Here is a 288,358-nt window from a genome sequence, read left to right on the forward strand (position 1 = left end):
TTTATCTGTCTTTAGGAAGGTGAGGGAGTAGAGGAAAACATGCACAAAAATTAAGGGGAAAATGCAGCAATGGTACTCACTAGACACTGTGGGAAACAAACTATACAATTTCCAGTAATGGGAAGGGGAAAAAAACTGGGAGAGGGAACAAGGGAAGAGGTGACATTGTCCAAAAAGAAAAGCACTCTTTACCTGACTTATGTAACTTTAGCCCCTCCCCCCTATATCATGTTTATAATAACAATAAAAATAAATAAGTAAATATACTTTCCTACTACTTGAATTCACATCTTTGTCTGGCCCCAGTACTAGGGATCGGATCTGCCATGATTTGCTGAAGGAATAAGAAAGATTAAGGTGATTTGCAGACAGGGATAAAAGGGGTCAGTGAGAGAGGTTTAAGAACCGGATAAGAAGCTTTAAAATTTCATTGTCCTACAAGTGGAGATGTGACTCAAGTGACGGAGTGCTAGTGTTGAGCATAAAAACCAAACAAGTGCATGAGGCCCTGAATTCAAGCCCTAGTTCTGCAAAAACAACTTAAGTTAAAAATAAAGTTCCCCTTTCCCCAAATAAAATAACATCCCATTGTCCAATAGAAGCTTTGGTGGGCAGTGTTGCCATGTTCTCCCTCACAGTGCCATTTGGTAGCCACCTAGCAACCACTTGAAATGGCTAGTCTGCCTGAGGAGCTGAATTTTAAACTTTGTGGCTATCCTATTGGACACAGGAGCTATACTTAGCCAGGTTTAGAGCTGAACATCTGAAGCATATTCTGTGTCAAAGAGCTGGATGAGCCACAGGTTCTTTTCATACAGTGGTGGAAATACATACTTACTGAATAGCCACTACCAAAATTCCTCCTGGTAAGAGAACTACGCTTCCTGCAAAACTTCCCTATCAAGCAAGTGAGGGTTTGCAGTGAGGATCTGAGACATAAGCATCCTACTAATGCAGGGAGTTTGCATTTCAGCTCTATGAAAATTTTAGGCTGCATAATTTTTAGTTTAGGGCCTGCCCCATGCTATGTGGGATGATGAGTATTTTCCTTGCACTATATTCATAGAATTCCAGTATCACTGCTCAGGACAATCAAAAGTGCTCTGGACACTGACAAATGTCATAAGGTGAAGAAATTCCTCAACCATGCACTTCTGCTTTTATAATGCCCAAGCATATGGAGCCAAGCTGCCACAGGCCAAACCGTTGAAAACCATGATTCTAAATAAATGTTTCCTCCATTAAGTTGTCAGTCCTCTCAGATATTTTGGACCGATGACAAAACGTTAACTAATAGTCTCTGAAATTAAAATTCCCTGCCCAAACTCTTGTTTTGAAACAAAAATTATGTCAACTTACTTATGAAAGAAATTAAGTGAGATTTTAAAACCCTGTTCATCAGCATTTCAAATGAGATAAAAGTGTTCTGCTTGGATTTCACACAGATCCTCAGCTCCTGGGCTCAATCGTATAATAAAATGGAAAATTCCTCCTTTAGGACTGTAGTACTAAAGAGGCTCAGCCTCAGGCAGGGAACAAGATTGTGTTCTCCTCTTTGCTGCCCTTTGCTTCTCTTTCCACCCACCAACTCCAACCAGATTGAGTGGACAGAGCTGGTCTTGAGGTTCTAGAGTATTAGATAACTGAAATGGTCACATTCCAGTGGAGTCACTTTCTTTAAATTAAATTTTATTGTCAAGGTGAGGTACAGAAGGGTTACAGTTACATACAAAAGGTAGTGAGTACATTTCTTGTTGAACTTGTTACCCCTCCCTCATTTTTCTCCCACTTTCCCTCCCCTGAATCCCCTCCCCAGTTCATTTTACAGTTCATTTCACACATATTGTCTTGTATCAATGTTGCATTGGTTTGCCCTTGTCCTTTGTCCCACCATTTTGTTGTTCCCCTTCCCCTCCCTAATTCAGACACACATACACACATGTGTATGTATATGCACACATTCACACATATACACACACACACACATACACACACAGTCCTAGGGTACCAAAATCAAATACAACAGGGGATAAACCATGGGGAAAAAAACATAAAAGAAAAAAATCACATAGTACATTAAAAACAACAACAAAAAACCTTTTGTTTCCATATCTTGGAGCTCATTTAGCTTATCATCATCTTGTATGGTCATATGTACATAGCTTTTGAGCTATTGTGATCCTCTTCTAGGACTATAACAGGATGGAACCGGAGAAATACTAAAACTCCTTGGCACAGGTTGAAATCTTAGTAAAGACCCAGAAACCAACAGATAAAGAAATGTTGGACAAATAGGATTGAATGAAACTGCACAGCTTCTGCATGATAAAGGACATAGCTAGCAAGATCAATAGAAAGCCCATAGATTGGAAGATCTTCACTAGCCATACAAGAGACAAGGGCATTATATCTAAATATACTTAGAACTCAATAATATAAATACCCCCAACACAAATCCTCAAAGAAACACCACTCCATTAATAAGTGGGTTAAAGACTTAAAGAGAGATTTCTCTGAAGAGGAAATAAGAATGGCCAATAGACTCCTGAAGAAATTCTCAAAATCTCTGGCCATAAAAGAAATGCAACTGAAAACTACATTGAGATTCCATGTCACCCCAGTTAGAGTGGCCATTATCAAGAAAAAAAATAACAAAAGATGCTGGCAGGGATGTGGCCAAAAGAGAACACTACTGCATTGTTGGTGGGAGTGTAAACTTGTTCAACCACTATAGAAAGCAGTATGGAGGTTCCTCAAAAAACTAAACATAGAGCTCCCCTATGATCCAACAATCCCACTCCTGGGCATTTACCTAAATGACCACAAATAAGGTCACACTAAAGCTACCAGCATAACCATGTTCATTGCAGCATTATTTACCACAGCTAAAATATGGAACCAACCCAGATGCCCCTCAGTAGATGAATGGATCAAGAAAATGTGGTACATATACACAATGGAATTCTATGCTTCCATCAGAATGATTGTCATTGCTCCATTTAGAGGGAATTGGAAAGACTTGGAAACAATCATATTCAGTGAAGTAAGCCATATACAAAGATTCCATGGAGTCATGTTTTAATGGAACTTGGCACTCTGTTTTCAGGGATCAAAAATTAAGAGAACATTTCTGATCACTGTCTTGTCTTCTCTCTCTCTCTCTCTCTCTCTCTCTCTCTCTCTCTCTCTCTCTCATACTCTCTCATTTCTTAAGCTTCACATGGTCATACAAAGGAGTTACAATTTAGCAGGTCCATTTATCAGTACAGTGCATCTTGACCAGCATCCCTTCCATCATTCCATCCTCCTCCTGCCTCCCATCTACCCTTCCCTACACCAGTCACATCAAATTTTCCACTTCTTTTTTCACATATGAACATTGGGTATTATGATTATGTTTGTCTGCTACTATTTTTCCACTCATCTGCCACTCCAAGTATTATCTGCCACCTCTCCTCCCTACTTATTCAAGATATGTTTCAGCTTCCTGGCATTCATTTTTGTTAAGCTGTCTGTTAATTGGGGTTACTCTGTGGATTTCACTTCTGGATATTTCATACTTAATAAGCATCTTTTGCACAGTCTTCCTCTAGTCTGGTGTCCTATAATTCCAAACTATTTTATTAAACAATAATTCTGGATGAATTTTTAAGTCTAATACTTACCATATGTGTAGTTGTGGTATGGTAGTTAAATGGACTCTTAGTTTGTTTATTTTTTTTAATACAAAAATAGCAGAACAACAGATGAACCACAGCAACATTGATACTCAATTGACACTATGTTGGATATGAATATTACAACTTGGGGTGGAGAATGAGGGGTAAATGGGAGATAAGGAGGGATGGGGTAATAATGATTAAAAACAAATGTTTTTATTGCCTTACCTGTATAATTGTAACCCCCTAGCTCATCACCTTTTCAAAACAATGTATAAGTTGTCAGTAGATTATTTTCTCATGGTTTCATATGACACCTTGACATATAGATGGTGCCCAGGAATGAAGGTAAAAAAGGAATCGTAGTCAAGCTGAGAAGTTTATCAACATTAGCCAAAATCCTGCCCTTACTTCCTTCTTGAGCACTGATATATGAGTTATATGTAAGTATGACACAGCTGTGGAAAGTTTGATGGGCTTAGACCTACTTCTTCCAGTTTTAAGGTGATTTGATTGATCTGCAAATATAACTTCCTATATATTTTAGTTCTCAAAAAGAGATTTGCATCCAATTTCAGTGACTTTGTACAGCTCAAGTTGGCATGAGGTAACTTGGAATAATACACAATTGGCACAATTGGCTGATTATTTTCATCTTCATATCTGACCTGGCATTATAATCAATCTTCTGACCATCTACATTAATTCCTCAAAGAACCCAGATAATCTGATGGACTGTAATGCAGCCATGTCACAATTTACATCAGACCATCTGGTGACTCAACCCCATTCAAAGATAGGCCACAAGGACCATCTGCTTTAATGTTCTGTATATCCTGCTGAGAGAAGAAAAGGTTGAGGCTGACTACAAATAGGCAAGCCATTCTCCCCTGCCTTTGCATGAACCAAAGAAATTCTGGAATGTGCTGTAATTTAGCTGCTTACAACCTGCAGAGCCTGTTTTGCATTCTCAGTAAGCACATAGTAATGTTCAAAATGCAAATTAAGCTTTATGGGTGCCATAACCTTGGCCATTTATTGCAGCAGATCCAGCAATTGCTTGATACTGCTAATATAGCCATGAAAACTTTGTAGACAGCAACTAAGTCCTCCTCCTTGTCTTTCTCCTCCTTCTCTTCTTCCCTCTCTGCCACCTTCTTCCCCTCCCTTCCTTTCTTTCCTTCCCTCCCTCCTTGCCTCCCTCCTTCTCTTCTTTCCTTCCTTTCTTCCTTCCTTTTTTCCTTCCTTCCGTCCTTCCTTCCTTCCTTCCTTCCTTCTCTCCTATTTTGTTTTTGCTTCTCATTTCTCCTTTCCTCCTCCTCCTCCTCCTCCTCCTCCAGCTCCTCCTCCTTCTTCTTCTTTTTCTTCTTCTTCTACCTCCTCCTCCTCCTCCTCTTCTTCTTCCTCCTCCTCCTCTTCCTCCTCTTCTTCCTCCTCCTCCTCTTCTTCCTCCTCCTCTTCCCCTCCTCCTATTCTTCTTCCTTACTTTTTTTCCTTAACTTTTATGATCAAATTGTCACATTGGTAAAGTAATACTGCTGTTTCTCTGAACTATTTCTTTGGCTAACAGATTATTGAAGGCTCTTGTACATGTGAGTAATCAGGACTGGTTCTGCTAGAGATGGGCAATAAAACTGAAAATGAAATATATTGGTATGCTGGTATTCAGCTAGTACTTGAGAAGTCAGTAGACTTAATTTTCTGAAGGAAATAGGCTTGCACAACAATATAGAGTTAGAAAAATAGGTCAGTTTAAGACCATTGTTAATTAAAAGATATACCAGAAGATAAATGTAATCTTTCAAATAATTTGAAGCATAGAAGTATCTATAAATTATACTTACTGGGGAAAAATCAGCCAACATTGGGATTATCATCAATAAAAGACTAGAAAAATGATGGTGATAACTAACCTACATAATGTCAGTATGAAGGAGAAGATGGTGCCTATTTTCCAAGATGGATAAAGCTATCACCAAGCCATTCATTATCCCTGTAATCTTCAGCCCTGGACAAACCACCACCAATACAGTGCCATAGTAAAGCAACTTCATCTTTCTATGTGTATGATACAGGAGTAGATATAAAGACCTGATTCAGGGGTAAGGGAAGGAAATACTTGATTACATCCAGGGATATCTACTTCTCTATGAAAACAACACACAGAAATTAAAATTTTGGACGAAGTTAAAAGAGAAGTTGTGTGATGAATAAAAAGTGAACTTTAGCCAGGTGCTGGTGAGGCTGTGATCTAAGAATCATGGTTCAAAGCCAGCTCAGGCAGAAAAGTCCCTGCGAGACTCTTATCTCTAATTAACCACTCAAAAACTGGAAGTGGAGCTGTGCTACAAGTGGTAGAGCGATAGCCTTGAGAATAAGAGCTCAGGAACAGTGAACTTAAGCCCCAAAACCACCCAACAACAAAAATAAACTAAACTCCAACCACCTGGTTTGAGTTATACTGAATTATAGGAACTCTAATACTAAGCCCATTCTTCAAGGAACCCACACTACAGCTCTCAGGGTTTATAATCCAATGCCTTAGGTTCTTCCTACCTAATGTGGCATATTGGTGCCTCCACAGGTCTGTGATCTTGGGGAACTCCTGTCCCCGTAGCTCCACTAAGTATTGCTTTAAGTCTGGAGCTCTCTGCAGCCCCTCTCCCACTAGGCATAATCCTAAGGTAGACTTTCTGCAATGGCACTGCCCTGTGAAAGTTCTCTCCCTGGGCTGCTTCAGTCTCTGAAAGCTAGGTAAGGCCATGCCTCTACACCTTTTGAACTCTGCACATTGTAGCTGCTGTGTCACATGGCTGCAGGTGGATGGCCTGTGTCTTCTCAACTGGTTGTCCAAGCCAGACCTGGGTTTTCTAGAGTCACAGCTGTGTGGCCCAAAAGCATGGCAACAAAATTCAGGGCAAAGAAATACGGGGCAGCTCAGGGCATCAAACATGGAGGTCTTAGTCTGGATCTTGTGTGTTCCCCTAAGCCTTGGCACCTGAGCCTATGTTGAAGGGGATGTACCAATAATCTCTGAGATGCTTCAGAGTCATCTCTCTTCCACTGGCTTCAGGAATAGCACCTGGCTTCATTTGGTTCACACCAATCTTCTTATCAAATGTTATCCTGGTCCCATCCTTAGAGTTTTCTCAAAAGCATGCTTTTTTGAAAGTTTTTATTTAGGTACTTTTATATTACTCCTCATCCCCACTCCCTCTCACCCCAAAACATTCTCAAGTGTCATTGTTCCATTTTCACACAAGAATTTTAAAAAATATTCACCCTAGCCAGCACCAGTGGCTCACACCCATGTGGCTGAGATCTTAGAATCTCTGTTCAAAGCCAGCCTGGGCAATAAAGGCTGTGGGACTCTTCAATTAAACATAAAAAATGTGGGAAGTAGTGCTGTGGCTCCAGTGGTAGAGTGCTAGCCTTGAGAAAAAAAAAAGAGCTCAGGGACAGTGCCTAAACTCAGAATTCAAGCCACAGGACTGGCAAAAAAAAATTTTTAATTGTGAAAATACTGTACAGAGGGGTTTCAATTACATGGGCAAAATAATAAGTACATTTCTTATCAAGCATTGTAGCCTCCTCCTTTGTTTTCCCTTCCCATCCCATTCTCCCCCCGCCAACCCTCCTGCCCCCCAAAGTTGTAAAGTTCGTTTTCGACATAACGACTTGTATGTCTCATTGTTGCAATGGGTCCATCTGTATCCCTATTTAAATGACTTGTTTTTTCCCTTCCCCTCCACAAATTATACCAACATTAAATACAGTGTAAGCAGGGGTTATATCATGGGGGAGGGACATACAAAGCAACAAAGAAATAATCTTATAAATGTGTTAGGAACAATCGCATGAGAGAAAAAAAATATTTGAATACATATCTTAGGGTTCATTTCCCTAACTTCAATTTATCTGACGTTTTCTGCTTAACTCAGACATATACTAGTTATTGCAAATAAGGGAAACCATGGGACCTAAGTTTCTTTGGGCCTGGTTCACTTAATATAATTTGTTCCAAGTCTTTTCATTTCCTAACAAATGGGGCAATGTCATTCTTTCTGATGGAGGCATAGAATTCCATTGTGTATATATACCACATTTTCTTGATCCATTCATCTACTGAGGGACATCTGGGTTGGTTCCATATCTTAGCTATGGTAAATAAGGCAGCAATAAACATAGTCATGCTGGTAGCTTTAGTGTGGTCTTGTTTGTGAACATTTGGGTAAATGCCCAAAAGTGGGATTGCTGGGTCATAGGGGAGCTCTATGTGGGGTCTTTTGAGGAACATCCATACTACTTTCCAAAGTGGTTGAACAAGTTTACACTCCCACCAACAATGAAGTAAGGTTCCCTTCTGTCCGCATTCCCTCCAGCATCTGTTGTTATTAGAGTTCTAGCCATTCTAACTGGGGTGAGGTGGTATCTCAATGTTCTTTTGATTTGCATTTCCTTTATAGCTAGGGAGGTTGAGCATTTCTTTATGTGTCTATTGGCCATCCTTCTTTCCTCTTCAGAGAAGTTTCTCTTTAAGTCTTTAGTCCACCTGTTTATTGGGCAGTTGTTTCTTTGAAGATTTGTTGTTGGGGGATTTAATTTTTTGAGTTCCAGGTATATTTTAGATATGAGACCCTTGTCTGTTGTATGGCTAGTGAAGATCTTCTCCCAATCCGTGGGCTTTCTATTGAACTTGCTAGCTATGTCCTTTGCCATCCAGAAGCTCTGCAATTTCATGCAATCCCATTTGTCCAACCTTTGTTTGATTTGTTGTGTTTCTGTGTCTCTATTAAGAAAATTTTGGCCTGTGCCAAGGAGACCTAGGGTTTCTCCTATTCCATCTTGTAATGTTTTTAGAGTGTCTGCTTTGACTCTGAGGTCTTTCATCCATTTGGAGTTGATTCTGGTGCAGGGTGATATATAAGAATCTAGCTTTAGTTTTCTACAAGTAGTTAACCAATTTTGCCAGAATCACTTACTGAAGAGGCTGTCTTTCTTCCATTCTTTTTTTTTTAGCTCCCTTATTGAAGATTAGATGGCTATAGGTCTGTAGATTCAATTCTGGGTTTTCAATTCTATTCCATTGGTCCTGAGGTCTGTTCTTGGGCCAGTACCAAGCTGTTTGATTACTATGGCTTTATAGTAGAGTTTGAAATTTGGTATTGATATTCCTCCAGCACTGTTCTTTCTGTTGAGGATCGGTTTAGCTATTCGGGGGCTTTTATTGTTCCATATGAATTTTTGGATTGCCTCTTCTATTTCCTTGAAGAATGAGGTTAGAATATTGATAGGTATCGCATTGAATTTGTAGATAACCTTGGGAAGTATTGCCATTTTCACGATGTTGATCTTTCCAAACCAGGAGCATGGGAGTTTTTGCCACTTTCTAAGTTCTGTTTTGATTTCCTTTTTCAAGTTTTTAAAGTTTTCATCATAGAGGTCCTTCACTTCTTTGGTTAATTCTTAGGAATTTTATTTTTTGTGGGGCTCTTACGAATGGAGTTGCTTTCCTAATTTCAGCCACACTTTTCTCATTGTTGGCATACAGAAAAGCCATTGATTTTTGAGGGTTAATTTCATACCCTGCTACTTTGCCAAAGTTTTGAATCAGCTTGAGTAATTTGGGAGTGGAGTCTATGGGATTTTTTAAATACGAGATCATGTCATCTGCAAAGAGGGAGAGTTTTACTTCTTTCCCTATTTGGATCCCCTTTATGTTTGCATCTTATTGCTGTAGCTAGGCATTCTAATACTAGATTGAAGAGAAGTGGAGAGAGTGGACATCCTTGTCTCATTCCTGAGTTAAGAGGAAATGGCTTTAGTTTTTCACCATTAAGTATAATGCTGGCTGTAGGTTTGTCATATACAGCCTTTATTGTATTGAGGAATGTTCCATGGATTCCTAATTTTTCCAGAACCTTCATCATTAAGGGGTGTTGCATCTTGTCAACTGCTTTTTCTGCATCTATTGAGATAACCATGTGGTTCTTATCCTTGCTCCTGTTGATGTGATGAATTATATTAATTGATTTGCATATATTGAACCAGCTTTGCATCCCTGAAATCAATCCTGTTTGATCATGGTATATGATTTTTTTGGATAAATTGTTGAAGTCGATTGGCCAGAATTTTGTTGAGTTTTGCATCAATGTTCATCAAAGTAGTGGGTCTATAGTTCTCTTTCTTTGATGAGTCCCTGCCTGGTTTCGGATGATGGCTTCAGAGTTCAGTAGTGAACTTTCTCTTTCAATTTCACTGAAGAGTTGGAGGAGTATTGGTGTGAGTTCTGCTTTGAAGGCCTTGTGGAATGCTGCTGTAAAGCCACCTGGTCCTGGGCTTTTCTTAGATGGGAGGTCTCTTATTGCTGTTTCTATTTCAATACTTGATATGGGCCTGTTAAGATTGTTTAACTCATCTTGGTTTAGTTTCAGCATGTCAATATTCAATATTCAATAGGAAAAGGTCCATTTCTGCCAAGTTCTCAAACTTATTAGCATAAAGTTTTGAGAAGTATTCCCTTATAATGTTCTGAATCTTGGTTGTTTCTGTGGCGATATTTCTATTCTCATCTCAGTTTATTTATTTGGGTGTGTTCTCTTCTTTTTCTAATAAGATTTGGTCAGGGTCTGTCAATTTTGTTAATTTTTTCGAAGAACCAACTCTTTGTTTTGTTGATTCTTTCTATGGTTTTTTAACATTCTAATTCATTTAATTCTGATTTAATTTTAATTATTTCTTTCCATCTACTGGATTGGGGTTTATCTTGCTGCGCTTTTTCAAGGAGGCTCAGATGTCTCATTAAATTGTTGGTTTCAGATTATCTCCAATTTGTTGATGTAGGAACTCAGAGCTATAAACTTGCCCCTTGAGTACTGCCTTTGCTATGTCTCAGAGGAGCTGGTAATTTGTGTGTTCATTTTTGTTGGATATCATGAACATTTGAATTTCCTTTCTAATCTCTTCCATAACCCACTCATGATTCAGCAGTGTGTTGTTCAGTCTCCACGTGTTACAGGATTTCCTTTGGTGGCTTTTGGTGTTGAGTTCTAATTTTATTCCCTTGTGGTCTGAGAGAATGCAAGGTATAACTTCAATGTTTCTGAATTTGGACAAGTTTGATTTGTGGCCTAAAATGTGGTCTATTTTGGAAAATGTTCCATGTGCTGCTGAGAAAAAGGTGTCTTTTCATGCTGCTGGGTGAAATATTCGGTAGATGTCTGTTAAATCTAGTTGATCTATGCAGTTGTTTAGATCTGCGGTTTCTCTGTTGAGTTTTTGCCGAGTTGATCTATCTAGTGGAGAAAGCGGTGTGTTAAAGTCCCCAACAATTAATGTCTTTGGATCTATGTGGGATTTGAGGGAAAGTAGTGTTTCTTGGATAAATTTGGGTGCTCCGTTGTTTGGCGAATAGATATTTAGAATTGTAATATCCTCCTGAAGGAGAGATCCCTTAATTAGTATTTAGCGACCTTCTTTATCTCTTCTCACAAATTTTAATTTGAAGCCTATTTTATCTGATATTAGGATTGCAACTCCCGCCTGTTCATGGGGGCCATTTGCTTGGTAGATTTTGTTCCAGCCTTTCACATTAAAACTGTGTTTGTTTTTATGGACAAGATGTGACTCCTGAAGGCAGCAGATAGAAGGATCTTGCTTTTTAATCCAACTAGACAGTCTATGTTGCTTAACTGGAGAGTTAAGTCCATTAATGTTTAGAGATAGGACTGAGAGGTATTTGGGAGTTTGGCAAAAAAAAAATTTAATTAAATAAATAAAAGTATTCACCCTCCTTTACTTTCTCCTTCTTCCATCACCTGACAAGACCCATTTGGCATTCCTGTCCTTTATTTATTTTAGTGTATGTTAATTGCTTTAAAATACTTCACATATGCATATACAGTATTTTGACCAGATTTGGACTCCTTTAATCTCCTTCCCTACCCCCAACTATTCAATATTTTTAAATTTAATTTTGCCAAAGTGATGTACAGAAGGGTTACAGTTACATATGTAAGGTAGTGAGTACATTTCTTATTGAACACATTCAACTATTCAATATTGTTCATAGCTTTCACTGAGTTTTGTTTTGACATTTCCTTCACAGATACAATGTATTTTGGCTCACTCTCTAGCATTGTCTCCTCTCAATCAATGTTCTCAAACTGTCCCAATTTATAAACATGTTCTATCTTTTATCTATCAGTTATCTATTTACCTATCTATCTGCATGATCTTGTGTGTGTTTAAATATATGCTTATTTTCATTTTTTAAGTAGAATATCTTATTCTTTTAATTTATTGTAAAGGTAATGAACAGGAGAGCCACAGTTACTTAGGTATGGTAATGAGTACATTTCTTTTTAGACACTGTTACCCCCTCTCATTTTCTCCTGCTTACTACTTCCCACTCCCCTCCCCACCAGGTTGTAAAATTCATTTCCAACTTAGTGTCTAGTGAGTATCTTTGTTGCATTCGTTTATCCTTTGAACTGCTGTTTCTGTGATTCCCTTTTCCTTCCACAGATCACATAAGCTTACATATAAGACAAAAGGTATAGAAAACTAAAACCAAAAATAGAAATAACTGCATTTAGGACATAATAAGAACCTCTTGTCTTTAATTCTTGAAGTTCATTTTGCTGTGCTTCATTATATAGGGTCCTATGCACTTAGTGATGGAACTATTGTGGATCACTCCTGAGAATATCATAGGCATATTCTAGTTATTACAAATGAGGGAAAACATGAAACCTTTGTGCCTGGCTTGCTTTGCTTAATATAATTTTTTCCAGGTCTTTCCATTTCCTTACTAATGAGGCAATGCCATTTTTTCTGGAACCATAGAAGTCCATTGTGTGTATATAACACATCTTCTTGATCCATTCATCTTACATATCTAAGATATGGAACAAACCCATATGCTTATTTTTTTAAGGATAAGACTATGTCAAAACAGAGACCTCAGTGTTTGTTGCCCTGTGCTGCCCCAACATTTATGCTCCTTGAATTTTCTGTACAGCGCTTATTTTACTTATCATAATCTTCTCTGATTCTACTCCATCTCCCTACAAACAACATAATTCCATTCTTCTTTATGAATGAATAATATTCCATTGTGCATATGTACTACATTTTCTTGATCCATTCGTTAGTTGAAGGGCATCCTGGATGTTTCTACAGGTTAACTACTGTGAATAATGCTGCATCAAACATGAATGTGCAAGTGTTTCTATTAAATCCAGACTTACAGTTCATTGGATATGTACTTAAGAGGGGTGTCATTGGATCAAATGATAGCTTTCTTTTTATATTTTCTTAAGGATACTCCACACTGATTTCCAAAGTGGTTCCCACTAGTTTACATTGCCCTTGACAGTGTATAAAAGTTCTCATTCACCCCTACATGGGCTTGCCAGCATTTGGTTTTGCTTTTATTCTTGAGGATAGCCATTCTGATTGGAGTGGCATGAAATATCAATGTCATTTTTAAAACTTTTTTTAATCTTTAAGTAGTTGCATAAAGAAGTTGCCATTTATCAAAGCAGTTTATGAATACAGTGCTTCCTGACCAATTTCAGCCCTTTAAACATTCTCACCCCCCAAGCCCTCCCTTTCCCCTACTTAGTTTTAGGTTATGTATTTGACTGACAAAGCAGTTTATGTGTACAATGCATGGTGATCTGTGTCATGGCTTCAACAGCATCACCCTCCTTTATCCTTTCCCTTCCCTTAATCAATGTAATTTTTATTTTATTTCCTCTACAGTTAGGGATGTTGTGAATTTCTTCATCAAATATGCCTTTTTATTTTTTAAGCTCCAGGCTGAAAATTTTCCAACTCTTTAAGTTCTGCTCCTCTTTTAATTAAAAATTCCATCTTTAATTTGATTCTTTCTTCTTACATTGTATTGTAATTAGTTACAAGAAATTATGCAGCACCCTGATCATTTTACCTAGTCATGTCTCCTGCCAAATTTCCTACTTCATTGTCCTTAAATGCTGCCTTCTATCAAGTATTATGATCAGGACATCAGTCAGCCTGTTTGAGTTTTGCAAATGTTTGTTTGCTCTTTTCCTCTCTTGCAACTAAGATGCTCTTTTCTCCAGCTTCCAGACAAGATTCCTCACTGCTGTTTAAGCTTTCCAGGATAGCCATTGCTGCTCACATTTCTACCAGCATTTTGATTATGACCACTTACATCACTCTAAGACCCACACTTTCTACACCTCTCCTAAGCACTTACCGGGATCACCCTTTGCTTCCTTCACAGCCACGTCGGCTTTCTCTACGATGTAGAAAATCAAGAGAGCAAGCATTACTACTCAAGATTTCTTGTACCTGGGCTTGGAACTCGCATACTCTCATTTCTACCTTATTCTATTTGGCCAAAATAAGTTATACTGCTGAGGACAATGCAATTCTTTCAGTTTCTATCCATTTCCCAGCTAAAAAGATGCTTCCATATTTGAGGGTATTTGTCATAGCACTTTCTCATTCTTATACAAATTTCTGTTAGTTTTTTACTATAAAAATAATCAAGACCACATAATTTATAAGCATAGAAAATTTTCCCCACAGTTTTGGAGACTGGAAGGGTTAAGATCAAAGCCCCAGTAGATCTGATGACAACTGGCTGGTCTGTTACTCCTATATTGGTGATTTTTTTAAATTACATTCTCTAACGGGATTGAATGTTGTATCTTCATATGGTAGAATGGGTTAAAAGACAATAAAAAGTATATATGGGAATTCCCTCTAGGCTATCTATAAAGCATTAACCAAAGTGCTACCACAAGGCATGAATTTTGGAAGGGACATAAGCATTCACACTATGGCATGTACCTTTGTATTTCTACTTAGTAATGCAACTTATTTTGGCCAGTTAAAATGATGTAGAAATGATAGTGCCAAATCTAATTATAGATTTCAATAAAACAAGCACTTCTGCTAGTTCATTTTGTATTTCTTGCATTTCCCTCACCTAGTCTACTGTCCCAAAGAAGCCAACCCTAGATTAGAAACCACAGTCAATGCATAGACATAAGAGTAAACCTAATAAAGTTCTGAAAAATCCACACACGTGTGCAGTATAGTAATAAATGGTGGTTGCTTATAACCACTGGTTTGGGGTTGAATTGTCACATCATGACAGCTAACAAATGCTATAGGAAGTAAGACAAATTGTCAGAGTTCATAGATAGCTTCCAGGAAGCTTCAACAATTCCTAATTTCTGCCTCTTTGCTCATAGATCCAAATTCCTGAGAGGCAAATAATGGGGAGAGTAGGCTAGAACTTCAGAGAACATAATTTTCTTCGTGTTATGGAGGAAGCCTCCCTAACAGCAGCTGCCACAGCTGGGCCATCTGTCCAGACAGAGTCCTTGTTCACCTTGTATCTCCTTGTTCTGACAATTATTAAGCATTTCACTCTGTTCCACATGTCATGACAGAAGTTAGGAAAAGGAAATTTTGATAAAAAAGAAATTGACTTTCATCATGTCTGTTGATTATGTCTTTTAGAATGCATATTTTTCCCCAGCATAGACGTTTATGGTTGGTAGCAAAATGTGATAACTGGACATATCCTCAGATACTGTGGTTTCCTGGTACAATCTGGGGCTTGACTCTATCCACTCAGAAGACTCCTGCTTTGTGACACTTGACAACGAGGACTTGAGCCTGTCTGTGGCCACTATGGGATTGTTAACAAGCCTCGTTCGGGTTTCCTTAACGATCTTTAAATCAGGCTGATTACTTTCACCAGGTCCTATTTATCCTGATTTTTGTTTACTCTTTCCAAGAATTTAGTAACTAGAATGATGTCCTATTTTAAGAAAGGGGAAGCATTTAGAAGGGAAAATAGAAAGTATAGTCTCTATTCTTCTTCTACATTGCCTTATGAGAGTTGGAAATAATATCTGAAAACAGTTTTCCTGGAACTTAGGTAAAAGTATCACCACAGGTGGAATTACGTTCTTCTGTTTTTGTAGTAGCAGTAGTAGTTGTTGTTGTTTTTGTGTGATCTTGGGGCTCAAACTCTGGGTGCTGTCACTGAGCTTTGTGCTCAAAAGAGCTTTTAGCACTCTTACCACTTGCGCCATAGCTCCACTTCCAGCTTTTTTTGTTGGTTAATTGGAGGTAAAAATCTCATGGACTTTTCTGCCACACACCTCAAATCTCAGCCTCCTGAGTAGCTGGGATTACAGGTGTGAGCCACTGGTGCTGGCTAGTCTTCGGTTTGCAAAGGGAAACTCTTGGCTTCTTGGCCATTTTAGGCAACAACACTTTCTTTTTCTTTTCTTTTCTTTAATATAAGAATCACCTGGGACTGCTGCTTCACGCCTGTAATCCTAGCCACTCAGGAGGCTGAGACCTGAGGATAATAGTTTGAAGCCAGCGTGGGCAGGAAAGTCAGTGAGATTCTAATCTGTAATAAATCCGCCACCACCGCCACTGCTGACTCCCGCAGCTTGTTGCCCTCGCGTGCCTGGACGACCAAATCCCATCCACGGCTCCTTCCCGTGGGCTTCTGAGCCATGGAGAAGCCAGAGGCAGAAGCTGAGGAGCCCAGCCCACCCCTTCCTCCCGGGCCGCCCAGAGCAGGCCTGCCCCCGTCAGACCAACCCTGCACTAGGCTTCGCGCTGGCTGGCACACCAAGGCTGTGTCCCCTGCGAGATTGGCCCCGATGGGAGCGGCGGGCAGGCGGGTCTGCCCATAAACTCACGGAAGCCTGGGGAGCCCACGAGGGAAAGGTTGAGAAAACCGTATGCAGTCGCAGTGGGAACGTCTGCTGTAGCCTGGTGGTCCGATTCCTCCCTCCTGGGATCGGGTGTGAGGCTGGGGCGTGGCAGGCGCGCGTGTGACATCTGCGTGTGAGGCTGGGGCGTGGCAGGCACGCGTGTGACGTCTGCATGTGAGGATGGACGTGGTAGGCACGCATGTGACGTCTGCGTGTGAGGATGAACGTGGTAGGCATGCGTGTGACGTCTGCATGTGAGGATGGACGTGGTAGGCACGCGTGTGACGTCTGCATGTGAGGATGGACGTGGTAGGCAAGCGTGTGACGTCTGTGTGTGAGGCTGGGGCGTGGCAGGCGCGCGGGTGACGTCTGTGTGCGAGGCTGGGGCGTGGCAGGCGCGCGTGTGACGTCTGCGTGCGAGGCTGGGGCGTGGCAGGCACGCGGGTGACGTCTGCGGGTGACGTCTGCGTGTGAGGCTGGGGCGTGGCAGGCGCGCGGGTGACGTCTGCGTGCGAGGCTGGGGCGTGGCAGGCGCGCGTGTGACGTCTGCGTGCGAGGCTGGGGCGTGGCAGGCGCGCGGGTGACATCTGCGGGTGACGTCTGCGTGCGAGGCTGGGGTGTGGCAGGCACGTGTGTGACGTCTGCGTGTGACGTCTGCGTGCGAGGCTGGGGCGTGGCAGGCGCGCGGGTGAGCGCAGGGAGCGCCCGGGGACCCTGGGCACACCACCGCGTCTGCCGAGGCAGCTCCAGCCCAATCCATCCGCACCACTTCCCTCAGGGTCGGTGGGTGAAGGTGTGAGGAGGCGGGGCGGGCCGGCCCGGAAGTGCCTCAAGACCCGGAAGTGCCTTGAGACTCTGCCCGCTGGTTCGTTGTCTCGAGGAGGGTCGTCGGCAGTCAAGTCCCACAGGTCTCGGCCACTTGGGGGACCCCGCGTGGGGCGGGGCTAGGGCTCCCACCCACGGTGACACCCCGGGGTCCTTTGGCCGCCACAGGGGCCGCCTGCTGGACTGGGCCTGAGGACCGGGCGGGGGACGCGCGCCGGAAGCCGCAGGGCCATGCAGAGGGGATCGCAGCGGCTGTCACCGCACGAGAAACGCGCATGCGCGGGGGCCCGCCCAGCGCGGCTCCTCTGCGCAGCCGCGGCAGAGGTGGACGAGCCGCCGCCGCTGCGAGGTTCTACCGTCGCGGGCCCACTCCCCGCCGGCTGCCTGTCTGTCCGCGTCCCCGCGGAGTTCCTGCCTGCTCCTGCTCGGTGCCCAGAGGCAACACAAACGTTTCATTTTTTATCACACAAGAGTGACGTTCAAAAATAAAACCACGCCGCTGCCGGGCGCCGGCGGCTCACGCCTGCCATCCTCGCTGCTCAGGAGGCTGAGATCTGAGGATCACGGTTCGAAGCCAGCCCGGGCAGGAAATGCTTTGAGACTCTTACCTCCAATAAACCACCAGAAAACCGGAAGTGGCGCTCTGGCTCAAGTGATAGAGCACTCACCCTGAGCACAGAAGCTCAAGGACAGTGCCCAGGCCCTCAGTTCAAACCCCAGGACAGCACACAAGCAAAAATAAAAGGGAATAAATGAAGATCTCCATATCGACATTGCTTCATTTTGTTGTCAGTTATACAATTCAGGCCAAAATAGGATTTTACCCTTAAAACTGGAGACTCGAGAATCTGGTTACCTGATTCTATACCAGTTCAAAAGCTCTGAGTGCCAAGGGTGCTGACGGGTAGCGGTCCAAAGACCGGATATGCTGCCGTCCAGCTCAAGTAGGCAGACAGGATAAATCCTTCTTCTAGATTGTTGTTCTAGTCAAGCCCTTGTTGATGGCTGCCCACATTGAGAATGGCAAAATATCCTTCTACCCGTACTAAGTTTAGCAACTCAAATTCTCATCTGGAAACACCATTATAAACACACTCAATGTTCAACTTGGGCATTCCATTAACAGTCAATTTGACACAGAATTAACCATCACATCAGCAACACTAAATTATCCAGAAAAAGAATATGTATAGCATTAAAGCTCAAGGTACAAGAAGACAGGTTTCTGGACAGCCTTGGCCTACACAGCCCTTTCCCTTTGCTTGCAGCTCTTGGACAGAATGTACTGACATACAACATGCTCAGGTTAAGAGGAGTTGCCCAGAACAATCTGGGCTGTGTCCTCATTCCTAGAACAGGAACTTGAACTGAGCAAGCACCACAATGCTGTGGATATAAAACCCAAGATCAGAGTGCTGTAAAGCAGAGCATGCCCAAAAGGGGGAAGTTGTGTGCCAGACCATGAGTGGTCTGTCTGAGAAGACTTACACTCTGGCAGTTTGGTTCAAGCAACACTTTCTGCCATACTAGGAATGTTTGCACATGCTCCTGAAGTCAGTCTGAGTTTTAATCTGTGATAAACTGAGTTTTTGAGTAATTTACAAAACCTATCTATGAGTCAATTCCCTTACCTGAGAAACATAATAATGGTGCCTTGCTCACTGAGTACTTATGAGGACTAAATATTTCATAAGAAGCTTACCACAGAATCAAGTATATAATATGGCTTAATAAATCTTAAGTGTTATTATATAAAGACAAATGGAAGCAAATGAACATTGGATTTAGTTTTCAGTTTGGAGGAACTAACACCTTCCAGTTGTCTTCATATCAATAACAACTTTGCATTTACTTGAAACCTTACTTGATGAAATTGACTTGACTTGAGAAAGCTTAAATATATTCCATGGAAAATTTTTCCATATTTCCATCTGTGTATTGTTAGTCAAGTTAAATAAATTCATATGGACATATAAGGCCCTGCTTGTTTTAGTAACCTGCGCTCTAGAGAAGCATTTTTATCCGGGGTTAATGATGAATGATAGAACATATGCCTGACCCTCATCCCTTTTAATTTGCTTTAATAAAAGCATACAGTAGTGGGTAAACTATTGCTAAAGAAAACATCTTTCCATTATTTCTATTATTTCACTTCTTATAATTTGAACAAAATCATTTTTACTTTAGGAGAAAAATAATTTAATTACATTTTCTAGTATTAATCTTAAAAAAATAAAGCTCTATTCTTTTTCCCACAAATAAATCTTAATTTTTAGTTGTCCTTTTTTCTTTCTGGTTGTGTCCCAGTGGCTGTTTCTTCACTCTTTTGGCTCTACAAACTCATATTCACACACACACACACACAATCACATAATGTGCAGGATTTTTTTTGCCACCTCTGTGTAAATCAATTTCTGGCTTTTTTCTTAGGATGCCTTCCAATTCTACAGTTTTCTAGCCTATCCTAGTCCCTTTACATAGATGTTACTCTTTTAGTTTGTGGTTTCTAACTTTTGTTATAATAGAATACATATATAGATGTTACTTTTTATGAATTAAAGCACAAAATAACTCATTAATTTGTCAAGGTCATTTTATAAAATGTATAAAACAACAACAGAAAAGATCTCCCACCATTCATGCTCCACTCGAGATGTGATTCAATGGGAGGATGTTTGCTTAGTAAGTATGAGACCCACAGTTCAAACCACAGTACTAGCTAAACAAAGAAACAAAAAGGAAATCACTCATTTTAAAACTATTTTTATTAATGTACATTAATATCTCAAGGAGGTTCATTCACACCGAATCAAAATACATATTCAGTGCATTTTGAACAAGTTCACTCTATTAAATTTTCTTAATACCCTTCAGACAGTGCTTCAAGACTGTATTGTACTATCTTTATGTATATGTAACACATTTTGATGCTATTCATCTCCCTTACTGCCTTCTCTTTTCTCCATTAGTCCACCTCATGAGCCCTGTGGCAATCCTTATTTTACATTTATGTCCTAGTATCATTATCACATCATCATCACCATTTTAGGTCTAGATCCCACGTATAAGCAAAATTTGAGCAATTTGACCTTTTGACCTCCAGTCCACTCGTTGCTGTCAATTAGGGAATTTGTTTTACTTATGGCTGAATAATAAATGTGTTAACATTTATATAATACACATATATTTTCTTCAACCATTAACCAGTTGCATCTTAGCCATTACACTGGGCTATAATAAAATGGATTAGCAGGTATCTTTAAAGCATGTTGCTTTACATTCTTTTGGATATATGCTCAAGTGTGGTATGGTAGGACCACAAGTAGCTGCATTTTTACTTTCGTTAGGAACCTCCATACTGACTTCTATCATGATTGCCCTAGTCCACATTCCTATATATAGTATATGAGGGTTCCTTTATTCCTGCATCCTTACCAACATATATTGGAAACAACCCAATATATTTGATTCTCATTCTATTGGGGTAAGATGGAATCTCAGTGTACCTTTGTTTTGCATTTCCTTTATGGATAAGGATTTAAATATTTCTTTATGCATTTATTAGTCACTTGCATTTCTTCTTGGAACTATTTATTCATTTGCCCATTTGTTTTTTTTTTTAACATTTTTGATCTATTTCTAGTTGATTCCTTAAATTTTTTATTGTCAAGGTGATGTACAGAGGGGTTACGGTTACTAAGTAAGGTAATAAGTAAGTTTCTTGCCAAACTTGTTACCCCTTCCCCCATTTGGATCCTGTTTCAATTTTCTACATATAATCCGTTTTCCAGTACAATGCTGGTTTTGTTACTTGGTTAATTTGAAGTCAGATATTGTGATACCTCCAACTTGATTCTTTTTGCTCAGGATTACTTTTGCTATTGAAGGCCTTTTATGTTTCTATATGAATTTTAGGTTGGTTACTTCTGTCTTGTAGCTTTCAATATTATTTCTTTGTTCTGTATATTTAGGTTTCAATTAGAATATGTCTAAGGGTGTTTAATTTCTGATCTTGTCTGTTTGGGTTCTGAGAGCCTCCTGCCCCTGGGTGATGCTGTTTCTCAAGCTTGGGAACATTTCATGCTAATATTTTATTGAATATGTTTTCTATGCCTTTAGCTTGTATCTCTTTGTTCTAAACTAATGATTTGTAGATTTAGTCTTTTGATGGTCTCCCAGAGGTCTTGTATATTCTGTTTATATTTTCTTAGCATTTTGATTCTGTCATTGTCTGATTGATCTAATTCCTCTATTTAAGATTTATCCTATAACCTGTTTTCAACTTGTTTTGTTCAATTAGCTAGGTTTTTTTCAACTGAGGTTTTATTTGGGTTATTGACCTTTCCACATCCAGGTTTTATTTCTTTCAAGATTTCAATGCATTTGTTACATTCCTTCTTCATATCCAGCATTGTCTTCCTTATTTTATTTAGCCATTTATTTGAAGTATCTCTAATTCCATTTAGCTGATTGTTTTTGTCCTCTTTGTTGAATTGTGTATGCCTGCACTCTTTGATTCCATTGATCATTCTTATCATTGTAATTTTGAGTTTGTTGTTCAAAATTCCATCTGCTTCACTGTTGCCCAAGTCCATTATTGTGAAGTTATTGCCTTTTGGAGCACATATGTTGCCTTACTTTTCATATTATTTGTATTTCTGTGTTGAATGTACATATCTGAGATGAAATTGTTGGTTAGAAGTTTTAATCATCTGTGTTCTTAAAGTTGAAAGAACCCCATTCAGACAGTACAGTGTTGTGGCTGGATTGGGGTGTTATTTTTCAAAGCTGGACTAGGGATGTATCTCAGTGGTGAAGCATTCACCTGATCCCCAGAACTCTCAGATCAAAGTAAGCTACATGAGTGTCTTGAAGGGTTGCTTGTTTGCACCTTTGCTCCTTTCACAACAGAAGCTTCAAGAGTTACTCTTGATTTCCTGGACCTTTATAGCTTGTGGGCTTGCTACACACTTCCCTCAGTTTGTGTCCCCAGAGGAGTAAGTGTCCAGGACTTGGTTGACACCACCCCCAAAAAGTGGTGGTGATAACAAACAGAGCACTGAATTTCATGCTGGTTGGAGAGATCTGAGTGCAGACTAAGTATCTCAGTTTTAAACATTAGGCTCCATCTTGAGATGGCATCTTGCTATCAGCGTCCAAGATAAGGGGCATTAAGGATTGCCTTTCCTCTCATATTTGCCTCCCCCCTACAGCAGGCTCACATTGTAGGTAGTACGTCACAGGGCCATGAATTTCTCCTTATGGTGGCACTTTCGATTGCTCCTCTCCCTCTCAGGAAATTGGTTTTAATGGGCTGTAACCCTTTGCTGCTTTTCTCTGTTGCCTTAGTTTCGCTATAGTTTTCAGTTATCTGACAACTTCCTTCATGATTTTCATGCTCTTCTTTTGTTCCTATCTTCACAATATAGTCTCTCTGGTTTACCTGTCTCTTTACTGCCTGATTTTTTTTACATGATAACTTAAGATGCTAAATGTTAACTATAACTTCTGTATTCTTCTCAGAGGAATGGGTTTATGAAAGCAAGAATTTACTTATTTGAGCTGAAATGTAAAAATTTTTAATGAGCTACATGGGAAATGCAACCACAGTTTTATTTATTGATGATCACCATCATCTTTTAATCAGGGAAGAATTTATTCACTGGTCATTCAATTCACTTGTGACATGTTTCTTTTGGCAAGAGAGGGAATGGAGGAAAGTCCATATTGTGGAATGACAGAACAGTTAGGAAAAAAATTATTAGTTCTGAGCAGAAAACTAATTAGTGGTCAGCTTGGAACCGTATGTCTTAATACATATATATTGAGTAATCCTGGCTGCTCCATGCAATGTCAGTAGCCTTCAAACATATCTTCATTACTACAGGGATGTAGGATTTATTAGTGAGCACTAATAGCTTTAATGCAGTTACAAAGCTTCAAGGAGCAGAAATCACCAAAGGAAGATCACAATCAGTAAATTTTCCAGTGTTTTTATTCCAGCTACAAAGATTAGCCTATTTTGACTCATTAGCTATGTTTGACTTTATAAAATGATAAATGTGCATGAACAGATTTGTTTAACATGGACTAATGTCTACTGCCCTGTTCAAATTAAGGGATAAAAAAGAATGGGAAGGCAGGATCCAAGCTACCAAGAGAAAATCAAATGCAAAGCTGCAATTCTGAGAAACTCAATTACCTGAAGAGTAAAATCTGGTACAATGTGGAAACAGCCGTGGGCACTATGGCCTTACTGAATATGCCATGACATGTCTTTCCAGCTCATGGCCTTTCAACTTTAGTTCCCTCTACCTGGTCTGCTTTTGCCCAGACTTTTGCATAGCTTTCTGCTCAAATGAATCAGAGTGATTTTCCTGATACTTCATCTAAAAGTATATAAAGTTGCAGCCCTATTTTTTGTTTCTGTGTGTGTGTGTGTGTGTGTGTGTGTACCAGTATTGGGGCTTGAACTAAGGGCTTTGCTTGGCCTTTTGATTCAAGGCTGGTGCTCTAACACTTGAGCCACATCTCCACTTCTGACTTTTTGCTGGTTAATCAGAGTTAAACATTGCAGATTTGTATGGCTAGGCTGCATTTGAACTATGATACTCAGATCTAAGCCTCCTGAGTAGCTAGGAGTGTATTTGTGAGCCACCAGCATCTGGGTCTTGGTCATTTCCCCTTTCACGCCTCCCCCCCCCCCCAGCTTGATGTCTTTATGGAGCTGTCCTAACCTATTTCATTTATTACTATCTATCTTCTCCACTAGAATTTACTTTGTCCCTTTTTGTTTAGTACTTTTATTAGCCCCTAGAAGAATATATGGGAGGGCACTAGATAATTATTTTCTGAAAGAACTAAAAGTGATTATAAAACATTGACATGATTTCTTGGAACTAATATTATCTTAGTACTGTGAAAGGTCACTGTGAGGAAAAAATTCAAGCTTTTTTTCCCTTTGAGATGTTGATAATCCATTTGGCGTGACAAGCCTATCACACATTATATTATCCACTTAGTAATGTGTCAAAAGTTATTTCCAAATGTCAGTGTATAAAACAATAAACACCTGTTGCCTGACAGAATTTCAGGGGGTCTGAAATATAAGAACAGCATGACTGGGTGACTGGGTGGTTCTGGCTTCATTCTCTCATGAGGATGTAATTAGGATGTCCTCCTGTACTGTGGTCATCTGAAGACATTGGTGCTTGTTGGCTACTTCTGAAAAGCAAACCATGTTGGCTGCCAATAAGAGGCCTCATTTCCTCCCTGTAGAAAGCACAAATGTCTTCACTGAGCAGAGGAAAGAGTTACTGAAAGGAAAACATATAGAAGTTACAATGTCCTTTATAATTGTGTCTTGCAGGTCATGATTACACAAATCCATGGTATTCAGTGTGAAAGGGAATTGAACCCACCAGACTCTAAGTACTAGAAGGTGACAATCACCCTGGAGACTAGTATTCTACAAGTGAAATAAGTAATGAACCATTTATAACTAATATAAGTAAGTGTTCTTCATTGAGAGAATTTGGACTTACATAATTGGAACCGTTAAGTTAGATGGAAAGTTTCATTCTTTTGGGGAAAGGGTATTTGTTTCAAACAATGTAATAACAAATTCCTTTCATTCATTCAGCAAATACTTATTTAAGACCTTGCATGCTGTCATGTGTCCAAAGTTATAAAATCCACAAAACCCTAACTCTGCCCTGATCTCCGGGCATAATCTGTTGGTGCAAGGTAAAAATTATGGGGTAACAAATGATTTTGAATAAATTTAAGTATTTTGTGAAGGGGTGGAGTATTGAGGCTCAAAAAGCAATACCCCAAGCGAAGGCTTTGAAGACAGCTCCAGAAACCTGTTTTGCTCTGATCTCCTTACCTCCTGCCTTCTCGCAGGAGGCACACAAGACACAGAAACTAGAATTCCTCTTCCTGATGGTGCGACATAGAACACAGAAGCTATATTTCCCAAAGCTAATCATAAAAAATTACTGTGATGTGCCGGTCGCTGGTGGCTCACGCCTGTCATCCTAGCTACTCAGGAGGCTGAGATCTGAGGATCACAGTTCAAAGTCAGCCCAGGCAGGAAAGTCCGTGAGACTCTTAACTCCAATAAACCACTAGAAAGCCCGAAGTAGCGCTGTTGGCTCAAGCGGTAGAGTGCTTGCCTTGAGCTGAAGAGCGCAGGGACAGTGCCCAGGCCCAGAGTTTAAGCCCCACCACCGACTAAAAAAAAAAAAAAAATTACTGTGATCTCTGCTTTCTGTGTGAGGGCTAGCCATAGAGAAATACCCTGGCTCACCTTGCTCTATAGAAGGTCATAAGACTCCTTTTTTTCTTTTGTCGGTCATGGGGCTTGAACTCTGGGCTTAGCCGCTGTCCCTGCGCTCTTCAGCTCAAGGTGAATGCTCTACCGCTAGAGCCACAGTGCCACTGCCCATAAGACTCCTTTCAACAGCCCCCCCCCCCCAACACACACACACTCTAGAAAGGATTTTCTTCTACATCCAGAAAGATTGGATGCTGCTGAAGTTGCTGGAAAAATATTCTAAACAGAGGCATCTCTTGGTTTTCCCTCACAGTCTATTAGCATTAGATCAGAACTTTTCGTAGAGTTGCACCTTTGATTTTTCCTGACCTCCTATCTCTTTCTTCCCTAAATCTAAGTGAGGAAGTAGAATCTTTTTCACCAGAAGTTTTTGGGTCTTCATTCTGAAGCCTCTCATATTAATTAGACATGATTAAATAAATTGGTTGTGTTTTTCTTCTGTTAACTTGGTTTTGCTATCAGACTGTTGGTCATTACTCTTGTGATAAATGAAAAAAGGGGTTAATCATTCCTGTCTGAATTGGTGTGAAAGCCACCATCCAAATCCAGGCTTTATAAACAGAAACTTAGACAAAATAAGCACTTATATAGATTCAAAAATATTTTATATGCTCTTACTACAAAAAATCAATTTTATTCAGGGAAAGTAGATTTTTTAAAATATCACCCATGTTATCTAATATAAAATTTTCACTACTCATGATTATAATACAGGAAGAAAACCCACATCACCAACTTAATAATGGAACCAGCAGAAAGTGATCTCATCCTCTAAAGCATGTTCACTTCCCTATTGAAGCCCAATTGAAACAAACAGAAATTTGATTATAAAATTCTATCAGTCCACCAAAATATTTACTTGATCAATGAATGACTTCCATTAGTACTTTTCAGAAAATACATGAAGCACCTATGTTGTGATCTATGACATGTTTAATGTTGTACTTCACTCCCTCTCATTTGAATGTCTGATTTATTAACCTTATCTCTGTGAAACCATAAACCCTCTCCATCTCAAAGTCATTTATAGTCCATGTCTCTTAGGACAAAGATTAACCCAATGTAGTGTTATAAGTAGCAGCCTCTCAATCCAAAAATTCATATGGAACAATAAAAGACCCTAAATAGCAAAATCGCTCCTCAACGGAAAGAACACTGCTAGAGGAATATAAATACCAAATTTCAAACTCTACTATAAAGCCATAGTAATCAAAACAGCTGGGTACTGGCATAAGAACAGACCTCAGGACCAATGGAATAGAATTGAAAACCCAGAAATGAACCTATAGACCTATAGCCATCTAATCTTCGATAAGGGAGCTAAAAAAATAGAATGGAAGAAAGAAAGCCTCTTCAGTAAATGGTGCTGGCAAAATTGGTTAACTACTTGTAGAAAACTAAAGCTAGATCCTTATATATCACCCTGCACCAGAATCAACTCCAAATGGATCAAAGACCTCGAAGTCAAAGCAGACACTCTGAAAACATTACAGGATGGAATAGGAGAAACCCTAGGTCTCCTTGGCTCATGCCGAAATTTTCTGAATAGAGACCCGGAAACACAACAAATCAAAGAAAAGTTGGACAAATGGGATTGCATGAAGTTGCAGAGCTTCTGCATGGCAAAGGATATAGCTAGCAAGATCAATAGAAAGCCCACGGATTGGGAGAAGATCTTCACTAGCCATACAACAGACAAGGGTCTCATATCTAAAATATACTAGGAACTTAAAAATTTAAATCCCCCAACAACAAATCCTCAAAGAAACAACTGCCCAGTAAATAAGTGGGCTAAAGACTTAAAGAGAAACTTCTCTGAAGAAGAAAGAAGGATGGCCAATAGACACATGAAGAAATGCTCAGCCTCCCTAGCCATAAAACATATGCAAATCAAAACAACATTGAGATACCACCTCACCCCAGTTAGAATGGCAAAAATCAAGATCTCTAACAACAACAGATGCTGGAGGGGATGTGGACAGAAGGGAACCTTACTTCATTGTTGGTGGGAGTGTAAACTTGTTCAACCACTTTGGAAAGCAGTATGGAGGTTCCTCAAAAGACTTCACATAGAGCTCCCCTATGACCCAGCAATCCCACTTTTGGGCATTTACCCAAATGTTCACAAACAAGACCACACTAAAGCTACCAGCACAACTATGTTTATTGCAGCCTTATTTACCATAGCTAAGATATGGAACCAACCCAGATGCCCCTCAGTAGATGAATGGATCAAGAAAATGTGGTATATATACACAATGGAATTCTATGCCTCCATCAGAAAGAATGACATTGCCCCATTTGTTAGGAAATGGAAAGGCTTGGAAAAAATTATATTAGGTGAAGTAAGCCAAGCCCAAAGAAACATAGGTCCCATGGTCTCCCTTATTTGCAATATCTAGTATATGTATGAGTCAAACAGAAAAGGTCAGATAATGTGATATTAGGAAGATGAACCCTTAGATATGTATTTAAAGGTATTTTTCTTTCATGCATTTATTTCTAACACATTTATAAGATTATTTCTTTGTTGCTTTGTATGTCCCTCCCCCACAGTATAACCCCTGCTTTCACTATATTTGAAGTTGGTATAATTTGTGGAGGAGATGGAGAAAAAGAAGTCGTTTAAGGATACAGGTGGACACGTTGGAACAATGATAAGTACAAGTTGTCATGTCGAAAACGAACTTTACAACTTTGGTGCGGCGGGGGGTGGGGGTGGGGGGGGAGGCGCGCAGAGGGGGGAGGATTGGGTGGGGGGGTGGGGGGAGGCTGGGAAGGGATGTGGGATGTGAAGGATAAACAAAGGAGGAGGCTGCAATGCTTGATAAGAAATGTACTCATTATCTTGCCCATGTAATTGTAACCCCTCTGTAGAGTATGTTCACACACACAAAAAAAATAAGTAGCAGCCTCTTACACAATAACAAATAGGTGGAAAGAAAAAGGCTTACATTGTTTTAATAGTATGCCTTTTCAATTCCTCTTTTAAGAAGAACAAGAAAAAAAATCTATGAATAAATACAAAGGTTGAGTGACAAGATGGTTACGGCAAAATGGTTTATAATTATGGAAATATAAGAACAGATCAAATGTGTGTTGAGGGTATGTTATTACATGAATAGAAATGTAGCAAATACTAGGTAATCAGGAAAATCATATTGAAAATACTACTTGTGGCATGCAAATATGTTGACAACATGCAGTTAAGAGGAAACAGCCAATAGGAGCTTTATTTGGTTGACATTATTGCACTTGGTTTTTGTTTAAGTACATGTTATTTGGAAATATATTTGTAAGCATTCTTTTTTTGTTGGTTGTGGGGCTTGAACTCTGCACCTGGGCACTGTCCCCGAGCTCTTCAGCTCAAGGCTGACACTCTACCACTTGACCACAGAGCCACTTCCAGTTTTCTGAGTGCTATGCTGTGATTTGGGCAGGTCACCAAGTTGAAGGACATGGAGCTCTTACCTTCAATAACTCACAGCAAAAATGGGAAGTCTCTCTTGATACAGATACCACTCTCAACTAGCCACCACTACAGTCCCACAGCTGCCAGTTGCTGAAGCTGGTTAAAAATGCATTAGCTCTTCACTAATATGATTCTGACAGTATGTTAAAATTAAAAAGAAAAAAAAGCTACTTTAGCTGCCCCACAAACTTGTAGTAATGAGGTCTATAAGTTGACTTGAGCAAAAGAAAATGATATTAAGCTTTCACAGAGGATAAATGAAAGTATCCACCTGCAACCTTTCCGACAACCAGAGAACCTTTGCCATTTAACACTCTGCAGCTATGGTGCTTTATTCCCAGGTAGCGGAGACTTTAATAAGAGTGTGGAAATACCCAATCTTATAGTCACTGGCTGCCTGCTGGCAACCTTAAGGTACTCCCTGTGGAAGCTGACAATCTGAGCTACATCAGGGCATGGATTTGGTCAGACATAGGCACAGGTGGGCAGAGTAATATCTGCCTGCTGTACTGTGATGTTTGCTGATTGCAGAATGGTCTGACTCAAACCAGTCTCTTGGCTGTTAAATTCATGTTATTCTGGTGGTCATTATTATTCTGTAGTGTAAAAACTGTGTTTCCTCCTGCTGAATGCAGTTTTGCTTCTTTGGAGTGATATAAAAGGACTTCTTTGATTAAGGCCTACCTGCCCAGTCTGGACTTAACTCCCAATATCCCTCCCCTCTTACCCTCCAAACTGCTCTCTAGTTATTTATGTTAGTTACTGTTAGTTGCTGTTTCTACTTTTCTGATCTCTATGCTTTTGTCGTAACTTATGGCTTTGTTTTATGGGTTTCTCTCCTCAACTACACTGTGAAATATATAATGATAGAACAGAACAACATACAGGAATCATTGTACTGTTCCTCCACTGCCTTCTCTTTCCATCTACAAATTGCAAGAGGTTTGTTTTATAAAATTTAAGATGCATGCAACTTAATTGCATGTCAAAAATGAGAAAATGTCAACAACAAAATAGACTAATGCTAATCAAACATTTAATGAGCTTCCTGGCTTTGAACAGATATTTTGAGCGTGGGCTCAAGTTCCACCTTGCTGGCAGTGAGAATCCCCAGCACAGATTCCCTGAAAAAAGTATTCATGCATATAGTAGAATATATCTAAAATGAACATGGAACTTGGCTGTTACCTATTGAAGTTAAAACTAATTTCACCTTCCTCTTTAAACTGAATGTGGAAGGGGAAGGAAATAGGTGATAAATGTCCTTTGTGTTTGTGTGCCGATACTGGGCCTTGTGACTTCATTTGGCTTTTTTTTTTCTCTCAAGTCTGGCAGTGTGCCACTTTAGCCACACTCCCATTTCCAGCTTTTTGCTGGTTCATTGGAGATGAGTCTCACAGACTTTACTGCCCAGGCCAGCTTTGAACCTCAGCTTTCAGCCTCCTAAGTAGCTAGGATTAAGTCATGAGCCATCAGGGCCCAACTCAATGAAAACATTTTGAAAACTCAGTAATAAAATGTAAAAGACAGATCCTGTTATTAATATACCCATCAATGCAACATTATAATGCCACTGGGGATGACCTCCAAAGATTAAATTTAGAAAACATAGAAAAGAATTTGTTATTGATGAGGTAGATCAAATAATAGGTATAAGAAAAGTGATCATTTCAAACATATGGTTATATGTAGAAATCTGTTACTTGCAATCTACTAAAATGTGGGACTCTTAAAAAGAACAAACAGAAGATCAACTTGATTTGCAAATATATCCACATAAAATATCTTTACTCATAAGAACTTTTGCTTTTGATAATTCCATAACAATTTTACCTATGAAAATTAGGTTGTTCCATCACCAAGTTAGTAAACAGCACATTGAGACAATATAGGCAGTAATTAAATAGAAATGCACTTCAGTTTTGGCCCTTTTATTTATTTTCGTTATACTTAGGCAAATTAGTAGGCAAAATCTAGAGCCAGGTTTTGTTGTTTTGATCACTCTATACTTGATACAATAGTAAAATGCTAAAGAGGTATGGGAGAAAAGTGGGGTTGAAAATACACACACATGTTTCTTTACTAAATGGAGATATTCCATATTATGGGTATATCTAACTGCATGAAGTCTATAGTACTTACAGGAAGAAGTGATTAACTCAATAACTCTTAGTGATGTATTCACTGGTTTTTCTAGTGATCAATGTATAACTGGTGTACATGCTGTCTCCCTGATGAAGAAAAATAATGTTGTTTTTACTAAGACTTAGGAACAAAGGGTTAAGTTGAGGGGCATTTGGGGGGCCAGAATTAGGCTGAGTTGGAAAGGCTGCTGGACAGGTTTCAAGCTCACACACTGGGCCCAACCCAGGATGTAGATCCATTTTGATAGTGGCAGTACCCCAGGGACAAGAACTCCTACAGGCCCAATACAGAGAGAAACTTGCCACAAGAGTTGGAATCAAGAACTCAAATGCATCAGATGACTATTGTGATAATCGTGCTGTGCAGCACACTTACCTCTACAAAATTTGGGATGCAGAAGTCCTTTTCCTCCTCTCAATTCTAATACTTTAGCCACATGGCCTTTTCTGTGTATTTCATCCCAGTTCATACTCTGTGTCTAAAATAATACTTTTTTTTCAAACTCGTTTTTTTGTCCAAATTTACTTATAGATGTTTAGGGTATTCTCAGGGGACCAAGATACTGTACCTAGAAGATTATTCAGAGTTTTGTCTAAATGAAAGCTCTCCAGAGTCGCCTTGTAACATGGTGTGATATTATAGCCACCCACTTGACCGGGTCTTTATCCTAAGGTCCTATTTTCCTAAAAGTCACCTGGTCTTTTGCTTCTCTAGTTCTTATTAGCAACCCCACCCTTGCCTTTATATTTTAAGGATTTCTTTTTTCTGGTAGAGGCTAACAGTAAGAGACTATTTTATTTTCTAATTTCACAACTTCCATTGGTTCTAAATTTTGCTAGAAAACTGGGCTTTTCTCTTTTTATTTTTCTGGTACCAGGCTTTGATCTCAGGGATTTGAGTTTAATCAGGTCTCTTGACCAGCTAGCACCCTATTATGTGAGCCCTACTACTTGGCACCCTACTGTTGGCGCCTCTTGCCCAGCTTTTTGCTGGTTATTTTAGAGACAGACTTTCAGTGCTTTTGGCTCAGGTTGGCTTCAAATCACAATTTGCAAATCACACAGTACTAACTGGGATGAAATACACAGAAAAAATCATAGAGAAGGCCATATGGCTGAAGTATTAGAATCGAGAGGTGGAAAAGGACCTCTGTATCCCAAATTTTGAGAGGTAAGTTTGTTGCACAGCATGATGACCACAATCATTATTCCTCAATTTCATGAAACACTCATAAAATAATCTGACTAATAATTATTTCTATATAGCTGCTAGTCCTATTTACAGTACTTGTAATTGTGCTTGTCTATTAGTGAATGGATTATCTAAGACCAACAGGACAGTATGAGAATTGAGGCTGTAGCAAATACAGACTTGCAAGTGTGTGAATTCACTTTCCTTATAATACCTCTGTTGATGGTAGCCAACAAGGCTTATCTGTTCAAAGCATACAAGTTAAGGATTTTACCACTGAAGTTCCTGAAAAATTTAACTTCCAGCATGGGATTAATGGACCAATGTTCCTAGGAATATGGGTTTAACAGAGATAGCATTGACAATTAGCTTCTTAAGTTCTACAGATTTAACTCAGCCCTTCCGATGATCTTCTATTAACTCATTATTGTAGACTTAAAGCAGAAGGGCTGGACCCTACTCATTCCAAAAAGGATCAGTAAACTAATCATATACCTGGACAAGAATGTATCATTCCAAATCAAATGTTTAGGCAAATGTCCTAGCATATTGACTTACAGCACATTTAAACTTTGGTATGACTGGTATACTTTGTTGGGTTTTTAAAAAGTTTATTGTCAAGGTGATGTACTGAGGGGTTACGGTTACATATGTAAAGTAGTGAGTACATTTCTTGTCCAACTTGTTATCCTCTCCCTCATTTTTCTCCCACTTACCCTTCCCCCAATCCACACCCCCTCCCAAGTTGTGCAGTTCATTTCCAACATACTAGTAAGCTTGAATTTAACTTCTTTTGATGGGCAGATACAACTTCCTAATGTTATTCTCATGTAGATTTGGCAAAAAAATTTAGCTGTAAATACAAGGCATCTCTCAGTTTGAGTTTGTGCTGAAAGTTAGTTGATCACAGAATATTCAGTCCTAGTCCCCCAGAAGCAGGTGTGTCACCTTGGGTTCTGCAAAATAAGTTCATTAGTTTGTTAGTCTCAGGAGAGGTTTAGTTGTAACCAGCATTATTTTATGGAGGTTATGGCTGTCATATACTTTATATATGTTGATTCCTTCTTTTCCACTTTCAACTTGGAAAAAGCTTTAGCTCAGAGAAGTTAAGTAACTTGTTTTGGATCATCAGATAGTAGGTGGTTTACACTAAGATCTGAAGACAGGCATGGAGGACCCAGTGTCCCTCCTATATGTCCTGGTCAGTACATCAGAACATGGGATATCTACAGGAAGAGAGTGGGCTATCCAGGCAAGATTATGAGTCCCAGAGACAGAGTTGTAAGTCCATTGCTTCCTCATACTGTTTAGTAGCACAGTCTATTGTGAAACTGGAGAGCCTATATATTTTTCATGGACAGAGGATCAAGCCTCTTGTTGGAAACATACTGCAATTTCCTCTGCAGACAAAGCCAACCCAAATGTTTGTCCTCAGAATCATTCTGAGCTAGTCAGCTTTACAAAGACTTTAGTGGAAATCTATAAGACTTCTACAACCAAAATGTTGGCAGAGATTAGTTCAGTATGGAAATTTCAGTACCTGTCTTTGAAATCAGAAGATAATGAGCACTGGCTGTTCCACTAAGAGGTATTAGCTGCATGTCATAAAATTGATCTAATTGATCAATTTTATTATCTCAGTGTATTATCTCATGCATTATCTCAGTGAACAGCATTGTGAATACCAGAACTCTAGAGTCTTCCTTGATTCCTCCCTCCTTTCCCAGACATGTTCCTCAGTCTCACTCCTACAGCCTCCAAATCTTAATAAATCATTGATGTAATCAACTTCGCTTAAATCTACCCACTTCTCTCTGCTGAAGTAATACCGTAATTCCAGCTCTTACAGTATGCCAATAGAATTCCTGAAGCTGCCTCTTCACAGATCTCCTGGGGGATCCTATCAACATACACATCAATCCAGATCATTCAGGTAAGAGCAGTGCCCTCATTCTCTCCTGCTATTGTTCTTACTTTAAGCTTTGTCTTACTTTTTGTCTTTATGTGCCTGGAATGTCCTTGCTTATCTAGCCACAGAAGGAGGCACAGAGAATGCAAGAGCAGGAACCATGATAGGTATGCACATACACCTATTCTGCAATGTATAGGACAAGACCTGGAAGGGCACCTACTAACACTGCTCATAGGAGCACAGAACAATGATGTACTTTTTACTTTTAGTTTGTTGGAGTTTTTATAGCCAGATTAACTTCTCTTGATACATTATCAATTGTATTTCCTCACACTCAGCTCTATAGAGATACTGATTAATAGGCAAGTAAGTGTTCATAATCCTGATGTTCCAAAATTTCCCAGAGATTCTTTAAGCAGGAAGTCTGAAGAAAGGTGTCTGTGGTAGTTGTTTCCAGTACTATGAGGCAATTGACTTTTGAGAAATTTGCAACATAGCTATGATGAGTGATGCTGCCATAAATGTAGATGTGCTGGTAGCTTTAGTATGGCCCTTTTTGTGGTCATTTGGGTAAATGCCCAAAAGTGGGATTGCTGGGTCAGAGGGGAGCTCTATGTGGAGTCTTTTTAGGAACCTCCATACTGCTTTCCAAAGTGGTTGAACAAGTGTACACTCCCACCAACAGTGCAGTGTTCCCTTTTGGCCACATCCCCTCCAGCATCTGTTGTTATTAGATGTCTTGATTCTAGCCTTTCTAACTGTGGTGAGGTGGAATCTCAATGTTGTTTTGATTTGCATTTCTTTTATGTCTAGAGAAGTTGAGATTTCTTCATGCGTCTATTGGCCATTCTTATTTACTCTTCAGAGAAGTCTCTCTTTAAGCCTTTAGTGCACTTATCTATGCTTCCATCAGAAAGAATGACACTGCCCCATTTGTAAGGAAATGGAAATACTTGGAAAAAATCATGTCAAGTGAAGTTAGCCAGAGCCAAAGAAATATAGCTTCATGGTTTCCCTCATTGTAATAATTAGTATATACCTAGAAGAGGATTACAATAGCTCAATACTATGTACAAATGACCATATAAGATGATGGTAAGCGAAATGAACTCCAAGACATGGACACAAGAGGTTTTTCCTTGTTGTTGTTTTTAATGTACTATGTGATTTTTTTTGTTTCTTTTGTATGTTCTTCTCCCTATGGTATATCCCCTGTTGTCATTGTATTTGATTTTGGTACCCTAGTATTGTATATACATTTATCCAAATTATGGAAGGAGAACAACAGAATGGCGAGACAAAGAACATGGGGGGAACCAATGCAACAGGGATAGTCATAAGACAGTATGCTAGAAATGATCTGAACAACTCGGAGGGGGTTGGGGGAGAGGGCAAGCGGGAGAAAAGAATGAGGAAAGGGGTAACAAATTTTTGAAATATACTTATGTAACTGTAACCCCTGTGTACATCACCTTGACAAGAAAAAAGAAACTAGCAACTTTATTATACAACTCTATATTGTCTTTTATTGTGTATATAGTTCAATTCTACTACAAACAAATGTTCTCTAAATGTAGTAGATTTAATTATCTCTAAGAATTGTAATAGCATGTGTAGCCATTTTATTTCTTAGTCACATTTGAATAAAAGGCTTAAATATTTATTGTAAATCACATATTTAGGAGGTAAGGTTCACAAATCATTTTAAAATTAAGACAAAATAATCCAAGGTTTGTGAAATAAATTCTAACCTTAACTTAGATACTAATTGATTGGTTCCCCAAACCCTGAGCATTCTCAAAATATCAAGTAGAAAGTGATTACAAATATCAACCTGCTGTAAACCTATATTACTAAAGCTTTTGAAGTTTCTGACTTTGACAAAAGATAAAGATGCCAGTATTGTTGTATTAGCTTTTGAAAATATGTATGTTCTAAAACTCAGACATTAAGGCATCTATTTCCTTAAACTTGTTAGTTATCTTCTCAATACATTCTCCAGCTTTTAATTTTATTCCATCAATTACAACACAGTCATCTTCCTGGTGGATCTGACATGAACTGCTTTCCAGAGCTTCAAGACCGCATTCAGATAACTGCAAAACAACCAGAGAATTCATTAGAACGTTACTTCACTATTAGAATAAAACTAACTTTTCAAGCCACAGCAGTATACAAAGTTTTCTTTGCTGGTAATCAAATAATGAATCCCAAATATAATAGTATAATGTATCCTGTGTGTGGTGAAGTTATTATTGGTTGGGCACCATGGCTCATGCCTATAATCCCCACTACTTGGGAGGCAGAGATTGACAGGATTATAGTTCTATATCTTAGCAAGACTCTATCTCAACAAACAAGCTAGACAGGAAGGTACATGACTGCTACATAAGAGGCCGTAGCTAAACCCTAGTGAAGTTCCTGTGGTCCAAGGTTGGCTCCAGGTAAAACATTAAGGTCCTATCTGAACAATAACTAAGGCAAAATAGTACTATAGGCATGGCTTAAGTGGTAGTGCATCTGCCTAGCAAGTTCAAGGTCTTGAGTGCAAACCAAATGACTGCTCTCTCACAAAAAAGTTATTATTTAAGCTCTGTTTCTAATTCCTCAATATTGCCAATTTTTGGTTCCACATTTGTTTGGGACTATGTAAACATTTTCTATTTTAATTAAGATTTTTTATTAGTATACATTAGTTGTACAAGGAAAGGCTTCACAATGGAACCTATTTCCATTCATGAATACAAGGAACTCCATCACTCTAACCCACTGTGTATCACTTTCCCTTTGCCCCTCTCCTCTTCTTAAAACAATTTCAACAGGATTCATTTCTCTTTTCTCTTCCATGTATCTGAAGTAATTTGACCACATTCACCTCCATCTCTTTCACAATCTCATTGGCCTTTCCCTATCCCATTGATACCCTTCCTCCAACAGAACCTGTCATTCACTTTTTTTTGTAGATTTTAATTGTACCATGGAGTTTCTCCCTGGTATTTGCATATGCCTATATTATATTTTAATTAATATCTTTTATTTGTTTTACTTTCCTACTCCCACTAAGCTAATATTCAACAGATTTCAGTGAGATTCCTTTGGTCATTTTTGTATTTTGACATACTGTATTTTGATATTAACCAACCCCCACAGGTTTATTTTCAAAATTATAACTAGGAAGGTGTAATCACAGTTTCTGTAGTTAGCTTCTCCTAGCTTATTTACATTGAACAGTCACTATATGTTCTAGCTGAGTAGGGGAGAATAGTGGTAAAATGTGTGTATTCATCAAACGCATACGCATGAGATTTATAGTTTCGAGTTTATTAATGTTAGGACTGACTTCTCATGCAATTCAAAGAGAAAAAAGAACATACTTGTAGTTTATACATTTTAACATATAAATTGTACTTTTAAGTCCAAATTATTATGTAGCAAGTCATCATATTTGTATATAATTCCAATTTTTTAATTACTCAGGCATATTTAGAAAAATTTAGTTAATTTCCTCCAATTGCTTACCAAATCAGGATCTGCCACTTTTAATATTAGCTAAAGGAGAGCCTAATTAAGAAAGTGACTCTACCAAGGAATATGATCTCTAAAAGCACTTCAGTGGCAAATAGGAAAGAATTCTGGTAACATATGGTATATGATTTTTTCCTAACGTGGTATTATTTTCACCCACTGGTGGAAATGCTGAAGGTATTCATTTCACAGGTGAAATGAATGATAAAAAATATGATCAAGCCGGGCGCTGGTGGCTCACGCCTGTAATCCTACCTACTCAGGAGGCGTGGATCTGAGGATCGCCGTTCAAAGCCAGCCCAAGCAGGAAAGTCTATGAAACTCTTATCTCCAATAAACTGCCAGAAAACTGGAAGTGGTGCTATGGCTCAAGTGGTAGAGCACTAGCCTTGAGCTGAAGACCTAAGGGACAGTGCTCAGGCCCATAGTTCAAGCCCCACGACTGCAAAATATGTGTGTGTGTGTGTGTGTGTGTGTGTGTGTGTGTGTGTATGATCACATATACAGCTGTGAAAATAGCTTTAAATGATCAGATAAATCATTTTTTAAAAAAAATGTTTTTCTTTTTTTTTTGTGAAAATACCATACAGAGGGGTTACAATTACATGGCTGGAGGGGATGTGGACAGAATGGAACCTTACTGCATTGTTGGTAGGAGTGTAAATTTGTTCAACCATTTTGGAAAGTAGTATAGAGATTCCTCAAAAGACTCCACATAGAGCTCCCCTATGACCCAGCAATCCCACTTTTGGGCATTTACCCAAATGATCACAAACAAGACCATACTAAAACTACCAGCATGACTATGTTTACTGCAGCATTATTTACCATAGCTAAGATATGGAACCAACCCAGATGCCCCTCAGTAGATGAATGGATTAAGACAATGTGGTATATATACACAATGGAATTCAATGCCTCCATCAGAAAGAATGACATTGCCCCATTTGTTAGGAAATGGAAAGACTTGTAAAAAATTATATTACGTGAAGTAAGCCAGGCCCAGATAAATCCTTTTAACGTGTTTAGCTTATCAGAGGGTATTTCTCCTAAAAAGACATCGCATATCTCCAGTGTAGGTACAGTTGTGTTTGGAAGCCATATTAGTTCTTTGTACTAACCAAAAGAAACCAAAGAAGATATCCCAGAGGTGATTATTTGTATACTTTCAAACTGGAAACCAACTTTGATGGTTTTTTTGCTATTTCATTTAACAGTGAACAGGGCCCTTTTAATCTTGAGCCTGGCAAGAGTATGGAGAACAGTAAGGAGTCTGCCAGAAGGTGGCACTCCTACCATGCGGCAAGTTGAAATAATTACTTTTTACAATTCCTGAATGCCTTTTGAAAGCATAACATAAGAATTTAAAATAAAAGCAAGCCCCTGCCTAATGACATAATAAAAGTATGTACTTTATTATAAGAAATAAAAATCAGAAATAATTTTTTATTCTATGAAGTCACTAGTTTTTGATGGCAAAATCGAAACCAATTTGTTGACTGAAAAGGTTCCAGGACATCACTGTAAAGGTCAACCTGTCTGTAATTTTGGAAAGAAAAACTGTTAGGACTGAAGAAAACATGGACCAAACATAAGATGCCCAAATAAAGACGACAATTGCTAGAAAATAGTAATTTATATATCAGGTGTACTTAAGATGGATGACATCTGTTTATATTATAGATCTTATTACACAACAGATCTGCACAGAAAAACATCTTTTAAGAAAGGAACTTTAATTGGTATGTATAATGCATGTAAATTCATGTAAGTTGGATGGTCAATTTAATAATGTTTTTCAACTCAGCAAGAGTTGGCATTAGTTTTATTTTCTTCTAACAAACACATTTATCTCTCTGATGGAAAATTATGCATGTTTCCTTAATTTCTAACTCAATATATCAAGTGTTCAAAAATTCCATCTTTAGCTGGAAGTGGGTAAGGCTGCTGAGGAGGAGAGGGAGTATATACCTGTAATCCCACCACTTAGGATGCTGAGGCAGGAGGATCGCAAGTTTGAAGCTAGCCTGGGTTACCTAGCAAAACCCTTTCTCAATAAGACAACAATAACAAGAAGCCTCCTTTTTGTACTTGCTGAAGTTAGAAATGAAATCAGTATGTCAGCCAAATGTAGGAGCCACCTTTACCTTTCTAAATACACTTCTTTCATCTGAAAACAGACTTGGGATGGCAGCTGTTTAAGTGAAAATGTGGTAGATAAGATAATGAAGTGCTCATTCTCGCTAGAAACTATCATTGCCTACTCTCATATATAATGCTATCTGATTATATGCCTAGCATTTATTCTAGTTTACCTTATTTAGTCCTTAAAATGATTGTCCAAGGCAGATGATGAATAATTTCACTAAATTATACATATCTTTAATGGTAGGACCAGGACTTGGAGCACTTGGGCATTATATTTGAGTTAATTTTAATATGTTCTTTGGATGATATTCACAGTATATATCTGAATGAATGGATGAAGTCTTAAGCCTATTTTCTAACTATTTAAGGAATAACTGTAGTACCTTGTATATACACACACAGCTGTGTGTAACTTATTTTTCTCACATCTGTAAGATTGGATCTTTCCATTAATGATCTGAGTTTTGTTAAACAATTCCTCATTTTATTTCCAAAGACACAAATAAAGGAAGCACATATGGCCTTCCCGAGTTCAATACAATTGGACAAAGGAGGATAGTAACCAGATATAAATGGTGGACCTTATGTGAATAATGAAGTTTTATAGAGGTTATTCCAATGCGTAGACCAGACCTGGCACATTTTCCAGACAGCTGATATCCTTGCTCAGTGACCATCTTTATTGTTCTGGCCTTTGTACCTAACTGCAAAGGTAAGAGCAGGGAAGAGGTCTTTCTATAGTAGACTACCTCAGCTATCACAGCCCCTCCATCTTCTATCCCAAACCTAAAGTTTTAAAATTAAAAAAACAATTCTGCTTAAATTGATGTATTTCTGATTTTTATCACTGGTTTATTACTCACAATATGATAATCAAGGCTCAAATTTCAGATGTATAAAAGGTATTCTGTGAAATTAGAATTGTGCAACCAGGAGCAATTTAAAAAATTTGAAGTTGCTACTATTTAAACCTCATGATAAATACCAATACTACCTTGTCTCCTGTATTGATTTCTTCTTGTTCTCCCTTAGATCCATCAGGCATTGATGTGGGCTCAAGTGCTTGTTGTAACATTTTTTCCAGCTCTTTCAGTAAAATTTCTGTTTCAGTGACAACTAAAGGAAAATAATTTAACATAGTATATCCTTTAATTAATTACATTTAATTCATAACCTTAATAATCCAGAAAGAAGAAAACTTGCAAATGTTACAGTGTATGATCCTTGTTTATGCAGAATTACATTTTTATCTCCAGATGAATCTCCTGTAATTATTTGAAAAGTGTGATATTATGCACACACTATTAAATAACTTTGAAATATCAAAATCTTAGTAGAAAAGTTGCTGTATAGCTTTTAAAATTATGGTCCCAAGATACTAAACTAGATTTTTTGTAATTTTTTTGAAGCTAATGATCCAGATGATCCCTATAATAACTGTTCAGTTCTGCTATTGTAGTAAAAGCTATAGTCATGCACATAAATAAACAAGAATGGCTGTTCGAATAAAACTTAACTTACAAAACAAGCAACAGCTGGTGGCCTGTGGGCCAATTTGCCAACCCATACTATGGGCTACTAAAACTGTTTAAAAGGAAAACCAAAGCATGTAATCCTGGCTACTTGGAAGGCTAAGCTCAAGAAGATTGTACTTTGAGGCTAGCCCATGCAGAAAATTCTTGAGACCCCCTGCTTCTCTAACAATAGCTGGGCCCAATGATGTGTGCCTGTCCTTCTATCCAGATGGGAAGCTAAAGAAAGTTCCAGCCGGGCGCTGGTGGCTCACGCCTGTAACCCTAGCTACTCAGGAGGCTGAGATCTGAGGATCGCGGTTCAAAGCCAGCCCGGGCAGGAGAGACCGTGAGACTCCTATCTCCAATAAACTACCAGAAAACCGGAAGTGGCGCTGTAGCTCAAGTGGTAGAGCACTCGCCTTGAGCTGAAGAGCTTAGGAACAACGCCCAGGCCCAGAGTTCAAGCCCCATGACCGACCAAAAAAAAGAAGAAAGTTCCAGTTCCAGAACAGCCCAGGGAAGAAATTTCCATGAAATTCTAACACAAATGAAGAAATCTGGGTGTGAAGTGAAAAATAATTATAGTCCAGATGTGCACTTGGTCAGAAAGTGAGGCTGTAACACAAAAATAACCCATACAAAGAGGGAAGGAGAGGGAGTAGAATAGGAATGTGATGTATAATGTGAGTTTGTTCAAAGTGCACTGTGTGCATTTACGGAAATATCACAATGAAACCCTCTCATACTACAAATATATGTTAATTTAAAAAATCAAATAATTTAAAATAAACAACAAGGGGAGAAACTAGTTGATAGAGTACCTAATTTTGAAGCACAAGCTGCAAGCTCAAACCCGAGAGAGAGAAAGAGAGAGAGAGAGAGAGAGAGAGAGAGAGAGAGAGAGAGAGAGAGAGAGAGAGAGAGAGGGTCGAGTTGTTCATCCATTTCTAACCTAAATTGCAAAATATCTCAGTTCTCAGTTCTCCAATTTTGTTGTAGAAAAGAAATTACTGCATTTATAAAGTATATTTTGCATTACTTTGATGCAAATTTTTAGGCAAAAAAATAATAATCTCATTGAACTTGAGTTAAAAATAATTTCCCAAACAAATAAAAGCCTGTATAACTCTATAAAATCAAAACACCAATTAACAATATGAATTTGAATTCTTGACTCATATTTTTATTTTATATAGGGTCATGTTGATGCAAAGATCACAGAAAATAGGCCATATGTAACCTGCTGTGCTACACCAGAGACAGATGGAGAATCAGAAAAGCCCTTCCAACAAGAATATAATTTGGAGGGAACAGCCATGAGTCTATATCCCTTCATCTTCCACTTTGATTACTAAAAACTAACATACCACCTCCTACTATCTGCCATTTTGGCAGGTTATCAAAACCCAGGTAGAGCAGCTGAAAAATCATGGAGCATTCACATCAAGAAAAATTCTAGTCCTGTTAAAATGGTTATTAATGATAGTGTTAAATAAAATCATGGCAAGTCATAAGGCAGAAAGTTTCTTTCTTTGAGTATAACAGAAGGAATGAAGATGAATAAAGCACATGAGATACATATACAGAATGTCACAAAGAAAAGATTGTATAATTGATATGTACGAATAAAAATATCTTTAAAATTTACCTTTATTACTTGTTGTTATAGTAGTGGGAATATAATTTTTCATCTTACATTGTAATTTTGTCTACAAAAATTATTTTTGTCAGTATTATTTTCCCTAAACACTTTCTTTTTTTTTTTGGGTCCGGTCGTGGGGCCTGAACTCTGGGCCTGGGCACTGTCCCTCAGCTCTTCAGCTCAAGGCTAGCACTCTACCACATGAGCCACACCGCCACTTCCGGCTTTTTTCTTTTTTGCTTATGTGGTGCTGAGGAATCGAACCCAGGGCCTCAGGCATGCAAGGCAAGCGCTCTACCACTGAGCCATCTTCCCAGCCCTCCCTAAACACTTTCAATCAACAAATAACTACTTTATTAGGATCTATTATGAACCAGAAACTCAAGAGAATAAGTATGGACTAATAAACTTTCCTGGTCATAATCTCTTTCTAGTCATCTTAACCAAACTTCTTTCAAAGCAATCTGAGCTGGGTCTGGTGGCACACGCTTGTAATCCCAGAACTCAATAGGGTAAAGTATGAGGATGGCAGCTGGAGGCCAACCTGATCTACTCAGCTTAACTCAGAAAGAAAGAAAGGAAAGAGAAAAAGAGAGAAAGAAAGGGAGGGAGGGAGAGAGAGAAAGAGAGAGAGAAAGAAAGAAAGAAAGAAAGAAAGAAAGAAAGAAAGAAAGAAAGAAAGAAAGAAAGAAAGAAAGGAAGGAAGGAAGGAAGGAAGGAAGGAAGGAAGGAAGGAAGGAAGGAAGGAAGGAAGGAAGGAAGGAAGGACAAACAACAAAAAGTAATAATTTGGAAGATGCTTTCTGATAAGCCATTACACACTTTGGAGTAATTCCTCAAACTAAAAACCAAACAAAAAATACAGTGTTTTTACCCAAACAAAAACAGGTTGCTAAAGCCTAAGAACACAGAATATTTCCTTATAGAACGATGCCATTCAAAATCTGATAGACATAGAATTGCCTGAGGGACTTATGTAACAATATAGACAAAACTACATGTCCACTGAGTCAGAATTTTCTAGAAGAATGTAGCTTCCATTGAAGTGCTTTTAATGCAATTAACTTCCCATTTGGGGTAGATTTCTTATTAGTAACCTACTAATATATAAATAGTATGGTTGTACTCATAATGATTTTCCTGTCTTACTCAAAAGCAGATTTTTCTGCTTCATATTCTAACTCCATGGAAACTGACACTGTTGAAAAAATGGATTTTGAGTCATACTAGAAAGGAAAAGTAGTCAAGAAACATCTTTATATTTCTAATGTTAGGCTAAAATATAATCAATTTTTGGTAACAAATGGCATTGTAAGCTCTTATTTTTTAAGTGATTTAGAGAAATGCCTACAGTGCCTTCTGGTCAGAAGGGACAGGGTTCATAACAATTTGGTGTCAAGTTAATCTTCTATTCTGCTTCCAAAGCAATGAGAGGCTTGTTTCCTAAATAGGTATATCAAAGTTGTGAATTGAAGTTCCAAAATAATACTCTAGAAATAGCAGTTACTGTAAACTGTAAAATAGGTTATCAAAATTTCTCAATAATATCCTCCAAAGAAAGACAAAGTGAATCCCTTTGGCAATTATATGACCCATCATCTTCTATCAATACTGATTACTCTATAGGTTTCCTGACTTGTTTCCATTTTTTGTTGAGAATAAAGTGATACCATTACAGTTACCACTGATGTGTGTGTGTGAGAGAGACAGAGACACACAGAAACAAACAGACACAGACGTAGACACAGACAGACAGACACAGAGAGAGACACAGCGAGAGAGAAAGGGAGAGACAGAGAGACAGAGAATCTCTAATACTGAAGTCCATCATATCTGGCTTGTAAAGGCAATGAGTGTAAAATCAGTCACTGTTCTTTTTTCATTCCTGATAAGAAACAACACTCTGTTTCAGTAAATGTAATTTTTTTCATTCTTTGCTTCTGTATAAAAACATTAAAAAATACTTCGTCCCCTATTTAGTGGCTATGAGTTTAGATACCCCAAGTTGCCTTGGAAAAACTAACATTTCAGGGCAATTTCATTGCTGAAATTCTAGAAGAGGAGGAGAAAGTTGAAGAGGAAGAACAAGCATTTGCTTTTTTAAGTAACCAGACTTCTGTGTGCTTTCAATATAAACAAATAGATGAGAAAAGTACAAGTTGAGATGCAATCAAGACCACTCTTCTTAAATACGCAAACAGGAAGAAGAAAAAATAGTGCTTTGGGAAAATTAGATAGAGGGAAGAAGAGATGAAAGTTAACACAACTTTTTAGCTTGGAAGTAAAGAAAATGCCAAACCAAGAGTCTGTAGGCATCTTTTATTTCCTTGAGTAGTAAGATAAAACATTTTATCCTTCCTATTCCTAGACCCAGGCTCTTACATCTTCATGCTTCCACTAAGACTCATTCCAGAAACCAAATATTTCATATATTAACTATTTTCTTCCAAGCTTATATGGCTCCAGAGCAAAAGAGAAAAAAAAACTTTTTAGCATCTGGAACTATAAGGAAATAAGTAGGGCATAAATTCAAGAAGATGGAGAATATGGGATAAGTTTAATGTTTGATGCAAGACTGACTCTAACTTAAGCTATTATAACAATGGCTATTCCTTTGTGAATTATTCTTTGAAGAGTTACTTCCCTGCCCTTTCTCTGACATTCTAAATTCAAAATGGAAGCCAAATCTAATTGATGAAAAGGTAATAAACTTGTGGTATCTGAAGAGAAATCCTAATGTTTTATAAGATTAATATGTTACTGATAAATTATCTCTCTTTAAAATTTCAGAACAGAATATCTGTTGACAGTATCTGAATATGTAAAGCCCCTATTCATGCTTTAGTCTTGTATATCAAATAATATGAAGTATGTAAGTTCCTTTGAGGTTTAATTTGTAGAAAAGTTAGATGACTATCGAAAGAGCTATAGAAAATAGTCTCAGGAGGATGAGGTATATTGGTACTCTAGCCATGAAGAATTTAAAGAAGGATACTATATGTCCTTAATTAGAATACCCTACTCAGCACAGTCTGCTTTCTCTTATTCTTCATTTCTCCCTCTATAAAAGGCATTGTGCACTTGATTTCTCTAAAATGCCTTTTTGAGTATGGTACTCACCCACTATAATTTTCCTGGCTGGCCTTTTTAAATTTTATTTTTGTTAATAATAGTATCAGGGTTTGAACTTAGGGCCTCACACATTCACTGAGATTTTGCTCACAGCTGGAGCACAACCATTTGACCACGCCTCCAGTCAAGCATTTTGCTGCTTAATTGGAGATAGAGTCATATAGAAGTTTCTGTCCAGGCTGGCTTTGAATATCTATCCTATAGATCTCAGCCTTCTGAGTAGCTAGGATAACAGGTGTGAACCACAGATGCCTAGCCTGGGGCTGGTCTTTAAATAAACCTGATTTCCTTTCAACTGACTTTCCTTTTCAAGTACTGGCTTTTAAGCAAAAAGTATCTTGACCTGGGTCTGGTAGTGCTATGAAGAAATGAAAGACATAAGAGGCTTGGATTGAGGGTTCACAGAAATATGGGTAGATATTTTCAAAAATAAAATAAGACCAGTCTTGAAGAGTATGAAAAAAGCCCAACACTATTCTTAGGAAGTGATCTCTTGGAAAGAACCCCGTGGATTAGATAATCTAGCTGTTTAGTTGTCCACTGGAGATGAAGGGATAAGACAATAGGATAGGAAACCTATTATTTGAAAGTCATACTGAATGTAAGACTCACTTCCCTTTGTTTGGGCAACTAGTGAGAAGTCTTCATTCATTACTTCTACCTAATAGATGCCACATGACTGTAGAGGACTTTTTCAATAGTACTGTATCTTGTGTGCACTGGTGATGTTACCAAAATCTGAAATAGTCACTGCTCACTGCTCTAATAAAAACTCAGAGGACAGAAACTGGTGGGAAGAAAGAAATTTATTTAAAGCTGGTTCTGAGGAAAATAAAGACTTTTCTATCTCAAATTTCCCATCTTCTATGGCTCAAAGAGTGTGAAGTGCTTTTATGGAAAACAAGGGGTTACAGTGAGATAGTATGTAGAAAGTCTTTTCTCTGGATTAGGTCTTTCCTTAAAAATGTTGTAGAGATCAAGCTGATCCCTGCTTTATGTTATTCCATATTTTATAGAATGATAGCCTTCAGGATGTACCTTGCCTAAGTGACTCCATTTTATACAACAGCAGTTTGCACCATTTTGTGTGTAAAACTGAGGCAGAATGACTACATCTTATTTATGTAAATAAATGACCACCATCTTTCCAATACAAACTATGAGGCAGACTGATAATTTAATTATGCAAATAAAAGAGTACCACTTATAGACATATTATTTTAAATCAAGAATATATACATGGGTGTATCAAACCCACATGTGAAAAATGAGAACAATAAACTTATCAAGCACATCAGATCATTGAATGACGCAAATCCCCTTAGTTGAAACATATAAGAGAAAGGACACCTAAGACTGGGGTACAGGTCAACCCGTTATCAGACCAGCCAGGTAATGAACTGATTTTATACCAGAGGTTTCAGCTCAGTTTGATCCTCCTGTCATGCTTGTTGTGACATAATCATCAAACCACTGCCTATTCACATCTAGCACCTGGAACCAGCATTGTACCTTCAACTGGCTCTGTGTCTCAAAATCTCCATGACTGGACTATTAGAATCTCATCTAATTGCCTGAGGTAACTGTCTTTATCTGTATTAGATCTCTCAAAGAGAAGTTTTAGTTGACTTCTGGATGAGCCTGTTTACCTGCAGCAATGGTAGTGGAGGATTTAAAATAATCAAGCCATCTTAGAAGCAGTGTAGTTGCTTGCAACCTCTTGCTTGACTGGCATTGGTAGGCAGGCATAGGAAAGGATCTAACAACTGCAGCTCAAATAAGAAATTAACATGAAACTATCATTCTTAATAGTTCCTGTTTCCTTCTTACAAAGCTTTACTACCCTCAGGCCTATCCCAAATTCTGCTAGGAAGAAGTGAGTCCCCAACCTGTCTCAACCTGATATCCCAATTAATGAAATAAGTCATTCTGGACATTTTTGTACACTTTCACATTTACAATTTAAATATGGGTTTGCCTTAGTAAAATTCTGTAATTTCCATGAATGGGGATAAAGTGTCTGTGGAAGAGTCCTCATTTTAGGTGACATGGTAGACAGAGAAATACCAAGTCCCTGGTGCAATTAGGAGCCAAGTCAAGGACAGGATAGGCCAGATGGAACACAGATTTGAAAACCAACGGTTCAAGACAATCTCCTACTAGAGAAACTTAAGTCATATTATGAAAAGGAGACAGCCAACCAATAGGTTCCACAAAACAGGGAATAGCCAACCAAAAGTGGTCTAAAGCAACACTACTTCTGATCATGTCTGTGATCAGCTATACCTCTTTGACTGGTTAGCTATCAACTGTGTCTCTCTTGTACCTACAAATCTTTGCTTTCCCTATTCACTTGTCTTGGTAAATTCTTTCACCAGCTGGTGACCTCCATTCTAAATATTATGACAGACTATTCTTGATTATTAGTAGTGAAAGTAAAGCCAGAGACTTTTGTAATGGATGGTCTTGATGAAAAAGTATGTGCAGGTCAAGGCAGGCAGATTACAATAGATTTCAATGTTATGAAGTTAGCTCAATGAAACCTAGGAAAAGATCACTGTTTAAAAAAGAAAGAACTCAGAAAGGAAAAGGAAGGGAAGAGAAATGGAGGTAATACTAAATAAATCCCTAAGAGGCAGGGGAGAGAGATCCTTGTTTTAAAGGCCTCAGGTACAGATCCTGACTTGGAGGAAATCAGTTCAAGGGCAAACAGCCTTGCCTTTCTACAGGAACATATGATTATGTGAGGCAAAGGGAAGAAGTAAACAAGAATAAACTTCCTGCTCAGCTAGAAAACAGCAGCAGATTACATTTGAAAAGAGATAGATATAAAAGAGTTTCGTTATAATTTCATAGTTTAGGAGAGAGAGTTGTAAAAAGTATTCTGCCATTTGCCTGTGGCTCAGTCCTGCAATCCTAGCTACTCAGGAGCCTGAGATCTGAGGATCACTGTTTGAAGACAGCCCCAGGTAGGAAAGCCCATGAGATTCTTACCTCCAATTAACCATCAAAAAACCAGGAGTAGAGCTGTGGCTCAAGGGGTACAGCGTTAACCTTGAGTACAAAAAAGCTCAGGGATAGCATCCAGGCCCTGAGTTCAAGTCTCAGGACCTACACACACAGAGAAAAAGTAAATATTCCATCCTTCTACAGCCTGTTTCAGTTACTTTGAATGAGACTATAAATGAGTGGCTTATTAGCCAACTTAAATATAATGTCATTGTGACTAACTTCAAGGGAGAAGAATTATGGTACTAAAAACTCTGGGTTTAACTGGCTTTGAACATGACTGCCAAAGCTCTATCTTGCAAATAAGCATTTGCCCAAATTTCAATACTAATGAAAATATAGGAAGAATAAATCAATTTTAAGACATAAAACTTTCTTCCTGCATTTTCATATTTCCCTTATTATGTTATATTACCCACAAGAATCAATTCATTAATTTATTTATATACTATATTATATTATATAGTTATATTTTATATATTTTATTATTAGTTTATTATTATCTATATTATATGTTATTTTTTACATATTATATATTATGTAAAATATAATATATAAAATATGTGATAATTACATAATATATAATTATATATATTATATATATAAAATATGTGATAGATAATTACATAATATATAATTATATAATACATGTCATATATTATATGATTATATTGTGCATATTATATGTAATATATAATTGTATATTATATTCATAATGAGTTGATTAATTCATTAATTTCAGGCTATTACTTTATTTCCTTCTCTTCCTTTGAATTCCAAGTTTGGAATGGAGAAGCCTAGATTTGTGTGAAAAGAGTCGCTGGCATTTCCTCCCATAACTGTTAGTAAAACAGGAAAAAGGAAGTGCCTTGGGCCACAATAATCTACTTCTTAAAACCCCAGAGATCCAACATCCTGGACCTCTTAAGTTAATGGTCATAGATCTCCTTCTGGATCCTACTCTTCACATCAGGGCTGGGCCTTGGGGTTATAAAGACTGATACATTTCCTTCCACTGACAGTACTAAACTGGGAAGGGCAAAGATGATTAAATGCCAGGCACATGCCTTCCCATAAAAAGCAGCCAGGGTACAGTTATCAAACCACTTGAGGAGAGGCCACAAAAGAGAGCCTCAGTTCCTTGGCTTCCTGATCAGATAGTAAAACCACAAGTCCCAACAGCTTTAATGAACTAGTTCCTTAACAGCTAACCTCATCTCTATGGGTGATAACAGGTAATAATCTGTTAACCAGTCCACCATGACCTCAACTGCTACAATCTCACCTCTTAAGATATAATTCTGCTTTGTAGTTCTTTGACTGCACTTGTGGTAGTGTCCTAATCTTAGATGCTGTGTCCTAACCACAGATAATACATCCATTAGTTCTTTGCTTTTGAAAAATGAAACATATGACAAGGTTGGAGAAAATTTAATTCAAGGAAAGAGAAACATAAAGACAGTTTAAAAAGTCTTCAATGTAAGTAACATACCCATGTTTTCCTTTGATAAGGCATCATCAGAGCAAACTTTTTCAATGGAGCACTTTAAAATGGCTTCCCTAGAAAGAAAGTTTGATAGATTTAGTTTCTAAAGATTAATTATATGTAACATAAAGTACATATATAAAATGGTTGTTCACATGTGTTCATTATTCATTGGTAATAGACTAGGAATATAATCTAAGGTTATTTTTCTTGCCTGTCTTATATCATAAGTACTAAGCAGTGAAATAAGCAAAGAGATCTAATATTAATCTTGTAAGAGTCGATCTAAAAGTTGCTTTTGCTGGGTCCTGTGAATTTAAAAGTTCCCAACTTTGTATCTATGACCTTTGATCTGAGCTATTCTCTGTTGCATTCCCTTCGTAATAATCACCCTGTTTGTAAGAGAAAAGAGAAGATTCAGTGATAAACATGGAAGGCAAACTGTTCCTCAAACAAGCAATGTCTTCTTCATATCATTTTAAAGAAAACTGCCAAAAATTCAGGCAACCTTTTTAGTATAATAAGGTAATAATAACCTCTCTGGAATTCCTCCTGGGATAAAGATTGAGCCAGGCCAGACCTGTAGCTTGGGACTATTTTAACTACACATACTTTTCTTACTCTCTGTCCCCAATCTCTTTATTTAACCTGAAGTGAAGATGGCTGGAGATGTACTGAAGTGCTGTCTTTCCATTACTGTCATGTAATAAATTTCCACTCTCTACCCTTCATCCTGTCTCTTTATTTGGCATATGAAGGAGAGTGCCAGACCTAACCTGGGACTCCTGGACTTTAGGGTGTAAGGTTTAAGTTGTTTTAGCTTGAGCCCTGACTAGGTACGAAGTACTGATAATCGACTAAGCACTCTCTACAGGTTTTCTCAGGTAATTTTCATTCAAAACATGTATCAGCTATTTCTTACATTATGTAAAGAAATTAAGGAGTTTACAAAATCAGAAGAAATGGGAAATCTGGCAACCCAGGTAAATGGCTAAGCATGACAGAACCAGTTTAGTCAGACTGCAGTCATGCTTCTCCTACTGTGCCAGAAAATATTTGTGCAACTGGATTTTCTCTAACTAGAAGATCTTAAGAAAATAAGCTGGAAATCTCCATCTTTTAAATAGAGATAATTATGATAATTAGAGATTCTATATCTATTGATGAGGTTACTGGGATGTATAGCCAAGATAAATACTGAAAGTTTTTAAAGATTTATTTTCTGAAAAAATACAAAGAAGGTGTGTGTGTGGGGGGGGGGGTTACTTGGGCTTGAAGTCATAATTTTTTTTTTTTTGCCTGTCTTGGAGCTTCAACTCTGGGCCTAGGCACTATCCCTGAGCTCCTTTTTGCTCAAGGCTAGTCTCTACCACTTGAGCCACAACACCACTTCTGGCTCTTCTGTGATTAACTGGAGATAAGACTCTCAAAGACGGGCTGGGAAGGTGGCTCAGTGATAGAGCCCTTGCCTTGCATGCATGAGGCCCTGGGTTCGATTCCTCAGCACCACATAAGCAAAAAGAAAAAAGCCAGAAGTGACGCTGTGGCTCAAGTGGTAGAGCGCTAGCCTTGAGCTGAAGAGCTGAGGGACAGCACCCAGGCCCAGCGCCCCACGACCGGACCCCCCCCCCCCAAAAAAAAGAATCTCAAAGACTTTCTTGTCCAAGCTGGCTTTGATCCATGGTCCTCACATCTCAGCCTCCTCAGTAGCTAGGATTATGGGCATGAGCCAACGGCATCCAGCTTAATTCAGGATCTTGGGCTCTTGTTTAGCTATTTTTGTTCACAGCATGGTCTCTACCATTTGAGCCATGCCTCTATGTACAGCTTTTTCTTTGTCAGTTGTAGATAAGAATCTCACTGTTTTTTCTTGCAAGACTGGCTTCAAACTGATACCTTCATATCTCAGCCCTCTGAGTAGTTAGCATTATAGGTATGAGCCACTGACACCCAACTTTCATACTTCTAAGACTAACACTTTTATTCATTTTATTTTTTACTTGGTAGTAGTAGGGATTGAACTCAGGCCCAACTACTCTACTGCTAAGATATGCCTCTACTCATTTTTTGACTGGTTATGTTTGAGATAGATCTTCCTGGTGTGTGACTGGGCCACAATCTGTCTATTTTAGGCTAAACCTTGCAGCTAGGGCGACATACCTGCAACCACCACACCCAGCTTCTTTTCCTTAAGAAGGAATCTTTTAAACTTTTCTGCCTTATCTGGCCTAGAACTGCAATCATCCCAGTTTCAGCTCCTATGCATCTCATGTGAAAGGCACAAGCCACTGTGCCCAGCTACTGATTGAAAAATAGTCTCACGTGTATGCCAAGTCTGGCTTTAATCCATGAACCTATCTGAGCCTCCCAAATAGAATTACATGTGTGAGCTACTTGGCTCTCTTAGAAATTTTGAACACTTTTTCCTAATGAAACAACATTGGGAATATGAAGAAATACATAATAATTGAGTATATTCTGTACATTTCAATTATTATATATTTAATTTTATGAGGTCTACCTTTTATTTTTTCTAAATTTGGGCTTTTTCTTTTTAATATTACTTTTGGAAACATGTATCTATAAAAGAAGAACAAAAATCAAGTTAGTTCATATGGAATTAATTATATCTGCTAAGTATAACATGCTCTATATCACAAGTATAATAGGCCTTGTAAAATCATAGTCCTATAAAATTCAGACAATTTAGCTGAAGAACAACTGGTTCACACTTATAAGCTTTACCAAAAAATTCTCATAATCTAGTCACTGAAACTGTACCAATCTCCTCAGATTCCAGGAATGCTATATGGTCTGATATGGACACACATCTTCTATATTATGTAACATCTTTCCTTATTCACCTTCACAAACACATAAAAATACAGAATAAAATGACTTTAAGTTTTATACCCTTTCAGGAATTAAAAACATTATATCACAGAAGCATGTAACGATATATCCAATGAATGCAAAGAGAACTAGATGGTCAGTAACGTGGAAGAAAGATCAGGCAATACAACACCACCAGGGAAAGAAGTGTTGTTGTTGCTGTCTGGATTTTAGCAGTATCATTTTTTATTTAGACATTGGAGGGAATTCATAAAATTTCCTCTGAACCTTTAGGCCAGACTTCAAAGCAATTTTCTCTTCAAAATGCTTGTTAACTTCTTTATTTCTTTTCTTTCTTTTTTCTTTTTTTTGGGTCTGGTCATGGGGCCTGAACTCTGGGCCTGGGCGCTGTCCCTCAGCTCTTCAGCTCAAGGCTAGCGCTCTACCACTTGAGCCACAGCACCACTTTTGGCTTTTTTCTTTTTGTTTATGTGGTGCTGAGGAATCGAACCCAGGGCCTCATGCATGCAAGGCAAGCGCTCTACCACTGAGCCACCTTCCCAGCCCTAATTTCTTTATTTCTTGTATTTTCTTTTTAACCTATCTGTATAATTCTGTTTCTTGGTTCATTTGTCTAGTTCACTCTGTCTCCTTGATCTTGATTATACTGATATTAAACCAACCGGTAGAAACAACTTTTTAAGATATACAAATTATTGAGCAGCTAGAAATACTATACTTATTGAAAATGTAAAGGCTTGAATTTAATAAGATTCAAAGAATGATTAAATATCTAAAATGCTTTAATGATTTCTCAAGAGAGGTTTGAGACATTCAGGGATTCATAGTACAATAATTATAATTCTATAGACCAATTAGTTTATTTTCACATCATTACACTCAAGGTAACTAAATCTCTTTCTGTGTATTTGCACATTGTAAAAAAAAAGTATATCATTGTATAAATCATTCATCTTTATTTCCCAAAACAATGTAGAGCTATTTTTTCAAGTTGCCAGAACTGGAGCTTGAATTCATGACTTAGGCACTGTCCCTGAACTTTCATGCCCAAGGCTAACACGCTACCCCTTGAGCAACACTTTCAGCATTTTTTTTTCTTTTGTTGTTATTTGGAGTTAAGAGTGTCATGCGCTTTCCTGCATAGGCTAGCTTTGAATACAGTCCTCAGATCTCAGTCTCCTAAGTAGCTAGGATTATAGGCACATGCCACTGGCACCCCCCTTCTGTGTCATTTTTAAGAACCAGCTTAAATTATCTTTACTTTTGACTATGAAGTAAAATTGTAATGAGAAATATATGAGTAATGTAACAAAGTGAAAACTAATCATTGGTAGATTGATGTTGTGCACAATAAATTCATTTTCTACTTTGTTAAATACTCCACAGTAACCTAAGCAAATTAGTCAATATTTGCCAAAATGCTCTGTGTTCTGCTCCAAACCTTTAACAAAGTTTGACAAAAAGGAGCAAGATTCAGCATGGCAAAATTGAATGCCAACCCTTATCAATTCTGTTAAGTCACTTGACCACTCTAATATCTAGAAAGAATCTGACACAAATTAAATACTTTAAAAATGCAGCTGAAAAGGCCACTCTGCATTTCAGGGTCTTCTTCTGTAAAAATAATTCTTTTTTAATTTTATTTTTTTCTTCATATATTTTATTGTTATTATAAAGGTGATGTACAAAAGGGTTACAGTTATATGTCAGATAAAGAGTACATTTCTTTTTGAACAATGTCACAACTTATTTACATTTGTTTCCAATTTAGTTTGTAATTATTTAACACTGGGCCATGAGCTCATTTTTTTTCTTTATAGTATATAACTGAGAGAACTTAGCCTTTTAGTATGGTTGATCTTCAGGTATGCTAGTTTCCAAACCAGCATTTTTATAATAAATTATCACAAAACTGATAAGGTGATAGAAATGTAACACCTTATAGTTCTGTTGGCTATGTTCTATGAGGATAATTATTACATTGAGGGCCTACCTAATCCCATATTATATGATCACAATATTCTTGCTGCAGTTTCATCCACAAATACCTTTATTTCAAATGAAGTGACAGTCTTAGGCTCTGAGCAGACTTTTTTTTGGGGGGATGGGATGGAGACTACTAACTCACTATATGTATGTAGATACTGTAATTCTTACCTATCATATCCTTTCCAGTTCGTTTCCCATGATTGCATAGACAATTCTCTTGTCTAGCCCAGTGTCATCCACAAAACAAAACAAAACAAAAAACAAAAAAACACAGTATGACTCAGTGGTCTACACCTGAGAGCATGTTTGAAATGTAAATTCTTGTGCACACTAGGTTTGCTGAATCAGAAACTCCAGAATAAGACCTTGGTCTGTGTGTTTAAATAAACTTCTCAGGTAACTCTTAAGCAAACTAAAGTTTATGAAGCATTGTTCTGGTACTTTCACATCCAACAAATATAACAGGCTATAAATGCCATTTATTTTAGCCATCAGATTATTAATTCTTCTCCTGATAGAAGGATGAAATGTGGAAGCATATATGTATAGAAAGTACCTGAAAAGAAAAATATTCCTATAATAATAATTAAGACCATTGACTAGAAATGCCTTTAAGTTAAAAACACAGACATTATGTTCATATCAGATTTATATGCTCTGACTTGATGCTGTACTGTATATTTCTCAGCTTTGATGACAGAAGGATAAAACATCATAATGTATATTCAAGCTGTGAGCTGACACATAGGAGAGTCCTTTCCCTAAAAATAGAAGTTGGTCACCAGGTCATCTTGAACAAAAGGCATGAAAGATTTTAACACCTCCAATTGTGGCTGAAGATAGGAGTAACAGGAAACTTCAAGGAGCTCTAATATAGTAAAGAAGTGCTTCACTTTCAGGTACTTTACTTATAATGAAAAGGTAGATTAGTAAAGACCCAAGGCCCCTGGACAGTATGTTGGTCTAGCAAGCAGAAATCAGTTGCAAAACACACATTGTTTTGACTATTGCTTCTGTCCCTATCTAGCTTCTTCTAGTTACAATAACCTTTCCACTATCTTGGGGAGAGGATTTGTAAAAGGGATCAGATTAGAAATTAACAACCAATCAAGTGTTGGGAACTGACCAATACAAAGTCACCTTCCTAAATACCTAATCATAAAAAGGACAAGCAATCAGAGCACAGCCCTAGACTCAAGCCACAGAGTGCACAAGGCTGCACACACACACACACTCACGCACGCACGCACGCACGCACACACACAGCAGCTATGGTTTTCGAATGAGATACTTCTCTTCTTAGTAAATTTCTCTGCACTCATCTTCTCTCATCAGTGGACTTTATTGCTGAATTCCTGAAATAAGAATCTAAGAAGGCTATAGCTGCATAGCCTTCAGTGTAGCTGCAACATTGGCAGGCATTGTTTGCTGCTGAGTTGCAACACTAAGCAGGCAATGCCTGTTATACAGCTGCAAACCTATGTCTCTGTCAGCTACAGAACCAGGAAGGTCAGGATGCCATAAGGGTTTTGTAAGCTCTGCACAACACAAACAGCAGAATAAATGTGTCTCAATAGTATGAAAGTCTTCATGATCTTTGAATATCTATACCTAGGATAAAACTTAGAAATTCAGGTTCCTTTCCTTTTTCTTCTGGGCAATTTTTATTCTCATTATTTTAATTTTAATTTATTATTATTATCCGTAAGTAGTTGTACAGAAGAGTTGCAATTTAACAAAGTAGCTTATAAATACAATATATCGTCATCAATGTCATCTCTTTCAGCATTCTCATCCATTCCTCCCCTAAACACCATTTCCCTCACTCTTAAATTTTATCAGCTATAAATCAAACTACCATCTTCATTTTGCCCCTCTTCTCCCCTTTAGTCACCTACCCCTTTCCCAAGTATCTGCTTCCAGGTATTTTATTTTGCTGAGCTTGGATTTTGGCTTTCAAAAAACTGCATTATTTGTGATTTCCCTTAAATCCCAAATTCAAACTCTTTTACAGAGCTATCGTAATTAAAAATCCAGCTTGGTACTGGCACAAAAACAGCCTGAAGATCAATGGAACAGAATAGACGACACAGAAATAAACCCACAGACCTGCAACCATTTAATATTCAATAAGGGAGCCCAAAACTTAGGCTGGAAGAAAGATTATCTCTTCAATAAATTGTGTTGGCAAAACTAGATATCCACATACAGATAACTGAAACTAGATTCTTATATATCACCTTGCACTAGCATCAATCCAAAATGAATTAAAGACCCTAATGTAAGATCTGAAACCATGAAATTATTACAGGAAAGAGTAGGGCTCCTGGGTGGGCATAGGTAGAAACTTTCTGAATAAAGATCCAGAAGTACAGCAAATCAAAGAGAAAAAGACTTGATAAATGGGACTGCATCAAAAAAGTTTCTGCATGGCAAAGAACATAGGCAGCAAGCTAAAAATACAGCCTACAGAATGGGAGAAGGTTTTTGCCATCAGACAATGGCCTAATATCCAGAATATAGAGAGAACTTAAAACATTAAACTCTCAAAAAAACTTCCTTTTTTAACACAATATATTTCACTGTTAGCTATCCAGACAAATGAAGGGTGTTAAATAAAATGTATGGAAAGCCAGGTGCTGGTGGCTCATGTCTGTAATCTACTGAGGAGGCCGAGATGTGAGGATCATGGTTCAGAGCTAGCACAGACAGAAAAGTCCCTGTGAGATTTTTATCTCCAATTAACCACTCAAAAATCAGAAATGGCACAATGACTCAAAATTGTGCTCAAATGAGCACAAAGAGGCTCAGAGATGGTGCTTAGGCTGGGAGTTCAAGCCCCACAACTGACAAAATAAATAAATGAAGAAAGAGAAAGAAAGGAAGGAAGGAAGGAAGGAAAGAAGGAAGGGAGGGAGGAAGGAAGGAAGGAAGGAAGGAAGGAAGGAAGGAAGGAAGGAAGGAAGGAAGGAAGGAAGGAAGGAAGGAAGGAAGGAAGGAAGGGAGGGAGGCCACTGTTATGGAGGCTCCTTCAACAAACCAGGATAGAGTCGCTTTTTCTAGGTGCCAAATAACTACACTGAACTTAGAACAGGCTAGTTTTCTCAGAAGTAGAAGGCTTACCATGATCTAGCTAGAATGGGCCTATGATGCATCCATAAGTAAATACATTGGTGATATACAACTGTTTACTAATGGATTAACTGAAGTATAGTATAGACTCCATGGAGAGCTCAAATAGTATAATCTTGTAGAAGGATAAGGTCAAAGCCCAACAAAACCAACGCCAGGAAATGGGTACATCTAAGTAGGGGAATAAGAAGGGAAGAGGGGAGAAGGTGGGAATGTATTCAAGAATTCATCGTATATATCACAACACTAAGAAAAGTAAGGGAAAGGGGTGGAGAATGTTGAAGGGGTGACACTGATCAACATGCATGGTATTAATAAACTGCTTTGTTACACAGCACCTTCTTTGTACAACTACTTACAGATGATTTAAAAAGTAAATAGCAATAATAAAAGACTTACCACAACCAATCTAAAGGGGTCCAGTTAACCTGAGCCAGCATGCGAAAGAAACTATCTCTATTGTAACCCACACTAGGAAAACAGCTGTAAATAGTCTGATATTAAGCAATCTGCCTTTTATATTAAGCTATCTCTATATTGCTGGGGCTGCTTTCAAAAGTTGATATGATCATTCTGTTATATCCTACTGACTGATTTATGAATGGCTAATAAAACCAATTAGATCTTTAAATTCAATTTATTGAAATTTTATTCTTTGACAACTGAAAGAAAACTAATCTAACAGTACAGAAAATGCAAAACTTGTGATGGAAAATCTCAATGATTACATCTGAAAAACACTTTAGTTTACAAAAAAAATTTTGGTTTCCAAAAGGAAACTAAATGAATTTTAAACCCAACTGTGACTTTTCTGAAGGGTTCACTGCTTTCTAGTATTTTCTGAGCTTTCTCTCTGCCTAGGATTAGAAACCAACAGTAAGGATCTGATGGGATATTTATCTTTGGGGAAATACGCATATAAAGCTAAGTAAATTAAGTGACTTGAAGTACATAAATTCCATATTAATAATTGCGAGCTTAGTAATTAACAGGAACATCTAGATATTCAGTCATAAATTGTAAACAACTTCTACTAACCAAGCTAATGAAAATTTTCTGCTTGCTATGAAGAATTTGTTAATAACTCTAGAGAAAATTTTTTCATCATAAGGTATAATACTCTAAATTGTTTGTTCATAAATGTATAAATTAAGAGAGTAATCATAAATTTTTATCTTTTAAATGGCATTAACTAAATTATTGACACTAATAAGCATTAGGAAAAAGATATAGCCACATAATTTCTATATGTAAGACAGACAGACAGAATAAACTGAAAAAGAAGTCCTTTTCTAATTTGAAATTATACCTGGTAAATAAAGAAAAAAAAGAAAAGTGAAGAGAGTCAAAGAGACTAGAAAAATTATAGAATCTCCAAAATGAGTTATTGAACAAGTATGAATCAATGACTTTAAATTCATTAATATGTCTGTATTTAGTTGTAATGTATAGATATTTTCTTGTACTATGTGAATTGTAATTATCATTAGCTAAAAAACCTCACTCTTTTGCAGGGCAAAATTATCCAGAAATTTTAAATAGTTTTATTTTTCAAATATTTAAAAATGATCTTCAAATAGTTATACAAAGGGGTTTCAATTTATTATGTCTATTTGTGTGTACAATGAATGAGTTTTGATGAATCTTCCCTTCTCCAATCTATCCCATCCACACTCATTCTTAAAATTTCCTAGTCCATAAACAAATTCTAAAAGTAATTTTAAAAAACATAAAACAATGTGGAAAATATTTGTGATTATGAAAACTGTAAGTATATTATAATTATAATTATCAACAATTATAACTATAAAACTAAACACATAATAGAAAAATGGCTGTAAATAAATACATCAACTTAATAAAAAAATTTTAACCTTTAATTAAGATGGTAACTTCCCAATGATTCTAAAATTCTGTCTTCCAGGGGTAATACCTGATAATTGAGAGAAGAAAGATGAAAGTTTGAGACCAGACTGGGAAGACAGTGAGTGAGACCCTGACTCAATAAATAAGCCAGGTATGTTGACATGTGCCTGACCTCCAAATTATAAGAGATACTTTAGGTAGGATGATAACTGTCTGAGAAGAGTCCCAGGCCTAAAGACCCTACTTGAAAAATAGCTAAAGCAACAACGTGTGGGGATGTGACTGAAGTGCAAGGCAGAGAGTTCAAATTCCAGCACTCACACACACTTGTGTGAGTGTATGTGTGTGTATGTATTAGATAACAAAACTATGGTATCTATGATGCTGGTTACTTTGGATAGGATACACAGTCTCATGGACTTTCCTGTCTTAAATCTCTATCCTTCAGATCTCAGCCTCGTGAGTAGTTAGCTTTAAGGCCACTAGTACCAATCTGAAACAGTCTGGTTTTCAAAGGACTTATAACACACACACACACACACACACACACACACACACACACACACACACACACACACAAATACAAAATGATGCCCATCCAATTTCCCAGTCATCTCTAGATTCATGCCTAATCACCTTTGTTGAAACTCCCTAGGGTCTACCCTGTTCCAATTCCACCAGTCAGCACAGGAAATCCTACCATCATCTTTCCTTTACACCATAATTCATTTTATTGTGAACAAACTGGAAGAACTTGTTCTATGTATGTTTTTCAGTAGCGTCCCATAAAAGCATGGCCACTTGAGAACATCAAGGTTCATGCTATATAAATCATATTTTTGACAGTAAGTAAGCATTTCTTCACATATTCAGAATATATTCAATTTTTAAAAAGAGAAATAGTTCAGAAATTCTACTGAGTTTATAACTTTTCATGAAAAAGTCTGTGTTCAAAAAATTGGTTGAGGGGCTGAGAAGGTGGCTCAGTGGTAGAGCGCTTGCCTTGCATGCATGAGGCCCTGGGTTCGATTCCTTAGCACCACATAAGCAAAAACAAAAAAGCCGGAAGTGGCACTATAGCTCAAGTGGTAGAGTGCTAGCCTTGAGCTGAAGAGCTGAGGGACAGCGCCCAGGCCAAAGTTCAGGCCTCACGACCGGACCCCCTCCAAAAAAAAAATTGGTTGAAATGCCCGATGGTAATGACATATCTATATTCCCAGCACTTGGATAGCAGAAGTATAGCAAGTTCAGGCCAATCTGAACTACATGGTGAGAACTTGTAACCAAATAAGACAAAAATAAAAGAAAACAAAAATTTCAAATGAGTGATACAATACCCATACTAAGCTATAAACTCCAATTATTTAAAACTTCCATAAGATAATCTGTAAATACTATAGCAATTTAAAGTAGAAGAAAAAACACTTTAGTATATGAGTATGCATAAGAAACATTTTTGCATATGAGTATGTATATGAGATATAAAATAAACAATTATTTAAAGGAAAGTAATTGTTCACTTGTCCTCTTATTTCTACTGTTCTATTTCCCAATTCTGAAACACTGATACAAGTAATCATAAATGTTGGTTTTGTAGAGTCAGTCTAAGAAAACAAATATATGTTCAACTAACATTTGGAAGAAAAAATAGATTATTTGTCATATTGTTTTTAAATAATTTTATTTTCTTTGTAAAATAGCATCACACAAATAGAATTTGAAGTTCATTTATTAATTTTTTTAAAAAAACATGATCTTACCCTTTTCTTGGCCATCATAGCAACTTTGCTATCTGCTTTGGATTTACCTACAAAATAATCAAATAAAAGACATTTCAAAAGTGTCTGTAATCCCACTCAAATGAAGGCATAATTAAACAATTACTACAGTACTTTGTTTCCAGTGGTCCTTTAAGTGAAAATTCTAAAATATTTAGTATACTGAAGTTGAATAGAGCTAACCAATCCAAAGTAATAATAGCTGGAATTGATACCTGTGTTTGAAAACCTTCCTCTAACTTTCATTGCTTAGTTGCACTTCCTTAAGATAGCATCTATTATGCCTGATTGCTAGGCTCTTGTCAGCTTGCAATGTTCTTGAATATATTGTGTCAGGAATTAAATCCAGGATATTATGACATGCACATCTATTATATGCAGGATTTTGAATAAGAACTTGGAGGGAGGGGTAATGAACTGGGGCTTTGTGGTTGTTAGTCAGACACTCTCCTACTTGAGCCATGACACTAATACATTTGGCTCAATAATTAATTAATTAATTTTATTTGCACTGGTCCTGGGGCTAGACCTCTGGACCTGGACACTGCCGCTGAACCTTTGTGTTCAAGGCTATCACTCTACCAGTTTAACCACACCTCCTCTTCTGGCTTTTTGTGGTTAACTGAGGATAAGAATGTCACAGACTTTTGTAACCAGGTTGGCTTCCTATGATTGATCTTCAGATATCAGCCCCAGACTAGATAGGATTACAAGCATGAGCTTTTCCAGGAGTGATCACCCCTTTTATCTAGAAACCTCATCTAGAGGATGTACTTTTGTTTTGTATTAACAAAACTACTCCTGCTTAAGTCTCCTGGGTGATCATCCTTACATACTTACTCTGATATGACAAGAACTTTCTAGCTCCTGGACCCAATGACTTATTTTAGCAAGCCAAGTCAGGAGAGTTGAGTAAAACCCATTTCAAAAGCAAAACCAAGGACCCAACTAAAACTCCCCATGATAAGATTAACTATAAAAGCAAGTAAGCATGAAGAAAAAAAAAAACTGTAGATTACTAATATCAGAAAATAAAGAGGAGTCACTGTTACACATACCATAGGCTTTAAAAGGATGATAAAATATACTATGCACTATGCCCATAAATTTGATAATCTATATGAAATCATCAGTTTTGAAGTATATAATCTTCCAACACTCACAAGAAGAACTAGGCAATGTGAATAGGACTAAATCTACTAAAGAAATTGAGTCAATAATCTTCTAAACTAAACCTCCAGGCCCAGATTGGTTCCACCAAACATTTAACAATATAATTATACCAATTCTATAAAAACTCTTCCAAAAGATAGAAGCAGAAGAAATATTTACTACTTCACTTAGCAAGACCAGCACTTCCCTAGCACATAAACAGATATACATAACAAGAAAATAAAAGCTTAGATGAATAAATATAAACAGAGATGTAAAATTTGTTAATAAAAGGCAATGTTAGCAAATGAAATCCAATAATATAGAAAGAAAATTCTATACAATGAAAAAGTGAGACTTAACCAAGGATGTAAGATGTTTCAACAACTGAAAATAGATTAAAATAATTTTTCCCATAAGCAGACTAAAGAGAAAAACAAAACACCTGACCCTACTAAGAGAAGACTGGCAAAAATCCAACACTTACTCATAATTTAAAAAAAAAAAAAAACTCGGCAAACTAAAAGAGAAATAGGAACTTACTCAATTTTATCACGAATATTTCAAAACAATCTAAAGTTAACATATTTAACTGCCCTTCTAAACCACCCTTTCCAAAGATGCTGGAATTTATAACTATTGTTATAAAAAATAAAAATATAAAGTTTGGAAGGAATAAATAAAAGTTGTGTTTGTTCACAGAATACATGATTACTTATGTAGAAAATCCAAAAATATTAATGAAAAAGAAAACTCCTGAAACTAGTTAGAAGAAAATTGAGGGAAACAAGGTAAACATACAAAAGTCCATAACTATTCTCTTACCATAAATGCTCAAGTGAATTTGATGATAAAATACAGTATTACTTACTTTAATTCTGCCAAACATGATATACCTAGAAATGAATCTAACAGACCATGTTTAAACTCTAAAGGAAAACTATAAATCTCCAAAGAGACAGGTTAAAATATAAATAATAATAAATGTGGATAGATTTTATGTTCATGGCTAGGAAGATTCACTCATTTCAGGATGTTAATTCTCCCCAAATTGATCTATAGATATAACACAATCCCAATTAAAATTTCAGCAGGTTATTCTGAGGAAATCTTCAAACTGATTCTGAAGTTTAAATAAAGAGGAGAAAGACTTGTAACAACTCTGTGTTGAAAAAAAGTTGGAAAACTGACTGCCCCAATTTAGACTTACAATAAAGCTCAAGTAATCAAAACAATGTGGTATTGTGAAAGAATAGACAAATTGATTAATGACACAGGATAGAGAGCTCAGCAATAAACCAACATAAATATACTTAACAGATCTTTGATAATACAGCAAAGACAATGACAATGGTTCTTTAAAAATAGATACTTACATGCAAAAAATGAAAATATAGACCTTACAAAAATTAATTCAAAATAGATTATAACCTTAAACATAAAATATAAAACTACTTAAAATAAAATTTAAAAAAATTTAAAAAAAAAAAAATTTAAAAAAAAAAATTTAAAAAAAAAAAAAAAAATATAAAACTACTTAAATTCTAGAAGTAAGTGCTATAGTTTGAAAGTGAATTTCCTTTAAAGGTTTTTGTTCCCGGGTAGAGCTTTTGGGAGACTGGAGCCTTTGGCATGTGAGACTTTATGGGAGATCTTCAAGTAACTAGAGTCATAGCATCAGAGAGCTTTGTGGACCCTATCTCCTTCCTTTTCAGCTTTGCTTAGTTTTCAGAAAATAAAATGAGTATTTCTGTATGATCAAAAGCTTTTAAGTACCAGTAGAAGAGTTACTAAGTTGGAGCCATGGTTAGTTAATACCACAAAAACTAAATCAAGTGGACAAAGCTTTGTGATTTATTATAATCTGATTAAGTAAATCAGATTAAGTTATAATCTCATTATGTTTTATTATAAATCACTTAATAATGCTGTACATTTTAACAATGAAAGAGTTGTATTAAACAATAATGTGTAAATTCATGCAGAATCAAAAGAATATGGATAATATTAGAACAATTATTTCTAGATTGGAATAAAAATCTAATAGGTGAACAAAATCCTCAAAATGGCTGTGATGAAATGTGAATGCTTTTAATGTACTTAATTTATTTGTGAAATGTCTACATAATGGCCTCAAAAACTACCTTTGAAAATATGGTGAGAAACTGATTACTATATCAGACCCTACACTGGGTGTCAAGCAGATGCAAGAACGAATACAGCTATTTTATAAACAGTGAAGAGACTGATCATATTTTGACAAAGATATAATTAGTGGGAATCTGGTCATGTCTCACTACTTTGGAGCCCTCAAGACAAAAAGAAAGTACTTAGAGCACAGCTCTCAACAATAAAATGAATTACATCAAATTCTATGATTTTAGCAAGAAAATGAACTACTATAGTAGCAATCAGAAAATAACTATTCTCCAAGAACTCTGGAAAGGGATGGAAAGGACACGAGATACAATAGTTCCCACACAAAATAGAGAATACATAGTTCATAATCGTTAATAAAGCAAGACTACGGCTAGTGGAAAGCAGACCCAAGCCAGGAGCTAGTGACTCATGCTTACATACTAACTAATTAAGAGGCTGAGATCTGAGAACTGTGATTCAAAGCCAGCTGAGACAGAAAAGTCCATGAAACTCTTGACTCCAATTCACCAGCAAATAAGCCATAACTGGGTGAACAAATGGCTGGCACAGATGTGGGGGCAAACAGAGATCTAATATACTTTTGGGAATGGAGGTTGATGTAACTACTCTGGAAAACAGTTTGGAAATTTCTCAAAAAAAATTAACAACTACCCTATGATCCAGCAATGTCACTCTTGGGCCTTTATCCATGAGATTTCAAATCAGGGGACACTAAAGCCATTTGCACAACTATGATCACTGCTACACTATTCACCATAGACATAGTATGGAAAGAACCCGATTCCCCTCAGTGGATGAAATGATTGAGAAAATGTGGCCTATATACACAATGGAATTTTACTCATCCGTTAGAATTATATACATCATTTGCAAAAAAAAAAAATGGATCTGGAAGAAATTAAGTATATCAGCCCAGAGAGGCAAAGGAAATATATTTTCTCTCATCTGTGGAAGCTAAATGTAATTTATAAATGTACAAGTAAACACATACCACATTGTATATGATAATATTAAAACATAATTAAAAAAATAAAGACATTAGGACTGGAGGAAGATGGCAGAGGAGAAGCTGGAGGCTAAACAAGCTCTCACATAGAAAGCAGTTTAGTGTTCCAGTGAACAGTCCTAGGCTAGAAAATCACACCAAGTGTGCCATCACAGTACAGAGAGTCTGGCCAGAGAGGGAAAATCCAGGCAGCTTGGTCAAGGAGACAGATCTGAGCACTTGCTAGCAGCAGCAGCCCAGCCCCATACCAACAAAGAGAATCCGGGACAAAGGCACCAGACGCGGCGTGTGAGCTGATTCTACTCACCATGAGCAAGAACTGACAAGGAGCATAAAACTTTATCCTATTGATTGCGGACCAGGGAAGGCCCAGGAATCAGGAGTCTGGCATGAGTAAAACCCTGACATCCTCACTCCCTCTTACAGAGCCACAGTGGGATGGCAGCTCCTCCCCCACCACCAGAGATCTCCATCTGACAATGGCCTGGTCGAACAGCTAGCCTGGGAAGAAAACAATTGGAGCCATTCAGCAAGTCACAGGAACCTGACCTTACCTGACAGGCTCAGCTCCTCCCAAGGGAAAGTCATCCTGCCCAGGCAGAGATAGCTCGGCATCCTGAGGAGTGACTTTCTTCACTGGTTAAACAAAGCCAGAGACTGCCCCTCCCCATTGCAGGATAAACAAACTAAAGCTCAGTAAACATAAACCCTGAGAATGGTTCCAGGCTGGGTTCTGTGAGTGTCTCAGGAGCTAGCCCCTCAGGGAAAAGCTACTGATTGCTGATAGGCCTCAACTCTACCCAGAACCTAGCCTCATCACAGCAACTCCAAGCTAGAGGAAACAGCCATCTGCCTCAAAGCAGATCTTCCTCCCACTGAACTAGGTTGGGAGGAGGATCACAAAGTCCTGGGTAACACAGAGCATTTTTCTGCCTGCTCAAACAAACTGACTTAAGAAATCATTAAGCCATAGGAAAACCAAACACCACAAGCAGACCAGAGGCTCCACCAAGAGACTGGTTACAGACACAGGGGAGATGTAAGATCTCCCCCCCCCCCCCACACACACACAAAATCAAAGAACTCTTTTGTCTACCTATTTTTTTATTTAAAAAATTGTTTTCTATTATTTTTTTTCATAATTTTTATTTTAGGTATATGTGTGTATGCTTTTTATTTTTATTTTTAAAAATCTCTTTTGACCTTTTGGTACCTTTTTTTCTTTTCTCTTTTTCTTTATTTAATTGCTGTTCTGTTCAACCCCAGATATATACCTGTCTTCAGTTATTAGATCTTATCCCTCATTGTGTACATACTTAACCAGAAATTTATTACTTAATTCACAACCTCTTAGGCTTAACTTCTTTAATAGTAGTATTATTTCTTTATAACTATATAATTTTCAAGTATTCCAATTTTAAGAAATTTTTTCATTTTTCCTTTTTATTTCTCCCCTCCTCTCATCATATCCTTTCTTCTCTCAATATCATTTCTTTATACTTACATAATTTTTAAGTGTTTCATTTTCTTAAATTAAAACTTTTGTTTTTCCATTTTTTCTTGTTTATTTTTTAAAATCTCTCTCCTATTATTCTGTCCTATCCATTTCCCCGTGTGAGATTAGGACTTAGTTAAGTTCACTCTCCTTTTATCTCTCCACATCTCTCTAATCCTATTTTTCCCCACAATTCTCTGTAAACCTAAAAATTTCTGGTTTGCTGACTCCCTCTTTGATGTTGTTAGCCCATTAATCCATAGTTGTTTGATGTTGAATAGATTGTATCTGTTGAGCTACATTGTATCTGCAGCCATTTTGACTCTGGTTGATGCTTGTCTTAAAATAGTGTTCTAGCACAAAATTGGTGTTACTTTCACACCAAATGGGCAGAATAAGCCAGAGAAACACAAGAAAAATGGCAAGTCTGGGTATCTCAACTCCCACTCAGGATAATCAGGTGACAGAACAGTTAATGAATAATCCAGAGATTTCCCAAAAAGCTCTACAAACACTACTGGTAAACAGAGTGAATGAAAAGATTGAAAACCTGCAAAGGACTCACTGTGAGTGTGATAGAGAGCAAAATGAGGCAAACTAAAGATTAATACAGGAACTTCACGAGCTAATGATGCTAATCAAAAATTCATACAGGAATCTCGTGAGCTTGAGGAAGCTACTTAAAGATTAATACAGGAATTGCATGAGCAGCTGAGAACCATCAAAGAGAAATACAGGAATTGTGTGAGCAGGTTAAAACAGTCAAAGAGAAAGACAGGAATTTCATGAGCACGCTGAGAACAGTCAAAGAGTAAGACAGGAATTTCATGAGTGTGAGGAAGCTAATCAAGGAATAATACAGGAATTGTGTGAGCAGAATGAGAATAGACAAAGATCAATACAGGCACTCATGGAATCCATAAACAGACAGCTGAAGGAATCCAGGGAGACCACAACAGGAATGCTGAATGGAGCAAGTCAGAAGGAAATCAACTAAGTGATTTGAGAATAAACACTGAACACCAAATTAAGGAAGTAAAGAAATTCATACATGATCTAAGACAAAGCTCCAACAAAGAATTTGAAGCCATCAAACCCGACCAATTAGAAGGAAAGGAAATAAAAAACAAAGTAGAAATTCTTGACAGTAGGTTAGACCAGGCAGAAGATCAAATCTTGGGGATTGAAGACAGCTTAGATATTATAGAGAAAGAACATACAACTATCCAACACACAACTATCCAAGACAAATCCAAGAAATATGATAAAGCAATTCAACATTTGGAAGACAGCATCAGAAGGCCTAATTTGAGGATAATAGGTGTAGAGGAGCACCTAGAGACAGAAGTTAATGGTCTAGGAAATTTATTTAACAGGATCCTAGCAGAGAACTTCTCAAACATGGAAAAAGATAGGCCTATTCAGATAAAAGAAGCATTCAGAACCCCAAATAGATGAGACCAGAACAAGACATCCCACCGTCACATAATAATCCTCACAGGATTAATTCAGACCAAGGAAAGGATCCTTAAAGCTGTCTAGGAGAAAAGATCAATCACTTATAATAATTTGAATATCCCCGGATTTCTCAGCAGAGAGAACCAAAGCAAGAAGAGCCTGGAATGAAGTATACTACACCCTAAAGACAAATAACTATCAACCAACAATACTGTACCCAGCTACATTCTCCTTCATAACAGAAAGTCAAATAAAAACCTTCCATAGCAAAGAAAAACTGAAACGATATATCTCCACCAAACCAGCCTTACAAAAGATACTTAAAGATGTCCTTCACATAGAAAACCAACAAGACCGCAATAAAGGCCAAGAAACTGCACCCAAATTGAGAATCCAAGAACCACAGGAAGAACCCAGTCGTCGCAGCCCTCAAGAAGGTAAAGAACAGGGCAGGAACTACCAAACATTTCTCAGTCCTAACTCTCAACATTAATGGACTTAACTCTCCAATTAAGCGATATAGACTGTCTAGTTGGATTAAAAAGCAAGATCCTTTTATCTACTGCCTTCAAGAGTCACACCTTGCCCATAAAAACAAACATTTTCTGAAAGTGAAAGGCTGGAATAAAATCTACCAAGCAAACAGCCCCCATAAACAGGCAGGAGTTGCAATCCTAATATCAGATAAAATGGACTTCAAATTAGAATTAGTGAGAAGAGATAAAGAAGGTCACTACATACTAACTAAGGGATCTCTCCTTCAGGAGGATATTACAATTCTAAATGAATATTCACCAAAAAATTTATCCAAGAAACACTATTTTCCCTTAAACCTCACATAGATCCAAAGACATTAATTGTTGGGGATGTTAACACACCACTATTCCCACTAGATAGATCAACTCAGCAAAAACTCAACAGAGAAACCACAGATCTAAACAACTGCATAGATCAGACATGTACCAAATATTTCACCCAGCAACATCAGAATCCACATTTTTCTCAGCAGCACATGGAACATTTTCCAAAACAAACTACATTTTAGGTCACAAAAGAAACTTGTCCAAATTCAGAAACATTGAAATTATGCCCTGCATTCTCTCAGACCACAAGGCAATAAAAGTAGAACTCAACACCAAAAGCCACCAAAGAAAGTCCTATAACACATGGAGGCTGAACAACACACTATTAAATCACCAGTGGGTGATGGAAGAGATTAGAAAGGAAATTCAACTGTTCATGATATTCAACAAAAATGAACACACAACCAAAGGAGGAGGCTGCAATGCTTGGTAAGAAATGTACGCATTATCCTGCCCATGTAATTGTACCCCTCTGTACAGTATGTTCACAAATAAAATAAAATTAAATTAAAAAAAAAAGAAAAAAAATGAACACACAAAGTATCAGCTCCTCTGGGACACAGCAAAGGCAATATTCAGGCAAGTTTATAGCTCTGAGATCCTCCATCAACATTGTGGAGAGATCTGAAACCACAATTTAATGAGACATCTGAACCTTCTTGAAAAAGACCAGCAAGATAAACTGCAATACAGTAGATGGAAATAATTAAAATTAAATCAGAATTAAATGAATTAGAATTAAAAAATAGAATCAATAAAACGGAGTTGGTTCCTTGAAAAAATTAACAAAATTCCCTTAGCAAATCTTATCAGAAAAAAAGAGAACACACCCAAATAAACAATCTCAGAGATGAGAATGGAAACATCATCACAGAAACAAGATTCAGAACAGTATAAAGGAATATTTCTCAAACCTTTATGTTAATAAATTTGAGCACCCTGAACAAATGGACCATTTTCTAGCAAATATCGACATGCCAAAAGTAAACCAAGATGAGTTAAACCAACTTCACAGCCCCATATCAAGCACTGAAATAGAAACAACAAGAAGAGTCCTCCCATCTAAGAAAAACCCAGGACCAGATGGATTTACAGTGGAATTCTACAAGTCTTTCAAAGCAGAACTCACATCAATACTCATCCAACTCTTCAATGAAATTGAAAGTTCACTACTGAACTCTTTCTATGAAGCCATCATAACCCTTACCCCAAAACCAGCCAGGGACTCATCAAAGAAAGAAAACTATACACCCATTTCTTTGATGAACATTGAAGCATAACTTCTCAACAAAATTTTGGCCAATCGACTTCAACAATTCATGCAAAAAATCATACACCACAATCAAACAGGATTCATTTCAGGGATGCAAAGCTGGTTCAATATACACAAATCAATTAATATAATTCATCACATCAACAAGAACAAGGAGAAGAACCACATGATTATTTCGATAGATGCAGAAAAAGTATTTGACAAGATCCAACATTCTTTTATGATGAAGGCTCTGGAAAAATTAGGAATCCATGGAACATTCCTCAATATAATAAAGGCTGTATATTACAAATCTACAGTCAGCATTATAGTTAATGGTGAAAAACTAAAGCCATTTCCTCTAAACTCAGGAACAAGACAAGGATGTGCACTCTCTCCACTTCTTTCAATTTAGTACTAGAATGCCAAGTTGCAGCAACAAGACAAGATACAAAAATAAAGGGGATCCAAATAGGGAAAGTTGAAATAAAACTCTCCCTCTTTGCAGATGACATGATCTTGTATTTTAAGAATCCCATGGATTACACTCCCAAATTACTTGAACTGACTCAAAACTTTGGCAAAGTAGCAGGGTTTAAAATTAACCCTCAAAAATCAATGGCTTGTACATCTCATTGTTGCAATGGGTCAACCTGTATCCATATTTAAACAATTAAGATGCTATGTCAAAAAACGAACTTTACAATTTAGGAGGGGAAGGGGGGGAAATGTAGTTATGGAGATGGGAGGGAAGGGATGGTAGAGGGAAAACAAAGTAGGAGGCAAAACGCTTGATAAAAAATGTACTAATTACCTTGCTCATGTGATTGTAATCCCTTTGTACAGTATTTTCACAATAAAAAACCTATTTAAAAAAATCAATGGCTTTTCTGTATGCCAACAATGTGAAGAGCACAACTGAAATCAGGAAAGCAATTCCATTCATAATAGCCCCACAAAAAAAAAATACTTAGTAATTAACTTAACCAAGGAAGTGAAGCTCCTCTATGATGAAAAATTTTAAAAACCTGAAAAAGAAAATCAAAACAGAACTTAGAGAGTGGAAAAACCTCCCATGCTCCTGGATTGGAAGGATCAACATCATGAAAATGGCAATATTTCCCGGGGCTATCTATAAATTCAATGCGATACCTATCAATATTCCAACCTTATTCTTCAAGGAAATAGAAGTAACCCCAAAATTCATATGGAACAATAAAAGACCCTGAATAGCAAAAACAATCCTTAACAGAAACAACATTGGTGGAGAAATATCAATACCACATTTGAAACTCTACTACAAAGCCATAGTAACCAAAACAGCTTGGTACTGGCACAAGAACAGACCTCAGGACCAATGGAATAGAACTGAAAACCCAGAAACGAACCCACAGACATACAGCCACCTAATCTTCGATAAGGGAGCTAAAAAAATAGAAGGAAGAAAGACAGCCTCTTCAGTAAATGGTGCTGACAAAATTGGTTAATCACCTGTAGAAAACTAAAGCTAGATCCTTATATATCACCCTTTACCAGAATCAACTCCAAATGGATCAAAGACCTCAGAGTCAAAGCAGACACCCTGAAAACATTACAGGACGGAATAGGAGAAACCCTAGGTCTCCTAAGCACAGGCTGAACTTTTCTTAATAGAGACCCAGTAACACAAGAAATCAGAGAAAGGTTGGACAAATGAGATTTCATGAAGCTGCAGAGCTTCTGCATGACAAAGGACATAGCTAGCAAGATCAATAGAAAGTCCATGGATTGGGAGAAGGTCTTCACTAGCCATACAATGGACAAGGGTCTCATATCTAAACTATAACTGGAACTCAAAAAATTAAATCCCCCAACAACAAATCCTTAAAGAAACAACTGCCCAATAAATAAGTGGACTAAAGACTTAAAGAGAAACTTCTCTGAAGAGGAAAGGATGGCCAATAGACACATGAAGAAATGCTCAACATCTCTAGCCATAAAAGAAATGCAAATCAAAACAACACTGAGATATCACCTCACCCCAGTTAGAATGGCTATAATCAAGAAACCTAATAACAACAGATGCTGGAGGGGATGTGGTCAGAAGAGAACCCTACTGCATTGTTGGTAGGAGTGTAAACTTGTTCAACTACTTTGGAAAGTAGCATGGAGGGTCCTCAAAAGATCCACATAGAACTCCCCTATGACCCAGCAATCCCACTTTTGGGCATTTACCTGAATGATCACAAACAAGACCATATTAAAGCTACCAGCACAACTATGTTTATCGCAGCATTATTTACCATAGCTAAGATATGGAACCAACCCAGATGCTCCTCAGTAGATGAATGGATCAAGAAAATGTGGAATATATACACAATGGAATTCTATGCCTCCATCAGAAAGAATGATATCAACCCATTTGTTAGGAAATGTAAAGACTTGGAAAAAATTATATTAAGTGAAGTAAGCCAGGCCCAAAGAACCATAGGTCCCATGGTTTCCCTTATTTGCCATAACTAATATATGTCTGGGACATGTAGAAAAGGTCAGATAAGATGATGTTAAGCAAAATGAACCCCAAGATAAGGACACAAGGGTTTTTTCTTTCTTACTATTGTTTTTAATGTATTTATAAGGTAGCATGTGATGTTTTTGTTGCTTTATATGTCCCTCCCCCAGGGTATAACCCTTGTTTTCACTGTATTTGATGTGGTATAATTTGGGGAGGGGAAGGGAAAAAACAAATTGTTTAAATAGGGATACAGATTGACCATTGCAACAATCAGATATACAAGATACTATGTCGAAAAAGGAACTTTACAATTTAAGAGGAGGGGTGGGGGGAGTTTGCAGATGTAGCTGAGGAGGTAGGATGGAAAGGAGGGTAGGGAAAAAAACAAAGGAGGAGGAAACAATGCTGAATAAGAAATGTACTCATTACCTTGCTCATGTAACTGTAACCCCTCTGTACAGTATTTTCACAATAAAATACAGACATTATATTTTGAATACAAGGGACATCACATTGTGGTTAAAAAAAAAAGTTTCTTTTCCTGAGCTCAGAATGATCCAGAAAGATTTACTTGTCATTCAGCCTTCACACCCTTTTCAAGGCTGCTTATTTGCTTCAACACTGAAACTTAGGATAATATTTGAACTTTTTCCCAAATAAAATATTTTTATAAAGAAGATTACTGGGTATTGTAAGGTATTACTGAAGATATACATGGATATTTGCAAAAAAGAATGTTCAGTCTAAGAACTGAACACAGTAATCTATTTTAGAATTAAAGGTAATTTAGAATGAATAAAATATAAAATGATTATGAACATTAAGTAAAAAAAATGTAAAACATTTTAAGCTCATTAACAATTATCTTTTATGGGCTTATCATAACCCCTTTAGATTCAATATGTGCTATATCTATTACAGTCTTTTAGAGGAATTAATTTTAAAAAACTATAAAACATGAGGATTCCAGAGAACTGCCTTTGAAAATGATCTAAAATATTACTATATTTTTACCTAATATTCAAAAGAGTTTAAAGTTATATTTTGTCTTGCATTTGAAACTAAAATATTTAAGAAATATTGTGTTCTGAAAAAGTATAGCACTATCCAAGTGAAATGATCATACTCTCAATTCATTTTGAGTCTATTGAAATCCTTGCATGTTTTTGAATATACAAGATGGCCACATAGTCTAAGAGTAAGAAATGCAACAGGAAGCACTAGCTACAATCCCTGAATTGTATATTTTTAGTCATGAATAATAGTTTTACAGCAAGGTTCCAGTGGCTATAATCTAGCTAACTCAGGAGGCTGAGATCTGAAGATAGCCCTTTGAAGCCAAGCTAGTTCAGGAAAGTCTTTGAGACTCTTACTTCTAATTAACCACCAATGGGGGAAAAAAGTCAAAAGTGGAGTTGTGGCTAAAGTAAAAGAGCTCTGGCCTTAAGCATAAAAGCTCAGGAATGTGCTTCCGCCCTGAGTTCAAGCCCCAGGACTAGCATGCACTGACACGTGCACAGACACAAAAGTTTCAAGAACAAAATACAGGATATTAATATATGTAAAAATATTTTGCAATGGACACAGATACAATATTTCCCTTTGAAGAGAAAGAGACAAATTTTAGATGCATAAACATTTCAGAAAACATATATTGGAAGAAATCCTTATTTGGTGGTGGGAAGAATTGAAAAACTCACTGTGTTTTGATAGGTAGCATGTTTCTAGCCTTTGCTCATAAGAATATCCATAGAGTAGGTGGGCTTCTTCTAGTGCACTTTTATGCCACCTCTTTTTACTTATACATTTTCCTGGCTACATAAAATACAGAAAAAAATAGTTACTTTTAAATAAATCATTTTCTTTTAATCCAGATGATTTAACTATTGAGCTGGAACTAATTGAAAGGTGCATAAAGGTACATAAATTGAAAGGTGCGTAAATTGAAAGTTGCATAAAGACAAGAGGCAATAAATATTTCACCTTTGTATCTTCCAGAGTTTGCATATGTCTAACATCTCATTGTATATTATTCAAGCATTCAGGAAGTGATTGTTAAGGTTTGGTTAATTGGTAATTATAGTCTTAAGCATTGGTTAATTAGTAATACAATTACGTAATAATATAGTTTTGCATATTGAATCTAAAATTTTCATTCATTAAATTATTCCTTAGGGAAAATAAAAAGATTAAAATATAAGTAGTTTAATTATCACAAAAATCTGCTATTTTTGACTATATAGCCTTTAGATTTGTGTGTGTGTGTGTGTGTGTGTGTGTGTGTGTATGTATGTGTGTGAGTACTGAATCTTAAACTCAAAGCCTATGCACTGTACCTTAGCTTTTTCCCTCAACGCCAGTGCTCTACCACTTAAGAAACTTGATTGGTGGTAAATTGGAGATAAGAATCCCACAGATTTTTTGCTGGCTTTGAACCATGATCTTCAGATCTCAGCCTCCTGAGTAACTAAAGATTTTGCATGTTTAAAACACCTCTTCAACTCTAATCATCCTAATGTTAAGAAGTTATCATGGAAAATCACCTAAAAGCTTGTATAGACTAAGGCTTGGTATGTATGTAATTCAGGAAGAGTGCTTGCCTAGTATGTGTGATAATTTAGGTTTAATCCATAGTACTAAAGAAAAAGATGAACTGATAAAAGCTTGTGTAATAGTTTCTGTACTGTTCCTTAGAAATATACAAGGAAATACTTTTGTTTTTTGTTAATTCTTGTGAAAAACTAATATGCCATGGGAGGGGAGAGGAGATCTTTAGTGGTCTAATAGAATTGAAAAGTTCTGTATAAAATAACTTGTCTGACTCTTTAAGAAGTTATTGGTAGATCTGTGCCACCTAGTGGTAATATGAATGAACACTTTCTAAGGAAAGTCAATTTTACAAAGAATTTTTATTTTTATAATTTTATTTGTAAATGTTAAAAAATAGAGGGTTTGTAGTTAAACAAGTACAGTAAATAACACATTTCATTTTCGATGTCATTCCTTCCCTTCAATTTTATAAAGAATTTTGATTTTCAGAATTAGAGTTAACTCTGGATTGTATTTTACTTAAGGTTTTTAAATTCAAGAAGTAATATACTCAAATTCTAGCAATACATATGTACCACCTATAAAGTACAGAGGAATCAATTATTAATATCTCCTTTCTAGTGTTCAGAGATTATATACACTTTCACTGTTGACTGAGTCAATGTATCATAAACCTGACTCTCTGAAAACTGATTGTATAAGAGAAGACTAGACTTTGGACAAAGTAAGTAAAAGAACTTTTTTAATTTACTGAGATAGGTCAGGTTATCAAGAAAGTGAGACTTTTGACCTGGGGATATCACTCAAGAGAGTATTTGTTGATGGTGTGCAAGGGCCTAGGTTCCATCTCCAAAAAGAGTAAGAGATTTGGAGAAAGATTGAGAATTGAGGTGTAGGCAGGAGCCAGAGCTCAAACCTATAATCTTAGCTACCCAGGAGGCTGAGATCTGGAGGATCAAGTTTGAAATCAGTCCAGGTAAAAAAGTCTGACAGACTCCATCTCCAATTACCAGCAAAAATACCAGATTGGAGTGGAGGCATTCATCAAATGGTAGAGTAACAGCATGAGTAAGAAAGTCAAGTGAGAATTCAAGATCCAAGGTTCAGTTATAATCAAATTTTCATATTTTAAAACCATAAATATTCTCTCTTTAAGAAATAGCTATACTGGAAACATCACTAAAGTGGTAAAGCACTAGTCATAAGCAATCAAGCTGACTGAGCATGAAGCCCTGAGTTCAATTCCTGATATATATACATGTGTGTGTGTGTGTGTGTGTATATATATATATATATATATATATATACATATACATATATACACACATAATTCAATTCCTTTGTTGATATTAATCTTTTACTATTTTTTATTAATAGTCTTTTACTATTTTTTCAAGGCTAGGACTTGAACTCTGGGTGCTATCCCTGAGCTTTTTTGTTCAAAGGTAATGTTATACCACTTGAGCCACAATTTCACTTCTGGATTTCTGGTGGTTATAAGGAAATAATAATTTTAGAATTTTCATATTGGCTTATCTGGCATACTAAATACACAGGAAAGACTTTTCTTTCCAGGCTGGCTTTGAATTGCTATCCTCAAGTCTCCGCCTCCTACACAGTTAGGATTCAGGCTTAAGCCACCAGCACCCAGCTGAGTACTGAAATGGGGACATTTCATCTCAACATTGGTGTAAACTTATGAATGTAAGTAATATGAAAACAAGTTAATTTTTGATAAATGAAAAAAACAGGATATACTTGGGATCAGGATGAGGTTTGAAACTAAGTAGATGGCTAGACAAGAAAAGATAATGTCCTGCATGAATGAAAATTCCTAGCCATGTTAAAAATGATAGTTTGAAAATCACTGTCCTACGTGATCTTGTTTCCAGCAGGTGTTATTGGCCAAACCTTCATATATTTTCCTATTCTCCATAGTTTGAGGAGGAAGTTGAATATTCCTTCTCTGTAACTTCCGACTCTGATTTAGTTTTCTGACATTGCTGCATACTAATAGGTGGCAAAATTGAGGAAAATACCATATTTATTTACCAGGAAGTTCAATGGAGACATTTCTTCAATCTAGCAACAATTCATGTTTGTTTCTTTGTATCATTTTTTTTTCTATATATGAATCACTGCAGACATTAGATTAGCTGGGGTTGTAACAAGGTAAATCTTATTCATCAAACTGGACTGTGTTAGCACACCATTTTTAGCTACTTTTTTTCCCCCTAAATCAAACTCAATGTGATATACTTTTCAAACTGGGAATGTAAAGTTTATTTCAGTCATTTGGGGGTACCTTAAGTTTACATAAATTGTAAAGCCATACATAGTTTTTACATGATCATGCATACCAACAGCTTCTTTACCATACTAGGGCAAAATAATCTTTTAAGAGGCTTAATATCTTAATGGTATTTATTGTTCCCAAGTACCCCACTGTGCCATTCTTCTCCTAGGCACTGCCACTTGCCCATGGCAGATTTCTGTCATTCTACAGGAGGAGAAGAATGTATTCTCTGCCTTGCTGCTCTTGGTTCTCCTTCTAGCCTCTCTATTTGAAGTCCACTCTCCTTACCCTCCAGGAATTCAGATCAGGAAAACAAAAAAGACCTGTTTTTGACCATAACAACAGAAAATTGCCTTGCTCAGGAATACAAAATGCTCAGTTGCCTTTTGGAATAAAGTAGAAGGAAAATATAAACAAAATTTATAACCAACTAACCACTGCTATTTGGCTAGTGGTTAGTTATTAAGCCCTTGTCATGGAGCTTGAAAATTCAAATAGAAAGGTTACACCTTTGCTCAAGTCTGATTTTTCTCTATAGAACTCATAACTAATATGCAACATCTTTTCCTTATTTGTTTACTTGTCCTATTCTGCTAATTAAAGTCTCATGAGCCCACTGAATTTTGTCTTTGTTCAAAAATGGGCCTGGGTGATGTCCATTAGCTTTTTCTTCAAAGCTGGTGCTCCACCACTTGAGCCACAGTTCTGCTTCTTGCTTTTTGCTGGTTAATTGGAGATAAGAATCTCAGGGATTTGTATATCCACAGTCTTTGAATTGCAGTTCTCAGCACTTGGCCTACTGAGTTGCTATGATTACAAGCATGAGACATTGAGACCCACTATATAGTAGTTCCTGAGATTCCCTTTGAATCTATATTTTAACCAGACTGGCTATAAGCTGATTAAAGTACAGATTCCTAAAATACTCTCCAGTGAGTACTTTTGAAGCAGGATAGGCTAATGGAAAAAATGAAGCATGGTAAGCTTACAGCAAATACAGGAGAAAGTCATTTGCCTACTTCCCTTAAGATTAAGGAACCAAAGTCATTTATTATATAAAAATGAGGCAGGATAAATTGAGGAAAATGAGGCCTACTGAAGGCAATTCAGAAACATGGTATTTAGAATCCCAGAAGCACTATCTTTGCTTCAAAGAGAGACAACAGAATTTCTCCCTTCTTGAGGAATTCATTCTTACCATAAGAAGTAACATTTGTCTGGCAGGATGTATGCCTTCCTAAGAAAAATGCTCCCTCAAAATTTAAGCAACCTCCTACCCAAAATGCAGACAACAGGATGCCTTCTTTATCTCAAGGACAAGCATCTGTTCTATGGCAGGATGCATTCTTACCTGGAAAGAATGCCCCAAACATCCAGAAATTCAGAAAATGCAACGATAGGAGGGATTACAGCAAAGATAAAACACCTATTTTAGCTAAGTCAGACCCCATGCCTTTACCATAAAAATACCCCTAAGACCCGAGGAGCTGAGTGTCTCTCCTTCAGAACACTCACACTCTGTGTCCCCGGGCCTTTCTGTTTGCCTATTTGTCTGTATGCCTGCTTGCCTGCTTGCTTACTCAATAAAGCTCTGCTAAGTTTTCTTACCATCATGACTTGTCCAGAAGTTCTTATTCTGTGATCAAAGTCAAGGACCCTAAGTGAAGAGTTGATCTTTTGAAGGAAACCTTCACCTGCATCTGGTGACAGGTTCAGGAATGCCTGTTTTAAGGATATTTATACCAGAACTTGATGACCAGCAAGTTGTGCAGCCAATAGTAAAGACAACACAACACAAGTATACCCACCTTGTAGTAATAATAATCACTACTGATAATGTTACAAAAGAATGAAATTCTACATTTTAATGATCCAAATTCATGGCAAGTAATCAGTGTATTAAAGGTGGTTTAGAAGCCTTTAACAGTTTAGTTCACCTTTGAAAAACCATAGGTAAAGATTAAGTTAATTAATCAAATTAGCTGAATTAAAAATAGTTCAATACTTCATTACAAATTACACTAAAGAGCCATAGTAACTGGCACAGCAGGAACTGGTACAAAAACAGGCTAAATAAATAGAAGACTTGGGAATAAACATACATGGCTAACAGCCATATCTCATTCTCAGACAAAGTTATGGAAAATAAAATCGAAAAAAGAAGCCTTCTCAACAATAGTACTGGGACAACTGGTTATCTACATGTAGATGACTGAAAGTAGATACCTATCTCTCAATCTGTAGACAAATAATCCCAAATTAGATCAAAGACTTTAATGTATGACCAAAATCTTTGAAATAATTAGAGAGAAATAGAGAGTAAATAGTTCAACTTCTAATCTTGATAGACATTAGCTAATGACTTTCTGAATAATTATGTATCTAATAGTTAAGGAAAAAATAGAAAGAAGTGATAGCACTTTATCAAATGAAAATGATTTAGTGAAACAAAAGAAACAATTGATATGTACAAGACACTATGTAGAAAACGAACTTTTCAACTTGGGGGGGAGGGGGAGTTGGGGAGGTGGGAAGGGAAGGGATGGTGGGGAAAAACAAAGGAAGAGGTAACAATGCTTCATAGGAAATGTACTCATTACCTTATTCATGTAACTAACAATAAAAATATATTTAAAAAGAGATTATCAAGAAAATGAGATAGTAACTCTGTTCACAGTACAGAGTTAAGTGAATACATATTTTATTTATATAGGAACTTGATTATTATTTTTTAGCTTACTGATTTATCCAGTGCCTATTTTCACTCACTAATAAGCTCATTAGGTAGTAGTATTATATTTACACATCAGGAAGGTAAAGCACTGAATTTAAAACTTGCACAGATTTATACAGCTATTAAGATAGCCTTAAATTCATACATAGGCAACATAGCTCCAGAGATTTTGTGCTCAGTAACTACAAAATGATACCATTTCACTACAAGCAATTCTGTTGTACAATCTAGAAGATGGTGGTGAACAGCTCCTAGTCCATATCATAAAAATTAGATGGGGTTTAAAATGATTGGAACTTGTCATGAGGTACTTTTCATATAAAGTCAATTCTAAATTGCACATTAATTTTTTTCTAGCACTATTAACTAGCAGCTTAAAAAATAAATAATCATTGAAATTTACAAGCATAATTAAATTTAAGTATAATTAAAATGGCAAATAATAGGCTTCATTTGTTTTATAAACAATTTAAAAACATAAAAATTAGTTGTATATAAAGCATTTTTAAAAAATTTATTTCAAGTTGTAGAGATTTTATTTTCCAAAAATGAATTGTCATAGAAGGAAAACAGTTGTAAATACTGCTATGTAAAATGACAGTGAATTACTCATAATATATTGATGAATAAAAAGGAAGGAAATGAGCACCAAGGCAAGAGATAATTTTTAAGGTCAGTACTTATTTGAAATGCTGCTATCTCCTGCTGCTCAGTCTGGCTGACTGTTTTATGAAGGATGTTAAGCACAGTTAGGGGAAATGTACAGAAAATGTACATGAAAACAGGCATGTGCTCATTTGCTTTTAATCTTTAAAAAGTCAAGTTTTGTCCAAAGTATTTAAAGCAACCGTATTAGTGGCTATAAAGATATGAACCTAAAAGAAAATCTGCTTATTGGACTGCCATTTTCTAACCTATGCTTGCTTACTTTTAATAGACAATGTACTCATAGGTAAACATTCATTGTATTTATATAGAGATAGATGCTCAGATTCTATATTTAATGATAGAATCATATGAGCAAGTAGGAGACTTGGGTGGAAAAAGATGGTTTAATATGTGATACAGAAGCAGCACTTATTCTGTAGGTCAAACAGAAAGGTAAAGAGGTCATATTTCTGAAAATTATTTAAACATTAATCAGAATTGTTTGACACTTAGGAAATGAAGTTCTTGCTGAGGTCATATATTTGTCCAATATTTCCTAAAAATATTCAAAAATAAAAGAGAAGGAACAAAAAAAGAGTGAAAAACATATCCACATATAGATTTCTCAGTTACATGAGTTTTGCAGCTCACCATTCCTTGATGAAGAATACATCTAGTAGTTACTTTGTTGCATATACTACTAACTTAAGAATTCCAGCGTGGCACCGATGGCTCATGCCTCTAATCCTAGCTATTCAAGAGACTTGAGATGTAAGGATCACAGGTCAAAGCCAACCTGGGCAGGAAAGTCATGAAATTCTATTTCCAAATAAGTACCCAGAACGCTGGAAATTGAGTGGTGGTGCAAATGGTAGAGTGCTAGCCTTGAGCAAAAAAAAAAAAAAAAAAATCTCAGGGACAGCACCTAGGCCCTGAGTACCAGCCCCAGTACCAGCCCCCCCAAAAAGAGAAAAAAAAACTCATTGTAAGACATCTTTACTTCATTCATAAAGGTCAATTTAATTTGATTCTGAGGTCAATTTAATGAGTCTTGATTATTGGCTTATAAACAATGATAGGAATGATTTTTCAAAGAGAAAGTAAGCATACTTGTAAGAAATTGAGATAACTTCGTGTTGAAATTTCTTAGAAAAACATTGCCATTCCACAAATGAGAAATGTAGTTGATACTTACTACATTGTTCTTGTATTTGATACTGGAAAGTTAGCCACCTGTTCCATTCTTGAAATAATATAAGAAGATTTAGTCACCGATTGACAATGACAATTATATATGCCTATTATTCTTCCTTTTGTTATTAGAAAAAGTGACTTACACAACTTGTGCAAATTACATACTTCCTCTAGAAGAAATGATATTTACATTTTCGACTACATATTGCTCTCTAAGAGATATGAAAATTATTTTTAGTTTGAAATTCTTTTTACCCTAGAAAGATGGAAAGAGCAGGGAAGAAACAGTCTTCTGTGGTTGTCAGAAGACATGGTTAGAAACACATCCAAACATGAAAACATAGAAAGAACCTCAGGTTGAGGTCACTGACCAAACTAATTTGAAGTAGATGTGTGTGTGGGTATTCTCTATTTGTACAGTTTTACTAAATAGAATTTCCTTCTAGCTAATTGTACAAAAATGCTATGGATGTCAAGGAAAAAGTAAAACCATTTTAGTGTATCAAATTTCCACAGCTTTGATCTTACATGGACTGAATTTCACGCTTTAATTAAGTATACCCCAAGAAATAGATCTGAATATATATACTTTTCACCATAATATAGAAAAATACAGTTAAAAGTTTCCACATTTATGCATCTATTTTTTCCTAGGTTTTAAATGAAAGTAAGAAAAGTTTGAATATTAGAATGTAAAAAAATGATTTTTATTACATATAACAAATCTTAGGAAAAAGTCCAATTTACTTATTTTGGTCAGCCTCAAAATCCAATCTATTCATTAATTGTAATATGTAATTCAAAATAAAAGGAGTATAAAATGTTTGCTTTTTAAAAATCACCAAAAATATTAAATGTCTAAAAATCAATTACATAAAAATTTCAGTTGGAAAATTTAAAATTCCTACAGGTGATGTATTCACTAGCCCAGACTTCGATACAGTAATGAGGATGAGGACTACTTTCATGAGCAGTTGCACTTCCCATTAGCAGGGAAGATCCAGACTTATCTGTACCTGCCACAAGGTTTTGCTGGTGCCTTGGATTTTGGTCCTAACATACTTATAAAATTGTTACATTAAATTATTTCTGATAAATATTAAGTCCTTTCAATACTGAATTGTTTCTGACATGTATATATCTATCTATATCTATCTATCTATATATATTCCTTAGATACTTTACATTGAAAATTGTTTTTTCTTCCTTGAATTGCATAAAGTCATACCATACTAGTAGTATATCAAAAAGAAGACAAAAATTATAAAATAAAATTCCAAAGGTAATTTTATATCCATAAGTTCTTTAAAACAAAAATGTTTGAATTTAACAAGTGGTAATTATTATTTTGTGTATATAAGTTAAATTTAAGTGATTATATACCTTTTAGGAACTGAAATGAAATAGTCACTAGTAAAAACAAATGCAAAACTTATAAACGTTTGATGTAACCATACCAACCTTTGATACGATACTATAATGTTCAACAAATCTTGCATTTATCCATGATTTTGAATGGGGATCTCCCAGGAATTCAATGTGATATTGTTCAACGTTTCCATCCAAGTCATAGTTTACATAATTTTCTTGAAGAGGATCAGGGCAAAGTACCCCTGGCCAACTTTAAAATATACATTTTTAATTATTTTAATGCTTCAAAAAGGCAAATATCAATACATATGGCAAAATTACTTATTAATCTTTTTTCCTCTGAATTTTAATGACTATTTCACAAAATATTAAATTTGTTTAATTACATCTTTAACCAATATGGTATTCATTTGATACAAGAAATAAATTGTACCATTGTAATTATAAAAAATTTTGAAATAGAGACAAATTTAAGGCATAGATAAAATATGAAGACTGTGAAATGAAAAAGTTCCAGAACCAGTGATACTTAAGCACTGACAAGAGGAAAAATAAGACTATCATATAAAGGTTTATCAAAGATTTGAATACAGGATGCGAGGGAGACTATGGTCAACATACTTTATGTACAAACATGAAAATGCAGCAGGGAAGCTTGCTAGACTAGTTTGGAAAGTAGGATGGTAGAGAGGAAAGTATTGACCAAGGAAGTGACTATGATCAAGGTTTATGTTAAAATGAAACCTCCTTATATACCTCATGTATGCTAATAAAAAGGATTATCTAATTTTAGAAACACAAATGTTTAATTTCCAAGATGTTAATTAATTTTCATGGCTTCTACCAAACTAGAGAAAGCTGATATTCTCTGAGTATGGACTGACACAATACACTTACAGTGTAAACTACTGTAACACTTTGGCATAAAAGTATAAAAGAAAAAGTGAATATTAACCTCCACAGTTATATATTATCCTTTTTACCTTTTGTTCCATAGACAAGAATCAATTTGCTTAGAATATTCAGCTCTAGCTCTAAAATGTATCCTTTATTTTCTAAAAATTAGCTGTTTTTAAAAGGTTTTTCCTGTCTCTTTTGAGGTGATCATATAAATTTTGTCTTTGATTCTGTTTACATGTTATTTTACATATATAGACTTGGGCATATTGAGCCATCCTCACATCTCTATAAAGAAGGATCATGGTGTATGACCTTTTTAATGTTGTTGAATTGGTTGCAAGTATTTTATTAAGAATTGTTGGGATTCGGGCTGGGATGTAGCTCAGTGGCAAAGCGCTTGCCTAGCAAATGCAACGTCCTGGGTTCGATCCCCAGTACCAAAAAAGAAAAGACAAAAAAAAAAAAAAAGAATTGTTGGGATTGGATGCATGGCTCAGTTAGTAAAGCACTACACAATGCACAAAAGCATCAAGTACTGAGTTTGAGTCTCAGAACAACAGAAAAAGGAATTGTTGTGTCTACATTCATTTAAAAACTGGTTTATAATTTACTTTTAAGATTGCATCCTTGTCTGGGTTTTGGTATTATAGTAAGACTGGCTTCATAGAATAAATTTTATGAAGTTCCTTCTTTTTTTATTTAAAAACTGTTAAGACATTAGAAATAGAAGGAATGTACCTCAATACAAAACAAGATGTATATAACAAACCTATGGCTAACATCGTACTAACTGGAAAAAAAAACTACAGCATTTTATCTGAAGTTGGAATGAGATAAGGTAACCTAATCTTATTCAATTGAGTACAGGAATTCCAAGTCAGAACAATAAGCAAATGGAAAAAGATGTTCAAATAAAGGAAGAAATCAAATTATTCCAATTTAAAAATGGTACAATCTTATATTTAAAATACCTAAAGACTTCACCAAGACATATCTATATCTGGTCAACACTTTAGGCAGCATATAAAGATATAAAATAAATATAAAAATTTGTATATACCAACAATGAATAGATTGATAAAGAAATCAGACAAACAGCTCTACTTATAATCTCCAAAACAAAACAACCCAACCATGGGAAACACCTCTACAGTGAAACTTATAAAAACTTGAAGAAAATAATTGAAGATACTAAAAGATATTAAAAAAAAAAAAACTCCCAGCTGGGTACTGGTGTAATCCTAGCTACAGGTACACACCTGTAGTCCTAGCTACTCATGAGGCTGAGATCTGAGGATCATGGTTCAAAGCCAGCCCGGGCAAGGAAAGTCCGTGAGACTCCTATCTCCAATAAACCACTAGAAAACTGGAAGTGGCGCTGTGGCTCAAGCGATAGAGTGCTTGCCTTGAGCTGAAGAGCTGAGGGATAGCACCCAAGCCCAGAGTTCAAGCTCCACAACCGACCAAAAAAACAAAACAAAACAAAAAAAAACCCACTCCCATGTTCACAGATTAGCAGAATACTGTGAAAATGGCTATAGTATTAAAAGCAATCTATATTCAATATAATTCTCATCAAAATGCAAATGTCATTCTTCACATAAAAGAAAAATCAGTCCTAAAATTCATATTGAAGCATAAAAATTCTTGAATAAAAAAATTCCATCTTGAACAAAAAGGCTAACACTGATGGTATCACAATACTAGACATCAAATTAAATTACAGAGCTAACAAAAATAGAGTAACAAAAACAGCTAGGCCTTGGCTTAAAAACAGACAAGGTTACCAATAGAACAAGAGCTCCCTCCCACAAACAACACAAACAATAATGATTTGGCCTTTGACAAAGAAACCAAAAAGTATGTTAAAGAAAAGACAGCTTCTTTAACAAATGGTATTGAGAAAACCATACCAACATTCAAATCTTCAACAAATGGTACTAAGAAAACCATACAACATGTAAAAAAAAAAAAAAAACTAGACACTTTTAGCCTAAAGAAAAATCAACTCAAAATGGATTGAAGACCTTAAATGTAAGACCTAAAATCCTGACACTACATCAGAAGAACATAGGGAAAACACTGAAAGATATAGTATATACAATTATTTTCTGAATAGTATTTTACTTACCAAATAAAAGCAAGGATTGAAAAATATGATTTTATTAAATTTAAAAGCCTCAAAGGAAACAATTACCAGAATCAAGATATATCCCACAGAATAGAAGAAAATCTTTTGACATATTCAAAATTTCAAACAAAATGACACAGAGGCTCTCTCTTACCCAAGGCAAATGGAAATCAGCAAGGAAAAATAGATAGATTCTGGCAAAGATGTGGGACAAAGTGTGTGTGTGTGTGTGTGTGTGTGTGTGTGTGTGTGTGTGTGTGTGTGTGTGTGTGTGTGTGTGTGTGTGTGTGTGTGTGTGTGTGTGTGTGTGTGTGTGTGTGTGTGTGTGTGTGTGTGTGTGTCATGGAACTTGAACTCAGGGTTGGTTGCTGTCCCTGAGATTCTTTTTTCTCAAGGCTAACACTCTACCACTTGAGCCATAGCACTGCTTCTGGCTTTTTCTGAGTAGTTTATTGGGTATAATAGGTTCCCAGGCTGGTTTTGAACCACTATCCTTAGATCTCAGCCTCCTGAGTAGCTAGGAATATAGGTGTGAAACACCAGTGCCTAGTGCAAAGGAAACTTACACACTTCTGGTGGGAAAGTAAACTAATACTACCACAACCACTGTGGGAATCAGAAGTTTTATCAAAAAAACTAAAAGGAGACCTGTGTTATGATCCTTCTGTATTGATCTTGGGTATATATCCAAAGGAGCGTAAATCAACATTAACAATACCTGCACATCCATGTTTACCACAGCATTATATATGCACAAATGCCAAGCTAGGAAATTAACTAGAACCGATATAAAATAAATACATAAATAAAATGTTTTATCTACACCATGAAGTCATGTGGTGTAATGAATTATGTAATTTTCAGGAAAATGAATGGGGCTAGAAATTATCATGTTAAGCAAAATAAGCTAGATTTAAAAAGTTAAGTATTATTGCACATTTTCTTTTATGTAGAATCCTCACTGTTCAGGTGGCTGAGATCAGAGGATCATGTTCAAAGCTAGCCAGGGAAACAAAGTCCATGAGACTCTGCTCTCTAATAAACTACCCAAAAGACTGAAGTAGAGATGTGGCTCAAAAGGTAGAATACTAACCTTGAACACAAAAGCTCAAGGATAGCACTCAGGCCCTGAGTTCAAGCTGAAGACCAGCACCAATAAAAAAGGGAGGGGGGATGGTATGATAAGAAATGAATACGGGGAGGGGGCGGGGGGAGGATGGGATGGGAAGGGGAAACAAAGGAGGCTACAATGCTTGATAAGAAATGTACTCATTATCTTGCCCATGTAATTGTAACCCCTCTGTACAGCATTTTTACAATTAAAAAAAAAAGCAAAAAAAGAAAAAAGAGGAAAAAAAGAAATGAATATGATCAAAGTACATTATATGCAAGTATGAAAATTTCATCATGAATCCAATTAGTTTGCATGATTATAAAATACTATAAATAAGAACCTTTTTTTTAAAAAAAAGAGCAAAATGATGATAAAGCAGGAACAGTAAAATTGGGGCTGTAATACAAAAGGTACAATTTATTAAGAAAAAGTAATTTAGAATTTACTTAAATAAAAAACAAATGCCCACCCCCCCCCCAAAACATTGTCTGACTCTCCTTTCCTTCCCTTCCCTGGACCAAATCAATCTCAACAGAATTCAATGATCCATTGGACACATGTACACAAAGTATTTCCACTATATTCACCATCACTATTCACTTTTTTCCATTCCAATAGTACTTCCTTTCTAAATTCCCCTCAACAGTCCCACAGTTGCAAATTTTTTTATGTGTGTACCTGTATGCGTGTATATAATTCTCTATGTGTTTACAAGTATGCTTATTGTATAGATTCCACATACACATCTGGGAGAAAAAAATCCTGCTGAACCATCATTTGATTAACATGATTTCTAGTGACCACAGTGAATTTATTTATTATAGTGGAAGTTTTTTGAAAGGTTCTATTTATAGTCTTCTATATATGAAAAATGTACCAGAAAAAATCTATTTATATCAATTAATGTACCTCTATTGAATCAACCTGCATACCTAGAGTCAAACTATCTTGATATTATATATCATTTTGAGATTTCTTTTAGAATTTTTTCTACAATAGGTAGGATAACCTATTATTGGTGAATGTGGGGCACAAAAAGAAGGGGTAAAAATGCTCGATAAAAAATATACTCATTACCTTACTCATGTAACTGTATATGTAAGTCTGTACAACATCTTTACAATAAAATGAAATTTTAAAAAAGTCTCCACTACTATTGTGCTGGGATCTGTACTTTTAAGTGCAGTAGTATTTGTTTAATGAAGGTAGATGCAGCAATATTTGGCACCTAGATGTTAGCCATTGTATTTCCTCTTGATGGATTGTTCTCTTTTTTCTGTCCCTTCTGACTGATTTTATTTGAAGTTTACTTTTCAGATATGAAACTGCCTGCCTTTTGAGTTTGTTTGGTTGCTAATGTTTGTTTTTATCCGTAAGAATTTTTTTTTTTTTTTTTTGTCGGTCATAGGTGCTGAACTCTGGGCCTGGGAGCTGTCCCTCAGCAATTCAGCTCAAGGCTAGTGCCCTACCTCTTGAGCGACAGTGCCTCTTCTGGCTTTTTTCTGCTTATGTGGTGCTGAGGAGTCGAACCCAGGGCCTCATGCAAGTGAGGCAAGCACTCTACCATTGAGTTAATTTCCCAGCCAAGAAAAATTTTTATAGGTAACAAATGATCAGATTTTGCTTCTTAATCATTCTTCCATTCTTTTGACTTTTTTACTGGAGAACTGAGACCATAGGCATTCAAAATGTTTTTGATTTTTCTCATGAAGATTTTTTTCATAGAAATGTAAGTTCATAATGTACTGCAGATAAAAGCACAGGTCATTAATAAATTTTACAGTGGAAAAATATTGGGGAGTAATATTTTCTATATAAAATAAGTAGTAATTACCTATGTATAACTATCTCTATGAACTCTATATGCTTTATAGTTTTGACAATATATAAAAGCAATCAGTGGTAACTGACTGTCAAAAGAGGGAATCAGGAGGAATACCTTGAGTTCTCTTTCCTCCCTTCTTACACTAATTTAGCTGGGGTTTCCCACAACCCAGTAGAAAACCAAAAGGAATGAAACCTTGCTACTGATCAGCCTCTGAGGGCACAGAAAATGCTGGAGAAAGGTGGCATGTGAATCTCTAGGAGCAAATGAGAATGGCCAACACAAATTTGCAAAGTGCTTCCTGATCATCAATAATCTTTCACAGTAACCCATTTACCTCTCATACCTTGAAAGGAAAACTGAAGAAATAGGAAGTCCAAGATTTTCAGAGCTTCTCAATAACATTGCCAATTTTAAACATAACAGAGCCAAAACTTAAGCTACTTCAAATTCTATACATAGAATTTGTGCAGTGTACTTGAAGAAACTTGAATGTAAGAAAATGTAAATAAATAAATTTTGAGAGATGCTTTGGAAAAAATGTTTATCTTCCCTATATAGGATTCCTTTAGGTATCTTGTGTATCTTCTGGTTTTATGACAATAAATTGCTTCAGGTGTTTATTATGGAAATTTTCATTTGTCTTTCAGTTATGAATGGTAGCTTTGCTGAATAGAATAATCTACATTGGCACTATAATCTACATTGGCACTGATTTACTTTCAGTGTTTGAAATATATGATTCCATGTCTCTTTGTTTTTAAGTTTTCTATTAAGAAATCTGTTGGTAGAGTGATGTGTTTGCCATTATATGTAATTGGGTGCTAATCTCCTTGAGCTTTCATTCTTCCCTTTCTGTATACTCAACATTTTACTTATAATTTGTCTTGGGGTTTTAGTTTCCTAATCTGATCTTATGTGTATCTTTACATCTTGTGTACCTCAATATCTATTTTTTCCAAAACATTGGAAATTTTCTCCTATGTTTTAAAACTGAAAATGATTTATATCCCTGTAGTTTGTACCTCTTCTTGCTTTATGCCTATAATTTGGGAGTGTCATCTTTTAATTGTGTCTCAGAGGACCTGAGTAATCCTTTCTTTCTTAAAAAAATTTTTACTGCCATTCTTCATCTGACTGTTCTAATACATTCTTATTCTGAATCTCTTGTATTCTGATAATTAACATCTACAGAGACTTTCCACATTTTTTTAAAGATTATAAAACTGGCTTATTGCAAAAGAAACTCAAGAATAACCAGTTAAGTTCTTATCCTCATGCTACCCAATACAAGCAAGAGGTGTTAACCAATTTCACATCAGGAACCAGGACACACAAGAAAGTATACATCCAGGCTGTAATTGGGAGAGAGAAAGAACCTTCACACCTCCACATAGGTACAGAAAACAGGATAAGGGCACAGCCCGGTCAGATACTGGTGGTGTGAAACATGGGTATAACCAGGCAAGTGCAGTATGGGAGAGGAAGACTGCAGATTCTTGCATTGTATTGGAAAGATTGAAATTTTAGGAACAACTGTCTCTAGTGACAGCAAGATTCAATGTAAGTCTTTACTAAAAAGAAAGAAGTTCATCATGTTTTATCCTTGTCCTATGAACTCTCCAAAGCCCATTCCCTCCTCGACACCTTCCACTGTCAGCTAAAGCAACTCTGCTGATAGATAAGATGTACTTTTTTAAAAATTTGACTTGTTGAGCTTTGCATTCCCAGAATTGCAATTTGAGCAATTTTTAGAATATCTGTGTCTTTAAGGTTCTCTTTTGTATCTTGCATTGCTTCCTTATTCATTTGTTTATTTGTATTCTCTTTGAATTCTGTTAGCTATTTATATTCTTTGAATTCATTCATCACTTTATTTGTCATTCTAATATTCTTTTGAGTTCATTGGTCTTTCCCCCTCTTCACTATCCTTTGTATCCATAGCTAATGTTCACTCTTGTAGCTTTTATAAGATGAGAGTTTATATGCCCAGAGGCCACTTCAAGCAGCTAAAACTCCCTAATAATCCTAAAATCTCCTATAATCTGAGTCTTTTCTTATGAATCATTTTCTTAAGATAGCTCTCAGACAACAGGACGGCTCTCATTGGCCAAGTGTTTTGAGCCATTTTCTGCATGCCTTTACCTAAGCATGCTCTCAGCTTGACCAAGTTAGAATATGTCCAGATTTATGTTTGACTCTCAGTTGTTCTTTGTTTTAAATACAGCTCCCCAGGTAAAGCTCGTATTAGAATTTACCTGGCTGTAAGCTATTACAAGAAGTTATGACAACCTGATCACTCTGGTTTTACCTATAATCTGAGTACTCTACTAGTGGAAGCTAGGTGCTTTTCTGGATGTGATCTACAAGCAGTGAAAATGCTTTTACTCATACTGGAACAGGAAGTCCTGTCAAGATGGCACCTCCCTACTACTTTGTGACATATGTGAGTGAATATTTCTCTTGTCTAATGCTCACTTGTCATTCTTGGGAAGTCACTGACCAAAAAAATCCCTGCATTGAGGTTTGAGGTTTGTAAAGTGTATGGATTTATTCCAGAGCTGAGTCTGCCACTGTCATAGAGGATGCCAAGTCTACATTGTAGTAAAGGCTTCATACTCTTCTGCCTCTCACTGGAGAAGGTGGGACTAGAGCTGCAAATTGTTTCTTAATTTCCATTGTTTTCACTGCCTTTTTTTGCCACACTTTTCAGTTGTCCTATTTCTCTCCTGTGGTTCTCAGTACAGTTCCTCACTTAAAAAAATTATAACTTAATTTTCTAATATTTTTTCTTATTTTTTTCTCATTTACAAAGTCTAACTGAAAAATCTTCTATTTTGTCATCTCTTATTCACTATATCCCCTGGGCTTTCTTTTTGCCTTATATATTCTCAAATTGAGAATTAAAGAACATAAAAGCCTGGAAATATCAGTGGTTGAAAATAAGCCCCCAAACAGAAAAGAGTGATTAAAAATAATCTTTTATGCCAAGAGACCATTAGAAGAGCAGTTCAGTAAGATAAAAAAATTCACATGCTAACTTCTGTACTCCAGATACACATCAGGAAAAAAAAAAATCTATGGCTCCACCAGCAAAGACTATTGATGATACTGGATTTCAAGTCATTCAGCAGTACTGAAGCATTTTGTCTGCCTCCACCCCTGACTCCAATTTGGCAAAGAAGTCCAAACAGGAGGAGCCCCTTCCCCACCATGGTATCCGTGCAGATTACCTGAGAGTAGTAATTGGGTATCTTGAAGCTTCCATCCATGTTTGTAAGGAGTCTGAATTCTCACCTCTGTTTTTCTGTAAAAAGGCCCTCCTCTATGGGACTCAACAAAGGTTGAACAAAGCTGGACTTCCACTCCCATCTGGCCTTAATAAAGAGAGTTTTTAATCCCTCTGATGTAGTAGTAAAAGCAGAGTACTAAACTGATTTAAATAATATCCAAAATGAACACAAAGTATGGAAAATAAGTAGAAGATATGGATGAATATTTTATAACTAAAAATACAATAAAAAGCTTATGAGGTAATTTCAATGGTAGAATAAATATGGCAGAGGAAAGCATAAGTGAAGTTAAGGTACAACAACCTGAATGATCTATATGAATAGCAAAGAGAAATGGACTGAAAAAAAGTCTAACTTTCTCTTCCTTTCTCAAAGAATGCTAAGATTTTAATGTAAAAGTACATAGGAAGACAAGACCACAGAAAAATCTGATATAAATGTATTATGGTAAAAATGATTAATATTCCTTGCAAAAATATGAAAGTTCACCACAGACACAAAGTTTTAAAAGAAATAAAAACTGGCCCTTAGAGCTCAAGTTGAGATAAGAGAAATAGAAATGATAGTCAACATGATGAAAAAAGTAATATAAATTAGAGGTAGAAAAAATTAAAAATAAGGGATTAGAAATAAAGATTTGAAAGTGAAATTATAAACAAATAAATTCATCCTTAAAAAGATTCTGAGAATGCATAAAACTAGTAAGACTACACCTCAATAGTTTAACCCAAAATAACACAAACCTTACCTTGGCCAGTTCTGTAATTTTACCAAAACCAGGCTGCCCAGAGGGAGCTGTGAATAGACAATTTTATATCCATTTTTATGAAGTTCAGACTCTTCAGGAAAGTCTTCTTCAGAAATTGAGCACTTATTGTATCTTGAATCATTGTTCATGTAGCAGTACCATGGTTCATTTTGATTAACTTTGATTGCATCCTCATTTGACAACAATCTCCACTTCAAACAACTTTCATTCTCACATTGAACCCATACTTTGTTTATAAACATATTATTTGCCCCTGGGGACTCCATTACACAGTTACAATATATTCATGTATTTGTTGTCCAATTTTTAATAATTTTGTTTAATCTGAAAAACAGGAAAAGGTATATTAAGAATTAAGTAGTATAAAATTCAAACTAAAATCAGAGAAATACTGCCTCTTCTATATCTTGTAAAGGGTATATATGAGAACCACATTATCTTTTTACTTACCCAGAAACAAAGGAACAAAATAGAAATAACTTGAGTTTTAAAAATAGTCCCAAATTCAAATTAAGAAAAAAAATAATATGATAGAAATAGTGTTGAGCTAATTTTTATTACCCTATTACACAGAACATATCTCATAGCTATCCAATACTTTCTTAAGATAGGCTCTTACTATACAACCAAGTCCAGCCTCAATTTCTCCATTGTTTTACCTCATCTTCCTTAATGCTAAGATTACTATCACACCCAAAGTCACTAGGTATTATTTGATAGTCTTACATATAATGTGTTTTAACACAGAAAGTTTAAGCTGATAAAAGTTTAAGTGCAAGGGATAGTACAAGGCAGATCTGAAATGTAAGTGTATGTAGCTCAGTTCTAAACTGTGCAATATTATCCACTAGACTATACTGTTCCTGGAGTACATATAAGGAAGTTGTTGATCCTTTTCTCTTCCAAAATGTCAGGAAAATTTAGTAAAATATTTCACATAAAAATTTAAGCATAATCCAAAAAATAATCTTGTTTATGCAGTTTTTAAAATATATAATTTATTGTTATTAAGGTATTGTACAGAGGGGTTACCATTTCACAATTCAGTCAATGCATACATTTCTTCTTTGGACAATGTCATTCCTTCCTTCTGTTTCCCCTAGTTTTCCCCTCCCATTTCTGCCTACAAGACACATAGCAACATATGTGTTGCTATGTGAATACTCTAATTGCATTTTCACATTTTCTCCCTCCCTTACTGCAAAATCCTTTTTGTATCCTCTAAGAAGCAGAACCCACTTTTTGTCATGAAAATTAATTTATGTAAACAGAGTTATGGGTATCAGTTTCCCATATTTAAAATCAAGAATAATTTCTATGTATACTAAGAAATTAATGTGACTAAAAATACAAGTAAAATTAACAATATCTGTAATGTCCATGCTGGTATTGCTAAATTATTAATGGTGAAATTTTACATAACAAACAAAACAGATACATGTACTGTGACAGATATGACAAAGTTACTACAAAGAAAGATTTATTGTTTTACATGTCTACCTACAACATATTGTTTAAGTACATATTTACAGTAAGTCTTTATCATGGTAAATAATTAGCTTTTTCATATTCTATACATGTAAATATAATTTTCATTGGTGTATATTAACTGTACAGATGGGATGGACTCTAATATTTCCATAAATTCATACATTAAACTTTGATCAAATTACTCCTCTATAATTCTTTCTTGTATCCTCTTCCCATCTTTTCAAAAAATGTTATAACAAGAGCTATAATTCTATTTTCAATACATTTTATGAAATACTGCATTCATATTCATCCCTTTTGATATTCTCTTTTCATGTCCTCTCCCTTTTGAGATCTTCTTTCACCCACTCTCCACTGGTATCTACTCTTAGTGGTCCCTCCTATTTTCCAATCATGTCCTTTGTTTAATTAGATCTAGATTATTTTTCTCAGTCTAGCTTATTTCATTGACAATGATGATTCACAGTTTCATCCATTTCCCTGAAAATGACATAATTTCATTCCTTTTTTTTTTTTTGCCAGTTTTGGCGCTTAAACTTAAACTGTCCCTGAGCTTCTTTTGGTCAAGGCTAACATCCTACCATGTGAGCCACAGCACAACCTCTTGGCTTTTTCTGTGTATGTAGTACTGAGGAATCAAACCCAGAGCGTCACGCATTCTAGGCAAGCACTCTACCACTAAGCCACATTCCCATTCCAATTTCATTCCTTTTTTAAAAATTTAAAAAACTTTTTTAAAAAGTTAGTTGTGGGACTTAAACATGGGGCCTGGACGCTGTTCTTGAACTCTTTTGCTCAATGCTAGTGCTCTATCACTTTAAGCAATGGTACCATTTCCAGTTTTTTTGAGTGGTTAATTGGAGATAAGATTTTCAGGGGGACTTTTTGGCCCCAGCTGACTTTGAACCACAATCCTCAGATGTCAAACTCCTGGGTAGCAAGGATTACAGACGTGAGCCACTGGCACCTTCATTTTGCCTGAATAATATTTCATTGTGTATGTATAACACATTTTCTTCATCTATTCACTGGCTGATAGACAGATTAATTCCACAGTTTGTCTCTTGTGAATAATGCTGCTATTATAAAAGCATGGCTATGAAGGCATCCCTATTATATGCTGCCTTAATATTCCTTTGAATCTATGTCCAGGAGTAGTATGGCAAGACCACACTGTAGTTCTAGTTATAGAATTTTGAGGGAAACTCTAAGCTATTTCCATAGTGGCTACACTATTTTAAATCCTCACAATAATTTATGAGGGTTTCTCTTTTATTATTTTTTATTTTTAAAATACTGTTTTTATTGTAAAAATACTATACAGAGGGGTTATAGTTACATGAGCAAGGTCATGAGTATATTTCCTATCAAGCATTGTTACCTCCTCCTTTATTTTTACCCTACCCTCCCTTCCCTCCTACCTCCACAACTACACTCCTCTTCCCCCCTCCCCCCGCCACCCTCCCCCCCCCTTCATCTAAATTGTAAAGCTCGTTTTTCAATATAGTGTGTTGTACATCTCATTGTTACAATGGGTCAACCTGTATCCCTATTTAAGCATTTTGTTTTTTCACCTCCCAAGTGTATATACAAGATGCAGGGCACTGACATCAAATACAGGGGTTATGCCATGGGGGAGGAACATACGAAGAAACAAAAAAATCACATGGTACATTATAAATACATTAGGAATATTAGCAAGCAAGAAAAAATCACTGTGTCCCTATCTTGGGGTTCCTTTAATTATGAATCTTCACCAATGTTAGATGTTGTTTGTTTTGTTGATGATTGGTATTCTGACTGGGGCAAATGGAATTACAGGAGTTTGAATTTGCATTTCCTTCATGGTTAAAAATGTTAAACCTTTATCCATATATTTATTGGTCTTCTTTTGAGAGGTGCAATGTTAGATAATTTATTTGGTCTCTCTGATTTTTTTTAATGAAGTCAGTCTTTGCTGGAACTTCTCTTTTAGAACTGCTTTTCATATATCTCACAGATTTGGATAGGTGGCACTTTAATTTGTTCTCAGAAGGATTTAAATTTCCCCTAATTGCTTCTGTGATCTATTCATACTTTAAAGCAGTGTCTATCCTTTATGAGATTATATATTTTCTGTAGTTTACCTTATGATTGATTTCTAGTTTTATTCCATTTCGACCTGATGAGACAAGAAAAACATGATATTTAATTTTTGTATTTACAATTTCCTTATGACATAGAATGTGATTACTTTTGGAGGATATCCAGTGAGGTGTTAAAAAGAATGTGCATTTTTCACTTGTCAAAGGAAGTATAACTAAAGTATTCTTAAATATCTATCACATCTACTTGATCTATGGCAAAACAACTCTGAAATGTCTAATTTTTGTGCATAGGAGAGGTGGATGATATATCTGTTGATGAGAATAAAGAACTAAAATCCACATGGTTATATTTTTTTCTAGTAAGGAATGTGGAAGAATACTCCACGAAACTCCCAAACTTTATCAGAATCCAGACAGAGAAATCCAGCCCCTAGGAAGTTCTTGGTAGAACCTTTTCCAATTCATTCCACCTGCCCTGGTCCAGAAACATAATCAATTATGATAGCATCCAGATTGTACCTTGATAATCCAGGGACGAGAAGTAATACAGAACTATAGAATTACAGAAGTCTATATTCATAAGAGATCTCCCCACATACACTCATTCAGGGAGCTATTTAAGGCAATATCAAAACTGACTATCTTCAGAGAAGCAAAGATAGGAGAACATAAAACAAATAGACAATGAACAGCTAGCTATTTACGTCTATTTTCAGAAAGATAGATTGATTTTTCTTTGTTTTGATTTGTTCATTTTTGGCTAATGAGTTCTATGTGGTTTTATTTCTGCTAATTTATTTATTACTTTTCTTTTCTCTTTTGATTCTACTTCCAATACATTCTGCATTTCCCAGCAACAATATTCCAGTTCTTTCTCACACTATTATTTCTTATGCTTTTTACATCACTTCCAGGTGTTTCCTTTTTCACATTATCCATTACATTGCCTAATATTTTGAATTAATTCTAACCCTTAAGCTCAAAGTTTATCATGTAAAAATAAAAATCTATTCTTTAACAATCATATTGGGAAAGAAGCAGTGCTTGAGGTATCAACTTGTTTCTTAATTCATTTAAATACTTGAGTTTTGCTTAATTTTAGACCTCATTGCTACAGTTAGTCAGCAATCTCTCATGTAAGCAGAATTAAAAGAGAAATTCATTCTGAATGATGCAGGAATGATAACACAGAAATGTATCGAAGCAGGGAAATAACATGCATCTAACACCTCACAACAATCAATAAACAAATCCAGAGACAATGATGTGCCTGAAATATCAGATAAAGAATTCAAAAGCCTACTTCTTAAAAAGTAAAACATCAAAGACAATTTAAATAAGATCAAAGTCAATTCAAATAAACAGATAAAGTTTTCAACTCAAGTGGTACACAAAAAAGTCAGAAATCTGTCAGCTAGGAAATGGAAGTGTTGGGAAAAAACAAAATTACAGAAATAAAAAATCAATAAATCAAGTAAAAACCATAGAAGATAGTGCCAGAAGATAAAATTAAGCAGAAAAAGACTATCAAAGATAGAGAAAAAGACTTGTAAAATAAAGCACTTAGAAAATAACCAAAAGGAGGAGGAGGAAGAGGAGGAGGAGGAAGAGGAATACAATCATAGCTTACAGGGCTCAAATCACATGGTCTGAAACCGAAACATAACCAGACTTAAGAACTCATAGAATATAATAAAAAAGGAGAAATACAACCTAAAGGCAAAAAATCTATTCAATAAAAGGCATAATGTGTCTTTAATTTGGTAATGTATAGACAGATATGTATAGAAGGTAATCAAAAAAAAACTAAAAAACAGAGAACAATATCATGTCACATCATAACTAAAATGCCTGTAATAGAAAATAAAGGATACCGAAAGCTTCACAAGAAAAGTATCAAGTCATATACAAAGATAAATACCTAAGAATCACATTGACCTCTGAACAAAAGCCCTACATGTTAGGAAATCAAGAAACAATGTATTTCAAGCTATGGGATACAACTGCAAATCAAGGATAATGTATGAAGAAGAGTTGTGATTCCATTTTTTTAAGACAGGAAAATATTCTTGAATAAGAATAAGCTAAAAGAAATGATGTTGGGAAAACTGGATGTCTACATGCAGAAAACCAAAGGTGGATTCCTGTCTGTCACTCTGTTCCAACATCAATTCAAAATGGATCAAAGACTGTCAAGACATGAAACCATGAAACTACTGCAGGAAAGTGTAGGAGAAACTTTACAACTTTTTGTATAGGCAGGAACATTCTGAGTAAATTTCCAGGAACTTGGCAAAACAAAGAGAATTGAGAAAGGAGGTTGAATAAAACTAAGAAGTTTCTATAGGGCAAAAATTGTAGTTAACAAACTAAACATTCAACCTAGAGAATGAGAGATCTTTGCCTAATATCCAGAAAATAAGCTCAAGAAACCATACATTTAAGGAATCAACAGCTCAATTACAAAATGGGCAAATGAGCTAAATAAAGACTTCTCAGAAGAAGTAAAAGTGTCCAGTAGATAAATGAAGAAATGGCCAGTATCGGTCCATAAAGGAAATGTGAATCAAAATAATACTAAGATTACATCTTATCCCAGTTAAACAGCAACAGATTCGTGCACAAATGTGAGGAAAAGTAACCCTAATACACTTTTTTTTTGTCAGTTGTGGAGCCTGAACTGTGGGCCTGGGCGCTGTCCCTCAGCTCTTCAGCTCAAGGCTGGCGTTCTACCACTTGAGCCACAGCACCACTTCTGGCGTTTTCTGCTTATGTGGTGCGGAGGAATCAAACCCAGGGCCTCATGCATGCAAGGCAAGCACTCTAACACTGAGCCACCCTCCCAACTCACCCTAACACACTTTTGAACCAACCTTGAAAGAAAGAGATTTCTCATATAACAAAGTATAGAACTACCTGATGATTCAGCAATACCACTCAGGCATTTATCTAAAAGATTACAAATCAGGGCTGAGAAGGTGGCTCAGGTGCTCCTCAGAATGATCCCATAAACAATGCCTCGACATTCCCTTTATGTGTATGAAACTAAGACCGCTCACCCGCATTTTGCTTGTTGTTACCTTTGACAACATAAAACTGCTTTACATTTATCGATGAAGATTAACTCTTTTTGCTTACTGACTAAAGATTCACTCTCATTGTCTGCATACACATAAGACTGTTTAACTTTCTGTCTCCTGACTGAAGATTTACTTTCTTTGTCTGTATACTATATATAAGCATGTGGTGTTTTAATGAACTTTGTCTATATCCTCATGGTGTAGTCCACTCTCTGCCCAGTCACCATGTACTCAGGCCTCATTGTGTGAACAGCAACAGACCCTTACTTAGCAAATCTGACCCCCCCAAAAGAAAACATCCAAATAAATAAAATCAAAGATAAGAATGGGGACATCACAACAGAAACAAGCAAGTTCCAGAACATTATAAGGAATACTTTATAAATCTTTATGCTAACAAATTCAAAACTTTGCAAGAAATGGAAGAATTTCTAGCAAACATTGATATACCCAAACTAAAATAAGATTTAATCTAACTAAATAGAACCATAAGAAGTAATGAAATAGAAAAGTAGAAATAATGAAATGGAAAAGCAGTAAAAGACATCCCATCCAAGAAAAGCCTAGGACCAGATGGATTCACAGATGTATTCTACAAGGCCTTCAAAGGAGAAGTCACTCCAATATGTCTCAACACTTCAATGAAATTGAAAGCAAAAGATCACTACCAAACTCATTCTATGAAGCAAGCATAACCCTGATCCCAAAACCAGACAGGGTCTCATCAAAGAAAGAAAACTATAGTTCCATTTCTTTGATCAACATTGATGTAAAACTTCTCAATAAAATTCTAGCCAAATGACTTCAACAACTAATAAAAAATTCATATATCAAATGAGAATCATTCCAGAGATGCAAACCTAGTTTTATATATTCAAGTGAATTAATGCAATTCCATACATCAGTAGGAACAAGGACAAGAATCACATGACCATCTCACTAGATGCATTAAAAGTGTTTGACAAGATCCAACATCCCTTTATGATGAAAGCTCTGGAGAAACTAAGAATTTATGGAACTAAATATAATAAAAATTGTATATGAGAAATCTATAGCCAGAATTCTACTTAATGGTGAAAAGTTAAGACCATTTCCGTTAAAATCAGGAACAAGACAAGGATGTCTGCTCTCTCCACTCTTCAATATAATATTGGAATTCTCAGCCAGAGCAATAATGCAAGAGTCACACATAATGGAGACCCAAATAAGGAAAGAAAGAAAATTCTCTCTCTTTGCAGATGACATGAGGATCCTGTATTTAAAGAACCCCATAGACTCCTCACCCAATTTACTTGAGCTGACCCAAAACTTTGGCAAAGTAGCAGGGCATAAAATTAAACCACAAAAATCAGTATATTTTCTGTATGCCAACCATGAGAAGGGCAAGGCTAAAACCAGGAAAGGAACTATTTTTGTAATAGGCTCAAAAAATACCCTAGGAATTAATCAAAGATGTAAAGGACCTCTATAATGAAAACTTTAAAAACCTGATAAAGGAAATAAAAGCAGACTTTAAAAAGTGGAAAAACTCCATGCTCCTGGATTGGGAGGATTAATACTGTGGAAATGGCAATACTGCCAAAATCTGTCTACAAATTCAGTGCAATACCAATCAGAATCCCCCAAACATTCATTAATGAAATAGAAAAAGCAATCCAAAACCTCATATGGAATAATAGAAGAACCTAAAACAATCAGCAGGATGAACACTGCTGGAGGAATATCAACACTAAATATAAAAACAACTTGGTACTGTGAAGAGGCCTGAGGACCAATGAGATAGAATTGAAGAACCAGAAATTAACCCACAGACCTATGGCCACCTAATCTTTGATAATGGATCCAAAACAACAGGATGGAAGACAGACAGCCTCTTCAACAAATAAGTGTTGGCAAAATTGACTATACACGTTGAAAACTGAAGTTGGATCTTTATATATCACTCTGCCCTAGAATCACCTCCAAAAGGATCGAAGACCTCAATGTAAGATCAGAGATCCTGAAAATATTACAGAACTGTTAGGGGAAACAATAGGACTCCTTGGCACAGGATGAAACTTCCTAAGATCCAGAAACACAACAAATCAAAGAAAAATTGGACAAATGGGATTGCATTGAATCGCAGAATTTCTTTTTGGCAAAGGACATAGCTAGCAAGATAAATAGAAAGCCCATAGATTTGGAGAAGATCTTTACTAACCATACAACACACAGGGGCCTCATATCTAAAATAATATCTAGAGTTCAAAAATTTAATCTCCCCTCAAAAAAATCCAAATCCTAATAAAAACATTAACAAGTGGGCTAAAGACTTAAAAAGAGACCTCTCTGACATGGCCAAAAGGGAAAACTACAACACTGTTGGTAGGAATGTAAACTTGTCCAAACACTCTGGAGTATATGGAAGCAGTGTGGAAGTTCCTAAGAAGGCTAAACATAGAGCTCCCCTATGATCCAGCAATCCCATTCCTAGGCATTTACCTAAATAACCACAGACAAGGCCACACTAAAGGTACCAGCGCAACTATGTTGATCGCAGCATTATTTAGATAGCTAAGATATGGAACCAACACAGATGTCCCTCATTAGATGAACGGATCAAGAAAAGTGGTGTATATACACAATGAATTCTATGATTCCATCAGAAAGAACAACATTGCCCCATGTAAGGAGATGGATAGACTTGGGAAAAAAATCATGTTAAGTGAAGCAAGCCAGACCCCAAAAGACATAGGCTGCATCGTTTTCCTCAGTTGTATAACTAGAATGTGTCTAGGATATTTTAAGCAGATGATCACAATAGCTCAATAGCTCTCTGTACATGACTATCTAAAATGCTTATTGAAATCAACTCCAAGATATGGAAACATGAGGTGTGTGTGAGTATGTGTGTGTGTATGTGTGTGTGTGTCTGCTGTTGGCAATATTTTTATTTCTTTGTCTATTCCCTGTTGTTACTGTTTTTTTTATTTCTGTATCCTTTTTCTTAATAAGTTCATCTGATTTGTGGAAGGGAAAGGAAATCACAGAAATGGTGAGACAAAGGACAAACAGTACTCACCAGACACTATGTTGCAATTGGGGAAGAGAAAACTGGGGAAGGGGGCAGAACAGGTGAAAATGAGGGAGGGAATAACACCATTCAACAAGTAATATACTCATAACCTTACTTATGTATCTGTAACCCCCACATACATCACCTTTACAATAAAATGAAAATAAAAATGAATAAATAAAAATTTCTCATAGTTGACTGGACAACGGCCAGAACTAAGTATTTCAAAAATACTGATGATATATGAATTGATTTCAGGGTCATTCCTATATTGCCTTGGTCAATAGATATTTTTTTTTTAGTGTTTGGGTATTTGGCCACCCTGTACTATCTCCACAATATATCATATATATATATATATATATATATATATATATATATATATATATATTGGATCTTATTTTAAAGTGTTACAGAGAGTTTTAAAAATTAGAATACCATTCCTGAGGTAAAATATTAGTCTCCTTGTTTAAAACAACCAAAAAGAGTTTAAGATAAAAAAAAAAAGATTTTAAGATGTAGTATAACCAATATGAAGTCAATATAAAACATCAAGTTTTACTGTATGCCTTTTTTCGTAATTTATGCAGCCCAGATGTAAAAAAAATATCCCATTAAGGGATTCTGAAATATTATAATTTAATAACACAGTATGAATACAAATATTAGGAATGCATATAAATGGCTGTTAGTAGAAACTTTTATTGTTTTTGTGTGAAAAGTCATGTGTTTTACCAAACAGAAATGTAATTATTCTTTTACTAATTTTGTTGTTAGAAGAAGCACATTCATTTTTATCTGTACTACAGATGTTGTAATTTTGGAGAAAACCAGTATCTTTATTGCTGCTTTCAGAGTTGGAATATTACAGCATTTTGTTTATATTTTCAATGTTTTCCTTTAATTTTTTTTGAGTCATGGTCTCTATATGTAGCTTAGATTGGCCTTAGACTCACATCCTCTGTTTCAGCATTCTCTCCCCATATACACACACATGGTAGTGCTGAATTGCAAGCGTGTTCCACTCTTCCTAGCTTGATTTTAATTTTCATTACTTTCATTTCTAGATAATAATTTTACTTATAACCAAAGATTATAATACTGAAATTTTGAACATACAATATGACCTCAGTTAAACCTTTAAAAATTAAATTTGTACATAATGTCATTTATAAAGTAGTACAGGATTATACAACTGCTTATTTGTGCACTGCCTACCTCCAAAGAGAACTTAATATGGTTAATAAAATTTTAATTTAATATAATATAATTTCATAATACTTTAGGGACAGTTGAGAAGGATAAGAACTTAGAGTCTTTTTTTAAATTTTTTATTGTAAAGATACTATACAGAGGGTTACAGTTACATGAGCAAGGTAATGAGTACACTTCCTATTGAGCATTGTTACCCCCTCCATTGTTTTCCCCCTACCATCCCTTCCCTCCCTGCCTTCCCCAGGTTCTTTTTTTTTTTAATTGTGGTTAAGTGATTACATAATTTCCCAAATTTCACAGTATTGTGGAATAATGATGCTCATTTAAAGTCACAAAGAACTTAGAGTCTTAAGCAAAGTGTTTTTGTTCTGTCCTGTTTTGGTTTTCATTGATATGGGGTCTTGAACTTGTTGACTAGTGCTCTCACTAGTGTCCAGCTGATTGGCTTTCTGATGAAGGATCTCATCTTAGTTTATAAACCAATGTGTTCTTCTAACTTATCACATGTCATTTCCTTTACATGAATGAGAGTAAGGATTTTCGTGTCTCTTCTTATAAGGACATCAATCCCTTTGAGGACTCTTATACTTCAAAGGCTGTGGGATAACCCAGTGAATTTATTACATGCTCTGTCTATATAATCCTACACAACAAGATTTTTCTGTGAATTCTGAAAGGAAGAAATACAGTTTCTCTTTAAATGAATCACAATATAATCACAATAGGCTTCATATAAAAACAGTGAATCACTTATTATTGACAATATACAATTTTAGCATAAGCTTCAGCTCACATATAACGTAGTCAAAATATTCTTCCCTCATTATAAAACTTGTGATTGGTATTTTTTTCAACCGAAGCTTTTAGAAAAGTAGAAATGATTGCTTTGGGTGTAAATAAATCAATGAGGCTTTTAATAAAGATTGTATAATTTAAGAGCTCCATATTTAGAATTCCTTTATCATGCAACATCACATGTTCAAAAAGCCTGAATGAAAACATCCATCCCAAATCAATTCACTCAGGATTTATTATTATACATCTTTTCTAGTACAATTATTTTGAAATATAAAGTAGCAGGGAAAAGTAGGTTAAAACAAGCCAAATGCCAATTTTACACAGGTAAAATCTTCAAAAATGTCAACGGATTCAATACTTAAAACTATACATGTATACATGTTTTCAGTAAAATCATCAGTCATAATACAGCACAAAAAGTCAGTAATCATTAATACATATAACAAGTCTAAGAAATATATCCAATGAAAAGGAAATGTCTTTACCTCATTTATTAATTGAGTAGTTGTTTCTTTGAGGATTTGTTTTGGGGGGTTTTAATTATTTGACCTCTAAGTATATTTTAGATATGAGGTCCTTGGGGTTGGGAAAGTGGCTCAGTGATAAAGCATTTGCCTTGCATGCATGAGGCCCTGGGTTCGATTCCTTAGTACCACATAAGCAAAAAGAAAAAAGCCGGAAGTAGTGCTGTGGCTCAAGTGGTAGAGCGCTAGCCTTGAGCTGAAGAGCTGAGGGACAGCGCCCAGGCCCAGAGTTCAGGCTCCATGACTAGACCAGAAAGAAAAGAAAAGAAAGAAAGGAAGGAAGGAAGGAAGGAAGGAAGGAAGGAAGGAAGGAAGGAAGGAAGGAAGGAAGGAAGGAAGGAAGGAAGGAAGGAAGGAAGGAAAGAGAGAGGAAGAGAGAGAAAGATAGAGAAAGAAAGAAAGACAGGAAGGAAGGAAGGAAGGAGGCCCTTGTCTGATGCATGGCTAGTAAAGATCTCTCATTCTGTGGGCTTTCTAGTTCATCTTGCTAGCTATGTCCTTTGCCATGCAGAAACTCTTCAGTTTCATACAATTGCATTTATCCAGTCTATCTTTGATTTGTTGTGATTCTGGGTCTTAGGAAGTTTTGACCCATGCCTAGGAGCCCTGGTGTTTCCCCTATCCCTTTGTGTAATATTTTCATGGTAACTGGCCTTACATTGAGGTCTTTGATCCATTTGGAATTGATTCTGGTGTAGGATAATATATAAGGATCTAACTTCAGTTTTCTATACCTGTAAAACCAATGCTGCCAGTTCCATTTGTTGAAGTGGCTACCTTTTTTCCCATCCTATCATTTTGGCTCCCTTATCAAAAATTAGGTGGCTATAGGTCTCTGGGTTCATTTCTGAGTCTCTTACTCTATTTCATTGGTCCTCAGGCTAATTCATGTGCCAGTATCAAGCTGTTTTTATATGGCTTTGTAATGGAGTTTGAAGTTTACTATTGATATTCCTCCAGCACTGTTCTTCCTGCTAAGGATTCTTTTTGCTGTTTGGGGTATTCTATTATTCTATATGAATTTTTCGATTGCTTCCTCTTTATCATTGAAGAATGTTGTTGGAATTTTGATAGGTATTGCACTAATTTGTAGATAGCGTTTGGCAGTATTGCCATTTTAACAATGTCAATCCTAATCCTGGAACATGCAAGATTTTTCCATTTCCTTAAATCTGCTTTAATTTCTTGTTTCAGATTTTAAAGTTTCATCATAGAGGTTCTTCACATCTTTGGTTACTTTCTATGTATTTTAGTAAACAGAATGAATGGTAAAAGGCAAAAAATTTGCACTTGGGCACGATAAACAGGATTTAAACATCACATAGTGAGACCAAAGGAAGATATTCTTAGGAAAGGATTATAAAGGCTCAATAGATATGTGCATATGATCACATAAAATGATGTTTATCAAAATGAACTACAAGAAATGGGAAAAAAGAGGTTTTTTTATTTTATTTTTTGTGGGTATTTTTTGGTTTGGCTGTTTTTTTTTCCTTTTGCTGCTATTTTAAATTTCTGTACTTTTTTGTCTGGATATAAGTTTAGTTGTTTGGGGGATGATAAGGGGAAGCACAGAAATGGTGGGACAAAGGGTGATATTCACTATACGCTATGTTAGAAATTATACAACTTGTGGTGGAGGGGGGCTGGGAGAAAAAACTGGAAGAAAACAGGAGACATTGTTCAATTAGAAATGTACTCATTACCTAACCTATGTAACTATAAACCCTCTATACATCACCTTTACAATAAAAATAAATAAAATATTTTAAATGGCATAAAATGAAATCCCACTAAGCAGCTAATTTGTTCTAATAAATAAAATAGGATTAAAAATAAAATAAACCTCTTCCTTCAGAAGGCACTTAAGTCTTGATGTTTTTTCAAATATACTCCATGATTCATTAACCTTCGTTTTGTACTATCTTTTGAGACTTGTACTTTTCAGATTATACAATATTTGATAGTCTTTACTAGTTAGTAACTAGTTAATGCTTTGATACTCTACATAAGACATCAAAAACTATAAAGATTTGCCATTTTTCCAAGATATGTTTTGATTCTGCTTCAAAAGTCTCATATAAACACTTTTTCTAACTTAATGTTTGATGTAAGGAGATGACAAAAAAAACCCATAGTCAGTTAATTTACCTCTTTGTGCATTTAAGAACTAACCTCTTTCAAGGTTTTTGCACTGAAGCACTGTTTGTCCTGATTAATATTTCAATAGAGGTGTGAGTGATTAGAACTTTGAGAAACTTTAAAATTATTCACAAAATATTTCTAGTATAAAATCTATATGAATGAGTTATTTCAAATTATGAGAAAACAAATACCTGAAAATACTTCAAATACTCTAAAAATGAAAATTATATATGATTTTTCATACAATAAATCCTATTTCTCTACCCTGAAATTCACTTAATTTCACACATGAGAAAAAATAAACAGGGCTCGGTATGGTGGGATATTCCTTTATTCCTATCTACATGGGAGACAGAAGGAAGAAAACTATGGTTTGAGCTCAGTCCATAAAATGTTAGCACATGATCCTATCTGAAAAACAAACTAGAAAAGGGAACTAGTCATGGCTAAAATGGCATGGCTAGCAAATGTGAGGTCCTGAGTCCAATCCCTATTTAAACAATGACAACAAAGCAACAATCTAATTTCCTTTCAAGTACTCAATATCTTAAAAATTGTGTGTATATTTTTTCTACTTTAGCAAGCTAGATATTAACTTTAGAGTTTGTGAAATAAAAAGAAAAAATTACAACCACTGTAGAAATTGTATATTAGTAAGTATACATGTTAAAACAGGAAAGCCACTAGTATGAGTTTAATTACGACTCATCCTCTGACCTCACAAACACCAAATTCATATGTGGAAGCCCTAGTCCTCCCCTGACTCAGAATGTTTTTGTATTTGGAGAGAGGGTGTTAAAATGAGGTCATTAATGCAATATGATGGTTCCCCTTAGAAAGAATAAATTTGGACTCAAACATATACGAGAGAAGATGTGAACATACAGGGAAAAGATGGTCATCTACAAGCCAAGAGAGGCCTGAAAGAGATCCTTACCTTACAAATCTCAGAATGAAACAACTCAGCTAAAACCTTAATCTTAAGAGTTCTAGTATCTAGAAAATGAATTTCCATTGTTTCAGCCACTCAATCTATGGGTCTTGGTTATTAAAGTAAAATCACTGATAGTCAACTTTCTTGTTGAAAATTTAAATAGGATTTTTGTTCCCTTTCTACATAAACCCCAGCTTACCCCACTTGGACAGAATTGGGTAGAAGCTCTGGTTTATCGTCTTCCAACTTCTCAGAAGCTACTTTAGCACTGCTACATCAAGACTTGCATAGATGTTTGCCAGAGAAGACATTTAAAAAAAATCTCTTTACAGATAATCCTGCAATAAGAAAGTTTGATATTTTGCTAAATCATAAGCTATTTTTGCATCCCAGATAACATCTGACTAGTAATGGCAACAGGGAGATTGATCAAGGGGACTTCTTAGGTGATACTATAAGCATCAGAATAATGAGGATGAAAGGCCTCTTGCAATTTAAAATCTGATTACAAATTTTATACTGTCTCTAGAGTGTTAACTTTCTTTTCAATATAAGGTCTAGATTAGGTCTTACCCTTGCATTTACCATATTTGGATGAAACACTGTGAAACAAATGGGCACTATTAAGAATACTCTAAAATATTAAGTATGAAGTATTATTAATGCAATAGTAATGCTAATTATAAGCAAGAGCTAAATTATAAGATGGAGTTGTGGTTGTTAATAGTGCCTATCCAGAAAGAATATCTTTTGTCTTGGTGGGATTTGTATTTAGATGAGTTTGCTACCTATTGTTTACATACCAGTTTCTCTACTGGCATGGACCGTGCATGGCCCTAACACATAAAACATGTAGATCTATGCTGCCTACAATTACAGGCACAGTGACGGGTTGTTGATGAAGTCAAAACTACTTATCACTACCATTAATTTTATTAGCAGATCTATAAGGAATTAGGTGTATAATAGTTTTTAATAAGATGTGCTAGTAAGGAAGAATGAAAGGGAAATCATTCCATCATCATCCATACTTTCTCACATTATGGTGTTTGAACTTCTGTATTTTATTCTTTTTATGTTACTGTCAGTGGAATTTTCTTAACTTCTATTTACAAACAATTAAGTGCTAATTTACAGAAAAGTCATTGTAAATTGTGTATTTTACAACCTTACTGAACACATCTATTATCCTCCTTTTGATACACATCCTTTTGGTGGAAATCCTCCAGATTTCCTATATACAAAATCATGTCATTTACAAACAAATATAATTTTATTGTATCATATGTAGATATAAAAACATAAAATGGAATTTTATTGATCTACTAGGAAAAATAATGTTATTTGCAGGGAGAGCGGACCTAGAAAAAAATAGACCAGGTAAAGTAAGGCAGCCTAAGAGAGACAAAGGGCACATGTTTTCTCTCATATGTCAAAACTAGATATATTTAGAAACACATACAGAGCCCTATGAATATATATGTGATCAACCTGACTAAAGGATGATATACTGAAGAGTATGATTTCCTTGGTGGGATTCCTTTGAACAATTAATAGAAAATTCAACAAAAAGTATAGGAAGCTGAAATGCATCTTGAACTGAGGGAGTGGGCTTAAAAGAAAGGAGAAATGAATGAAGAAAGAAATGGTGGTTAAACACAGTAATTATTCATTGTACATTGTGGAAACTGAACTAGGAGCCATGCACTTGTGGCTCACATCTGTAATGCTAGCTACTCAGGAGGCTAAGATCTGAGGATCTCATTCTAAGCCATCCTGGGCAGGCAAGACCATGTCACTCTTATCCCCAATTAACCATTAAGAAGTCAGAAGTGCAGCTGTTTCTCAAGTGGTAGAACATTAGCCTTGAGACAAAAGCTCAGAGACAGAGGCCTAACCTTGAGTTCAAGCCCTAGGACTGGCACAAAAAAGTACTGAACTAGTAAACTTGATGAAATGGTTAGGGAGGTGTAAGTGCAGTGAAAAGAATGACCTGATCAAAATGCAGTGTACACATATATAGGCATGATAAATTGAAAATGCTTGCTACAACTCAATGATTAAATTTTAAAAATATAGGTCTGGAGGTGGGGCTAAAAAGTAGAACCATGTATACATATGGATATATGCATATATATGTACGTATATATGGAATAGTCCAACAAGTATTCTAAAAATATATTACATTATTGTGTGAAGAGATTTCAGAGGCTTATATCTGGGGTGGAAATAGTGCTCTGAAAAAGGGAATTGTTCCTGTATATGTTTTAGAGGTAAAACAGGCAGAGTTCTCTGATGGAGATGAGGAAATAAGGAAAGAGATGAATCAAGTCTGACTACTAAATCTTCAGCCTAAACATTCAGATCAAAGTTGATGATATTTATGTTCACAGAAAGATGGAGTGGTTGACTGTGGTGGATAAGGACAGAGAAACTAGAATTAGAATACTAGAACTGAACATGGAAGTCACTAGTAACCAGGCAAAAAACAATTCCAGCTTCATTAGGGGGTGGATTCCTGATTGGAGCAAGCTGAAAGGGTAAGGAAAGGAACAAAAGAATTTTAGAGAATTCTTTGAGTTCTTGTTTATGCTTGTTTCAGGGAATGGGTAGAAGTGGAAAAGAAAGAGAAAGCTAGAAAAAGGTATAGTCAGAACAAGAGGGGAGCACAGTATATAAAAAAAACCCAACTGACTTTATAAATTGAGCAAACTCCTTATATAATTTATTTTTCACAACACCTAAAGAGAAGACTGTCTTCTAAAGAACTTCCTCATATGTTCCTTGAGCTACAAAGTGATTAAAATACTCTGTTCTCCAAGTTTTGCTACAGAAAAAAAATACACTGGGATATGATAAATTATATATGTCTCTAGATATTCACATAGTGAAACCAAAGGAGGATATTCTTAGGAGATGATCACAAAGGCTCAGTAGCTATGTGTGTATGATCACATAAAATAATAGTTATCAAAATGAATTCTAAGAAATGGAAACAAGAGATTTTATTTTCTTTGTTGCCATTTTTGTCTTGGGTGTAAGTTTATCTGTTTCAGGGAGGGTAATGAGATCACAAAAATGGTGGGACAAGGGTTAACAAATGCAGCAGTTATACTCACTAGACATTATGTTGGAAAGGAACTATACAACTGTGGGTGGGGTCAGGAGAGGAAACTGAGAGAGAGTAAGGGAAGGAGTGACACTGCTCAAAACAATGTACTGGTTACCTAACTTATGTAACTATAACCCCTCTGTACATCATCTTTACAATAACTTTATAATAATAATATCTTTATAATAATAAATACTTTTCAATCTCCTATTTCCTTCCATTTTTATAACAGCTTGAGATATAATATACATATCACAAAATTAACCCATTTGGGCTATGCAATTATTTCATTTTATATCCTCAGTTACTTCATGATGTTCAAGTGTTATCTAGTGTTAATGACACTAAGCATAAACTATAAGTTTTGAAACCAAGAGAGATTATTGTACTTTTACATTTTTCTCAATGACCCATTTTAATGGAAAAGATATTTATTATATGATGAAACTATAAAAAACACAAATGAATTACTTACACTTGTTGATCTTCAGGGAAGAAACCATGTGACATTCTGAGACTTTATATCATTTTGTTTTTTTTTTTTTACTTTAGGCAATTTATCCTTGTTCTCTAGGGCCTCTGTAATGTTATCTTTCTGTATTTTTTACTTCCTCTGGTATTCCACAGTGATTATTATAAACATATAATTCTCAAGCTATCTTCCTCATTCACAAAAGATACATTTTCCTCTTTAAAGGAAAATTTGTATAAATTCTCATTCCAATATCTAAAACTTACCGAAAGTTGCTTTCTCATTTATTTTCTATAGTTTCAGGTCTTAATTGTAGGAATATTTCTTGAGGGTTTTCTGTGAAGTAGACATAACACAAATACAAGATCTCTCTCCATAGTAATGATAAATATCATTATAAACTAAATAGGGAAAATCATGTGGGACACATTTGAGACTTTCATGTACATGGTATCAAGGTACTTTAGAAAAGTTGTATCCAAGACAATTTGAAGCATCTGTGGGAGTTTTTGTCCCTTGAACTCTATATTTCTATATACATTTTGGCACACTTTATTATAATTTATTAAATAAAGTGCTCTACAAGAGAAATAAACTTAAAGACAAAGTTCTCCTCTGTCTTCATAACCACTATATCCCTAACATCTAGAAGAGTCCTTATTGCAACTAGTCATTGAATGGGTATTTGCAAGGCATGAATCATAGTAAAAAGAGCATGGCTAATGTAAGTTATTTTACAAAACTATATACATATATATATATATATATATATATGTGAAGTATCATCCCTAGTTCTAGGCTAAATACCATATGAGGTATTAAAATTAAGGCAAGTAAGTTAAGATATTCAAAATCATCTTGAATTTTATTTATGTGATATTATGATTTGAACTTAGGGCCCCACATTTCACAGGTGCTCTATCACATTGAGCTATGTTCCAAACACCACTTTTTGCTTTAGTTATTTTGCTAACAGTGTCTCAGTTTTTGCCCATGCTTGCCTGTTCTGTGATATTTCTATCTTCCACATAGCTGAGATGACAGGTGCAAACTCAGCTTGCTGAATGAGTTGAGGTATTGCCAACTTTTTGTCTGAGTTGGACTCAAACCAGTGTGTGTGTGTGTGTGTGTGTGTGTGTGTGTGTGTGTGTATTATTGTACTGAACTTAGGGCTATGCCCATTCTAGACAAACCCTGTACCCTTGAGCTCCAATCCAAGCCCATGTTGATGGTCATAATGCTTAAATCACAGGGTGGCTCTCATGATGAAACAGCATATATATGTATATATATGTAAATATATACACATACATATACACAAATATATAAATGCATATAATTTTTCAATATCTGGTTCACTAAAGATATAATAGATGTTTGTTTCCTTTTCAGACTGCTACAAATTTGTAGCAATATAAAAGTTAAAATATGCAAGAGCCAAGATAAAATGAGAGCACTTTATCTTTTTATCATGATTCTTGAGTGCCTAACTTAAATAATTATTTAGTTTACTTGTAATCTTTAAAGTGCATTTATCTTTACGATGCAAATTTAACATCCACTGCTCGTTCATTTTTCTAATTAACAAGTTTGTGGCTATATGTCAACCTTAGATTATAGTTAATGAATCAACAAAAATTTACTAAGAGCCTATTATCTGCATAAAACTGTAATTTATCTTTATCATTCAGAGTCTCATTTATGCAGATAGTGCCGGATAGCTTCTAGCAGAGTTCCAAGATGCTTAATGTTTTTATCTTGTTTATTAATAAGGAAAACTAATGAATTTTATCCAATTTAAGAAATCAAAGTAGAGTTGACAGAAAATTCTTATTGGCATACTTAAAGGTTGTTATCTTTTGCAGTAATTATATTCTGCTGCTGAAATATTTTCAACGAAAATGTAAAAAAAAGTAATAAACTAAGATAGTACACATTTCATAAGTTGTGCTAAATTCCAACTTCAAAGCTTAGTAATCTATGTTTTAGGTCTATATTGAGTGGCTGCTAGTATTTCAGTTTATTCAGTATATTTAGACTGTAAATCAACAATAATCAGAACAAATAGTTAAAAGTTTGCTCTTGAGACAGGTTATCAAATATATACATGTTATAAATCAAAAAGAATTGCAGTAAGGAATGAACAGGAAGAGTGAGTTCTAAGGTATTCATTGTTCCTTACATGTGCTAGCCTTGAATTGAAGAGCTGAGGAACAGCGCCCAGGCCCCAGAGTTCACACCCCACGACTGACAAAAAAAAAAGTTTTAAAACAAGAATGAGAAAGCTCAAGTTGATTTAAAGTGCATAATAAGAAGATAATAGCATATATCTTCAATGTATGTATATTTCTTATAAACATGAAAGGCCAAAAATTGTATTATCTCAGAATTCTCCCCTGAGAAAAATAAAACTAAGGCTAAACAAATCACAAATAAAGTAGAAAATATCATACAGTGATGCCAATTTGAAAAAAATACGATGATCTTGACTTTGAATTTTATTTTATTTTTATTAGAAGTATCTCTACATAATTAAAAAGTTAACAAGGAGTATGATTTCACCCTCAAATGTAAACCATTCTTATTATTAATGTAGACATTTAATCATAAGGAAGACAGGTCACAATTTAACAATTGTTAAAGCAAATTTTCTATATCTGTTCAAGATTATAGACACAAAGATGTGTATTTCCCCTCATTTTAAATTACAGTTAAGATAAAAAGGAATCTAGCACTGAGGGTTCATGCCTATAATTCTACCTATTTAGCAGGCTGAGATCTAGTAACCACAGCTCAAAGCCTGCCTGTGCAGGAAAGTCCTTGAGACTCTTATCTCCAATTAACCAACAGAAAAAAAGAAGTGCTGTAGCTCAAAGTAGTAGAGTGCTAAGTGCTAGCTTGAGCAAGTGCTCAGGGACAGCACCCAGGCTCTTAGTTCAAGCCCCATGGCTGACAACAACAAATATATAATATATAATATGCACATATTATATACATGCATGTAATGTATATTATACATATGCATATATTTATAACGTATATGACATATGTATATATTATGTGTATATTATGTAATATGTATATATTATGTTATATACTATATATAACATATTGTAACATATACACACATATAATGTATATAATATATACATATGAATATAGTGTATATGCACATAATATATATAAAGAGAATACATGTCCAATAATGAAATAAAGGATTAGGGAGTCATCAGTGGATAAAGGATTAAATGACAGAAACTGGTTATGAATGCCCTATTAAATGAAATGAAGCTCAGGAAGGTTCAGTGCAGAATACTTGATAGAGAAGTCCAGAGTGGGGCTTGAAAAGGCTTGGTGAGGTTTTGTGTTTAGGATTGTACCCTCCAAAGGCCCAAAACTGAAGTGATGAGTATAGGTTTTAGGAAGTCTTTTATGAAACTAATGTGTTAAGTTTTCTATCCTCTGTCTTCCCATCTCATGAAAAGACAGGCAGTTCATGGTTCTCTAACAAAGCACAAAATAGGAGCACCCTCTCAAAAGAAGTTGAAAACAAAGTGACCCAACTTGGAAGATCTATTAATCTGTCTCTATTATGGCACAGTGAAGCAAACAAGGCTCCTGGCTTTCAGGCCAATGACAAAAGTAATATCCAAGCAATAGTTTGACTTACTCTTCTATGGGCAAAGGATATATTTCAAAGTTTTATAAAAGTCAAAGTAGGCAAATGCTGTTATAAGTCATAGTAATTGTTACTTTAGTAAAGAAAAGGAAGCTAACTCAGGAGGGAACAAAAGACTCAACACTAAGCTATTGGTTATATTCTAATTCTTAAACTGGGTATAGATAAAATGTATATACTATAATTCATTGAGCTGTGCAGTTATCATTTATACACTATTCTCCATATATGCTGAATTTCCCCATCAATCCTTGGAAACACTGTTCTAATTCTAGCATATAAATTGATTACTTAAGATACTGTGCATAAATGAAATCATTCAGCATTTGTCTTTCAGCCTTTGATTTATGTAGACTAATGTTCTTCAGTTTCATCCGCTTGATCACATTTGTCAAGGTTTGTTCATTTTAAAACCTAAGTAATGTTCCACATTTTCTTTGTCCATTTACCTGCTAATAGAAATTTATGTAATTTCTACCATTTTTACCATTACAGTGCTGATGCACTAAACTTGGGGGTCTTTAAAGTGTTAATACCTCTTTCAGATACTGTTTCCAATTATTTTGGAAAATGCTTGAAATATGATCGTTGAGCCATATGTGGCAGTTCTATTTCTTTTTATTTATTTATTCAAGTTACTTAGGGCATGCTAGCCTCAGACTCATTATGTACTCCAGGCTCATTTTAAATTTATTTAAATTTATTATTGTATGCCAGTACTTGGCCATTCTTTCTTGGCTGTTTCGTTCAGACTGGCAGTCTATCACTTGAGGGTTTTTTTTTGTTTTGTTTTGTTTTTGCTGGGTAATTGGAATAAGAGTATCTCAAATGTGTCTCCCTGGCTAGTCTCAAATCAAGAGCCTCAGCTCTTAGCCTCCTTAGTTCTTCAAATTATGAGTACAAGTAGTACCCAGATGGTCTTAAACTCTTGTTGATTCTCTTCCACTTTAATACTAGGATTGCAGGTTGGAAAATTTCCAGCTCTATTTTCAGTTTTTTGAGGAAACTGCATACAGTTCTATAGCTATTTTACATTTCCATGAGCATAGAAGGATCTCAAGTTGTCTACATTTTTGCTAATTTATTACTTTATGTACTTTTGATAATGATCATCCTAACAAGGCATAAACTGATATTTCATTTTGTTACTAATGCACATTTGAAAATCTTTTCATATGTCTTGGCCATCTGTGTATCTTCTTTAGAGAAATATAAGCTCAAGCACTTTGTCTATGTTTTATCAGATTGATATTTTCCTATAAATCTGTATGAATTAGCCAAGCGCTGGTGGCTCACACCTGTAATCCTAGCTACTTAGGAGGCTGTGATCTGAGGATTGCAGTTCAACGCTACCCCAGGCAGGAAAGTTTGTGAGACTGTTACCTCCAATAAATCACCAGAAAACCAGAAGTGGTGCTGTGGCTCAAGTGGTACAGGGCTATCCTTGATCTGAAGAGCTGAGGGACAGCACCAAGGCCCAGAGTTCAGGCCCTACAACCAACCAAAAAAAAAAAAATCTATATGAATTTCTTATACTTTAGGATATTAACCTTGTATCAGCTGTATGGTTTGCAAATACTTTCTTCACTTCTAGAGACTGCCTTTACACTCTGTTGATTGTTTGTTTTCTCATATATTCTAACTTGAGTTAATTGCCACTTGTTTTCCTTTGTCTGTACTTTTGGTGTAGAAATTACTGCCAAACCCATTGTTGAAAGGCTTTTCTTCAATATTCTCTTTTGGTATTGGTGTCAGAACTAGTGTTTGAACTCAAGGCCTCACTTCACTTAACTTTTTCACTTAAGGCTGCACCTCTACTCTGGCTTTTAGCTGGTTAACTGAAGGTATGAGTCTCACAGCTTTGTCTGCTTGGGTTGGCTTAGAACTACAATCCTTAGATATCAGCTTCCTGAGTAGCAAGGATTATAGGTATGAGCCACCAGTGCCTAGCTCCCTTATGTTTTTTTTTTTTTAAAGAGTTTGTAGTTTCATATACTACATTTAAGCCTTTAATATATTTTGATTATTTTTGCATACAATAGACATAAGCCTTTGGCATTGTTGAATATTTGTAATATGGCTTAATATTTAATATCAGAAAGATACTTTCAGCTTCTTGATCAGAATGTTTTGGCTATTCAAGGATCTATGATTCCACATAAATTTTAGAAGTAATTTCTATCTCTGTGAAAAAATGCTATCAGTACTTGAACAGACATTAAGATGTATGTGTAGATGACTATGTTACAGATAAGTACTTAAACATAATATGGAAATACAGAAACTCAGGTTATCTATTGGAGCCTCCTTTGTTTCAGAATTTTTTTTTTTTATTGTGAAAATACCGTGCAGAGGAGTTACAATTACATGGGCAAGATAATGAGTACATTTCTTATCAAGCATTGTTGCCTCCTCCTGTTTTCCATTCCTGTTCCTTCCCATCTCCACGCCAGCCGCCCCCCCCGCCCCACAAAGTTGTAAAGTTTTTCGACATGTTTCAGAATTTTTTTGCAATCTTCTGTATACAAATCTTTTGCCTCCTGTTAATTTTTTAAGTATTTATTTCATTGAAGCTATGTCAAATGGAGTTACTTTTTGAGATTTGTTGTTAGTTTACAGAAAGTGATTTTTGAATACTGCAAACTTTAGCAAGACTTTTTGCATGAAATGTTGAGATATATAAGGTCTCATCATCTGTAGAGGTTATTGTATTTCTTTCCTTTTGACTTGGACAGCTTCTTTCTTGTACCTATTTTAGGTAGGGTTTTCCAAATGATGTTGAATATATTGAACATAGCGGTGAGATTGGGCCTCTTTCCCTTGTTCTTGATCGTAGAAGAAAATATTTCACTTTACTGTAGTTATGAGGTTAGCCTTAGACTCTTCACATATAACCTTTATTATGTTGAAATAACTTTTTTCTCTTCTAAGTTTGTTGCATGCTTTTGTAGGAAATCATAAATGGGTGTTTTAATATTACTTAATGTTTGGTTTTTGCATCTACTGAAATAATTGTTGTGTGGTATATTACATCAATTGCCTGTGTGGAAGCATTCTAATATTCCCAAAATAAAATCTACTTGGTAACGTTATTCAACTGTTTCTTTAACAATACTGAGAATCATACACAGGAACTTGCATACATTAGTTAATATTCAACCACTGAGCTACATCCTAGCTCATTTAATCCTTTTGAACATGATGTTGAATTATACTTTATAGTTTAAAAATCTATTTTGTTGAGTATTTTAATATCTATGTTTATAAAGACTACTTTTCTATAGTTGTGGGGGGGGGGTGTTACTGGATATAGAACAAGTTTTCTTATATTGCCTTTGTATGGTTTTAGTATCAAAGTAATGATTGCCTCATAAAACCAACCTAGAAATGTCCTTTCTTTTTTAATGTTTCTGAAGCATTTGGGAAGTATTTAAGTCTTACTAAATGTTTAGTTGAATTCTCTAAAGAAGCCATCTAGTTGTGGATTTTTCTTGTTGGAAAAAGTCATTATTCACTCTATTTACATATTACTGGTCTGATTTTGTTTCTTCATGAATTATCTTGGTAGGTTCAGTTTTTAGGATTATCCATTATTTTCACTATCATTTTTAGTCTCTTATTCCTGTGACATCAGTTCTACCTCTTTTGACATTTTTGGTTTTACTTATGCTTTCCTTTATTTATGTTTAAGTCTGAAGGAGGGAAAGTCTGGCCCATGGGCCATATAAGGTCTGTGGAATTATTTGGTTGACATGTATTCTTGTTCATTTCTTGGTTGCCCACACCCAGCTTCATGCTTTAACAAATTTTTATGGTCTGCCATTGTTATAAATACCTAAATGCCCTTTGCCAAAATAAGAACCTTTCCCTACCTCTGAAAGGTCTGTTAATTTTATTGATATTTTTTAACTTTTTTTTTCAGTTTTCTTTTTTCTCTATTTTACTGCAGAGAATCTTACATACCTTTACCTGCTTACTGCTCTTTTTTATCTAATTCGTGAGGCATAAAGGTTTTCTTTTCTGCATCTTAAAATTTTTCATATGCTGTATGGTTGTGAGAGACACAAAGGAAAAGACAATCTGTGTGCTTGTGTACATGCAGTTAGAAACAAATTCACATAAACTAGACAAAGACTCAACCACTTGAATTATACTTGGTCAATATTTGTCTTGGGATATCTCTTGCTTTTTTTTCTTCACCACCACATTGGTTTTTCCAAATGTGATATATAATTTCCAATTGTTTGTGAACTTCCCAGTTTTTCTTCTACTTTTTTTACTTTCATTCAATTTTGGTTAGAAAACAATTGGTGAAAGAATTGGTATAAAGATATTGGTATAAAGATTGGTATAAATTTCACTATCACTGAAAATGATTTATCTTGGAGAATGTTCCATGTGTTCTTCAGAAGAATGTGTATTTAACTAACATACATGTGGCTTAGGTCTTCAGATGCCTTTTATTAACAAAAGTTTTTAATATGATTATAATTTATCAATACTTCATTTTCCAGTTAATGTGTTTTGTGCTTAATAAATTTTATGTCAACAAAGTTATGAAAATATATTATTGTAGTATCTTTCCCATAAATCTTGTACATATCAGAATTAACTTTATATTCCAATTGAATTTGTATGGCTTGGTGGTCAATTAGTATCCAATTTCTGACATATTCATTCCATTTGATATATTTCCAGCTATGTTATAACAAGCTCCTATGGGAGTTCTATTTTTAGCTTTTGTTGAACTTTTATGTTGATTTGGATAGTGGCTGTACTCTTTTACACTCCTACCAACAAGTTTTCTTCCCTGACTCTCTTGATCGTCAACATTTGCTGTCTGCTTGATGATACCCATTTGGAGTGAATGAAATCCCAATTTTGTTTTGATTTGTATTGTTAGTAAAGGTTTTCACCCATTCTGTGGGCTGTATCTACTTTGAGACAATTATTTCCTTTGATATTAAGCTTTTTTATTTTGTATTACTATCCTTTTCTTTGTGGTACAGGGGATTGAACACTGCTAGGTAAACTGCTGTGCTACACCCAAATCTTAGCAGCCTTTTTATATATGCCAATCCATTGTTTGCTTCTTTTATTTCCCGAACTATTACAGTTCTATTCAGTTATTATCTCTGTAGTTGGAAATATTTTCCAACTAATTCCTGGGTCACAGGGACTAGTCTTTGTCTTCTCTGTGTAGGCATTCAATATTCCATGACCATTTATTGAAGAAACTATCTTTTTGGCAACAAATGTTTTTGCCATCATTGTCAAAGACCAGATGGCTAAATGTATGTGGGTCTTCCATTCCAATTTGTTGGCAGTCACTTACAAGCAAGACAACTTGCAATTTGTGTTCTCCTCCCAAGTTTTGTCTGGATTTGAATCCCATTCTCAACTCTCACTGCTGGTCCACATGGGTTCTCAGGGAGGTTATCTGCTTAGACAGTTTTAAAGGCTTTGGAAATAGAAAAATGCAGTCTTCTACTGTCCCTGGCTGAGGCATACGTCTTTAAGACCTCTCATGGGATGAATTCCAGTGAATAAGTTGGGAAATACTTGGGTCTTCCTTTCCAGGATGTGTTTGCTATACCAAACACAAATTTCTCATTTACAAATTGTATTTTTCTAGAACCAGTTTTATGTACCCAGTTTGTATATATGTGAAGTCTCTGAAATGGTTTCCTTTTTCTTTTGTCTGAAGCAATATAGAGTACCCCAAAAGGCATTTTATTCTCTACCATTTTGCTTAGCACTGTTTGTTAGGAGTCCTTTTCTTTTATAAACCTGAAGTTCCATTATTTCTGTGTTTCTTATCTTCTTGCCTTTCCATTGCCACTAGCCTCTCCCTAAAGCCACACACATACCTGAGATTTCTTTTCAATTCGAGGAGACATGGAAATGTGCTAAGTGTCTCTAATCCATTTGCTCTCTTACCACTTTCTCCTTTTATTTAGTCTTGAACAATCAATTATGCAGTTATAAAACAACATCTCAATGATTTTCTCAATGTACTTTTATGTAGTGATAGTTCATCCTCCCAATCTTTAAAATTCATTACCTAATATAGTATCAGAAAGTATTAAGTTTAAAAAGTGTATCAAAGTGTCTAGCCAGGAAAACCAAAGATACCACTTTTACAAATTGACAGTATTGGCTATTCCAGAAAGAGGACTGGTGGGAAATGGAAAAATATAATTTCTATTGCAATATTGACCATATTCAGATACCAATTCAGTTTATGAAGTTTTCAGAGAAAAACTGAAGAGATGTGATATTTGTTATGAGTAGTCTTTAGGGAATAATTGCATGTCAAGCGCAAAGGGAATGTATGGCTTTGCTATGATGCAATACTTGTTTAAATGGTGACATCTTATTCATACATATTCCAAAACAAATATATAATTCAGTGTTGCAAAATAAAATTATGTCTCAATGTATTATGGCATGCATTCTCCAAAGTTATGGACACTGTAGTAAATGTGTTGTCATTTGAGATAAATAACTGAGCATTAGATCTATAATTCTCAAATTAAGTTTTCCTGGTGTCCTCTAATTTTCTGTGAAATTTTACATTTTGGAAACTATTAACAATAAATGATGTCTATAGATTCAATGAATGAATTCATATCTTAAATGGCAAGAGTACAACTGTGAAGCCTCAGAGCATTGCTCATTTAATAAAAAGTATAGGAATTTTTCTTCTTGTTCTATTTTCTGTATACAACCTGCCAATCCCATCTACATTTTCTGTTTCTCCTTTTGGTTGTTCTTATATATTTATTTTCCCTTAAGTTTAGCCTGTATGCCCAGTAAAAGACTAGCTGCTAAAGACAGGAGTCTATATTTTTGAGTATAAATAATATAGTAATTTACTATCTATCATAATCCAGTCTTAGAATGTGCTAGAATCAACCCTTCTTTGACAATCTATCATTCTTCTTGTCCCTAAATCATTTTCATCTTTCTCCATATAAGCTTATTCCAATGTAATTTACTTTAGTGTTTGAAACATTTTAAATTGATCACTCCACAAAAGGTAAAAATTTAAATTTCTAACATATATATTTTCATGATTTCTCACATATACGTATTTTCTTAAAATTGTTACCATCAAATTTCAAAGAAACTTAATCAAATAGTAAACAATTACAAATCACAATTATTACGAACTATAAAAATCAAACCTTTATTAGAAGCACATTTCATAAAGAACTTGTTAAGCCATACATCCAGATCTTCCTCCCAATTACATCAGGTACCTAGAGATGAGTATTACTTATTATTGGGAAGACAAAGTTAACTCTTCTGTTTTGCATTCTTTTATTTTATGTTATTTGGGAGTGGAAAGCTTTCTGGTTATTTATAGTAATAGTTATTTTACAGTAATACCATTGTTGAACTTCTAAGCTAGACAAAATTTTTTTATGGGAGAGGGAAGGGATAATGGGAAAACAACAAAGGAGGGGTAACAATGCTGGACAAGAAATGGACTCAACACCTTACTCGTGTAACTGTAACCCCTCTGTACAGCATCTTTACAAAAAATAAAATTAAAAAAAATATTTTCAGTCATGCAACCTGTGAGTCACTCTAATACTAGCTACTCAGAAGGTTGATTGCTGTTCAAAGCCAGCCCAGACAGGAAAGTTTTGAGACTTTTTTCTACAATTAACTACTAACAAGACTGATATAAAGCTGTGGCTCAAGTGGTAGAGCACTGACCTTGAACAAAAAAGCTCAGGGTCAGTGCCCAGGCCTCAAGTTCATGCCCCCATAACTGGCACACAAAAATATTTTTAACGATTAGCTGACAACTCAATTTGATAGCTCTGAAATATTTCTCAAAACAAATGGAAATGACTGAGTTTGCAAAAGAATCAACTACTTGGTCATTAACTTAATCCCTGTCTAAACACCAGTACCAAGATTTAGGTCAGATTTTAAAGCACTGCTTTATTTGTACAGAGAGAGAAAGAGAAAATTACTTGAGGAAAGTAGAAAGATGTGTAGAATAATTCCAAGCCATATGAAATTTATAGGCAAAACCTATTAAGTTGACTACCTGATAATTAACACTTAAATTCTCTTTAACTATTACCCCTGGAGAAAACTCTCCTAAATTATTACTCCGGGATAGCTTTCTTATAAATTAATGTTTCCTGAAGTTTCGGGATATGTGTTGTCCATGGGAGAAAAGAAGAAAGATGTATGCCTAGGTATCAGAGTTTTTCATTTTTAGAAGCAATTCTGGTTTGGTGCCAGTCCTGGAGCTTTGAAGTCAGGGCTGTGCGGTATCCCTGGGTTTTTTGCTCAAAGCTCATGCTTTACTGGTTGAGCCACTGCTTCACTTGCTTTTTTTTTTACTGGTTAATTAAAAAGAAGAGACTCTGTGACTTTCCTGCTAGGGCTGGCTTTAAACTACAATCCTCAGACTTCAGCCTCCTGAAGTGTCTAGTATTACAGTTATGAGCAACTCGCACCTTGTAGAAGCAAATTTTTTACTATGCTTGTTAATTTTGCAAATAAAATCATTCTCTTATACCAAATATCTGAATCTAGACATATGATATGTGGGGAGAAAAGAAGAATATTTTTTGTCATGATCCATCATTGAAGCTGATAGGGTAATGTAAAAACACAGGCGTTGCCGTAACAAGCTTCACACCTTAAACTACATCTCAGCAGAGGCTACTACATGGCATAGTACTCAGAAAGCAAAATAAAACAACAGAAAATACGATCCACACTGTGGAGTGATTTTAATCAAATTGAATCAATATGTAATTTAAATCTGAATTTCATTTTTAAATTTAAATTTATTTTCTCCTCAAAAATCGTTTCTTCTTACAGTATACCTATATAAAATCTAAAACAAAAACAAGTATCTTCATTATTTTTACAAGCTGCCTAATTAAAAACAAGATTTGAAATAATGCTAAAAATACACAGTTGCCTAAAAATGGGAGAGGCAGTCTGAACCATAGGTAGAAATTGAGCCAGATCCTTATGTTTTTGTTCCGAAACTGCAGTCAATTCCAAATCTACTCCGGTGAAAATGATACCTACCTGTAGCCAATATTATATCCTGAATATCTGGATATTCATGAGACGGCAGATGTGGGTGGAAAATTTCAGAAGATGGTGGACTTCTTTCAATATATATCTCCTTATTATTAACCACAAACTAAGCAGGACATTTTTAAACAGTGCCTGGTGTCAAGAGAGCTCAAGCAACTCCCAAATGTTCATTCTGTAAAAAGTACATTTGTAAAAAGCAGTGAGTTATTTAAAATTTTTTCAGACTGAATTCACAGCCACAGAAAACATGATCGTGTAAAAACACACACAAAAAAAACCCTATTGCAAACCTGGCCAGAGAGACAATGTTCAAGATAATAGAAGTCATCATTCCTTATCTAGTTTAACAATGATTAGTAACTATTCACTTTTCCTACAAAATATCTTTTTTTGTACTAAGAGGACTTTTCCTTTGTAACAGTTTAAGTAAAACTTGAGCATGTGACTATGACTGAACTGTGTGATAAGTTTTCTAAGAGTGTATTTTATTCGCTAAGGTTAAGATGCATGCTAGTGGAAAAGTGTGCCAGTCCTAGTTAGAGGCAAATGAAGAACTAGTTGAGTCCACTTTGTTAGAACCTAGCCGTAGTACAATGCCCCCCAAATGAAAAACTAGCCTGTTTTTGACTAAACTTAAGTTTATACAGTCTGGTTCGACAGATGCCTTTGTGAATAGTAGTGACAAAACCCAGGTGTGTGTCTTTTCAAACAAAAGCAGCCCCTCTGTAGGAGACCTTGGAATACTGCTGTGCCAGGATGACAGGAAAGGTAAAGCCGACTCGTTCTGCCGCTTCCACAGCTGGCGCCTATTAACATGACGGATTCGCTTCACAGGGAAATGTCTATATGCTTTTAAGTGAAGCCGACATCAGACCTAATGTTATGTATAACAACTCTGGACTTCTCAAAGGATGAGCGCACCTGCTTCAGAAACCTCCTAGTCAAAAGGCTGAAACGACTGGCTAACACACGGAAAATCCAGGAAAACGCCCAGGGAAGGAGCGTCCGATACGACGCGTGCCCGACGGGAGCAACTCGCTGACGCACGGGCCCGACGCACGCGCGCGTCGCGGTCCTCCCCGAGCCGCCGCCAGGCCTGGAGGGCTCCACCTCGCACGACGGCCCGGCCGGCCACCGCCCCGCCGGGAGGCGCCAGGGCCTTCCTGGGGGCGACCCCGAGGTGGCAGAGCTCACCACACGTGACCCCTAAGGCCGTCACCTGACGCGGGAGTCACCTCACCCCCCGCCCCGGGAAGCCGCGGGCCCCGCCCGGCGGACCGCTAGCTAGGCCGCCCGACGACAGGCGCGCCAGCGGGCAGCGCGCCCGGAGAAGAGGCCACAGGGGTCCCGGTGGCTCCCCCGGACACGCATCCGGAGTGTAGCCCGCGGGTACCCCCGAAGAGCCGCGCGCGCAGGAGCTGCGGTAACGGCCGCGCTAGAGGGCGCGCCTGAAGGCGGACCTCAGCCCCGCGGCCGAGGAGAACGCTTACCCGGCTCCACGCCGCCGCCGCGAGTCCTCCTCCCGCCGCGGAGGCTGACGGGATCCATAGTATGAGCCGCCCTGCCGCGGAGGCTGTCGGGACACGTAGTCTGACCCGCCCTGTCGCGGAGGTTGACGGGACATGTAGTTACCCTCCGCCACCCAACCTCCCTCTCCTTCAGCCCGGCTTCGGAGCGCCCCCGCGATTCCCTCAGGCCTGACTTCCGGTTCCCTCGCGCAGCCCTGACCTCCGTCCCGCCGTGATTTTCCAGCCGGGAGGCGCTCCTCCACCCTTCCGGTCCCCGCCCGGCATCGACCCCTTGGGGCGGCGCGCGGTTGGTCCGGCTCCGGGCGGCCGGCGCCGGCGGGCCTGGATCTCGCGTGCGTCCGCTGGGCAGCGGGCCCGGTCCCGCGGCAGCCCCGCTCCTCCAGACCGGCTCTCCCGTCCTTGTGTTAACCTCTGCCCGCGGGCAGGGCCACGCCCCGGTCGTCGCAGCCACCGACATGGGAATCCCTCCGCGGCGCACCCGGAGCGGCCACCTTCGCGGGGGAAGCAGCGGGGTCGTCCGGGAAACCGGAAGCCCGTGGTGACCTCCGGCGACCCGGCTGGTTTTCGGTCCGTTTTCTAAGTACTGGGGAAGTCGGAACCCGGCGGCCTCGGGGGCGGCTCCGCGGAGCCGGGGCCCAGGGTGAGTACGTCTCTCCGGCCGGCGGGGGCCGGGGCCGGTCCGGACGCCCTCCTGCTCTCCGCCCCGAGCCCTCTCTTCACGGAGCGGCCCCTTCGGGTGTCCCGTTCCTGGGTTATCTCCACACCCCACCTGTTACCAGTCCTGCCGGGCCCTTTCCTCTCCCTTTAGCTTTCCTCTCTGCCGTCTTGATTTCCTGGGCGCCATTAGATTCCCTTCATTCACTGAAGAGACACGTTGGACAGAAGAGGGACATAGCACTAGGCCAGCACTGTCTGGGGTGCTGTGATCTCAGTCCCCTGTATTTGTCAACGAGTGTCAGTACGTAGTGGCTGTCCGCCGTCTAAACAGTGCTTTCCAATCCTCTATTTGCGGTTTTCTTTGCTTTCTTTTTTTTTTTCTTCTTTCAAGGAAGGGTAACATCTTTATCCCCTACACACGGGAACTCAAATACTGGAAGTGATATCATATACCCATAAAAAACCTAAGTTGCCCCAGCCGAGTTGGGAGTACTCTGAGGTAATCAAAGACATTGACCCTTGATCCTTAAACTAAAGGAGCAGCGAGAGAGGGGGGGAGGGGGAGAGAGAGCACTATACGTATCCAGGTACATGTGTTTACCGGGCTCAGGGCTTCTAGATCTTGGGAGCCGTACCTGAGCTTCCCCCCATCCCCAAGGCTAGTGCTCTACTATTTGAGCTCTACTGTTTCCCTTCCAGCTTTTTTTTTTTTTGCTGGTTAACTGGAGGTATGAGTCTCCTGGACTTTCTTTCCTAGGCTGGCTTCAAACCTCCTGCAATGCTCATATCTCAGCCTCCCGAGGTATGAGCCAGTAGCACCCAGCAGGAGACACTTTTTATTACTAGAATTTTAAGTTGGATTGAGCAATGTCTGAAGGTATTGTTTTAATTCCAGTCCATTTCTTTCAAGACACTGTAATTGCCCAGTCTATTGTGGTTACTCCATCTTTCTTACATTGGAAAGGTATATCAGTCACAGATAGTTACAGAATTGTAATGCAATATTACTGGTGATTAAAGTTTTATGCAAATGAAAGGCTTCACGGTTTTACTAAAAGAAACATATTAGTGGGAAAAAGCACTGGATTGGACCTGAGCACTAGAGCCTCACATTTTGTAAGAGAGAGACAAATCATCTCTCTCTAAAATAAGGATACTTACTTTCCAAGGAACCTAAGCATAATTCCTAGGAACCGTAATAGATCTCAGGTCTGATATCCATCTACATGTCTCAGTTATCCCATCTATAAATTAGGAAGGTTCTTGCCCACCTCAGAGGTTTTACAGAGATGGATTTTTTCTGAAGAGCAAATGAAGTAGTTCCCTAAAAAAGTGAAGCATATTGCCTAAAATATCTGATTAACATTAAAAACACAGAACGCTGTCAAGATTATTAGTAAAAACAATGTGTTGAAGTATTTTTAATAGTCATAAAATAATAGAATCAATGTAATTAGAATCAAAATATAGTTCTTAGGGTTAGAAAATAATAATTTGATAACACTAGCAGCATTTAATGTATAACAGGTACTCAGTTGCACAAAGATATATTAGTTTAAGAACTGAATGAAAAGTATGCTACTACCCACACTCTATCACTGAGTGAGAGTCTTAGTGAGTTCCTGCCACAAAAATGCATTTCTGCACTAAGGCTAATGATTTGAGATAATAAAAATTAGAGTGGTGTTTTTCATATTGCATGTTTGAGTACATTTTTGCTATGATAATAGGCAAAATTACTTTTGAGCCTCAGTTTTGTTAACTGTAGTAATAATTTTCTTGCCAACTTTTAGTAGATGAGGTAATGTGTATATTTTAATTTGTCACTCTGTTTCTGATACAATTGAGAAATCCCTCCTGTTGTTCAGGATGCCAATCTGTATTGGGATTAAATTTTTCCTTCACCACATTTGAATGATATAGCTCAACTATGTCATTTAAAGGTTGGGAATTTATGTCCATAGAAGTGAAGTGAACTAATCTCAAATGAATGTTAAAGATGCTAGACTACAGTCTGGGTTTCTGAACCCCGACCAGTGCCGCCTTGCCCTGATAGTTAGGAAAATCACAATTCATTTTGTGTTACCTTTCAGAACATTTTATTAGGAAGATAGATTTAGAAGACAGCATATTTGAAGTCACATCACAACATTGTCACTGTTTGTTGGGTAGCTGTAGGTAAGATATTCATCTTTTTAAAAGAATTTGTAAATTAGGGTAGTACTACTTACCTAAGAAGTAGGACAATGCACGCAAAAACATAAGTGGTTGGTATTTGTCAAATGATCAATAAATGGCAAATATAATGATGTTGAAAAAGATAAGATATTCCTAGAAAAAAGACCAATCTGGTATCAAAAGATACCTACATATTTTCTAGTGCCCCCCCCCCCCCAAGAATATATAACATGAAGATCTGAGCCTCCTTAGTGTTGGTCACAATGAAGACTCAAACTTACGACGGTTTAAAATACTTTCAGTTAATAATGTTTAAACTTGTTTACCCATATGTGTCTCTTTAGCTTTGGGTATTAATGTTGTCTTTTCTCATCAACTTATTTAACAAATTATGTTCTTGTTTGTCTGTGATGTTAAAAGAATTCTAGTTGCAGGTGGAATCCTGTAAATTTTGTAGATACGGGATTACGATTACTTTATGCACCTTGATATTCTGACTTATTTAGATCTTCAGTGGATCTAAGTAACCACATAATTTTTTTCTTTCATATTTTGTTTCAAACTGTGTGGATTAAATACAAACAATTAAAATCCAGCACTTAATGTGCCCTAGGCAGTTTTGCTATCATTTGAGTCACTCCTCAAGTCCTTTGTTTGTAACTTGTTTTTGAGATAGGGCCTTTCATTAATTTTGCCCCAGCTGACCTCAGATTTGCAATTTCCTTCTGCCTCTGAATAACTGGAATTACGGGCTTGTGATTCTGAGGCAGTGGTCCACACTTCACTTTGTCTAACAGTGAATTAGGTTGTCTCCAGCTTTTTGGAACATTCTTTAAAAAGCCAGATTTCTTTGTGTTTTTGTGGCACATTTCTTATTAAATTTCATGACAAATTCACTTGAGCTTGTCTTTGGGAAGTGTTTTGATAATTGTGACGTTGTTGTCTAGAAAATATATCTGTGTGTGTGTGTGGTGTGGTGGGGGGGGGGGAGTTGTCTGGAGATCCAACCCAGGGCTTTACATATTGCACATGTTAGGCAAATGCTGTACCACAGAGCCACAACCTCAGTGTTGTAATTTTCAGTCACTGTGTTTTGGGGCACTCATTTTAAAGATTAACAGAAACAAATATTGGTTACCTTGAGAAAATTTAAATTACAGTAGAATGCCAAAATATTAGGTCTACCTTGATCTAATTTGTTATGTATAGTAATAGCCAGTTGTTATACTTGTACACTTTATCCAGAAAATCAAGCATCTTAACTATTTGAATGTATATCTATGTAGAAATGTTTTATTGTAACAAAAGTATATAAATGGATCTTTTGTTAAGAGGTAGACTACTGCTACTGTAGTTCCATTTGCTTCTCTGTAAAAATAAGGTTCAGAAAGGATAAAGGAAGCTTAAGTAATAAAACCATAGGCTATACATAGTCTACTATTTTGCTAGCAGTTGGTATAATAATGGGATATTTGCCTTGTATTATTGGCTACTTTCTAAGATCATTCTTTACAGGGCTCAGAAACTACTAAGCTCAAGGGATTGGATTTGTAAACAGTAATGGTTCACATTCATATTAATTAGCTATCTAATATGGGACTATTTTACCTGCTGTTAAACTAGACTGCATTGTACCACTTTAGTAGCCATCTACTCTATTCTACTTCTAAGGCATTCTCTGCATAGATAAACCTCATATGGTGCTACTTGTTGATACTTTGAGTTTGCCTTATTGGAATAACCCATATCTTCTTTTTAGAAGGGAAATTATCATAGTTTCTTCTGACAACAATATAAATGGAATGATTCTTACTGTTTTGCAGTAGAGGTGAACCCAGAGAAAGCAAAGTAAACTCCTGTAGGGGAAGGAATCTTAAAACTCTTCATTATTAGGAGACTGTGCAGCTTGTATCAAAAGAAGCATGAAAATCTGCCACTTTTTTTTAACACTGTAGCATAGGTCATTTTTGTTCTTGGGCTTTGTTGATAAACTGGGAAATACTCTAATTCATGGCTATGAGTTGTCTTAGTAGGTTCAAAACTTTTAAATGGTGTGAATAAAGATTAAATAATAGGATTTATCTACTTAACACTTAACAATATAGATGCTTATTTTTGCCTGTCTTTTCTATAATATCACTTAGACACAAATCACTTCATCCAAACTCTATCTTAAGTTGAAAGCAATTAGAAGTTTTTAACTATAAAATGACAAAAGCAGCTGGGCACCAGTGGCTCATGCCTGAAATTGTAGCTACTCAGGAAGCTGAGGTACAACAATTACAGTTCAAAGTCAGCCTACGGCAGGAAAATCCATAAGACTCTTATTTCCAATTAGTTTCTAAAAAGCCAGAAGTGGAGTTGTGGCTCAAGTGGTAGAGTGCTAGCCTTGAGCAAAAGAGCTTAGGAACAGCATCCAGGCCCTGAGTTTAAGCCCTAGGACCAGCGCAAGAAAAAAAAAATAGAAAAACAAAAATACAGTGAAAATAAACCATATAAATAAACATGCAAACAAAACATTTTTAGTATATTATCTGACATAAAGTAGAACAAAAGCCAGTACACCAAGCTGAATTTTTTGAGGAAAGTAAGCATAGTGAAATATGCATTAAATTTCCTCTTTACATCTTACTGTCTACTTATTTTACTTTGGAAAACTTACTTAAATTCTTCTAACTCAATTCCTTTCCCTATAAAGTTCTCAAAAGAATGACTGATAATGAGTCATTAATTTTTATTTCAAGCAAGGAATAGTTTTCAATAATCATTAATTGCTAATCTAAAATACATGAAATTTTGTTGATGGCCTTTAGAATGTTATAATTAATGTTTTATTTTAAACTAAAAAACATTGTACAGTATTTTTAGTTTCTCATATATGACCTTTATTTTTTCATGAAGTTATAAAAGGTTTCAGCTACTCTTCCTTCCATAGTATTTTTTTTTTTTTCAGGAATTCTCAGGTCTAGAACTAACGCTGAGTTTAATAACAAAAGCAGATGTAAAGTTTCCTTTTTATTACTAATAAGGTAATTGATCTCAAAGGTTTTGTGGTCAGAATCTGGTTTGAATTTTTCTCTATCCACTCTTCATTTTCTAATCAGTATTAAGAATCTCATAGGTAGTGATAGGTTGGGGACAAAAAGATAAAACAGACACATCCTGTAGTTTCATGCAGCTTAAGTTTTAATAGTTTTAAATGAGCAAATTACCTTTCTATGGCCTACATATAATATGTAGGTGATTCTTACTTTATTGAAGGACCATAACATATTATACATAGTGAATCTTCAAACATTAATGTGTCCTTTATTGTGAATATACAAACTTAAGCAATTATTAAGGGAACAATATAGTATACATTAAAACTTGCATAATATGCCAGAATTCTCCTAGACATGAGAATGCTAAGGTTGATGAAGGAAAATATGTGAGCATGAGATGTTCTTTTAGAGGAAGGGTATTTCATGTGGAGCAGTTATGTATGTGTGGAGCAGGTATGTATGTGTATTCGTTTTCTGGTGACAGTGTGTGTGTGTTCTTGTCAAGTCCTCTATACTCTAATCACAATTTTTATAAAATTTTAAAGAGCTTTCTCATAGTAAATAATGTTTGCTGGAGGTATGGCTCAAATGACAGAGAGTACCAAGGCCTGAATTAAAGCTTCAGTACCAGCATGAAAAAATAAAGAATGGAAGAATGGATGGATGGATGGATGGATGGATGGATGGATGGATGGATGGATGGATGGATGGATGGACGGACAGACAGACGGACAGACAGCCTACTTTATAGCTATCAGTCATTTAAAGTTCTTAAGCTTCTATGAGGTAATGTTATTTCCTAAGTTTATAAATAAACTAAAATAGAGATTTTAAACAGCTTTCCCTGAGTTATATGGATAATTAATTGGAGAACTTGGATTAGAACCCAGATAGCTCTGTTCTTAACTATGCTGTGCTGTGTCTAAAAGAAAACAGGAATATTTAATCATTGTTCTGATATGCACATTTTTCAAAGTGTGTTTTTTTCTTGTTCACTATTCGAGACATTTATATTTTATACTCTTTCTTTTAAATAGCTGTCATGGATGCACTATTAGAAGACGATATATGCATTCTTAATCATGAAAAGGCTCATAGGAGAGAGACAGTGACTCCAGTCTCAATATATTCAGGAGATGAATCTGTTGCATCACATTTTGCCCTGGTCACTGCATATGAAGACATCAAAAAGCGACTTAAGGATTCAGAGAAAGAAAACTCTTTCTTAAAGAAAAGAATAAGGTTTTTAGAAGAAAAGGTAATTTTTCTTTTGCTTGTATATTTTATGACAGACTAATTCAAAATATTTGAAACTTCAAATATTTTGTCCTCTCTTCCATGGTTTTACTAACTTTCCAAGGACAACTCACTATGAATCTCCTAATTGGACATTAAAGTTGTGATTTGCTAGATAAATATTTGTAGAGTTTTACAGCTTGGAAGGAGATATATTCCGATTATTTTCATTCTTTTTTATACTATGGTACCCTCATAGCTGTATGTACTTGACTCTAAAATTATGAATCTGTAAACAAGTGACATAGTATCACAGGAGGACACTTCTAGATTAATGTTTAATAAGGTCTTCTTTACTTCCACATTCTTTTTTATTCTTTCACACCCATAATGGGAATAATGCTTTTAACTAGTAATGTCATTTACTTTTTCATGGAGAATGTTGACACTTCTAAGTGTTATGGAATAGATAAGCAATGTAGCTGTTTCCTTTTATTTATTGGACCCTGAGAGCTTGTTTGGAGGTTCTAGCAGGGGAGCGCAGCTACTCGTATACTCTTGACCGAAGACTGGTCCTCTTCTATCGGGGATGGTCGTCCTCTTCGACCGAGCGCGCAGCTTCGGGAGGGACAGACATGGAGCGGTGAGGGAGGAAGGGGATACCCACCTAGCCAGCCAGATCAGCCGAATCAACCCTGGCGATCAATGGGGTGACAGATGGTCGCAGCCAGATCGCCCTCACATCCTTTTATATTGGGAAGTCTTCCTTGATTACCCATTTACTTTTGAGTTTTAAATTTTAGTGTCTGGTTTTTGGGTTTTTTTTCCCAGATAAATTTACATTTGCTTCTTAGAAATGACAGCTTCCACAGAGGGTAAAGGAAATGGTTATCAGCCAATAAATTCATTATTCTGTATTAAAAGATTTGAAGATGTAAGTGGGTAGAGCTCAATTTATGAAGGATAGAAGTAAAAATGGGTTAAAATGGTCAAAATTTATTTGTGTGAACTTTAATTATGATTAAGCAAATCTGTTATATACTGAATAAAAATGGAGAAGAAATTCGTTATATACTGGATAAAGATAAAGAGAGAAGGTAACTTTTTGAAGCTCATTGTTATGCTTATTTTAAAATGTAGTGAAACAGGATTTACCTTGTTACCAGTAGTTCTATACCAATTCTTGAGTAATACATGATTTAATGAACTAGCATGTCTGTTCCTTGAAAACGTTCAGCCTGAGCTGTGTGCTGGTAGCTCATGCCAGTAATCCTAGCTACTCAGGAGGCTGAGATCTGAGGAATACATTTTAAAACCAGCCCAGGCAGGAAACTGTCAGATTCTAATCTCCAATTAACCACCAGAAAATTAGAAGTGGCTCTGTGGCTCAAGTGGTAAGAGTGCTCACCTTGAGCTGTAGAGCTCAGGGACAGTGCCCAGGCCCAGAGTTCAAGCCCTATGACCGAAAAAAAAAAAAAAAAATTCATTCTGGCCAGGCACTGGTAGCTCATGCTTATAATCTTAACTACTTAGGCAGCTGAGATCTGGGGATCACAGTTCAAAGTCAGCCTGGATAGGAAAGTCCATGAGCTCCTTATCTCCACATAACCATCAAAAAGCTCAAAGTGCAGCTGTGGCTCAAGTGGTAGAGTGGTAGCCAGGCCCTGAGTTCAAACCCAACCAGCACAAAAAGAAAGAAAAAAGAAAAAGTTGAGCCTGATGTAACCAGATACTTTTTCTGATCATCGAAATCATATACTATAGGCTAGAAAATTTCCTAAGCATTTCAAACAAATGGTATACTCTGGTATGGTATACTGTGATATAGTAACAGTGATTTTTCAAATACTGATGAGACCATGTTCGATACTGATTTTAAAAAAGTATAAGTATAGCAAACTTTAAAAGTCTTCTCTACATTCTTGCTTTGCTAATCAGTAAAGATTAATTGTCTGAAAATGAAATATTTACTTAATTATAGGCTAAAGGGAGACTTTTTTCCTTGTGGAATACTTTCTTAAGTTGGTTTTTGTTTTATTTTCTAATTTCATATTTTAGCTTGTAGGAGCTAGACTAGATGAAGAAACAAGTTCTGTTGGACGAGAACAAGTAAACAAGGCCTATCATGCATATCGAGAAGTTTGTATTGATAGAGATAACTTGAAGAGCAAACTGGATAAAATGGTAAGTTGGTTTGAAAAGACTGACACCTGTATAGTATAATGGAGTTTTCTCTTTAAAAAGGTTTAAAATTAAGGAAATCATATTTACATTTATTAAACATTTAGTATCATACATATTCAAGGTTAAGTGCAATTGTAGCCATTATGCTTGCAATTTATTTCCATATCAAAAATATAATGATGTTTAGAAATTTAAATACATCTAACATCACTTATTTACCTTGCAAAATCATGACATAGTAGAAGTAGTAGATGTGTTAAAAATAAAGCCAATGAATAATAATGTTAGAAAAAAGAAAAAGATTAGTAAGAAATGGAATTCATTTTCATACCTTGTTGTTAAAGACTAGAATGAGGGTTTTGTTTTCAATATTCACCTGAAAATGAAGATATAACAGCAACTTACAGATTTTATTGAATGTAATTTGGCATTTTCCCTACTTAACTAGAATAAAGACAACTCTGAATCTTTGAAAATATTGAATGAACAACTACAATCTAAAGAAGTAGAACTCCTCCAGCTAAGAACAGAGGTGGAAACTCAGCAGGGTATGCCACTTACTTGTTATAAATTCTAACAGAATACATTTTTTTCCATTGTGCATTATATCCACCATTAGTATACTACTTTCTTTAAGTCTAATTTTTTGTTCATTTTAGGCTTATGTTAATTTTTCTGTTCTGCTTTCACACAGTATCAACTTCCTTTAGCCTTTCCTTGGCTCCAAATTATACTTTCCCTAGGATGGGATTTATTCAGGGCTAGTTTGCAGTGACATAGGAGTAAAATCCCATTCTTATGAAAACTTCTGTCCCACTGGTATGTTCTGGCTGGCTTACCTTTCTTGAACATTTGCTTAATTACGATAGTATCATGCAGTAGTATCAGTTGTTCTTCCTCCTTTTCTTTCATAAATTCTTAAAAAGATGAAGATAAGATGTTGATGTGAAAAAGATTTGGGGGTTCTAAATCATGTTCTGTTCTCTTAAATGTTCTCACCAGACAAAAGGATAGGCATCTAAGAAACCTTTTGATAGAAAATTACCATAAGATCACTTTCCATGATTGGTGGGGACTTTTTGTCAATGAAAATACAAAGTAATAAGTTAAAGATAAAGTAGTATCCAGGTATATTGAGTTTCTATAGTGGATTGTTTATGAACAAAATTGTTTCAGCACACCTGTTAGGTCTATTCATCAAATTTTGTACTGTAATGACACTGAGATGGAGTATTAACTATCTTAGTTTATTCACTTCATTATTTTTATAAAACTCAGTTGTAGTTATGTAAAATTGATTATTGGTCTGTCAGAATTTTTGTGTTTGCTGACAAAAATGGTATTTTTTAAGATTCCAGACAAATTTATACTTAAATAAAAAAATCAGAGATAGGATAATTAATACATTCTAAAAGGTTGCAAGATATTCTTATTGGCATGTCATTGAAAATACTGTTTCTTTTTTCAAAATTATTAATGGATACATGTTTTATATTCCTTTTTCTATTATCTACATTTTGCCAGCATTTTTAACCTTTCTAGAATTGAATCACTGTAGAAGGCAGATAATAATTTTGATGTCCATCCTTTTGTAGTGATGAGGAATTTAAATCCACCTTCATCAAACTGGGAGGTAGAAAAGTTAAGCTGTGACCTGAAGATACATGGTTTGGAACAAGAGCTGGAACTGATGAGGAGAGAATGTAACAGTCTCAAGCTAGAGCTACAGAAAGCCAAACAAATGGTACTACAAAATTATTCAATTCAATTCTTTTGTCTCATATGTAGGATGTATAACTGAATCTTAAACCAGAGAGTTATCACCAATTATAACAACTCAGAAAGGAGATATTCTCCTTTCCTGACAAAAATAGTCATTTGGTCTTCTACGTTAATCATTTGTTCTACAATTTGACACTTTGTCCCGATACCAAAAGTTTATAATTTTAAAAGACTTAATTTCTAAAAGGTTTATTAGGTTATTACTTCTAGCTACTCAAGTGGCTGAGATCTGAGGATCAAGGTTCAAAGCTAGCCCAGGCAGAAAAGTCCATGAGACAGTTATCTCCAATTAACCACTAATTAAAAGCCAGAAGTGGAGCTGTGGCTCAAGTAGTAGAGCTTCCTTGAGTGCCCAGCCCCTGACTTCAAGCACTAGGACTAAGACACACACACACACATATTCATACACACACAGCATGTTAGGTTATTACAATTGTTCTTTCAAGCTCCCTTTCCTTCAGTTTTCCTCCCTACCCCCCTTTTTAATCCTATTAAGTTTAAAGAGTTTAAAGATTTTAAGTTTCTCATTTTATATAGCTTAATATTAGGGTTAACTAGATATTAAAGACAGATAATTTAGTAGCAGCTTTAAAAGCTGAGAATTTAAGAATTGCCCAGATCCCGAAGTCTGCCTAACTGCTGTAGGTTATCTTAAAGTCATTGTCTTAAAACACACAGTGTGTCTCAAGTCCTCACCTGGAGTCTGTATACTAATACTTTACATTTGGTTCCTAATAAAGTTGGACATAGATTGGCAGGTATCATGGTAATGTGCTATGATAAAAAATAAAATGATAAAGAAGCAAGGAAGTATGAGAGCACTGCACCAAATAGAGAATTTGAAATAGCTGTTCAAAGAAATTGAAAAGCTTAGTAATCTGTACAAATATAATTTCTGTGTATTTATGTATTTGTGTAAATAAGTATACACAGTTAAATAATCCTCAGCTCAACCATTTTGTACACCAGAGCATTCCACTATTCTACATTACTCTAGGATGTTGCCATGTAAAAGAGAAACAACTTCCCATACATTCTGACTGCCAACTAGGACTGTGCACCTGAAACCCAAGTGTCCTTAGCTTGTACGTCTCAGGGGAGTCTGCTTAATAATCTTATATACACAGTTTATTCTTAAAATTATGTATATAAACTACATGAATCCATCTGTATTGGGAAATGAGAGCTTGCTACAGAGCCCCTGGGTGGGTTTGATAAATGGGAAATGCTTATAAAAGTGATTGTTAACTTGTCGTAGAGCCAACAAGTTTTTATTTTCTTACTTGATATTAAAAGTTGATTTTCCTAGCTTTGAACTTGAGGGCAGACACACAGCACCATTCGTCCAAATGATTCCAGCATTTTATTCCATAAGCTCACTTGACATAGTCACTACTGGGCCTCTTTAAAAAATATGTGCTTGTAAAAATGTACACAGTGAGGCTCTAGATAATTTGTTGGTATGCACGTACTACTTGAAAAGAATTCATTTGACAGCTTTTATATACTGTTCATGTACATTTCAGTGTAGAGTAAGAAACAGTATCATGAAATCATGGACATTTAGCTCATAATTGTTTTGCTTATTTAACTGTAACATTAGGAGCATCATTTAGCTTTTTAGAGAACTTGATTTCTGTGGACATTAAGTACTTCTTTTTCATGAAGGTTAAATTTGTGTGTGTAACGCAGAGTTTACCTAGTATTCTCACATAAGTGTGATTTTACAAACAATAAAAACACTTTTTTTCCAATGTTTTATTGTGATTAAGTGATTACATAAATTTCACAGTATTGTGGGATAGTGATACTTAGTTAAAAGTCACAAACACATTCTAACCTTCCTGGGGAAAATTGTCTTTATTGTGGTCTATAAAGTTTATGAGTTCTATGAGCTTTGAAAATACAGTTATTTCTTCCACATCCAGTGATATGTACATTTCTTTCCTTTTGCTTAGTGTCAGCTGTTCACTCTTTCCCGCTCATTCCCTCCCTCCCATCGCTGCCATTGAGTTGCTTAGTTCATTTTGATCAATGAACAGTGGAGCTGATGGGTCCCGCTGTTGTATGTTTTCCCCTGTTTTCCTCTGTTTGTGTCCTCCTAGTTTCCTTTTGAGCACAGCGCCACTTCCGGTTTTCTAGTGGTTTATTGGAGATAAGAATCTCACCGTTTCCTGCCCGGGCTGGGTTTGAACCCACAATCCTCAGATCTTAGCCTCCTGAGTAGCTAGGTTACAGGTGTGAGCTACTGGTGCCCTGCAGGAGGAATGAGTTTCTTGAGTTCCCTATATACTGGATATTAGGCCCTTGTCTGATATATTGCTGGTAAATATTTTTTTCCCAGTTAGTTGGTTGTCTTTCTGGTTTGTTTGCTATGTCTTTAACTCTGCAGAAACTTTATTTTAAGGTAGTCCCATATGTCAAGTCTCTCTCCAATTTTTTGTGACCCTGGAACTCTGTTCAGGAAGTTCCTGCCTGTGGCTATAAGTTCAAGTGTCTCTCCTATTCTGTCCTGCAGTAGTTTCAGAGATTCAGGTTTGATGTTAAGGTCTTTAATCCATTTTGAGTTGATGTTAGTGCATGGTGAAAGGCTGGAGTCCACTTTTAGTTTTCTGCATGTGGCTGCCCAGTTTTCCCAGCACCAGTAATTGAATAGGCTGTGCTTCTTCACACTGTATGTCTGGCTTCTTTGTCAAATATCAGATGACTGTAAGTGTGTGGTTTTATTTCTGGATCTTCTGTTCTATTCCATTGGTCTGCTTTTGATGGGTGAATTGAGCCCATTAATATCTATGGTTATTATAGAGAGATGCATTGTGTTTCCTGTCAATTTCCGGCTTTCCTAAGTTTTTATTCTTTCCTCCTGTGCTTACTAAGTCGGACTTCTAAGTGATAACTATCTGATGTGGATCCCTGTTCATGATTGCTTTCTTCAGGTTGTGTTCCCCCTCTTAATATTCTTTGTAATGCTAGCTTATTGTTTATGACTCATTTAGTTTTTCTTTACTATTAAAATTTTAGTTTCTCCATTGAATGTGAATGCTAGCTTTGCTGGGTATATCAGTCTGGGCTGGCAGTTATTGGTTCTCAAGGCTCAGATCGTACTTTCCCAGGCCTTTCTTGCATTCAGTGTCTGTGTGGAGAGATCTGCAGTGGTTCTGATTTTTTCCCATTAAAGTATAGCTCCTTTGTTTTTGCTGCATACAAGATTGTTTCTTTATTTTTCAGAGCTATCATTTTTACTATGATGTGCCTGGAAGTATTTCTCCTGGGATCCTGCTTGTTAGGTGTTCTATTTGCTTCTGTTGTGTAGGTGAGATGTTCTCTTTCAAGATGGGGGAAATTTTCATTGATAATCTTACTGAATAAGTGCTGTATTCCCTTGCTTTGATACTCTTCACCTTCGTTCACTCCAGTTTTATGAAGGTTAAATTTCTTGGCACTGTCTGCTAGCTCTTGGATTTTCCTTTGGCATAATTTAAGTGATTTTTCCATATCAGTGACTTTTTTTTTTTTTTACAGTTGCTGCATTTTGTCTTCCATATCTGATATTCTAATTTCCATTTGGTTTACTCTGTTAACTATGGCTTCCATTGTGGTTTGCATGGAGGAGATTGAGCCATTGATGGCTTCTGTGTTGGTTCTCAGAGTATTAATCTCATCTTTTAGCGAGGTGTGTACTGCATCTATTTTTGCATGCATTCCCTGTTTGAAATCCTGCATCTCTTTTGATATTTCATTTCTGTGTTCTTTAAATTTCTAATCCATTTCTTACTTTAATTCTTGAGTCATTGCCTCCAGCATCTCTTAGATATAGTGTTTGTCTTCTATTCCTGCTTTGCTTCCATTGGAGCTCTCCCCACTAGGTGGCTGCTGGCTTTTGGGGGTAGCTTGGTATCCTGGGTATTGATAAATCTTGTAATTTTCTGTTATTTTTGCATGGGGGTTCGGGGATCCTGGAGACTAATCTGAAACTGACTCTTTTGGTCAATAGGTGGCTGTCTTTGCTTGGTTCTGGGTTGGTTCCTGGATCAATTGATGAAGCTCACTCTTGGCCCTTGGTTGGCTGAGAGAGTCTGTACCTGGTCTTGGTTCTGTTGGGAGAGAGGCTGACCTCCAGCTGCTAGTCTGAGCCACATAGGGCAATCAGCTGTCTGCTGGAGATCACAGGCATTTCCCACCTTTAGTCAAGGACTGAGCAGCCTAGACTGTTCATACTCCTACAGGTGCTCTTGGAGACATTGGGTGTGCTGGATGTACTCTCCCAGGTGTTGGGAGTCCGCTGTGAGTTACTTACTTTAATCAGGTTGGTGGCCTTAGCTGTCCAATCCTCAGCCTGGGATATACAGGTCAGGTTCTCTGTTTGGGTTTGGATTTCTGGTTCTCCCTCCCTGGACACACAGGCCTTTGCCATCATGGGCACAATTCCCAAGTGGTGCGGTTCCCTGCTTTCCCCCCTCTGCTGAGGCATGTGCTCAGTTTCTGACTTCAGTTGGGATGGGTGGGTTGTACAGCTCAGACACTGATCCCCAGGCCTGGCCCTGGCTCCTGGCCCCCATCTGGGGCATGCCTATGGACCTGTGGTGCTGGGTATCCTGCTCAGGGTACACAGCCTGGGGTATGCAGTTTGGATTTCTTCTGCTGTTGGCTGCTGTGGCCTTAGGACACTGTTCCAGGCTTGGGTGTTTAAACTCCCTTCCAGGGGTGATCTTGATCTGTCCTGGCTGGCTGGATGTGCTCCACGAGCTGGTGGGGCCCTTGAACAGTTCCCAGTTTTTGTTAGACCCGTAGTCCAGGTGGGGGGGTGGGAGGGAGGGTCTGAGTCAAGCTCTGGGTGTTACCATCAGCACTGGTCTCCCTTGGGGAGGGGGGGTACACTGTCCCCTCTAGAGTACTTACCCTGGAGCTGGTTGGGAACTCTCCAGCCGTGTTGTGGCAGATCACTGTTTTTGTGCGATGTAGGTCGCTTGTTGCCACAGTGCTCTCAGATGCTTGTGGGCTGGGCCAGGTAGTGACCGCTATAGGTCATTGTGTCTCTCCATCTCTGCCTCTGTTGATGCTGTCCAGGTTGGCGCTGTGGGCATTTTTTGTGCTGGCCACCAGCAGAGGGGTAGGGGAGGGGTATTCACACAGGTTCTGAGCTCCGAGGTTTTTGGCTCTGTTTGTGCTCTCTGGGTTAGCCCCCGCACCTTGGGAGTCTAATGCACTGGCTTTCTGCGAATGGACCCCTGTAATTCTAGGGTTCCCCCCTCAGCTGTGAGGCTGACTGGTTTTGGCAGGATGGGGCGGCCTCAGTCCAGTGAAGGGTAAGGGAAAGGTCTCTGTGTAGGTTCCAAGCTCCAAGGTTTCTCTGTTTGCAATCAGCAGGTCCAGAACTGGCACCAGCACCAGCATCTTGGGCATCTTCTGTGCTGGCATTCTGGAGAGAGCTGTGGTGTTTCCCTACTGTCCTGTCGCCATCTTGGCCCCATCTTGGCCCCCCTCCCCTAAAAACACTTCTATTCATGTTATGTGTTGCTGGTAGTTTTACTCTTTTCCACTAGGTGGTGCTAAGGAATTAGTTTGCTTTTAGTTTAAATCTACCATTAGCAACCAGATCTTGGAAGTAGACAAAGCTTGCCTTTTTATCTCTTAATAGCACTTGCCTATAGTGATAAAATTAATTCTGAGCTCTGTGACACTGACTCAAGCTACTAGCACTAAGTCTTTTAGCTACTTAGAAAGCTGAGACATGGAGGATCAAGGTTTGAAGCCAGCCGGAGCAGAAGAGTACTCAAGAGTCTGTCTCAAATTCATGAGCAAAAATGCGAGAGTAGAGGCATGGTTCCAGTAGTAAAGTATTAGCCATGAGCAAAAAGCTGAATGAGAGCTCTAGGCCCTGAACTCAAGGCCCAGAAGTAGCATTTCAAAAGAGTAGTAAAGGAGGAATATTGAAAGGAAAAAAAAAGGCCTGATCTGGCCTTTTACAGCATTTATTCATGGTAGTGAAAGATGATGAAGTAAAAAATGTCAGTTAATATAAAGAAATGAAGCAAGTAAATAAAGAATTGACATAATTTATCAAGGGTGTTAAAGGATATATACTTTTAAATTCAGTCTTGGAAGTTTTTCTGGTTAAAATGTTCTTGGATGTGGGAATCTGAGAGAAGCCAGATTATTATAATCATTTAATAAGCTTGCTCATTTATATAACCATAGTTAGAATTGTTTGTTTCTTTGTTTTCTGTTGGTCGTGGGGCTTGAAATCTGGGCCTGGGCTCAAGGTAAGTGCTCTACCACTTAAGTCACAGTGTCAATTATGGTTTTCTGGTGGTTAATTGGAGAGAAGAGTCTCATGGACTTTCCTTGTCTGGCTTTGAGCTGTGATCCTCAGTTCTCGACCTCTTGAGTAGCTAGAATTATAGGCTTGAGTCACTGGCACCCAGCTGTCATAAATGATTTTTAAGATGCTACTTTCTGTGAAACATACTCTATAATATAATTTTCTATCTTAAATGGAATACTGGTGTCTTTTGTTTTTTAACATCAGTGAACTCAGTGTTTGGTGTTAGTGAGGTCAGTTTCAGAAGCAGTTCTACTAAAAGTCTTAATAATTTTATATATTTTCTTATATCCCAACTTTTAGAACAGTTGAATCTAAGAATTAGAAACTTTAGAGCAAAGAAGTATAAGAAACACTGGATTAGTAGAGTTGGTACAGAAGGAATCTGAGGTCTCTAGCCCCTGTAGAGATCACACTGTGCTGTTGCGTATTTAAGGTTCTGAGGTCAATAATATAAGAACCTATATAACCTGAACATTGTTTCCCATGAGTTTGCAGCCACGGGCCCTGTTTGTGAAACACATATTACACAAGAAAGCAGCTGCCTTAGGAACATCAAAAACTTGATTATTGGCCATGAGCAGTCTTTGACTATTAAATAATCCCTTTGTGTTTATTGCTGATTTACATTAGATTTTCTGACAATATTTCATTAAAATTGAGTATGAAATTGATAGTTGTATACTAAATAATTATATATATTTACAGGATATAAATACAGAATATATTACAGAACATATAATTATATAGTTACAGAATATAAGTATATTCTGTAAAAGTTGAAATATCTGTGGTAATGTTACAATTTTTAAACTTTATTTTTAAAACAAATGCAGGATTCATCTCAGGAAGACAATCAGAATAGAGATTTCCAAAGACTAAGCATTTCAAGGTATGTACAGTCTTCAGTATTAAAATAATGCATGTTTTCTTCAACAGTACTCTTTCTGTACCTAGATTACTATTATGATTTAACTTTTAAAGTATATACTATTTGGATATTGATTATAATCTTTAGCATAATATATTTATTTAAAAAATAAGCAACAGTTACATAATAGCACAATTAGTAATAGAAAGGTACATATTGTACTCTCAAGTTTTCTGAACATTAATATTTTAAGTTTTAAAGAATTAACCATGTGGAAGCTTTTTGTAATAAACTTTATTTAAGAAAACTTTTCCTTCTTAGCTGTCAGCGTTCATGTGTGAATTGCTTTAGATACCTATTTTTACCAAAAACTTGCTTGAGGGAAATGATCAATTAGGGAAAACAGTTTGAGGAACTGACAGCTATTCTTTAAATCAGGTTGAGCAAACGCTTTCTATAAAATCCTAAACGTTTTAGTCTCTGTTGCAATCATTCAGCTTTGCTGCTTTAACGTTTCAGTTGTGCCTTCAGAATACATTTAGTACAATGTCATGCAAATGTTTTCTTAAAGATAATCTTGGTTAAAATTACCTTTTCTCCTTTCAGCATAGGTTTCCCTATATTGAGTTTTACTTGTCATTTTTATAAGCCAATTCAAGTCAATTTTGCAAAGAATGAGAGACTTAAGACATTAGAATCAGTGGTTGAAATAAAGGGGCTACATAGTGTATTAATTATGCCTGCTGTAGAATAGGAATGGGTTGCCATTGATTAGAGATTACCTGAAACTCTCTTGAAAAGTTGCTTGCCTAAAAAAAATAACTTGGAGCCCAGCACTGATAGCTCATGCCTGTAATTTTAGCTACTGAGGCTGAAATCTGAGGCTCACGGTTCAAAGCCAGCTCGGGCAGAAAAGTCCGTGAGACTCTTTATCTCCACGTAACCACTAGAAAACTGGAAGTGGCCCTGTGGCTCAAGCGATAGAGCACTCGCCTTGAGCTGAAGAGCGCGGGGATAGCGCCCAAGCCCAGAGTTCAAGCCCCACAACCACCAACAACAACAAAAAATACCTTGCGAGGCATGACAGGATAGAGAACAGTTTCATAAAGAATTGATCTAAATTCAGTCTAAAAATTAGTTTGTGCTAAAACTATTCCATACAGTTTTGTATTGGGAAGAACTGTTCAAATAAAGCATCTTCTGCTGATGGTTACCACTTGGTGTGCATAAGTATACTTGTGAATTCCTGCAGCTTGTTTTGCAGTTCCCGATTAGGTTACTTCCTTAGCAGGTAGAAAACTTGTATCCAAATTTGTGTGCTACCTTTGGTAAATGTTATATGTATATTTTTATGTTAACTTCAGTCTTAATGATATTTTCCTCCACTCCATCATATACCTATTTCCTGTCCGTATTTTATTAATCTTTATAAGTGACCTATCTTTTTTGGCCGTTTTTGTTTTTTTGGTTGGTTTTGTTTTTGTTTTTTGTACTGGGTTTGAATTCAAAGCTTCACACCTCTACCACATGAGCCACTTTCCCAGCCCTTTTTAAATAAGGTATTTTCAGAGATAGTCTCCCTTCATGCCTGGGCTAGCCTGGACCTCAGTCTTCCTATTTGTGCCTTTCCCCATGTAGCTAGAATGGCAGGCACACACTTCTAAGTTCAACCATTGGTTGTGAGAGTCTCATAAACTTTTTGCTCCAGCTGGCCTCAAACTGATTCCCTAATCATCACCTCCCAAGTAGCTACCAGTCTAGCTCTCACCATTTTTAAATGGAACAATTCAGATAATAAATTGTTTACTGCATTAGGAAAAAGTACATGGCAATATTTCCACAAAACCACAAGCCAATGGTGTAGGTATTTTTAAGAATTATTTGGAAAGTTCCCTTAAAAAAAATTTCCTCTACCATATTGCCGGGCCAACAAGGTAGTACTAAATAGTTTCTTTAACATCTTCCTTTCTTTCTTCCTCCCCGCCCCCCCAGGAGATTTTAACTCAGGGCTATCCCTGGGTGCTATTTTAACTGGGTGCTATCCCTGAGCTCTTTTGCTCAAGGCTAGCTCTCTTACTACTTTGAGGCTCAGCTACACTCCCGGTTTTTGAGAGCTAACCTTGAAAAGTTCCAGTGAGACTCTTAAGCTCCATTAAACCACCAGAAAACCGTAAGCAGGACTTTTCTGCCTAGGCTGGCTTCAAAATGTGATCCTCGGATCTCAGCCTCCTGAGTAGCTAGGATTACAGATGTGAACTAGATCATTACTTTTAATTAGTGGATAAATTATATGATAGTCTGTGTTAAAAAAAAAAAGAAAGAAAACAGTGAAAAATAATAAGCCCAATCAGAAATGTTAGTCATTGTTCTGCTTTTTTTGGTAACGGCTTTAGGTTGATCAGTTAAGTTTTTAAAACAGATCTAGGTATGGAAGTGTATTTCTTTTGCTTATTATTTAAATTTATGTTGTGGGACTATATTATAAATGATATCTTAAAATGTAAGTCCCTAGTTAATACTGTGTAGATTAGCTTAGTGTTTTTAGCTTCTTTGTATTAACTTTAGTGATAGAGAAATTTTCTAAGTTTAATAGGCATTTTAAAAATACAGAATAAAGCAAATCTCCAGACTCACACCTATAATCCTAGCTACTAAGGAGGCTGAGATGTGAGGATTGCAGGTTGAAGTCAACCCAGGCAGGAAAGTCCATGAGACTCTCATCTCTAATTAACTACCACAAAGCCAGAACTTAGCTCACGTGGTAGAATGCTAGCCTTGAGGAAAAAAAGTTCAGGGACAGTGCCCAAGCCCTGAGGTTCAAACCCCAGGACCAGCACACACACACAAATAAGTGTGGAATAAAACAATAGAATATATCAGAATATATAACATATACTAGAGAATATATTACACATAGTAGGGCCAAGTATGGTGTATTTGTAACTTTTTTATTTTTAGTTGAAATGTAAAATGCTCATTACTTAATATATAGTCAAAAATATTTGAAAGACATTTAGGGGAATCACAGTTGTCAAAAATGACATTTTTATAGCTCTTATCTAATATACTATATCTTTATTTCGTTTGATGGACTGTAATGCTTTTCAAAAGGTAAAGAGAATTCTGAACAGCTAAAGTAAAAACTCAAGTATTTTTTCTTTATACAAGGAACATTTATTGGAGTTGAAGCCAGGTGCCTGTGTCTCATGCCTGTAATCCTAGCTACTCAGGAGGTTGAGATCTGAGGATTGCAGTTCAAAGCCAACCCAGGCAGGAAAGTCCGTGAGACTCTTCTCTCTAATTAACCACCAGAAAACCAGAAGTAGTGCTGTGGCTCAAGTGGTAGAGCGCTAGCCTTGAGCTGAAGAGCTCAAGGACAACGCCCAGGCCCAGATTTCAAGTCTCATGACCAGGGGAAAAAAAAAAAAAGAGTTGAATATGTATTATGATTTAAGAACTGGACAGTTTTATTCTATAACCTATAGGGGAAAAAAAAAAAAGAGTTGAATATGTATTATGATTTAAGAACTGGACAGTTTTATTCTATAACCTATAGATTACAGAAATATATAATTATATAATCTATAGGTTTATCATGTATTATCTAATATAATGTATTTCATGTATTACATTTTTATATAATTCCATAATTATAGTTCCTATTGTCAAGACAAGTAACCCTTATTTGAAATGCAGAGAAGCAAGTCTTCATAATATTTAAGTTAGAGGTAGGAAATTTTATAATGGAGGGCTGAAAAGCTTGTGTGTTGACAGTCTACATAATTATAGGTGTTTGTAAGTGGATAATGACAAGAAGAAGAAAACTCCGAAAAGGGGAGTGATCAGTGATTACACAGGACAGATAAAAGCTACCTTTAAAAAACAACCTTGTAGCTGGGCACTGGTGGCTCATGCCTGTAAACCTATCTACTCAGGAGGCTGAGATCTGAGGATCGCAGATCAAAGCCAGCCCAGGCATATAAAATGAGTTTATCTACTTCGTCAAATTGGTATGAGAATGTGGATGAAGTGCCTAGCACATAACAAATGCTCAACTATGATTACAGTTTCTAAGTTTCAATATTCTAGTATTTATGTAAATATATTAATAGGATTTTGCTCGTGTTCTTCAAGCAGTAGTTGAAGTCCACAGTCCTAGTTTTGGTAAATTAGCATGAAGTGACATATAGTCTAATCATTCAGTCTCAAAAATACTTGGATAAAACACTCAGTAACTAAGTAACAGGGTTTTGGTGAACCTCACTAAAAATTTTATAACAACTTAACTTTTCAAATCTCAATTAATGGTAGCAATATTTTGCTCAGGAATATTGAATTTAAAATATTTTTTACACGCTTGGAATAGCGTATAGCAGGTAGCACTAACTACAGTTAATTTTATTATCCACAAGAGGGAGAACTTACACTGTGTAATAATTGTTAGCTTTTTTTTTTTTTTTTATGTAGTTCAATTCAGGTGACATTAGGGCAGAAGACAGATTTTGTGTCAGTCTCAGTGACCTAGTTTTCATCTTAATTTTTTAAGCAGTTATTAAATTGGATTGAAAATGTATTTTCAATTACTGTTTCTAAACACTTTTATAATTGTTTCTCTTTTATTTTACATGCTTAGCTGTTTTAAATGACTAGTCTTGGTATTTCATTCTCCAGACACAATCATAGGTATTTTATTTTCTCCAATACAGGTACTGATTTGCCATCTTAAAATTGCCAATACTAAACTATTTTCAAGTTGCATTATTTGTATGATACACAAATCCTGTCTAGGAATTAGCACATATACAGAATTTATACGTACTTAAGTTATTCCTTGGGAAGCATGCCTAGATTTGTACCAAAGAATCAACAATATTCTTTACATTGAAACAAATGTGAAATATTCATTTAACAATCATCTGAGATATTTACTGGTAAAATAGTGGTGGTTAGTGAACTTCGGTGAAGTAACTATTTCACACCTGTCAAAACTCCTGCAAAAGCCCTATATTTTCTAATATACAAAAGGTTAACTGATGACATTTGTGATAGACTTACACAAGCAGATTTTTCTCTAAGGCACTATAAAGTTTATTGTGCTACTGCATTAAAGAATTACAAGCTGAGGAGTATTTTGACCTTACATAATTCAAAATATTTGTTTTCAAATATTTCTTCTATAATGAATAGATTAGATTTAGACTGGGAAGAGTTATCCCCTTGAAGTTTGAAGTTTTTGTTTACAGCTGGATAAAAATTGAAGGGCCAAATGACCACAGAGAAGGCCATACTAAAGCTAGCAGCACAACTATGTTCATTGCAGCATCATTTACCATAGCTAAGATATGGAATCAACCCAGATGCCCCTTAATAGATGAATGGATCATATACACAGTGGGATTCTATGTGTTCATCAGAAAGAATGACATCACTCCATTCATAATGAAATGGAAAAACTTCAAAAAAAATCATATTAAGTGAAGTGTGCCAGACCCAAAGAAACATAAGAAATACAGGCTCTATTCTTAGCAGAGGATCACAAAGGATCAAAAGTGATGTGGATATGATCATATAAAATGATGCTTATAGAAATGCCAAGAAATGGAAGCAAGAAGTTTTTCTTATTGTACTGTTTGCATTTATTTCTCCACTACCACCCCCCCACCTTTTTGGTTTATTCCCCATTACCACTACTTTTGATTTCTGTACCTTTTGTCTTGTATATGTTTATCTGATTTGAGAACGAAAAGGGAATCACAAACACTGAGACAAATGGTGAACCAGTGCAACAGTGATACTCACTAGACATAATGTTGGAAATGAACTTTACAACTTGGGAGAGAGGAGTGGAGAGAGAGAAAAGGAGAGAGAGGGTAACACTGTTCAAAAAGAAATGTACTCATTACCTTACTTATGTAACTGGAATCCCTCTGTACATTACCTTTGCAATAAATTTTTAAAAAATTGAAGGGCTGGGAACATGGCTCAAGTGTATGGTACTGTCTTTAACCTAGCATGCTCAAGGCCCTGGGTTCCATCTCCAGGATGGAAAAGAAAAAGTTTGAAGCATGAGGTGACATGTTTGCTTACTTTGCAAATTCTGATGGCAATAATGGTTGTTCAGTACTATATTATCAGTTATTTTATGTTTAATATTTGTGCAAAGCAATTTGAGAATATGTGCTTAAGATTCATTTAGTTGGAAATTAAGAACATAAGAAAACCATGAATATAAGAATGCTTTTGGAAAATAAAACCCTTTAAAGTGTAGAAATAACTTATAATTCCTTAGTGAAGTAAAATGCTTTTAAAAAAACTGAGAGACATATCTTTGAAGTTTTCATTTCTGTTTCATATAATCCTCCTGCTGTAGTTTCTTTTTCCTTATGAGGAAATCATCGGGCTCTCCATGTCTTGTGCTGTCTGTCATATCACATTGTTTAGAACCAACAATATGAGACAACCCAGTCAAACATAAAGAACGTAATATATGAAATCTAAATTTTATTTTAATGTAGACTTGGTGTATATATTCAGCAACTGATACATCATTTCAGTTCACAATATCAAATAATCAAAAAGATAAACAGAAAAATTTAAATCCACATATGAATGAATGTAATTTTATTCTTGATCAGATTTGCAAAGAAAGAACATATTCCTTTCTGCTTAATAATTATATTGACACCACTGTACCATTATAGACTTTAGTCTTGGTTCTGAGGAAAGAAACTAAGAAACTAAACAGTAATAAGATATTCATTATAATCTATTTAATGTAGTTAATTGCTTAAAATCAGGACAACATTCTTAGGTCTTTTCACTTAACATCCTAATTAAGTAGCTTTCAGTTGTTTAATTTACATCATCATGAAACTAATTGCAACAAAAATATAAATCTGCTTATTTCTATTTTAAACTTGCTCCAGCTTAAAAGGATGAGCATTAACTTTTTAAAAACAAAAACATTCTATTTTAGTGATAATATGCAACATACATACTGGGAATTGAAGAAAGAAATGTCTAATTTACATCTGGTGACTCAAGTACAAGCTGAGATACTAAGAAAACTGAGAACCCCAACTGGAATCAAAAAAGGCAAGTCAAACTGTTGACAGAGCAACTACCTACCTTATCAAAATCTCATCAAATGAGTTTTCATTAGTGGAAGTGTGTATATAGTATGCCTTCCCATTCTCTGCTCTAGCTTCAGTCTCATGCTGGTCAACTTCACACATAAAGGTGTTGCTGATGTGTTTTTTCTTCAATACTGTATTCTTTTCCCCTTGTGGCTTTTCTCAGCCAAGTGTTGCTTATGTGTGTAAAACTGAGGTGTTAAGTTTGTTCTAGTTGACCTTTTACCACAACTGTTTTGTATATTTCTAAAAAGAAATGCCAAAAGCATTGTTTTATTTCAGTGCTATAGAATATACCCAAGACCTAGCTTTTCAAGTTGTTTTCAAAACAACAACTTTGATTCATTTAGTTGTTTGAATTTTTGTAAACTTTTTTCATAAAAAGATAGCTGATTTAGAAGATAGGCAAGCTGCATTCCCCTTCTTACAACCAAACAAAAATTTTTAGTGCCTTGACTTTATATTTTACTGCTTGACTGACTAAACTTTTTGTATTTTGTGTTTTTTTTATTGGCTACTTGGCAAAACTATTTTTGGAGAATAATTAGGGCGTTTGTATTTAGTATTACATAATAGGTTTATTTCTAAAATCTGTATACCATTAAGTTTGAATGTCCTACCATTTACTGAAGAATTAAATAAAATGAAATGACTTAAAAATAAAAGTAATTGTTACTAGCACTTCATATCATTCTAAAGAGAGCACCAGAGAATCGTTTTATAAATAGCCCTTCTCAGGAATATTTATAGAAACTTGCACATTAGGCAGGAAATTTGAATTCAGAATTCCTTTCAGTTTTCTGGAAAGTTGGTTATGTCTGAGTCAGGCAAAGGAACATTGTATTTAGCAAGCATAGCTTAACTTACAGTGCACTTTGTCCTTGAGTTTTCCAGAGGTCATAGTGAAAGGGAAATAAAATTGTGTGTGTGTGTGTGTGGTAGAGATGAAGGGATAGCTAAGCTATTTTGGAATAAAAGGAAAAGAAGAAAAGTTCTTTAAACAAGTGGTTCACCTTATGTTCCTTTTTAGCTGGTTAATACATCTTAGGATGCTTTGGATGATAAATCTAGCAGAACATTTCCTTTGATAGTGGCAAGTACAAATTTACTTCTTACTAGGACTCCTTGTTTTGAATAGATCACTGTTTCCCTGACCTATAAATTACTTTTGTCCGGACCAGAGGCTAATCATTATTACATCCAGTTCTCCCCACTCTTATGGACTCTCCCAAGGAAACAAGCAAACAAAATAAAATCACACTATTTTATAGTTCTACTTCCTTTCTTCTAAAATTCTACAATCAAGCCTTACTTATATTTACCCATCCTTGGACTAACAATAAAATTTCCCTTTCTTTCATGGTAGGTTGAGTGAGAAGTGCAAAGGAGACACACCCATATTACCAGAGTGCTGGCTGCAGCTAAAGGAACAGCAGCTTTACAGCAGGCAGTCTTTATTCTAAGCCACTGGTGAAGCACTTTATGATAAACACTTTACCACTTTTTGTTTGACCTATATAGTGACCACAACAGAATTTACATTTGCTTCTAGGTATTTTATTAGAAATAAAATTTACAACTTATACTTAAGCTCTTACCCATAAAAGCCTTTGAATGTTGACTCAAACATAATTGTTTCTGAAAAGCTTTACTTTTGTAGAACCTCTTATAGATGGTTTGAATTTTTAAAAATAGTATTTTTAATGAAAATATGCTAAAATCTTAACTTTCTCTATCCCCATTCACATATAAGTGATCTGTAAGCTTCCATAAGCCACCTATAATCTAGGGCCAAGAACAAGATCTGGTAGTTTATTGGCTTGTAGCTTTTTAAAATATGTGATTCTTCATCTTTTAACAGTTTTATGACATAGAATAGGCTAACACTCCGAGAGACTGAGCTTAATTCAGTGTTAGTAAATAGCTGACATAGAACTCAGATCATCCGTTACTTGTCATAAGCCGCAGTGCCCCATTGAACATACTGATTTGGAAAGGTTAATTATCAGTTCCAGAGTTCAAATCAGTGGAATGCTGTCATATTTTATGATCAGTGCTATGAAAACTGACATTAGCCTCTCTTTTCTTTCTGTGGTTTAGCTTGTGCTCCAGTAGGATGTGCTGAAGACTTTGGGAAAGACAGCACTAAATTATTCATGACGAATTTCACTGCAACATACAAAAGTCATCCCCCTCTCTCACCAAATGGCAAATCTATTGTATCATCCCCTTCACCAGGAGATATAAAAGTCTTATCAGAGAAAGCATTTCTCCAATCATGGACAGATAATGAGAGATCCATTCCTAATGATGGCACAGAATTTCAGGAGCACAACTCTTACGGCAGAAATTCTCTAGAAGATAATTCTTGGGTTTTCCCAAGCCCACCTAAATCAAGTGAGACAACATTTGGGGACACAAAAAATAAAACTTTGCTTCTACCCAACCTTCCACCATTGCATTACCTGGATCAACATAACCAAAACTGCCTTTATAAGAATTAATGCTGAAGAGATTCATAATTTGATCACAAAACCTCTTCCAGTGGTTCTTTTAAGAGATTATTTGACAAAATGGATTTTGACTTAAATTTTGCAGAGTTCTTCAATATGTATATTTGGACATACTGTATAATATGTAGCTGATTTTCCTTTATGATAGAGCACCCTCTAGCTCCATGTTCAAAAAATCAAAGTATGATATTGCATAAACTAATAAACCTGAGGTGTTTCAAAGACACTTCTGCCTTTAATAAAATTCTGAAATTTTGCTTCTCAGATAAAAATGGGAAATACAAATTTCTAGACAGTTTTATGAAGTATGTGAAATACTAAATACTAAAATAAAATGAAGCCTTTTAGAAGAAAAACTGCATGCTGGATGAAAACGCATAAAGAAGCAGATGGTACTGTGAATAGGTTCTATTTCTGTTGTCGATAATACATAAAGAAGTATAGTGGATAAAATAGGATATTCTATCCGCTATTGTTTCAAATCATTTTTAGTCACAAAGCAGATAAAATTTTAGAATTACAATTTGTACTCATAAAATTTGAAATAACCATTGAAGCCAACTTTGTCCCAGTTCATTCAAGTCCTAAATTAAAAAGATGAAATAATCTGACATGTGGAAAACTAATACATAACCCAACACTCAATTAGTAGTATATTAGTATAGTCTGTCCTTTCAGTAGTCCATAATGAATAAATGCAACTGAATAATTTTCCATAAAGAGAATATAGCTGCTTGTTATGTAGAACAGATAATAGGTTGCTTTGTTTGAATGTAGTATTTGAGAAAGCTATTTTTAATAATTAAAGTTTCCTTGTAAAACTACATTTTTGTACTGTATTGATATTGTTAGGCTCATGAAATGTCCCAAAATTCATTCATTTGTAAATAAGGAAACAACAAAGGATGGCTTCAAATGGAAACTTTTGTAAATTCCTTCAGGGTAGAAGAATTAAGAATATCGGTAATAATTATTTGATTCACACACCTGGGATATTCCTGGAATATAGTGTTTAATATAGAAGAACTCAATCCATTTTTATAGGCAGTTTCATATAGCTTCGACTCGAATATCTCAGATTTATTGTATTACTGAATAGATAGTATACATAGACAATGTTCAGTTACCAGATATTGTTGTCTGTTACCTTCACTTGTCTGTGATTGATTGAATTGATATCAGATGCTGGAACTTACTCTGACTCTAGGGAGTACAATCTACTGCCAAGTAATGGAACAAAACCTAATATGCATAAAATAAGTAACAGACTCTGTGTGTTAGCTGAAGGAAGCAACCACCTGTGTAATAAAGCAGCAAAAACTATTTCTCATGTTGCTGCATAGGCTGAGCATTATCTCTAATCTCTAATGTAGCTAGTTGTTGGTTTGCCTTTTTAAACACCAACATTGGAAATATTCCTTTATAAATTAAGTTTTATGGACTAGCTTAATGTTTTAAACAGTACTAAGAAACTAATTATTTTTCTCTGAAATAGAAGTGGTTGTAAAATATTGTCATGGCCTGTATAATCCAAATTGGGATATTAAGACTAATATGAGAAAACATCTGTCTTATTATTGTTTAGAGGGAGCAAATTCCCTCTGAACAACAGGGTATACTTATCAAAGATCAGTAAATAATGTTCTTGACAGCTTATAAAATGTTAAATGATACATAAGATTCCATAGTTAGATTAACTCAAAGTTTATCTAACCAGAATTTTTATATATCTGTATAACAAGAATTTCTGTTCTCATAAAGATTCAGAATCAATCCTACTTATTTAAAATTGGAAATTCAATGCTGATCTTTTTCATACTAGTTGCAACTTATTCCACAGTGTCCCTTGGAAATTTCTTTAATCTTGAGATCACTTTTTGTAAGATAATCCAATTCAGCAATATGAAAAAACACATAGCAAAAATTAGTCACCTTCCTCTTGATCCCAAGCCTGAGGTAACACATGTCTAAAAGGAGATTACTTTAATGAGTTGCTTCCAAAGTGCAATGGCATTCTTCATGTGAAACAAAAACAACATAAATAGGGGGAAATTCAGATTTAACAGGGCTAACCTGAATCAAGGGACAGGACGAGCTACAGAAAAACTACTCTAAAAAAGGTAAGTCTTGTTAAGTATATTTTGTACATAACTGAAGTTGAACACTGTGAATTAAAACAGTCACAGATTTTATATTTCACTAGCTTCCTTGAATTTTCCTAGTTTGAGTCATTAAAAATGACAACTGTTTGGTGTCAGAATGGCTTATGCCTGTATCCTCCCGGTAACCTGAAGGACAGTGTTTTGGTTAAAGCCAGTCTGGGCAGAAAAATTTACCAGACTATATATCTCCAAAATAACCAGCAAAATTAGGGCTGGAGGCATGGCTCAAGTGATAGAGTACCAACAGAGCAAGCCAGCCAAACCACTGTGAGACATTGATAACAATCCTCAGTACCACTAAGAAAAGAGGAAAGAAACAACTCTGTCTTAGGAAATGCTAGTATCAGTGGGACAATGGAGGAACACATGTTCTCCCTTGTGTTGTGCAATCTGCTTTTGCTTTGCTTTTATCTGCTGGTAATCCTTTTGGTGTGTGCCTGTGGAAAACATGGTTTCTTATATTTCTAATGATAGTAAAACATCTGAATATACACAAAGTATGGAACTTGACCATCTATTGCTTATACTGCTTCTTTGGGTTCCAATTTCTTTCAAGTTCTTTATAATATCAAGGCCAAAAATAAATACCTGAGTTGGTAATACTTCATGGTTTTAAGGACTATGTGAAAATATACATAGTTTACTAACGTTAAACTAGTTATAGATGTTTAAGAGCTAATAGCTTATGGAAAAAAGAACAATATAAAAGCTCAGACTGGACCCAAGTTATTGCATTGGGCACTATATTACAAAATGCTAGTTCACATTTATACAAAAAACTTGTTGGTAGTTCTAAGAATTGACTCAGGGCTTCATGTTTGCAAGGCAGGTGCTCTACCATGTGAGCCACACCATCAGACCTAAAAGAACTTTTTTAAATGAAAGATAAAATTTCCATCAAAGGTGGCAGTACTTATTTAGGGCTAATAGGGTTGCTGTTCAAGTGGTAGTTGCCCAAGTTCAATCTCCAGTATCACTGAAGATTAAAATAAGTAAACAGAAACATTTTTTTTTTTTTTTGATCCAGTGGTGGGGGATGAACTCTGGGCCTGGGTGCTGTCCCTCAGCTCTTCAGCTCAAGGCTAGCGCTCTACCACTTGAGCCACAGCGCCACTTCCGGCTTTTTTTCTTTTTGCTTATTTGGTGCTGCCTCAGGCATGCAAGGCAAGGGCTCTACCACTGAGCCACCTTCCTAGCCCAACAAAAACCTTTTTTGAGTACTTAGGTTTCCAATTAAGCTTTTACTATTATTAATAAATGTCATATAAAGAGTGTGTACTATGTCTGAAGCTCTGTCCTGTATATTCTATATACATATATATACACACACACTATATATATTACATATATAAATTATGTAGTATATAGTATAGTATATATATATATATATACTATATAGATATATATAGTATATGTACTACATATAGTATATACATACTATAGTATATATACTATATAGTATACTATTTATAGTATACTAGATATACTATATATAGTATACATACTATATATAGTATCTATCTTTATCTATATATATACTTGCAATATCAAGTAAATCCTCATAACTTTATTCCACACTTAATTCATGTGGCAGAACTGGGAAAGATTCTGGCTCATAGGCATCTTGCTATGCTGCCTAATCACTAATACCTTTGAAGGTTGTTTTCTACTACTTTTACTACCTTTAATACTTTTGATTCCCCATGAATAGCTGATATATTGGAAGATGGTAGTATCTGTATGGAACCCTGAAAATCATTCCTTGTAGGAAAATATGTGAAAAATCCAGAATGCCAGGAAGACCATCTGTACTTATTCTTATGCCGTATTTAATAAACCAAAACTCTGAATTAAAGTCTTTATTTCATATAAAAATATTTCCATAATTAGAACAAAGCAAGCAAATTCTGAAGTTCATTATTTCGTATGACTTATAAATCATCTCCATAAATATGTGTTGCTAATTCACTGAACAATTTGTCTACATGCTTGTGGGAAGCTTCTGCAGCCTTTTCTTGGTAGGAATACCGGTATTTCTGTATTCTTCCCTTTCCTTCAGATACTCCATTTTGCATTCTTCATAAAAGGCTGGATCACTATAGCTAAAGAAGGAAATGAAAATCTTTAAAGGTTAATCACCGTTGTAAACAACATAAGTTTTAACACTAGTCAGACATCTAGTCCATCAGATTTAATCATCAATATTAGATTGTAGACAGTATCAAACTAGTATAAACAATAAAGGCCTATAGGCTTTTTAAGCCTTATTTGTAACAGATGCAAATTCTACCTATCTAATCAATGTCCATATACAAACACCACCATCCTGGGCTAGAACAGTGAGAAACACAGCACCTTTCCTTAAGGAGGCCATACTAATATATCAGGCAAGTAAAGATATTCTACATTGAAAGTATTCTTGGCATACTATGGGGCCCCATGCATCATGAAAACACAAGGGAGAAATAGGAGAAAAAGCTGAGATGTACTTTTCACTAACAGAAATTCACATAAAAGGAAAAACATTCATGAAGAACTGTACCACTATACAGAGGATGGTGCACAGAACAGGAAGGATCTGAGGTGTGAAGTGCATACAGTATTCCATTTCATGCTGTACTAAGGTGGCAGCATGATTAACAGCAAATTTAAGATCACTTTTGTCTTAATAGCATGTGGAGGTAGGCTAAAGGAGCAGCAAGGTTAGAAACAGGATGTTCAATAAACTACTAAATAATCCATACAAGACATGATGCTTAGGCCATAGGAGGAGGTAACAGAAATGAAAGGGAAAAATATTTGTTGAAATTTAGGAAATCACCAATTATAGTTAGGAGATAGGACAGCAGATTTTGGACAACCATATGAGAGGAGCAAAAAGCTGCCAAATTCAGTTTGGTACCAGAAAAAAGTATGAAAATCTATGGAGAAGTAAATGGGAAATGGGAAAGCATCATCAGGGAAATCAGAAGTGGACTTTGAGCCCATTAGAGAAAGCCTTTAGAATCCGCAGTTTTCATTCAGAAATGAGATCACAGTACATGGAAATGATAGAAATAAAGGAGTACAAATTATTAACATGTCAAAATGTTACAATCAAGTGAAGAGGAAGTGTGGTAATGTTCAATTGTTGGAAAGTAAAGCAAAGCAGAACATTTTCTTATTTGAAGATAAAATATAGATCTAATTAGTGCATTTCAAAAAAGAGCCAGCCTACTCTGCTTTAGGCATCAAGGTAAATGTGTTTACATACACAGTAGCTCCAATCACTCCAGAAAGAATTCTCTTTTTTTTGTAAGAAACCTATCCTAGGTCGCAAGGCTAAAGCTGAGCTCTTCTGACCCAGAAGCAGAGCCAGGGCTGCCCTCTCGGTCCCCTCTGCCCTTCCCTCGCTGCAGGAAGGGACACTAAGTTGAACTAAGAGCATGTTATTTTCAAGACTGAATCAGTGATTAAAAAAAAACTATCAATATATAAACAAATTTTGGACACAAAAGTTTAAATTTCTCTTTAATGTCAACGGAAACAAACAGAAATCACCATTCTGAGTTTACCTGACCCAAATCCTGTAGCACTAATCAGTAAACAGTGTGAAAAGCCTTTTCAGTAGCTTTTTTTCCTAAAAAAGCAAAATTGCCCCTAACCTCTACTTTCTCCATTGTCTTTCACCTTTTCTTTCTTTTTATATTTCTTTCTTTCCTTCCTCCCCCTTTTTCCTTCTTCCCTCCCCCCTTTTCTTTCTCCTTCCCTTTCCCTTCCCTTCCTTTTCCCCTTCTCTTCCCTTCCCTTCCCTCCCTCCCCTCCCCTCCCCTCCTTTCCCTTCCTTCCCCTCCCCTCCCCTCCCCTCCCTTCCTTTTCCTTTTCTTTTTCCTTTCCTTTTTATACCGGTACTGAGGCTTAACCTCAGGACCTCATACTCTTGCTTAGCTTTATACCATTTGAGCCACACTTCCACTTCTGGCTTTTTGATGGTTAGTGGAGATAGAGAGTCTCTCAGACTTGTCTGCCAGGCTGGCTTTGAACCACAGTTCTCAGATTTCAGCCTCCTGATTAGCTAGAAGGCACGAGCCACCAATCCCCAGCAATAGCTTTTGACCATTTCCATGTAAATATAGTTACCCAGAAATTAGTGGAGATTTTACAGCAACAGAAATAGTTCCTAATAAAAATGCCCATTAAATAGAACACATCTTGAATTAAATTAATTGTGTGACTGGTTTTCCAGGCACTTTTTTTCAGTCCTGCGAAGTGGAAGGGAACGACGTTTAGGTACAGATGTCATGTTCCTTGTTTGGGTCTGTCTACTCCTCGGTTATCTCAGAGTGATATGTGCCCTGCCTCAGAGAGAGACATGCACTTTCAAAGACAGGGTATAGAAGACCCAGCACTTCTTGTGCAGGGATATATATACCACTGAAATGTGAGGGAGGAGTGACTCAGTGGTTTATCTCAGTTATCCTACAAAGTTACAGCAGGATTGTGAGCCTGCTCCATACTATGAGGGGAAAAGAGGCAGTTCTAGCTCAAAAGACTAGGAGAAGAGATGTGAGAGGCTGGAGGGTTGGAGAAATACTCCCTTCCGGCAAACTGGACGCATTTATGATGGAGGCAGTTCCTTAATTTCCATTTCCCCAGAAAATGCTGGGCTTGTGTACTAGTGAAAGCTGTACTGTATCAACATTTTCCATTCCCAGTCTAAGGCCTATCAAAATGACTAGGAAGGGAGGCAGCCATCACCATCTTGTATTATAGAGCGATATAGTGATGAGCGATAGAAAGGGTTGCCATGTTTGCTGAGTGATTGTACACTACTTCTTACCTCCAATAAACTACTCAGAAAAAGTCAGAAGTGGTGCTGTGGCTCAAGTGGTAGAACGCTTATTTTAACAAATTTGATTTTAACTTCAAAAATCAATTTGTATATACATATATATATATATATATATATATATATGTATATACATATATGGGGCCTGGGTGCTGGCCCTGAGCTCTTCAACTCAAAGCTCTTTACCACTTCAGCCACAGTGTCACTTCCAGTTTTCTGGTGGTTAATTGGAGATAAGAATCTCACAGACTTTCCTGCCTGGGCTGGCTTTGAACCACAATCTTCCGACCTCATCCTCTTGAGTAGCTAGGATTACAGGTGTGAGCCACCAGCACCTGGCTTCAATTTGAATATATTACATGAGTATTTTACAACTTTCAAATTATTTGCTACACCTTTCCTAGGAGTTAAATACAACAAATCGTAAGACTAGAAAAGTTCTTAAATTCTAATTCTGCCAGGCACAGTTGGTTATGCCTATAATCAATCATGTTCCTCAGCTACAGAGGTTCAAAGCCATCCCAGGCAGGAAAGCCTGGAGATTTGTTTCCAATAGCCACTGAAAAATCAGAAGGCAAGCTGCAATTGAAATGATAGAGCGCCAACCTTGAGCAGAAAAGCCAAGAGATAGCACCCATGTTCTGAGTGCAAGCCCCAGTATATTGGTGCATGCACACGCGCACACGCGCGCGCGCACACACACACACACTAAAAAAAAATATTCTAAGCCAGGTGCTTTAATCCTAGCTACTAGCAACTAGCTTATAATCCTAGCTATTCAGTAGGCTAAGGTCTGAGGGTCATGGTTCAAAGCCAATGAGGGTAGGAAAGTCCATGAGACTCTTATCCCCACAATTAACCACCAGAAAACCCAAAATGGAGAGAGCACTAGCCTAAAGCAAAAGAGCTCAGGGACAATACCCAAGCCCAGAGTGCAAGCCCCATGATCAAAATTTAAAAAAAAAAAGACATTCTAATTCAGTTCCTTTAAATTACAAGAAATAAAATTAGTATATATTTTATAAATCAATCTCTTCATGAAGAGATTTTCATGTGAAAAGTCCTACTTTGTTGACTTCACATTTTTCATCAACGCTGATAAACATTACTTAAAAAATCACTTTTGTTTCTGAATGATCTTTAACATATACAAGTTTTAGATGCATACGAAAACATGAAGAACCTAGTTAAGGAAGTACAGAATATATTACATATACAGAATGAGCTAGTAACATACTCTTACTATACACAAACACGCACAATCATAAAGATTCAGTTAAGTACTTACTAAGTAGTAAGACATTCTTTCAATGCAGAATTTTCTTTTCGGCATTTGACTACCATAAGAATTCCAGTGTCCTTGCAACATTTTGTAAAATCTGAAATTTAAAAAAAGTTGAAAGGGAAAGATAGCTTGTAATTTTATGAACTCAATGTTTAATAGCTCTAAAACATTCACTTAACATGAACTATCTAGAGAGCTCTTCACACACAATGCACGTTCAACAAAAAGCATGCATATTAGTAAAAGCAGAATAAGAACACCATTAACTCTGTAGAAATAAAGAAGACTTGAAAAGGTGGGAGGGCAGGACTGCTGACATAAAAATAAGGAGGTTTCCTGAAGAAAGGCAATGCCAAGGCTGAGCAGCATTCTGGTAGATAGTTTGTATTCTAGGAGAAATAAGAACAATCAAAACTGTTTCTAGACATGAGTATCTAGTGTCCATCTGGGTGCATCTTCTCCACATGAGGCATATAGCCTCTGCCACTTTTTGTTTTTTAGAGAACCATGCAATGGTTTTAGCTAAGGGGATTTTTTTACTTTCTGGCAAGAGGATACCCATTTAGTTCGCAAGTCAAGTTTAGGTACACCCCACAAATTTCAAATGGTTTTCTGTTACTTTCCATTCTAGTAGCTTACCTTTTAAACTACCCTAGCCCCTGTATCTGCCTTTTCAGGACTACAGACAGAGAAAGGTCTGCCTACAGTTTTGTCACCTAGCACTCTGCCTTGTGTTTGGGTTGGATTCAGCGCTACCTTAGCCATTCCACCGACAATGTGCTTCCTCTATACCTTTTGAGGCTATCCTCCTATTCTGGCTATCCTATTCTGGACCCTCCTTTTGACCACTAGCTACTCTGGCTCCAGAGCTGCTCTCTCTAATCTATCAACTAGCTGGCCACTTGCATCTCAGACCTTAAAACACGGTATCAAATAGCCTTCCAAAGAAGCATTAGGAAAAGCAATGTCTCCTCAATGTCTTTAGCTCCTTCCATGAAAAAATAAATAAATAAAAAAAAATCAAGATCCTTTTCTTATGTATTATCCTTCCATTTACTATTAAATTTAAGTTATTTATATAAGTAGCTTAAAATAAGAAGCAACTTCAGAAATCTCCATGAAGATGCAGGTATGCCTATAAAAGAGTACAGAATACCTATGAAATATACCACAAGTAATTTTACACCACATCAAGCAAAACTGATTAAGAAATGTTTTTTTTAAGATATCACAATTTCAAAGCCACTGCAACAATCAGATTCATCTAAAAAATATAAGGACTGAGGGTACGTCTCATTATTAAGCACCAAACCACAGATTCATCCCACATGACCAAAAAACAAAAAAGTTATGAAAACTCATTAGTGTGGCTTTCCCAAGTACAAGTGTCCTATTACACATATATTTGTAGCTTCTGCAGCATCATGGCTTACACCAAATAGAATCAGTAGGATAAGAACAAGGACACCGATTGGTTCCCAGTAACTCTTGTTCACTAGTTGTGAGCACTCCCATCGTTAATTTCTCTCCTTCCCAAATCAGTCTGTTAACCCTGAACCTCATCAGATACCTTCTTTGTTCCAACTACAAATATTTCTGTGCTTTGTGCAGAAAAGTCAAGTTGACTTGACCTGGGCCAAGCAAAACTGAAGGAAATTCTGTGTCTTTTGAGTAAGGTCTCCCTACAACTTAAAACACAAAGCAGACTTAGAGAGCCATCTCTAAACCCATTAATAATTAGTTGTACAAGTTAGTTTTGTACTTACAGCATCATGTTAAGATATTAAAAGTTCATGATCTCATATAAATAATTAGGACATGAGTGATCCTTGAAGATAATGTATATATAAAATTAATCCAGAATTGATTCAACTGGCTAAAGGGGTTTTTTGTTGTTTTTTAACACATTTGCCGAGTTCAGTGGCAACCAGCTGTCTTACTGCTATTACCACCTTATTACCCCTATACCAAACTATTTCACTAAAATATTGTTTACAATATAGAAAAATGGCATTATAAATTTTGCCTAATGAAAATATGATAGCTGACTAATCTACAGTATTTTCTTGAAAATACAAATGCAATAAATAAGTTATCAAAAGTATATTTTATGCATTTACTTAGCTGAGAAGTTCAACAAAGAATGCTTTGGCACTGCATTGCATTTAAGATTAACTTATTAAAACGTCTTATATCAGAAAACTGATGGAAAACAGAAGTTATGTGTTCTGATCACACTAAAGGGCTGGTCTCTATATATTTTCACTTGTCCAAGTCTCTTCAGAAGTAATGACTGTGACTGGCCTAAAGATTTTAATGTGGGACTTTCTTTTATTGTACATTAGCATGTATCTATATAATAGTAATATTGATAATATTACAAATGATTTCTAAAATGATATTCTGAAACAGATCTTTAAATTGCTTCCATTTGGAAGTGGCGCTGTAGCGCAAGTGGTAGAGCGCTCGCCTTGAGCTGAAGAGTTGAGGGATAGCGCCCAGGCCCAGAGTTCAAGCCCCACGACCGACAAAAAAAAAAAAAGTGTAAATTGCTTCCATTTTTCCATTTTATTTTAAAAAATGTATATATCTCCCGGGTGTGCCTGTAATCCTAATTACTTAGAAGGCTGCAATCTGAGAAACCTAGTTATGTATCAGCCCAGGCAGAAAAGTCTCTAACACTTTTATCTTCAATTAACCAGCAAAAAACCGGAAGTAGAAATATGGTTTAAGTGGTAGAGTGCTAGTGCTTGAGCACAAAAGCTCAGGGACAGTGCCCAAGCCCAAAGTTCAAGTCCCATGACTGGCACAATTTTTTAAAATATATATACCTGATTCTATCAATAAATTTAATCATTAAGGATTATGAAAGCAAAATGCCATCAATTAAATATATCAAAGTAATACAAATAAACATCAGTAAACAGTGCCCATGAAGAGATTGTTAAATTACAAACCTTGATAAACGTGTCCTCAAGACTATTCTTTAAAATATCAAGAATATGTAATTCCCACATTTTCATTGTGTATACCTCTCAAGGGAACTACTAACATATAACAAGCCACTGATAAAAATATCCTATGTGACCGAGGCAAGTGGTTCATGCCCAGAATGCTAGCTACTCAGGAGGCTGAGGTTTGAGGATCTCAGTTCAAAGCTACTCTGGGCAGAAATGTCTAAAAAGCTATCTCCAATTAATAATCAAAATGTTGGGCTAGAGCTATGGATCAAGTGCTACAGTACCAACCATGAGACAAAAAGCTCAGCCAGACCATGAGTTCATACCCCAGTACAGCAGGGGAGTGGAGAGGAGAGGAGGCAGGAGTTTGGGAAAGGGAAAGGGGAAGGGGAAGGGGAAAAAGGAAAAAGAGTAAAGGAAGGCAAGGCAAGGCTGGGCACCAGTGGCTCACCCTATACTCCTAGCTACTCAAGAGATCTGAGGATCACATTCAAAGCTAGCCCCCCAAAAAGTCCTTGAGACTTTTGTCTCTAATCATTAAAAAGAAAAGAAAAAAAGATATAAAAGAAACAAGAAAAAAGGAAAGGGGGAAAGCAGCAAGTGGAACTGTGACTCAAGTAGTAGAGAAAAAACTTAGGGACAGCTCCCAGGGCCTGAAAAAAAAAAAAAGAAAGAAAAAAGGAAAAAGAAAAATTCTTCGGCTATACTAAAACTTGCATCAAAAACATATAGAAAAAAATCAACAAACTTCCATCTCAATTTGTAAACAAAATTCATCCTGTAATTAAGTACTAGCAATGTAAATAATTTACAGCTTACCATGTTATAAAAAACCTTTTTAAGATTCCACATAGGTAGCAGTAACACAAATAAGAAACTGTAATCATTTCTTTTTTTAATTCAATTTATGGAACTTTTATAACTCAATATTTAAGTAACTCCAAGTAATCATAAGCATCCTTACTCAGCCAATATATAATTCTGACTGAAACATTTTTCTCTGTACTTAATGAGTTCTGTACAATGTATTGTAAGTACAGTTATCCAGTTAAAACCCAGTCACTGAAAGAAGACAATCTTCAGAGATACCTAGCTAAAAGATATATCCCTATCATTTCATGTATATATCCATATGATTTTTTATGAATTTTTCACAACCACTTTTAGATAGGACACTTTTTATATCTTTCTAGTAGTTTCATTTCCTTTAGCAATCAGAAAATGCCTATTTTTCCACATTGCAAATATATATATATATATAGATAGATGGATAGCAATTCACTTTAGAATTTTAATATACAAGCTATACACAATATTTCCAAGAGTACCATCACCAACTTGGTGGGGTTTTGCCACTTATTGGGTTTAAAACTGGGAACTTAAAATGATAAAGTCAAGCTAATTCATAACATATCAATCTACAAATTAAAATCTTAAGCACAACTGCTATGTTGTATAAATGTGGATAGAAATACACTTTAAACATAATGTATAAAATACCCACCGACCAGTTACAGAACTGTATGAAGTTTTAATAATATATAGACTAGATGAGACCTCTCAGTGTTGGGAGAAAAAAATTATACATACTTACAAGTGTGTGCCTGTGTGTGTCTGTGTATAAAACTGAGTATAACTGTCTAGATGCTAATAATTTCCCTCAAAGATATCTGAAAGTTTAAATTTGTAATGTAAAAATTAAAATCTAAAACTAAAGTTCCTCAAGTAACGCTATCTCTCATGTGAAGACTTCTGTAGCTAGCAGTTGAATGCCAAACCTCTGTGGACATGCCCAAGTGCAGTGCCAACCTCAGTAATCATCAGCCCTCTGGAAGCTGTGAAGGAAAAAGTATCTGAACACAACAGGAGGTCATGCTCAGTTTTGAGCTCACCAGCTTCAAATGTAAGGATAGAGGTCTGAGCCAAATTAGACAGTATTTTGTTCAATTCTTTCTAATAATAGCTCAGCTGGAGAAAACCAATGCCTCAAAGCACATAAAAAACAGGATTTCGTGAGAGTTATGAAAAACATTTTAAACAGACTGTGTCAATAATCCCAGTAGTCTAACTTTTGGAAAAGCCCAATCCAACCTTCAGGCAAAGCCATCTATCATAAGTACCTTCAGATTGGATGGCAAGTTAATTAATTCACTTAAAGTTGAATAAAGCCTATGAATGAGTTTTTCAGCAAGCAGTCTAACCAAAAGGCAAAAAAGTTGCATAGATAATTTTCCAAGTATCCATAAAACTAGTATTTCAAATGGAAAAAACATAATGTATGGAAAAACATAATGTGTATGAATGTTGTTACTTCAATCTTGAAGAAAATATCCATTTGTTAATACTGTATTAGCTTTTACTCTAATTTCCAAAGTAGAGTGAAAAACAAAATCACATGTCTAGTCTTTACAATGTAAGAAAAATAACAGCTATTTATGGTATGTACTTTGTATTAGGCATTGTCCAATAAGATATTTACATGTACTAATTCAATAATTTGTTATATTCCTTTAATAATTGTCCAGAGGCTCAAAAAATACCACATCTGAAAGTGGTGGAACAAGTACTTCCCAAGCCCAAAACCCTGAGTTCAATCCCCAATACCATGAAACACAAAACAAAATAAAACAACAAAAACAACAACAAAACACTCTTTCATTTGTACTTACTGTGTGCTCAGCACTGTTAGGTTTTGGAGTCTCTGAGCTGAACAAGACAGACAGGGTTCCTGTTCTGTAGGAGTTATGCTAAGTTTCTGAGGAAAATTAACTGAAGTAGACAGGTAAGTAAAAAGAGCTAATGGTTGAGTTTCTTACCTACTCTGAAATTACTCTTTATAGAAGGGCAAAAGGGATGTGGTGGGAACCATAAAGATTTTCAAATAAGAGTTCCCATATCAAGTATTTTAAGCCAAAGATGTATACACTATGTTTACTAAAAGGAAGAAATCTTATTCTGAACAAAGGAAGCACAAGAGACTGTCTGGCGATTAAGAGTCAGGCCACATTACTGTAACCTTTGACATTAAGTCGTGTGTGTGTGTGTGTGTGTGTGTGTGTGTGTGTATACGCGCGCGCACGCGTGCGTGCACATGCGCGCATGCTCACTGGTGTTTGTTGTAAAGCAGAGGTAGCAAGGTATATACCAAGCATAACTGGAGGCTTTGTTGGAAGAGCAATAAAACTCCTCAGAAAGGTTTTTTAAGACTGGAATAGCATAATCATACTTGCTTCTGCAGAAAACTGAAGAGGAAGCAGGGATAACACTGGACATTAGAATAATTGTGTAGTAACTGAAAGAAAATATGGAAAGAAGATAAAAAGGCAGAGGAAGTAAAAGTGGACAGAAGTAGATGAATGATGATGTAATTGAAATTTGAAAGAACTAAGGACTAGAAATATAATTGGTCATGAGGGTAATCGATAAAGAAGTCATGGATAATACCTGAGTGAAAGATGGTAAAGTCATTAAACTTAAAGTTTAATGACTTTATAATAAACATCATGGGACCTATGTTTCTTTGAGCCTGGCTTACTTCACTTAATATAATTTGTTCCAAGTCTTTCCATTTCCTAGCAAATGGGGCAATGTCATTCTTTCTGATGAAGGCATAGAATCCCATTGTGTATATATACCACATTTTCTTGATCCATTCATCTACTGAGGGGCATCTGGATGGTTCCATATCTTAGCTATGGTAAGTAATGCTGCAATAAACATAGTTATGCTGGTAGCTTTAGTATGGTCTTGTTTGTGATCATTTGGGTAAATGTCCAAAAGTGGGATTGCTGGGTTATAAGGAGCTCTATGTGGAGTCTTTTGAGGAACCTCCATGTTACTTTCCAAAGTAGTTGAACAACTTTACACTCCTACCAACAATGCAGTAGGGTTCTCTTCTGTCCACATCCCCTCCAGCATCTGTTGTTATTAGAGTTCTTGATTATAGCCATTCTAACTGGGGTGAGGTGGTATCTCAGTGTTGTTTTGATTTGCATTTCTTTTATGGCTAGAGAGTTTGAGCATTTCTTCATGTGTCTATTGGCCATTCTTATTTCCTCTTAGAGAAGTTTCTCCCTTACTTGCAATAATTAGTATATGTCTGAGTCAAGCAGAAAAGGTCAGATAAGTTGATGTTAGGGGAATGAACCCCAAGATAAGTATTCAAATGTTTTTTGTCCTTTCATGCAATTGTTTCTAACATATTTATAAGATAATTTCTTTGTTGCTTTGTATGTCCCTCCCCCATGGTATAACCCATGCTTTCACTATATTTGATGTTGGTTTAATTTGTGGAGGGGAAGGGCAAAAACAAATCGTTTAACTAGGGATACAGGCGGACCTATTGCTACAATGAGATGTATAAGTCGTTATGTCCAAAAATGAACTTTACAACTTTGGTGGGGGGGAGGGGATCGGATAGGAGGAGGAGGGGAGTACGGACGGGAAGGGATGGGAAGGGGAAACAAAGAGGAGGCAACAATGCTTGATAAGAAATGTACTCGGTATCTTGCCCATGTAATTGTAACTCCTCTGTATGGTATTCTCACAATAAAAAATAATAATAAACAGAAAAATAATTGAATATGAACACTTTGACATAAAACACACACACAATAAAAATTGAACTGCCAATGATCTTGTTCTGTTTTTTTGGGAGCTAGGGAAAAGATGAAAACAAGATGAAGGTGATTTTAAGATATACTGAGCCAAGGACCTGTGAAACATCCAAGTGGAGTTTGTTACATATGTCTGAAGCTTTTCTGAGAAGAACCTGGTCAACCACAAAGAAAAACCAATTCATGAAGTCTAATGTATGAAAACTATGTAACATCACAGAAGTCAAGGAAATTATGTGTTTCACCCTGAATATATAATTAGGGTCCACTAATAACTTTTACTTTACTAAAATTACTTCCAGGAGGAGTTTTAATTACTGCAATAATGATTCTCATGGCTTTTGATCTTGCCAGGCCTCACAGAGAAAACTGACATTCTTTTTTCTTCCTCCTTTTTTTTTTTTTCTTGTTGTATGCTGGGAATTGAAAATAGTGCCTTGATCATGATTAGTCAGTGCTTCACCACTGAACTACATAGCCCATATCTATTCTGAAAGAATCTATTTTAGTTTAACAGTAGAAATAGATAAATGAAAAAAGGAGAAATATTCCCTGCTCCTCATGAAACTGGAGTAAAAGACTCAAAATGGTGTTGTATCTATGGCTTTTATAATTTCTAACCTAAGAGAATTTAATCTTTCAACAATGGTTTGGGGGTAGATAAGGCGTTTATGGTGGTGCGATTTACTATCCTAAAACATGGAGATACAATCTAGACATCCCCCAAAAACAGGGAAAATAGAGGATTTTAGAACCCCCCTTCTCAGGAATGCCTACCAGTTCTCTCTTTACAAGTTCAAAGGAGTTGACAGCATCCATCTATCTATCTATCTATCTATCTATCTATCTATCTATATTATATGTAATACATATGGTATATACTTTGTGCTAAGCATTGTCAATAAGTTATTTATACGTACTGTTTCAATAACTTGTCATATTCCTTTAATAATTGTCCAGGGGCTCAAAACATACCACACTTGAAGGTGGTAGAGCAAGAACTTCACAAGCCTAAAACCCTGTTCAATCTCCAAAATCACCTAATATAAAACAAAACACAAAATAATTATATATTATATATTGCATATGATAATTTTATAAATATATGTAAAATTCTCCTTTAAGTCTGGTATTCTTCTAACTTAATATCTAAAGGTAGATGTCCTGAGAGAGCAAATCCAAGAAGCATGTCCTTTGATGTGGCAGCATAAAGCTGTGGAATTTTCACCACCTTGAATAGAAACTTTTAATCTCACGTCCTACCTTTTAGTTTCATATAGAATGAAAGGTCTACCAAAATTCCCAGGGCGAGGGCAGGTACCAATAAATTTTTAAGTTTTGAGAAGCTTTTTGTTTATGTTGCCCATTTCACTCCAGGTTATTAAAATTAGGTTCTGGGTTGCTTCATATAGGAATTTAGTCATTACTCCAAACACCTGCATCCAAATCCTGCAGGACTCAGCCATTTCCAGATAAATTTTGAGCTGTTTCTTTAAGGTGGCCCCAATTTTAAGATTTTTTTTTTCCTCAGGGATCAAGAGTGAGTTAGTTCTGCTGGAGTTAAATGTGTCCTATGTATTATGCCTAGCTTTTTTTTTTTTTTTTTGGTAGGGGCTTGAACTCTGGGCCTAGACGCTGTCCCTCAGGTCTTCAGCTCAAGGCTAGCGCTCTACTACTTGGGCCACTGTGCCACTTCCGGCTTTCTGGTGGTTTATTGGAGATATGAGTCTCACAGACTTTCCTGCCTGGGCTGGCTTCAAACATGATCCTCAGATCTCAGCCTCCTGAGTAGCTAGGATTACAGGCGTGAGCCACTGGCACCCAGCTTCTGCCTAACATTTTTAATACAATAGAAACTTACTCATTCTTGCAATTATCAAATAGATGTACTGAATCCCTGTATAAAGCTAACAAAGTAGTCTTGGTGATCTATTTTCCCTGTATCTCCAAATAGTTTATTATTTCACTCTAGGAATAATTTTTTTTAATTTATTTTATTTTATTTGTGAACATACTGTACAGTGGGGTTACAATTACATGGGCAGGATAATGCATACATTTCTTACCAAGCATTGCAGCCTCCTCCTTTGTTTACCCTTCACATCCCTTCCCAGCCTCCCTCCTCCCCCTCCAGTCCCAATCCTTCCCCCCCCACCCCCCACCGACGTTGTAAAGCTCGTTTTGGACATGACAACTTGTACTTCTCATTGTTGCAACAGGTCCACCTGTATCCTTAAACGACTTGTTTTTCCCCATCTCCTCCACAAGTTATACTGACATCAAATATAGTAAAAGCAGGGGTTATACTGTGGGGGAGGGACATACAAAGCAACAAAGAAATAATCTTATAAATGCGTTAGAAACACATACATGAAAGAAAAAAACATTAAAATACATATCTAAGGGTTCATTTTCCTAACATCACATTATCTGACCTTTTCCGCTTGACTCATACATATACTAGATATTGCAAATAAGGGAAACCATGGGGGCTATGTTTCTTTGGGCCTGGCTTACTTCGCTTAATATAATTTTTTTCTAGGAATAATTTTCATCATGACTTGTCAGTTACTTTCATAAATTGTCGGTTACCCTCAACTGTGCTAAAAATGACTCAAAAGAATAGTTAACAATAATAATACAATGATGGTATTGCCCAGGATGACACAACAGTGAGCTAAACTTTAATTATTATATTACTTTTCTTATTCTTCTGCTGAACATCTTGTACTGTCACATATGTAAATATTAAAAAAAATAGTTATTCTTTTATTCAACATTAAGTATTTGAGGGTTTGGGGTTTTTTTGGGGGGGTGGGTTTTTTTTGTCATTTTCTGCCTATGTTAAGTAGAATATAGCCCCTAAAGATGTATAAATTGAGAATATTAGATTATATGATAAAGGGAAACTAAGGTTGCAGATGGCATGAGGCAGGTAATCCAACCTTAAAATAGAGAAATTATCTTTCAGGAATGATTCAAAGTAATAATAGTAACAACTATTTTTTTCTGAAAAGCACTGAGCTCCATTTTGTATCTGTCCTTGTTCTATGTTCTTCACTTTGCAGTCACCTTGAAATCCAGGAAGATCTTTATAACAAGGGACCAAAGCTACCACTAAGGAACATTAGGAGCATGAAGAACAGAACAGACCAGCCTCTAAATAGGACAATTACCTGTAGTGATGGAACTATACCTTAAGCATCTCATTGGAACCTCAATTGTTACACCTTCAAGCTATAGCAATCACAACTTCTTAGGAATCCAAGACAATCAGAACTAAGATAATGACCAACCAGGTCTTAAAAGTAACTGAGTTGGTTTCTAACTATACATACTTCATGCCCCCTGCCCTAGTTCTTTGTTTTTCTGTTTATGTAGATAAGTAGGGAGGATTTGGCATTGAATTGAGGGCCTTCATTTATTTGCAAGTATTTATAAGCAAGCATTCTACCAGTTGAGGAACACCTCTAGCCCCTTTCTGCTCTGGCTATATTTGAGGTAGGGTCTCACTTTATGCCGAGGCTGATTCTCCTCCTCGTGCTTCCTTGTGTTACTGAGGAGGACAGCCAAGTGCCACTGTGCCCTGCCATTGTTTGAAATTAAGTCTCATGAATATCTTTTTGCCTAGGCTGAGGGGAAAGGAGAAAGAGGAGGGACAAGAGCAGGGAGACAGGAAAAGTTTCAGGTCAAGAGAATGAGGAGTCGTTTCCAGATAAGAGAAACCCTTAATATGAGGAGTAAAAAAAAGCCAGCAATCTCCTGTCTGCCCCCAGAATCATTCGGTGTGCCAACAAATGTACGGGAAACCTATTTCATCCCACTAAGAACTCCACTAGGTTTATCACAACCTAGGGATGTACACTTTGATTTCATCAAAAACTAATTCTTCTCCAATACAAATGTGGACATTCCTTTTTACAAAATATATACCTTCATAGATCCTACTATTTCCCTATGCATCAAAAGTCACATCATTAGTTTTCTTTCATTTAACACAAAATCATAACTACTCTGGCAAAAATATAAAATGAGCTAGTAAATAAATCTATTCTAACGTTTAAAGAGGAAAAAGAAAGGGAACTAAAAGACAGGGTGTGCTAAATATAATTAGACATTTAATAAGTATCCATGGGTATTAATAATACTAATCGATCTTCCTGTTTTGACTGCAGTATATTTAAAGAGTTTTACAATTTTACTACTTAAAAGCAAGTCCTATGGAGGTGTTATCTCACCATTTATATTTTCACAACACTTATGATATTGTTAACACACTCTTAAAATAAATGAAAAGCCCATGCCACTTTTCAGACCAATATAATGGTACACACTGTATTCTTATTTGTGAATATAAATGTCAAATTAATTCTATATTGCATACTTCTTTACAAACATAAAACTACTACTTTCATTTATATATCCCAAGTATATTTGAAAGTACATCTTTAATCACTTGGTTTTAAAATTAGGCTCTGAAAAATATATCATAAAAATTCTGATAACAAAATTATTGTGCTCTTAATTTTCTATTAAATTGTGGATTATTAGCATTCTACTTTAAAGATTAGTCTGTGTACAAGATGAATTTAGTGGTGCATTTAATGAGACAAGAAGATAGAAGGATAAACATGAAAAGATTATTTTACATTGTATCGCACGAGCTATTTGATAATTCTAACACAGTCCAAGAGAAAGCTTCTCTCTGGATTGATCACGGTTCAGTTAACATCACTGAATATCTAATACCTCCAACTCAATTAATTCTCACCTGATTAAGATCAGGCTGATATTCAAACTAAATCATCCCTCCAGTCAAGTAGAAATCAATATTTCTGATTTTACTTTTAAATTACAATTGAAAATAAAATGCATGCATCTTCAGTATGCCAGGAGTAGCTTTTCTAAGTCTAGCATGGCAGGGATAACACAGTTGATTAAAGTTTATTCTAATTTGAGCACCAATATATAGCAGAATGAGATTAATTTGAACACAGAGATGGAGTAAAGTAATTAAAAACATCTTACACAGGGCAAATAGTAAATTGACATAAAGTAAGTTTGACTTTTTTAAAACAAACCTCACTATTTAGCAGCTCAAGTAGTTATGAATATAGTTTATTAAACATTGATTACTCTAAAAAATAGGCTTATGCTAGGAACAGATAAGGTATGTGAAGAAATACCTCTTTTTATGCCACATTTTTTCTGCCACTACAGTCTCATAAAGAGATATACAAGCCAATAAACAATTTCTATGACTTTTCCAGAAAAAGCAAAACAAACTGATTCATACTTGTTAACTAGGGAAGTTCAAAAATTCAAAAATAAAGTGCTTATACATTTATAATTTCATAATAAGGAGAACATGAATAGATTTTTTACTCCTCTTTGATTCTTTAATTATCTTTAAATTGAAGGTGAAGAATAGGAAGCCAAACTGTTTTCTGACTATACTGAACAGAAATGATTGTTTTGCCTGTTAGCAAGCCTCAAAAAATCAGATGAAAATATTGATTTTCAAAAATATTTTTAAGCATGAAATTCATAGCTGAACAGATACAGTTTACTAGAACTGAGAACAATACATTTAGAGAGTACTAAGTAATCTCTAACATATATAAAATTGTATATAAGTATATAACTATGTAACACATGGAACATATGAAAATATTTACAGGACTAGGAAGGTGGCTCAGTGGTAGAGCGCTTGTCTGAGGCCCTGGGTTCGATTCCTCAGCACCACATAAGCAAAAAGAAAAAAGCCAGAAGTGGCGCTGTGGCTCAAGTGGTAGAGCGCTAGCCTTGAGCTGAAGAGCTGAGGGACAGTGCCCAGGCCCAGAGTTCAGGCCCCACGACAATGAAAAGAAAAAGAAAATATTTACATAAAATGTATAAATTAAAATGCATAAATACATATTTACTATTTATAAACATTAATAATTAGATTGGCCAAGTGTTAAATAATCATAGGTATTATTTAACTTTGATTTGCCCTATCTGGTGTGTCAGATACTTATTCCTTAATAGAAAAAGACTATGAGGAACCAAAAGTTATGCAATCTAGTAACATAAATTTTAACAATTCGTATCCTAGATCTTACGGATTTTTCACTGCCAACATAACAAAAGAATTTTTAAACATTTTATTAGCATAGATTACTTATTAAAAAGTTTACATTATGTTATTTTCCAAAGGGAAATCCCTTTGTACAATTAATACACACTGTAAAACAAAAATGAATGACAGGAAGGTAAAACAAGTTTGGTTGGGTATTGGCCACCAGTAGGAGAAAGGCAGGGCTTATGGACTAGATGAAGATGGGAGAATATGACCCAAGAATTATATATAAATTATTAAATTATTTAATATATGAGAACAGAAATATCTATATGTATATATATGAGAACATAAAAAAATGAAGCCATCCATCTTGGCTTGATTTTCTTATAAATAAAACATTTTCAAAGAAATATGTCACATATATATGTATATATTATGCAACTATACATATACAAACCATACATGTACAAACAGTTCATGCAGACACAAAATTGTATTCAACAAGTATAACACAGTCCTATGTTTAAAGCTGTAATTAATCTTTATTCCAGACCATGAATTGACTTGCAGGAATGGAAACACAAGTAGCCCAAGAACTTATGCTTATAAAGGTAAAAATTTTTGTTTTATGAAAACTACACAGATTTCTAAAACCCCTCAGAGGAAATAATGTAAATATATCTGCATACAAGCTCCCAGTTAATGGCTGTTTTCCAGTGTCATCTGTTTAGATGAATAATTATGCTTATGTGGCTATGCCTTCAAATACTGCTACCTCCCACTCAACAAGTGATAAGAAGCAGGGGTTTCTCCGTATATCATCTTAAAAAGCACCACAGAACCTAGGAGAAAAGGAATTAGATAGTCTTCTCTCATCTCTAATTCCCCCATCTCTGATTTCACAGATCTCATCCTCTTCGTGGCCCAGGCTGGTGATTAAGGTACATTTACTTCTATTCAGAAGCCAACAATAGGGATTGGAAGTGAGCTCTCAACTAAAAGTTTGCATTTCGCTCAAACCCACACTGATTATATTTGTATCATTGCACAGGTTATCTAATTGTGTGTTCCAAGAAGAATTTAAGAAAAGAATGTTTTGTTTGAATAAATGCTACTTTGTAAAGGAATGCTTGCCTCCTTTATTCAATTACCAGTTACTTCTTAAGCTAATACAGACTGCCCTTCTTTATAAAGACATATAAATGACATATTTAAAACTAAACAAAAAGACAAAAAAATGAAACAATGAACATCCCAGAAACAGTAAAAATGACAAGAAATGCTAAATAGTAGTAAAACACTGACGGCTTAAGGAAGACTTACAAGCAATGACTATAATGGTTACCCCTCAGAGGCTGCTATAAAGGTTGCATAAAATCTAAGGAACTATTCTCATATTTGCAAAGTTGGATGGAAGAGTTACAAAAACTGTAAAACAATAATCTTTCCCTTTTTTCCTACTAGTCATTAAACAATCTAAGGACAAATGAAAAATTATCTAAGATATTTCCAAAATTGACATTGTTAGAATTCAAGATATCTGCTAAACATGCTCATGCAAAAGTGTTATTGTTAAATCTAACAAGTTAAAGTAGAAGTGCTTGATCTCAAGAAGTACTTTTATATGCCTATTATACTTTTGTTCTATCTGTTATCAGTAAACTTTATTACAATAATAAAAATTATAAAAGTTTATATCAGGATCCGGAGTAGAGAAAGTGGTTGTTACAGTCTCAGTTGTTAGATTCTAAAAAGAATATTTTTAATTTCAGAATAAAATGTCAACAGGGTTGATTGAAAGAGAAATAAATTAATGCTAAATAATTACTAAGGAAGTTTTGTTTATGGAAATGAATAATTCAGTGTTTCACAAAGTAAAATCAAGCAGCAGCTGCTTTGCTGACATTAAGCTAAAAAGGGCTTTCTCAAAATATACAAACTTGAAAACTAGGGGAATCATCATATTTTTTAATGTCAAACTGAAAAAAGTTTTAGAAGAAGGTCTTCTGATTTTAACACTAAAAATTACATGGTTACTATGCTAACCAACAAATCATTTAAGGAGTCTCAACATCATTATTTTTTATGGCAAGAACCTATCACATTCTAGTTACCAGAATATATGCATAATTCCTGCCCTATTAAGTCTTATCAGATTTCTAACAATCTGTTCCTAACCCTTTGGTCCTGGATTTTATGCAGATTTCAAAATGAATCATAGGCTCCTTTTAACTATGTCTTTTAACCCAGTCTGTCTCCTATTTGCTCCCATTTAAAAAGAAGGAAATATTCCTCCTCAAGAAGAAATAAAGTTAACAAACATAATGAAAAAAATGAACATATTTCAGGCTCCGTTTATTTTTTAAGTAATGTATCCCTAATTCCTGTAATAGGTTCATACACTAGTAATAGCTGTAAAAGTTGAATATAAATTTTTACAACTAATCTCAAAGAGCAACCTGAAAGTAAGATGAAACACTTCTAAAGTCACATAAGACAAAGGGAAATTAGGTTCAACATTTACATAATTTTTTGTTTACATAATTTTTTGTTTATCAGTTGCCTATGCAAACTAAAAAATGCAACTATTTTGTGGATCATAAAAATACAGTAAGTAGCATTCTTTTCTCTTAATTTTTAACTTATACACAACTATTATGCAAACTAATAAGATGTTTCAATATATACAAACATAGGCACATCTGAAGCATTTACCATTTCTTTGTGGTGAAAACTTTTTAATTCTTTTTTGAAGTTTTTCACATAGAATGCACTATTACTATGTAGTACCACATTACTGTGTTATAGCTTTTTTTTCTCTGAACTTTTGGTTTTCTGAGACATGGTGCAAATATGTAGCTTAGCCTCTGAAATTGTTTACTTCATGTATGTGCTTGCCTACACATGTCCAGTTTATAGCATTCATGTTAAAAAGGAAATAAGGAATATCAGGACACACTGTATTTTTTGTATAGATGGTACATACAAAAATTCTCTGTGTATATATATAATGAGCTATATTTTAAAATGTTACCTATAGTAAAGTCAGTAAAGAGCTTTAAACCTACGGCCTAGGGCATGCTTCCAGTGTTTATCATCTTCAACAGTAGAAAAAAAACTGGAAAAAAAACCCACAAAAAAAAAAAAAAAAACAGATATTCTTAATTCACTCTTCTGTTAAACAATTACTGAGTATTTTCTATGTACCACGCCATTTTCTATGTACTTGGAATACATGAATCAAACAAGTCAGGATCTCTGAACTTGTGAAGCTTATTCTGAAAGGAAAAGATAGACAAGAACCATAATACTTCAGAATATGTTAGAATACAGTAAGAGCTGTGGAAAGAGGGGAAAGGATTATGGAGAAGGAAGCACAGTATGTTGCCTTTTAAGTAGGTCATCAGTGCAGGCCCCTTGAAAATCTTAAAGAAGTGAAGAAATCAACAAGATAATGCTTTTATCTGACAACAGAATATTGAAATGTCTAATTCTATAGATAATAAAACAATAGAAATAACAATAGATGAGATTACTAGATTCCTAAACAACCATTCAAAATCAGGCATAGTTTCTAATGCCAATGTAAATTGGCACAAGAGTAACCTAAGTTACTCTTGTAGTAACCTAAGTTACTCTTGTGCTAACCTAAGTTACTGGTCAGGTGGAGTTTCATTTTAAGGTATCACTAAAATGAAAGTAAAGCTTATTAATACAAAAACTAAAACCTACATTAAAAATGACTTAAAACCAAATAGAAAAAATAAAATCACAGTAAAATGAATGCACTGGAAAAATGATTAACTGAAGTTGTCTCTGGGATAGCAGAGTATAAAAACTGTATTCTCTCCTTCCAAAGTATTCAAGTTATTTGTTTCATTTTACATTGCATAAACTACCTTATCCCTAATCCTATATGGGAACAAAAATATGAAGAGTTAAATTCAGTACAGAACCCAAACCTGATTTCATTACAATATGATAACAAGGTTCCTTGATAACAAATCTCCTACTACTTAAATAAGCCTGTGTTGAAAACCTACACCCTCTATTTTATCTAAATCAATGAACACCGATGTATTTTCTAAAATGTCAACAAAATAAAATTTTAATTTATAAAAATAACTGAAATAACCTGAGCAAATTCTTATTTACTTATATCATTTCCAATAGCTCTTTAAATTGCAATTAAAGTGTTGTATCTCTTTTATTCATGAAGAACAGATAAATTCTTCACTTCTGGTACTTAATAATATCTATGTAACTTTTAATATTCGGTTTGTTCAGAAATATTGCCTATTTGTTGAAATACACTACATATCTAAGTAATTAAATAACCATTCAAGGTAAGATAAGCATTCTAAGAAGTTTCAAGTAACAAAAGAAAGAAGGAGTTCTGTATATTGGCTATATTTTGTTTTATGTATTGTTTCTAGACCTTTATAAGCTAAAAACTTAGAAAAGCATGTTCAGCATGCATTTTTCATTACATTACTCTAAAGTTCACTAGATTACTCTAAAGTTCCAGCTTCTGTTTCATTTTCAGTCAATAAAAATTATCTGGTTTACACTATTAACTTTCTTAAAACTTTCTTAAATCAAGATACTGAAACACATAAAGAAGTTACAAATGATGGCTAAAATCCTGTCAACTTCCAACACAAACTTAAGTCCACAAGTACCATGCATAAACAATTCAAATTTTTTATAATGGAGAAAGAAACTACTGCACTGAAGGGTTTCATTATACTGCAGCCAGGCACAAAAGGTGTACACAGACTGCTTAAAGTATTTGACATACCAGGACTAAAAACTAGGTACATACATATGAACTCAGCATTGCAAACCACTGGGCCATTTAAAAATAAGAGGCAATATAAAGACATCTGATAGTTCCACTGCTCACTAATTTGTAAAGCTGTGCTTGTATAATTCATTTGAAAAGGAAAATTTTCTAAACAGCTGCTGGAAGTAACTTCACTGGACATTCTCAACTATAAGGCAATCTTCAAATTTTCTTTGCAGCCAGGCTTGATAACATCTCACCAGGATTTCTCTACAAAGTCAGCCTGTCATATTTGAACTAGCCTTCATTGCTCCGTAGCCTCATGAAGCTCCTTAATAACCAATGAAAAAGTTTCTGTGTTAATTCCCTGTTCACAAAGCCACACACAACGGTATTTTCTATACATAAGTGAGTGTATAAGTTTCTTAAAATCTCAAAGCAAACATTCCATGGCCTTCCTTACAACATTCAGATTCACTATTACCCAGATACTAATGCTGGCCTCAAAGCCTGTAAATCCTAAGAAAAATTCTCCAAGTCTATCCAACATCTGAAGCTACTCATAAAAATTTATTTGTCCTGCACTGTAAAAAAAAAAGAGGCATTTATTTCATCTAACTAAAAGAAATTCTATCCAAAATTTTGTTACTTATAATTGACAACTTTAGAAAGTTTTACCATAAGAAAATAAAGCAATTATATAAAAGCATTTGTGTAATTTTTTTAAAAAGCAGCACTATTCTATTGTACCCATAACCAGAAAGTAAGCATCTCATGAACACAATGCGTTTCTACAAATATGACAGAGCATGTTTGTGTGCTTGCTCCAAAGGTAGCACTGACATGTATCAGTTCAATGGCATACATCAAGAAATGGCAGAAAAAGACAACCCTGCATGATCATGCAGCTCCAATTTAATCCTATATGCAAAATATAAAAGGTCTTAGAGAATTACATAGACTTCACAAGACAAAAAGTCTTCAAGTGAAAGAAGAAACTTTTAAAAGCTAAGTGTTGTTTAAAAACCTAAAACCTAAGATTCAAAGACAATTTGTATTAAAAGCTAAGTATCTTCTTGGATATCTTACAACATGTACCTCAAATTTAACATGTCCAGTTTTATTGTTTCTTGCAAATTATGTCAAATTCTGAGCATCACAATGTTTCTCTACAGAGGTCTCTTTGCTCACCTTATCCAGTTACTGTTTCATTTGATAATTCCCCCGTTCCTATTGACACATACCCAAAACCAGATCCTATGGAGACAAGCATCCCTTTTCTCTAACATTAACTCCTCCATCTCAATTGAGCTTATACACACAGCAATCATGGCTTTTCGCTCACAGGCCACTGAGACAAGCAGGAGACAATGGAATTCTATGAAATTAAAAGGATGTACTCCATTTAGCATTACTATTTTATTAAAGAGATTTGGAACTTCAGTAAAGGCGTGATTAGCATAAAAATTATAGAACAGAGGATCAACATGAACTTCAAGATATCCTGACCAATATGGATAATATAAGGGAAAACAACATTTTGTATACATGTGTGCCTAACAAGCACACCATCATGTTTCATTGGGAGTTTTGTGTTTGTTATTGTTGTTGCCATTGCAATGAATAAGCAAGCATTCCACCTGTAAGTGGCTTCCTTTCATTTTATTTATACTTGGAGACCTGCCTGAGTTGAGTTGATTTATGAGGTTTACTCCAACCTTTCCTAACCATAGCACATAATTTTATTTATTTATTTATTTATTTTGTCCAGTCGTGGGCCTGAACTCTGGGCCTGGGCGCTGTCCCTCAGCTCTTCAGCTCAAGACTAGCGCTCTACCACTTGAGCCACACTGCCACTTCCGGCTTTTTTCTTTTTGCTTATGTGGTGCTGAGGAATCGAACTCAGGGTCTCAGGCATGCAAGGCAAACGCTCTACCACTGAGCCACCTTCCCAGCCCAGCACATAATTTTATATAACATCTTGTAATTAACTTGGCCATCCCCTCTCATGGGATCAAAAATCCAAAACACCTTCTCCTTTAGTGGGGGATGAAAAATGGAAGTATCTTCAAAAAACACAAGATAGGAGTAGGGAAAAGTACAGCTGGGACACCAGATGCTAAGAGGCTCTGGGGCCAGACTCCAGTCTCAACAGTGAGAGCCATAGTTTTTCAAACTCTGTAAGTGCACAACTGAAAAAAGTCACAATGAATCAGGAGAACTGCCTTCAGCATGGTTCAAAAACCACAGAATAAGGTGGTAAGAGAAGATTTTCAGCCTTTACCAGGGGAAAGGGGAGAGGGTCTGCAGGCACCTCCTGCAAAAAAGAAAACATTTACAGTATAGTTTCTCTAAGTAAATGCAAATCCTTACATTTGAGGGTTTTTTAACTCTCAAATTTTAGAATGTAATGACATTTGATTGACCTAACATGATTTGACACCATGCTGAAACTAAACGGAATAGCAAAATGAATTCTAGTAGCTATATGCCAACTGCTTAAATTGTGTCCTGTAAGAAAGGTTTGATGATCATTAAAGGGTCTGAAACTCACAATGTATACTGTGATTAGTACACTGTATTATTTGTTAAGTAACTCCATTTTTTAACATACCAGGGTACCTAATAGGAAAATAGAAAGTATTCAGTAAGAAAATAAGGAGGAAGAAAGGGACAAATTGATTAGTGACTTTAAATGTAAGTTTAGGCTTGATCCTACAGACAGTGGAGAATGACATAAACAAAACCACACACTTGAAAAAGTTTTAACCAGCACTAATGTTTTCAGTAAATTAGGGGAAAGGAAGAAAAATACATTTTTAAGATAGGGAAAATTAGTCTATATGCTAATAAAACAGTTCAGGCATAAGATATTCAGAACAATTCTGGTTAAAAAGTGCAGCATTTTATAATCTCAGAAATAACATAATTCTCAGAATTCTTAGTCCACTCACACCATAAACTTGAAAAAAAACAGTATCGATGAAACACAGAGAAGATTCCAGCAAGTCTCTGAACAGCATGGATCTTAACCTCAATTCTACTGTCTAAAACATACTGGGAAAACAAAACAGGGCAAAATACCTGAGAATTCCCAGTAATATCACTTCATTCTCAACAGAAGCAGACTAGGAGTGAATAGGAAGCTTAGAGAAAAGTAGAATGAAGCAATACAAAAGCAGCCAATACAATCTACCCAGCTTCAAGATTCCAATGAGTTTCACTGGTGGTTTAAAAAAAAACTAACAAAAAAAAACCCAAAAAACAGGGTATACCATCTTTCATGGATCCACATTCAGGAGAGAGGAAAACTCAAAAATAACCCAACAGGAAAGAAAACAAAATGCTAAAGGCTATTAAAAATAAATAAAAATAAACCACTGCACCTGCACCTTCCCCCTCTTTCCCACTCCAGGTTTCAGGAAAGAAAACAGAACACCCTAGCCCTCACAATATAGCCCACAGGGGAAGTCAAACATCAGAAAAAGGTGGCAGAAGTGTTAAAAAGCATTCAACCACAATATTTCAGAGGAAACAGAAGGACTCTCTGCAAATATGCCTAAGGAAAAGAAGATGCAAGCTCAAATGTCATACTATATAAGAATTTAATAAAAACATACATTCAAATACTACAAGGAATAGTTGGTAAAAGAGATGAGGATAAAGAACATAAGAGAAATAAAAAAAAACCTTTAATATTGCTAAAAAGTACATTTGAAATACAGAACGAATAGTATAGACAGTTAACATTCAAGTAAGATTTTATTAAATAAGTCAAGAAGACACCTTTATTTAAACATTTTTAAAAAACATGGCTAAAGGCAACATAAAGAAAATCAAGATGCCTCTATGGATCCCACGCTACTGCTGGTACCACCTTTACCACTTGAGAATTAATATATACCTACTGACTTTCTTCTATCCAAAGATATGGTGACTATGAATGGTATATCATGGTATATTCATAATTTGCTGACAAACCACTACAACTTGTCTTCCTAGCAGATGTTGTCTAGTGTCTTCTCAATTTTGCAGGCTTTCATGTAGTAAACTACTATGGATAAAAAGCTCCGGTGGTAAGGAAAGGGGATGAAGGCTGCTAACAACCAGTAAGTAAGAAAACCTGATTCAGATCTGGAGCCAACATTACTTCAGCTTTTAAGAGACCAAAAAAAACCACCAAGCTAAGTCCTGCCTAGATAGGGTCTGACCTACTGAAACTAAGATCACTAAATGTATGCTATTTTAAGTCACTGATTTTTCAGGTAATATACACTAAATAATATCAAGTGACAATTTTTCTCTGAAGTTCCAAAGTTCATCAGTATCTTTAAGTGAAAGAATTCTAAGAAAGAAAAAAAATTTACATTACACTTTAAGAAAACTTCTAGGCTAAAAGTGTGGCTCCTATAGCAGAGCACACCAGCCATGAGCAAGAAAGCCAAGTAACAGCATGAACTGTGAGTCCAAGTACCCATTACCCCAAACCAACAACTTCTAACATAAGGAAAAGAACAAATTCTGCCCCCAAAAGTACTGATAACTCCATAAACATAGCATCCAAACAGGAAACACCCCCCCCCGACACACACACACACACACACACACACACACACACACACACACACACACACACACACACACACACACACACACACACACACACACACACACACCATCTATCTTAAGTGTTTGCAAGTTGGAATGGAAATGATAATCAGGCTGGTCTCCATTTTCTCAGAGGAATATTCAATGTCATAAAATACTGATGTAACAAATTTCTAAAGTAAAAAACGTACCTGAAAATGTATCTACTCTATATTGACACAAACCTGTAAGGCAAGGAGCAATCATTCCTAACCAGGAAAGATAGCAAGGATTTGTGATATTTTTTATTGCCAATTGTTTACGCAAATTAGAGGAAAAGAGAACATAGAAGAACACTTGAGTTTAAGAGCTTCAGAAAAAAATATAGCATTGTAAATTTTGACAATGTAAACAGACAACTGTTAAGCTAAGAGGTATAATTGTACTTTTGCAGTAGAAATTAATCAGTAACGTTCAAAATTAAAATACAGACGTTGAAAAGGTTTTAAGGCTCAAACTCACTAATGGCTTCCAGGCTATTTCTATGATAGAAGCAAGCATCACATCTTTAATTTAAACACACATATACTTTAAAATATTCTCAGAATTCTTTGTCCACTCAGACTTTTATATTCAAAAGTTCATTACTTTTAACACAACAAAATCCTTAAAAACACCCTGAAAGTGTATATAAATTAAAAATACAAAGGGGGAGCCAGGACATAGTGATACACACATAAAGTCAAATCTGCTATATGAGAGGCAGAGATAGGAGTGGTCTAGGCTGACCAGGGCAAACACGGAACCAGATCCTATCCAAAATAAAGAAAAAAAGGGACTAGTGGTTTGGTTTATGTCATAAACTGCCTAGTAATCATGAAGCCCTAAAAAAATTAATTACAAAATAGTAATACATTGAAAAAAATATTCATCAAAGATTAAACAGAAAACACAATCTAGCTGGTTGCTGGTGACTCATGCCTGTTAATTCTAGCTACTCAGGAGGCTGAAATCTGATGACAGTTCAAAGCCAACCCAGGCAGGAAAGTCCATTAGACTCTTACCTCCAACTAACTACTACTACTACTACAAAAAAAAAGCTAGAAATGGAATTGTGGCTCCAGTGGTAGAGCTGGTAGAGTGCTAGTGCCTGGGTCTTGAGTTCAAGCCCTAGGCCCAGCATACAAAAAAAAAGCATATGTGTTTGTGTGTGTGTGTGTATATATATAAGTATATGTATATGTATATATATATGTATATACACACATATGTACATATAGAGATCACTAGTTTACAAACTGTTAGAATACACACTTTTAATTTACTTCCAAAAAATCTTATAATTAATTGTATACAAAAGAATCATAATCACATTTAAAAGCTAGAAATTACACAAATGGAGTAAAAGAAATACCATTTTGTACGTTTATGATGTTTGTACATATGTCTATGTGCTTTTGTGTGATGCTGGTGATTGAGCCTAGTCAAGTTCTCTACCAAATGAGCTAAGCTACATTAAGCTATATCCAAGCCCATAAAAATAAAAATTATTAAGAAATAGTCAGTAGCAATTTATCAAACTTTATACTCTTATCCTATTATTTAACACAAAGCTATATTTTTAAGCAGTCAGTAAAGTTGGTTTCTCTTTTGTTTCTCCTCTCAAGATTTAAGTGTTTGTGTTCTCCTTTTTAAAATACCAACAAATATTTAGAATGTGGCAACGGCCTCTCTATAAAAACTAAAATCATTTTAGGTGGCTTCTTAAGTCTTTAAAACTTTGCAAACAAACTCTTAAACACCAAACTTAGAGTAACATGAAATGGAGGGGGTAAGTCAATGCAAAGATAAATAAGTTTTAACTCTTTTCTTAAGAGCAGAACCTCCATGTATTTCTACCACAAGATGGAGATAAAATAAATATATTTTTGTATTACAAAATATTTAAGATTTGTTAAAATAAATTGATAATACATTAATATATTGAAATATTATTATTAAAATATATACCACTTACCTTAATCATCAAAAATAAATGGCAATTAAAGATAAAAATAAAATCACTTCATATGTGAACAACTTTAGTTATTTCTACAATATTATTTTGATTAATGATAATATTAAAAAGCATTTTATTCAGGAAACTAACACCACTAAGATATCTTTAAAGATAGGCTGAAAAAGATGACTCATATACTGCACCATACTTATCTAATACAAGTTTCTGCAAAGGTAAAAATGGTGGGTGTGTCCATCATTCGGATTTGGATGACGAGGTAGCTATCAGCTCACACAGCTATTGAACATTTAAATCACAGACTGTGTTAAATTTTGTGTTTTTTTTAATTAAAAATCCATTTTAACTATTAGCTACAACACTGGACACAAGATCTATATTGGAACCAATTCAACGTGTTAATAAATATAAAAATCTGGTGGGAAGGCTGGGAAGGTAGCTCAGTGGTAGAGTGCTTGCCCTGCATGCATGAGGCCCTGGGTTTGATTCCTCAGCAGCACATAAGCAGAAAAAGCCAGAAGTGGCACTGTGGCTCAAGTGGTAGACCGCTAGCCTTGAGCTGAAGAGCTGAGAAACAGCTTCCAAGCCAAGTTCAGGCCCCACAACCGATCCCTGCCCCCCAAAAAACCCAGTGGATATTTTCAAATAGCAAAATAATCAATAGACAAAACCTAAGATTTAAAAACAAAATTAGTATGGACTATTGATTAAAAAAAGAATCCTAATCTTTAATAGACAACTTTTCCATAATCGTGAAGGAAAAAAATAAATAGCTCAATATAACTAAAAAGTAAAAAATTATGTACATTAAAAGGAATAAAGTTTTATAGCATCTATGCAAATTTTTTTCAAATATATTAATAGCCATGTAAATCTTACACATGATATGGAAACATAGTTAGATATTAAGAACATTTAAATATTAGCACATAAAATAAACTCCATATTTACCTTAAAGCAAGCCAACATTTAGCTAACATTTTCAATACTGGAAAAAGAAACTGTTTCCTCTTACCAAAACCACAAAAGTTTAACTGCAATAACAAAGCAAAGCACCTTGCACCAGAGAAAGATTTCAATCTGAGTTAATCAGACCCCAAGCAATGCAAAGTTGAAGTACCATTTGGACTAGAGAGCTAACAGCCTATCTTTCAAACTGGGAGAAGCATTCTCACCAAGGGAGGCAAAATGCCAATCCAAGTTGCTGAAAAAGCTTTCATAATGCTCACTTTTTTTTTTCTTTTTGGTCAGTCATAGGCTTGAATTCTGGGCCTGGGCGCTGTCCCTCAGCTCTTCAGCTCAAGGTTAGTACTCTACCACTTGAGCCACAGTACCACTTTTGGCTTTTTCTACTTCTGTGGTGCTGAGGAATCGAACCCAGGGCCTCATGAATACAGGGCAAGCACTCTACCACTGAGCCACCTTCCCAGCCCAATACTTCTTAAAAACACTGAAGGTTCATGATAAAGCCACATCATTGGGCTCTGTTGTTGGTTTTAGGTGGCACAGTGGAGGGTGTAAACCGAAAATTGTTATAGAGGTTAACACTGAAAAGATTAAGAGTGCTAGAAGAGAATTATAGATCGATTAACAAATATTTCTTGAAAATATATTGGTGCTTGGATCATCGTCATAGTTCAAGGCCAACCCAAGCAGAAAAGACAAGGAGACTTATCTCCCAATTAACCAAGAGGTAGACTCTAGCTTTGTGTAAAACAGCTTAGGGACTCAAGCCCTGAATTCAAGCCCAAGAAACAGCACACATAGTCTGTAGGTTAAAAAAATTGAGATTATGTTCTCTATTGTAATAATGACTCAAAAACAGCTTTTCATGTGTCCCAGCCACATTCTAACAGAAAACAAAAGACTTCCTCCGTTCAGTGGATACCTTTCCTCCAAGACTGCACTAAATTTATTTCTCTATGTGCTATGCTAAAACTGAACCCCTAGAGGGCAACTGAGCTTTAGTTTTTCACTAATGTTCCTCAAGAATACCATGACCTATTTCCTTCTACCTTGGAACTTTTCCTTTGAAAGAAAAACAAAATGTGAAGGTGACTGATACATTCCATCTGCTAATGAAAAATATTATGGAATGCATTCTTTAACACTGGTATTTCAAAACTAAAAATTTCAGAACACATCAGATTACTGAGTAATTTATGTCATAATCAAATACTCGAATGTTAACATTAGGAACTGGGTAGCAGATAGGGAAGACATACTTAACAAGTTATTTAATATGAATGCTTTGCATAATTTTACATTATTAAATAACATGTTAAAGTTTATAGAAAAAAGAAGTGAGGGACCCACTTTCAATTTCAAAAGTAATCCTATATAAACTACCTTTAACCTAAGAAACCACTACATTCCAGCTAAGCCCAAACTTCCTGATAATCTACTAAGCTAAGTTGTGGAGGCAACAGTTAGACATTCAAAATACTCAAGTTAAAAAAAATTATTTTAAACAAAAAAAATCACATAGCACATTAAAAACAACAAAGAAAAACCTCTTGTGTCCATATCTTGGTGTTCATTTCACTTAGCATTATTTTATATAGTCATATGTACACAGGTTTTTAACTTTTCTGATCATCTGATAACATTATCCTAGATGTATACTAATTATTCCAAATAAGGGAAGCCATGGGACCTATATTTCTTTGGGTCTAGCTTATTTCTCTTAATATGATTTTTTCCAAGTCTTTGCATTTCCTAACAAATGGGGAGGTGTCGTTCTTTCTGATGGAAGCACAGAATTTATGCTCACATACACACACACACACACACACACACACACACACACGATTTGTATGTCTTTCTGCAATGCTAGGGATCAAATCCAGGACATTGCCTTAAGGCTGGGAAGGTGGTTCCGTGGTAGAGTCTTGCATGCATTAGGCCCTGGTTCAATTCCTTAGCACCACATAAGCAGAAAAGGATGGAAGTGGTGCTGTGGCTCAAGTGGCAGAGTGCTAGCCTTGAGCTAAAGAGCTGAGGGACAGGGCCCAGGCCCTGACTTCAGGCCGACAACCAGACCAACAACAACAACAACAAAAGTAGCAGTCTCACAGTCTTACAGGCTCACACCTGAAATCCTAGCTACTCATGAGGCTGAGATCTGAGGATCAAGGTTTAAAGCCAACCCCAGGCAGGAAGGTCTGTGAGATTCTATTTTTTAATTTTTTTATTGTGAAAATATTGTACAGAGGGGTTACAATTACATGGGCAAGTTAATGAGTACATTTCTTATCAAGCATTGTAGTCTCCTCCTTTGTTTCCCCTTCCCATTCCTTCCCATCCTCCCCCCTCCCACCCTGCACCAAAGATCTTCACTAGCCATACAATGGACAAGGGTCTCCTATCTATAATATAGTTAGAACTCAAAAAATTAAATCCCCCAACAACAAATCTTCAAAGAAACAACTGTCCAATAAATAAGTGGGCTAAAGACTTAAAGAGAAACTTCTCTGAAGAGGAAAGAAGGATGGCCAATAGACACATGAAGAAATGCTCAACCTCCCTAGCCATAAAAGAAATGCAAATCAAAGCAACATTGAGATACCACCTCGCTCGAGTTAGAATGGCTAAAATCAAGAACTCTAATAACAACAGATGCTGGAGGGGATGTGGACAGAAGGGAACCTTACTTCATTGTTGGTGGGAGTGTAAACTTGTTCAACCACTTTGGAAAGTAGTATGGAGGTTCCTCAAAAGACTCCACATAGAGCTCCCCTATGACCCAGCAATCCCACTTTTGGGCATTTACCCAAATGTTCACAAACAAGACCACACTAAAGTTACCAGCACGACTATGTTTATTGCAGCATTATTTACCATAGCTAATATATGGAACCGACCCACATGCCCCTCAGTAGATGAATGGATCAAGAAAATGTGGTATATATACACAATGGAATTCTATGCCTCCATCAGAAAGAATGACATTGTCCCATTTGTTAGGAAATGGAAAGGCTTGGAAAAAATTATATTAAGTGAAGTAAGCCAGGCCCAAAGAAACATGGTTTCCCTTATTTGCAATATCTAGTATATGTCTGAGTCAAGCAGAAAAGGATAGATAAGTTGATGTTAGGGAAATGAACCCTAAGATATGTATTCAAATGTTTTTTTTTCTTTCATGCAATTGTTTCTAACATATTTATAAGATTATTTCTTTGTTGCTTTGTATGTCCCTCCCCCACAGTATAACCCCTGCTTTCACTGTATTTGATGTTGGTATAATTTGTGGAGGGGAAGGGGAAAAACAAATCGTTTAAATAGGGATACAGGTGAACCCATTGCAACAATGAGATGTACAAGTCGTTAAGTCGAAAACGAACTTTACAAGCCTATGAGATTCTTATCTCCAATAAACCACTCAGAAAACCAGAAGTGGTACAGTGACTCAAGAGGTAGAGATCTAGCCTTGAGCTGAAGAGCTGAAGGACAGTGCCCAGGCCCAGAGTTCAAGTCCCATGACAGACAAGACAAAAAAAAAAAAAAAGGAATCTACCACTGAGCTACATGCCCAGCCCTTGAATTCTTTGAGACAGAACTACATTAGCTTTTAACTCGCTTACATATCCCAGGCTGGCCTCCAATTCAGTATCCTCCTGCCTTAACTTCCTATGTGCTGTGATTGTAGGCATGTGCCAACATAAGACTTGCAAGTGGTATTTTTGGAGACTCACATAAATCTACCTGTGTATGTATGTATATAAACATACATTCTACAATGTGCACTCATTGATAAGAACAAAGTTACAACTCAATCGATAAACAGTTTTTAGATGTATATATGCAGTTATCACAAAAGTCTTTCCTTCCTTGAAGGGAAGGCCACCAATTCCTCTTTATGTTCTGTGCTCAGCAACAGACTATCATCTTAGTTTCTCCACACCACAAAGACTCTCTTCACTAAGCTTATACATTATTTACATTGTGTCCAGTATAGTCAGGTCCCTAAAATGATCAAAATATCAACTTCTGCTCACTTGCTTTAGTATCTAAATGTGAAACTGGGAGAACTAATGAATGAACTGATGGAACATATGTGTTATACAGTCAGTAAAGGAAGTAGTCTTATAGTTTGTAAGATAAAAAGACGTTAAGATTTAAGTTTCTAAGAGCATTCTTGTATTCATCATTTCCTAAGATGCTGCTCAGAATCTTTGGCCCATGGGAAAAGAATATGAAGGCTGGCATGAGTATCTGGAACAGGATTCATAATGAAAATAAGAGAAGGACAAGAAATAAAAACAACTAAAAAACCCTATATACAAATAACAAGAGAAAGAATAAGAAAACAACTAAAACGTAGAATTTATACAGGAAATTATAGCAACAACAACAACAAAAAAAAAACTAAAACTTAGAGCTTATACAGAAAAGTGTACTCGAGGGACTATGTAACTTTTTTTTTTTTTTGGTGGGTTGTGGGGCTTGAACTCAGCCTGGCCACTGCCCCTCAGGTCTTCAGCTCAAGGTAAATGTTCCACGACATGAGCCATAGTGCCAGTTCTGGTTTTCTGATGGTTTATTGGAGATAAAAGTCTCATAAACTTTCCTGCCTGGGCTGGCTTTGAACAGTGATCCTCAGATCTCAGCCTCCTGAGTATCTATGTTTACAGGCGTGAGCCACCATCACCCGGCTTGACTATAACTTTAAAATGGATAAAACAGGCAAAGTCTACAGGGCCTCTTCTGTCTGCTTTAGAAGAAATACTGTTCCTTTGACTAGTCAGTTTTCCACAACACATCACTCGGGAATGAAGATGAAAATCTAATGTCCTTCAGTCATGTGGACAGAGTAAGTTCTACCATAAGGACAATTTGAGTTTCATCATCTGAATACATTTAACCTGAAAGATATGGAAAGAAATAAAAGAATCTGTATTATACCTTAATTCTTGAGTCAGTGAATAAACTGATTGAAAATCATGAGACACTAATGAAATTAAAGAGTCCCTTTATAAATTCACACATAGGTCAATCATATTATGATTTCCTAATAGCAAAATAAGAGATCGGGTCAATTTTTAGCTCACTCTAGAACACAAAGTGTATTTACACAAATCTTCATATTCTCATTTTCAGAAGTTGGCATAAAATATGTGGTGGATGGACCTAGAACAACTCATGTTGAGGTAAGACAAGATCAGAGAGACAAACAGTACATATTTTCTCTAATATGGAAGCTAGATCTAAAATACACTGGGACATACAAATTATACTACTAGATCAAGTCATATAGGATTTTCTCAGCCAATAGAGATTGTTAAAATGATAAAATATATCTAATAACATACAGTAAGAGTTAAATCTGCTATGCATTTTTCAGTTTTAATAACTTAAGTCTTAAAGTTATCACAAAAACCCCACTCCATCTCAACCAATAAGTCTCATGTGGCAGTACACACCTTGCATCCCAGCCCTGAAGAAAGCATAAATAAGTGGATTACAGACCAGACAAAATAGAAAAAAAAAAGTGAGACCTTTTTAAAAAAATAACAAAAAGCAATTGAGCTCAAGAGGTAGAGAATTAGACCAGTGAGCAACTGGGCTCAAGAGGTAGAGCATTTGACCAGCGAACACAGGCCTTGAGTTCAGACCCCAGAACTGCCCCCCCCCACCCCACACACATCCTCACATACATCCTTTCTCTATTTTTTGCACTTGTAATTAATATTAAAAGGATTACTTGAATATAAGCACTGTGATACCATGACATTATGTGGTTAACTGCTGGTAACCTTAAAAAGTGACACCCGGAATAAGGAAGGATTGCTATAAGTTAATGGTTAGCTACTTAGCTAGCCATTCTTAGACTAAAGACAGCTTTTTCTTTAACTTTAAAAATCTGACAAATCAATTTCTCTAGAAAAGGATAAGGAACAGTACACACACAGACACTTATAAAAAGGAAAACAAAAACAAAAACATGTGGCAACTAATTCTGTAGAAGTGTTACCTTGCAGATTGCGATCTTCCTCACAGAGCAACCAACCACTTTCACAAATGCCAGGAGTTTCACCACAGCATCTGAGATAGGAATGGCCCTTAGCTCTGATAAACAAGTATGATTGTTCATTCCTGTTAATAAACCCAAGACCTAGTTTTAAAGGAATATACAAAGGGCTAAAATTTAGAAAGAAAAACATGTCAATCTGTCTTGTAACTGTTAGAACATTTATCTCTCTTCAATCTTTCCTAAAATCATATTAAGTGAAATAAGCCAGACCCAAAGAAACTGGCTTCAGGGTTCCCCTCATTTGTAATAATTAGTATATGTCTAAGATAGTTCTAGCAGAGAATCAGAATAGCTAAATAGCTATGTACATATGAACATGTAAAATGATGCTAATCAAAATGAATTACAAGATAGGGAAACAAGGGGTTTTTTGTGGTGGTTGTTTTTTTTCTTTTTTTTAGTGTAGTGTTTGTTTTGTCTTGCATTCTTTTTTTCACCTCTGGTTTACTCCCCATGGTCACTGTTTCTGATTTCGGTACCCTAAATTTATCTAATTTGGGGAAGGGAACAGAATCACAGAAACTGTGGAACAAAGGGTGAACTAATACAACAGTGATACTCACAAGACACTATGCTGAAAATGAACTTTACAACTGGGGTCAGGGGGGTAGTGAGAGGAGAGAAAGCAGGAGAAAACAAGGGAAAGAGTAACACTATTCGAAAAGAAATGTTATTTTACTTATGTAACGGTACCCCTATTTACATCACCTCTATAATTAAAAAAAAAAAATTGCAGCGCCTGTAATCCTAGCTACTTGGGAAGCTGAGATCTGAGGGTAACAGTTCAAAGCCAGCCTAGGCAGGAAAGTCCATAACTCTTCTTTCCAATTAACCACCAGAAAACCAGAAGTGACCCCGTGGCTCAAGTGCTTAAGCACTGGCCTTGAGCTTGAAGAGCTGAGGAGCAGCGCCAAAGCCCAGAGTTCGAGCCCTGCAACTGACAAAATAATTTAAAAAAATAAAAATTAATTAATTAATTTAAAAGTCTTTTCCTGGGAAGGGAGAAAGATAGGAGAGGAAGAGAAAGAGGAAGAAAGGACAGACTTTTGATTTCTATTAAGCAGTCGAAGTGTTTCAGGTTTTTAAGGTACCCCAAATCAGCCTTGATTGTAGTCTTTGGAATCTTTCCCAAAAACTATGGCTACTCTCACCTCTGGAACATGTGAGCATGAGATGTAGAGATTAAATCTACAATCTGAAATGTTGTATCAGGATTCTTTTGTCAAATCATTAATTAGGTCTTAAGGTTCTGGTGATAGTCCTATACTATATGCTACTCAGAACAACACACAGCATCACCTGCCAAAATCAGAACTCACTGGCTTTTATTTAAACTGGTATCTAAATGTTTTATTAGAAATTGTTTTCTATGGTGTATTTCTATTTTATGTACCTGGTTTGTCTCTGTTGGACCTAAGAGATACTTAGAAGCAAGTTTCAGATGTCCACTAAGACTTCAGCACTTCCCATTCTATTGCACAGGGGGCAGGCATGAAATAAATATATAATAACAATGCTATTAAATTTTGTTTAGTAAATTCTATATTTAATTCTGTAAATCAAGAACATTAAAAGTTTTAAATTTTTCTGAAGACACAAATATCAACTCATCTACATGGTCTTTATTACCTTTTTCCAATGAAAAACAACTGATAAATCTAAAAATCTTTCTAAAAACCTTAGGAAAGGATTATTTTAAAACCATCATTACTACCAATGCTTAGTAATGACTGCTTTTAGCATTTCCTATTAGCATTCTTTCTTCACAGTATTAAATCATAATTTGAAGCATTTACTGATAACTATCTCCCCTGCTATAGGTGAACTACATGAAAATAAGGATTCTCTTTCAGTCACAGAGTTGGGATATGATGAGTATTCATAATTACTATTAATTTTAATAATCTCTTCCTGGAGTGGGGGAGGGAACACGCATCTGAGGCATGAACTCAGGGCATGTGAGGCATGAACTCAAGGCCTGGGCACTGTCCCTGAGCTTCTTTTGCTCAAGCGTAGTGCTCTACCACTTGAGTCACAGTTCCATTTCTGGCTCTTTTGTTTTTATGGAGGTAAGAATCTCACAGACCTTCCTGTCCATGCTAGCTTTGAATCACAATCCTCAGATTCCAGCCTCCTATATAGCTAAGATTATCTTTCTGTATTTTTAATTTTTAAATTACTTTAACCCATGAATCAGAAATTTTTTTTCAGTGAAGAGTCATACAATAAATATTTTGGATTTTGTAGGCCATCTAGTCTGCTGCAAATCCTCAAATCCACCAGTAAGCATGAAAGAAGCCAAAGACATTTTAGAAATAAATAAGTATATCTTATTCCAAAACTTTATTCACAGATGGTAGCAGACCAGATTTGACTATCAATCTGTATTTGCCAAGTCCTGAATGAAAACATACTGTGACTAGTCTCTCACAACCAATCACAGTAAATCATAGTATTATTACAAATTCCCATGACTATCCCTTAACTTTTATAAACAATCACTCTTAACATCTAAAAAATTGATAATGTCTTTACATATGATTCTATGCTGATTACCTTTCAACACAATATTGTACATCCCTGATAACTGCCTTAAGATAAAATTCTAACCAGCAAAAACTGAATTTTTATTAAGTTTTAATTTTTTTGTTTTTGGTCGTGGGGCCTGAACTCTGGGGCTGGGTACTATCCCTCAGCTCTTCAGCTCAAGGCGAGTGCTCTCCCACTTGAGCCACAGCACCACTTCTGGCTTTTTCTCCTTATATGGTGCTAAGGAATGGAACCCAGGGGCTCATGCATGCAAGGCAAGCATGCTACTACTGAGTCATCTTCCCAGCCCAATTTTTATTAATTTTTAAACTCATAAACTTCTTAAAATATTATACTAATTTATAATTTATATTCCTATAATAATGTAAAAACCTGTTTCTCCAGAACCCTGTCAACATTATACATTATATATTTTCTTACAACTACTTTGTATATATGACTGGAGTTAAATAGCTGATTATAATTTTAATGCAGTAACAGTGATATAACAGTGAAATGATTTTACATAGACAATATGGGAAAACAAAATTATACCCTAATACAATACCAACCACCAACAAAATGTAGAGCAACAAAATCATTCTCAAAGTTTCTTTGATGTCCTTTCCAATACAACCATAGTTTGAAGCTGTTTTTCCTAATTTAGATCATTTGATTGTTCGGGAGTATGTTCTCCTGTATTTCTATTTACATTTCATTCAGTAAAATAATTTTGAAATTCATCTCTGCTGTTGTGTAAAAAAGATTTCCCTCAAGTACAAAGCAGTAATCCACTGCATGAGTACAAGTCCTCTTCTTCAAAAAAAAAAAAAACTGGGCTATTTTCAAAATTAGCTACAAGATAGGTATACCAAGTTATAGGTTGTCCTTGTTACCTAAAAGACACTGTTCATTTTTTAAAATTCATTCTCTCTTCTTTAAATAATCTGAATCTTAAGTTCATTATTCTTATCATTTTCATGCTTTAATTTTTACATCAAATATCCATCTGGACGATTTTTTTACTGCTTCAAATTCTCTGTTAATACTTCCTATCTTTTTATTCACTGTGAGGATATTTTCATTTCATTCCTAAGCCACTGTAACAACTGCTTTAAAATCTTTGTCTGCTAATTCTAACATCTGTTATCTTGAAGTTAACTTCTATAATGATTTCTCTTGAAATCATTATTTTCTGATAGTAAGAGCCTTTAAACAACAAGAATATAAAATCTTTGTCACATATATTTCAAATATATTTTTTCTGTTTGTGATCTTTCAATTAGGTATATGATACAAACAATAATTTACTTTTATTACATTAGTACACTTATTATAAAATAAAATATCTGATCCTTTATGGTTTTCTAAAAGAATATATGCTCATTACCCACTTTCTTCTTCCCATATTCTTTTAAAAAAACAAAAGGTACATTCTAAGCAGTGAGAAAAACTACTTAACATTATCTGCTGAAGTTGAAATCACACATATCTTATGGCCCAGAAAATCCAATTTCTGTTGGTTCTATTCAACAGCAATGTATTAAGTTTGAATACCAAAAAACATGAACAAGAATATCTGTATTGGCATTATTTGTAAAAAAAAAAAAAAATAGAGATAATCTAAATGTCCACCATACTAAACAAATTATGGCATTTTCATACAATTGTACTATATAGCAGTAAAAGTGAAGAAGCACATGGAAATAAAAACAACCAGACACAAAAAAGCAAAGCCTGGAATCCAACTTATTTTTTAAAACAAGGGAATGAATCTATGGTTACAGTCAAACTTGTGATGACTTTTGGTAAGAAGGAAAAGAATAGAGATTTGAGGGAGCACAATAAGTCTGGCTTCTAATAACAGCTATTTCTTGACCCTAATATTGACTGTCACAATTCCTCAAGTTTACGCTTATAATTTGTCCATGAAGGTACAAAAGTTTGTTTAAAGAAAGTACAAGGTTTTTATCCTGAGGAATATGAAAAACTTACATAGAACAAAAATAATCTATACTTCACCTTTCCTTTTACCAGACATTTATATTAAACTGTTGGAAGTGCCGCTGTAGTTTAAGTGGTAGAGCACTGATCTTGAGCTGAAGAACTGAGGGACAGTGTCCAGGCCCAGAGTTCAAGCTACTAACAAAATAAAAAAATCCTGACTATATTAAACTATGGATATATTTCTTTTTCCTACATAAATGTGTATAATATAATCACCATTTCATTATAATTAGGATTATACTATACGTATTATATATAATCATGGCGTGTGTGTGTGAGAGAGACAGAAAGAGAGAAAGAGGGGGAGAGAGAAAGAGAGAGAGAGAGAGAGAGAGAGAGAGAATGGGAATCAAAGGCTCTAACATATGCAATGCATATATATACTTAGCTATATCCTAGCCCCAATCATACTTTTTGTTAAAGCATTTGAGCATATTCTCATTTCTTAATGAGTCTCTGTAAAATTAACTGTAAGTTACCAGATTTTATTTTATTTTTTTTTAAATTTAATTTAATTTGTGAACATACTGTACAGAGGAGTTACAGTTACATGGGCAGGATAATGTGTACATTTCTTACCAAGCATTGCAGCCTCCTCCTTTGTTTATCCTTCACATCCCTTCCCAGCCTCCCCCTTCCCCCCCTAATACCAATCCTTCTCCTCCCCCCCCCCCCCCCCCCGCACCAACGTTGTAAAGCTCGTTTTGGACATGACAACTTGTACTTCTCATTGTTGCAACAGGTCCACCTGTATCCTTAAACAACTGGTTTTTCCCCATCTCCTCCACAAGTTATACTGACATCAAATATAGTGAAAGCAGGGGTTATACTGTGGGGGAGGGACATACAAAGCAACAAAGAGATAATCTTATAAATGTGTTAGAAACACATGCATGAAAGAAATAAAACATTAAAATACACATCTAAGGGTTCATTTTCCTGACATCACATTATCTGACCTTTTCCGCTTGACTCATACATATACTAGATATTACAAATAAGGGAAACCATGGGACCTACGTTTCTTTGGGCCTGGCTTACTTCACTTAATATAATTTTTTCCAAGCCTTTCCATTTCCTAACAAATGGGGAAATGTCATTCTTTCTGATGGAGGCATAGAATTCCATTGTGTATATATACCACATTTTCTTGATCCATTCATCTACTGAGGGGCATCTGGGTTGGTTCCATATCTTAGCTATGGTAAATAATGCTGCAATAAACATAGTTGTGCTGGTAGCTTTAGTGTGGTCTTGTTTGTAAACATTAGGGTAAATGCCCAAAAGTGGGATTGCTGGGTCATAGGGGAGCTCTATGTGAAGTCTTTTGAGGAACCTCCATACTGCTTTCCAAAGTGGTTGAACAAGTTTACATTCCCACCAACAATGAAGTAAGGTTCCTTTCTGTCCACATCCCCTCCAGCATCTGTTGTTGTTAGAGTTCTTGATTTTTGCCGTTCTAACTGGAGTGAGGTGATATCTCAATGTTGTTTTGATTTGCATTTCTTTTATGGCTAGGGATGTTGAACATTTCTTCATGTGTCTATTGGCCATCCTTCTTTCTTCTTCAGAGAAGTTTCTCTTTAAGTCTTTCGCCCACTTATTTATTGGGCAGTTGTTTCTTTGAGGATTTGTTGTTGGGGGGTTTAATTTTTTGAGTTCCAAGTATATTTTAGATATGAGACCCTTGTCCGTTGTATGGCTAGTAAAGATCTTCTCCCAATCCGTGGGCTTTCTATTGATCTTGCTAGCTATGTCATTTGCCCTGCAGAAGCTCTGCAACTTTATGCAATCCCATTTGTCCAACCTTTCTTTGATTTGTTGTGTTTCCGGGTCTCTATTCAGAAAATTTCGGCCTGAGCCAAGGAGACCTAGGGTTTCTCCTATTCTATCCTGTAATGTTTTCAGAGTGTGTGCTTTGAGTTCAAGGTCTTTGATCCATTTGGAGTTGATTCTGGTGCAGGGTGATATATAAGGATCTAGCTTAAGTTTTCTACATGTAGTTAACCAATTTTGCCAGCACCATTTACTGAAGAGGTTGTCTTTCTTCCATTCTATTGTTTTAGCTCCCTTATCGAAGATTAGATGGCTATAGGTCTGTAGGTTCATTTCTGGGTTTTCAATTCTATTCCATTGGTCCTGAGGTCTGTTCTTATGCCAATACCAAGCTGTTTTGATTACTATGGCTTTATAGTAGAGTTTGAAGTTTGGTATTGATATTCCTCCAGCAGTGTTCTTTCCATTCAGGAGCGTTTTTGCTATTCGGGGTCTTTTATTGTTCCATATGAATTTTTGGATTGCCTCTTCTATTTCCTTGAAGAATGAGGGTGGAATTTGGATAGGTATTGCGTTGAATTTGTAGATAGCCTTGGGAAGTATTGCCATTTTCACGATGTTAATCTTTCCAATCCAGGAGCATGGGAGGTTTTGCCATTTTTAAGTTCTGTGTTGATTTCCTTTTTCAAGATTTTAAAGTTTTCATCATAGAGGTCCTTCACTTCTTTAGTTAATTCCTAGGTATTTTATTTTTTGTGGGGCTATTACAAATGGAGTTGCTTTCCTAATTTCAGCCACACTTTTCTCATTGTTGGCATACAGAAAAGCCATTGATTTTTGGGGGTTAATTTTATAACCTGCTACTTTGCCAGAGTTTTGAATCAGCTTGAGTAATTTGGGAGTGGAGTCTATGGGATTCTTTAAATACAAGATCATGTCATCTGCAAAGAGGGAGAGTTTTATTTCTTCTTTCCCTATTTGGATCCCCTTTATGTCTGCATCTTGTCTTATTGCTGTAGCTAGACATTCTAATACTACATTGAAGAGAAGTGGAGAGAGTGGGCATCCTTGTCTTGTTCCTGAGTTAAGAGGAAATGGCTTTAGTTTTTCACCATTGAGTATAATGCTGGCTGTAGGTTTGTCATATACAGCCTTTATTGTATTGAGGAATGTTCCATGGATTCCTAATTTTTCCAAAACCTTCATCATAAAGGGGTGTTGGATCTTGTCGAATGCTTTTTCTGCATCTATTGAGATAACCATGTGGTTCTTATTCTTGCTCCTGTTGATGTGATGAATAATATTAATTGATTTGCGTATATTGAACCAGCTTTGCATCCCTGAAATGAATCCTGTTTGATCGTGGTGTATGATTTTTTGGATGAATTGTTGAAGTCGATTGGCCAAAATTTTGTTGAGAAGTTTTGCATCAATGTTCATCAAAGAAATGGGTCTATAGTTCTCTTTCTTTGATGAGTCCCTGCCTGGTTTTGGGATGAGGGTTATGATGGCTTCATAGAATGTATTCGGTAGTGAGCTTTCTCTTTCAATTTCATTGAAGAGTTGGAGGAGTATTGGTGTGAGCTCTGCTTTGAAGGCCTTGTAAAATTCCGCTGTAAAACCATCTGGTCCTGGACTTTTCTTAGCTGGGAGGTCTCTTATTGCTGTTTCTATTTCAATGCTTGATATGGGACTGTTAAGCTGGTTTAACTCATCTTGCTTTAGTTTTGGCATGTCAATATTTGCTAGGAAAAGGTCCATTTCTGTCAAGTTCTCAAACTTATTAGCATAAAGTTTTGAGAAGTATTCCCTTATAATGTTCTGAATCTTGGTTGTTTCCATGGTGATGTTTCCATTCTCATCTCTGAGTTTATTAATTTGGGTGTGTTCTCTTCTTTTTTTGATAAGATTTGCTAAGGGTCTGTCAATTTTGTTAAGTTTTTTGAAGAACCAACTCTTTGTTTTGTTGATTCTTTCTATAGTTTTTTTGGATTCTAATTCATTTAATTCTGATTTAATTTTGATTATTTCTTTCCGTCTACTGGATTGGAGTTTATCTTGCTGCTCTTTTTCAAGGAGGTTTAGATGTGTCATTAAATTGCTAGTTTCAGATCTCTCCAATTTGTTGATGTAGGAGCTCAGAGCTATAAACTTGCCTCTGAGTACTGCCTTTGCTGTGTCCCAGAGGAGCTGGTAATTTGTGTGTTCATTTTTGTTGAATAGCATGAACATTTGAATTTCCTTTCTAATCTCTTCCATGACCCACTCTTGATTCAGCAGTGTGTTGTTCAGCCTCCATGTGATACTGGACTTTCTTTGGTAGTTACCAGATTTTATTTGGTGATACTTCATAAAATTTTCAGTAATAAAAATTTTTTAAATCAATTTTAGAAAAAAAATGAAGCATCAAGAATTACAGTAATTTTTAAGTATAAACTATAAAATAAATAGCTCAACACAGAACTCAAGTTACTATGTTATGTGTGGGTATGAATATATCTTTCATTAAATTTGTTTTTTACTAGTGTGGAGAACATCAAAATTGTACATTTTAATGGCTTAACATCATGTTTTGATATAATATGTATAATGTTTAAATCACATTAAACATATCTGCTTCTTCAAAAACTTACTGCTTCTGAATGATACTTTCAAAATCCTTTCTTATACCTTTCTGAAATTTACACATTGTTACACCAGAACTTCTTGTTCCTACCCAACTGTATTCTTTATACTTACCCATGAACCTTATCCCCATCCCTCCCTCAATACTAGATGCCCTAGCCTCTGGTGACCAACATTTTATCACTTTATTCTAAATTTCTTTATATAAGAACAGTGCCTCATATGATATTACACCTATGTGATTACACACATGTGGTGGTACTTGCTTTCTGTGCCTGGTTTATTTCACATAACACAATGATTGCTATCCCAACAATGCAAGGGACAAGATTTCATTTTTGTTTATGGCCAAATAGTATTTCATGGTGTATATATCTTTATACACTTAACAGCTGATGGACACCTAAGGTTATTTCTTGGCTATTGTGAACAGTCTGAAAATAAACATGGGAATGCTGGTTGTCTTTTCAACATACTGATTTCATTTTATTTGGATGAATTAATTTTAAATGTGTTGTAATTTGTAATGTTAGGTTACAGACAAAGAAACAATGGAATAAAAATTTAAAAATTGTTAAACTACAGGAAGACAGTAACTTCTACATCTTGTTAAATTTGTATAAATATCATGCAGCAGTATAAATAGCCAGGCGCCGGTGGCTCATATCTGTAATCCTAGCTACTAAAAAAGCTGAGATCTGAGGATCACAGCTCAAAGCCAGCCCAGGCACAAAAGTCTGTGAGACTCTTATCTCCAATTAACCATCAGAAAACAAGAAGTTTTGATCTGAGCAATGGCTCAAGTGGTAGAGCACTAGCCTGAGCTGAAGAGCTCAGGGACAGAGCCTAGGTCCAGAGTTCAAGCCCCATGACCAACCAAAAAGAAAAAAAAAAGAAAAAGTAAACTAGCACACAAGCCAGAAATAGAAAGGTAAAATACAGCATAATTTGACACATCCACTCCTCATGACAGACAAAGCTAACTGAACTAATGGCACACTGTCTGATTGATCCCATTCAATGTGCTAGGTAGCCATATTGTCAAATGTTTTGCTATAATGGAAAGCACACTATACTGAGGTATTAAGACACCTGAACTCTAACAACAGCTCTGCTATATTAATGGAATAAAATGCCCTCTTGATTAAACTAGCACCCTATACCACAGAGTATAGGCTTGTTGAATTAACAAATCTATGTTAACCATAACTCCCATATTTTCACTTAGAAGAATTAAAAGGAAACCATTCCTTTCTCTATTCCCTCTAGTTTAAAAATATAACTGGTATGTGCACATTCTAGCCATGTCCACTGCTACAACCTTTCCAACTGACATCATCCATAATGTGGGTTATCTCAATCACATCCATATTGGTGTCCTTGACCCTGCCCCGGACCAGAATTTCTTTTCTCAGCAATGCGTACTGTTAAATTAAATCAAACCATCTAACACTCCACTGTTAGTTATCTTTGTCTTTCCATTTCTCTTCTAAGGACAAACAGGTCCTTAGTACCAACAGGATTTTAAACTACCTTTGTCTCCAATCCTTTTGATTAATTCTTCCATTTTTACTCAATTCCTCATTTATTCTATACTAACAACCTTTCTGCTTTTCTTTGAATTTATCGTTTAACCTAGTGCCTTAAGATCTTTGCATGTGCTATTACTTCTCTTCAAACTATTCTTCTCAGGAATATATCTTGTTCTTCCATCTCCTTGTAGAATTTTATTCAAATGTAATTTTCTCAATGAGAAATTATTAAAATTATCTATGAAAAAGGCAGCCCCATTCCAATAGTAGGACTCCCACTGCCCTTACCCAATTCTCCACAGCACTTATATTTACTTATAAAGCTTATTTTAACCTTTTTTCTTACAGTTCATATTATGAAAAGTGACAAGCAGGAAATGATGGAAATTTTTTTTAGTACTCTTTACCATATAACCCTAAAGGTCTATTCTAATACTTAAAATGAATCTGATAATTATTTATGTGCTTTGGAAAAATACAAATTTGGGATATCATACTTGACTAATGCTAAAATATATGCAAATATCTGGGTAGCAGTGGCCCATGACTGTTATCCTAGTATAAAGAGGCTAAGACCTAAGAATCTTGGTTTGAAGCCAGTCTGGGCATAAAAGCCCACAAGACTCCATCTCCAATTAAACAGCAAAAATGCTTGACTGGAGGTCTGGCTTAATTGGTAGAGTAACCACTATAAGCAAAACGGGAAAGCCCAAAGCACAGGCCCTGAGTTGAAATAATTTGTATATGTGCATATACAAATAATATTATCACATGCTAGCCCAAAGAAAATTGAAGATACTAGATAAATTTGTTTATAGACTCAGAAAGTAATTATCATCTCAAGGGATAATAGCAATCAAGAAGCATTATAATTATGACCTTATTTGTTGAATGGTAAACCCTTTGTACAACTAGAGACAGAATCTTGTTTTGTGTATGTGTATCAGTCATGGAGCTTGAACTTTGGGCCTGGGCACTATCCCTCAGCTCTTCAGCTCCAGGAAAACAGTGTATCACTTGAGTCACAGCGCCACTTCCAGTTTTCTGGTGATTTATTGGAGATAAGAGTCTCATGAACTTTCCTTGTCTCAGCTGGCTTAGAACCATAATCCTAAGATTTCAGTCTCCTGAGTAGCTAGGATTACAGGCATGAGCCATTGGCACCCAGCAGAGACACAATCTTAAAAAAAATCATTCTCTACTCGGCTGAATAACATTAATGGCAATGTGAGAAATAAGTATTTATTATTTAATTTATTATTTGGGGGGATTTTTTCATTTCATGTTGAAGAGCAAAGACAAGGCTGTGTAAATAGAGTAAGCATGCTCTTCTGCTGTGCATATTCCTAGCTCTTTGTTTTATGACATAAGGTCGCATTACATAGCTTAGGCTGGCCTTGAATGTCAATGGCTTTGAGTTCAGGATCCTCTTGCCACTATCTCCTGTGTACTAGGATTATAGGCTTTCAATGGTATGCTCACAGCCAGCACTACTTCTTTATGTGATTTAGAATTTATACTTTGCAAGCCCCCTCCCAAAATAAAGAAAACTACAAAAATAAATTGGAAATGGAACATACTTGGTTACAACTGTAGTTTTAGCTTCTAATTTAAATTCTGCTTCATAAACACAAGTTTTTACATACTGATTATCAATGTAATAAAACTAATTCAATACAAGAAAAACACTGTTTAAAATTTGTTTTAGACTTTAAAGCTCAAGCAAATTGTTTCATCCCCCCCAAAAAGGCCATTTTTAAAAGTGGTTATCTCGGGCTGGGAAGGAGGCTCAGTGGTAGAGTGCTTGCCTTGCATGCATGAGGCCCTGGGTTGGATTCCTCAGCACCACATAAGCAAAAAGAAAAAAGCCGGAAGTGGCGCTGTGGCTCAAGTGGTAAAGCGCTAGCCTTGAGCTGAAGAGCTGAGGGACAGCACCCAGGCCCAGAGTTCAGGCCCCACGACTGGACCCACCCCCCCAAAAAAAGTGGCTATCTCTCAGGCAATATATTCCAAAGTAAGATACAAATCGAACTGCTTCTTTCATTATTTTTCTAGTAGCTAAGACAAGATCCTGACTGGAATATATTTCTGACAAAAAATAATTATTTTGTGCATTTATAAAAAAATTTACTAGTGTCAGGCTCTGATTACCTAGAAAGAATGTAATTATAACTGAAGATCATCAGGTAGCTTAAGCAAAATGTGATTTGCACTCAACTTTTTAATACAGAGGCATGGAACTGTTTAAAGACTATAAGTAATTTTGGATTAACTTCTCATAAGATGAAGGATTTAGGGCTTTTATAAGAAAATAATTGAAAGTTGATGTTTAGGAACACTAGGATAACAGTAACTTGTTAATGAGGTACTACCATCAAAGTTAAATCTTATTTTATGTTTACTCATTTTATCAACATTTTTAAGTTTCAAGTCATGAGAATCTTTGCTTTTCTGTTCAATTGTAGACTTTTCACAATTATATCTTCAAGGATGAGTTGCATAAATTAGTTATTTAGAATATTATATTCATTTACCCTAACAAAATTCCCTGCTAATTTTCTTGTTTAAATATCTGGTATTAAAACAATTCATGTATTTTGGAAATCTGTAATATTCTGCATATTGCTCTGAGAGAAAAAAAAACAAGTTTTTTCTTCATTTTCTTCAAGAGTATTTATGTCTAACTGTGTAAGGCAATCACAATAAGCCTTTAAGTCTGAAAATAGGGTATGGGTAAACAAATGTAAGAACTGCTCCATCAGTGAATGAATACTACCATGTACTTTGTTCATTTGTTTTAAAAATAATGCAGGGTTGTTTTTTTTTTATAGTAGACTCCCAGACTCCACTGTTTTACAAGCTCCAAAAGGCATACCCACCTGTAACCAGAAAACAATTCAGCCTTGGGTCATACCCATTGCAAACCTGAGAGCTACAGTCAATGCCCCCAATTTCCTGCAGCATCTTTAAAGGACAATCCTTATAGGCTAGCAAGTACACAGAAAATGTAGGATGTGATGGCCCAGATTGAGTCACCTGAAACCCCGACAAAATGAAACAAGCATAGCTTCACAGATGTATAAGCAGGCACAGTACTAGCATGTGGGGAACTATAGAAGCAGGGTTGTAACCTGCTTGGATGGCTTGTAACCCTGCAGTATGACCTACCTAATTCTCCAACCATTCCAAATCACAAGTACACTAGATTCTCCACAAGTGATGATCTCCATGAGCATCCATAAACATGCTGTTGGCAGAGCCCCTGTACATGCTTCCAGTTCAGCCAGAGGTCAGGTCTCTACTGCAAAAAGTTTTCCTTGGAACCAATCTATTCCAACTAAAGCCACACCTCATTCCAAATTTCTCAGCCCACACTGCCCCTATTCTAAGTTCCTCCAGAAATCTTAGTCAACTTCTGGATTCTAGGATCATGACCTCTAGAAATTCAAAATCCTTTTCATTTTAGCAAAGCTGGAGAATCAAAAACTAAGTCTTGTGTATCCTAGGCAAGCAAAGTACCACTGAGCTACATCCCTAGCCCTCAAAATACAAGGCCTTGTTCAGCTGCTCAGATCAGTTACTGTTAATTCAGATATGACGGTGAGGAGGCGGTCTGGAGGACACCTAACTACTCTTTCAAGATAAAATACAGCTTTGGCAATATGAGATTTACATTCCTGTGAGAATATTTCAACCCCTCCAACTCTGCTGGCAGCTGGGGCTTAAACTCAAGGCCTAGGCACTATTCCTAAGCTTGTTTTCTAAAGCTAGTTCTCTACCACTTGAGCTACAGCTTCACCTCTGGCTTTTTGGTGATTAATTGGTGATAAGAGTCTCATAGACTTTCTTACATGACCTACTTTTGAACCATGATCCTTAGATCCAACTCTCTTGAAGAACTAGGATTATAGGTATGAGCCACCAGTGCCCAGTGCTAGTTAATCCTTCTTATATATACATGTACAGAAAAGTATTAATATAACAGTCATGACACCGCTATTATCTTTTAAAAGGCCTGCTTACAAGGTTGGCTCTTAGCTGGCTCTTAGCTGAGATTTGGGGGATGTTCTCACCATTACATATTTGGTAAGACTCATTCGCTGAGACCAAACTCTTTGAACAAACAAATATGGTATATGCTGAATACTTGCTTTCTCTGGAATTTTGAAATGATAATAACTGTACACTTAAAAGCATAAATAAAAACTTTTGGCAGGTTTTCTTTGGAATCCGGTAAAAGGTAGCATACTTCAGTTATATGGAATGATAGAAGGCAGGAATTTGTTTCAAGATAATCCATCCATGTTTCTCTGTAGTTTACATAATTCCTTAAGAACTACACCCCACTTATCGTCCAAACAATCAAAAAGACTGCAACACAGACACAAACATTAAAATAATATTAAAAAAGACTCAAGGCATGAAGTGCATTAGTGACAATATAATTAGGTAAAAGAAAGCCACATACTGTCCTTGATGACAACATATTTTTTGATCTTGATCTGTCACAGAAAAGAAGGAAAGAAGGAAGGAAGGGAAGGAAGGGAGGGAAGGAGGGAGAGAGGGAGAGAGGGAGGGGGCAGGCAGTCTCTTTTCTTTTCAATGAACATTATTATTCAACATAGAGATTTTGTATAAATGTCACATAACTGTGCACTTTAAAAAAGAAAAGAATATCCAAGTGTGGTAAGTACACATTTGTATTCCCAGCACTGGAGATGCTAAGGTAAGAAGATCTTGATTATAAAGTCAGCATGGGCTACATAGTGAGTTCTAGGCTAGCCAGCATAAAACCTTCCAAATCTAGCTAGCTATGATGACTCAATGTAATCTTGGATACTTGAAAGCCTGAGTTTGGGAAATTGTGGTTGCAGAAAAGCCCAGGCAAAAAGTTTGACAAGATCCCATCTCATCAACCAATAAAAATCGGGGCTCAATAGTGGATGATGGTCATTCCAAGTACATAGGAATACTATGGTTTAGGTGCATCTGAACAAAAACGTAAGACCCTATTTGAAAATAAAAGGGCTGGACATGGATCAAGTGGTAATGTACCTGCCTAGCTAATGCAAAGCCCTGAAGTCAAAGCCAGTACTGCAAAAAATAATAAATAATAAGTGAAGATATGAAGATTTTCTTTCAAAGCTCAACAATTCATTGACTCTTCTACTTACAGAAGCTCTATTTCCAAATGAGAATTTTATAATACCAGAACAAATACTCTAACAGTTGTATGTGACAAAACTATATTTAAGAAATTCTCCCTAACATAAAAAATACACACCATTAAACTGGTGCAGTGAAACAGCTGGGAAAAGGCAGAAATCAAAGAAAGCTCCACAATTTGTGAAATTTCCCTCTAAAATACAATTTGGTAATTCTCAGATCCAAGAAAAACCAATTATGGAATCAACACCATTGGCAGAAGGGGCCTTTTGGGTTGGCTTTGGAGAAGTGAGGAAAGTAAAGGAAGAGTTAGAAAGATTTACCTATCAGTTCCATTCTCTGTGTCCTCAGTGTTGAGGGCTACCTCTCTACTTCACTATTTTATTCCAATGGCTCCATTCACTGTCTATAACCTCACTGCAAAGAAAAATGTTTAATTTAAATCAGTAACTTTGCCTTTGATTCTAAGATACCATCTTGGCCCACCACAGTAATATCAGAATTGCTCATGTTCTACATACCTAATCTCTACATTAAGCCCCCTCACTGATAAAATCAAAAATTAGGTTGCAAAAAAAGATAGTAAGCACTAATTTTCTCTTCAAAAAGAAATGTTTCATGCTTACATAGCTCACATTTTTAAAAGCATATTTTATAAAGACAAAGATCGTCAAACTAGACTTGTAAAATACTACAAACACCACTTGGTCTCCAATAGATTTTCGAGTTTCTAACTCATCATTTTATTATATTGAAACAGCTCTGTTATAACCTGAACAAAGTTGCTGCAGAATTAAAATCATGTAACTGAAAAGTCAAATTCTCAAAGTACTAGTGTATATAACAATGAAACATTTTTAATGTTATCTGTTGCTTATAACCAACTTTAATTGTGTTTAAACATTCAGTGAAATGGGCACCTCAGACTAAATCAGTGTAAAAACCAATAGTATACAGATAATGAAGGCATCATAGAAAGTGGTTAAAAATTATAATGAAGAAAGAACTGGTAAGAATATAGCAACCTGGCTGAAACTGATATTCATTAGAGTACTCTTCATTTCAATAGGGAGCATTTGGACTCTGTGGTCTTTATCAGTGTCCCAGCTGGTAACGGTTGAAGGTTAATGCCTTACCCCCATTCTGTTCAATTTTCTATCCTAATTAGCCCTCCAAATCTATAGCTGTGAGTACGAAGTGTCTGTGCTCAAAAGAAACTAATTAATGCTACCAAATTAGATCAAGTCCAAAGATCCAACAGCCAAACTCTTAGTTAAATGCTCCTTGTTAATAGGAAGTGTAGCTGTCAATAACTGCTGTTTGGTGACTATAATGAGGCATCTTTCTTTCACTGAAAGTGATTTCATTTCTCTTTGTCCCTGGAAAAGCTGTTCCCTGCCCTTCACAAACCTAAGTTGCTGGCAGTCTGACCTAATTCTTATGATCAGCTAGGTTGAAATGACATGAAAAAAATTAAACAGAAAAGCTACATAATCATGTTTGAAGCATTTAGCACTAAGTCAGATCACTTATTAAAATTCCTATATCTTTATCCAAGAACTATATGTAATTTGTACAATTACCATACATAATGTTTATATGTAAAATCCTATAATAATTTAATGAAGTAAAGGCTATACTCAGTTTTCCAAAAAAAGCATCCTGGTTCTAAATTATGCCTTGTTATTCCGCTTAAATGCAGCTTTCTTCTGCTGTCTGAACAATACTAATGTATATTCTTTCCTAATTAACATGATTAAACAAGGTAAATATTAAGGTTTTATTATTATTTTACAAAACCATCAGTTTTACATTCTAAAACACTATTCTGAACCATCTGGTCCATGAAATCAAGACATGATAATCTATAATTCAAAAATATAAAATGATTTTAATAGCATGGATTCTAATAAACAATTATAATTAAACTAATCTAAGTGAATCTCATTTGAAGATGCTTTTTGTCTTCAGATTATTCTAGATATATTTTTGAAAAGTAATCACATCAATATGCTAAACAACTTTTTTATAAAAAATATGAAAATTAAACATTTTCCTTTGTACCATCACAAGAGAAGAGTGGCACAATATAAACAAGTATTTTTAAGTTAGATTTTACTCTTTCATTATGAAAGCAAATTTGCACTGTTTAAAAGTAAGCAAAGGCAGCTCTGAAACGCAAAGCCATACAATTATTATTTTATTTTCAACTGAATCCTATCAGGAAAACATATATTTCTAATGAAATATGCTTTTTTTCACTCTATGTATTAGAATAATGATATCTTAATCATCTTGTTTTTCTCTAGGTATTAGATAGTTTATTAACAGAATAAATGCAACATGCAGCTTTAGAGTAAGAGATCGGTAACAAGTATGTTTTTCAAGTAATGAAAAGTTACCTCAAAAACTTTATGTCCATTTTTAAGTTTATCCTACTTCATGTGGATCAGGATTTTTTTTTAAGTTCTATGAGTTATGCAGAAGATTGCCTCTTGAGACTATTAGTATGACACCTGCAATGCCAGATGTGGCACTGCATCCTGTCTGTAGGTGCCAATGGGTTAATTTCTCCTGACACCAGGGGTGAGGATTGAAGGAAAGGGCTCTGATTAAACAACTAATTCATGGTTAAAAAAAAAGGACCATACAAAGATTTCTTGTCTAAAATGACTAATTTATAAGTGGATTTCAAAACTAAAGAGATTATAATAAGCTATTTAATAAGGAAGAGAAATTATCATCACACAATGATGAGTCAACAGAAAGTACTAAGGGCAGGAGGCATGCAAGGGAATAGGAATGCTCCTCATATGTAAACAATATTGACATAGTCTCAAAACTAGAGTTGACAGAGTCTGGTTTCCTGTGAAGAAGCCTGAAAAGGTGCTGCAGTCCATTGTCCTCACCAAGATCACTGGGGTGATCTCAACAAATATGAGGAGAGTAAAGAAGGGAACTAGAAAAGTAGCCACACCAGCACAATTTTACTATAGCTTTTGGATGGCCATTCTAAGAAGTAGATTATTTTTTTTTTTTGGGTCCGGTTATGGGGCTTGAACTCGGAGCCTGGGTGCTATCCCTCAGCTCTTCAGCTCAAGGCTAGCGCTCTACCACTTGAGCCACAGCACCACTTCCGGCTTTTTTCTTTTTGCTTATGTGGTGCTGAGGAATAGAACCCAGGGCCTCAGGCATGCACAGCAAGCGCTCTACCACTGGGCCACCTTCCCAGCCCCGAAGTAGATTATTTTTTAAAGACATTTCTACAGTAATTTTGCCATCTCCTTATCATTTTCAAATGTATTATGGTCTTGTTTTTCTTTAATCTATTACTAATTTGTTTAGATTTTTTATTAGAATCCTACATGTTAATCAACCATAGTCTCTAGACTTTAAGTATTAGGAATATTAGTGTTAAAAACATTTTCAGAGAAACCATGCATGCATGGTCATTTCATGTACACATTTATACAAATATCTTACAGTTATAAACATAAAGCCAAACACACATAAAAGAACTCCAGATTCATAAGATTCAAAGTAAGTCAAAACAGACTAAAGTAATACTAAAGGAAATCATTTTAGAATGTACATATATCCATATACATAAGCAGGATGATAGATGAATAACAGGTAGAAGACATGAGAGTTGATGTTTGTTCTTTCCCTACCAAAAATACCAAAAAAACTAGTTTCTCTAGAATACCCCTATCAAGATTTTTCTCTCTCTATATATATAACTATACTTGTGTGAATAAAGGATTGGGGTTTTTTTTTTTTTTTTTGCTAGTAACTTGGAAACTTTTTTTTCAATTGTAAATGAACTAAACACTGCCTGGTGTTCTGTAAGCTGAAATACCAATATCTCAGTGAAGGATGAAAAGCAATTCATACATATTAATGCACCGACTACTTGACTCTGGGGCTAAGGATTAAATTCAGATTGTATTTGAATTTGATCTTTACATGAATATTTTAATCTTACCTTGAACTTGTTCAGAACATCTCTCTCTGGCCTTTTCTCTCATTATTTTAGGGATCAGAACATCTTTTTCAACATGTCTGAGATGCTGCTCTAGAAAAAAAAAAATTCTTTGTTATAGTAAAGTCTCAAGTAAATCATCAGGTTAGGAGAAAAATAAGCACTCTGTTTATTTTAAATAATAGACTATATAACTATGATTTTAAATGGTTCTTTTAACCCTTGATAAAATTGTGATTATCTTAGTCACTAGAAATTATTCAAAAGAATTTTTTGATATATGACAAAATGGAAGGGTTAGATCATAGATATCTCTCTAAAAATTTCTACCTTTTTGTAACATTTCCTTGGATAATGTATTCAGGTAGATTGGTTTCATGGAATTCATGCAAGATTTTCATCCATACTGAGATCCAAGGGTAGATGAAGGTCCTATCCACCCTTGAATATGAGGCTGCACATGAGTAGTTCATCCCAATAAAAGAAGCCTAAGAAACAAAGATTTGGCAAAAGAAAAAGCAGCACTACAAGTCCATCTACACAACAAATTCCTGTGCATTTAAAACATACTTTCTATCATGAGAGAAAAAGAGCAAAGTAAGTAACCTGTTATTGGCTTCCACTTTTTTGTTAAATTCTGAGTGCCCTGGAAAACCAAGAAAAAGTAAGTGCCCTCAGTAAAAAATAAAATGACAAAGTCAGATTAAAGGAAATTTCCATAGAGTATCCATAATAAAAATAATACCAAACTGAGTGGTGCTCTGTGTTCAGAAGCAGTAAACATGAATAAGAAACTTCCTGGAGAAAACTCACTTATTGTTGGTTAAAGGACCTCAGCAGGAGCCAAATAGTCACTTGGAATATATCCCACCTAGAGATATCTAGGAAAACTAGGAACCCCTAAAATCTTTCTGGCAATATGCTCTTTCCCACAGCCTCTGAATACAGACAGCAATGGACTAATACATGTCATATGTGTATATCATACATGTAACATATATATGATATGTATTATATATATTGGGGCATCTCAAAAAACAAAACTAACAGCAACATATCCAAGAATTACCTTTGTATGGCAAAGGTGAAACAGACTAACCATTCTGAACTAAATAAGCAACTCCTAAGAAAGTTAAAGAATAGGGAAATAAGATTTTAATGCAAGTGTAATAAATTTACTGAGGCAGATCAAAAAATCTGTAGACTGAAATGGACGATGGATTATCTGAAAGCACTTTGATAAAATGTTTGAAACACCAAAACTCTAAAAGCTTCTAAACAGGGGGGAAAATGCACAAAGGAATGAGAACCAAATGAACATCTCATCCCACTAGCACAAGACAACAGAAATAACTTGAAAGTTCTGAATAATAATTATGTTCTATCTAATAAAACTTATTTAAAGACACTTGTTCAAATATAAAAACTAAAATGTTTACCTCCTTTAAGCCGGAAAGAAAAACAAGTAACTTCTACTACCACTGCTGTGCAATAACCATCAATGGAACTCAATGATGTAGAACAATAAACATTTTACTATGCATAGGCACCCAACAGGTCAAAAGGGCCTCATCTGGGAAGACTCAATGACTGGTGTCGATTTCAACAGCTGCAAAAGCTGCATCTGGAGGATTTACTTCCAAAATTACTTCTTTCTTCATGTATGTGCCTGACATCTGGGCTGAAATGGTCAAAGGAAGGAGCTCAGTTATGACTGTAAAACAGACCACCAACACATGGCCTCTCCATTTGGTTATGTTCTCGCATTATAGTACCTGGGTCTAAAAAAAGAACAAGCTACAAATGAAGGTCTGGAGAGTAAGCACTAAGGACAACCAAGTGAAAGCTAAATGTCCTTCTTGACCTTGTTATGGAAGCAAGCATCATTCCCACTACATTAAATGATTTCAGGGTAGAAAGAATAGCCCAAGTTCAAATGAGAAAAGTAGGATAGGCCCCATTCTTTGTGTCCAGATCACTTCACAAAATCATGAGGGGTACGGGAGATAATGCCACAATCTCCTTTACAAAAAAATAAAGCTACCACAAAAACAGAGAACAACTCTGATAAAAGGATTATGATGCACAAATATGAAATATGAAAAGCCTATTAGATAAATATACCTTTAATTTTACATTTTAAAATATTAAGGTATTTGAAAGATTAACTTGACCTAGTAAATATTTCCAGAATACTCCATTCAAATAACAGTGGAATATTTACTGATATAAACCATACTATGAAAAAAATCTCCCTAAAAGTGAAGAAATTCAAGCTACACAAGCTGACATCAAATATCTTTGGATAATCTACAAATATTGCTAAGCTAAATAACATACTTTGAAATAACCTATGGATCTAAGATGTTATCAAAAAGGGAATATGAAACATTTGGGAATGAAAACATATAAAAGTTGTGTGATAACTAGCCAGTTGGCGTTGTGCAGGTCTGCAATTCTAATACTTAGGAAGAGAAGGTAATTGGTAAGAGTTTTTACTTCTCAAAAGAAGTAAAAATGTCCAAAAGATACATGAAGAAATGGTCAATATCTCTGGACTTAAAGGAAATGCAAATCCAAAAGTCAGGCCAGCCTGAGCTGGAAAATGAGACTCAGCCTCAAAACACACACACACACACACACACACACACACACACACACACACACACACACACACACACACACACACACACACACACACACACACCCATCAACAATAAAATTGTATAATGCAGTCAAAACAACTTATACAGAAATTTGTAGCACTGAAAACCTAATCAACTTATGCTTCTACACTGAAATACAGCCAGCATCCCACCCCCCCACACACACACCAAAAAAAAAAAGAAATTTCACACAAAGCAAGTAAAAGAAAGTAAATAGTATAAGTCAAAGTAGAAATGAACAAAACAAAAAGCAGTCAAGCAAAAACAATAGACATAAAATCAATGGAACAAAAACTGGTTCTTTGAGATCACTAAAATTGATAAATCAGTAACCAAACTGATGGGGGGGGGGGGGAGATCATAATTATAAACATCAAAAATGACCAATAGATTTAAATGATAAGGATTACCAAAAAGAGCCTAATAAATGCAATAACTAAAATGAAATGGACAAACTCCTTTAAAAAAAAACAAAAAAACAAAACTCACTCAAGATATCCAGATACTCTAATCCTAAATGAGCTAATAAACTAAAGAGAAACTTCTCAGAAGACGTAAAAATGTCCAAAAGAAACATGAAGAAATGTTCAATATATCTGGCCTTAAAGGAAATGCAAATCAAAACAACACTGAGATTCCACCTCACTCCTGTTAGAAGAACCAAAAATGAAGAACACAATAGGGTGACACTGTCCAAAAAGAAATGTACTCTTTACCTGACTTACGTAACTGTAATCCTTCTGTATACCACCTTTATAATAACAATTTTAAAGCTTTTAAAACAAGAATAGAAACAGTAGCAGATGCTGGCATGGATGTGGGCAAAAGGGAACCCTAATACACTGTTGGTCGCAATGCAAACTTATTCAAACATTCTAGAAAGCAGTATGGAGGTTCTTCAAAAAACTATAATCCATCAATTCCATTCCTGAATATTTGTCCAAAAGATTACAAATTAGGATACAGTAAGGTTGCCAGTACAACTATGTTCACAGCACTATTCACCATAACCAAGGTACAGAACCAGCCCAGATGCCCCCCAATGGACAAATGGATCCAGAAAATAGGGTATACATAACAATGGAACTTTATTAATCCATTAGAGAGAATGATATTGCAACATTTGCAAACATGGGAGGACCAAGAAAAAATATATATTAAGTGAAGTTAGGCCCAGAGAGACCACGGTTACATGTTTTTCTCATATGTGAAAGCTAGAATTAGTTTATAAATATAAAAGTAAATACTTTAAGTGTGCGCAAATGTATTAAAAGAAATATGGTGGATTTAGGGGAGAACTTAAACAGTGTAATTCCTTAGAAAGGCAAAAATCAGAGCTGGGAAGGTGGCTCAGTGGTAGTGCTTGCCTTGCATGCATGAGGCCCTGGGTTCGATTTCGCAGCTCCCAGGCCCAGAGTTCACGCCCCATGACCAACAAAAAAAAAGAAAAAGAAAGGCAAAATTGTTCAACAAAATAAACATTAGAATCCAAGTATTTGAAAGAGGTGGGATGATGTCAAGGGGAAAGGGGGTAAACAAATGGAAAGAAAAACGGGGAGGGGGAGAATGTAGTCAAAAATTCAATGTATATCCTACAAAATTAAGAAAAGTGAGGAAAGGAGTGGGTTAGGCGAGATGGGTAAGAATGTTGAAAGGGGTGATATCAATCAAGACGCACTGTACTCATAAACTGCTTTGCTGAATGGCAACTCCCATGTACAACTACTTAAAGATAATTTGCATTATAGTCCAAAGAAGTTTCATGGTCAGATAGTCTCCTTGGTATTTAAGGATATTTAAAATATTTCTTAAATATCTCTATTTAAGAAAAAAGGGCAAATTAAGAAAAAAAATGTTTAAATCCACATAACTTCTTCCACAAAATTGCTCTAAGGTCAATACTGCCCTTATACCAAAACCAGACTACAAATTAACAAAGATACCAGCACTCTCATAATGTTCCTTATAGATGTAAAAAGATGTATTATAGATGTAAAAATCTTAATGATTCCAAATTGAAAAGATGATACTTCATAACCAAGTAGGGACTATCACAGGATTGCCAGGATAACTGAATATTCATAAACCATTAATTTATCATATTAAAAACTAAACAGTGGAAATCACATAATAATCATAGCATATACCAAGATATGTTTAGCAATTTAACATCTATACCTATAATATTTCCAGTAAAATAAGAACAAAATTTTTTTTCTCAACATGTTAAGCAGCCTTGAAAGGGAAAAACCCATAGCTAAAACCACATTACTATGACACATACATATCAAGACAGAAAATACTGATCTCACTATTTCTACTCAGCATTATCCTGGATGGGATCACAAAGGTAAATAATCAAACCTGGCACAATGACTCAGATAAAGTTTCACTAAATTTGGCCTGTGATGGCCTGAAACCACAATCTTCCCAGTCTGTACTTCCCAAGTAGGTAGAGGGTTGCAGATATAAAAACTTATGCCTCGCTCCTATTTTTAACAGAAGCAAAATTTATATCATTATTAACACATACAGAGGTTGTGTTAAAAAGAAATAAATAGATTGCCAGGCACCAGTTGCTCAAGTCTGCAATCCTAGGAACCTGAGAGACTGACATCGTAGCTGCTGTTTGAAGCCAGCTGGAACAGGAAAGTCCATAAAACTCTTTATCTCCAATTAACTAGCAAAAAGCCAGAATTGAAGGTGTGGCTCAAATGAGAGTGTCAGACTTAAGCAAAAACACTAAGTAAGGGGCCCTGGGTTCAAACCCCAGTACCAGCACACATAAAAATTTTTAAAAATCTAGATAATAGTAACACAGTAAAACAATGTTGGTGTGATTAAGATATCTACATCCATCTGAATGATAAAAATGTTGATAGCAAACTATGATAAACTATGCAGAACCAAGATTTAAACTAAAACACACTATTAAATTAAAAGTAATACTAAAAATGGAACCAAAATATTTTCTCTGGCTATTATGGTATCAACTAGAAACTGGTAACAGAAAGAAAACAAAACATTCTTAACACATTCAATAATTTAATAGTACATTTCTAAATAATTCACAGGTAAAAAGAAAGCCCTCCTCCAAAAGAAAACCATAAAGAATACATACACTGAAGCAGAAAGCAACTAAATTAACAGCAGAAATATAAATGGGATAAACAAAGTAATAATTAGCCAGGCAGCTTCATTATCAAACTCTCCTAAATACTTAAAGAACAATTAAGACAATTCTACAATCTCTTCCCAACACATTTTAGAAGTCCAGTATTTTATCCTTTTACCAAAAGCAGATAGTATTTGTAAAACACACACACACATACACACACACACACACACAACAGTATCCCTCATGAACACAAATGCAAACATCCTCAACAAAACATCAGTAGATTGAACCTGCCAATTCATAAAAAGAAAACTATATCACAACTAAGTTTAGCCTTATTTTAGCATTACAAAGCTGGCTCACCAACTTAAAATTCAACATAATCATAGCAAATGACCTGGTAAACCCTTTAAGAAAACCAATATAAATTTATAAAATGAAAATGTAAAACAAACTAGAAAGGAACTTTATTCCAAAGAAGATAATCTGAAAAACCTATAGTTTCCATCTTATTAAGTAATAAAATACTGAATACTTTCCTTATCACAAGAATGTGGACTGAACCTGCACAGAACTGGCTCCATTATAGGTCAGTGACACATGTGTCTAGCATGCGCAAGGTCATTGATTAAATCTCCAGCACTACAAAAAGAAAAGAAAATTACATAAACCTATGTACACATATATATGAGTGCCCATAAAATGGTAAAAAAAAAAAATCACTAGATAGGAAATAGATAAGTACATAGGAAGGTAGGTAGGTAAATGTATGATTGATGGATGAGAGACGGGATATTCTGAGTTCAGAATAAAACTTCTAAGCGTACGTTTGGAAAGGTCCTCAAAATCATTACAAAACAGAAAATATTATTTTACACCAGAATGAATAAATTTAGAATAGTGACAACTCTAAATAATACAGTAAATGTGAAGCAATTGGAACTCTCATATACTGCTCATAGAATGTAAAACACTGTGGAACACTGCCCAAGAGTTATAAATATAAAATTAAGCATACACTCAACCTATGTTTCATCCTTAGGTTATTTGCCAAAAATAAATCAAAAATATACCTTCAAACAACTGTTTGTGAGGAGCAGTATTTGTGATAGCTAAAAATTATATCACAACAAAAAAGAATGATCACTGATAGCATACTACTATGAACAGTCGTATCACAGACGCTCCTCATACATTTAACATGAATGATTTCTAAAAAAATTATATTAAGCAAACCATATATAAGAGCACATACTACCTGATCCAAGAACATGCAAAAATCAACCAACAGTAGTAAAAATTAGAACAGTGTTTGTCTATAGGAATTGAGAAGGACAGATGTCTTGATTGAGATACACATTAAATTTACATAGTGAACTGGAGTACATATTAAATTTACACAGTGAATTTCACTAGCCATTTACCTCAATTTAAAGCAATTTAGTTTAAAAACAAATTTGCACTAAGTGCAAAATCAAAACATAACTATTAGATTCAGGTAATTAAGTAGACACAGTATCATTTTCTCTTTAAAGATATTATCTTTCATTAAATTTATTTCTCTTAATATTGAAATTAAGACATATTTTCATAAATAGCATACTATATTTATTGCTGGTATAGACGTTCATATTTATACCGTCCTTATGGCCAATTTTTAAACTCTCTCATTGCTTTAGTAGTCTGATAGTCAATAATCCCAGTTTTTCCCTGGGGCAGTTTCAATATCTCTTTTTTAAATTCTATGTCTATGCCATAGAATGGGGGGGGGGGGGGGATGATAATGTGGAAGGACTGTTGACAGATGCTCAAATTCGGTTCACATTTTTTCAGTAATTTTCATGTTGAGATTTGCCTATGATTTTCTTTCTTCTCTTTGTATTACTGATTATCAATGTTTGCATTCTTTAAATAACAAATTAACAAACTCTCCCTTTATAATCTTCACAAAAACTATATATGAGAATCCCTTATTGAAAATTCTTGGGACTAGAAGTATTTCAGATTTAGTTTTTGTTTTTCAGATTTTGAAACATCTACATAGACTTTGCTGGTTGACTATGTCTAAATTATTAAGTGTTAGATTTTGAAGCATTTCATATTTTCAGATTAGGGATGTTCACCTATATAAAGATTATTAGGTCCTTCAAAGCGGTAGAAGCGACCTGCCTGTGATTGTCATTTTATAGGCTATATTCCCCAGTCATTCAAGCCCTCACTAATCTAGGGGTTGTAAAGGTAGTCTGCAGATTGATGTAAACATTACCCAAAACTCCAGTGGTTCATGCCTGTAATCCTAACTACTCAGGAGGCTGAGATGGAAATATTAGTTCAATTAACCACTAAGCCAAAAGTGGAGCTGTAGCCTGAAAAAAGTGATAAAAGCACTAGCTTTGGTCAAAAAAGCTTATCCAAAGTAATCTGGGTTGTCCCAAAATGGCCTTAAGAACAGAACTGAGATTTTCTTGAACAGTAACAGGCCAGCTCTAGACTAAGTCCCAAGCCAGCCCTTCCTGATAGCATACCCTTCCCAACATTCCATATTTGGCACCTTAGACAGGGATGGGGAACACCTGGCTTGTGGTAGTGTAAAGCCTACAAAATTATCTGGAACATAATGGAACAGGCACATATGCTTCTCCTCAGCTACCAGAGGACCATCTGCCTGAACTGAAAATTGAAAATGGTGTTTGAGTGACCCTTGGCAACAAAAAAGATGCACAATGCACAATATACGTAAATATACAGATATATCTGTATACAAATATACATCTGCTACTATAGAAAGCCAGGGTCTTTGGTTTTGAGATGTATGAGGTAGAGGAGGCAGACCAAAAGGAAATTTTTAACTACTGATTGCATTTGGTAAGGGTTTTATTTATTTATTTATTCTCAGATCAAATTTCAGTATGTATAAATTCCTCAAGGACACTATTCATCTTATCTAAGATTTCAAGTGATTTTCTGAAGACAGATGTGCACATGATTTCTTTTTCTCTTTCCCACACCTACAAGTATACCTCAATTTTCACTTACTATGTACAAGATAAACTTTTTCTCTGAAAGACCAGTATGAAATATTTTAAACTTTGCAGGCAACATACCACTTCTGTCACGTGTGTGTGTGTGTGTGTGTGTGTGTGTGTGTGTGTGTGTGTGTGTTTGTGTGTGTGTGTGTGTGTGTGTGTGTGTGTGTGTGTGTGTACAGCCTTTTAAAAACTGTTATTAACCATCCCAGCATATAAGCTTTATCAGATTTGGCAACTACTATTTATGCTTTTTTCCCCTCATTTTTGCCTGAAACAGCCATAAAATCAGAAAAAGACCACTAAGCTTATAGAAAAAGCTAGAAATGTGGATGGAAAGAAAAAGCCAGATTGAAAGGGAGACTATACAAGAACAGTGGTAGAGTCTGAAAGAACTGAGAAAGCGGGCTGACTCAAAATAAATTATAATAAGCATTTATATCATCATTACTTCTAAATATTCCCACCAAACACATTTTTAAATGACTTGAAAAACTTTTCTGTTCATTGTATTAAAACCACATACAGCAAAGAAAACATTCTACAATTGCATGAATGTTGATTTCAAGGTTCCAAAACTTTGATATTAAATTTTTTAAATGACATTGCTGAAAATGTATAAATTCTGCTAAAGATTTTTCATTGATAGAATTACCAAACACTAAATTTCAATAATTAATGATAATTTTATACTTATTTCAAAGCTTCTTTCAACACTACAAGTATTATATGGTATTACTTTATTCATAAAATTATAAATTAATTTTTATTAATATCAATGTGGTCAGTGCACATTATATATTTGTACAAAAGCCTGCAAAGAATCAAATTTTGAAGGTTTGTTCCTATACAGGCAAATAAACTTATACAAAGATGAATCAGAATGTAACACCACGAGGGAAAATTTCCAAAGCTCTAATATTCTATCATCACCTGAAAGTCAATTTTCACCTTTTCCTTTGGTTGAATTTGTTAGCTCAGATTTTGCTTTGGGGCTCATGTTTTTGCTATATGGAAGTACTAGATTATAAGGCTACTAACAACAGCACTAGCTATGAATCCACAAAGAAAACACAGAAGCAAATCTGAATATTATAAAATCTGTCATAGGAAAGAATGTGATACACAAAAGATAAGGTATAACTCTGTGGTAATGAAATGTTCTAATTTAACTAACTTGGTTCTTATTTACATTAATGACACTTTTTAAAACTCTTCCCAGTTATGCTTATTTGCTCTGGAAACATTTCTAGGCTACTGATGATTCTAGAGGAAAATCAGGAAAAAATGTTTATAATAGGTCTGCAAAAGAGTTCTAAGCAACAGTGTATCTCTAGGTCCCACTCCTTTACAAACTACTCTTCTTCCCTCGAAGGCAAGAACTTCAGACAGAAGACAATGCAGTAAGAACCCCAGACAGAAGACGATACAGTAAGATCACAGTTCTCAGTTGTTACCCAGTTTTCTCCACCACAAAGACATGGATGCTTAGAACCAGATTTTTATATTCTTGCAAGCATTACATACCCACATACTGTAATTCTGTATTATAGTTATTACTGTATTACAATATTATTCTCATACTAAAATACTATATTACAGTATGAGAGTATGAAGAAAGGGGTATGACCTATAAGAAAAATGTGAAATTTAAAATAAGAATGATCAATGTTCCTCACACTTGTTTCCCTTAAGAAAGCCATTAGCACTACTAAAACAAAAAAGGAAGTCAATAGTAAGAAAGATTACCAGTCACCATCCATACTCTAGTTTAACTCTGGCTGTGAAACTAGGAGTGGAGAGCTATGAATGTCAGTCTTCCTAACAGCCCTCCCTTCTCCTCTCTGTAAACATATTAGCCCTATTTTACAGATAATGTGGAGGTGATGACAATGTCAAGATCATGTACCTTTTGTTGCAAACATTCTGTGACAAAAACATACACATGAAAATGAATTCTGCACTCCTGCTGAATCATGAAAACAATACTTAAGTGTTTCAAAACACCAAAAAAGCAAAACTTGATAAAAGCAAACTTTACAATTATCATGTACTGATGTCACATCAAATATTAACTAGATGTGATTATTTTGACTTAGCTTCCAAGTTAAATACTACCTGTGTCCCACAGTAATATGCTTCATCTGAAAGTCTGAACCATGAGCTTTTATAACCCCATAAGTCACACTAGATGTGCCTAATCCGAACTACACTTTATATTCCAACCACCCAGTTTTTGAACTTCAGATTCCTCTTTACCCATATTACTTTAACAAACATGAGACTAGAAGGGACAACAAATCTAAGGGTAGACTAAAGCAGGATACCAACATACACAATAAGATATGCCAAATTTGGAAATGTACTGCAATCTCCACTGTAACCATATTTTCTTACATGGTAACATTTCGTTTACTTTTTTGAACACTACCTTTTCCTACATACACAATTTCCTATTGAGTTTTTTTTTAAAGCAGTGTGCCTGTAGCCTACTTAGCAGTATAAACTAAACCAGCTTACTGTTTTTCTTATATACATCTAGAAGATAGTAAGATATTCTCAACTCTACAAATGTAGAGTTCCATTCCTTTGTCCATACTATCTCTACTGACTCTGCTTTCTTCCTCACCTTTTCATAAAATTCCTGTTTAAAACATGTCATATTTTGATAATGGGTTGGGGGGAATCATTTTTATACTGAGCAGTTAATAACATATTTCCAAAACCTAAGGCTTTGCTCAATCACATCCTCATTATTAAATGACTCTCAGAACCAGTTTACTTGGATATGAAAACTAAATCCTTAATACAACTATTGGGAGAGAAGAGAACATGGTAATATTTTCCAAGGTGTTCACATACCACCTGCCTTAGATTATCTCTGAAAAACTTTGGCTGAAATTTAAATTCACTTTCATAACAAAAATTTGCCAGAAGATAACATTAATATTATTGTATTATATAGGAGACTGATGACAAATTTTAGCATAACTCTCAAAAATATCCTGAACAGTATAACAATACTAGGAAAAGGATAAATGTTGCCATGATAATTAAAAGCTCTTATTCCTGTGACACAATCCATAAAATGTATTTTTGAAGCCGTAATAAGTTATCAGTGCTCACCTCTATCTTCTAGTATAATCTGACTACATTTCAAACTACATATTGGTAATTTCTATGTCCTAATGGCACAATTCTGGATTAAATTTTCAATAGTTTGAACCGTCATTTTGACATTCAATTGTTATGTTATCTTAACTGAGAAATCACCTAATGCTCATATGGTAGGCTAAAGGAATGCAGTACTTATAAGAGGAAGGAATGAGTGGTGGAAAGAATTGTTTTACAATCATCATCTCACTTAAAAGCAGATATAAAGAACAGCTCAAAGCAATCTTGTAACACCACTCAACAAATAACTGTTACCTTTCTTCTTCTACCTTCTTTTTTATTATTATTATCAAGGTTTTCTTCTTGAAAATCCAGCTCAGTACCTCTCTATCTCTTTCCACAATACCAAACAGTGAATTTTACTTTGTTTATCCATGAGACTTCACCGGCACCTATTCTACTGCTATTCTATTCACATCTGGATTTATAACACCGTATCACATTATATGCAGTTGTTTTCTGCTACAAATGACATGTATATTTAAGAGCATTTCAATCATCTAATAGTCATAGATATGTTCTGTTAATTCTTATTAGGCCCTAATTATGTATAATCTACTATGTTAAGGATTGCATACACAATGAATATTACAGGGAAGCTTCTTTATTCTGTAGCATCATTTGAAACTATGCTCTCAATTAATCAAGTTTAGGTAATTAACATAACCTTTAATCTGTAAAAATTTCTTAGTAGTGTTCTTTATTAGTAAAATCAGGATTCCAACCCATCATCCTCCTTTAAAATGTAAAATATAACAAACTGTGGAAAAGTTAATTTATCAATGTTCTTATTTGTGTATAAGTTTGTATGGTTCATTTATATTAAGTACTAGTGAAAGTTCTCATTTTTTGACAATAGTATGCACAGAAATTGCTACAAAATGTTATTAACAACCTTACTCAAACTACAAGACTTTAGTAAACAAAAGTTATTTTTTTCTGAGGCAACCTTCCAATACTAATCAAGAACCTCTCGAGATCAATGACAAGTACTTAGAATAATAAAAATTTAAAGCTTATAAGTGGCACTGTGCTCAAGTTGTAGAGCACAATCTTGAGCAAAAAGAGTTCAGGGACACCACCCAAGTCCCCAGTTCAAGACCCATGACCAACAACAACAATAAAAAAAGAGTTTAAAGCTTGAAGAAATGTGATGTACTTTACTCTCACTATCCCTCATTTTCAAACCTCAGAATATTCCACTTAGAAGAACAAAGGCTGACACAAAAAGTCTAACCCACTATCTTCTGAATTTGGAGCTCAGACTACAACAGCACATTACCTCCTTGGTAGGTTGGTAATCTCTCACAATCTGGGCCTACACATTCTAGTCATACAGTTTCAGATGAACACAGTTTAATTCACAGATATAATATATTCCAAATAATATTTTTCTTTGCTGTTATTTCTTTTGTTATGTATGGACACATCAAAAACTATAAATACATGTGGTATTTCACTTCTAGAAAAAAATACTTAGAGCCAAAATAAAAGAAACACTGTAGTTTATGAGGCTTGGGGTTGAGAGCCATTTGGTTTTTTTCTTTTTTAATGGGATTAAAAGTGTTTGAAACACTGAGTAGTGATAATAGTCAGGAAAAGCATCCTATGAAATTGTTCTTCAAAGAAATGAATAGAGAAAGAAAAAAAAATAAGAAATGAACCAAAACTAAACAGACTTAGGGACAGAGAAGAGAGAAAAAGAACTTTATGTTCAAAGGTCTAGAAGCCAAAAAATAAAAAGCAACTTGGCCTTTTTTTAGGTACATCTTAAACCAGTATTATACAAGGCTTTTGAGCACTCAAGTGATATTTTTCAGAGGGTCTACATGTGTGCAAGTACTCCTTTTTCCTGTCACTATAAAACCAGTATTACCTATGGTTTCAGATAACTATTTTAAGATAGAGCGGATGCCAGGGACTGGTGGCTCACACCTGTTATCCTAGTTGCTCAGGAGGCTGAGATGTAAGGATCACTGTTCAACATGAGCCTAGGAAAAATAATCCAAAGGACTTTTACCTCCAACTAACCAAAAAGCCAGAAGTAGTACTATGAGTCAAGTGATAGAGCACCAGTCTTGAGCAAAAAAGCTAAAGGTGGTGCCTAACCCCTCAGTTCAAGCCCCAGTGCAGCACAAAACATACAAATACACACACACCAACACCAACACCAACAACAATAACAATAAAATAAAACCAGTATAAACCATTGGAAAAAATGGAGTTATGGAGTTCTTACTAATAACACTAATCATAAACCCGTAAACAAACAGGAAAGAAAGTGGTCTCTTGCAAAATGTTGACAATTCATCTAGTAAATGTGTAAGAAATATAGAGGGCAGGGGACAGAAAATTATCCTTTTGTAACCATCAGAGAAATAATGAATCAAGTAAAAATCAACTGATGCTAAAACAGGGGAACTTCTGATGAAGGCAGATATTTAAATTATTTGAAATGGCCTTCCTATAGACTAATAATCAATTGTAAAAGGGAAAATAGATAATTTTACAAAAGGAATACAGTGAATAGAAGAAAACCCCCAAAGTGTGGTGAAAATTAACATCACCGCTGTGCCTTCAGATGTGATAACTGAGAAAGACACATTACCATCTGTGCAGTACTTGGCTAACAATGCATAATCTCAGCTAATCATGATCAATAAGAAACAAGTGGGCTAGGAATACAGTTTGGTGGCTGAGTACTTGCCTAGAATGCATGAAGCGCTGGGTTCAATTCCTCAGTACCACTTAAACAAAAACTAATTTAATTTTTTTAAAGAAACAAGTACATTTTTATTTGTTATCCATTACACCAACCGAAAATGTACAATGCCTTCCCATTGTTCTTAGCACAGAATTCAAAGTATCTGAAATAGTTTTTAGGACATTTCATGAACTACAACTCTAAGCTTTCCACTGCCATGGACATGCTTTGATCTCAATTCTTCTTTATGCTCTTTGCTTAAACCAGTGTTTGTCTAATTTCATAGAACAACCCATCAGACCCATGATCTGAATTAACCTAGTGAAAAACTTCCTATAAAAAATATACTTTTACTTTAGAAATATATAAAATGCAGCAATCAAATGCTTTTGTTTCTTGTTTTAAAATTCTGATCAATATAATTCATGACTACGAAGACACCTAGAGATACATAGACAATAATAAAATCCAATGTCTTGCAATTAACTCCATAACCTTTTACATAATAAGCACATAATGCTCAGAAAAGAAGATGCTTTAAAAGTGCTTAAACAGGGTGCTTTGAAGGTGGCTCGGTGGTAGAATGCTTGCCTGGCATGCATGAGGCTCTGGGTTCAATTCCTCAGCACCCAATAAGCAGAAAAAGCTGGATGGAAGTGGTGCTATGGCTCAAGTGGCAGAGTGCTAACCTTGAGCTGAAGAGTTCAGGGACAGTGCCCCCACCCAGAGTTCAGGCCCCACGACCAACAAAAAAAAAAAGGAAAAGTGCTTAAACAAAAGTAGAAAGTATGCTTTTTATAGATTATAAGACCCTATAGCTAAAGATTCCTAGACTCCATCCCCAAACTTCTAAAGCTGATCAATAATACTGAAAAAGCTGCAGGATACAAAAACCAACCCACAAAAAGCAATAGCTTTTCTGTATACCAACTATGTGCAGAGAGGGAAATCAGGAAAACAATCCCATTTGCAATAGCCTAAAAAAAAAAATCAAAACCTAGGAATAAACCCAACCAATGAAGCAAAAGATCTCTACAGAGAAAACTAAAAAATTGAAGAAAGAAAGAAAACATGACAGCAGGAAATGGAAAGGCATCCCATGTTAAGTAGAATATTATGAAAATGGCCATACAGTCAAAGGCAACTTAAAAATTCAATGCAAGTCCTATCAAAATTCCAATGACATCCTTCATCAAAAAAGAGAAAACAACCCAAAAACTTATATGGATAAACAGAAGACCCAGAACTGCCAACAATTTAAGGCCAAAAAAAAAAAAAGCAGTGCTTGGTAGTATCACAATTCCAGAGCTCAAACTTTACTACAGGGTTATAACAAAAACAGCTTAATACTAGCACAAAATCCAGTCCAAAGCTCAATGGAATAGACTAGAAGACCCAGAAATAATCTTATATACTTACAGTCATCTGATATTTAACAAGGGAGCCAAAAATACAATTAGAAAAAAGACAGTCTCTTTCACAATTGGTGCTGGGAAAACGACATTTGTATGTAGAAAAGTTTTAAAACTGGATCCTTGTTTGTCACCTTTCACCAATACCAACTTAAAATGGATCAAAGACCTCAATGTCAGACCAGAAACTTTAACATTATAAGATGGAGTAGGAGAAACATTAGAACTTATCAGCATAGGCAAAACTTTTTGAAGAGAGTCCCAGAGGCACAGCAAATAATAGAGACTTTCAAATAGGATTATATCAACCAAAAGGTTTCTGCACAGCAAAAAACAATTACTAAACTAAATATAGCCAACAGACTTGGAGATCTTTACCAACCATACATACAAGAGGCTAACAAACCAAAATATACACGTAGCTCAAAAATTTAACTCCCCAAAACTAACAACCCAATCAATAAATGGGAGCTAAATAGAGACTTCTCAGAAGAATGGCTAATAAATACAGGAGGAAATGCTCAAACATCCCTGGCCATGAAAAAAATGCAAATCACAACAATACTAAAATTGCATCTCACCCTAGTAAAACTGACCAGCATGGAGAAGTGGAACAGTAACAAATGCTGGCAGGAATGTGGGGGAAAAGGAACTCTGCTACACCATCAGTGGCAATGTAAACTAGTACAACCACTCTGGAAGGCCGTTTGGAGATTCCTCAAAAAACTAAACATAGAACTACACTAAGACCCAGCCATACTATTGGGTATTACCAAGAACCATACAAGTCAGCATACAGTAAAGACATTCACACATCCATGTTCATTGATATACTATTCACATTAACCAAGTTAGGGAAACAGCCCAGATGCCATACAACGATGAATTAATCAAGACAATGTGGTACATATACACAATGGAATTTTACTCATCCATTCAAAAGAATATTATATAATTTATAAGGAAATGGATGGACCTAGAACAGATCTGTTAAGTGAAATAAGCCAGATTCAGAGAGTCAAGCTTTCTCTCAAACATGGAAGCTAGATCTAAAATACAACTAAGCATAACATACATAAGACTATACGCATTTACATACAAACTGACTAAACAAGGGTGTATTCATGGGAAAATTCAAAGGTATTAACTCCTCTGAACAACTAAAGTACTAAACAACTAAGTACTAAACAACTGTTTGGTTGTTTACTGTTGTTTACTATTAATCACAATAAATTGCAGGAAATGGAAACTTGTTTTCTTTTTTGGGGAGTGGGAGAGTAAAAGGAATGGAGAGAGGAAGGGTATGTAAACACAATCACTATATTCAATAAACACTATGTAAAAAAATGAACTATGGAACTTGTGGGTAGAGATGGGAGGGGGAAATGGAAAAAAAATCAAAGAAGGGGTGACCCTGCCCAAGAAACATTGTACTCATAATCTGACTTACGGAATTGTAACTCCCTTGTACCACTCCTTAATCATAACAATTTAAAATATAGGACCTGAATAGATTAAACTTCTATATAATAAAAGGTGACAGGATAAATTCTAAAACAAATTATACCACCAGGAATCATAGGCTTGAACTAAGGGCTCCAATGATCATGCCTTCACCTTTTAGCTGAAGCCAGTTCTCATCATTAGGTATACAGAACATTCATGTGTCCTCACGTATACTCACATAAAGTTAACAGCAGGCTAGCACTTGAGTGTCCTAGTTTCTGACCCCTTAGAAAGTCGTGTTCAATAGTAAAAAAAAAAAAAAAAAAAAAAAAAACTGCTTATAGAAGCATAAAGCTACTCTGGGACTCCTCTCAGCTTTCCCAGTTACTTTCAGAATGACCTTTGGAAAGTCACTCACTTCCCTCTCCAAATCTAAGCCTCAATTTCATCATTTATAAAGTAAGTGAAGGCAGGGGATAGAGTTCAGTGGTGCAGCACTTGCCAAGGACTTGTGCAAGGCCCTGGGTTTAATCCTTAACACTGAAAAATAAAATAAGTGAAGCTGTAATATGTAACAGGTCAAGAATTTTCTAGTTATATTCTACAGAACTGAAAGGTTCTGAGTGTTATAAAAGTCTGAATTTGAATCAAGTTTGAGATATATATACATATATTTGAAACAGATTCAAATTTCATTCCTAATATATATTCAAGTTTAAGATATATATATTTGAAATAGATTCAAATTTCATTCCTAAGATAGTATTTTAACATTTTTATTAGTAAATCCCCACAAATTCAAACCTTTTAGCAAACATATCTCTGAAGATCACTAGCATGTACATACGTTCTGCAGACTTCAAAATCAGGCTTCTCATCTCAGGCCTAAGCTTGTATCTAAATATCTTGTAATGGAACTCCATGCTTTCAAATTCAGGCCCACATTGTGCCTTTAAAATTGTTCAAGAAAGTATACTACTACCACACAGCTGAAAATGGTCCAATTAAATTCTAGGCAAAGCTCAAGATCAGCTATTGACTCATGCTTATATCACAGGGAAACAGAAATCTAACAACAAATGAAGTTATACTGCAGTAAAATGAATAGTCCTACAAAAATGGGTACTAAATGCTAGTACCCATAAAACGAATTTATCACAATCCCCACAGAAATCAACAGAAGAACCCCAGTAAACCAAATACTCCAAGTAAGAGCTGCCAGTGGCAGTCCCCTACACACCTTAAACTTTCAATTATGGAATGTCATTCACTTTTTTACCAAAGGCTATCACTATCCCAAATTCCCCCACTTAACATAATCCTGAAGAAAAAAAAAAATAACCAATGAAACAGATAATGAATAGACATGGTTGGGCACACCGGGACACACACACACACACACACACACACAATTAAAAAATGTCCTTTACACACACACACACACACACACACACACACACACACAATTAAAAAATGTCCTTTGTGCTGGGCACCGGTGGCTCACACCTGTAATCTTAGCTACTCAGGAGGCTGAGATCTGAGAATCTTGGTGAAAAGCCAGCCCAGGCAGGAAAGTCCCTGAGACTCTTATCTCCACTAAACCACTAGAAAACTGGAAGTGGCACTGTGGCTCAAGGGGTAAAGCGCTCACCTTGAGCTGAAGAGCTGAGGGACAGTACCCAAGCCTAGAGTTCAAGCTCCACAACCAACAAAAAAAAAGTCCTTTGTGCTGCCATTAACCCATCTTGTATCTTACAAAAGTAAAAAAGGAATCCCCACTAACTAGCAAAGGGAGAAGAAAGCTCTTACTTTGCTAAAAAGTAAAATAAAGGGGAAAAAGCAATTACTCCTAGGTAACAGAAAACAAAACACCAAAATATACTAAAACCAATTTCCTGCTGACAGGCAACTGGGAATACAGTCATGTCAAAAGATTTTTCTGGAACATAATAGGCAAGACATAACTTGATATTCCTTCAGTACTTTCAATGACTGGGCTATTTTGCAACTTGTTAGGGGGCCAACACCAACTTCTAGAATTCTGTCAAGTAGGAACAGAAATAATTCTGGATTAAAGAAAGATATCTCCAAAGATGGGCCTGATGACAGCAATTTGTGAAATTATCTACATATGTAGTTTCTCAATTGCTTTGTGCACTGATTGTTACATCTTACTAGTTCCTTGGCTAACTAATGAGGTAAAGAAAATCTTTAACATATACCCATTTTCTACTTCTATAAATCATGAATTTACCTTTTTTCAAAATTATACTTTAACAAACACCATTTCTATAAATGATCATGGATTGCATAGTTTTTTTAAAAAATTCAAAAACATTAATCATTATATTAGATTTCTCAAATACTTGTAATAAAAGATTATAAACTGGCAAAAAAAAATGTATTGAAATAAGACAATGCTTAAGCCAGGTGCTGGTGGCTCACGCCTATAATCCTAGCTACTCAGGAGGCTAAGATCTGAGGATCAAGGTTCAAAGCCAGCTCAGGCAGGAACAGTCTGTGAGACTCTTCTCTCCAATTAAGCACCAGAAAACCGCAAGTGGCACTGTGACTCGTGGGGTAGAGCTCTTACCTTGAGCTGAAGAGCTGAGGGACAGCACCCAGGCCCAGACTTCAAGGCCCATGACCAACAAAAAAAAAAAGGACAATGCTTAAGTTCTTGATAACAGGACAATAAGCTATACTGCAAATTCTTTCATCATTACTTTAAGATCTAAGGTCCCTATATTGAAAAAGAACTATACAACTTTTGTGGGTGGGGATGCGAGGGAAAAACAGGGAGGGAAGGGTGACACTACACAAAAAGAAATGTACTCTTGACTCATGTAACTGTAATCCTTCTGTACATTACCTTTATAATAACAATAAAATATTTTTAAACCAAAGTTATACAGGGAAAATATTCTCTAAGAAAGGGGACTGGACTGGAAAAAGCTGAATCACAACCCAGTCAATCTGTCAGCTACCAGCAGCAGTGGTAAAGAAAAAGCAGGAGTCTATCCTACTGATATATTAGACCTGCTATTATTTTAAATGTCTGACAAATTACATCTCAGCATCTAAGGGTACAACTTAGGCATTAGTGTTTTTAAAAGTTGAATCTCAACTTATTAAAAAAAAAAGTTGAATCTTCTCACAGCCTGTTTCCCTGGGTATTTTGGACTTTCTCTACCCTTTTCTCACTGCAAATTGTAATAGAAGATAATGAATATAATTACAGATGATAATCCTACAGAAAGTGCTGTTATATTCTCCTAAGGAAAAAGGAAAAAATGTTACCCATAAGAATGATGATATATACCGTATTTCATTGTTGGGTTCAGATTTTTTAATGCATCCAACAAAGTTAAAAGCTGTTGTGAAATAAAAATCAAACTTGTATAAACAGCTTATTAAGTGCTATATAAAGGAATGGAAAAACAGACTTTGCTATACAAACCCCATTTGGTATAATTATCTATTCATTTACTCAGTACAGGCACGATTTGGACTGCAAAATGCAGCAAAGTATCAAAATATGATACTTAGCTTCAACTTATTGTAGAAAAGCTGGTTTCAATATAATACATTATGAAATCTTCCTTACTTGTTGACTATACTTGCTTCCAACACCAATTCTGTCCAGACTTTATAATACAATGATCTTCAATTTGACCATCATCATCCACTCATTTGAAGTAAAAAGCTAAGGATTATCCTAATTCCTCCCTTTCTCTCTCTACTACAACAGCAAGTCATGAAATTTCTCCTCCAAAATGCCTTGTATTTCTTTGTCTTTTTTAAATGATACTTGGCCTAGACTACTGCTCCTATCCCATAATACCATACCATCTTCCAGCTTCCCCTCTGACCCTGCCACAATGCATGCTACCACTGGAACTTAAGATAATAAAGAAACAAATGTACTCTTAGGCGTTTCCAGCACTAGTAGTTCACACCTGTAATCCTAGCTATTCAGGATACTGAGGTTCTGAGGATCACAGTTCAAAGCCAGTCCAGGCAGAAAAAGTCCGTAAGACTGCTATCTCCAATTAACCACCAAAAAGCTGGAAGTGGAATTGTGGTTCAAGTGGTAGAGCACTAGCTTTGAGTGAAAAAGAATAGGGGCAGCACCCAATCCCTGAGTTCAAACCTTAGGACTGGTTTAAAAAAAAAAGTCTTACAATGACGCCAGATAAAATAAATCCAAATGCTTTATCACCAGAATGCTATTCCTGAAGCATGTGAGTATTTGTGACCTTGCCGTCTTTCCCAACATCTTTCCTTACTACACATTCTGGCCCTCAGCGCAGTCAAATATTTTAAGTATCTGCTATTTTGCCTGGCATACTCATTTCATAGCTCTTCATATGGCTGTTTCATCTCATTGATCAGGTCCCAATTAAATAGAACAGTTACTTATCTAAAGTAATTCTCTCTTCACTACCTATTACATGATGCTGCTTACTTTCTTTACACTTAACGATCTATGAGTTTACAAGTGGGGGGGGGCATTTAACTGGGAACATGGATCTTGTTATATACTACTGTTTCTTGGATCCAGAAAAACATATGGTAATCAGTATTTCTTTTACCAATAGTCAAACGGCGGCCCTGAATTGGAAATAAAATCACCTAGCTTCTAATCAGATTTGGCTATACTAACAATTAGTTATGTGAGCTTGGTCTGCTACAAGCACAAAGTGCATTAGGAGTAATTAGAACATAAGAATGATTACAGCCAAGAGTGGTGACTCACACCTGCAATCCCAGCTGTTGGGGGGGGGGTAGAAATCTAGGAGAATGTTGATTTGCAGTTAGTCCTGGACAAAAAGTTGGCCAGATCTCATTACAACAAGTAAGCTGGGATGGCAGAATACCTATGATCTTAGCTATACTCATAAAACAGGAGACCCACAGGTAGGAAGATTGATTCTCAAGACCTTCAAGGCAAAAAAATACAAGATCCTATCTTTACAAAACTATGGCAAAATACAGCTGAGTGTACAGCTGAGTACTGTGTTACAACCAGGAGTTTAAATCCAAGTGCAGTATGACCAAAAATAGGAAAGGGAGTGGTGGGAGAAAGAGGAAACAGCAAACCTCAAGATCTTTTCGGTTGGTTTTTTTGTTTCCTAAATTTCCCTAAGTCAGCAGACAAGTAGAAGCCTGGGATTACTTTGAAGATGACTTTCTGTTCAGAAAAAAAAAAAAAAATTATAAGTATCTTAGCTGAATTTTTCGGATGCACCCCTTAGTACCTCCATTAACTCATATCAAACACCGGATAGTATAGATAGTTACACTTTACTATCTGTACCTTATTTAAGTCCCCACTCAAACCACTGGAAAATAAACCCTTGGTCCGTTGCTAAGTGCTTCAGAGACCAATCCAGCCACCTAATTCCAAACTGATATGGCCATGAGGTGTTCTGGAATTCCTTTACTCTTGACATTATAGAGAGCTCACTGATCTTAGCAACATCTACCTGGCCTAGTAATTTTCCTAAGCCTGTTTCCTAATCTGAAACCATGGAGGTAAGAGCATCTATGGTATTTCACATTATTTTTGGATAATTAGAAAATGTAGTAGCTTTGATAACTGGCAGTTAAGTTTTTCTAATCATGAGAAATGGACTTGGGACCCACAATTGTTCCGGGCAAAAATGAAGTTCTGTATTTTTTACATACACAACGTGAAGAAAAGTACTGCAGCCCTGTTAAGAAGAATTAAGAAACTGGAAGACTACTGCAAGTGTACAGGGGTGGGAAGGCACAGAAGTTAACAACATCCAAGACCTTGCTAAGCTTTTCCAAAGCAATTTACTCTTTAAAAGGGTTGCAGAACTTCTGAACTGTTGAACCAGGCTACGAGGAGTCTGCAAGAAGTGCGGGCTGGGCTCCAAGGAGTCCACAGACTTAACTGACGTGTCACACAGCGGGTACTGTGGAGGGGGTCCGTTCCCGGGGGGGTACTGTGGACGGGGTCCGTCCCCCAGGGAGGTACTGTGGACTGGGTCCATCCCCGGGGGGAATGGGGGGGGGGTACTGTGGACGGGGTCCGTCCCGGGGGAGGGGGTACTGTGGACTGGGTCCGTCCCCAGGGGGGTACTGTGGACGGGGTCCGTCCCCCGGGAGGGGGGGTACTGTGGACTGGGTCTGTCCCCCGGGAGGGGGGGGGTACTGTGGACTGGGTCCGTCCCCCGGGAGGGGGGTACTGTAGACGAGGTCCGTCCCGGGGGTGGGGGGTACTGTGCACTGGGTCCGTCCCCGGGGGAGGGGGGTACTGTGGACTGGGTCCGTCCCCGGGGGGGGGTACTGTGGACTGGGTCCGTCCCGGGGGGGGTACTGTGGACTGGGTCCGTCCCCGGGGGGGGGTACTGTAGACTGGGTCCGTCCCCGGGGGGGGAGTACTGTGGACTGGGTCCGTCCGGGGGAGGGGGTACTGTGGACTGGGTCCGTCCCGGGGAAGGGGATACTGTGGACGGGGTCCGTCCCCGCGGGGGGGGGGGGGGGTACTGTGGACTGGGTCCGTCCCCTGGGGGGGGTACTGTGGACTGGGTCCGTCCCCTGGGGGGGGTACTGTGGACTGGGTCCGTCCCCGGGGTGGGCGGGTACTGTGGACTGGGTCCGTCCCCGGGGTGGGCGGGTACTGTGGACTGGGTCCGTCCGGGGGGGGGTACTGTGGACGGGGTCCGTCCCCGGGGGGGAGTACTGTGGACTGGGTCCATCCCGGGGGGCGGGGGGACAGGGGGCGGCGATTTTCCAGAACTAGCACTGAACGACCGGCGACCCCTCACCTGACCTGACCCCCGGGGAGCGGGGAGACGACGACCTTCCACCCCGGGGAGAGGCCAGGCCGGCAGGAGCGCCCCGGCGGCGGCGGCGTGCCGCTCCACGCACCGGCGGAGCGGCCTGGCCGCAGACGCCGCGCGCCGCCCGCGCCGGGCCTCACAGACCGCGCGGCCCGCCCCGTACCTGCGGGGTCCAGCGCCATGGCGGCGGGCGGGGGAGGCAGTCCCGCGGCGGCTCCGGGCCCCGGGCACGGAGGGGAGGAGCCTGAGCCGGGGCGTGAGGAGGTCGCCGGCAGCTCCCCAACGGCGGAGGAGGAGGAGCGTGGCGCCCCTCAGCCAGACCAGTCCAAGTCCTTTCCCTCTTCCTTTTCCTAATTCCTTCTTCCGCCTCCCACTGCGCGTGTGCGCTGCGGGCCCCGCCCCAATCCTGCACTTGGAGGGCCCACGAATCCGGGAATGGACCCGGGAAGGGGCGTGGCCGCGCGTGCGCACTCAGGAGGAGCGGTTTCCGCGCGCAGCTTGGTCTGCTGCGCTGGGAACCTGTGAGTTTTGCCCTTTTAGGCCCTTGGAACCCGGCTCACCGCTCCTGCATGCAGAGAACCGAAAGAACGATGCTGTTCCTTTTTTTTCCCCCCTTTTAACTTCATCATTCGTCCGTAAATCTTTTATGCCTGCCAGGTACCAACTGCGATGGAGTGCTAGGGGAAATTAAAACTATTATTCTCAGGTATTATTAGCAAGGCAAAATACAAAGCAATACTCTGTTAAATGTAACAAAAAGTCATGAACCAGAGCGATCCGGGAAAGCTAATAGATGACTTCACGCCTTCAAATCTCTCTCTCCTAAAGGTTAAACTTAAAACGTAGCACTAAAGGGACCTTAGTTCTGTGTAATAATGTCCCAGAGCACACAGTCCAATGTAATCATTATTAAACCTGTAGGTTTTGCAGGAAAAAAAAATAGCAACCAGTTATTTTGTTCTTAATAGATGAAACTCTTTAGGTGGCACTTAGGCCTCTTTCCATTTACCAAGCCGACTTCAGAGGTGGGTTCTTGTCAAATCCAGGTTTAACTTGCTCAAGTCTAGAAAGTGAGATACGGCCAAAGCTAGATGGGACAGATGTTTGTAAGAACATGAAGCAGCTGCTTCTTCCCTGCAAGGGGTTTGGGTTTCCAAAATGATGCCCTCCCCTGACCCATAGTCAGTCCCTTCTCCCTATGGCTTCCCCCACTACTCCAGAGAAAAGTTGCAGCAGATGAGCAGGGCCTGGAAAGTGGGTCTCTACTCAGTAAGTCTTCAGTTTAAGAGCCTATTTGGGCCTAGAGCTCCTTATTACAACTGTAGGATTAAGTGAAGAATTAAGATTTCACATAGCTAGGCAGGAAATCTGGTCCTAGAAAGATAAAATATAGTCTGACGACCATTTTATTTATTTTTTGGAGGTGCAGGGTTTAATTTTATTTTATTATGTTTGTTTATTTTGTCGGTCATGGGGCCTGAACTCTGGGCCTGGGCACTGGCCCTCAGCTCTTCAGCTCAAGGCTATCGCTGTACCACTTGAGCCATAACGCCACTTCCAGCTTTGTATGCTGAGGAATCGAACCCAGGTCCTCATTCATGCAAGGCAAGCACTCTACCACTGAGCCACCTTCCCAGCCCCGGAGTTAATTTTAGAAAGCAAAAGCAAATCCAAAGGCAATAAGACAAAGTATAAAAGGGTGGGTCAGGAAGTAAGGGTGTGGCTCAAGTGCCACGGTACAAAGACAAAAACAAAGACAAAAATAGATCACCTCATTTCAAGTAGTTTTGTCCCCCTGGATCTTCAGCTGAGCTTCTGCTCTTTTTAGCAGGGTCAGCTTCCTCCCTTTGTGGGACATTTCCTCTTCAATCTGGTCCAGGGCCTGGACTTAGAAGAACTACCTTGGTTTAGCACCTTGTCCACAATTCCCTTTCCATCAGGGGGGACATGTGAGTTACAGCTTCCCAGGAAGACAGTCTGTCCATAATCCCAGCGAGACAAGAGCTAATGTGTCAGTTGGGCCTGAACTGCCACAACTGTTACAAGCCTGCTACCTCCTGGCATTTGGGAATTAAAGCAATTTCAGGAGAAAAAAAAAAAGATCATCATCCGAATTCAAATGATTAAACTGTTTCTTCAGGCAAAATCCTCCAAAATGCATAGCACAAAAAGAGGGAACTCTGAAGAACTTCTGTCAGAGAGATCTGAATACCTTCACTTGAATCCTGTAGCTTGACGAATTGCTTTGTGACTTAAATAATATCTAACATTTTTCTGGACTTCAATTTCTAATTTTAAGGTTATTCTTGTAAATACAGTAAATGTGATACATGTTACATCTATAAATTGAAGGATCACTTCTCTAGTTTTACAACATTATTATAATCTAATATGTAATTTTATATTTTTTAACGTAAGTTTAAAAAAGTATTCATCAGCTGGATGCTAGTGTCTCATACCTTTAATCCTAGCTATTTGGTATGCTGAGACCTAAGGATCACAGTTTAAAACTAGTGAGATTCTAGAAAACTACCAAAAAAAAAAAAAAAAAGCCAGAAGAGGAGCTGTAGCTCAAAGTGGCAGAGTGCTAGCCTTAAGCAAAATAGCTCAGGGATAGTACCTAGACTCTTGAGGTTTTCTTACAGACTTTAGAGGTTTCATGTGCTCTGCTGATACTTAAAATAGTTCTGCTCCATCAATTCATTTTTAACTATGCAGAAAATTCCTTTACAAAATATTGAGTTTTTAATTATCCAAGTTTGTACAAATTTTATCTAATCACCTGGGAATCCTATATTTATTGGACTTGGCAGTTTAACACTTGATTTGGTCTAGCACTTCTTTGGCCCATGTCAAATATTTTAAGTGCCTTCACTCAGTTTTGGTTTTTTTGTTGTTGTTGTTGTTTCTTCCTTCCATGTCAGTACTAGAGCTTCAACATAGACTCTCACACTCTTGCTTGGTTCTTTTGCTCAAGGCTGCTACTCTACCACTTGAACCATACTTCTATTTCTGGCTTTTATTTTTTTGGAGATAAGAGTCTCAAGAACATTTTTTGCCAAGGTGGCTTTGTACCTTTATCCTCAGATCTCAGACACTGAAGTAGCTAGGATTGTAAGTATGAGCCCCCAGCCTCCAGCCACACTCAGTTTATAGTAATCATGAGATATACATCCAGAGGGAGTACTTGGCAAAAGTATTAGCTGTGACAGTGACTGAATAAAACAACTGTGTATCATAAAAACAAAGCACCTCTCCCTAAAGCTGTCAATGGGATGAAATTCTAGAAAGCTGTATAGGAATAGGACCTCCTACTTATAGAAGATTCTTGCTTTCAATCATCATATGCATTCTAATGGTTACCACTAGAAATATATAATTGCTGTAGGTCATGTCACCCTGGTATAAAATTCCAGACATGTAATAAACAGAATTTTCAAAAGCTGAATTGCTGAACTCTACTAAAACTAATGTTTTTAAACTGTTAAGATAGCCATTGATACATTCTCAAAAATGTCTTAATTTGGTCATGACTTCTTTCTTGAAAACAGCTCATTGTTTAATAAAGATGCTTCTATCTGGATTAACCACCTACTCACATCAATGATCCTGTCCATCCCTTATTCTCCACATCTGATTGATCAGAGAGGACACTTTCGTTTCTCAAAAATGGAAAGAACTACCATATCTAGCAATTTAAAAAGTAACAAATCACCATGTCAGAGAAATCTGCCTGTCCATACTTCTTACAGCATTATTCACAATCTCCCAGATACAGAAGCAATCGACCACGACCCACCAAAAAAAAAAAAAACCAGAGGCAATCAAAGGGTCCATACATAGATGAATGGATAAAGAAAATGTGGTATATAGCTGAAAACTATTGAGTCACACAAACACAATGAAAACCTATCATTCTCAAAACATGCCTGAACCTAGAAGTCATTATGCTAAGTGAAATAAGCCATGTACAAAAATAAACTACTACGCGATCTGATTGCATATAGAGTATCTAGTGGAAAAAAACCTCTGTAATGAAACAGAGCTGACTAAACAGAGTTTAATTCATTTTTCTTGGCAATAAAATACCTTTACTGAGGTATTGCACATTGATAGTAAAGCACATGCATTTTTGTACATCTGAATGAATTTTTGTGTGCATACAATTGTGTACTGCCACTCACCTTAAGAGAATATCTAACAGTTCAGCATTTTTCTTGATACAACCTCTTAGTAAAATCCTACATCAGAAAAGTACAACACAAAAATAACCACTCTTTTCATTTCTTTCTTGTGACAGAACTAAGACTTGAATTAATGGACTGGGTACTCTTAGTTAGCTTTTGCTTAAAGCTAGAACTCTACCACTTGAGCCACATCTCTCCTTCTCTCTTTTTGCTAGTTAATTGAAGGTGTCTCATAAACTTTTGGGCTTTTCTGCTAGGTCTGGCTTCAAACTATAATCTTCAGAGCTCAGCCTCCTAAATAGCTAAGATTAAAGACATGAGAGACCAGTGCCAGGTCCTGGGTTCTATGTGTATTGATTATATTTACCTGTCTTAAAAGTTTATACCAATGCAATATATTGAATAACCTTTATGTCTGGCTTTTTATGCTCATCTTCAGAACTATGAGATTTATTAATATTGTGTATATATTTATTTATGTTTTAGGGCTTGAACTCAGGACATAGGACCTATTTCTGAGCTCTTTATGCTCAAGGATAGCACTCTACCACCTTGAGTCACAGTACCACTTCTGGTTATCTGCTAGTTAATTGGAAATAAGAGTCTCAGGAGCTTTCCTGCACCAGTTGACTTGGAGCCAAGATCCTTGGCTCTCAGCCTCCTGAGTAACTAGGATTACAAGCTTGAGCCATCAGCTCCCAGCCTGTATATATCTTTATGTCTACACTAGTACTTTGAAGGTAACATTTGGTCAACCATGTATCTTTGTAAGCCTCAGCTTCTCATCTGTAAAAATAGGCCACACCCTTTATTTGAGCCTTAGAGAGAACTTACTACAAACATTGCTAGTGGGATGTGGTACTTAGTAAGACATTCATGAGTTACACCTATTGTTAATATGATAATTGTTTCATTTTTATATTTTTGTTTTTCTTCATTTGAACTATATATTATATTGTACACAGATATTCAAAACTGATTGTTCAGAAGTAAACTTCCTTCAGGACTGAAATCTAGGTAATCATATGTTCAAGATAGTATTATGTGAAACATCCTTCAAATGAACAGAGAAGATTTAGCAGCGTGTCCTATCACTTATCAAGTGAGAAAAAAAAGTGTGAAAAACTCACTTCTCACCTCTGTAGAACGCCTTCTATATTTTTATGTTTTTTTTTTTTACTGAATATTGTTTTCTGGGTGGCCTCCTTTAAGACTGACCACAATTTTCTTTGGAGTCAGACTCTTGTTCCAGAACAAAAAAAGAGATAATACTATAGTATAAGACATATTATAATCTGAGTTATACTAACTTCTTGTTTTAGTTTTGTACAAATGTGATGATCATTGATAGAATTTCTGATAGGAGCTAAATAACTTAATGAACAAAAAACAGTATTGTCTTGTCTAAAGTATCAGTTACATGCTATTTAGATGACTGTATTGAGAAACATCTTGTGGATCCTTTGCTAAAAGTTTAGAAAATAAAGTCAAAGGTCAATGACAGCTTTAGATATTTGCATTATTAATCTGAAAAAAGACAAATGACCTAAAGTCAACATTTACTTGTCTCCCAAAGTCAGAGAACTTCCTATGTACCATGTGCTGTTGCTGAGTCCTGGGGAAATAAAAATAAGTAGGATGAATGCCCTACTACTAAGGAACTATGACAATGTCTCAAGTACTCAGAGAGACAAAAACATAAACAATTTTGATACAGCATGATAAAAGACATGCAAGATCCTAGAATGGGAAAGCACCTAATTCAACTTCCAGGAGATTCTATATTAATGCTTTTATTTAAAGTGCACCTTAAAAAAAAGATCAGGTAACCAACTAGAGGTTGCCATTGGAAGTCTTAGTTTATAAAGCTTTATTGCATAAAGTAGATGTGAGGTAATGGTCATAATTCATAAATATGGTTGAACTAGCTAGATTGTCCAGTGGGTAAAAAAATTAAATCAGAATTGCTATCAAATTTTGATGCTTTCTTATTAGTGATATTGCTAAACAAAACAATCCCAAGGTATCTTGTTATCTTTATCAATCAGACTCAAAAGATTAAGTACCAAATAAGTGTTTCCCTAAACAGGCTTTGACTTTCTATAAAGAAGTGTTCACATTATTATTCCCACTATGCAGATTCTGTGTTGTAGAGCTAGGGATCCTCAGGCATGAATGACAAATGAGACAGTGCTATGGCTAAGTCACATAACTCTCAGCTCTCTGAGCCATTATGTCCTATGTACCACTGCAGCCATGGTCATTCTTGCAGGATGTGGCATTTGGAATCATAAGTGATTGCCAGGCTTGTTCGCATATAGTTCATGTAATTCCTGTAATTCCTCCTACTTAGGAGGTAGAGGTAGGAAGATTGTGACCTGAGGCTTTCCCAGACAAAAGCACAAGACCTTATCTGAAAATTAAAAAGCAAAAGGAAACTATGGTATGGGTTTAAGAAATGAAGCACTTGCCTAGAAAGTAGAAGGACCTAGGCTGGGAATGTGGCTTAGTGGTAAAGTGCTTGGCCTAACATGCATGAAGCCCTGGGTTTTATTCTTCAGCAGCACATAAACAGAAAAAGCTGAAAGTGGTGCTGTGGCTCAGGTGGCAGAGTGCTAGACGTGAGCAAAAGAAGCTCAGTGACAGTACCCAGGCCCTGAGTTCAAGCCCCAGGACTGGCAAAAACAAAACAACAACCAAAGTACAAGGACCTGAGCTCAATTCCCAGTACATAAATACTCATTGCATACATTCCTTTAAATATATATGGGAAACTCACATAAGCTACATGGCTTATTGGTTATTTTTCATCAACAATATTTCTTTCTTTCCTGACACTAATTCAGAATGTTTTGTCTTTTGAACTCTTTGCTATAGATACCTCAAAGTCTTGCTCCTGATAAAAGAGTAAGACATTCTTTCACTAAGGCATTCTTTCACTAAGAATAGGAGGTATACAATTCTGGTGTTGTCTCTTGCTCTTATTTTGGAAACTGTCTCTTCTCTTATATGGTTTCTATAGGGGTCTTCATCTACTATGTTGGTATCTCTCTTTAACCATATTCATTGGTCAAAGAATGGTCAAAGATACCTGACCTAAAATGAGACCTGTGCTGTAGAAAGTTTTCATATGGGTTTATTCATGTCAAATTGGTTTTACAAAATATATTTAAAATATGTAGAAGCCACTGAAAGAAAAGTTATAGGCCATATAGTGAAAGTTTGTTAAGGACAGAAAAAACGTAAATGCATAGTGAAAGTGATACAGATTTAAAACTAAAAATTGTATGTAATACCTATACTGAATATGTCTAAAAATCTTGCCCTTAATTCCTTTGGATTAGTTATTAGTAGCTTAGGAAGTTTCAGATTTTTTCATTAGACTGGGGGGCTGGTGGTTCATGCCTTTAATCCTAGACACTTAGGAGGCTAAGATCTGAGAATTGTGGTTCAATGCCAGCCCAAGAAGGAAAGTCCATGACTCTTCTCTCCAATTAACCACTAGAAAACCAGATGTGTAGCTGTGGCTCTAAGTGGTAAAGCACTAGCATTGAGAAGAAAAGCTCAGGGACAGTACCCAAGTCCTGAATTCAAGTCTCATGACAAAAACACACATACACAAACAAAAAATCTTTATCAAATCTGTGTAAAGACACTGTAATTTTATTTAATTCATTACCTGTTGTTGAAGTTTTATGTTATTTCTATTTTTTTTCTACTGAAACTAATGTTGAGATTTGTATTCTAACAATAAATAGGCTTGTATCTGCAGATTTCCATTAAACTTTCAGGGAATTTTCATGTTGATTCCATATACCAAGTTCACATCCTTGTTTTAGTGCTTTACTTCAACTGTTTTCAAGCCTTCTTCACACTGTGGGGTTTAGCTATATAGAGGGTATATCACACTTAAATTTATATTTCTGATGGTCCATAATATCTGGAAAGAATAGCTATATGTTCAGTTTGTGTTGGAAGCTCATTTAGTTAAATTTGTGAAATATTTAAATCATTCATGGGATATATGATCACTCTGACATCTTACTAAGTTCCTTTTTCTCTGTTAAAACCTGCCAAAAATATAAAACAAAAACACTCCTATGAATTATTTTCATTAGCCTTATTTATTAGCCCATAGACCATATATTCAACATGTCTATATAGCCAGCTTCTGTTCTAGGTTTTGCTAGTAATGCTCTTACCTGGCACCATTCAGCCTTCTTTGGCTTCTTGCCATTTAAAATAAGCCTCTAGCTCTCTGCTCTTCTATCTCCCTGGCTTCTAGTTTTGTCAAGATTTTACAACCCACTGGGGTCCTGGTGGCTCATGCCTATAATCCTAGTTACTGAAGAGGCTGAGATCTGATTATCATAGTTTAAAAGTCTTTAGGGACTCTTATCTCTAATTAACCACCAAAAAACAGGAAATGCAGTTGTGGCTCAGTTGGTAGATTGCCCATCTTGAGCAAAAATCCTCAAGGACAATGCCCAGGCCCTGAGTTCAAGCTCCAGGACTGGAACACACTTACAGAGAGAGACAGAGAGAGAGAGAGAGAGAGAGAGCGCTAGAATAGAATAGTACAAACATTTTGTTTGTCTAAATTGGCTCACTGATTCCCAGACTTTGAAACTGGCTGCCGCTATACTATTGGCTAGTTCAGTTACAGATGTTGTAATCAAGAAAGTAGTCCTTGTTTGGATCTCCTTCCCTTCTTTCTCTATTTCCTAGTAATCACTGGTCATCACTTTTCTTCTTGCTATGAGTTCTTTAATCTTCAATTCATTCATCTATTCATTCATTGACTTCAGCTTTTGGGAGACAAAGAACAGGATAGCATCTTTTATATTTCTGTTTCAAACTCTGATATATCGAAATAGAAAAAAAGAGTCTGAGTAGGAAAATAAATAAAAGATTTCAATCAACTCATTTGTGACATATTACTAATGACAGCCTCATCAACCTACAATTAAGAGGGCAATATTACCTAGGTCTTCAGAAAAGATAAACTTACTCTTCACTAATTATGCTGCAACTATCCAGTTATGAAAATTATTAGCCATGAAAGATTGCATTTACTGTTTACTTTTATGGTTAAATATACCTTTCTGGATTTCTAGATTATTTTTAGTTTGCAGGCAGAGTATAAGTATAAATGATGGTCTGGTCTATGGTACCTCATAAACTAAACAGGTTAAAAATAAGAAAGAAAAGCTAGTGAATCAATATATGTAATTACTGGTAAGCTAACATGCCATGTTTCAAAGTAAAATTTAACTATACTTGGACCACATAAATTAATTTAGAGAAAGATTCTTTACACTCAGAGATTATAGTAATTCTTATTTATATAAGCAGCTCAATTTAATCTCTACTAAGTAAAGCTCACAATTTGTCATTTCAATTATTTACTGATAACAAACAGAAAGGAGTGGTTTACATTATAAACTGATACTATTCTGATTGTGAGCCTATGCATTCTTTGACCAAAAATAAACAATTGTCTCAGCTTTTTAAAAGTGCATAATTTTGTTTTCCAATATAGGTGTATAGTTTAGAGATACTTTCTATAAAAAATGAGAATGATAACGCCCAACTTGCAATATTTTCCCTAATATTCATCAGGAAAATAATGTTTGTTACTAGTTGTGGGGCTTGAACCCAGGGCCTGAGCATTGTCCCTGACCTTTTATGTTCAAAGCTAATGCTTTACCATTTGAGCCACCGCTCTATTTCCAGCTTTTTATTTTCCTTGGTGGTAATTGGAGATAATAGTCTTATAGGCTTTCCTGCCCGGCTAGCTTCAAACTGTAGTCCTTGGATCTTTGCCTCCTTATTAAGATTGTAAGAGTGAGCCACTGGCACTTGGGTATTTAAATTTTTGTTGTTTTGTTGGTTGTGGTGCTTGAACTCTGGGTCTGGTCGCTGTCCCTTAGCTAATCAGCACAAGGTGAGCTCTCTATCACTTGAACCGCAGAGCCACTCTGTTTTCTGGTGATTTATTGGAGATAAGAGTCTCACGGACTTTCCTACCCTGCTGGCTTTGCACTGAGATCCTCAGATCGCAACCTCCTGAGTAACTAGGATTACAGGTGTGAGTCTCAAGGTGCCTGGCCTCATTGACATTTTTAAAGAGAAATAAATTTAAATACAAAAAGCACATGGCACACAACTGGTGGCCAATACATACTAAATGTCCAATAATAGTTCTGTGTAATGTATGAATCACCTTATGTACCATAGGAACCTATGGGTTACTCTTCAGAAATAGAAATGATATTAAACAGATAATACCTTTCAGTTAAAAGAAGTGAATTTCTCCTTTAAGTGATTCAAAAGAACACTGGAAAAGCGTAAGTGCCCAATCTGGAATTCTAGAAACTATTATACACGAAGTAGACAGTTCTCAGTCTTAAAGACTATGCTTTGTTTACTCTATAACATATAGTATACTGCTAGAAGGTTTACTGACAAGAGATAAAACAAGAAGTAACAGCCAGGTGCTGGTAGCTCATACCTTCAATTGAAACTATTCAGAAGGCTGAGATCTGAGGATCTCTGTTAGAAAAAAGTTTGGGAAGAAAAGCTGATGCTATTCTTACCTTCAATTAACTAGTAAAAGGCTAGAAGTAGTGGTGTTGCTCAAGGGCCAATCATAACATCCTGGGTTCAAGCTTCAGTACAGGCACACGCACACTAACAGAGAGAGAGAGAGAGAGAGAGAGAGAGAGAGAGAGAGAGAGAGAGAGAGAGAGAGAGAGAGCTATTAAGCTATTCTTCCAGTATTTGCAAGATGAGCTCCTTTCTTTGGATCTTGTTGTCAGTTCATTTGTGGCATCCAAGAGTGCTGGCCCCTCTCTTTCCCATCTTGCTCTTTTGAAAACCTTTGCTTCCTTTCTGACCAGACTAGAACTATGATCAACAACTTCCTCCATGAATTCTGTCCTTTAATTTGCTCCTTTATTTGTTTTGTGACTAATCTTTTGATTTTGAATCCTTAACATGAGATCTTTAGACTTTTCTATGGTCTTTTAAATAACTCTTCCATTTTGGGGTGGGGTTATATAATGCTGCATTTTATGTGAGAAATTAAATATTTATCTTCTTTTGCTTTTAAAAAAATTGAAGTGTATTTTATTGCTATTGTGATGTACAGAAGGGTTACAGTTACATAAGTCAGTTAATGTATACACTTCTCTTTGAACCATGTAACCCCTTCCCTGGCCATTCCCACCCATAAGTTGTATCGTTCCTTTTCCATATAGTGTATAGTGAGTACCACTGCTGTGTTTGCTCAATCTTTGTCCTATCTTTTGTCATGTCTTATATAATCTGAAGATGGAAAGCTGGCTAAATTCTCTCTCTCTGTCTCTCTGTCTCTGTTTCTCTCTGTCTCTGTTTCTCTCTGTCTCTATCTTTGTGTCTCTGTTTTTGTCTGTCTCTGTCTGTCTCTCTCTCTCTCTCTTTTTTCTGTGATGCCTTACCTTTTTGGCTCAAGGCTGGTGCTATACCACTTGAGCTACAGCTTCACTTCTAGCTCTTTGGTAGCTAATTGGAGATGAATCTCACAAACTTTCCTGCCTGGACTGGCTTTGAACCTTGATCTTCAGATCTCAGCCTTCTGTGTAGCTAGGATTATAGGTGTGAACCGTTAGCACTTAGCTCATCTTTTTTATTCATATAAAGATCATAAAAAGAAATAGCCCTGGGTGAGATTGATTAGTAATGTTCTAAACATGTGTTGAAATATAAAAATATTGTTGTGCTTTGTAAAACAAAAGTATGCTAATAAAGATAGATGGTTAATTTCAGCAATTTTGTTCATTTACAAAGTACACAAATTTATTCAGATAGTATTTCTGGAAAGACCAAAAGCACTGCCAGCATTTGCTCACATCTAGTGCGTGTCTTTCTGCTGCTTTATGGCATGACAAAAGACTTCACAGGGTGAGACCGAGCAAAGTTTCTAATTGTATATTTCTTACTCTTGTTATAAAGCCACTAATGCATTGGTGAGGGCCCCATCCCTATAACCTCATTTAATCCTAAATACCTCCCAAAGACTCCACCTCCAAACCTCACTAACATATGACTTTGGGGATTAAATTTCAGCATATTTTTTTCCATTTTTTACTGTTCATTTCACTTAGCATCATCTTATATGGTCATTTGTACATAGCTATGGAGCTATTGTGATCTTCTTCTAGGACTATTCTACATATATACCAATTATTACAATGAGGAAAACCATGAAAATTTCTTTGGGTCTGGCTTACTTCACTTAATACGATTTTTTTCTAAGTCTTTCTATTGCCTTATAGATGGGACAATGTCATTGTTTTTGATGGAAGCATAGAATTGCATTGTGTGTGTATGTATATATGTATATAGATATATATACATATATGCACATTTTCTTGATCCATTCATCTACAGGGGGGCATCTGGGTTCTTTCCATATTTTAGCTATGGTAAATAATGTGGAATGAACATAGTTTTGCTGGTAGCTTTAGTATGGCCTTGTTTGATTTCACTGTATTTTTAAAGAGAAAAACACCAAGACACTAGTAACGATATGGAAGAGTTAGTCCTCTGAGTAGCTAGGATTACAGATGTGAGCCACCAGTGCCCAGCTGACTTTTATACTTTTATTTTTAACTGTATTACATGTTTTGAAAATTAATTCAGGGCTGGGAAGGTGGCTCAGTGGTAGAGCGCTTGCCTTGCATGCCTGAGGCCCTGGGTTTGATTCCCCAGCACCACATAAGCAAAAAGAAAAAAAGCCAGAAGTGGCGCTGTGGCTCAAGTGATAGAGCACTAGCCTTCAGCTGAAGAGCTGAGGGACAGTGCCCAGGCCCAGAGTTCAGGCCCCATGACTGGACCCCCCCAAAAAAAAAGAAAATTAATTCAATGATTTGTTGAAGTAAAGGTCTAAACAGAGAGAGAGAGACAGAGAGAGAGAGAGAGAGAGAGAGAGAGAGAGAGACTAATGTGATCCATTGGTAAAAATCATCGAACAATTCCAAAACAGAGTTTCTATAGAAAATATAGTCAAGTTAAGTTTTAAGTGGGAAAAATGAAATCTAGATTTTCTGAAATTCATAGTAATTAAAAATTCCATCTTCTTTTTTCTAACACCAAATGTCTTCCTAGAAAAATAAATAATTCAGAATGATGAAAACTACTCAAGTTTTATCATTGCTTTGATACAATAACTAACATCTCAAACTCAAACAAGAAAGAAAGAAGGAAATGATTAATTTCCAAATAGAGACATAATTTGTCCACAAAATAATTCATTAAAAAAGTGAAGCATTTCAGTCTGTATTTGGGGCCTAAATATGTGTATGGCAATTATATTCAGTGAAGTAAAGCAATGGGAAGGATCCTGAGGTCATTTGAATGGTATGAAGGTACCATTTTTCAATGGAACCTAATTACAACCGAAATGTCAATCCTAGTCTCCAGAACTGCTGGAAGGCATTCCTTGAACCATTAACTTGTTCATGTATGTTTTACATTGTAAATATTTTTTCAGTAATAGAATGAAATGATAGTTTATTAAAGACCATTTTGGAACATTGGATCTATTTGAATGCATCAATTTCCTAAGGTCCATTACAAACCATGTTCATGTGGAATTACATCAAATTTTAAAAGTTCTGCACTGCACAGGAAACGATTTCCAGAATCAAAAGAAAACTCACAGCATGGGAGAAAATCTTTGCAAACTATACACTGGATGAAGTATTAGCATCCAGAATATATGAGGGCTCCAAAACTTAAACAATAAAAGAATATATAATTTAATTAATCAGTGGGCAAGTCAATTGAATAGTTTTCAAAAGAAGTACAAATGGTTTAACATCTTTATTAAAAATATTTAGTGGTATTGGTGAAGGCTCTTTTAATAGAGGCACAATAAAACCACATGGAGGTGTTGAATTTCTCCCTTAATTAGAAGATATTTTATTAAGGTCAAAATTAATATCAGAAGTAAATAGGGTGTTATAATGTTTTGGAATCAGATATTAGCCCACATAATAGATCAGTGACAATATTTACTTACCTATTTTGTCCCTTTAATTTCTGACATCATTAAAGAGTCTTCCAAGCTAGGTACCTGTGGCTCAGGGCTGTAATGCAAGCTGCTGAGATCTAAGGGTTACAGTTCAAAACCACTCAGAGCAGGATGTCCATGCGATTCTTATCTCCAATTTGCCAGCAGAAAGCTGGAAGTGGAGGTGTGGCTCTAGTGTAGGGGACTATTCTGGGCTGAAAAAGCCTAAGATCAGCTCTTTTCTCTGAGTTCAAGACTAAGTCTGGATACCAAACAAACAAAATCCCAAATAAAATTCCTGAAGACAAAGACTTTTGCTCAAAAGCAATACGAAGCATGACATCAACCATGACATCTTATTCCAAAGAGGTAACAACTCAAGGCAAAAAGTTTCCTACTTTATCTGTTTGAGAAATGAAACATTCCAAATTGCAGAATACAAATTAGAATCTTCTACAACTCATGCCCTCCAGACAATTTTAACTTCTATAGCAGAGGATAATAACCTACTCCACTAACAGTAAAAGAACTTGTAGTTACCTGTGTTTCCATTGAATAATTTGCCTGACATGAAAGAAAATATGTAGAAAATAGTTTATTTTCAAGAGATTTTATAGTTTTACTGAAGGGAACATGTGACAAAGGTAAGTTTGTATTTTATGGTTTTATTCAGATGCTGGAAATTATTTCACTAGTTTATCTAGAAATTGTTGAGTACTGCAAACAAATATTAAATGATTTTTATTTCCTTCTCTCTGTCACTCAACCCTCTTTCGTAATTTCTTTATGTCTCTCAAAGTTTTACTTCCAGTAAGACTAACTTAAAAGAAATATGTTGGAAATTCTATTACAAATAATGCAAGGAACAGTAATCATTATGTGGAGCAACACCTCCTCTTCTGTTGCTAATAAGTTTTGCAAAGTATATTAATCTAATGTCTTGAAACTATAGTCAGCATTAGTTTACTGTAATTAATTTTACTGTTTTTAGTGTAGGTACACTTATTTGACTCTGTTTGTTTTTAATCATGAAATGGCATTATTATACTATTTATAAGTAATAATTCTCAACAGTCTTTCCTTCTGTTGGCTTGCTATGCCTTTTAAAGTAAATTAGTTAAAAAACATGGACTTTAGCACAAATGTAAAGGTTTCTTGTTAAGCACCTATCAAGGAGTTTATCCTAATACCTGAATCTTTCTCTGTTTATATACATATATAATATATATTCAATCTATCATCTATCTATGACATATATATTATAAGCAGAGAAAGAGACTTAGTTTTGACTAATTTTAGATTCATTAATAAGGTTCCCATAAATAAAAAATAAAATTGCCATGTTTTGCTAAATATTTATATGGCTTTGCTAAATATCTATATGTGTTTTGTGGACATTAGCCAAATAAGTAGCTCAAATGACTGGCAAAAGGGATTCTTAGGAAATAGATAGTGTTCAATTGTTTGTTTTCATTAAAATTGGAAGAAGATTTAAGCAAATTGCTGATAGATCATTGTATAATAATTTTTGATAATATATTTTGTTACTTTTGGTGTTTTACTTAGAAAGAATTTAAAGAAATAACTGTAGACTGGGAAGGTGGCTCAGTAGTAGAGTGCTTGCCTTGCATGCATGAGGCCCTGGGTTCTATTCCTCAGCACCACATAAACAGAAAAGCCAGAAGTGGCACTGTGTCTCAAGTGGTAGAGTGCTAGCCTTGAGCTAAAGAGCCGAGGGACAGCGCCCAGTCCCAGAGTTCAGGCCCCACGACCAGCAAAAAACAAACAACACAAAACAGCAACAACAATAAAAAGAAAGAACTGTAAAATTGCTGTAATATAGTTCTTTATTGGCCCATATGGTTATTTGTGGTACCAAAGGTTCTCAAAAATTATACCCACAATTGTCATCATAGGTACAATTATATATCTAAGATAAAATATAGACATAAGTTATTTTGAATGCTCAGTCTAGAAGTTAGTGATATTTGTCCAAACACATACACTAGTAGAAGACTGATCTCATTGAAAGTTTATTTGCTTAGAATAAAAATCTATGGGGGAAAAGGAATTTTTAAAAAGGGGAAAAAGGATCAAAGAAAAGGATCAGAGGTTCAAAGAAAAAAAGATAAAATTAGTGTTGAAGAAATTCTTCATGTATTTTGTGTGTGTGTGTGTGTGTGAGTGTGTGTGTGTGCAAATTCATCATCTCGGTGGTGTCCCTGAGCTTGTTTTACTTAAGGCTAGAGCTCTACACTTGAGCCATGGCTCCACTTTCTTTTAGTGGGTAAGTATCATGGACTTTCCTGTCTGGACTGGCTTTAAACTGCAATCCTCAGATCTCAGCATCATGAATAGCTAGAATTACAGGCATGAGCCACCAGTGCACAGATTTATGTATTTTTAAGAGGACAATGACAAGTGTCAACGCTGATTTTTTAGATTCATTTGGGTATCTAAATATTAAAAAAAGTCGGTGTCAGTATTTATATTATATAGCTTTGTTCTAATAATCATCCAAGCAGAGAGTTTGTGGATAAAAGCTTATGTACACTTGCAGTTCAGTGTGTAAAATAGAAGTGGTAAGGGCAAACTGCAGTTGAGGAGACCAACCAATAGGATGTTGCCATTCATGGCAATGGGGGGCTCAGAACTAATGAACCCAAGAAATATTTAGGAGATTGAATGAAAGGGTATTAGTGGAAGAGAGATATTGTGGTATGTGAGAATGAAGATGGAAAGTTAATACCCAGGTTTTTTCTTGGGCAACAGAATGAATAACTTCTTAAGTCACTGACAGAGGGGAACATGTGTATGTGTAACCGAAGATAAAAAGACATGTTTGGACTAGAGTTATAAATTTGGTCTATCAATCGATCCACTCATCCTAATAACTGGATCCAGGGAAGTGCATGAGATGTCATGACATGGAAGTCAAAAAGCCACTATTGAAGTAAATGAGTAAATGAGTTGAGAAGTAAAAATAAAAAGATTTGCTAAAGACCTTAACCAGGATGGTTTCAGAAATGGAGACATAGCTACGTTCAAATGAGTGAACTGATAGCCTATTTGCTGATCTATAAATTATTGTAATGGAATACAAAAAGAAATAGTTGAAGAAAGGAATGGTTTTTTTCTATAAATAAAATTTTCTATCACAATGCAGCTTTGTGGCAATTTTTGGCATATTGGTAAGATTTGAGTATTTATTCATTAGACAGGAATGACAGCTTAGCATAAGTCACTGAGCTAATCATCAGTGGGATAATTAAACAAATATGTAGTCAGGTTTCAGAGTATTCTAGGGAAGTTAATATGTCCTTAAACTACCACACTATATAAGGCTGTGATATGTGTAACAAACATACACTTTGGGTTATTTATTTATTTAGTGCTGGTATTATGGCTTAAACTCAGGGCTTTGCACTCTTGTTTGGCTTTTCTTTTTAACTAAAGGCTGGTGTTCTATCACTTGAGCCATGACTCCACTAGTGGTTTTGCTGGTTAATAAGACATAAGAATCTCTCTTATTTAAGTGTCTGGGCTGGCTTTGACCTGAAATCGTCAGCCTCTGGAGTAGCTAGCATTAATAGAGGTGAGTCATTGCTACCTGGATCATTTTGACTTTAAAATATAAATACTGGGTAATATTTTCATCTAAAGCTTTTAATCCAATATACATAGGATAATAGTTTTAAACCTTCAATTACTAAATCTGCATTAACCCAACAATTCCATTTTTGCCAATGAGCATTGTTTAGAACACATAAACTTAGAAAAATAATAAAATAATGAAGATTTTGAATTTTATACATCAGACAGTCAAAAGAAAACGTCATGTGATAGACTAAATATTCACTTATCTACTAGATTAGTTTGTGTTTTAAAGAGAAATGACAAAATAACTGACTATTCACTCAGATGTAATTCTCCTTTCTTGACTCCTTGTTTGTGATCTTGAACCCTTTTCCTTCTAAACCATTTGAATTTAAAAATGTTTAATTAGGGGAGAATCCTAAATTGTCTTCACTCTTTTCCAAGGAGTTACACAATTAAAAAGTTGAGATTCTGCTCAGATGTTTGAGGAGCACAGATTACATTGAACAATCCACCCTTAAAAATTAAATAGAATGTTATAATCATAAATAGCTCTGCCTTGCAGTCATTTCTGTAATTCTGTCTAACATTCATATTGTCATTTGATTAGTTAATCATCCATTTCCAAAGGTGTGAATGTGTTTTCACACTTCTGCTAAGACAGTGTTAACTATGAAACTATAGATAGCAATAGAGATTAATTATCCAATGCACAAGTTCCCACACCTTGTGCTTACCAGATAGAGGAAAAGAGTGCGTGTCTTAGCACAGGTATAATTTTAAAAAGTGGGGAAAAATACTTGGTCAAATGAGTTCAAGGAGTACTTACAATTGACGTATTTAAAATTTTAACCACATTTACACTTTGATTTTTATTTCATAAAACAATTGAGTAGATTGGTGCATGCCTCCATTTATAAAAAATTTGTAAAGAAAAGGCAAGTCCTGGAAAAAAATTGTTAAGTGAAGTCAAGTCAGGCCCAGAGAGACAAAAAGATGCATATTTTTCCTTATATGTAGAAGCTCGAGTTAGCTGACAAACTTACATACAAGTTGAGTGGTATACAAGTGTGTGTGTGTGTGTGTGTGTGTGTGTGTGTGTGTGTGTGTGTGTGTGTGTGTGCACTAACTGGAATATGGTAGATTCAAGGGAGAACTCAAATAATATAATTCCTTAGAAAGGCAAAGTTCAAGAAAATAAACACTGGGAAGCTGATTCTTGAAAGGGGTGAGGTGGGGTCAAGGGGTAGACAAATGAAGAGGAGAAGAGGGGAAGAATGTAGTCAAGAATTTAATGCATAGCCTACAAAATTAAGAAGAGTGAGGGGAGGGATGGGTAGGGGAGTGATGGCTAAGAATGTTGAATAGAGATTACGTTGAGCAAGATGCATTGCATTTATAAGCTGCTTTGTCAAATGTTACTCCTTTGTACAATAAAAGATAATAAAAATAAATAATTTCTTTTGTCGGTCATGGAGCTTGAACTCAGGGCCTAGGCGCTATTCCTGAGCTTTTCTGCTCAAAGCTTTCACTCTGCTACTTTAAGCCTCAGCTCCATTCTGGTTTTCAGGTAGTTAATTGGAGATAATAGTCTCAAGGGGATTTTTCTGCCCCAGTAGGCAATCATCAGATCTCAGCCTCCTGAGTAGCTAGGATTACAAGTGTGAGGTACCAGGTCCTGGCTTAATTTTGTTTTTTTTAATGAATGAAGTATTTTACAAATGAATTAGTCTTCTAGGAAGTCTTTATATACCAAGTTTTTAACCACCACTGTAACTTCAATAGGACAAAGTCAGAAATTTTGGACTAGTCCTCTGAAATGTTAACTAAATACAGTGAGCATTCTGAGCAGCCTGGTAACTTAAAATCATCACCATTATCATCATAATCGTTGATCCTATTATTACTATTATTAATAATTACATTATATAATTACAATAAAATCATAAGCTCTCCAATTAGTTTTTGATTTCCCTGGTGATAAGTCTGTTAATTTAGAATCTGGCTTATCAAGTCTTGGGGGATCTGATTTTTCTATCTCAGTAGTCAGCTTTGCTATGTAGAGTTAGTTCATTACTGCAAAAAGAAACTAAGAAGTAGAACTTGATTTTGTAACTAGTTTCACTTTTCAAGTAAAGATAAACTCAAGTTTTAATTCATCATGAAAAATAGTTACTAGACCAGGATTAGCTTTGATCCTATATTATTAATGCAATTGATCATTAAAAGTCTACTAGTTTTTGAAATGTTAAACAGTGAAATGAACTGTTTTACTTTTCTAATTTAAAATCCTTTTTCATATTTTTATTTCTATATTTTCTTCAGCTATATAGTACAAGTATTTTCCCCAGGTTGCTCTAAATAGAACTTAGATAAATTTGAAGAGGTTGAAGGAAAACTTTTCATGTCTCCTGGCATGGCTTCAAATGCTACTTTTCCTGGTTTGAGTATTACATTTAAGAGAATGCCATTAAATTTGGGGATGGCAGAACAATGCGATTGGAGCCAAATGGTTGGGAGAAAAAGCACAACATTCTAATATTTCTCACAAGTCTATCAGGTACTGTTCTCTATCATTACAAATGGTCTAATCGATTTGTAGTTAGCTAATGGTTCTCTAATCTGAATTCTCCACTTCACACTTGTGCATTCTCCAGTCTTTGAATAAGAATAGTCTTCATTTATCAACATGGACATTCTTTGATTTGATATACTTAGCTCCTGGGTCTATTGTAACCTTCTTTGGAAGGATTTTTTGAGATTATCAGACACACCTGAGAATGCTTAACAGTAACAGCAATGTGTGGGAGAAAATGATTGAAAAGAAGACCATGAAATGTAACCAAGGCCAGAGACTTGTTTTGTAAAAGAGACTCTAGAAAAATAACTTCTGCCAGGCATCAGTGGCTCATGCCTGTAATCGTAGCTACTCAGAAGGCTGAGATCTGATCACGGTTCAAAGCCAACCCGGGCAGAAAAGTCCATGAGAAAGACTCTGATCTCCAATAAAGTACTAGAAAACCAGCAGTGGTGCTGTGGCTGGAGGTAGAGCACTCGCCTTGAGCTGAAGAGCTCAGGGACAGCACCTAGGCCCAGAGTTCAAGCCGCACAACCGACAAAACAACAACAAAAACAAAAACAAAAACTTCTGACTGGGAATATTTCTACTGAGGAAGGAGAAAGCCATACACTAATGGGCTTGTTCAACTCTGCTAACTGTCTGGCAGAAGACATATAAAAAAACAAGCACAAATGGGTTGAAAAGATGTTAGTGGAGAGTATGGGAAACTAAGATATCTTTTCAGGGAACTCATCTTAAAGTATAACATTTTTAATGTTTTCAGAAGTATCAAAAGAAGTATGTATAACTTTAATAACTTTTAATAACACAGATTTGAAAATTACTCATTAAAACAGTGTGCCTCACTGATTCTGACCTTTTAATATGGGGCAAAAGTTACGATAATAAATTTCTCTTAAATTCAGAATTGACTATAAAATGAAATTATTATTAGACAACCCTCCAAAGCAGATGCTGGTGATCAAATCTAATGCCTCACAAAGGTTAGGCCACTGCTATTAACACTGAGCCTTAAAATTATATTATATATTCAAGACCAGCTAGTCTTGCACTTGTGATTCTCAATACTTACCCTTTTCAGTTCATTGATTACCACAGCATCATCGCAGCTGGCCTTCATTTTTATGTGGTATAAGCCAGATAAGTCTTTGCAGATGATATGAGTCTTCTTTCTATCCCTGTTTGAAAACATTTTCCAGAATAATCTTGATATCAGAGACATCCAGAGATTTAAAAATATAACTCAGCATTGTCCTATAGTGAGCTCATATGATCAATGCCCTTTCAACTTTCTTCTTACCATGTACAAATATCATTTATAAATACAGTAATTTGCCACCTAGAGATTTTCAATCAACAACAAACTGTGTATATGATGGTGATTTCATAAAATTATATCACCTAGTGATGCCATAGCTACCTTAATTGATATAAGTACATTCTAAGATAGTCACACAATAATGAAATCCAATGATACCCAATGATACTTTTCTCCAGAACATACTTTATTTGTTAAATACATATCACTGCATCTAAAATTCAACAAAAACTTAAAATCATTTTAATTGTTAGATCTTAGTTCTTTTTCTCTTCTTATTCTCTTGTTGTCTACTACAAATATTTTCCTTTGATAGGCCTCTAACAGGAAGAAGAACTAGTAATATTACACAGGCATTTTTATACTTTACATTTACTCTGTGCTAGACATTTAACTAAGTACTTTGTAATCCAAATTTAGTTATCTCAACAAACGTGTGCCATAGTACTACCCCCACCTAATAGATATGGGGAGATGAAATACAAAAAGTTTAAATAATTTATATAACACAAAAATTGTTCCCGATAGATAAAAGTGGATTATTCTTAATGTTGGTTTAATAAAGGATGGTGGTCTCATGATGCTTATTATTCTTCAAATGGCATATTAATTTTGTACAATGTATAGCATCAGGTTTCTAAAGATTGTTCCCAAAGAATGATTTTTCTTTGTTCTTTCCTACCTTCCTTACCTCTTGATCTTCTGATTCACCTATGACGAGTATAATGTGGTAAAAGTGGCATACTATAGGTTTTCAAAAGGAGGTGAGAAGAAGCTTAGTAGGATTTCTGGTTCTTTAGAACACACTTTCTGGAAGTCTTCACATGCTGGGCTCTGCCTAAATTCCTGGCCCATGAAGTAGGGAGATATAATTAAATTTACTAATTTTAAAAGCCAATGGGTTTTGGTGTCATTGTTTTGTACGATAGTGATACCTGGAAAGAGAGGCTTCTTACACATGTGACATTGACATTGACTTCGGGACTGGGGAGCAGGTGATGCTGCTGAAGCCTCAAGGACTGTGTAAAGGAAAGCTCAAAGTGACCCAGTTCAAAGCCACCAGTGAGGGCTCTGATGAATGTGAGGAAAGTGCTATTTGAGGAGTGACATAAATGAAATTATGTTATTTGTGGCACACAGCTTGGTAACACTACTACCTCAAGTTGAAAAATAGAAAAGGCATTGTTTCAAACTGCACATAAATTTGGGCTGAATTATGTCCTCCAAATTACATGTTGGAGCTGTAACCCCAATTTGACTACATCTGAAGATAGAATCATTTGGAGATAATGAAGTAATAAATATGCAGGCCTAAATCAATTGGACTATTGACTTAGAAGAAGAAGAGGAGTGGGTGAGTCATAGTTCTAAGCAGATTTTTCCTAACTTCCTCCTTTTCCTCTCCCACATGAAGACACAGCCAGATGGTGGCTACCTGCAGGTCAGGAAGATGGCCCTCACCAGAAGCCATATGCCCCTGGATCCCAGTCTTGTACTTCACCTGCTCCCAAACTGTGAGAAATAAATTTGTTGGTTAAGCCTACAACACTACCACTTGAGACATGCTTCTAGCTCTCTAAGCTTCTGTTATTTAAAAATAATTTCTCGCTTTTTGTCCAGGCTAGCCTGAACCATGATCCTCCTATTTATGCTTCCTGCACAGCTGGGCTGACAGGCATGCACCACCATTTCCAACATTTTATTGGTTAAGAAGGAGTTTCACAGTTTTTTGCCCTAGATTGGTTTTGAATGGCAATCCTCCCATTCTCAGTTTCCAAGTAATTAGAATTACAGCTGTGATCCTTGCTGGAAAATTCTTTGCTATTTATTCTCTGAAGAAATAGGCAATTGTATTCCTTCACCTTGACTCTAGAAAGGCTTTATGGCTACTTTGATCAATAGCACTAAGAGGAAAATAAAAGAGGATATTCATTGGTCCATTCTAGACCCAGACTTTAAGAAATTAGGATCTGTATTTTTTATAAGCCAGTTACTGTAATGTAAAGCCCAAGCAGCCCTATGAAGAAGATCACATGAAGGAAATTAAGGCTCCTTGCTGACAGCTTCAACTGAGCATCTGCCCCCAAGTAAGCACCAACCTGTTAACCATGTGAAGAAGCCACCTTGGAAGTGAATCCTTTATCCCTATTGAGTAACCTAAGATGCTGCACATGACAGAGAAAAGAGATCTTCATTGAATCCCACTCAAAACACACACACACACACACACACACACACACACACACACACACACACACACACACACACTGATTTTTGTTCTTTCAAGGATTTAAAATTTGGAAAAGTTTGCTATGTAAGGATAGAACATCATAACATGGATAGAATTTGAATAATATGAATGGATGATACATTACTGAATTATTGGACATCTCTGAAATTTCCCAGAGGTAGAATTTTATAGCCAGTCATGATAAAGCGTGAGGTAAACTGAATGCATTAACAGCTCTGCTTAGGTCTTGCTTCATGAGCAAAAATATATACACAAGAAAATTTGCAGACTTTAACAAATATAAAGCTGGGTTTTATCTCTTATTGATTAAAAGAAGTGAGGTAAATAAATACAAAAAAACATGAGAATGAAATCAAGTATACAGAAAGGAAATAGTTCCAGAAATAAGGCTAATACAGAAAGCATATCACAAAGTCTTGAATTTGAAAACCTTATCATAAAGTTAAATATGCATGCCATACAGGTCATATGGATACATCTCTCTGCAGCCCTGAGGCAGGAGTTAGGCACTATTTACCATGGTTAGATACTGTTAAATGCTTTTAGAATTCTAAGCTCTTTGCTGGTTACGTTTTTATTGTAAATACACAAGTAATGGTTGTTGCCAATTTATCAAAACTGTTGAGAACAGGCTAAGCCCTTCCCTTGTACCTGTGTAAGGAGCTGTCATTGAAGTGGCCCCTTTACTGGCAACTAGTGGGACTTCTCTTATAACAACCTGGCTGTTTTGAATACTTTTCAATCTCTCTGAAGACATTCCAGCAACTTCAAAGGACCATTTCAACCAGAGAAGAAGACTGCTTCAATCATAGCAGCCCCAGACAGTTTGTACAGGCCTTGGAAAGCAGCAGTTTAAGCAATTCATGAAACGTAGCTAACCCTTTAGCCATTTTCACCTGGACTAGATGGTGAATTATTTCCCTTGTGGCTCAGCAGAGGACTTGGGATTATTGTAGATCACAATCCTTAGTTTACGTGAAGGGCTATGCCATGATTGGTACATCACCTTATTGGTGCACACACCCTTGCCACATCCTTCTGGCTATACAAGAAAGCAGCTGTGGCTTACTTTTCAGGTCACCTGGGAGACACACTCCTGTGGTCTCCCATATCCTGTGCTGGTCCCTAATGTTGTAACTTTAGGTCTATCAAATGCCTTATCTCAAATGATCTTTTCTCACATACTTTTACAAAAGTATAAAGGTAATTTATGTGAAAAATAGCAACTGAAATCAATTGACCACAAAGGCAATCCAAGTCACTTGTGATGTGCCACTTCTATTCAATATCTAATGTGACATTAGGTTGCATTAAAGGAAAAAAAATGTAGCTAGGATATGAAGGAGGTTTGTTGCAATTTTTTCCAAACTGAATTTCATTCAATAACTTTTCTAATATCATGGACACTATATTTTTGGAGGGTTATGGATGAAGAGAAGAGTGAGTATTGAGGGTTTTGAAAAACATCTTGTATAAGAGACACTTAGAGAACTAGGGCTGTTCTATTTTAAAATAAAAATTAAGAGGTTTTGGAGGAAAGAGTAAAATCTTATTCTCAAATAATGAGATTAATTGAAAACTCAAAATTGGCTTATGAAGAAGGAATGTGATTAGTTCTCCTGTAGTCATTCATATAACTTTATTTTGCCTTGGAGATATGCTGGAAATCTATTTTATTATGTGCATATAAATACTAACTTATTTTTAATGATATCTTGTAGAAAACTATTCCTACTTTTCTAGTTACTTTCTATGACAAATTGTGAACAGTCTTAGGAGTATTTATCTAATGAGATTCACCCTTCCTGGACCTGAATGTGGTGTACAATTTGTTTATGCTCAGGAAGCCTGCATATTTGTTCTCTTGCTATCCTCATATCCTTAAACACTCCTCTTTTCAAAAAATTCATGCTTTTCTAAAATGATTTTTTCCCATTATCAATAGAGTCTGACTTAATATAGAATTGGAGATTCTATATACCCTCAGGGCTGGGTAGACATTGTTCTATTATTTTATCCCCTCTTGAAGTACTGAACAGTGAACTCAGAGTCCTGTGCTTTCTATTCAAGCATTCTAAAACTTGAACCAACCCTGCTCTATTCTTTTCTAATGCCCACTTTGTTGTTAAGATTACTGATGCAAATTTTCTTCTTTAGAATATTTTAATTGCCCAGAAATAATGGGATTCATTATGACATTTTCATAAACATATATAATGTATGTTCAGAATATTTACTCTTGAATCCTCCTATAACTCTCTTCTTTCCTGTTAATACTCTTCCTGTTCCCAAATAGTTCCCCTTTGACCTTCATGTATGAAAAAAATCTAGATTCTGCATATGAAAGAAAACTTGCAATGTTTTTATTTTGAGCCTGCTATATTTCACATATCTGTTCTCATGTCCATTCATTTTCCTGCAAATGACATAATTTTGTTCTTATTTATAACAATAATCCTACACAGTTTACTTATGCCACATTTTCTTTATCTAGTCAGTAGTTGTTGGACACCTAGTTTGATTAACTTAGTTATTGTGAATAGTGTTTACGTTTTCTTCAGTACTGTGGTTTAAACTCAGCACCACATGCTTGCTTGGTTTACTTTCTTTGCTGCTGCTGCACCACTTGTGGCATGACTCCCGTCCTAATTTTGCTAGTTATATTGAAGACAAAGTCTCATGTGCTTTTCTGCCTGATCTGGCTTGGAATCATGATGCTCTACATCTCAACCTTTTAAGTAGCTATGAGCCACTGGTTTCTGGTTCCTGGCTCCTGACTCCATTATTTTTTTGGCCAGTCCTGGGCTTGATCTCAAGGCCTAGGTATCATCTCTGAGCTACATTTGCTTAAGGATAGCACTCTACCACTTGAGCCAAATATCTACTTCTGGTGGGTGTTTTTGGTAATTTGGAGACAAGAGTCTCATGGACTTTCCCGCCCAGGCTGGCTTTGAATTGCAATTCTCAGATCTCAGCCTCTTGAGTATCTAAAATTTCAGGCACCAGCCATTGGTGCTTGTCTCCTGCCTACTTTTAATTTTTACCATCAGTGCAGAAGCTAACTGGTAACATGAAGAGGACATGGTAGAAACAACAGTTAAGTGAGAATAATGGTAAAAGTAGCAGTTTTATAATATCCTTGTAGAGGAACAATGCAAATGTCAACAACAAAAGAAGCCACACACAAAAGATGACACGTTGTGCCATGTTGATGTTAGATTCAAGATGAGGCAAACGAAACTATGATAACAGGAATTGCAGTTGCACCTGAGTATTTACAGAGAAGAGGGTCAGAAAACAAGCTAAGCTGTTAGGATTGTTCCATATCTTGATTAGGGTGATGGTTACATACGTGTACAAAAATTAATTATACTAATCACTAAAGGTTTGTGCATTTTACTCTGCCAATTACATTATTATTAACAAAATCAAGTTGGCATTGTACTGGAAATTCAAGTGTGGTAATATCACCTGTGGTTTAGGCTGGTATGCATAGAGAGGCATAGAGAGCTATCTCCCAGGGTTTCTTTATTCTTAGAACCAGTTATTAGGAAAGTCTAATCAGCCTTTTCCTTTTTTCCTATATTTTATCTGTGAAAGAATTGCATTTTCATAATGGTGAATCCAAATATAAATCATGTTTTCAACAAGCGTTTGTTTTGTATAGAATATTCTTTCACTCTTATGACTCCTTTGGAGCTTCTTGCATTGCATCTGCTCTTTAGACTTCCATTATAGAATCTATCACTTTTCATTATTGTTTTTACTTTATAATCTTTTGGTGTCAACATTTTCCAAATCAAGTTTCAAATCACAGTCTAATGTAAACAATGAGGGCAGCATTCACTTATGGCGCTCATTGGCATTATGCAAATTAACCTCACTTATAGCTCATAATTAGAAAAGGTATCACTGTTTTGTACTCTAAATTATATTTTATTTTTAAAATGACTGGTCTGATGTTTTGTTTTCTTCTCTTTTGTTTTACTTTTTTCTTTTTTTGTCTGAGATAAATTCACTGCATATTGCATGTTCCAGATTTAAACCTGACACCTAGATAGAAAACTGACAAACAGGAAGTGACTGAAGGAAGAGGCTTTTCCCACCACGACTGATACCATCAAAACAGTCACTTTTCATAAGAAATACTTTAGACTGTTGGTCTACATACTCAACTCTTTGTGACTAGAGTAGTAAAAATGTGGTTGTGTAATTAGTATATTCTCTCATCGTATGGGCTTTACAGTTTGGTCTGGATCAAATTCTTGACTGAGATTTGGTTCAGAACATTTAAGTATTTCACTTTGTGCCTATACAGTTAGACACCAATATGATGATATTGAAATGCAATGAACCCCTTATTGAGATTTTTCTTCACCCTTCTAAAAAAGATTATGTTTTCCTATTTTCTTTACTTCTTAATGAAACAGATCAATCAGTGAAGACTGGTGTCTAGAACCCTCAAGTTAATGCCTTAGATTTTTTTAAAAAGCAAAAAATGAAATCCAGAAATAGTCCATGGTATATATGTGAATTCCAGGATGCTCCAAGTTATTCTATAATTAGACTTTGGCTTTGGCTGTCATCGTTTCTGTACACATATATGGCAGACATTACAGCATTTTTCTCTATTAAGAGTGAATTTATTAATATAAATTTCCAGATTGTTGGTCTAACATAACATGTCCAATTTAGGCCATTGCTTACTGAGTAGAAAATTCATTTGCCAAGTAGCAATATCTACCTCATATTTCATATTTGATAAAACTGACTTTTCTAAAGTACTGTTTTATTAAGCATGCGCCAGTTTACAAGGCTTTTACTGCAGCCTCCTGAAGAATTTTCTATGTGTGGCATAGCTTAGCCAGGAATTTTTTATTTTGTTGTCTTAAGTCATTCTTGGCCCCTTGAAAACCTACATAACATAGCCACGAAGTTGGAGAAAACAGCACATCTACTTCTCTAGAGTTTTAACAAGGTCACCTAATACATGTATCTGTTTTATCATGTAGTCCTAGTCCCAAATTTATTTGTTATGCTCTTGGATGCAAATTTTGCAACAGCTATGTTGATCTTGAATACTCAATTTCTAGTAATGCTAAGGATAGAGCAAGGTGCTTAACAAATGACAGTTAATAGATTTAAGGAAAGAAAGAAGACATGTTGACAGATCATCTATTCTTGTTTTGTTTTGTTTTTGTTGTATCCGACAGGTTCTCTTTACAAAACCTCTAATGTCCTTGGCAATCTTCCCACCTCAGCCTCATGAATATTGGAATTAAAGGCATATACTACCACATCCAGCTAGGTCTTTCCACACTTATTACTGTTATTTATTATTGTTATTATTATTATTGTGATACTAGAGATTAAATTCAGAGCCTTGTGCAAGCATTCTACTGCTTGAGCTATGTCCCCAATCTGCTCACTTTTGGTTTGTTTTTCAGATAGGCTTACACATTAACTTTATCCAGGGTTTGCCTTGAACTTCAATTCTCCTACTTTGTGAGCAGCTGGGATTTAAGGCATACACCACCATGGCTGGCATGATTCTCTATTCTTTAATACCGTACATTTTCAAATCTTTACATGCTAATGCTGTTTACCATTATTAGTTGGTAAATATAATTTCATACTTCCTCCTGTTTGTGCCTGACCTATTTGTCCTGATGTTGTTTTGCCTCCTTTGGGCCCCTGATTTATGCTTTAGTAGACATGGAGATATAACATCTTGATATTCAAGGTTCTTTTCTGTATATGAAAATATATTCATTAGATGATTTTTTTACATGGAACCAAAAATATCCTGAGAGCAAAAGAGTACAACTCCAGGCAGCTAAATATAAATTGACTTCTTTTTTCTTGGGGATACTTAGCTCTCGTATCCTTCCTTCATTGCTGCAATATAGCTGCATCAGTTCTCACATCTCATCTACACATGACAAAATTTACAGGCTGAAAATCACCTGGCTCTCTCTACTTTCAAACTAGTAAGGCATGAGTTACTAGAACCTGGATACTTGGATTAATTTAGAGCAATGAGGAACCTTCCAAGAGCAGGGGATAGGTAATCTCCTTGGAATTCATGAGGAATGGAACTTCAGGTACATTGAAGTTACATACATAAGTACAAAGGAAGTAGCTGTTGGTTTTAGTTTGGGTTAACCAGAAGTAGACTGAAACACTGTATGGTTCTATTTAGGAAGTAAAACATGGAAATACTATGGAAGTAAGAATATGAGAGAGGAAGGGAAGGGATCTCAAAAAAGGGTGTATTCTAAGTCAAGTTGGAAGAATAGGCAATGAAGGCATGATGTACCTGGGGAATGCTGGGAGATACTACATACTTTTTAGAGTGGCTGGGAGTCAATGGAGACATTTTCTAACCAAATTGTGAAAAGGCTGGAGGGTTTATCTGCCAAATCCCATCAACCACAGGCGGAGGGTTGCTCCCAGTGGTGTTAAGCCACAGCACTTCCAGCTGTACTACCTGCAAGCCCCAAGAAAGCCCTTGGGTAGTGTCACAGGCAGTGATACAGAGCAGTGCCTACAGGAGATGGCAGCATGCTGATGACATCTGCTACCACCATGAGCTGTTTACATTTATAATTTCGTCTTTAAACTTTTAGAACTACAATGCCAGCCCCCAGCCTAATCTAAAATAAATGTAACCTTCATCAGACCATGTGCCTTATAAACACTAACAGTTGTTTTGACCATGCAGCAGAGATTTGGGGAATGAATTTCACATTTGTGATTACCCTTGAGACACAAATGTCAACTTTATGAACAAGTGATGGCAGAGTTGGACCTGTAGGGAAGCTTACATGAAATTTCTCTGCGTTTTAATTTCTTTCTATAATGCTATATATTTTTTAATAAGACAGAATATTTTCAAAGGGAATAGAAAGACCCCCCAAGTAACCCAGAAGATCTTCCTAAAGGAGTTAGATTTGTTTATTAGCTAGAAAAGTTTAAATTGTTACTTTTTGGGGGGAGGGGTGTGGAGGACTAAATAATATAATGATGACTCCTTTAAGTGTTATGAATCAAATTTTCTTCCTTCAAAGTCATGCATTAAAGTCCTCACCCCTAGATCCACCAAATGTATAGTGACCTAATTTGGAAATAGGGGTGATTACAGTTGCAATTCGTGAAGGTCAGGTGAGGTCTTGAGGAACAGAGTAAGCTTATCATCCAGGATGCCTGGGGTCCTTATATGAAGAGCATGTCATGTGATCATGAAGATGAAGTGCAGGGTGACACATTAATAAGCCATCAGCCCAAAGAAAAAACTAGCCCTGCCAGCACTTAGGTTTTAAATTCTAGGTTCCAGAACTCTGAGACAGTAAGTTCATATCATTTAAGCTGCTGTTTTGTAGTACTTTGGATGATCAGCCCTCACTAATTAAATTTTCTGCGAAAAGAGGCACTGTTAAATATTGGTGGCTATTTACTAATCTCTTAGCACCGGTGGTAAGTCATGTAGATTTGGGTCAATTAATCCAGCTGCAGAATTAGACAGGACTATGTGAATGTATATTTCAGGAATAATTGATTAAAGGTAGAAGAGAGATGTGACCTACAAAAGGAGAACTTCAAAGTCACCTTGCCAAAACATTGGACTATTGAGAGTGGGGCACAGTTAGATTACAGTTCTGGTTCCAACTCAGTTCTTTATTGTAAAAGGAGCCCTTTGATATTTTTGCATGAAATTGTTCTAGAACCACTTTTCTCTTGCAAAAGTTAATGTGTATATTAAGCTGTACATCATTCTGGAGATAGAAATATGTTGTTTTAAAGTTTCAAAATTAAGATAAAGTGATATTGAAAATAATTTAAAACTCATGTGTCAGGTAGCTTTAGACAATATTTATTATTTAGTTTCTCTTTATAAGGCTGAAGGGGCTGGGAAGGTGGCTCAGTGGTAGAGTGCTTGCCTTGTATGTATGAGGTCCTGGGTTTGATTCCTCATCACCACATAAGCAGTAAAAGCCATAAGTGGCGCTGTGGTAGAGCGCTAGCCTTGAGCTGAAGAGCTGAGGGAAAGTGCTCAGGCCCAGAGTTCAGGCCCCACGACCACCACCACCACCACCACCACCACCACCACCACCAACAACAACAACAACAAAAAGACTGAAATACTATATAGTGTTTGAGGTATCTATTTGTGTTTTGTGTGTGTTTTTGTGTGTGTGTGTGTGTGTGTGTGCGCGTGCACACACGTGCACAATTGAACTCAGGGCCTGGCATGGGCACTGTCCCTGAGTTTTGTGCTCAAGGCTAGCACACTACCACTTGATCTACAGCTCTACTTTTGGATTTTTTTTTTTTTTTTGTCGGTCGTGGGGCTTGAACTCTGGGCCTGGGCGCTGTCCCTCAGCTCTTCAGCTCAAGGCGAGCGCTCTACCACTTGAGCTACAGCGCCACTTCCGGTTTTCTGGTGGTTTATTGGAGATAGGAGTCTCACGGTCTCTCCTGCCCGGGCTGGCTTTGAACCGCGATTCTCAGATCTCAGCCTCCTGAGTAGCTAGGATTACAGGCGTGAGCCACCAGCGCCCGGCTTTTACTTTTGAATTTTTTTAGTGGTTAATTAGAGGACTTTCTTGCCCAGGCTGGCTATGAACCTTGATCCTCAACTCTCAGCCTCCTGAATAGCTAGGATTACAAGAGTGAGCCATTGGTACCCTTGAAGCATCTTATTTTTAATATGCTAAATGTAGGTGTTCACTTTGGTAGCACATATACTAAAATTGGAACAATACAGAGAAGATTAGCATGGCCCCTGTGCAAGGATGACATGCAAATTTGTGAAGCGTTCCATATTTTTTTTGTTAGGAAATGGAAAGACTTGGAAAAAATTATATGAAGTGAAGTAAGCCAGGCCCAAAGAAACACAGGTCCCATGGTTTCCCTCATTTGCAATAACTAGTATATGTCTGAGACAAGCAGAAACGGTCAGATAAGATGATGTTAGGTGAAATGAACCCCAAGATAAGGACTCAAATGGTTTTTCTTTCTTGCTATTGTTTCTAATGTATTTTTAAGATGATTTTTTTTGTTGCTTTGTATGTCCCTCCCCCACGGCATAACCCCTGTTTTCACTGTATTTGATGTTTGGGGAGGGGAAGGGAAAAAACAAATTGTTTAAATAGAGATACAGGTGGACCCATTGCAACAATGAAATGTACAAGATGCTACGTCAAAAAATGAACTTTACAACTTTGGGGGGGGAGGGTTGGAGTGTAGTGTGGGGATGGGAGGGCAAGGATGGTAGGGGAAAAACAAAGGAGGAGGCAACAATGCTTGATAAGAAATGTACTCATTACCTTGCTCAAGTAATTGTAACCCTTCTGTATGGTATTTTCACAATAAAAAAACTTATTAATAATAAAAACTATGCTAAATATAGTTATTATTCCTATTGTGCAGAAAACAAATCAAAGGCTCAGAGAGAGACTTAATAATTTATTTAAGCTCACAAAGCTTATGAAGGGGAAGTGTTGTTACCTGACCAGTGCAGATTTCTTGTTACAGAGACTTGCTTCTTTTTTTATTATTATTATTTTATTTTATTTGTGAACATACTGTAAAGAGGGGGCAGGATAATGCGTACATTTCTTACCAAGCATTGCAGCCTCCTCCTTTGTTTACCCTTCACATCCCTTCCCAGCCTCCCCCCTCCCCCCCAGTCCCAATCCTTCTCCTCACCCCCCCCCCTGCACCGACGTTGTAAAGCTCGTTGAGACTTGCTTCTTTTAAGTATCATGTTTAAGCAATATCTCTCCTCCTCCTCCTCCTTCTCCTCCTCTCCCTCTTCATTTTTCTCTTCCTCTCCTTCCTCCTCCTCTTCTTTCTTCTCTGTGGTGCCAGTGCTTTAATGCTGCACCTCAAGCCATCTTGAGTTGGCTTCAACCACAATCCTCCACATCACAACCTCCCAACTAGCTAGAATTACAAGTGTGAGGTTATCGGTGTGTGGCCCAATATTCATTTCCTTAAAAGCTGACCTTGAGTTTGTAATCCTAGCTGAGATCTAAGGATTGAGATTTAAAACCAGCCTGAGCAGGAAAATCTGCGAGACTCCTGATTAATCACCAAAAAGTGAGAAATGGACCTGTAGCTCTACTAGCCTCGAGCTGAAAAAGCTCAGAAACAGCACCCAGGCCCTGTGTTCAAGTCCCAGAGCTGGTGCGCACACTCAAAAGTTGACCTTGATTTAAGTGTTTTAAAAAAGGTATAGGCACCAACCATTGCAGGAAGAATTCTTACATGATACAAGAGATGAGACAAAGTGAACTCTAAGACTTTCTGAATTCCAAGATTATGAACTTCTGTGGGAAGAGCATGAATCACTCCCAATGCCCAGCAGGAATGGTAGGGAATGTGAGGCCTAGTGACTAGGCTTTCAGCTTTATTATTTCCCCTTACATTTTCACATAGTAGCTCAAGTGATTTTTCTAAGGCATGAATCACATTATGTTGCCCATTGTGTGAAAATCACCAATGGCTTTCCATTGAACCCCAAAATCTAAAAGAAGGCATTAATAATTAAACTAAGCTAAAGAGCAGCAACTGGGATTAACTTGGGCCAAGGTTGATATTTGGTCATTTTTTTCTTTAAGGTCTATTTTGTCCTTTACTCGCTTCTCTTAATCTTCTGTCTTAATCTTCTTTTACACCTTCCTCCATTGACTTTCTTCGGCTACATTGGCCTAATTTCTGGGCCTTGAGCACACTTTTCTTGTTTCCACCTCAAACTGCTCTTGCTGATACTTCTGCTTGGAATGTTCTCCTCATACCACTTTTCTCTTGAGGATTAGGCTTAATTTTTTTTTAATTTCTTGGCTTGGATGGACTCTTTCATCTTCTTTTGTAGGTATTGGACTTGCATTTTTATGGGTTTTTGTTTGAGTCTTCTTCGTACAGATATTCTGAGGGTGGAAATTGTCTTGTAGTATGCATAGCACATAAGATTTTTTCAAAATATATGTGCTGGTTAGCTGTTTACTTTTTTTGGGGGGGGGAGGGTCCGGTCATGGGGCCTGAACTCTGGGCTTGGGCGCTGTCCCTCAGCTCTTCAGCTCAAGGCTAGCGTTCTACCGCTTGAGCCACAGCGCCACTTCCGGCTTTTTTCTTTTTGCTTATGTGGTGCTGAGGAATCAAACCCAGGGCCTCAGGCTTACCAAGGCAAGTGCTCTACCACTGAGCCACCTTCCCAGCCCCAGCTGTTTACTTTTAAAGAATAGTGGCTACTAAAATGTGCTCACGCTTATGAAGAGAGAGATCCCTTTGCATGGAGAATTAGCAATTAGCCTTGGTCTACCTCTTCATCCTCCTTTTTCATTAGTAATGAATGGCCAGTACCTGCTATCTCTGACTTCATTATTTATTTTTGTCAGTCATGGGGCTTGGATTCAGGGCCTGGGTGCTGTTTCTGAGCTCTTATACTCAAGGCTAGTGCTCTACAACTTTGAGCCATAGCTCCACTTCTGGCTTTGAGTGGTTAATTAATTGGAGACAAGAGTCTCACAGGACACTATGTTGAAAAAGAACTTTATAACTTAGGGAGGTGGGGAGGTAACAATGCTCAACAATGCTCGATAAGAAATGTACTCATTATCTTACTCATGTAACTGTAACACCTCTGTACAGTATTTTTACAATAAAAAACATTTTTAAAAGAGCCTCACGGGGACTTTTCTGCCTGGGCTGGCTTCAAACTGTGATCCTCAGATCTCAACTTCCTGAGTAGCTAAGATTACAGGCGTGAGCCACTGGCACCCAACTTCTCTGACTTTCTTGTATGCTGATTTCCTTCCCTCTATTCCTTCTCCTTGTTCTGAGTCAGCACCTCAACTAGGATTTCTTCATTTCTCTAGACTATGGCCCTCATGGTAACTTACATTTCTGTTGTTATGATACCCTTTGCATTTTATAATCATCATGTGGCTGTTTCTTCTTGTTACTCTACCAGCTATTGCAGGAAGGATTCATGTCTTTTCAGTGGAGTTCTATATTCTGAAGGTTAATATGTGACCTATATGAGTACTTGTTTAGTGAATGAGTGGACACAAGCATATAGATCTCTCAAGATATTTCTTTCACTCTGGCACTCTTGGATTTTTACATCTTTGCCTTTTTACTAAAAATATCACAGCTCCACACAGCAGGCTTCAGCACAGGATTTATCACCACTGCCTGATGTACTCTCAATTTCTTGATGCTAGGATATCCTGCTATCCACAGCATTGGTGCTGAGCTAAAAATCTTCAGAATCTTATTAACTCTCAACATCTAATGAGTCACCACATGTGGTCCTGTCTTGCTTTTGTACAGTGCTTGGTGCCAGATATCTGCTTTCTTGTCCTTTTAACAGAAAGTCTCCTTATTGCCATCATTATGGTCAAAATTGGTGAATACTCCTGCTGTCAGATTTTAGTGGATCTCATGGTGTGCAATCAGCTGTTGTTTGAGCTCACTAATTTCAGCATTAGAACACTGGTAGAGCAGATTCTCCCTGGCACAGAGTTTCACAGCAATGAGAAATTGATATATGGTCACAAGAGCAACCTGGACAGTCTGGATAACTGAACAAGTAGGTTACTAAAACTAAGATAAGAGATCAAGGGTAGATATGTACTCAGCCTCAGTTAGCTATACCCAAATGGCATTGGGGAATGGATTTTAAATAGTATAGATTTTTAATTATCAACTTTTCTCAGTTTTACCACCAGTAGGGTTTCTGATTCTTTAGGGATTTTTTTAATACCCACAATAACACTTCTCATCCCCATAGACAATAGTATAATAAGATCTCTGGGATTAGAACTTTATAACATCAAATCTTAGCTTCTACATTTCTGTCTATATAGCATAGGTAGAGTATCAGTTTTGTCAAGGGCAAAATTTAGATAACGTAGGACTGCTATGAAGCTAACATGTTTAGCACAGGGATTGAATTATACTAAGTATGAAGCACTTAAAAATAATAATCATTATCATCATTGTCAGCATCATCATCATCATCATCATTATCATCATTGTATTCTGGCTATTATCCAGTAACATAGGAAATGAGATACAAATTCTATCTGGAAGATTTTTTTTCATGACAAAACAAATCCAGTTTTAATTACTACCAAAATCACACTTGTATTTTGCCTAGGATGAGTCAATGTGAGAAAAAGAGGAAACCATGAAAATAACTCTTCAGGCTTCAAGCTGTTTAAAAAGTCATTACTATACATTGCCTTGCTGTAATTTGAGTCCCTGTAATATTTTGCCTTCTTTTTGCTTGTTCTTAAAACAGTATTATTTTAACAGACCACCATCAACACATGATCTATTGCCAACACTGTATAGGTTGGTACTATGAATGAAAGGACATTCTCAATACTTTTCCTTTCAAATCACCACAGTAATAACACATACTTGTCACAAATTTAACTACAAGAGAATTAAAATATTACAATTTAACCAGGCACTGAAGACTCACACCTCTAATCCTAGCTATTCAGGAGACAAAATCTGAGGTTAGCCATACCAGGAGGCAAATCTAAGACACTCTTATCTGAAATTAACCAGCAACAAATAAGAAGTGGAAGTGTGGTTCAAGTAGTAGAGAGCCAGATTTGAGCAGATAAAAGTCAAGCAAAAGTGCAAGGCCAAAAGTTTGTTTGTGCATATAATATATTATAGATAAATAAATATACACATATGTAAGCATATTATATATATATATATATCAATCCAAGCTAAACAAAAAAAATAAAGAAAAACCTTTTTCTGTTCTTAACCTCATCCTCTGTAACTATCACCCATGACTGTTTGGAATGTGTTGGAGTGATTCTTTTAGGTTCCCTGATCCCATATCTTTCTGTATATTTATGTACATACACATACATATAAATATGTGCTTTATTTTAAAGAAAAGCAAATGTGACCAGATATTTGAAAAGAATCCTGAACAGTTTCTAAGACATAATGTCATAATTCTTAATTTAAATGACTATTTTCTTTTGCATGTTATATTACTGGCCCCTGAAGAGTCATGTTTTATAGAATACCTGTCTTTGTATAAACATCTACCACAGCTTAGACATATTACTGATTTGACCCATGGCATGACAGGCATTTGATGAGAACATTTTCTATACTGGAAGCTTGTCCTCTTGGAATTCTTTTTTGAAAGCAGTCTGCCATTTACAAAGTCTAACTACTAGGAGATCAGCATGGTAAGAGGAGGCTGACTAGCTGTGTCAACAGACAGTACTTGGATAGAGTGTCCAAGCACTAGCCTTGGAGTTTTGGCTTGGAGCAGCCACAGCTGTTCTAGCATATGCCTGGTCACAATCAATACCACATAGGAATAAGGGATTAGCTGCATTCTTAACCTATAGAATTGTGAGAAATAATATATAATGTTGAGGGAAGACACTTTTTTTGCATAAATAGATGACTGAAATGCATATGCTTTTATTACAAACATTCAAAATCTTTTATCTCAGTCCCTTGATATAAACACTTTTTTTGTAAATGGTATCTTTCAATTTACAAGGTTACAAAATTATATGCAATGTAAGTCTTATGATTTTTTTCATAGTTTCTGCACTTTTTACTAAACTGTAATAATTTTCCCATACTAAGATTTTGAAATTACTTTACTATGTTGTCTTCTAGAACATTTTCAGAAAAGAAATATTTATTGATCCTCAATTGGCTTGTGGATGGTGTAAAGTAACTCTACAACATTATTTCTTCAAAGCATAGGAGCAGTTACTTCAAAGATATTTATTCAACAATTTATCCTTTTTTGCTTATTTAAAAAGCTAGTAAACCCTGCATAGAATGTTAATTTTTCCACTCATGCTTTTTCCTATTTATATAATAACACAATTCTTGTATTATTATTATTTTTTGCCAGTCCTGGTGCTTGAATTCAGGGCCTGGGCATTGTTCCTGAGCTTCTTTTGCTCAAGGCTAGCACTCTACCACTTGCGCCACAGTGCCACTTCCTGCTTTTTCTGTGCATATGGTACTGAAGAATCGAACCCAGGATTTCATGTATGCTAGGCAAGCACTCTACCACCAAGCAACATTTCTAGCCCCAACACAATTCTTAAAATAATCATTTGTTTTTCTTTTTCTTTTATTATACAATTTGTTATTGTCTTTAAATTGTTGTACAAAGGAATTTTAATTGTGATTTTTTTCTTAAGTAACATAAAATTAATTGTCCTGTCCTCTGTACTACTTGAAATGAATAAATCATGTGTCAAAATAGTAGTTTCATGTCTGTGTATATATGTGTATATATATATGTATAAAACTATATAACTTACTACCAAGTCCTTAGAAATCTTTGTAGAGTTGAATATTTACAAATTACATTTCACATTGAAACCATATGGAAAAACTCTAACAACAAAACATGCAACATCTCAAACCAATAATAAATGTAAAGGTTAACATGACAAAATATTTTTTGTGATGTCACATAAAATTAGTTTTAAATCTAATGTCCTGAGGGCTCCAAACCTTCTCTTCCTGCATTCTCAGATTCCCCAGTTTCATAAAAGCTAGTAAACTGTGGGAAAAAGACTATTGGGAAAATTAAGACTAACGAGAGAATACTAAGAATTTGTTGTTCAAACTAAACAAAATATCTCCAAGATGTACACTGGAGATATTTTCTGTATTTTGTGGAATCACTTATTACATTTTTTTCTTTATGTGGCTGGATCTTGCGATGCAGCCCATGTTAGATTCAAAAGCATGATTCTCCTGCCTTAGCTTCCTAACTGCCAGAGCTGCAGCATCTACAACCACATGTGACCTTTCTATATTTGGGGACATGAGAAAGAAAGAAGACTGTTAGCCTCTCCTAAGTTTTAAATAGGTCATAATCTTTAAAATATCTTAATTTATTAAAAGCAGCTTGTTTTTGCCTTGTTAGTTGAACTATCTGGATCCTAGTATATTTGCGTTTGGCACTACTTAGATTTCCACAAATAAAATCAATTTTCCTTCATGTACAGCAAGTTTTCAACTCTTCCTTTTGATGAAGACTGTGGCTTATAAATCTGCTTACATGTTTAGCTTTCATGTTCTGATGGTTTCTGCTAGATTCACACTATTTTGTTCTATGAGTTTTTGGCTGTCTGTGATAAAACCATCTACTTATGCCTTGTCTCCTAGAGTAACAAAAAAGCGTTATAAAAAGTTCTCTGACACATACATTGATCTTAGACAACCTGTAAAAACCATAAATGGTTTGAAGCCTAGAGCAGCAATGGCCTGAATGAATCTTTCCTTTGAACTTGTGGCTATGTATTTATCAACTGTTGTCGACCTATAAATATAATTTTAGTCTTGAAAAAACTCAAAACTAAATGGACTTAGTGTCAACTATTAACATATTAATACTTAATTTTGAACCTCTTCCTTCTTTATAAAAAATAGATTTTTTTGTTATTTTATGACTTAAAATCTGTTTTCTTCTTAACAAAATGCAGTTTGACAAAGTGAAAAACACAAGTAATTATACATGGGCCCACTATCAAAGCCAGCCTTTGCTAAGCAAGTTTTTGATGTTCTTAGAGTTATTCCCATTTTTTAAATGTTTTTGTTCTCACAGTAGTGTGTTCCCTATCATATTATGCACCCTTCTTTGTGAAATACAAATAATGCCACATCTATTTTCTCTCTTCATGCCCTGATTTATCAAATATGAATATATCCATAATTTTATCTGTGGTTTAGAGCTCAGTTTGAATGGCATGTTAATTGCCTCTATTAGGTAATTAAGTAATTATTCATACAAACAAACCTAGCTCCATTAAACTTTTTATATTTATCTTTCTTTTCAGATTACATTAGTTTTACAGGGGATTTCATTGTTACATTTCTGTACATGTTTACAATATATTCCAGTCACAATCATCACTACAATTACTCTATCACTCTTCCCAAAACAATTTAAACAAGTATATGGTTTAGTTTCACCCAATTGCAAATAATCTATTTCAATGGTATTCACCTTTTATTTTTATCCTCCTTGTTAGTCTAAAGCATTTTTAAACATTTATTACTTCATATTTTGTGTTTCAGGACACATACTTTGCTCTTTGGTTTCTGGGTGGTTTTATCTAATGGGAAATGTCTTTAGGAAATCAGAGGACTGGCCAAAAGAAGGGGTTTCGGGTATTTGTTCATCTGAATTCTGCTAGATGGTAAGACATGTACACAGGGAAATGCCATGAGAACACAAAGACTAGGTTCAGAGTGACCCATCAAGCCTCTTCCAAAAGGCATAATTCATTTCATATTGCTACTTCTTTAGAATCAATAGCAGTTTCTTCCATTGTCTCTTCAGGCCTAAGGTTAATAGTAACTACCAACACTAACTATCCTTTGTTACGTTTCCACACTTTTGCAAAGAGTTTCCTTAAATTACCCAGTTATTTCTGTGTTTCCTGATGGGTCATTGACTCACACTAGTCCAGTCATCATGAAAAAGAAACAGCAAATGAAGCCCATCTTTGATAGCTGTGACATGCTTTCTTCATAGATTTAAGGGAAGGAGAAACAAGCTTCTTGATAATTGTCTGGAATCCTCAGTCTTTCACTTGGTAACATTGCCCTTACTCTCTACTTTTGATGGTTATTTTCATGCAATTTTATCAGTACAGAATATTTTGACAAGTGATGAACACACTTGTAGGCCCAATAGTTCCACTGGTATTGATGAATTTTCATATTTTGAAAGCTGGAGTTTTGCTTTTAGAGATAAGTTAATGTAAGTCTGTTGGCCTTTTCCACAGATACGGGCTGTCTTCTAGTAAACTAAAGATATCAGACAATGTTTATAAATGTTTAATCAATCATTACTGCATCAAAACCACTCTAATAATCTCATTTAAAAGGAAATAGCTGAACAATTCCATCTACCTATGGCTTGAATGACAAAGCATTTCAGTCAAAAAAAGAAACATTTCTTTCATTCCCATTAAAGTAAATTAATACTGAGATATTTCAAATGGCTCTATGTAAGCATTGTTACAAGGTACTGGATTTATCATGTACTTTGGTTTTAAACTGAATTACTTTTGCAATGAAAGTAAAAATGTATTATTCTCCTTTTACTGTGACATTTACTCTGAGCCTGTTTATACCAATGCAGCTGCTGACTAAGTCAGTGCCTTCTCTTTCTTTTTTCCTTTCTCTTTTCACTTTAAAGGCATATATTCATGTCATCTGACCCAGGTTATACATGAGCTGTATAGCATATGGTTGGGGTAAAGAACATCCTATCTTTTGTTTGAGAGTTTTTATATTTCTTTCCAGTCTTTTGCTTTTCTGGTCCTCAAATAAGGCTAATTACAAAGGAAAAAAAGGTGGGACTGGTGGAGAGGGAGCCTTTAAATCCATTCCTTTTGCAGCAAGGAACAAAAGAGAGTACCAAGGGCATGGCTAGGCCTCAACAAAAAAGAAAAGAGAAAAACCACCTAATGAGGATGTCGAGATAAGTGCTTGTGAAGAAAACTGGCAAAAGAGCTTTTAGTCTAAAATCCATAAATAAGTGTGCATCAGATGGGTACTAGAACAGTTTTAACAAGTCAGGCCATGAAAATGATACCCTTCTATGCAAGAGCTGCATGCCTTACAAAAACCTCCTTTCTTTACAAGATATTTTTCTTTCAAAAATTAATTTAAAAAGAAATACTTGAAAATTAAAGATGTTTTATTCATGTCTCTGAATCCATTATAGAGTGGATACCTTGCAAAGAATTGTTTTTTTGAGACATAATTATGAAGGCTGCTGGCTTCTTAGGGGGTCAAGGATTTTGTGTGAGTATATGAAGAAGTTGTTCGTGGTGAAGAGCTGTACAGAGAAGACTTTTCCCTTGGAGACTTCTTTTGCATTCTAATTTTTTTTTTTTGGTCGGTCATGGGGTTTGAACTCCGGGCCTGGGCGCTGTCTCTCAACTCCTCAGCTCAAGGCAAGCACTCTACCACTTGAGCCACAGCACCACTTTTGGTTTTCTGATGGTTAACTGGAAATTAGGATCTCACAGACTTTCCTGCCCAGGCTGGCTTTGAACCATGATCTTCAGATCTCAGCCTCCTAAGGAGCTAGTATTACAGGTGTAAGCCACTAGTACCCAGCTGCATTCTTACTTTTAAGATGGGAGGAAAAGCAGTTCAGATACTCTAAATATCCTAGCCTAAGATGGATTTTGGGCATGGAGTATAAGCAGTTTCTGACTTTTTAATGAAAGTTGCTGTTATTTTAACAAATGATCCAATTCATTTACATTGCAAATGCAATCTGTGTACACAAATGCATCTGCATACATATTTTTCTATAGCTTACCAAATTTTAGGTTAAAAAACACTTTAAACACATATACTCAAACAAAAAGTGATGGCTGATTACTAGTTTTAATATGAATTTTCAATACATGATATTTAATATTTTATATTTGATCAGTTGCTATATCTTTTAGATCAACTGTATATGGTATTATGTACTTATAGCAGTTTAGTATTGATTATTTATATCTTTCTAGATAAGAAATTTACTAATTCCTGGGACTGAGTATGGTATGGTGAGGCTATTTGGTGTGTACTTAAACATTGCATTCCTAGCTTCTTTAATTTATTAAAGTGTTTTCTGTCTTTCTATTTTTGTGGTATGGAGATTGAACTCAAGGCTTTCTAGGCAGGCACTCACCTGAATCATGCCTTTGGCCCTTTTGCATTGATTATTTTTGAAGTAGGGTCTCTTATGAACGTGAGCTGGGCTATGATCCCCTTACTTGTGTTTTTCCACATGGCTGGAATAAACAAGTGAAGGCCATCATGACCAGCTCTTGGTAGAGATGTAATATAAAATTTTATGCCCAGGCCAGTATGGAACCTTGATCTATCACTGAAGTAAATAGGATTACACTGGGCTGCTGTGTCCAGTTCAAGCTTTTTCTTACATCTTTGTGGGTATTTATTTGTTTACTTTTGTGCCAATACTGGGCTTGAGCTCTAGTCCTCATGATCTCAACTTTTTTCTCATGGCTGACACTCTATCACTTAAACCACACATTTACATCTGGAATTTTGCTGGTTAATTGGAGATAAGAATCTGAAGGTTTTGCCTGCCTGGGCTGGCTTCAAACCTGGGTTCTCAGATCTTAGCTTCCTGAGTTGCTAAAATTATGAGCATGAGCCAAGGGAGCTGGAGGTAGATATTTTATTTTAAAATCATTAAAAATCATCATAGCTATACAGGATCTCATTTATGAACAGTTGGGAATATTAAACATTCCTTTCTTAATTGGATTTTTTAAATGATTTCATTTTTACATGAAAATGAAAAGTTTTATACACCTTGGATAAATTAATATTAAAAACTCATCTTTAGGTTTTGCTTCTGAAAAAACTAGTTTGTAGACCTAATGCAGCAACCTAGTGAGTCAGAATCTGCATTTTAACATGACCTGGGGATAAATATGTTAATGTGCATGATAGTTGAGAAGCATTTTTCAGGTAGCTTTTCTCCTGAAATTGGAAATCTAGTTTTGTTATGTTGAAAGTAATGATGGTTCAGACACAGTTATTACTTCCTCTTGGTTGTTCCAACAGCCAATTAGTCTTAGATGGTGATTAGCCTAGAGGTTAAGACCCTGCTTTGGTTTAGAAGTTTTCCTATTATTTATTATTGTGCATTGACTTAGATTTGTCTTTTGTTTTGTTTTGTGTGTGTGTGTGTGTGTGTGTGTGTGTGTGTGTGTGTTGTGAGGGGGTTATAGGGCTTGAACTTAGGGCCTGGGTGCTGTCTCTTGAGTTCTTTTTGCTCGGGGCTAGTGCTCCACCACTTTGAGCCATCGCTCCATTTCCAGTTTTTGAGTGATTAATTGGAGATAAGAGTCTCACAGGGACTTTTCTGCCCTGACTGGCTTCAAACTGCAATACTCAGACCTCAGCCTCCTGAGTAGCAAGGATTATGGGTGTGAGCTACTGGTGTCTGCCTTCATTTGTCTTATCTGATGGTAAGTTATTCTACAATTCAAGTGAGATGATATTTGTAGTAGTTAGCACAATCAATAGATAGTAGCTATTATTTTAATTATGAGCTTATAACAGATTGAAAACCTACACTATTCTAAATAAGGTTCTCAATCTTCTCAGATACATTGCCACAAAAATTTTGTGTCTTGATATTCAATGGTTAAAATAACAATAACAACACATACAATACAGGAGAGATAAAAGTATTTAATAATGAAAAAATTATGACGCTAGGGACTGGGAAGGTGGCTCAGCAGTAGAGTGCTTGCATGCATGAGGCCCTGGTTCAATTCCTCAGCACCACATAAGTGGTAGAGCACTAGCCTTGAGATGAAGAGCTGAGAGACAGTGCCCAGGCCCAAAGTTCAGGCCCCATGACCAAAAATATATTATGAAGCTAAGCATGATGGTGCATACCACTATATTTGGAGCATGTAGGAGGTGAAGGCAGGATAATCCCAAATTCCAGGGCTATATAGCAAGTCCTCTGTCATTAAATATAAGAGAGCAGTATGGAGGTTCCTCAAAAGACTAAACGTAGAACTTCCCTATGATCTAGCAATCCCACTCCTGGGTATTTATCCAAATGATCACAATCAAGGCCACACTAAGGCTACCAGCACAACTATGTTCATTATAGCATTATTTACCATAGCTAAGATATGGAATCAAACCAAATACTCCTCAGGAGATGAATGGATCAAGAAAATGTGGTGCATATATATACAATGGAATTCTATGCTTCTATCAGAAAGCCAGGAAAAAAATCATATTAAGTGAAAAAATCATAGGCTCCATAGCTTCCCTCATTTGTACTAATTAGTACATATGAGGATAGTCCTTGCAGAGGATCACAATAGCTCAATAGCTATGTACATATGACCATATAAAAGATCCTAATTGAAATGAATTCTAATACATGGAAACAACAGGTCTTTTTAAAAATTTTTGACCTTGTTGTCATCAATGTACTATAACATGTTTTTCTTTTACTTTATTTCACTTTTCTTTTTCCTTTGGCTTATCCCTGGCAGTCCCTGTCTTTGATTCTGGTACCCTGAGTCTTGTTTATATGTTTATCTGATTTGGGGAAGGGAGGGAGAATAACATAATGATGAAAGAAGACAAAAGGTGACTCAACGTAACAATGATACTTACAAGACACTATGTTGGAAAAGAACTTTACAACTTTGAGGGGGGAGGAGTAAGGGAAGGAAGGGATAGTGGGAGAAAAAGGAAGGAGTGGGAAACAATATTCAATAAGAAATGTACCCATTACCTTAGTTGTGTAACTGTAAACCCTCTGTACAGCACCTTTACAATAAAAATTAAAATAAACAAAAGAGAGAAGAAAAATAAAGTATTAAAAGTTAGTTATGAGCTGTAAATGAAAAAAAAAGTTTCAAGTTTACTTGCAATAAGGCCTACCCAAATGGGGAACTACAATGTAATTCAACACCATAACTAGCACTGGAGTTTAGAATGTGATTTATAGTTACATAATTAATTATTCTGTTTGCATTAGTTACACAGTGAGGATTTTCTTGAACCAAGAAGAAATAAATCAATTAAATAAGCCAATAACTTACAATTAGAGGAAGCAATCAGAAGTCTTCCAAGAAGGAAAAGCCCAAGACCAGATGGATTTACAATGGAATTCTATAAGACCTTTAAAGAGGAACTAATACCAATACCCCTCAGACTCCTCTGAGAAATAGAAACAGAGGGAGCTATCCCAAACTCATTCTATGATGCCAGTGTCACACTCATCTCCAAACCAGGCAAAGACCCAACAAACAAAGAGAACTACAGACCAATCTCCTTGATGAACACAGATGCAAAGACCCTTGATAAAATTCTAGACAACAGAATCCAGAAACACATAAAAAAACATACATTACGACCAAGTAGGTTTCATCCCAGAGATGCAGGGATGGTTTAACATGCATAAATCAATAAATGTAATCCATCACATTAACAGATCCAAGGTCAAGAACCACATGATATTGCCATTGACGCGAAAAAGGCTTTTGAAAAGATACACCATCCATTCATGTTAAAAGCTCTGGAGAAAATAGGAATAGAAGGAACATCCCTTAAAATAATAAAAGCCATATACAACAGGCCAATAGCCAACATTATACTTAATGGGGAAAAACTATAACCAATTCTCCTAAAATCAGGAACAAGGCAAGGATGCCTACTCTCACCACTCCTCTTCAATATAGCTCTGGAATCCTTAGCCAGATCAATAAGGCAAGGAAAAGACATTAAAGGGATCTAAATAGGGAAGGAAGAAGTTATACTATCTTTTTGCAGATGACATGATCCCCAAAACTCCACCCCCAAACTCTTAGAACATACAAAGTAGCAGGATACAAAATTAACCCACAAAATCAGTTGCCTTTCTGTACACCAACAAAGTACAAGCAGAACGGGAAATCAAGGAAACACCCCATTCACAATAATCTCAAAAATATTTAGGAATTAACCTAACCAAAGATGTAAAAGACCTATTTAATGAAAACTATAAAAAAGAAAGAAATTATAGAGGACACCTTCCTTGTTCTTGGATAGGCAGACTGAATATAGTGAAAATGGCCATACTGCCAAAATTTATATACAAATTCAACACAACTCCTATTAAAATCCCAATAATGTTCATTACTGAAATACAGAAAACAGTCCAAAACTTCATATGGAACAACAAAAGGCCTAGAATAGCTAAAACAATTCTAGGCAAAAAAGAAAACATAGGAGAGATCTTGATATTGGACTTCAAACTCTACTATA

At 36.0% G+C, this 288,358-nt stretch overlaps 3 protein-coding genes and 1 non-coding gene across 8 annotated transcripts; 2 read left to right on the plus strand and 2 right to left on the minus strand.

Moving 5' to 3' along the window:
- Nucleotides 1-35,770: 35,770 nt before the first annotated feature.
- On the minus strand, nucleotides 35,771-128,314 carry Zcwpw2 (zinc finger CW-type and PWWP domain containing 2). Of its 3 annotated transcripts, XM_042666567.1 has the most exons (12): nucleotides 128,231-128,314; nucleotides 126,729-126,912; nucleotides 124,847-124,921; nucleotides 114,244-114,313; nucleotides 95,044-95,388; nucleotides 85,123-85,282; nucleotides 75,940-76,054; nucleotides 62,342-62,388; nucleotides 53,263-53,321; nucleotides 50,748-50,815; nucleotides 40,953-41,074; nucleotides 35,771-36,381 (listed from the first exon to the last, which is right to left on the minus strand). In XM_042666567.1, exons 5-12 carry the CDS (start codon nucleotides 95,328-95,330, stop codon nucleotides 36,220-36,222), a joined length of 1,020 nt encoding a protein of 339 aa, XP_042522501.1. In that variant the 5' UTR covers nucleotides 95,331-95,388; nucleotides 114,244-114,313; nucleotides 124,847-124,921; nucleotides 126,729-126,912; nucleotides 128,231-128,314; the 3' UTR covers nucleotides 35,771-36,219. The 3 variants fall into 3 exon arrangements, with proteins under 3 accessions (XP_042522501.1, XP_042522502.1, XP_042522503.1); XM_042666568.1 differs by lacking the exons at nucleotides 126,729-126,912; nucleotides 128,231-128,314 and having other exon boundaries at nucleotides 124,847-125,157; XM_042666569.1 differs by lacking the exons at nucleotides 114,244-114,313; nucleotides 124,847-124,921; nucleotides 126,729-126,912; nucleotides 128,231-128,314 and adding an exon at nucleotides 110,593-110,649.
- Nucleotides 128,315-128,753: 439 nt separating this feature from the next.
- Azi2 (5-azacytidine induced 2) lies at nucleotides 128,754-157,013 on the plus strand. 2 transcript variants are annotated; one of them, XM_042666565.1, is made up of 8 exons: nucleotides 128,754-128,909; nucleotides 135,186-135,406; nucleotides 137,443-137,568; nucleotides 138,017-138,116; nucleotides 139,164-139,312; nucleotides 146,509-146,564; nucleotides 153,520-153,638; nucleotides 155,777-157,013. In XM_042666565.1, the coding sequence occupies exons 2-8, from the start codon at nucleotides 135,191-135,193 to the stop codon at nucleotides 156,178-156,180; spliced, it is 1,170 nt and encodes a 389-aa protein (XP_042522499.1). In that variant the 5' UTR covers nucleotides 128,754-128,909; nucleotides 135,186-135,190; the 3' UTR covers nucleotides 156,181-157,013. The 2 variants fall into 2 exon arrangements, with proteins under 2 accessions (XP_042522499.1, XP_042522500.1); XM_042666566.1 differs by lacking the exon at nucleotides 128,754-128,909 and adding an exon at nucleotides 134,913-134,934.
- Nucleotides 157,014-160,195: 3,182 nt separating this feature from the next.
- Cmc1 (C-X9-C motif containing 1) lies at nucleotides 160,196-240,881 on the minus strand. Of its 2 annotated transcripts, none has more exons than XM_042666571.1 (4): nucleotides 240,669-240,881; nucleotides 216,148-216,237; nucleotides 164,468-164,558; nucleotides 160,196-160,453 (listed from the first exon to the last, which is right to left on the minus strand). In XM_042666571.1, exons 1-4 carry the CDS (start codon nucleotides 240,685-240,687, stop codon nucleotides 160,333-160,335), a joined length of 321 nt encoding a protein of 106 aa, XP_042522505.1. In that variant the 5' UTR covers nucleotides 240,688-240,881; the 3' UTR covers nucleotides 160,196-160,332. The 2 variants fall into 2 exon arrangements, with proteins under 2 accessions (XP_042522505.1, XP_042522504.1); XM_042666570.1 differs by lacking the exon at nucleotides 240,669-240,881 and adding an exon at nucleotides 216,475-216,696.
- A 32,338-nt stretch (nucleotides 240,882-273,219) lies between these two features.
- LOC122096177 lies at nucleotides 273,220-273,326 on the plus strand. Its single transcript, XR_006145268.1, has one exon. It is a non-coding gene; the product is annotated as a U6 spliceosomal RNA (small nuclear RNA).
- The last annotated feature ends 15,032 nt before the right edge of the window (nucleotides 273,327-288,358 follow it).

Source organism: Dipodomys spectabilis, unplaced genomic scaffold (assembly GCF_019054845.1).
Source record: "Dipodomys spectabilis isolate Male_0828 unplaced genomic scaffold, ASM1905484v1 ptg000365l, whole genome shotgun sequence".
Lineage (NCBI taxonomy): Eukaryota > Metazoa > Chordata > Mammalia > Rodentia > Heteromyidae > Dipodomys > Dipodomys spectabilis.

Bases quoted from the DNA above. Each gene is read 5' to 3' on its own strand.
- Zcwpw2 (XM_042666567.1), bottom strand. From the start codon at position 95,330: ATGGAGTCCCCAGGGGCAAATAATATGTTTATAAACAAAGTATGGGTT. The intron at 62,389-75,939 runs GTGAGTTTTTCA...ATTATTTTGTAG, and splicing joins ATGCTACCTATCAAAACACA to GTAAATCCAAAGCAGATAGC. The intron at 50,816-53,262 runs GTAGACCTCATA...CTTTCTTTCTAG, and splicing joins AAATTTAGAAAAAATAAAAG to GGAAGCCATTTTAAAGTGCT.
- Azi2 (XM_042666565.1), top strand. From the start codon at position 135,191: ATGGATGCACTATTAGAAGACGATATATGCATTCTTAATCATGAAAAG. The intron at 139,313-146,508 runs GTACTACAAAAT...AAACAAATGCAG, and splicing joins TACAGAAAGCCAAACAAATG to GATTCATCTCAGGAAGACAA. The intron at 146,565-153,519 runs GTATGTACAGTC...ATTCTATTTTAG, and splicing joins CAAAGACTAAGCATTTCAAG to TGATAATATGCAACATACAT.
- Cmc1 (XM_042666570.1), bottom strand. From the start codon at position 216,532: ATGAATTCCATGAAACCAATCTACCTGAATACATTATCCAAGGAAATG. The intron at 216,238-216,474 runs GTAGAAATTTTT...TTTTTTTTCTAG, and splicing joins CAAGGAAATGTTACAAAAAG to AGCAGCATCTCAGACATGTT. The intron at 164,559-216,147 runs GTAAGATTAAAA...TTTAAATTTCAG, and splicing joins ATGTTCTGAACAAGTTCAAG to ATTTTACAAAATGTTGCAAG.